This window comes from Poecilia mexicana, unplaced genomic scaffold (assembly GCF_051168715.1).
Source record: "Poecilia mexicana isolate PSO_F unplaced genomic scaffold, ASM5116871v1 scaffold_2, whole genome shotgun sequence".
Taxonomy (NCBI): domain Eukaryota; kingdom Metazoa; phylum Chordata; class Actinopteri; order Cyprinodontiformes; family Poeciliidae; genus Poecilia; species Poecilia mexicana.
In genome coordinates, this window is record NW_028263371.1 from 15,154,141 (window position 1) to 15,442,498 (window position 288,358).

Genomic DNA, 288,358 nt, shown 5'->3' on the forward strand with positions numbered 1-288,358 from the left:
ATTGATTAATGTTTTAATCTCTGTGGTTAACCCTCCCCCTGTTTTATCATTTAGGTCCTCCGCCTCCCCCTCAGCCGGCTCCCCGTAAGTACTTTTGCTTTTCACTCTCACACAAAAACACACATGTTCTCACTGGACAGTTCAATCTGTTTTATATTCTGCCTTAATATACGGCAAATCACAGATTTAACATCACCAACTACTCCATGAACTTAATGTAAAAACCTATCACTTTTTAATAAAAAATTTGACCTATGTAAACTTAATCAGTTTTTTTTTTACTCTATTTAGCTCCTCCACCGTGTCCACGTAAGTTCAGTTATTTATTCAGGTTTTTACACAGAGAAAGTGGTTTTCATGTTGTTGCTGTAATTATTATTATTATTATTATTATTATTATTATTATTATTATTATTATTATTATTATTATTATTATTATTATTGCTTAAGTTTGATTGCTTGTGCAGTACCTGTGTATTTACATAAAATACAATATCAGCAGCAAATTATTCTGACTATTGCAAGACTGATTTTTTAAGACATTATCTAAATTCTCCATTACAGTTTTAACAACTCCATGGAGAGAAATAAAATGGGGGTGAGTACATTTGTTTCTGTACCTCAGCATGTTGCCAGTGTGTTTATTGTTCTTTCACAGTCTCTTCTTTCATATCTTAACAGTGGAGGAATTTATCAAACACAGCCCGGGTCACTTTCCCTTACACAGACATCTACATTCCCCCTATCAACATCTCAGACAGACTGGACTTTGTCGAAAAACAAAATCTCACTATGATCAATGAAACTATAACCACAACAACCCAGACATCAGACCAAATCATCCCAATGTTTGTGACTCTGCATTGAAAACAGTGAACAAGTGATGTTATGTAAATAAGACACAAATTTTCAGTTCATTTGGAGCCTGGTTAAATAAAAGGAATTTAAAAAAAAAGTTACACAAGTAAATGTAATTGAGTAAATGTAACTAGATACGACTTAATTCTGATTTTAAGGGATGTGGGTCTTACCTCATTGTGAGGATTACTGGAAATGTTTGACAAACTTGGGAAGTGTTTTTTGTAAATGGCCCACATGACTCTAACAAAGTGCAAATGAAGCCCTAAAGGATCCAGGAGCAGCAAGTTTGTTCTGGCAGATTAAATCACTTTAATTGTAACTCTTATTTTCACTTCTCAACAGAAACAGTGATGAACCTCTGCAGTACACAAAGAATTTTCAACCTCAAAATAAAAGAGCCAAAGCGATCAGAGTTTTACTCTATGGACCTGTTGGTGTGGGGAAGTCCAGCTTCATCACGTCCGTCAACTCTATTTTACAAGGCAGAATGACCAATAAAGCTCTGGCCAGTGCCACAACCTCTGATCAAAGTTTCACAAAAGTGGTCAGTATAACTTCTTATTGAATATTAAAGATTTATTCTTATTTTTACACCTGAGCAGCTAAGTGTTGTGAAAGCCTGTTGTAATCTTAGTGTTTATTATTTTTCTTCCGTCAAATGAAACTTTCCTTTACGCAGACACCTGCGTTCCCCTTATCAACTTCTCCGACTGACTTGACTTTCTCTAAAAACACAACCTCACTATGTTCAATGAAACCACATCAGCAGTAGCGGACTCATCAGGCCTGCCCGTATAAGACTGTAGTCTTAAAAATTTACATATTTTTAAGGTTGTCACAAAAATCGCAACAAAAATGGCTCAACAGCGCCCCCGATAGCATTCAAAATACCCTCCTCATTGACCTTACTGTATTGTAGAATCATTAAAATTGAGACAGTTGCACAGCTCCACAAAACCTACAGAAAGCTCTCTGGCACCCATCCATGGTCTACACCAAACAGGAAGTTGGCCATCATGGATCGAAGTTCCAATTTTGACCCCATCTGATCAAACTCCTGCTAGGGATTTTGATCAGTCTGTTTCCAACTTGATGAGTTTGATCATAGAGTGCGTGGGGATAAAAGTTACCAAAATGGGGATTTTTTTTTTTTTTTTGAGCATGCTACCATGCACTGGGCATTGCTAGGCCTCAAAATTTTGCATCTTTCCATCAGACATAAGAAGCTGCATCCCCCGACAACAGGAAGTACAATGTTTTACTTTGAACTGTCCCTAGCTGACCCCTGTGACTTAATCAGCATGACAGATCATTTAGTGACAGAAGACATTCTGGTGTGACTTGACCTCCAGCACTGGTAGGTTTTGGTGGAGAATGTGGGCATGGCACCATGGCGCCACTGTCATACCTTTGACTCTAGATTGTAGCCAAACTGCACCAAACTCCTTATCCTCTTATTAGCCATTTTGGATTAAAGCCACCATTTTGTCTGTTTTACACTGGAAGCAGTAACATGGCAATGCAAAACTTTTTCTTACACTCAGTGGTCACAGACTTATTAGGAACAATTTACCAAGAATTTTATTTTACTGAACAAATTTAAGCTTTGCATTGAACTAATATATGTATTTTGACACACATTTACTGCGCTTCTCATAGTTTAAATGTATTTTTATCCAATATATGTAAGTTGTTTACACACCAAAAAGTCCTTAACCTCTTTCATTTTTATTTTTCTTTCAGTATCAAACCTATAAAATTAAGAAAGAAGGCAGAGGAGACTTTTATCCCTTTGTGTTCAACGACATCATGGGTCTGGAGGACGGAGATGGAAGAGGAGTCAGAACAGACGACATTATTCTGGCCTTGAAGGGACACGTGAAGGATGATTATAAGGTACATTTAATAAGGTACATGGGTGTAAAGTTTTTACACGCAGCTTTAGGATCTCTAAGTCACATACATACATAGAAATGTATTACCAAAATTCTATACATTTTTATGCATATTTAACATAGAACATGTTTTTTCATGCTCAGTTCAGTTCTTCGTCTTCCCTTTCTGCTGGGGATTCTGGCTACAAACGTTTCCCATCCCTCAGTGACAGAGTTCATGTTCTGGTTTGTGTTTATTCTGCAAATGCACCACAAATGAACTCCTCCGTTCTAAAGAAAATGAAGGAAATCAGAGAAGCAGCCAGTGATCTGGGTAAGAAACAAAAATATACACTAAACCTTCATTCAGTAAAGTAATGTAACTGCAAACACAAGAATGCAAAATACACAAATTTTACTTCAACAATCATAGAGGTTGCATAAAGTAGGTAGAAAAACCATGTTGCAGATTAGTCTTTTAGACATGATTTCATAATTTCCATTTCTAAAAAAAAATTCCTACAGCTCATCTTAGAAGAATTACTTCTATATACTTGTTAAAATCAGTTTATTGCTAATACAATATTCAGATACAAGAAATAGCAAACTTTGTATCCACAGGAATCCCTCAGCTGGCGATTCTCACCCACATCGATGCAGCCTGTGGGGAAACAGAGAAAAATCTGAAAAACGTCTATAGGAGCAAATATTTAAAGAAAAAGGTGAGTCTTAGAAATGTTGATTCAAAACAGAATAAAAAATGAACTGACTCAAAATATTTTTGATGTTTTTAAATATAGATGGCTGACTTCAGCTCCAGTCTGGGGATCCCAATGAACTGCATCCTCCCAGTGAAGAACTACAACAGTGAAACTTATCTGGATTCAGACATCGACGCTCTGATCCTGAGCGCTCTGAAACTAATGATTGACTTCGGAGACGACTACACTGACACACTCTTGGAAAAGTTTTATCATTATCAATATATTATCATATACTTTCTTGTTGCCTTTTTATCTTATGTATACTATTCTAGTGGTTAGTTACACCTCTTTACTATATATATTCATTTACACATTTGGTTTATTTTGCTAAGAATTATTTTGCATTTATTGATTACATTGATATGAATGAACATTTACTAATTTGTTGCTGTTAACCTGTGTTTCCAGACATTGGATGGTTTAGATTTAGAACAATGGACATGTAGATGGTGGAAGTGGAAGCTGTCAGGTGAGACTTCATGGTATATGAAAAAGTTTAAGTTTATTGGTTGTTTCCCGTCATGAGGTGAAGACTGGGTGCAGAAGATAAGGATGCATTGCTTTTTTGGCGGGGGGAAATGAGTCCAGAACTGAAAGTAAAGTATGTGTAAACGTGTGTGAAGAAGGATAACAGTGAGAGCATCTCTGTGTTAGTTAGAAGGCCAATGACTTACTGTACCTCATTGTCTTTTCTTTGATCAAGCAAAGCCTTAAAATGAACATTCAAATTCATAGTATTCAAATAAAAACTGATTTTTACTCAATATACTGAATGTATCATATAATCCCGTGGGTCTTCCTATCAATCACATGATCTGTTAAAACTGAAAGTGAAAATAAAATCCTTTAAATACTTTTGTAACTGAGCTATTGTTGCCATTGCATCAATTCTTCTTCCCTGAAGCACATCAACTTTTCAGGTGGGTTCAGCAGATAAAAGACCTGCAGTATTATTAGCATGGATTAGCTGCAGTAATCCATGAATTCATGTGTTTGGGCAATTTTAGACAATTTTGGGTTTGTGTTAGGAAAGTTCAGCAAACTGTCATACCTTTGGTTGATTAGTTGGATTTTGTTTTCTGTGTTTCTTAGTTGCTCTTTTATTTAGATCTGATATGTTTTGTTTTACTTTGGTCCAGATCTTTCTTAGTTATTTTAGTTCATCACTATTCTGTTATTTCTTATTTTGATTAGATTAGTTTTGTATTGATTGCTCAGTCTGTCCTAGTATTTCTAGTCACATATATTTCTTCTAGTTATTCTTAGTTACAGTAGTTTAATAGTTTTTTGTGTCTCTTATTGTTTCCTGTTGATTTATTTTCTAGTCCCCTGTGCACATTTGCTCGCTCTGTCTCTCTCTTCCGGTCTCTCTCTCTTCCTCTCTTTCTCTCACCGCAGAGAGAGAACGAAAGTCAGCTTCTCAGTCTGAATTTCTCCTCTCTCCCCCTCATATTTGCGATCAGTTTGCCAATCAGCCCAGTTCTTCTCGTTTCAGCAATCAACCTCCCAGTACTTAAGCTCCTCTCTATCAGTCACTCCTGGCTGGTTCCTCCAGTCATTTCCCTTTGCTTCCCCGTATTCTCCCAGTGTCTCCTGGCTGGATGTTCTTAGATATATTTTGCATTTCACCATTTTTTCATTAAATCATCAAATTCAGCTCCTGCCTCTGTCTCTCTGTGTTTGGGTCCTACAACTTCACCAACCTTCAACATGATACTAGAAACCAGCCAAGGACTTTCTAAGAACGATCAGGTTAAAACTGGTCAATATTTCCACCATAACCTCACCTTGGGGAAGGGCGAGTGTTGCTTCTCACCTCAAGACAGTTTTAGAACCAGAATTTTCACTCCTGTCATCTCTTGGATTGATGGACATATTTGAAGAGATGGAGTTTAACAGACTCAATCCACCTCGACCTCAACTCACCTCATTTCAGGATCATCTACCTCTACCACAATCCTCCACAGTTCAAGACCACTCCTCATTGGTATCAGCCCCCCACAGCTTTTCCAATTGGTCAGTCTGTCACCTCTACCTGTCCTCGTTATTTCTGTCACTAGCTTCATGATTCCCAGCTTGCTCCACTTATCACAACTTTAAAACGCACTATTCACACCAGTTTTTCAGCAGCAACCTCCTTGTCTCCAATGTCACCTCTCACATAACCTTCAAGGCTGCTGCAGAACCAGCAGCGGCACCTGGCACGTCTCCCTTGCCATATGCCACTGTAGGAGTCAAACTCCTCCAGCCTCCAGATCCTCTTTGAGGGTTTCTCCGGCCTCAAGGCCTCCAAGGTCCCTGCTCTTCTGTTGCCAGCCTGCAGACTCTCTGCACTTTCATGATATTACAAACTATAGTCTTGTTTTTGTCCTAGTCCTCCTTCTGAGGCCGTCTCTGTCCTCTCTTTGGGTTGTTTTTGTGTTTTGAACTCTTCAGCAATCTGGTATCTGCCTTGAGGGGCGGAAATGACATAAGGATTTGCATCCATCCTGAATTCATTTATTTTGTAGCTTCTAAAACTAAGCTAAAACTTATTATTATTAGTAAAATAATAAAAAACAATATGGAGAGAAAAAACTAAGACTTCATTCTCACACTTTCTCTCATAGCACATTTTTGTCCCAGTCATGGGGGGTTCTTCTTCTTCACCTGGTAAGTAACGCATGGTTGTTGCAGTTTTATGATTTAAAGTTACTTTCAGTTTTAAATTACCTAACATAATTAAATGAAATTAACCTATTGTTAAATTATAAATTAATATTATAGAATATAATTCTAAACTGATGTGGTGAGTACTTGTCTAAAAGTATAGTAATGGAAGCATTACTAAATTATCTTCAGGGCAAGGTAATGATGTGTTTTGGTCCATTTCATTCTGGAATTTACAGAGAAAACACAGGAAGGCTAAATTTACCTGAGTAGCTTATCATATTGCATTTTACTGGTGTAATTTTAAATAATTACACCAGTAAATTATTGGTGTACATTACTATTGGCTGTAATATACGAGTGACGAGTCTATTACAGCCAAAAAACTAAACAAAAGAAAAACAAAACAAAGAGCCGGAGCCCAACTTCCAAAGGACATACATTTGTACCCTCAATATTTCTCTCCAGAAGACTTTGTCATTTGTACGAGCAAAACTGACAAAGGCGCTATCAGGAGATTATTACCTTAACAAGCTAAAAACAACTGCCTTGCCGGCAGTTTTCATCCACAAAGCGCCTAAACCCTACCGCCGGGCTAGAAGCACTTTAAATGCTACAGGAGCTCTGTGGCAGTAGTACCCAGAATGCATTGCAGTGTGAACAACATGGTGACGTTCATGTGACAATATTTTATCAAAATGTATTATAAAAAAATAACCCAACTAAGCAGCATACAGTATTATTACTGTATTGTTTTTACATCTAAAATAAATATTTCTCAAATAAAGTCTATTGTTACAACTAATCATTGATCCTATTAAAGTAACTTTTTAAATTAAAGTACTTCAGTGAAATTAAGCTTCAGTTAAACCATTAGAAATAATCATAGAATATAATTCTAAACTACTGTGACAAGTAATAGAATGAAGTCTAAAAGTATAGTAACGGAAGCAAGATTTGAATTTTAATTACAAAATTCAACTGATTGTGTCCAATTACATACTCAAAATAAGTTCAGTTACTAATTCTTCCGTTTATTTTCACTCTCAAACAAAACATAGCTAATCTTATAACAGTAATAGTTTTGACTTAAGTAATCTTAACCTTAATCTGTTTTGCTGTGTTTAGCTCCTCCACGTAAGTATAACTGGATTTACATCAAAACAAGTTTTTTGCTCCTTCATCAATTATCAAATGAACTGCTGGAATGTATCAAATGAATTGGATCCATTGTAATTTATCAAATACAAATTAAATCAAATTTTGCTTACTTTTTGCAAGACTAATTCTTTAAGACGTTGCTCTTTATCTTCTATTACAGTTTTAACAACTCCATGGAAAGAAATACCCTGGGGGTGAGTAGATTTGTTTCTGTACATCTGCATGTCACCAGTGTGTTTGTTGCTCTTTGCATCATCAGACAGTGAAACAACCAATTTATAATCCTATCAAGTTTTCTTAATGTTTTCTAACTTGTTTAGCTTGGCATATTTGAGTAAGTTATTATGAAGTTAATTTCAGGTTTTGTCAAAGAAAACAGATAAAACAATGTAAAAGGAACAACAGCTGCACAGTATGTGTCTCTCAACTGGCAGAATTGCAGAAAGAGTTGATCAGTGTAGATTTTTTCATAAAAAATACTAAAAAATACACAAAACAACAAAAAAAACAACAACAAAGCAACCCCCATTTTATTCATTGACAAAAACAATTCTAATCACAACTTATGTTTTACAGAATCTGTAATTATGGTTAAAAGAATAGAATCCCATGTAAGGTGTTCCTATGCCTAAAATTGAGTAGACATTTTTCTTCTTTTATTTCCACAGATCTCAAACTGTGTTTTAATTAACTTCATTTCCATAGGAGGTATTGAAGTTTTCCAGTTGATCTGCTGAGGCATAGATGGCTGCTGTACTGGAAAACCTCTCTGCATGTGGAACACCAAAGAGGAACAATATGCAGTTTCTTGAATTTTGTATAAAAGTGACCAAAATGTTCTCGTCTCAGGATGACAATTACAACTCTGATATTTTATTTAGAGTTGTAACATCAGAGTTTCAGAGATTCAGAGTTGTAATTTGAATAGTCCAAAGGAGACTATTGTTTGTCATCTAATGCCGAGATCGACTCAAAACCTTCCGTGATCGACGTGTTGCACCGCTGCTCTAGCAAAACACGAACAGTTCAGAAACAATATGAAATGGGAAAAAAGTTATTTCTTAACTGATTAAGTCGTGTTTTAGATTGTTCTTGAAAAATTAATCAGTCATGCCTGATGGGTGCACTTTTTACAGCTGACAGCCGCTCCCCTCTCTTGCAGGTACTGCGTACCCCCGCTAAATCTTTTAGGGGTACGCAGTACCCTGCCGTACCCCCTTACTTTCACCTCTGCTCCTACATGATCCTAACAAAATGTAAATGAAGCCCTACAGGCGCTCAGTAGCAACAAGTTTGTTCTGGCAGAATATTCTGTAAATTTTAAACTTACAAATATAAGTTTAAAATTTATATTTGTAACTTTTATTTTCACATATTAACAGAAACAAAGATGAACTTCTGCAGTATGTGAAGAACTTTCAACCTCAAAATAAAGAAGTCAAAGCCGTCAGAGTTTTACTCTGTGGACCAGTCGGTGCAGGAAAGTCCAGCTTCATCAATTCTGTCAACAACATCCTGCAAGGGAGGATGACCCATGAAGCTCTGGCCAGCTCCACAACCTCTGATCAGAGTTTCACCAAGATTGTGAATATATTTTTTTGTTCAGCATTAAAAGCTCATTCAAACTTTTAAGTGTCAGCTTGGTGTATCAGCTCGGTTTCTACATGTCTGAAGGAAAAGTTAGATGATACTTTATACTATAAAGTGTAAAATTTGTTTATATTTCATATTCATGCTCAAGTCAAAATGTAACCCTATGTTTTAAAGGATAAAATCTGCATTTGTGCAAGAAAATGTGGAGTTAAAATGTTTTTCTTGTGCCCTAATTCTGCTGAATAATCAGTAACATGGCAGAATGCACAACCTTTTCTGACACTCAGTGGTTACAGACTTATTAGGAACTGAGACACTAAAATTAGATTAGCACTGAGATAATAATTTTATTTAGTCAGACAAATTGAAGGTTTATCAGTGAAATAGTTTGCAAGGAAAAATATTTATATATTTTTAATGAAAACACATGGGTAAGGAAAAGAACGCACAATATATATTTCTGCTTTTATTTTTAATTACGTAAGTTTTGGTCTTCCATAGTTTGCAGCTCTTCTCACAGTTTCAATTTTCTATTTTTTGAAGCTATTTGCTTAGTGTTTACATAAACTTTTATCTCCTTTTATCCTCTCAGTATCAAACCTATAAAATCAAGAAAGAAGGCAGAGGGAACTTTTATCCCTTTGTGTTCAATGACATCATGGGTCTGGAGGAAGGAAATGGAAGAGGAGTCAGAACAGACGACATCAAACTGGCCTTGAAGGGACATGTGAAGGATGGATATAAGGTATAAATATAGACTTTTACTTTTAAAATGGGGCACCACATATCTCAGTGGTAGAGCAGGCTTATCATTTTCAGAGGCCACATTCCTCAATGCATCTGTCTTTTGCTCTCTTCCCTCTTTTTTCTTCCAGTCCAGGTAGTAATGCATAAAGACCACTAAAGCAAAAAAAAAAAAAAAACCTTAAAACTTATCCTCAGCAATCACCTAAAAGGCTCAGGTCCTAAATCCATCAAATTTAGCTTCCCTTATATGAGGTATATGCATTTAGTATCAATTTGACTTAATATACATTATGTTTTTCCACAGTTCAATCCTTCAGCTTCTCTTTCTGATGGTGATCCTGGCTACAACTCTTCCCCGTCCATCAATGACAGAGTTCATGTTCTGGTTTACATTTATTCTGCTAATGCATCAGAAATGAAGTCGTCCGTTTTACAGAAAATTGGGGAAATCAGAGAAGCAGCCAAAGAGCTGGGTAAGAAACAAATTGTACAATCAAACTTAAATTCATCAAAGTAATGTAACAACAAACATCAATGAGTAAATACTGTAAACACTTTGTCAATAACATTCATTTGTCGCATAATGTTGGTGGAAAAAGATGTGTTACAAAAATGAAATGGTCTTGAATGTTTCCCACTTTTTATGATTTGCTCCTCTGCTGTACTTGTTAAAAATATATTCATGTCTAACCCACGCAAGAAAAACTCTCTGTATCCACAGGAATCCCTCAGCTGTTGATTCTCACCCACATTGATGAAGCCTGTGGTGAAACAGAAAAAAATCTGAGAAACATCTACAGGAACAAACATTTAAAGAAAAAGGTGAGTCATAGAAAGATTTATTAAAAACAAGAGGGAAAGAAATATGTAATTCTGAATGTACAGCTTCATTTAAACAGATGACTGACTTCAGATCCAGTCTGAGGATCCTAAAGAACCACATCCTCCTAGTGAAGAACTACCGTCATGAAATTCAACTGGATCCAGACATCGACACTCTGATACTGAACGCTCTGAGGCTGATGATTTACTTTGGAGGCAGCTACGCTAAAAACAGTGTAAGTCTGCAGAACAGTGTGTGATATGCATGGAAATCACAGCAACATTTTGTTCAAATCAGTAAAAAAAAAAAGAGTTAAAATAGTGTTAGAGTCCTTTTATCAGGCAGAGGTGCACTTTCTTAAAGAAAATGTTTTTGTCGTTGAGTTGATTTAACTTAAAATGTACAAATGTTGGGATCCAAAATTTACATTATTGTTTGCCTTTTGTAATTATTAATAAATGTGATTAATAACCTGTCAGTAACAAAATTATTGATGAAGTTAACTCAATGTTAGTTGGCTCAATGCAGCAATTTCTGTATCTAAGTAATAATAAGTCAGACTTCTCTGTCTTTTGAAGGAATGACTTCAAAAGTACAGCATCTCTCTCTTTCTGTCTCTCTACATCATATTATCGAGCTGAATACATTTAACTTCTCTGCGTGTTATCACCCAATAGTCAGCCACATCCAAATTACCTCCCCTCAGACTCCAGCAGACTGACTACTGTCCAGCTCTCCACCTAACGGGTCCGAGAAGCCTCTAATTCCTGAGTATTACTCCAGATGAGAATTTAGAGGACATTCTGTTTAGGCTGGGCGCGAGAAAGATGCGTCTAGACTCTAACTACCTTCAGATCCAGAAGTTATGACCCTTTACAGTTAATGAAACAGTCATTTAAGTAGCCCGAAAAAGCCTGTTCAAAAACCACTCCTGTTAACGGTAGCTCTTTCTTTATTAATAACGTGCACTTTTTAGATCATTTTAGAAACTCGGCACGAGTCCCAGGGTCATTATTTATCATAACCAAAGAAACGTCTGAAGCCCCCTAGTTTACTAGGATCATGAACATTAACCAGAAGAATTGGTTTTTAGTTACCTTAATTAATTTAACTGTCCACAGCATCAATTAGACTTTAATGTTTTATTAGCAAGCTTTAGCAGGGGAAAATGACATGCAGCTTCTTAAATAAATAATAAATAAAAAAAATCAAGAGATTAACATATTTAAGAAATTTTGAAATTACTCCTCCTTCTAATCCCTACACTGTGTCACTGATCTAAAGAGAGGCTTTGGGATGCAGTTCCACTCGTCCCTAGATGCTGAGTTGGTCTTGGCAGCAGAAACCTTTAATTTCCATGGTCAGAGTCCTGTCTTGTTGTGGCATAATCCTTTTTAGAATAGATCCAAAGTTGAACTGGTGAATATCCTCCATGAACTCAGTTCTTTATCCATAAGTGATCTTTGTCTATCCCCCAAGTCCACTGCAGCGTAGTTGAAATCTTTTCGATTGAGTGTGGGGCTATTTGTCAAATCAGAATCCCAGGTTGTGGGTAAACGGATCTTGTTCCCTTCTTGGGCAGCGCGCAGTCTTCACCGTCCCGGGGTATCAATACGCAGCCATCAGTTGATTCTGCACCTTCGTGTGATCTTGACTCAAACGCTGCGGAACAAAGAACACCAGTTCTTCCTTCTCATGTATTTTTGTGCCCTCTATATTCTGGTGGTGAACGCCTCAGCGGTTTCCATACTCGTACTTTTCTTCACCCAACTTCCCCTTTTTCCTGGGTGTTGGGTGTTTTCGATCAACTGCTGACCTTTCAAACTCTTGAACTTCCTTTTTCGGTAACACTTTATTTGAAGGGGGGGTGAATAAGACTGACATGACACCATCATAAACATGACATAACACATGTCATGAACATGAATAGCCTTCATGAATATTTATGACTGTTGTCATAAAGCGTCATTCAGTAAATTATGACACTTTTAATACAAAGTTGACATTATTCAAAATGTCTTTGTTATGACAACTTGACATTAACCAGGAAATCATTATTGTTTAACCTTTACCTTTAATAACATAAAGTTACCTAATTTTTAAAGTGCAATCAGTAATACTTTTATAACAAATTTATATCAGTAATGATTTCTTGGTTAATGTCAAGTTGTCATAACAAAGACATTTTGAATAATGTCAACTTTGTATTAAAAGTGTCATAATTAACTGAATGATGCTTTATGACAACAGTCATAAATATTCATGAAGACTTATTCATGTTCATGACAGGTGTTATGTCATGTTTATGAAAGTGTCATGACAGTCTTATTCACCACCCTTCAAATAAAGTGTTACCCCTTTTTCTTCCATGCTCACAGTTCTGCCTCCACCCAGCCTCTTGTTGCGACACAGTAAAAGACACTTTTATCTAATTTTTATCTAATCTACAGTCATTACTTTTATCCATTTATGACCTCTGCTTTTCCACTTTCTAATCAGAATCACATAACTCATAACTTTAATTAATAGTACATTCAAAACAAGCTTACATAAATTTCAATCATCATTAAATCATAATTCAAGATTATTTCTTGCCTCTCGGCCTCTGTGACCCGTTTTCTGTGTGTCCTGGAAAGATCTCAATCAGTCCCAACCAGGTTTCACGACAAGTGATGAAGTTTTGAAATCAGGGAACATTTTACCATTTGGAACGATCCGATGTTTTCAAGACTGAATGTAAATTGATTCTGCTAACGCTTTCCACTGCCTTCTCCCTATGGTCCTTCACTCATTTGGACAAATAGCCTGCTCCATCAGAAACAACCAATTAGATCCAGGGGGAGGGTCTTAGTGCTAAATGTTAGCATGGGCACCGATAACGGTGTCAGTAACGCTACACGAACATTACTGACACCACTAAGACCCTCCTCCTGGCTCTGATTGGTTGTTTCTTCCTGGCAGAGTTGCATTTTCGCAGACGGCAATACTGGTTCAGGACAGAGATGGAGGAGGTCAATTTTTACAGCATACTGTCACGACATGTGGAGAACTTTAACAAATAAAAAGATATAGGTTTGTAAAAGTTACATATTGCAGCTTTTAATACTTCAAACAAGTAAATTCTTTTGTATTTTTAGAAGAAACAAAAATTTTAACATTTATTGCTTTAAAAGGTTTAGCATAAAAAGTCGTGAAACAAAAAGAAAAAAAAACATTCAAAAACAATTTGGACGGGAAAAAACTAACTTTTCCTTCTCTGTCTCTCTCACAGCACGTTTCAGTTCCAGTCGTGAGGAGCGGTGCTTCAAGTTCACGTAAGTAATACAGGATTGTTTGGTTGAAATACACGTAAATAATTAATTGCATCAGTTTTCTATTTTAAAATAACTACATTATAAAGTGAAACAAAGTAACAGTGAAAGCATTAGAAATTAACATTATAGATTGAAACTGTAAAACTAGTCACTAGTAGTGGTTTATCAGGTTGAGAGGATTAAGTCCAGCGAATTATAACACGCTTCACACTACAGTTAGACATTCAGCCGCACATTAACATGCTGACGGTGGTAAGCTACACTGTAGCCACAGCTGCTTTGATTCAGCCTGACAAAGGTGAGGCTGCTGTTGACACCCCTGAGTCCTCTGACCACTGGCCAGATGGGCGAAGTTTCTTGTCCAAGGACAAAACGAAGGAAACAGGTTCAAACTGGCAACCCGCTGGTTACAGGTTTAACTGCTACTGCTGTTGCCATCTTCATCCACTAGAAAGAAACAAAATCACCCAGAATAAAACTCTCATTTTATTGGCTGAGAGGTTGCCAGGCGTCTCTCGAAACAAAAAGTTTTGAGAGACGGCAGAAAATAATTCATAAGCGAGCAGAGAGGTTTGCAAGTGCAGATTTGATCCAAGCAGAGAGACGTTTTGAGTGTGAGGAGAAAGGTTTGAGAGAACGCAGAGAATATTTAAAAGGGAACAGAAGTTTTGAGTGCAAGCATTTTAAGTTTTGAGAACAAAAGATCCAAAGTCCTGGTTTCAGAATGAAAATGTGTGCTCTTGACTTATGGCAGTAAAATTCCCCTGTACATCCAGAATTGCTGTGATGAGCAACAGAATAAAATCTAAAAGTATAGTAATGGAAGCGTGATTTGAATTTTAATAATGTAATCCTCATGACAAGTTTTTTACTTGACTTGCTGTGTCTGTTTTATAACTTAGAAACAGACTGAAAGCAATGACTGTTTATTGTGGATATTTTAACTCACACAAATGAACTCACCTTCTCACTGAAGATATCAAGGCTGCTTTACCGCCTCAATATCCTGGAATTTAATGTCGATGTCAAATTTATTTATATAGCACTTTAAAAACAGGTGTAAAACTGTACCAAAGTGCTGTACAGGAACGACAACAACACAAATTGACAAAAACAGAGTATCAAAACATTACTTCAAATAAATGTCAAAGAATAACAATGAGTTTTCAGAGGCGATTCAAAGTGATCCAGGCTGTGGGCAGATCTAATCTGGACAGGTAAATTGTTCCATAGAATAGGAGCAACAACAGAGAAAGCCTGATTTCCTTTCCTGTCAAGTCGAGTCCGAGGAATCCAATTCAAACATTTTACACTATTCATGTCCATTATTTCATAAGCTCACTGTAAAAATTTACCATTTATTCATTAATAGTTTTGACCCAAAACAACTTAATGTATTGTGCTGTGCTTAGCTCCTCCACTGCCACCACTTAAGCAGAGCTTGTTTGTTGTTTTTTGCTTCTTCATTAAATGACCAAATGAACTGCTGGATTGTTTGACTAACTCAACCTTGATAATAAATCAAATATAATCTAAATGTGATCTTTTTGCTTACCATTGTGTGTTTTTTAAAGACATTTCTCTTAATTTTCCACTACAGCTTTGGAAAATCCATGGAGAGAAATATCCTGGGAGTGAGTAAATTTCTTTTTGTCCATCTGGATGTTACCAATGCGTTTGTTGCTTTTTTGCCTCATCAGGCAGCAGCTCACTGCCTGTTTAATCTCAGTTTTCCTTAACTCTCCTATTATGTTCATTTCTGAGCTGCATGAATTTTTAAATATGCGGTAGTACCAAAATCATTTTTTTCCCAGAAACATTTTTTTTAAAATCTGATTTCTAAGTCCATTGTTAAAAATTTCAGTCAATATTTAGTGCAATGATATTTTAACTCTTAGCTCCAAGCACAAGTTATGATATTCCCCTTGTTCGACTGTGTCCCACAGGGTTAAGGTTTGGTTCATTACATTTATGGACAGAATAACTAGGCACAGCCAAAGTGTTGAGCGGATCGGTTTGGTGGCCTTAGGATCGCATCCCTGTGTTTTGCAGATGATGTGATTCTACTGAGTTCATCAGGTCGTGATCTATGGCCTTTACTGGAGTGGTTTGCAGCCAAAGGGAGGCCATGGTATTAAGAAATACCATGGCTTCCCAATCCAAGGTCTTTGTTAACTATAAATTCGGAGTTTCCCAATTGGGTATTGACTTTATCCACCAAATAATCAAAGATTTATTTTTTGAGTCACGTCTTTCCCCTCACTTTCAAGCAGGACAAAATCTGATTTGTATTGATTTAAAACAGGATCCTCACATCAATACTCAAATTCAGGATAATTATGCATTTTAAAGAGAGGTGGGTAGAGTAGCCAAAGATTTTACTCGAGTAAGAGCAGCACTACTTCAATATATTTTTGCTCAAGTAAAAGTAAAAAAGTAGTCATCCAAGAAATTACTCAAGAGTAAAAAAGCAATTAATAAAAACGTCTACTCAAGTACTGAGTAACTGATGAAATTAATAATTTGATATTTAAAAATTGACATGGTCATATGTACCAAAATATAAAGTCAAGTGGAAGCATTGGTATCTTAAGGACCAAAATGACAAGAATTAATGTAAATATATAAATATAAAAAAGGAAACGAAATCAGGCAAAATATATTTTTTCTTAAATCCAAAATCAGTTTCTTTGCATGTAAAACTTTAACAGAAACTGGAGGTGTGTGTGTCTGGTGTCTCATGAAGTTTTGGTTAAAACAAGTTTTTTTTTTCATTCAATGGGTAGAAAATCCAGAAATTTTACTCAAGAGTAGAGAAAATTCAATAAAATTACTCAAGTAAAAGTAAAAGGTACAGCATAGCAAAAATACTCCTAAAAGTACATTGTTTTCTAAACTTTTCTAAAAAGTTACTCAAGTAAATGTAACTAGTTACTACCCAAGTCTGATTTTAAGGAAGATATTTGTTCTGGTAGATCACTTTAATTGTAACTCTTATTTTCACATTTCAACAGAAACAAAGATGAACTTCTGCAGTACATGAAGAATTTTCAACCTCAAAATGAAGAAGTCAAAGCCATCAGAGTTCTGCTGTACAGCCCAGTCGGTGCCGGAAAGTCCAGCTTCATCAACTCTGTCAACAACGTCCTGCAAGGGAGAATGACCAATGATGCTCTGGTCAACAACATAGCCGCTGATCACAGTTTCACCAAGAAGGTGAATTTCATTTTTTGTTCGGTTTTAAAGGCTCATTCACATTTTCAAATATTATGACTTTTTACTTGTGTCAGCTTTGTGTATCAGCTCAGTATCCATCCATCCATCCATCCATCCATCCATCCATCCATCCATCCATCCATCCATCCATCCATCCATCCATCCATCCATCCATCCATCCATCCATCCATCCATCCATCCATCCATCCATCCATCCATCCATCCATCCATCCATCCATCCATCCATCCATCGTCTTACACGTGTATCCTGGTGGGGTCTTCAGGGGTCAATGGATGAGAGGCGGTGTGCACCATGGACAGGCAATCTCCACATGTCTGAGTGAAAAATTTGCTCATACTATATAGTATAAAATGTGAAAAAATAGAGGGTTTTATTACACATTCACCCTCTATTCACCTTTAGAGGTTGAAATATACACCAAGATTTAGAGTAGCTCCTTGTTCAGATTTTTATTTTATAAAGCAAATTTCAGTTTGAAAATAAAATAGTTCATATATTTTGAAGAAGATTTTGCAGAAGATTTGTGTACTGCCTACATAAAAACCTAACTCTTTTTCTTTCAGTATCAAACCTATAAAATCAAGAAAGAAAAGGGAAACTTTTATCCTTTTGTGTTCAATGACATCATGGGTCTGGAGGACGGTGATGGAAAAGGAGTCAGAACAGACGACCTCAAACTGGCTATGAAGGGTCATATGAAGGATGGATATAAGGTATAAATATATACTTTTAAAATAATTTTTATCACCTAAAAAGTCATGGTCTATTTGGCTCAGATTCTAAAACACTATCACTACCTCACTATACTGTATGTGAAACTATATTATCCACACAAATTTCTCATAATTGCATCATTTATTTCCACAGTTTAATCCTTCATCTCCTCTTTCTGATGGTGATCCTGGCTACATCTCTTCCCCGTCCATCAGTGACAGAGTTCATGTTCTGGTCTGCATTTATTCTGCTAATGCATCAGAAATTAGGTCATCAGTTTTACAGAAAATGAAGGAAATCAGAGAAGCAGCCAGTGATCTGGGTAAGAAACAAATTATACAATCACATTCTTATTCAGGGAAATGTATGCAGCTGTGTACGCAAGTTGGTTGTATAATGTAGGAGGATAAAATTGTGTACAAAAGTTAAGGTAACATTTTTCTGATTTGTCTATTTTTTTCTTTTTGTAATGTCTTATTTCTAGATTTTCAAAAATGACTCTTATGGCATCTTAGAAGCATTCCTGGGTTTCTTCCAGTGTATTATAAGCCTGGCGGGTACAGGCTTTACTTGTACCCCCACCAGGCTTAGCATTGCTTACTTTATTAAGTCTTTTTAAAATGTTTGCATTTTCTTAAGAATTTATAGTTGATGATCAGGTATTAATCTAAAAATCTTTCAATAACACATAATTATCAAGTGATATTTTCAAATGTTCTGTCAACTTTAAACATCTTTTAACTCAAAAACACAGTGGGCCGCTGGATGAACGATTGCCCTAATGCCCAACCGCCAGGCTTAGCAAGTTTTCTGGGGGAAACCTTGCATTGCTGTGATGTACTTGATATATTAATTACTAATAATCTATAAAGTTGCTCAATAAACTCTCTGTATCCACAGGAATCCCTCAGCTGGCAATTCTCACCCACATTGATGCAGCCTGTAGGGAAACAGAAACAAATATCAGAAACGTCTACAGGAGCAAATATTTAAAGAAAAAGGTGAGCTGCAGAAACATAAGATTCTCTCTCACTGTATCAGACTCTTAATAAACTTATTTTTTTCAACAGATGACTGACTTCAGCTCCGATCTGGGGATCCCAATGAACTGCATCCTCCCAGTGAAGAACTACAGTCATGAAATTCAACTGAATCCAGACGTCGACGCTCTGATTCTGAGTGCGTTGAGGCTAATGGTTGACTTTGGAGACGACTACGCCAACAAATTGTGAAGCCACGGCACAAAATGTTATCCAGTCAATAGTGTCTGTTTAAAGTAAACTTTTATTTTTCTTTAAGTTGGTTTAATTTAAAACTCCAATCAGGTGTAAACACCAGAGAAATGGCAAAAGACAGCAAAAATACACTGTAATACCCAGAGGTGGGGACTCGAGTCACATGACTTGAACTCGAGTCAGACTCGAGTCGTTAAAATCACGACTTGAGACTTGACTTGAAAAAATGCTCAAAGACTCGGACTTGACTTTGACGTTCATGCCATTGACTTGGGACTTGACTCGACTTGAAGCTGTTTACTTGAAAAGACTTGATATTTTTTACTCAAAGTCTTAAAATTTAAAACACATTATTTATAAAGTGGCGTCATTAATTAATTTCACTCATTCCTATCAATATGCGCAGACCGTCACTCTGTTTTTCCTCTCTCCTTATGTATGTATGTGTACGTAGCTGCAGCACAGCCAATCAAATTAACAGGATTTGGACGTTGGCGACGCTACAGAGCTCAGGGAATGAAAGACGAAATAACCGCTCGAATATGCTTCCGCGAGTAATTTCTTTTGGCTACGTAGGTTATGAACTTTCAAATAAAAAACGAACTGCAACTTGTAAAACATGCAAGAAGAGAATATCGGATGGAGATGCCACGACGTCCAACTTTGTCCGGCATTTGAAGCTTCACAAAGATCGGTAGGTGGCACTTTTCTTTTGCTGTAAGATAGTTGACTTTAGCTAACTTCGTGTTAGCATGTTGTTGAGAAAAAATGATTATTTTTAGTGTTAAATACAGTTTAATCTTTTTGAACAAATCTTTAAACTTTGAACAGGTTTCTGTTAGTGATTTAAAATTAAACTATTTCTGGGTAAGTATTCAAAACTACCAAGGAAAATGGGGTGATCTGCAGAGCTTCTCCTTGGACCCCTGTGGTTGTAACACATAGGACAGGAGGCCATGGATTAACATATGCAGGAAAGTAGAGGCCAGTATCATTTAAATTACCTTGGGAAACAGGAACTTGCCGAGTTCACAGGGGATCAGAATCCTTCTGTGGATATCTGGGTTATGTGAAGATTTTGAACCACTAACAGTTAATTTACAAGATATTTCTTTTAGTTATTGATGGTATGCTCTGACTGAAAATTGTATTACTTAGTTTTAGAATTAATTTAGACGATGATAAATGGATTTGAAAACTGTATTATTTCTGACTGTTAGAATTAAATGAAAATGTTTTGTTTAGTATTAGAAAATTACTCAGGATTTATGCTAAATGGGGTTTTGGAAAATGATTGTGTTAACTTGTATACTTAGGATTGAATATTATGTTTTATAGGTTAGAAAAAGGAATTGTACCTCATTTTGTTCTGTTGATTTTATGTGTTATTTTTGGTTTAAGGCAGGACTCAATCTTTTGGGGTGCTGAGTGCAGAGGAGCAAAAAACTGGGTTTGTTAACATAAACTTTCCTTAAACTAATTACAGAATTTAAGTTTGTTCCTGAGAATCTATGTAGGGAGAGATAGCGGGAGAGACTCCGGGTTTCACACATATCTGTGAAATCCTTTTCTCTGTATATCCTTTATTTAGATGGTTTTAAAACCACAGGAGTTCAGGATGAGGCTCTCCTCTTCGTTTGTTATACAAAAGAGCAAATGGCCTTTGTTCACAGCAGTAAATTAGGGGAAGTTCTAAGTTTTTCTGAGTGTCCAAGGTAGCCTCCAGTTGGTCAAGCGGAGGTACGCCTTAATTGAATATATTAAAAAGGAAAGACACACCTACATTATAAAAGTTCGTGACCAGGAGTAAGAAGCCAGATAGCTGCCATTATTTTGTCTTTTTTGCACCAGCTCTCTCCAAAGACGCGTCTTTGCCTCTTCTTTTCTATCTTTTTGTCTCAGGTAATCAATGTATGTTTCTGTTGTTCTGCAGTTTCTGGTGTAAGTTTGTGCATTGTCTTACTTTTAAGTTATGCATTGTCTTATATTGGATTAAATTCTGTAATTCTGTGACGTCAACACGCATTGTTGTTTTCCTTGTGGCTACACGTGGCCCGCCGAGAGGACCTGGGATCCAGAGGAAGAGAGAGAGCCAAACTTTGTACCAAAGTTAACTATTATAGATAATATTCTTCCTTAACAATGTGTACTCCGGGTTAAATTGGTGATGATTTACCATAAATCCGGTCCTTCAAATGCCTCCACAAATAATGTGCACCGTGTTAGCTCAGGAAGCCGGTGGATAGTGAGCGGGGCTCCGGAACAGAAAGCAGATTCTGGACCTGAACTCAGGGAACAGAGTCTCTCTGTCCCATTATGATGATGAGTCGGGTCTAGTATCACCTAAGGATGGTTGGTGTATTTGAAGACATCTACGTTGGGAAATTATATTGACAATATATTGTTTACTGCAGTCAGTGCATTAAGTCAACTGTTTTTGACTTAATGCACTGACCGGCGTGACTGTCACATGTCGCACAGAACCCATTTCCAAGTAGTGTAGCTTTGCTGGGGAAAAAAAAGAAGAAATTTTACGTCCTCATCGTGCACAAATGACAGACAGACTTTTGGCCAGTTTGGTCTTTTGCAAATGCAATGCAGAACAGTCAACTGAAATACAGCATCCTCAATTGCAGATTTCTGTTAATTGTTCAGTTGATATGTTTTGTTTCTTATGTCACTCAAACATGGACACATAAAAATACATGTTAACTCAGTGACCAGGTCAGAGAAAAGAGGAAAAAACTGCTGTTATGGTTCTTTGTATTGTGCTGTGGAAATGTCAGCATTTTTGTCTTTTTTATTGAATATTAAGTTTAACAGAACTGCGCAAGTGGTCCAATTTAAAAATGTTTTTTATACTTTGTGTTCAGCTACATGTTCTATCATTTGAGATAAATACATATTTTAAAAAGAACAAATGGTCTATTATTTGAATTTTATGTATAATTGCAAATTATATATATAAAAAAATGACTCGAAATGACTTGAAATTAAAGGTTCCTGACTTGAGACTTGACTCGACTTTTGCCTGTCTTGACTTGAGACTTGACTTGACTTGAGGACAGAGACTTGAGACTTACTTGAGACTTGCAACACAGTGACTTGGTCACACCTCTGGTAATACCTAATTCATTTCTCCTTATTTTAAAAGTATATACAAACTCATTGCCTCAAAATTGTTTAGTTTTCATTAAATTCACTGAGTAACACCGACATTTCTAATTTTAGTGAGTTTAACTTAAGTTCACATAATAAATCAGTTTGTTGCTTAACTTAAACAGCACCCAAAGTTTTTTTTGTTGTTGTTTTTGCATATTTAGATAAATGTATGAAACATAGATGTCCTATTGAAAACAAATTTACTAACTCAAAACTATATATATAAAAAGAACTTTACTTTATTGAAACAGTTCTTGGCTCGTGTTTTGTTTGTTTGTTTATTTGCATCATAAAACACAAAGTCACAGAACACAGTCAATGATCGAAACGTAACATTTTGTCAAGTGTCGTTACACATGGGAATGTTTTTCATATACATCAGTATTTTAAAGTCTATATTTCATTGTTTTATATGTATGATTTTGTATATGTAGTCAACATCATGTTGTATTATTTTAAATGACTATTCGACTTTTTAATATATCTTAAATATCCTGTTTAAAAGCCCATCTAGGCACAGGTATTGTAAATTAGCTTACCCTGTAAGCGCTATGACAGTGGTCACAGTGTTTATTGGGTTTTCAGAATTTTATTTTATTTTTTAGTTTTAACTCATTAACTTACCCTATTTTTTTTATTTGTCACCTTGTTTTGCTTTCATGTGTATTGCAATGCGTTTACACTGTTACAACTATATTATTTTGTTTCAGTTGGTCTATATTAATGAGTCTGGAGAAACAACGACAAACTCAATAAAGGTGTAAAGCAAATATTAAGATGAACAGGCAGAGGAAGACGTGAGGAAAAGAGAAATAGAAACATGCTCAGCAGTGTTGTAGTACTTGAGATCGGTCTTGGTCTCGATACCGGTCTTAAGACCATTTTTTGATGGTCTCGGTCTTGTCTCGGACTCGACCGCATTTGGTCTCGGTCTTGTCTCGGTCTCGGGCTCTGAGGACTCGGCATTTTATTTCAAGACCAGTCAAGACCGCAACTGTGAAAATATCACTAAACGTGCAGCATACTGTCCACTTTATTTGTTAACATCTTTGTTTTCAGTGGATGCAAAACGCACCGATTAAAATCCAACTTGCCAATAACATGACTTATTGGCAAGTGTTTCTGTTTCTCCCCCCTCACCCCCACCTTTCACTCGCACGCGGTGCTCTCTGAGCAGTTGAAAATGTCTAATCGTCAGTAATGGAATAGCGCTGCATAAATCATAAGAAATCCGATAGTGACAGCTAACTCAGCAGCGCTTCGCTTTCACAGACGGTGGGGACAACCTCTAACTTTTTTCGTCACTAAGGGTGCGTTCACACTGCAGCCTGAAGTGACTCAATTCCGATTTTTTTGACGTAATGCAACCTGTATCCGATCTTTTCATGGCAGTGTGAACAGCACAGGTCAGATTCTTTTTCGAATGTGACCCATATCCGATACGTATCCGATTCAAATGCGACCTCGCGTTCAGGTCGCCTTCATCTGAACTGAACGTCACTGATTCTTAACAAATCTCACTATTCTGTGTCCTGATACATTTTTTCTTGCATATTTCACATACATGTCTGTAACGACAGTCCTTTGCGCCGTGTCTGGGTTTAAGACACCCATAACAAAGTCTTTCTTTTGTCTTATGCATTTCCTTCATTCCTCAAGTGGTTTGTCTTTGAACTGAGGGCAACTGTGAAGTTTGTGTCCTTTGTCTTGACAGAGCATGCATGTTGGTTTAACATTTGACCTTTGTTTTGTGCCTTCCGTTTCTGTCACCACTTGTGTATGGAGAACACTGGAGGTGGGCCTTTTTGTCATGTTGGGTTTAATGTTTTTTGCCCACATGCAGAAACACTCACAGATAGACTGGTGTAAAAGTTCAAAGGGTTTACTATTGTTCACAAAACTCAGTTCAACAGGTTAGTCAGGACTTGGGCTTCTGCAAAGGGGTCCGGGTGCAACCGCTCACTGAGGGAGAGAGATATGGTGAGTTCAAGGTCAGGGGAAAAGAATCAACTCAGTTGAACAGGATCTGATGCTGTTAGGGTCTAAGTCACGGGGAAGGTGACAGTGTGGCTCGGGCATCCAGTGAATACTCTCACGCCGCCTCGAGAGGAGTTCTTCCAAAGAAGGGGAGGCTCAAGATTTCCTGAGGGCTCTTGAAGGTGTCCTGGAAAAAGGATCACAAAGGTAAGTTTAGATCTCTAAACTACTCAAATATCAACAAGTGTACTCAGCGTAAACTCTTGAGGGCTCAGTGTACCAGTTCAGGCAAACACTCTGGTGAAGATGTGCTGGCAGCCAGCTGCTCATATACTCCACCAGGAGATGATAATTCCCCACAGGTGTGTCTGGTTAGGACCTGCCGGCACACCCTCCAAGAACCTGCTGTCATCAGGCACCCTCTGGTGGATGATCTGAAAAGGAACCCAGCAGACCCACCAGCCTGGTACCTAACACTTTTTTCTTTCTGATTAACTTTACTGGTTATTTTGGTGAAGTCTGTTGAGTGAAGAGCCTGAAATGACGTGATTGGATTACACACAATCTCAGCTTCAGTGGACATGAACTCAGTAAAGTGCCTTAAACTTGGAAACTTCCCATTTTCTTTCATGTACTGGGTAGCCTGACAATTCCACCTTGCAGCTGCCCAGTTCGGTAATTTTTGAACAAGTTTTTGGTTCTCTTCACAATTGTTGAGACTGCTCAAACCTTCTATGTGTGGCATAGCCTCATGACATGTTTGAATGCCATGAGGCTATCCTATTGAGTCATTTGTTTGTATCTTTGGCCATTTTGCTAGTCTTTCTCTGTACGCTTTCTGTACAATAAATGGATGTCCATACCTTTGGTTGAGGCGTTCCCACGCATCTTGATAGGCATCACTGTCATTTCTGTAGAAGATGCCATCAAGCGTTTGTCGAGCTGAATCCCCTACATATTTCCTTAAGTAGTGTAGTTTGTCTGCAGGTCATATGTTCCTTTTATCAATGATCGCAGTAAATGAAGCTTTCCACTCGATGAACTCTATTGGGTCGCCTGTGAACGTGGAGGGCTTGGGCACTGGTAGTCTGTTCATGGCGACACTGTCCTGTAATGCTTGGGCTAAATAAAGGACATCTGCTTGTGGAGGTGGGGTGGACACAATTTTGCTGTTAGGGACCTGAATGGGAGCAGAAACTATAGAAGCCTTCTGAGTTGCTCTGGTACAGTCAACATGAACACTGCTCTCACTCTTTATCTCCTGGTCATAGGTTATTAATCTAGCTCGTGCAGCCTTTAACTCCTTTTCAGCCTTTAATCTGTAACTCACGTTTTTGAGATTCTAACTCCTTTCTCTGTCTTTCCTCCAAAAGTTGAATCCGTTCTCTTTGTTTTTTCTTCTTCTAATAACACTTCGTACTCTGCCTCCTTGGTCGCTAACTCTGCTGCAGCCTCTGTTCTCTTTACAGCTACTGACCTTAGAATTTCTACCTATCGAAACATAAAAATCACGCTCAATAAATACAATTCACTCATCAAAACACCCACCTTGTTCCCTCATCAACCAAAGACTAACCAATTGATTGTATGGACCTTAATTGCACTATTCCTTAGTTTTCTCCCCTCAACTGTGACTCGTACGCTCGCTCACTCTCTGTACTATATCCAAAACAGCCAACCATCAGTTACAGTTAGAAGTTTGTGTAGATCACCTAGCAACCTATCAATAAAGTCATTTACAAGGTGAGTACTGAAATCTACAGAATAAAAACAGAAAGGCTAACTTTACCTGAGTAACTGTTTATCATATTGTGTTTGAATGTTGAGGTTTTAGATATCAACATTTACAAACACATTAAACTCTTCACATCACACTTTGAGCTGCTACGAACCAATAAAAGGCAGTGAAAAACAACAGAATGACTTGCCAAGATCAGGCCGCGGTTGGAGGGTAAGAAACACTCCACCTGCCCCCGTTAGCAGGGCTGTGCTACTGCTCAAACAAGTCTAATTTTGGATTAACTAAGTGGAAAGATGAAACTATGAGGGCAATTTTCTAGCCTAAAAACGTCTTAACACAACTGTTTGTGAATTAATAGTGTAGGTTACTCACCTCTATTTACTGCTGCTGGTGGCGCAGTGCAATGGAGGACATCTTGCCCAGGTCTGGAGATGAGACAGACATGGCTGCATGCTGGTGTGGAAAGCACCCCCTCCCCGCGGCCCCGTGCTCTGTCTTTTCAAAAATAAAAAACTAAACTAAAAACTAAGGCTAACAATTTTTGTTGGTGGCCAGATATCCGGTATTATTTATTTTTCACAAATAATACCCTTAGTTTAAGTATTACTTAAACTGACTAGCGGTTGTCAGAAAATACTACAGCGTGAAACGATCAAGCTTGTCTGTCTGGAACCTCTATGTGCGATTCGAACAGAGAGAACTTCCAGGTCAGACCGCTTGTCAAAAATGAAATCATGACAATCAAAATTAAGCGCTCATTATCCGTTACATATTTATATAAACATACAAACACAAAATACAAATATATCAGAAACAACAATGATTAAAGAATGATTAATATATATGTACATTCAGTGTACCACAAAAGTGAGTACACCCCTCAAATTTCTGCAGATATTTATGTATATCTTCATGGGACAACACTGGCAAATGACACTTTGACACAATGAAAAGTAGTTTGTCTGCAGTGTAAATTTATTCTTCCCGCGAAATAACTCTATATATAGCCATTAATGTCTAAACTGCCGGCAGCAAAAGTGAATAAAAAGCAAACAAACAAACAAACAAACAAACAAACAAATAAATAAATAAATAAGGAGCTTAACCGGGGGTTACATAAATGAGCTACAACATTTCTTTCTCCTTGGGATCAATAAAGTATTTTTGAATTTGAATTTTGAATTTAATTTGAAAATTCCAACAAACAAACAGTTAAAAAGTGAAGAAAATTAATCTGACTGTGTTACCTGTAACATTTGGTGATGCTTTTGTAACAGAGTTACAAATGTACTTTTTTTGAAATTATAATTTCTAATTCATTTTATATTGAGAATTTGTGAATTTTATCTTATTCAGTTATTTTTATTTGTTGTTTTTGCCGGCGGGGTTCGCCATTCTACACTCTGCCTCGTTTGTGTCTTCTGGGCTTCCGTAGCTCGGTCTCGCCCTCAGAGCTTCTCGCATATAAAGATAGACGCCTCATGGACCGCTCTTGCCTATTGTCGCTGACGAGATTTAGGGCGGCCATCTTGGAGCGGTACTTCACTCCACTCAGCGTTATGTGTTTAGCAGCACAATGACGTATCAGTGCACATCTATCAAAGCAACATTTATAAACAATTGTATTTTTTAAGTATGTTTTTAATACATAGTTCATCATATTAAAATATGCTTAGTGGCTATAACAATAGAATAGGAATGGAATATTCTGATATCGATGTATGAAGAGCATATTACAAAGCACACAGCCGTTCATAATTTATTTAATAAATTTAGTAATATCAATACATATTTATATAACTATACAAACACAAATAAATAATGATTAGTAATGGAACAAATAAATAATGATTAATAGTGAATAATATATATTAGATGTTGATATGTATGTATATACATGCATATATACATATCTATCTATCTGTATATATATATATATATATATATATATATATATATATATATATATATATATATATATATATATATATATATATATATAAAGAACAGAGGAAAGCCGTTGTGGTGGATGTAGCAATACCAAGTGACCACAACATCAGGAAAAAGGAGCATGAGAAACTGGAGAAATACCAGGGCCTCAGAGAGGAACTGGAGAAGGCCTGGAAGGTGAAGACCACAGTGGTGCCTGTGGTCATCGGGGCCCTCGGGGCAGTCACCCCCAAACTGGAGCAGTGGCTCAAACAGATCCCAGGAACAACATCAGACATCTCAGTCCAGAAATGTGCAGTTCTAGGCACAGCCAAGATACTGCGCAGAACCCTCAAGCTCCCAGGCCTCTGGTAGAGGACCCGAGCTCAGAGGATGAAAGAGACCACCCACGGAGGGTGAGAGGGGAATTTTTATATATATATATATATATATATATATATATATATATATATATATATATATATATATATATATATATATATATATATATATAAATTGTCTCGAGATTACCTATTGTAAATTAGTGTTATGTAAATCAACTGAATTGTATTAAGAAAGGTTACAATTTGCCCAACGGACTGGACATTTGGTATGGACATACCATAACCTGGTGTCTGAGCAGGTAAAGGTCACCCCTTGCGATAATAAGAAGCTGTTATCAGAAACCATGATGTTAAGTTTGACTTACGAAGCAATTTTCAAAGACATAAATCATAATATCCTGTTCAACATAATTCTTAGTACACAAAGTCTAAAAAGTCTAAAACCAAGCATAAGAATCACCATAAAGTCATGAGAAAAAAGCTTGTCAAAACATTCTTGCTCCTGAATCTGGCTCAGGAAAATTAAAATGTGAAAAAAAAATAAAAAATTCAGCTAAAGTGGGTGATGCTTTAACGTACAGAGTGACACAGCCAAGTGTTGGGGTAGATGGAGAGGAGTTAAGTAAGGTTTAGTAAGCGCTGTTACCAAGTCGGTGCTTTATTGTTATAGTTTTCTCCAAGTCCTGCTTGAAGAGAGTATCAACATGTGCAAAACTGAGAAACTCCATCGATCAACCAGCTGGACATTGAAGTATATCACTGGAGATTTGTTCTCCTGCCCTCGGGTTGAATCCTTGACCCACTGCATCAGTGAAGACTGTCGCATGGGAGAAGGCATAGCGGTGATGTTCAAGAAGAAGTTTGGCCGAGTCTCAGAGTTAAAGGAGCAGAGTGAGTCAGACTAGTCTTTATTTGGTAAAAAATGTTTCATGCTTATGCACTTCATTCAAATGTCCGATTTCAACAGTAGGTACTAAATCATATCCTGTTTTTTTTATTTTATTTTAATTTTTTTTAATTATGTGTCCTAATAGAGAAGCTGCCAGGGCAGTGTGCTGTCCTGGCACATGATCAACATTTCATCTGGTAAATATACCACGGTCAGTTTTACTGCATAGCACCAAAGTTGGTTCATTATTCAATCTGGTAACTGTATCTTTCCTATTATTTGTCTTAGATCACAAAGAAAAAAGCCAGCCAGAAACCGACGTATGTCAGCCTGAGACAGAGTCTGGACGACATGAAGTCTCACTGCTTCTAAAATGGTGTCAATAGGATATCAATACCCCGGTGTGGAGGTTCCTCCACCTTTTCCTCAGTGTAAGTATTTATTTAAATGTTTTCATATAATATATTTAGATTTTCACTTTTTCTTTGATGGGTTTACTTTGGTGGTGGTTATTGCATTAGGTTGTTTACTAATTTGGGTGCACACATTTAGTAAACGCCTTATGTTTTTTTAAGATCATTAACTATTTTGTTAGCTGAGTTTAAGGACTGGCTGACAGAAGGGGGTTGGCTGAAAGGAACACCAGGAAGTGGAACAGTCCATCAGGCTGCTGGAAGCAGGGGACTTGATGTGGAAAAAATCTGCCTCTCTCCACTAATGGCATAATTGCTAAAACCTTTTTGGTGTTAGGTTAATTTGGTTTTTATAGTGGTGTTCAAGTCAAAATGTTTTAGTTTAAAATAGTCATTTATGTTTATACATTATTTGTCTTTGTCTCCTTCCCTACCCCTCCTCGTTTGTGTAGGCTAGCCTGTTTGTATAAATTCCCCTGTGTGTTCATTGTGTGAGGTCAGTTTTTTGGTTTGTTATCCTGAGTTATGTTTGCCTTAGTTGATTTTTTTGGAAAAAATAAATAGAAGATATTTTTTTATATATGCCTTTGTCCTTGTCCTTGACTGGTTGGACCATTGCACCCGGTTTGTAGGAACAACTGTGGATACATAACTATGACATATATCCTTAAATCTTCTTCTATATTGCAAATAATTGTTTGTCTCGTGTCTACCCCTCAGAATCGGCTGTGGCCTGGACCAGCTGCAGTGGTCAGAGGTGTCAACGATCCTGGAACAGGTCTTTAAAGAGACAAATATCACTATCACAGTGTACAACCTGCCCATTTAACATCCCATTGATGTAAAATAAATAAATGAGGGTGGAAAATGGGGGTAAATACAACATTATATATTTACAAGGTTCTAAATAAAAGCCTCCTCCTGCAGCACTATTACCTAAGGAATAAAAGTTCTTCAAATAAAAGTGGCAACTGACTTTCCTGCCATTGATTCAAATGCAAAACTTATTGCTAACTTTGATGTTGCTCTCTGTCACTATCGCACTACATATTACTAGTACTAATACATCAAGCTACAAACATTATCCAACAAAGAACACGAGGCAGATGAAATACAATAGTTATGTACACATTGTTTTATTTATTAAAATGTAAATTTAAATTAAGGAAAAGTTTGCTCCTCTAGCTTTATTTTCCTGAGCCAGATTCAGGAGCAAGAATGTTTTCACAAGCTTTATGGAACCTTAACAACTACAGGTGAACTATATTTTGTTAGTGCACTTAAGCATGTTAGATAACGGATGGAGTAAAAGAATCATTAGGGCCAAAAAAAACAAAAAGCGTATAAGTCAGAGACAAAAGTTGTAGATAATTTTAAAGGTAACAAAACAATTTATCATGTTGGAGTGTGGTTGTGCAGTGTAAAAAAACTTTAAACTTTGGGGAAAACTGAAAGATAAATATGAGCAGTAGCCTCACCTGGGCCTGTTTAGTCCCTGTCACATATTCTCAAAAAATAAAATTTACAGATGAGGAACTTTTACTGAAATGTATCACACTAGCAATTGTTGAAGAAAAAAAATCTATGTGTGTGTGTGTGTGTGTGTGTGTGTGTGTGTGTGTGTGTGTGAGGAGCAATGAAGTGTGCGACATCCCAGAGCTCTCACCTCAATCAGTGAGAGTTCAGCTGCAGGGTGACGGAGAGTGCAGCAGAGGTGGTGATAAAGAGAGCTTTTCTTAAAGAATGTAGAATAATAAGAAAAAGGAGGAAGAAAATGAGATAAATCAATGGAGGTATTGCTCAGGTTACTGTATTTATCATTTAGATAAATATGAGCAGTAGCCTCACCTGGGCCTGTTTAGTCCCTGTCACATATTCTCAAAATCTAAAATTTACAGATGAGGAACTTTTACTGAAATGTATCACACTAGCAATTGTTGAAGAAAAAAAATCTATGAGTTTCAAATGTACTTAAACCAACCTTTACCATTTTGGAGAAACCATGAAGCACCGAGAAGATCAGTGTTGATTCAACAACAGGAAAAAGACTGAAGCAAAATAACATTGACAATGATGTGAGGACAAATTCTGGAAAGGGATCGATGTTAGTTTGTCTTTGGCTTTAGCTGCAGAAAGCTAAAAGATAAATATGAGTAGCCTCATGTAGGCCTGTTTACTACCTGACACATATCCTTAAGAAATACAATTACAGATGAGGAACTTTTACTGAAATGCATTACACTAGCAGGTGTTACAGAAAGTATAGAGTTTAAAATTTAAGTGACTGTTTTCGGAACGGATGAAGGAAATTACAAACTCATAGTCAGCACTGACTAGTCGTGCTACCATAAATATTGCAGTAAAACAATTAAACTGTTGTTTTCCTTCAGAAGAATTGCCTGAGGCAGTCATCAACGGTTGCAGGGTCAGAGGTCAGCCCCTCTTGCCTAGCTATAAGTCTCAGCACGGGCAGCATTCATTATTATTATTTTTTAATCATCCCTCATATGACCATCCCGAGTTGGTCGTGTCAGCTCACACAAATGGTGTGGTGAATCTATAGGCTGCTTTATGCTTGGGGACACGCACACACACAAACGCCTTGGGGTGCAGGGCCGGGGTCACTCCGCTTTGAATGCATTCACTTTTAACAACTGAGTCAAAAAGAAAACAAATGTGTTTTTTGTTTGTTTTGTTTTATGTAGATTTCCCACTTGCATTCAAGCTTGGGGATTCCAATAAACTACATCCTTCCTGTGAAGAACTATAGTCACGAAATCCAGACATGTTCAGATGTTGATACTTTGATCCTGAGAGCTGTGAGACTGATGACTGATTTGGGACATGACTTCACGAACAAAGTGCTGAGATGATTTGGAGCCTGAGGAAATAACAAGCATGTATGATAAAGCCGCACATCTTCAAGGAATACAGGAAGAGACTGCTGATGCATTCAAGGTGTGCTAAGAGAAGTTAGACTGTCTGAAGAGCTGTTCAAGTCTGAAACAGCATCTCAGTGCTAAACATGAGCACCGACGTCCAGAAGACTGATATCAGCCTCCATGTTTATTTTTAAGTAGTTTTTTCAAAGAAGTTACATGAATGATCATTTGTTCCTGACACACTTTTCAAAGATGAATGTGTACTTTAGTAATAACCCAAATAACATATTAGAACAATAAATAGCATTGTTGTTGAGTGTGTATGTCTATTTATTAAATAATTTAGCAACTAAAAGAGTTTTTGAATCAAAAATGATGCCTATTTTGTCAGTATATGTTTTTTGGTTAAAATGCAATTAATTAATCATAATTAACTCAATTAAAAATTATGACAGTATATCAAAGCCATAGTAGATGGGGGGGAGGAGAGGGAACGATAAATTTTTAGATTAACCTCAGAATCTTTCTGGAAAAACAAGGAAATTTTAGAGTTTGAAATGTCAAAATAAATTAAACTTCTGGATACAATGATACAATTTTTGAAAAAAAGGAAAGAAATGTATTTCATTCTTTACACCTTTATTTACCAAGGAAACGGAAGACAATTCACCTTCATTCAAGGTAGGCAAGAGCTCAGAATATACTGATATTTAAACACCTACAGCTACACGCATTGCATAAAAGCAGCAACACAGCCACCAAAATAATGATAGTTGAAAACTAGACGATATTAGACAACTTATTAATACAATCCTGTTATTGATCAGTCAAAACATTTATAAGTGGATGTTTGTTATACGGCTTGAAAGCTGTTGCAATTCTGTCAATTTTAACTAATTTCCATTGTTTATACATGTGTCTGAAGGCACTTTAAAAAAAACCCCCACAATCCAACGCACCCATATAAATCAGTGAGAAAAGCTTGTACAGTTTAAGAGACAGTATTCAAAATTAGCTTTGTTTGCACATTTAAACCAGAAAAACTCATAAATGACTGAATAAATTACATGAACACAGATTAATAGAACATTTGTGATTTTTTGGATTTAGAAGGAAGTCTTGGTACCTGGAGAGGAACATGCTAACATGCTAACATGCTAACCCTAGGAATTGAACCCCAAACCTTCTTGTTCCATACATGTTTACATTTATACAAACATGTACCCGGAGACATCAACACTGAACGATATTACTGTCTGATTTTTAATTGGTTCTGTTTGTTCATTTTTGTTTCACCCCCAAAAAGTACAACAGCAGTGACAATAGAACGACAGCAATAACAACCACTAATCCGAGAAGGATCATGTGCCAAAGCTGAGAGTTAATTCTGCTTGGTTGGAAGTAATTTCTGCTTGGTTGTAAGTACTCTTGCATTTGATACACTGCATCTGTGTTCTGAGAACAGGTTAGTAACCCAGGAACACTTTCATGGAAGAGGACATGAACTTCTAAGTCGACGTTCGGATAAACTTCTGACCAGCTCCTCCCAGCGGTGGAGTAGTCTGGATCTCTGGTGTGATGCATCAGGACCAGGACGACTTTTTTATTGGCTGTACGAAGACAGAAAATAGATGATGTATGAATACGTCAGTCTGTATCAACACACCGTGATGTTACAGTGCAAATATTTCACAGTACAAATGTCTAACAGATTGCTACCAGAGATACAAAGATTCAAAAATTCAACCTCAATTCAACTTTTTTTAATCAAAAGAAAATCTATTGAACAAGTCCAACAAGTTTGAAATCTGCACACACAATTTAGGCACATTTTAAGAATTCAATTGAACTTCATTCAACATATACCTAAATATGGTTTAGGCACATTTGACCTACAGTCTTCCAGTTGAATTTACTTTCATTTTCAAGTTATGCCACCTTAAATTGTTTTACAGTGATGTAAAACAACAGATTTCCTTTGACTTTCCTTTACAAACCTTGATAAAGTGTTCACAAAAACATGTCAGCTCTGTCTGCTAAATTGTACTTTAACCAGGGTAGGTAAGTATTTTATAGATACAATAAATTACAGTCTCCTGTTATAGTTACAGCTTCTGAAAAGGACAGTGGTAATTCTTATTGTGCAGATTGTCAGAGCTTTGATGAACAGGACTTTGATACCAAATGTGGGAAATTGGAGGGCTGGAGTATTTCTGATTTCAGTGTCTTTGAGAAAATCCATAGAGTAACTTCCTATGGTTTGATCTGTAATCTTATAGATATTCATTGCTATTCATTGATTTGATGTCACACTTGTATCTTTATTGTAGATATTGCTACAATCTGTTAGATGAACTTGGTAGAAAAGAAACATTTGTGATTTTTTTTCAAAATGCAAAACATTTTGTACATGAGGTTTGAACACTCGGCTCAAATAAATATAACAAACCACCTCAGATTAGGTCACAATAAAGCTGCCTTATGAGAATGTTTTATGTGAATATTTTTTTATTGAATAATAACTTAAGAAAGAAGGTAAATAGCTTCAATTAGTCAAAATTATTTAGGTTTATGTTATTATTGACCTTAACGTTGAGTCTCTGTCTCACTCCAACCTTAGATTCCTTTCCAGATGGAATGATGTCAGTGATTTTCTTCTTAAATTTCTTTAGATCGATTGAGCTACTGAGCTCTATTAGCTTATATGCATATGTGATTTCTTGATACAACAGGACAGGCATGATGAGTAAAACTGAACTAAAAAGTAAAAAGAAATTTTGGTTAATTTGCGATTTTACAAGTAAGGTACATAGTTTTTCCTTATGGGTTCAGGTTAGTTTGGCTTTTTCCCCTTTGCAAATTAAATCAGCATTTAAAATGAACTTTTTTGCATTAACTCAGGTTAGCTTTGTCTGATTTGTTTTTCAGCAAATAAAAAGAAAAAATGTTGCCTGATTACTTACGTGGCATGTTTTTCATGGCTGCCTCCACATCTGAACCAACACGGGAGACAATGGGACAGAAAACAATGGTATACTGTCCATCCTGGTTTGTGCCCTCCAGCCTAACTCTCCTTCTCACTTGGTCAATCAGAGCCACATCGGCACCATGAGTCACCCCGGTGGTGATTGTCTCAACTTTAACTGGTTCTGTTTAGGAGAAATATAAAGCAGAAAATAGAGATGAACAGACCAGAGCAAATCAGAGCAAGATCCTTATTTATATGACCTGAGATGATAACTCACTTGAAAGACGGGGCATCTTTTGGATCCTTCAGAAACAAACACAAAGAACAACATAAGAAGACCCAACCATTCATCAGATGTTATTTATAAATTAGAAAGTTATCAAAAAATAATACTTACAAATACTTTACAAATTCTCTATTTTCATAGGGTCCAGATCAAGTAAATCTACTTGCCAAACAAGCAGACCTTGGTCATGAATCTATTTTGCTTACTTTTGGCATTGAGGACAGGCCCCAACTTCTGTGTTTTCTTTTTTGTTTTTATATTTTCCTTCCATTCAATGTGTTTGGTTAAGCAACCATATCAATGCTTCTTTCACAATGAACTTTAGTGGTTTAGACTCCATTTGGAGAGTGTCAACCAATTTCTCTGAAGCCGTGATTTTATCTTAATTTCTGCTTATTTATTGTTAAAAAAAAAACAAAAGCAGAAATTAAGATAAAATCACGGCTTCAGAGACCCGGAGGATCTTTTAAATCTGAAGAAAAATTAATGAAATTGGTAAATCATAGATACATCAGCTGTGCACGAATTGTATCACTTTTTATATGCCTTTAAAAAATGTTTATAGACTCATCCTCTTCATTCCTAGATCATCAGTTTCAGATGCTTAGGAAGCGCTACAGCATTCAATGAGAGAACCCTGAACGTCAAATGTCGACGAGAAGGGGGGACCCGATACATCAACATGTGGCGCATCGGGTGGCGTCCAACACAGACAACCCTGTCTGTGTTGGTCAGACAGGGTTGTGAGACAGGAGCAAGACATGGGTGTCGGGTAATCACTTGAGCCCGTGATGGCTGTGTGCACACTCTGCCCCAGCGCCCCAAAATGACTTCTCGAAATAATTTAAGTTTGTTAAGATTTCATAATTTATTGAGCTACCCCTATAGGCATGCAAATCGTTTGGTAACACTTTATTTGAAGGGGTGTGCATAAGACTGACATGACACTGTCATAAACATGACATAACACCTGTCATGAACATAAATAAGTCTTTATGAATGTTTATGACAGTTGTCATGAAGTGTCATTCAGTAAATAATGACACTTTTAATGCAAAATTGCATTAAAAGTCCATTAAAAGTGCCAACTTTGCATGATTTTGTAAATTGTTACACTTTAATGCAAAGTTGGAATTTTTAATGGAGTTTCAACGCAACTTTTAGAGCAACTTTGCATTAAAAGTGTCATTTTTTACTGAATGACACTTCATGACAACTGTCAAATATTCATAAAGACTTCTTTATGTTCATGACAGGTGTTATGTTATTTTTATGACACTGTCATGTCAGTCTTATGCACACCCCTTCAAATAAAGTGTCACCAATCGTTTTGTTTACTAAAAACAAATAGGTTACCGTGGATTCACGAACTGTTTGTGTAGCCGCGGTCCAGAAACACCACAACAACAGGCGCAGTGACCGCTTTCATGCAAGAGCTGTGAAAAATAACCGTCTACCTCCCGCCCCTCTCGTCCCCAGAAGACAGAAACACACACGGATACGCACAAACCCATAAACTGCGTCCTAAAGACTGCTACAGACGCTAGAGCGACTCTAACAGGACTCTAACAAACGGGCCACATATTTACGCTGCCGTCGGTCCTTTCCCCTGCTCTATAGCTGCAAAGTGTCTTGTGTCGTCTTAAGTATTTACACAGGAAATGGATGTCAGAAGTATCAAGACGAAGTAGAAGTCCCCTTTATTAGTTGAAGCTGTTTTCGTTACTATATATCACCTAATATTCACTAACAATCATATGGTTAAAAAGCTTGATTCTTACCTTTGCTGTGCTGCTGGTTTTGCTGTACTGCTGCTGGGAGTGACACGCAGGTTGCACGAATGACTTTCACTTTCACTTTCAGATAAATGAGAAAGCCCCACCCCCTGCCAGCATGCCTAGGTGGGCACCTTATGGGGAAAAGAAGGCCAGACCAGATGGGTCCCATATGGGTTTGTCCGCGGGTTCCACGGTGGGCCCACATGGGTTTGGCCATTTAGGGCCCATGTAGGACCCATGTAGGCTGTGGCCCTACATGGGCAAACCCATGTGGGCCCACCGTGGAACCCGAGGACAAACCCATATGGGACCCATCTGGTCTGGCCTTCTTTTCCCCATATGGGTCCCACCTAGGCATGCTGGCAGGGCCTTTTCATAAAAATTTTATCTCATAGTTTTGACTTAGCTAACTCATAATTATGAGATATAATAATAATAATAATAATAATAATAATAATAATAATAATAATAATAATAATAATAATAATAATAATAATAAACGATTATTATTATTATTATTATTATTATTATTATTATTATTATTATTATTATATTATAATTATGAGATACTATATATTTGTATCATACAAGATACAAATATATATGTTTATTCTTATAAGAGGAAACAGTCTTATAAGACTGTCTCATATTAATGAGTCCTTATTATAACAATGCATGTTATTTTTAATCAGTGCCAGAAATGGTCTTCTAGTCTCATGATTTATAAGAACCGCGATCAAAAAACTCTTAGGGTTTACTGCTAAACAGGCTTAAAAGTGAATTTGTTAGTTAATTTATTTACTTCATGAAACACGAAAGAAGTACAAAATCACACACATGAACAAGGAATGCAAAAAACACATATTTTGGTACCACAATAATCTTAACATACAAAGTATTAGATGATGTGGTATTAACAACAAATACATGGGTTCTTAATTTTTACTTGTGATTAGTTATTAAAGCTGAGTGTTTATTATTATTAATTTTAATTGTGCTTTGTTAATGTTATTGTGTCTTTGATGATGTAATGTCTTTCAGTTTGTCGTTGGTTTAGTGATTTGTTGATGTGGCTTGAACTTCAGGGCCACCGTATTATCCTATTTAGTTGCACATCTTTGAATCTAAAATATTTAAGAACTGCACAGTATTCTTTTCTTATGTCGTAAATCTGACCTTATGATCATTATTTTTGTTTTTATATTTTCACTTTTGCATGAACCCATAATGTTTGACATTCCTGTCATTTCGCTACCTTTACACCAAAATTTCTCAATTGAAACATAATAAAAGTTATTTCTATTGTATTCCAATTTTCCACTTAAATTTTAAGGGCAAAAATTGATAGACATTTAGAACTACTTCTGATTTTATCCACTTTGACAACAGATTTAGTTCCATCTGAAGAAAACAAACCCTAGAGCAGTGGTTCTTAACCTGGGCTCGATTAAACCCCAGGGGTTCGATGAGTCGGTCTCAGGGGTTTGGCGGAGCCTCTGCCGCGGAGGTAAAGACACACTGTGTAAAGTCGTGATGACGCCCCGCTTTGTTATCACTTGCTGCAGAGGATCACGTTACATTGCTTGTAATGCGGAGGAGCACTGATTGAAGGAGTTCTACTCTCAGCATAGATTTGATCTTGTGTCTTTAATTACTTCAGCAAAACTCAGTTTTTACCTGGGGGGTTTGGTACCTCAAAAAAGGTTAAGAACCACTGCCCTAGAGTATGATGCTGCTACATCCATATTTACCTGTGGATATGGTGTTGTCTTGGTGATGGGTTAACTTTTCAGACTATAACTAAAAGTATAAATTTGGTTCCTCAACACAATTTCTCACAAGTTTAGGGTGAATTTAATCAAGCCTTGATGTTTTCTCTTATTCATCATTCCTTCATTTTCATTAGATCTATTTGCACTGACTCAGTACTGCAGCAAACAAAAGAGCTAAACATAAACATGTTATGTGTGACATTATCACACCAAGGTTAATAATATTCTATTATTCCTTCAAACTTTATTATTTGTCAGAGAAAACAGTTCCCAAACATCATGTTACATTGGTTATAGGCAGAGGTTATAAAGTTACAGAGGTCAAGGTTAAAGTTACAACATGTATTAAGAAGAGTCACAAGAATTCATTCATTCAAAGCGTCTATTTGATCTTCATTCAAAAGCAACTAAATAGACAGTTTATTATACCAGCTTCACTATCATAAGCACTTTATTTTAGTATAGTCTAACAATTGCAAGATCCTTTCTTTCAGAGTAAGACATTTTTATTTCAATGTAATATAATAATATAGATCTTTGGAACCTATGGAAAAAGTCAGTAAGGATCAGTGACTACAAATATAATAACTGGCTGAGATGTTTTCTAGTCTCTGCATATAACTGCATGTGTTCATATAGATCATTTTCTAATGACTATGTTTGTGTGTAAGAGACATTAAACAACTTGTTCATACACATACAAGTTGTAGAGTTAACAATGGTATTAAGGAAGTCTTTCTTTAATATCTTTTGGTTTTCTTACATAAGACAGCAAAACTGAAATCAAATGAAAAAGCTGAGTGATGAACCAAATCACAAGCCTCACCCACAGCCTGTCTGGACGCCAGAACCAGTTCAAGAGCCTCATCCAAGACCTGTCATCAGACAAGACCCAAGAAAAAACACAACACAATAGCCAATAGCCATACCCAACCACAGAGCAATTTTCATCTGAATTCTTTTTGTGTCCTTCTAAAAAATGTCTTATTTGCAATGCTGCCTTGTGATTTTGTTCACAGCTCAGTAACCCTGGGACACTTTCATGGAAGAGAACGTGAACATCCAGGACGACGTTTTCAATGCGTTCTGACCACTTTATCCCAGCCGTTGAGTAGTCAGCGTCTCGGGTGTGGTGCATCAGAACCAGGATGATTCTTCGACCATCTGTTGAAAAATAAGAGAGAAATGAGAGATGAAGGCAGAACAGGACATCCAGAGGACAAGATTAGCCTTCTGAGTTTAGAAATGATTCCTTATTTAATTTTTCTTCATTCTACTGGCAGAGCAGGACAAATATATCACAGTAAAGAATTTTGGATTTGGAAAGATGTTTGTCTGCATTTTCACAAATTGTTCAAATTTCCACACTGAAAAACCATTGAATGTGAATAACCCAGAACTGCGCCACACATAAAAGAAGAAATCCTTCTACACATTGTATTCTCCTTATCCAAGATAAGGTCACAGACTAATGTGAGAAAACAAAGCAAGGCTCATTGGCTTGTTCTTAGGTACCTCAAGGTGCCTCTAAGGAATACATACAGTGCCTTAACCTAAGATTAGTAAAGTAGAGTCCTAGTCTCATAGTCTACGTGGGTTATTTAATTTCCCTCTGGGATCAATAAAGTATTTCAGAATTGAATTGAGTAGACTGAGGTCCAATAACATTTAGCTTTACTTAATTTTATTCTTGCTATTAACCAAATTGCACCACTCAGCACACTACAGTCAATCGTCGTCTTTAGGATCTATAAAGTATTTTTGAATTTGAATCAAGACACTTAAGACTCTCCTTTGTCTTGATGTGGCTCTGAAGGTTCAGGTCTGAGTCCATCACTACACCCAGATTTCAGACCCAATCACTAGTTTCTAGATAGTAAATAACTGAAGATGTGCTGACTCTATTTCAGAGGTCTCATTCTCCCGGGCCAATTGCGGCCCGCAGGACGATGTCTCGTGGCCCCCACCATGATATGAAAGTATAATATTAGTGCGGCCCACAGGGTGAGCGGACCTTTGAAGGAAGTCCCGCCCACCGTTCCTAGTCATGGCTGACATTCGGTGCTAGGCTAAGCTGCACTGACTTCATGCTCACTACGCTTGTAACAATAGTGTGGCGGATGATGGAACAGTCCGGTACCAGTTGCCCTTCCCTGCAATCGCCATTCCGGTACTTTCTACCATTAACAAATACCACAATCAAACCCAGAGAAAGGCGACAGTTACCGGGCTGCTCGTCATCCGCCGCGCTGTTCTGACAAGTAGAAGCGGTAATGACATCACACGTCGAGACGTTCTCCATACGTTGCTAACTGGCTAAAGACTTCTGTGAAACGTAGAACTAGAGCGACGCCAAGTGGAATAAACTTAGGGTGCATTCACACTGCAGCCTAAAGTGACCCAATTCCGATTTTTTTTTATGTAATGTGACCTGTTATCTGATCTTTTCATGGCAGTGTGAACAGAACAGGTCGGATTCTTTTCGAATGCAACCCATATCCGATACGTATCCGATTCAAATCCGACCTTAAGTCCAGGCCGCATTCATCCGAACTGAACGTCACTGATGCTCAACAAATTCTGCGTCCTGATACACGCAAGTGGGAAGAAAAACAACTACGGACTATAATGAGGATTAAGTTGTTAATATGTTGCTCCGGTTGGACAACAACTTCAAATATGTAAGCTAAACTCCACCGTTAGCCTTCTTTGTTTACTTCCCCAAACACTGAGCACTTCTTTTTATGGCGGTTGCAGAACACTGAGAATGCTGACGCTATTGCGCCCTCTACTGTGCATGCGGGACACTTTTAGGTTGTTTGCCCGTACAGACTACAGAACACCTACATGCCGCATATATGTGGCAGTGTGAATGGCCCGGCAAAAAAAAAAAAAAATCCGATTTGACAAAAAATCGGAATTGGGTCACTTCAGGCTGCAGTGTGAACTCACCTTAAATTTTGTCACACCCCCATCATGTCTTTGTCAAAGCCAAAGCCTGTAGTTCATGTATTGGAGAAATAATGTTGATGACATTTGAAGATATTTAAAAAAAAATAATTGTGGAATTACTTATGCGGCCCAGCCTCACCCAAACTCTGCCTCCAGCGCCACGGGTAAATTGAGACCCCTGCTCTAGATCCTCCCTTTTTTGGTCCAAAGATGAAAACTTCAGTTTTGTTTCTGTTCTGCTGAAGGAAGTTATGGTACATTCAGATATTAACTTGTTGCATTCACCCAGCTCAATCTTGAATGGGATCCTGGTCTTCTGGTAAAATTGCAATATAGAGCTGTGTATCACTGGCATAGTTATGGTGACTATTTTTCATTTATTTTTTTGTTATAAGCTAGCAAGAGAATATAAGTGAAACAACCAGGTAAGACTTTTAGACCAAATGATGCACTTGCAACCTTTTGAGAACTGGCAAACAACCAAACCATCTCTTTATAATTTTATCCATAAAGAAACAACCAAATGTAAACAATCTGATTCTTTACATGGGACTTTTTCCAAGGCTGCCTCCACATCTGAACCAACACGAGATGTGATTGGACAGAACAGGATGATGTGTTGTGCATCCCGACTTGTATCCTTCTGGATGACTTGGTTCATCAGATCCTCATCTGCTCCAAAGGTTTCCCCTGTAGTGATTGTCTGAACTTTAGCTGGTGGGGGAGAGAAAACAAAAAAGTTATGACACTACAAATCCACACTTCATATCAGCTGACATATTCACTCACCTACAGGATTCCTCATGTTTTGGTTATCTAACAGAAAGAAACAAAAAGTAAGATAAAGTCTTCCTCATGATTGTGTTGCATTCTGACCCGGACTGAGAGGCTGTTATGACCAACAAAATGCGTTTTTAACCACAATGTTGCAGTAACTAAGTGGTACAGAGAACCTTATTGTGACAAACTCGTAGCAGTGATATGAGATAATCTGAGGTCAGCAATTAAGAAACTTGTTGGTGATGAACAAAGAGAGGTTCACTCACAACAGGAAAGGGAGGGATTAACCTTTGTCCCATCAAAGTGCAGCTTGAGGCTGAACTGTATTTTCCTCCCACATGTTTTTCATGACAAATGTATTTTTATTTCTACTTCATTCATTTTGTAAACATGTTTGCATTGAATGATTTCTGCCCGTTTCCTCTCTGGTAGACTGACTTTTATACTTGCTGCTCACTCAGTGAGTGGTTATTTTTTTTTAACCCAACACCATATCTCTAAATCTATGAGGAGTATAAATAATTTTGGGCTTAACCGTATATTAGCAGCCATCATATAAGGAATCTTGCATCCTCTCTGTTCTTTGTCAGTTCAAAATCATTCAGATAAATGTGCAAAGCCAACAATTATACATTCACTTAAAAAGAGAAAGCTAGATATGAAGTCAGTCTTCAATTCATCAGTTGCATTCAGTGTTTTACATACGAGTATTAAAACAAAAATTAGATTCCCTTATCAGCCTGGTCATATGAAAAAGGCAAGCAAAGAGTTTTTCTAGTCCTACCTCTGCTGTGTTTCTGCTGCTGTGGAGTTAAACTCTAACTGAGGCTGCTGAAAGAACAAACAGGTCGGAGAGGTTTTCCTACTTTCACTTTCTGTTCTGAGAAGCTCTGGGGTTTATAAGAAACCCATTAGCTGTTATTCAAACGATGACTGCTTGATAACAGACTGATTGCAATGCAATTTTGTTCAACTAAGAACAGATATGAAAGAATTGTATTGCTGTTGACAATCAAAAGCCTTTATCAACACCCAGATTGCAAGTTTTATAACAGCTGACCTCTGTTACAGTATTGGGCTGTAGGAAGACATGATGGTGTGGAAAAAAGCACATTTGATGCAGTAGGATTTACACTTTAATTTGAGAAACAAGGCTGTTTCCAACAAAAAAAATATATTTATTTTGTTTATTTTAAGACAGTGGTTCTTAACCTGGGTTCGATCGAACCCCAGGGGTTCGATGAGTCGGTCTCAGGGGTTCGGTGGAGCCTCTGCCGCGGAGGTAAAGACACACTGTGTAAAGTCGTGATGACGCCCCACTTTGCCATCACTTGCTGCAGAGGATCACGTTACATTGCTTGTAATGCGGAGGAGCACTGATTGAAGGAGTTCCACTCTCAGCATGGATTTGATCTTGTGTCTTTAATGGGCTCTTTGCACCTAAGGCGTTGACGTCACATCTCCAGGAGCTAATGCGGCTCACTTTTTTCCGCTTTGAGTTACCATGACTGGTAGAAAAGACTAAGTCGTATTTCAGATGCAAAAAAGCAATACTATTAACATTGTTGTCTTCCTAATATAATGGGCTTTTAAGTTTTCGTTAATTTCCAAGCGATCCTGAATTAAGAAGATGGCTTGTAAATATCTGTCGCTACCAGCTAACGCCGCACAGCAAAGTTTGCAGCCTTCACTTCACTCCGGATCAGCCTAAAAATACCGGGGACACGGATGGTAAATAAAGGAGCCTCTCTGAGTTATTTCCATGGAATCACTTCTATATTCAGCCTGAAAGAGTTTATGGGAACGAGAGAGCAGACCAGAGCCAGACAGCCGAGCGACTGATCCGCCTTTACATACTGATGTAAACACCGTCCTATCTGAGCTCTTCACAAGAAACATGCAAAGGTAATAAAACGAAATAACACGGAGACATGAAGCAACACGGTCATATTTTTCTAAAAGCAGCAACTTTGAACCTGAACAGCTGAACCAGATCTCTGACACCAGAGCTGCGCTACTGTTAAGCTATGAGGCTTGTTGAGCTCCGTCAGGTTTCGGAAGTAAAAAGTCCGAACCGTAACCTCCCCGTTAGTCTCTGACACTAACGACAATAAACACACATAATATACTTGAAAATAAGATAAATACATTGTCCGTTAGAATGTTTAGATACTTAAATAGCACATTTTACAAGAACAATGTCCGAGAATATTGCCTACTAGCATAAGCTAACGTTAATGTTAGCCACAAAGTTTAAGTAAAACTCACCTTCGTGTCAGTGAATGTATAACGAGGCGAACATCTTAAAACCTTTCTCCAGCTGACTTGTTGGGGCTTCGGATCGATGTACAAACCTTGGCCAAGCACTGCAAGCACCTAATGTAAATGATATTTGTATTGGATCGGAAACAATCGAGCCGCTTTACCCCGAACGCGGAAGCTGAGGTGCAAAGAGCCCATTACTCGGTGTACTTCTAAATCTGCTCCTTAGTCGCATCTTTTCGGGGTTGCTACTGCCTCTAGTGGTGTGGGGGTGGTAACACAACTAATATAATTACTGTACTAAATCAGAATACCGCAAAGTCTTTGTTATTAATTTTTAATTCTCTTAAGAATGTAAAGCTAAATAAATGATCTAAACAAGACCTTAAAGTGGTTCCAGTTTCTCTCGATGGCCAACCTGTTGAAATTGTGGCAAATTTTAAATACCTTGGGTCGTTCCTGGACAATCAGCCCAACATTGCTGAAAACACTGACTATATTTTGAAGAACTGTTCTCAGAGACTTTACCTTTTAAGAAGACTTAGTGATCATGGGGTGACCCAACCAGACTCTAGTTGGGGTGGGGGTGGGGGGGGTCATATTTTATTTATCACTACAGAAGGGTTCAGTGAATGCGCATATGAAACTGGTGGGTTCGGTACCTCAAAAAAGATTAAGAACCACTGTTTTAAGAGAACAAATGGAAGCATCTTTACTGGCATTAAAACTGCAGCATGTAACTCTTACAAAAATATGTTATTGGATATTTGCTAAAACTGTTACCACAAAGACACCATGAAGGTGTGTCTTGGTGCTGTCAATCACTCATGTATGCGCTTCTCAATGTACCAGTGGTAAAAAAAGCAACTTACCAATAAAGGAAAACTGTTCATCCGCTATTATCAGCTGCCATGGTAGTTAGCCTTAACACCCATGGCAGGCTTTATTTTTCTTCCTGCATGATACTTGATGGATATCATGCAGACTGTATCTTATTCTGATATCATGATATCAGCCATTTTTATTAAAGCACAGAGGATCAGACTTACGTGCTCACAATTTGCTTCTCCTACTGTATTAATAACTTGGTAAATCTAAAATAAAGTTATTAATACAGTAGGAGAAGCAAATTGTGTGAATTTGTAAATTTCATCCTCTGCTTTGGATTATTTCCGTTAACTCAGTCGTTGCCTTCCCTTTTAATGCAGCTGGGCAAACTTTGTGGCCATTCACTAAGGTTGATGTGTCTTTTGGTTAAAAAATCAGAAAAATGGATGAAAATTTAAATTTCTCAATTTTTGCTGCATTTTTGAACATTCAAGTCTTGCAATCATTGTGTGGCAACCTGAGGGTGGATTTTCTTTTTATTATGAACCCAAATATAGAATATAAAAGGTTACAATGACCAACAACACCACCTGGAATAACTCCAGGAAAATGTAATGTAATAAGGAGACAGGTAAGTTCTGTTGGAAATGAGGAGACGAGATTCAGAAAATTCTACAAAAATGTATTAAACTTCAATATCTTTTTAAATTTCCAATAATCTGAAATTGAATGGTTAAAACAGTGAATGCATTTGACAAGATTTATTATAATAAAATGTCTACATTTCAAAGGAAACTGAGGCTTACCAATGGGGGAGGTAGTGAGGGAAGGGGCAACATCCAGTGCAGAAAAAGGGGACCACCCTGGACACTACAAAAACACAGCAAACAAAGAAAGAAGAAGGTGCTCCAACAAAACACACAAGACAAGACACCGCCACCACAGAAGCCTCAGTCCCTAAAAGAAAGACTTAATGAAACAATAGGAGTAAAACAGTGGTATAATAGCTCTGCAAGGTTGCACTTTATCCCCTTAGAAGTGCCATCAATGCTCCTGGCAGCAGGGAAAGTGCAGGTTGGTCTTTTAAAACAATTTATAGATGGGCAAAACAGCGAGTGTCACTCCAGGTGCAATGCTGATGAGTCAGAAGGCTAAAAAGAATAGAGCAAATTATTAATACAACTGCTAACAAAAACATAACTTGCAGCAGCTGCTTACCTGTGACCTGATAAATGACTGCACTGCCAAATAATCAGATCCCCAATTCCACCTAGATGCAGTGCAACGGTAAGAAAACGCTATGTGAAGGTTTTGTTTACATGGGGTGAATGTTGCCTAGCCACACTAACCCTTAACTTCCTGTTAGCAGACAGATGAACGGACGGATCGGTCCAGATATTGGAGGTGCAGCAAAGGAGGCCAAAACGGTGCAAACAAAAGAAGCAGATTCAGTTGACGTCACGACGCAAACAGCCTCATGACAGGTGAAGGCTTGCTTATATGCAGCAGCCAAAATTGGCCTTAAAGTGGCAGCGTACCATTTATGCTGCTACAATTGAAAAATTGCAAGAAAGAATTAATGAATATCAACTGCTGTTTGTTCTGTGCCAGGACAATTTTATTCTTCTAAAAGGAAATCTCAAGTCCTGATGTAATGAAGTCCTGCTGATTACATCTTCATTCCATATGGCAGCAAAGTAGCAGGCCAAATGAGCTAACCAGGAATTTGTGTTTGATGTGTGCATATATATATATATATATATATATATATATATATATATATATATATATATATGTGTGTGTGTGTGTGTGTGTGTCTCACTTAGAGGTAGAAAAAGCCTCAATATTTAGTTCTGATGAGCAGCATCAGCAATTACATTTTTATTTAGATTCTTAATGTAGATTTTCTTTTTTTAAAGTTCAATATCAGTTTTCAATTTGTGCCCAAACTAGAAAAAAAAACAAAAACTAAAAAGTACATAAATCATATCCATAATAACAGACTTGGTTTTTTTAATACGCATATTTGTTGCTCTTCCACTCAAGTCTTTGTCTAGTTGCAACAGTCGTTCTACTGTGCAGCTTCAGTCCAGAAAAAACAAAATCAAAGTCCCCCCCGCCAATTGTTTTATTGTTAAAGTACATAATTTAATGAATTTTGATGACAAAATATTTTATTTATTGGAGCACACAATAATCCTGACATCCTTTATTTTGAATTTGCGGAACTACGACAAGAAAATGGAAAACAATATGATGACCATCACCACAACAGCCACAGGCAATATTGGAAGTATAAACTTCCAATATTGGAAACAGCATTCATAGAGCCTTTCAATTGGACCCCTCTCCCTGGGTCTGATCTGTATGATCCGTTGGTTCTGAGACCGTTGATCTAATTTGCGGACCAGTTGATCGACTGCCTCTGTATTTTTAGCACACTGCAGCAATCCTGGCACCGTCTCATGGAAGAGAACATGAACATCCAGGATGACGTTGGGATATTGATCAGACCAGATCACTCCAGCTGTGGAGTAGCCCTCTTCTCGGGTGTGGTGCATCAGAACCAGGATGACATTTTGATCTCCTGCTGAAAGAAGAAGAAGAAAACAAGATGAAGGGAAGGTTTGACATTCTTAGAGTGTGTTGTTGTTTCATTACTTGACTAAATGAATGTCTAAACCGATGGATTATAAAACTGGTACCTGGAACCTTGTTCATGGCCGCTTCCACATCTGACCCAACGCGAGAGGTGATGGGACAGAAAACGATGATGAAGAGGCTTTCCAGCCAGTGTGTGACGGTCAGCTGTATCCTCCTCCTCACTTTACTCAGCAGCTCTTCATCAGCACCAAACGTCTCCCCAGAAGTGATGGTGTGGACTTTAACTTAGTGAAATAACGAAATACAACAGGTGAATTTTAAGTAATAAGTAATTACTTATTACTAATAATTACTTGTTAGTAGTAATAACTACTAACATTTAATTAAAACATTAAAAATATTCAGTTTTAATGTAAAATTAATGTTTTTAAATTAAATCTGGAATATTTACATGATGTATTCATGTTAATTAATATGCATTGTCCCTTTATAAAATAAATAAAATTCATAATGAAAACCAGATCTGGAATATGACATCCATCGGAGTGGGTCCTGCTGCTCACCTCCAGAGGTCTGGTACATGCTCTGAATCAATTAAAACATAATTTAATGTTGCATTTTCACTCTAACACATCATTTAATTCCTTCAATAAACTGAAAGATTTATTCAATATACTGTAAAATATAAATAGCATCAATGTAAAACAAAAAAAAAAATAGAGGAAACAAAATGTTAATAAAAAACAGTGTTTGAGGTTTCCTACCTTTGCTGTAAATGTGTGGCTTTGGAAGCACAAACAAGCAAAAATGATTTCTTAGAGGAGTTTGTGCAGTGGGAGCTGCAGCATGAAGTGACTGTGTTTGGCTTGAACCAGGGGCTGTTAAAGAAGTCAGACACTTTCACTGTCAGTCATAGTGAGAGAGAAGCACATCATTTGTAGCAGGATGAAGCCTGCACCAAGATGCAGGACACCTGGCACCTAATCACCTCATGATGGGTGGAGAGCCTAATGGGAGACTCTCACCTGGTTGCTTTATGCCTGCATTTGGTCACACTTCAGTGGGAAAGGTCACTTGGTTAGATGCCAGTGGCTAAAACTCTAACATCAGTAAATCATGTTTCTCCTTCTGCATAAGATCTGCAATTATTGTTTAAATTTAGAAACAGCTGGAAGTCTGGGGTGTGGCTACAATTCACCCTCCCCAGTTCAGTTTAGCAACACAAAAAAGGTCTGTATTGTTTTATCGCAGCCATGTAGCTCCATAGCACAAAAATGACAATTTATATATAGAAAGTACTGGCAAGCTGATCCTCCTACTGTTGGGCCGGAAAGGATTCTCTGGTTGGGGTGGAGTCATCCAGCTCTGGTAGGTGACAATGGCTTCCTCTACCATTTTCTACAAATCACCTATTAATCTTTGACTTCATTTCAGACATTAAGCTGCTGCAGCTTGCTGTGGAGTCCCTGCTGCTTTGTTTTTGTATTCGTTTTATTTTCTGCTTTGTTTTCTCAATTGTTTTTGTTTGGTTTCTTGGATTTGTGCTTTCTGTTTAAATTTGTTTAGTTTGAGTTATTCCATTGTTCTTTGTGGCCTTCCATTGTTCCTGGGGGACTGGACCTGTGTGTTGTGCGAGTGACTGGTATTGGGGATTTCATCACAATCGAGTGACTGTTCCCAAGTGCTTAGGAACCAGTTGCCCATTTGGAGTGCCCTCCACCTGCTGGTAGGCCTCAGTACTGTACACTTTCCTTCCCATCGTGGTTCTTTACGTTTTAATTGTCTTTTTAAAACATGGGAAAATAAAATGTAATTTTTGGAAAAGTCTTGTTCTCATTGGTCACAAACCCCTCTAGGGGCTCCCTTTCTGGGCTTAATCAACTCGGCTACGTTTGTGCTGGTTTGTGCAGCAAAAATTTTCGTTTGTGCTGCTTTGCCTTTGAAGATATTAATGAAAGTGTAAAGGTCAAAAGGTCAACCAGCCCCCCCACCTTCTTCAAATCGGACAAAATTGGTGTCAAACGTTTGGGCTACGTTTGTGCTGGTTTGTGCAGCAAAATTTTTTGTTTGTGCCGCTATCATTTTAAAGATATAAAGAGATGATTTTTGAGGTCATCCAAGGTCAACCAGCCCTCCTCCCCCACCTTCTTCAAATCAGGCAAAATGGGTGTCAATCAACTCAGCTACGTTTATGCTGGTTTGTGCAGCAAAAATTTTCATTTGTGCTGCTTTGCCTTTGAAGATATTAAAAGAAACGTTTCTAGAGGTCATCCAAGGTCAATGAACACCTGTTCATGGTGAAACTGAATTTCATTTAACTTATAAGTTGCTAACCTATGAACATGAATAATTAAATTTGAACCTGGAAGAAATTCATTTCATACTAGGTCTTATTTAGAATGAACAGGTAGGTACAACCATAGACATAATATAAGGATAGACCCTCATGGACCGCTCTCGCCTATTGCCGCTGACAAGATTTAGGGCAGCCATCTTGGAGCGGTACTCCACTCCATTCAGCGTTATGTGTCTGGCAGGCACATAACATAATGTATTTAATCGATCATAACACACTTTTTTGTTGCTGGAAACCTTATTCAAACATCTATCAAAGCTACATTTATAAACAATTGTATTTTTTAAATATTTTTTTATTTCCATTGATACATAGTTCAGCCTATTTAAATATGCTTATTGGGGAAAACAATAGAATAGGAATAGAATATTCTGATGTTGATGCATTATGAGCATTTTACAAACCACACAGCCGTTCATAATTTATTTAATAAATTATTTAGTAATAGCAATACATATTCATATGACTATACAAACACAAATAAATAATGATTAATAATGACGCAAATAAATAATGATTAATAGGGTCTAACCCTACCCTACTCTTATATTATGTGTATGGGTATAACACCTCTCAAAACAATCTCGGTGACCTGTATCGTAGCTTCTGATCACTAGAGGGCGCTATTAGACAAACTGTACATTTGAAATACAAAAAATAAGAATAAAACCAAACATGTGCTTGGCATCTACTCAGCCATTTTGAGCTTAATGTTATGATCAAGAGCAATCATCAACACTTTTTCTCTGAACATAATACTAAGATGACAGGGCGTTATGTTAGTTGATAAAGGTCTTTCAACATGGATAACACCAAAAATACCATTTATTGTATCAGAAGGGCAACTTTCAGTGCTTGGTGACATAAAACATAAAGGTTTAATGTAGTGTTCTTTAAACAAATTAATATTTTATTGTAGAATGTTGTTGAATATTCTGTGCTATGAATTGTAAAGCCAGATAATCAGGATAAATAAAAGTCACTTGTAAACAATTGTGATCATGAGTTTGTTATAATGAAATAAGTGAAGCTTCCCTGATTTAAGGTTTCAATAATGTTTTCAAAGCAAACCATTGACATCAAGAAGTTTAAATTTAAATTTTTATCTTCAAAGCCATAGCAAAACAGCACAAAAATAATCAGGTTGATTGACACCCATTTTGTCCGACTTGAAGAAGTTGGGGGGGCCAACTTCACTCAGGTGCTCGGCGCTGGGTTTACACCTGTGCGGCAGTGAAGGAGACCTGCTGCTGCTGTGCAGAGCTACACAGGTGTGTTAGAATCACGGCAGCAAACCAGCAAAACGCAAAGAACCTTTCACAGTCCCCCCGCCCCCACACCCCAACTAACAGACTGTTGAGTGAAGCTGCTGGATGCAGGTAATGTTAGCTAAAAGGTGACTAGCTAATGTCAATACATCACCTTAAGCTTAACAAGTAGCTTGTAGGCTACTGATGTTGTCCATGTCCAGCTAAGTACATTCATTTTGCCCCCCAAAAAAGTTAGAAACATTGAGTCTCTAAGAATTCTCCTCCCCCTCCCCCCGGGCCCCCTCAACGCGCGCGAGCGCACACACGCACACGTCTTTCAACCAGACAAATTTGTCTATTTATTACAAATTTATTATTTGTAATAAATAGAGGGGGAAGTTGGGGGGCAGAAAATGTTTGGAAACCGCTGGAGTATGTAGTGCCTACAATAAATAAGAGCTTTTCTCTGAGGAAATTATATGTATTGAGAAACTCTAGTGTTCTAAACTTTAGCTCTTGTATTATAGGCCACACAGCTTTGATTTATCTCTTTTTTGCATGACTTTACATTTTACTGGTATTATGTTTGCATTTGTGAAGCATATTTATGCATTGTATCCCACTCATGTGTTCAACTCATTATGCATATACTTGTAGGATTAGTTGGTCAGAAAAAATCCTGCAGTTGTTGACAAGCTCAGATTTTCTATGTTGCTGCTCTGTCACGTGGAAACTGCAACCTTTTTTCCACTGAGCGCTCTTCTTGTAAATCACGTGGTGGTTTATGAAAGTGAAAGTAAAACAGTGGAAGCACCCTAAAAGAGCCGTTCGCGTTTATCAGCACTGTAACGGTTTTCTCTGCTGCAGCTCGTCTCCTCCTAAGGTAGGTTTCTTTTCCTTATGTTTTATCAGTAACAAAGCAGCTGCACGAAACGACTGGAAAACAAATGAGTCGATTTACAGACCTCTGACAAACCATTACAGAGAGTTAAGCCGTTTTCGCACTGCAAAGGAACGGAATGGCACGGTTCAAAGTAGGGCCGACCGTGTTTGCATTAGAACTTCTGACCCGGTTCCACCCGACTCCTTGGAACCACAAGAGCTGTGGTTCCAATCGGGCGGTCAAGCGGGGCTGTTTAGGATCAGCCGTTGGTTGTTTTGCAGTCAGACGTTGATCGGGCCTAGCTCTTTTTTTCTGTGTTTACAGAGTATTTCCTGTTACTGTCATGGGAGGCAGCTCTTCACAACCATGTAAGTTACATTTTTGTTTGTTTTGGTTGTGACATGTGCATTGATTATTTCACTGATTCACTTCACTTTGTACATATGTTGCATATTTTCAGCAAATTTTATTTCCCCCTTCAAATGAAACTGATCTTGAACATGTTTTTATAGCAGAAAGTGAAATAAAGTTACATGTTAACCATTGATAGTAAACACTGGATCATAGTTAGGGACTGTCTGAAAACCTTAGCAATGGAAACTGTATTGGAATTATAATTATTGATATTTTAACTCATTATTTCCTGTGTTGTTTTGTTTAGCTCCTTCTCCATGTAAGTAATATTTCTTCCATGTTTTTCATTTTAATGTTTTTCTTTGCTCACTTTAGAGTAAAACTGAATCTATTCACCACCAATGCCTCAATGTACTACGAACACCCATTGTGTTTATTACTTTAACATAAACATTAATTATATTTTTAGTCATTTATGAACCTAAGTAATGTGTCTCTTTGCTCCGTTCAGCTCCACCTCCACCTCCATCTCCACGTGAGTACAACTTATTATTCATGCTGACACAGCAGAAAGTGTTTTTCTTACCTCAATAAAGAAATGAATTGTTCTACTTCAACACTCTGTCCTGGTTTTAAGACTTTGCTGTGAATTCTCCTTCACAGTTTTAAGAACTCCATGGAGGGAGATAACTTGGGGGTGAGTAAATGTGCCTTGTTAAGATCTATATCCTGAAGGTGAATTTAGTTTTTTTGGTTCAGCATAACCAGTCATCAAAGCAGTTTCAGTTTACCCTGAAAACATAACCAGGTCATTGGTATAAGTTACATAACTCTGTAATTTTGTGATTTTTTTTTGCCCCAGAAATCACAATATGACACATTTCAGGGATTAGACCAGCCCTAATCAGGAAGACTGGGACAATTCAAAGTGGGCCTGTTTAAGGTTTGGGAACCAACCACTGGTTTTCTCACTCTACATTTCATTGGGCCTGCGATCACGAAGTCAAGGGTGGCAGGCCATTTAACAAAGTCAGTTTCATCTGATTATAATTATATTCCAGTACCTAAAAATGAGTTTTGACTCGACAGCTACATTTTGACTATCCTGAATTGTACTTTAAGATAATTAGAGATGAAACAAAACAGTTTTTAAGAGGATGTTGCCTACCAGAGATAGTTATTGTTTTTGGAGATGCAACCTGATGTAGCACCTCGGTGCACTTGATTGAAGTAGAAAGACGGGCAGGGAATTAGAAAGAAGCAGCTCTGGAGATCGATGCAGCTAAACGTGTTTGGTCAAATGTAGGCGATGAAATGGGTTCAACTATCCACTTTTCAATCAAGTCGATGAATTGTGTGGCGTTGTGGTGTACAATGTAATGTTGCATAATTTCTATATTTCTATGAAAACACACCCCATAACTTGAACATTTTGTCTTAAATGTTCACTTTACATGTAATATAGTTACAAAAGGTGAAAGTGGGCCAGTATGAAATCAACTGCACCCAATTGTTCTTATTTAACTGATATTGAAATGATTCATTAAAGACTTTGGATTCTTAGTAGTTAAATGTGTTTCAGTGGGTAGTTAACAAAATTAAAAGAAGAAACTTCACAGCTTCACTGACGGCTGAAGCTTATTGTAAACTAACAGAACGTATGTAGTGATTTCCACAACATACTGATCACACAAAGTGAATTGCAGGTCATATTCACCAATTCCCAGCGTTAGAAGTTCACATATTTACTGTACATCAATCTCAGTACCAGGAGGCTGATTGGGGTTCAGGGTCTTGCCTGGAGCCTAGTCAGCTCTGTTTGTCATGGTAAAAACTATTTTATGAACTTATGATTTCAAATTTTCCATTTTAACAGAGAACACAGGAACGCTCTTCAGTACTTGAATAATTTTCAGCCTCAAAATGAGGAGGCAAACCACATCAGAGTCCTGCTGTACGGCCCAGTCGGTGCTGGGAAGTCCAGCTTCATCAACTCCGTCAACACCGTCCTGCAGGGCAGAATGACCAATGAAGCTCTGGCCAGCAACAAAACCTCTGATCAAAGTTTCACCAAGATTGTGAATATAATTCCTTGTTTAATTTTAAAGGCTTATTCACATTTTAGACTTAGAAATATTTCCAGCAACATGGCAGAAAATACACACTTTCTGACACTCAGTGGCTACGAACTTGTAACCACTGACTATAGTACTGTCTTACTCAGAATTTTATTCAGCAAAAATAAATTTAGGTTGAAAATTAAACTTATTAAAAGTATTTTAAAGCAAGTTTGTAGCTCTTCAATTTGAAATATATTTCAGCAGTTATGTCTGCTGTTTACATTAAACACTGTTTTTGTATTCCAGTACAAAACCTATACAATCAAGAAAGAAGGCAGAGGGAACTTTTATCCCTTTGTGTTCAATGACGTCATGGGTCTGGAGGAAAGAACTGGAGTCAGAACAGACGACATCAAACTGGCCTTGAAGGGACATGTGAAGGATGGATATAAGGTATAAATATAGACTTTTCTGCTTTAAAAAAGTCCTTCTCCTAAAGGCATTATAATTTGTTTGCTTTCTGTGGAAAATAAATTACTGAATATACATTATATCTTTTTTTCCACAGTTCAATCCTTCATCTCCTCTTTCTGATGGTGATCCTGGTTACAACTCTTCTCCATCCATCAGTGACAGAGTTCATGTTCTGGTCTGCATCTATGATGCTAATGCACCACAAATGGATCAGTCTGTTTTACAGAAGATGAGGGAAATCAGAGAAGCAGCCAGTGATCTGGGTAAGAAATATTCAATATGCATTTATTATTCTGCAGTACAGAAAATATTTTTTGATGTCATCATAAACGACATAAAAACATTGTGCGCCCAAAACGTTCGCTGTAGATGGGCACCAGCACCCTTCCTGACCCCACTATGGACAAGGGTGTTAGAAAATGGATGGGTGGATAAATGTTTCATCACACTCCTGTGGATGTAGTTATTTAAATATATTGTTTAAATACATTTGGAGTTTCTTGAGTAACTCCATGCTTAGAGTCTGTATCTCTGTATCCACAGGAATCCCTCAGCTGGCGATTCTCAGCCATGTTGATGCAGCCTGTGGTGACACAGAAAGAGATCTGAAAAACGTCTACAAGAGCAAACATTTAAAGAGAAAGGTGAGTCATGGAAAGATTTATTCCAAACAGGACAAAGAAAACCCTAAAAATATTGCACAAAAAATAAAACAATTATTGTGTTTTATGTAGATGGGTGACTTCAGCTCCAGTCTGGGGATCCCAATGAACTGCATCCTCCCAGTGAAGAACTACAGTCATGAAATTCAGCTGAATCCAGACGTCACCACTCTGATCCTGAGTGCTCTGAGGCTGATGGTTGACTTTGGAGACGACTACGCTGACAAACTGTGAAGCCACAAAACTGTTTGTGGGGATGTGCATGAAAATCACAGCAGTAGCGTTGGCTTTGTGTATCACTATTAGGCCTGTTGCGATAAACGATAAATCAATTAATCACACGATAAATTAAACCTATCGACCTCATTTTAATTATCGGCTTTATGTCTCTTCCTGCCTTTTTTCTTTCTGTTGATGACACTGAATGAAAAAAGGCTCAGCTCCACTGACCCTCCCTTCCTCATTTCCTTAGTGTAATGTCCAGCGCACAAGACACGAGTTGTCGGCCCATTTTCAAAACCTGGGAGACACATTAGCCGACAGAAATCCGAGGTATAACGGTTCGATCGTGTTTGTCGTGCCATGTGGTGTCCAGCCACTTGGGCACAAAATTATGGCTACAAGTCCAGTTAACTAATTTTAAAATCAGGCATTAATCAATACTTTACTAGAATCTACCTGTGACGCATGTGGCTAGAGTCAGCGTAAAGTTCTGACTGAATGAAAATCATTGTAACCTGTTTATGTCACTTTAACGAAGAACAGCTGAAAACTTACCGGGTTCATCAACTGCGGTAGCAATTTGGCTCCAACTCCTCTCCTTGTCATTTCTATATTCTTTGCACGAAATGTTTCCACATATCATCTCAGATGTCCGCTGGACTTCAGGTTGCACCGTGTCAGCTGTTTGGGATTCCCCTCCGTAATTTCCCCTCAGAAGGCATGGAGGAGAATCCGGCTTTCTGATTGGCTACCTGTCACATTCAGGCTGCCTTAAGCTCCTAGTCGGGGAAACCCCCTGATTTAGATCGGAGTGGTCACAACGATCCGCCATAACCCACCACACACTGCAGGATGATCGTTACAAAACCACCAGTGAGAATCTTTGATCGGCCAACAATCTAAGATTGTTGTAAAGGGAAAATAGCGACAAAAAACCCTTGAAGGATGTGCCCATCTTCTCTATTTAAATCTAGTGATTACTGAAGGGCAATACAGTATACAGACTTCATAATCTGCACTCTTTTGGTTGAATGCAGTATTTATTTCTACTTTGGTTTTATGTTGTTTAGTTTTTATTCAAGTACGTTTTTTATTAATGGAGACTGAGAATCCATTTTATTTTTGTTTTTGCTTTTGAAAATAAAGTGTATCTATCAGGAAATCACTTGCATCATTAGTCATTTCCATTAAATCAGTGTCAACTGGTCTTAAAACAATATTATCATTTATCGCAATAATTTTTTAGACAATTAATCGCTCAGCAAAATTTGTTATCGTGACAGGCCTAACCACTACATAATTGTTGAGAAGAACATAGCAGTTGAGTAAGAGGTTTTATGACCTTTGACACACACTTTTCCTGCTTTTATCTCTCAGTCCTTTCTGATAAAATAAGCCTTTTGATGAAATAAGGAATAATTAAAGGGCCAATGTGGTTTTACAATTGTAACGTTGGTCAGTTGGGAATAGATTTGCTAAAAAATAAATAGTTCTTTTAGTTGCACTCTTCACCAATATTCCATTTTATCCATTTGTTTACTGGTCTTTTATAATGATAGAAAAAGCAACACATTTACGCTCATATTATTCATTTTGTTAAATGAACAAACTTTTTGTTTCATTATGTTCTTTGGGTTTTTTTTGGTTTTTTTTTTGAAAACATCAGTCCTCCTGGGAAAGCATAACATTGTTTTTAGACCTATGATTGAATTGTAATGTGTTTGGTTGATGTTGAATGCATTTACATCAAATATATGTCCTCGGGCCTTGGGGGATGTTTCCAGATAGGGACAGTGTCTACTCAAGGATGTGCATCCCCCCTTCTTTCTTTTTGCGTGGTCTCTCTGAGACCAAAAGGGGGAGCTATTGAGATGCTTATCTAGGTCAAGTACACTCACATGCTTTTACACACATTACATTCTTATACTTTCACACAAAGGCCTTTGCATTTGTAACAGATACAGAAACTGAACCATCTTCTCACTCCCATCTCTAAGGAAATGGCAACTTAGGTGACGCAAAACATCGGATGACCACTGGGCGTGTTCTCAGATCATAAGCAACAAATCTTCCCGTTTTTGATCAGATACTGTTTAGACTCTGTCACATTCACATCTAGTCTGTGAGGGTAAGTGTCTCCTTCTTTTAGCGCTAAAAAAAGAAAAGAATCTTAATCTATTTGGGTCTAACAACTGTTCAATAAAAGCCACTAGTGCAAAAAATAATGTTTCACTAAACTAAACAAACTACTCAATAATATTCTAATTTATTCAATTGATCTGTATGTAGAAAAGGGTTTGACACAAGAAGAATATGTGTTTAATATATATAAAGACAGTATATACAGTGATGGCATAGTTACTCTGAAAAAGTGACTTTAATCGGATTACCGATTACTCCTTGAAAATGTCACTTAGTTAAATTACTGGCTACTTGATTTGAAAAGTAACTAAGTTACATTAAAAGTAACTTTTTTAGTTACTTTCAGCAGCTGCTAATAACAACAATGCTCCACCACCTGTGGAAGTTACTTTGAGCTTTGCCAATACTTAATTATAAGCTATTTTATAATAGTGACATCAACAATGTGTCTCCACTTATAAGGTTGAACTGATGAGGAGATTGTCTAATGGTTACAACAGTACAAAAAAAAAAAGTTAGTAGTTTGTGTGTGTTCCACTATTGTCTAAATAGGACTTTAAAATCCCCCTCCCTGCCCTGCTTCCAGGTTCTGCGTTACGGCCCTGTATTTGTTGTCACAGTGCAGCTCACAGAGCTCCTCCTGCCGCTGCACAACTCAGATATCCTTCTGCACAGATTTGTGACACTTAATATGGCGTTTAGTTACACAACTTTACGGCCATGTCCATTCTTTTCTGTTGTCACGTTTTTTGCGCTGTTCATATTGGTCTCGATGTTTGCAGTTTTCTGGAGCGCAGCGTGAAGCTAATTCAGAGGAAATATATTAACTTGACATTAACAAAGACACAGCGGGACGGATCATCCGGGAAATGATGGACAGAGAGAGCCTGACTAAAAGTAACTGGATGTCAGACAAATTATGGGATTTATTATGAGTGCCTGATTATTTCCAAACCCAAATGAGTAACTTCACGTTAAAAACGAGCCCCAAAACTCTCAATCCACGGCTCCTTAAATTTACTTTAGAAACAAAAGAAGCCCAAAGCCGCTTATAATCATTGGACTCAAAATTGTTTCTGTTTTTCCAGCAACAAAATGCACATCTCCCTCTTCCCTCCATTGTTTACATTTCTGTCACTGCTGCTGCCGCATAGAAACGATGGTCGCTCCCAAAGACTCGTATCAGGGGCGCCGCCAGGAATCTTGGGCCCCCTGACAAAAATTTAAATTGGGCCCCCCTGCGCAGCTGCCGTTACAATTTCTTGAGTCTATCGGACCCATCAAAAGCGTCACAATTTCAAAGGCTTGCAACTGCTTTGCTTTCTTTGGTCCAATACTTATAACTACTATAATATTTACTACTCATGAATTTAACATGCAAGAGTAAAATTCAGTATGCAAGTAGGTTGCTTAAATTTTTTCTATTAGTTTTAGATACTGAAATGTCTCTCCCTATGAGCAACAGTCAAAAGCAGCCCCTCTTAGAGATTTAGATTTGTGAGGAGAAACAAAAAAAAAACTCATATCTTTATGAAGTAAAACTCTGGGTTTTACTTCATATTACTCACATTTCAAGTTTAAATGAACAAAAACAATATATATTCATATGTCAGGAAAATGTTATTGCTTTATTAGACATATCAATCTCAAGTTTTAAAGTTTTCACCTGAATACATATCAAATTTCCAGACATTTTGATTCATTGTACTGTTGCATGTTTGGCTTTCCATACCTGCTGCAGTCCAAATTGTTGGCACAAGAGGCGACTTATTATGTGACATTTTTAGATTGGAAATCCAAATGCCATGAGCTGAACCTTTCTTTGCTTTCCTTTAGACATTCTATAGCAATAACTTCATTCTGTTCACCTCCAGCCCAGATCCTGTGAGCCTCGGGGAGAACACCCTGGTAGAAATGGTAGGTGGAGCGGAGAGCGAACCGATGGCGGTGCCAAAGCAGAGGAACTGACTTCCCCTTATCTGTTATGCACCGGGCATTTAAAGCTCTAGGACAGCCTGATAAAGTCAAAGTCAGAAGTTGTTTCTGTGGCCAAACAATGTTTTTAGGAAAGGGGGTGAGGGTTGTTCTGAATATATTTAAATTGTCCTTTCCTAATTTAAAGGACAATTGGGAAAAAATAAAGTCGTTTTATCTGACTTCAATATCAGTCCTACATTTTTTCCTTCAAAAACAAGTTTATGATGTAAAAAAATAACAAACTTTACAAACATTGTAGCAACCAGAATTTAACCTTTCAGATTACTTGTATGTAGTCATAAATGCAAGGGAATGTTGCAAGTTTTAAGACAAAATCAAAGCTTGTTTAATCAGCTACATTTCTCACATTAATTTATTTCCTTTTTATTGACAAGAAAATCAACGCAGCCCAGAATGATTGTGAAAATTCTTGCCTCATACCTTTTGCTGTTGGTTGTTGCAGCAGCTGAAAATAAGAGTGAAAGACTCTACAGGACGATGAAGCAGCTGGCAGAGAAAGCTTTCACTTTAGGACAAACCACGTGGTTTACAAGAAGCTTGCTTTCTCTACATGAGGAGATTCCTGCATGACGACAGACTGTTTACGAGAGGTCGGACCAATTCACTGTTTTGCAAGTCTGAGTCAAGTCTCAAGGCGGTCAAATCAAGTCCGAAGTCAAGTCAGGCAAAAGTCGAGTCAAGTCGCAAGTCGTCAGCTTGGACTTTCAAGTCCTTTCGAGTCGTTTTTTTTTTTTTTTTTTTAACAATGTTCCAATTATGCTAAATGTAAATAATAGACCTGTATTTTTAAAAAAATCAAACATGCAATGAACTCATTGCAAATAAAGCACAGTGGTTTTGAATTTGGATATGATGGTGAAATAAATATCTGTCAGTCCAAGTGGAGTTAAATCTACAGCTAATTTCACATCTCAGTATTGATAAAAACATGTTGCCTGAATCACTAACCAAGACACAAAATAATGTGCTGCATTACCATCCAGAAACACTTAGAACTACCACACAGCGTTACCTTCAGGATCCTTACAATTGTACAATTTTTTACTTTTACAGTAATTTCTGAAGGATAGCAAAATTAGTGGATTTTGATTTGTTTTCTAGTAAAATTATACCTCTTGGTCCATCACGCCGCCATTTGAAGAGTTATTACTGGAAAAAAACAGCAGACTTAATGCACTGACTGCAGTAAACAATCTATTTATTGTCAATCTAATGTCCCAACATAGATGTCTTCAAATACACCCATACCTGTCAAATTTTGGGTCTGAGAATATGGGAAATGTCTTTATCCAGTGCTACTGTCAGAGGAGGGGGGAGTAAAACTAACGTGAGAGCCGTGGGGGGAGGAGGGGATATATATGGGAAAATACTACTATGGGAGCAGGAAAGGGGTGTAAAAACACAGTTTCCCTTATGAATCCACCATCTATCCTGTGATGGAACTGGACCCAGTTCATCATTATGATGGCACAGAGTGAAACTCTCTTCCCTGAGTTCAGGTACAGAACCTGCTTTCTGATCCGGACCCTGCTCACCATCCACCGGCTTCCTGAGTTAACACGCTGCACATTGTTTGTGGATACGTTTGAAGCACCGGATTTATACAGCATGAATAAACATAGCATACATACATACATACATACATACATACATACATACATACATACATACATACATACATACGTATCACCAAACGAAGCTGAAGTTGGTTTCCAATTCTAGCTTCCAATAGCTAAAGGGTGATTCCACCTAATTTTTCACTACCTTCCGCATCTTCAATCGATTCTAGTTTAAAAACTACAACACCTAGACACACCCAACAAAATTAATAATCTTAGTAATTATTGTTTCAACAAGGTGTTGCGGCAGGCACGTGCAGAGGGGAGGGGGCAAACATTGTGGATTCTGCATTTTTATGTTGTTCTGTGGCGGAGTTACGGCGCCGCTGACACATTGACAGCCATATATTGTTATGGCTATCAATGTGTCTTTATCTGAGCTCCTTGTGTGATCTATAGATTGTTGCCAAGAGGAATATTAGTGACACCATAATCAACAACACAGATGAGCTGAAGGCATTCACTACATTTTGCTTCTTGAGCCACAGGCTGAAATAATGACATGAAAAATCTCACCCTGACTTAATCATGATTCTGGATATGAGTTTGTCTTGAATTACTGACAATCATTTATTCTTCAGCTTTAATATAAATGCCACTCTTCCAATAACAGATCCATTTCTGTATCCATAGGTGTTCCTCAACTGGCTGTTCTCACAAACATTGACGAGGCGTGTATTGATACCAAGACAAGTTTAAGAAATGTCTACAGGAGCAAATATTTAAAGAAAAAAGTTTCAGTTGGACTTTTAAGAAACTCAATCACTTTTAACAACTGACTCAAAAAGAAAACAAATGTTTTTTTTTTGTTTTATGTAGATTTCCAACTTGCATTCAAGCTTGGGGATTCCAATAAACTGCATCCTTCCTGTGAAGAACTATAGTCACGAAATCCAGACATGTTCAGATGTTGATACTTTGATCCTGAGAGCTGTGAGACTGATGATTGATTTGGGACATGACTTCACAAACAAAGTGCTGAGATGATTTGGAGCCTGAGGAAATAACAAGCATGTATGATAAAGCCGCACATCTTCAAGGAATACAGGAAGAGACTGCTGATGCATTCAAGGTGTGCTAAGAGAAGATAGACTGTCTGCAGAGCTGTTCAAGCCTGAAACAGCATCTCAGTGCTAAACATGAGCACCGACGTCCAGAAGACTGATATCAGTGTCCATATTTATTTTTAAGTAGTAGTTTTTTCAAAGAAGTTACATGAATGATCATTTGTTCCTGACACACTTTTCAGAGATGAACGTGTACTTTAGCAATAACCCAAATAACATATTAGAACAATAAATAGCATTGTTGTGGAGTGTGTATGTCTATTTATTAAATAATTTAGCAACTAAGAGGTTTTGAATTGAAAACGATGCCTATTTTGTCAGCATGTTTTTTGATTAAAATGTAATTAATTATAATCAACTCAATTAAAAATTATGACAGTATATAAAAGCCATAGTAGATGGGGGAAAAAGACTGAGAAAATATTAAATTAATCTCAGAATCTTTATGGGATAAAGAAATAAATTTTAGAGTTTGAAATGTCAAAAAATGTTCGACATTTGGATACAATTTTTTTTTTTAAAAAGGAAGGAAATGTAATTAATTATTCACACCTTTATTTACCAAGGAAACAAGACAATTCATCTTCATTCAAGGCAGGCACAAGCTCAGAATATACTGATGTTAAAACATCTACAGCTACATGCATCGCATAAAAGCAGCAACACAGCCACCAAAATGATAATAACTGAAAACCAGAAGATACTTGACATCTTATTAATACAATCCTGTTATTGATCAGTCAAAACATTTATAAGTGGATGTTTGTTATACGGCTTAAAATCTGTTGCAATTCTGTCAATTTTAATTAATTTCCGTTTTTTATACACAACTCGTGTCTGAAGGCACTTAAAAAAAAACATCAACACAATCCAACGCACCCATATAAATTAGTGAGAAAAGCTTGTACAGTTTAAAGACACAGGGGATTCAAATGTAACTTTGTTTGCACATTTAAACCAGAAAAACTCATAAATGACTGAATAAATTACATGAACACAGATTAATAGAACATTTGTGATTTTTTGGATTTAGAAGGAAGTCTTGGTACCTGGAGAGGAACATGCTAACATGCTAACATGCTAACCCTAGGAATTGAATCCCAAACCTTCTTGTTCCATACATGTTTACATTTATACAAACATGTACTCAGAGACATTAACACTGAACGATATTACTGATTTTTAATTGGTTCTGTTTGTTGGTTTTTGTTTTTTCTCCAAAACGTAAAACAACAGTGAAAACAGAACAATAATAATAATCACCAATCCAAGAAGGATCATGTACCAAAGCTGAGAGTCATTTCTGCTTGGTTGGAAGTAATTTCTGCTTGGTTGTAAGTACTCTTGCATTTGATACACTGCATCTGTGTTCTGAGAACAGGTTAGTAACCCAGGAACACTTTCATGGAAGAGGACATGAACTTCTAAGTCGACGTTCGGATAAACTTCTGACCAGCTCCTCCCAGCGGTGGAGTAGTCTGGATCTCTGGTGTGATGCATCAGGACCAGGACGACTTTTTTATTGGCTGTACGGAGACAGAAAAAAATTATATACGAATACTTCAGTCTGCATAAACACACCGTGATGTTTCAGTGCAAATATTTCACAGTACAAATGTCTAACAGATTGCTACCAGAGATACAAAGATAAAAAAAAAAAACCTCAAATATCTTTTTATCAAAAGAAAAGTTGCATGGTTTAGGCACATTTGGCCTAAACCATTTTTGGTCATATTGCAGCAGTTATTGGGAGTGGACTATTTATATATTCCCAGGGTGCTTAGTGACCTGTGTTTGTATTATGTGTTACAACAAGTTTGCAATGGGTGAAGACAATATGTTCTCACTCTCTTTCCAAAATAAATGTGACTGAACAAAATTCAGCGTAAAGTTAATGTAATAAAATACATTATCAGATCAAATATTTTGATCATGCAAATTGAACCAATTATTAAAAATGACATCAACTTAAAAATTTTTATTTTATCTTATAGATTTCAATTGTTAATAAAAGTTATTTGATGTCACACTTGTATCTTTATTGTAAGAATTCCTACAATCTGTTAGATTAACTTGGTAGAAAAGAAACATTTGTGATCTTTTTCAAAATGCAAAACATTTTCTACCACGAGGTTTGGACAATAACTCAGCTCAAATAACTATAACAAACCACCTCAGATTAGGTCACCCTAAAGCTGCCTTATGAGAATGTGGATATTTTCATTGAATAATAACATAAAAAAGAAGACAAGTATCTTCTATTGGTCATAATTATTTATGCATTTATGTCAATATTTGTCAATATGTCAATAATATGTCAATATAATGTTGAATCTCTGTCTCACCCCAACCTTAGACTCCTTTTCAGATGGAAGGACATCAGTTTCTCACCTATTGTTGAATTTCTTTAGATCGATTGATCTACTGAGCTCTATTAGCCTACATGCTTATGCAATTTCTTGGTGAGTAAAACTAAACTCCACTGTAAAGAAATTGTGGTAAATTTGTACCTTACAAGTAAGGAACAAATTTTTCCTTATGGGTTCAGGTTTGTTTGGTTTTTTTCCCCTTAATAAATTAAATCGGTATTTAAAATGAGCTTTTTTTTTTTGCATTAACTCAGGTTAGCTTTGTCTGATTTGTTTTTCAGCAAATAAAAAGAAAATTTTTTTACCTGATTACTTACATGGCATGTTTTGCATGGCTGCCTCCACATCTGAACCAACACGGGAGACAATGGGACAGAAAACAATGGTATACTGTCCATCCTGGTTTGTGCCCTCCAGCCTAACTCTGCTTCTCACCTGGCCAATCAGAGCCACATCGGCACCATGAGCCACCCCGGTGGTGATTGTCTCAACTTTAACTGGTTCTGTTTGGCAGAAATATAAAGCAGAAAAAAAAGATGAACAGACCAGAGCAAATCAGAGCAAGATCCTTATTTACATGACCTGAGATGATAACTCACTTGAAAGACGGGGCATCTTCAGGCTCCTTCAGAAACAAACACAAAGAGCAACATAAGATGAACAATATAAGTTGTTATTTTTTTTAAATAAGTTTTTCAATAAATTAAAAAATCCTCAAAAATAAATTTACAAATTCTCTATTTTCATGGGGCCCAGGTAAAGTAAGTCTACTTGCCAAACAAGCAGACAATGGTCATAAATCAATTATGCTTATTTTTGACGTTGTGAGTAGGTCCCACATTCTTAGATCTTTCTTTCACTCAACTTTCCATCAATGTGCTTGGATAAGCAAGCTTATCAATGCTTCTTTAACAATGAATGTTAGTGGCTTCACTTCCATTTGGAGAGTGTGTCAACCAATTTCTCAGTTTATGAGTTTTCCCAATTAATAGGTCATAAAATATCATTTCTGTTTAAAATGCCTTTAATATTGGTTTCATGTAATATTCTAATTCTCTTATAGAATATTGTCTACAATAAACCAAAATCATCAAAATTATCAGAAATATACATTTGAAATTGTTAGTGAGATATAGTTTCAGTTCTTGAAATTATTTATTTAAATGTTTTATCGGCTCTTGTGGCCTTTGTTTGGAAGTGGTCAGACAGTAAAGTGGGTTGTGAGAGATAAACAAGACAATGGGGGAGGGGTAATCACTGAGCTCGTGATGGTCGCGTCCACGTATCGATCTCACGCGCTCAACCCCAGCGTCCCGAAATGATTTTCTAAATAATTTAAGTTTTTAAAGATTTCCTAATTTATTGAATTACGACTATTGGCACACAAATAGTTTTGTTTACTAAAAACATTTAGGTTACCGGACTTCACGAACTGTTTGTTTAGCTACGGTCCAGGTAAGTGTCGGTACATGAACATCACAACATACGGAGGAGTGACAGCTTTCATACAAGAGCTGTGAAAAACAACCGTCCACCTCCCATTCTTCTCTGCTCCGGAAGACAGACAGACGCACGTAAACCCATTCACTGCGCCCTAAAGATTCCCAGAGACGCTAACGCGACTCTAACGGGACTCTAAAAAACAGGTCACATATTTACGCTGTTGTCGTTCCTTTCCCCTGCTCTATAACCGCACAGTGTCTTGTGTTTTCTTGTTAAATATTTACACATGAAAGGAATGTCAGAAATATCAAGACGAAGTAGATGTCCCATTTATTAATTGAAGATTTTTTCGTTATATTACCTAATGTTCACTATCCATCCATCCATACATTTTCTTTCACCCTTGTCCCTCAGTGGGGTCGGGAGGGGTGCTGTTGCCTATCTCCTAATGTTCACTAACAACATTCAAATAGTTAATAGATTCATACCTCTTGCCGTGCTGCTGGTTTTGCTGTGCTGCTACTGAGACTGACACCGAATGAGCAAGGCTGCTGAACGAGCACGCAGTTTGCACGAATCACTTTCACTTTCAGATAAACATGGAAGCCCACTGTTTTATAAAAATTGTATCTCATAGTTTTGACTTGGCTATCTCATAATTATGGGATAGTGTAGTACTTGTAGTACTTGTTTGTGTAGTGTGTATATATATATAGCTATATATATATATATATATATATATATATATATATATATATATATATATATATATATATATATATAATTTATAAATCAACCATACACATTTAAACCGCCTAGCATCGTACCTCACATCATGTACAACACTCAGACACACCAAAGTCTCTTAGAAAAAAACGGTTGAAGCCGTCAGACGAGTGGATATGCTGAAACTTTGGAGGAAGTTGTTTATTTCCTCCTTTCGTCCGAGGAGAGAAAATAACTGATGAAGTGAAGAGGAGGAAGGAGGAAGGAGGGGGAAAAAAGGCCAAATTAAATGTGACGACTTAGTTCAAGCTAAGTCGTCTGCATTATTTCACATACTGACTAGGCTGACCTGAGTTTAAGTGCATTACTGTTCATTTACTTCGTTAACGTAATTCTGCATGCAGCGGTTGTGTGTTCTGGGGGGAAAGTTTTTGTTTTAGTTCTGGATCCCCGCTGACTCAGGTGTGAACGTGTAAAGTTCGTCTGCATCGGCGGTAGAGCACATTAAAAGAAGATCAACATTATTCCCTCCTGGAGTGGTTCTTATCCCGCATCTTTACAATCCATCCCTGGCCACCGTTAACAATAGTATATATTTATATCATGCTATAATACCTGCTGTCTTATAATAATGAGTCATTATTATGACTATGCCTGTTTCTTTAAACATGACTTATGTTAAGGAAGATTTCTCTGAATTAGTTAATTTTGGAAAAAGTTTGGCTCTCTCTCTTCCTTTAAGATCCCGGGTCCTCTCGCGACGGCCACGTGCAGGCACAGAGAAAAACAATGCCTGTTGACGTCACAGAATTACAGCGTTTAATCAAATAGAAGACAACACATAAACTTACAACAGAACAACAGAGACATACATTCATTTACCTGAGACAAAGAGGATAGGAAAAAGAGGGAAAGACGCGTCTTTGGAGAAAGAGCTGGTGCATAAAGAGCAAATGAAACAGCTTTTCTGAATTACTTTTATAAGGTGTGTTTTTTCTCTCAAATATATTCAACTGAGGCGTACCTCTGCTTGACCAACTGGAAGCTATCTTGGACACTCTGAGAAACTTAGAACTTCCCTTTTTTACTGTTCAGAGCAAAGGCTATTTGCCCCTTTTGTTTAAACAAAAGGAGCGGAGAGCTTGTCCTGGCCTCCTGCGGTTCTAAGGCCATCTGGGCAAAGAAGAACATAAGAAAAGTATTTCACAGATAGCTGTGAAATCTGAAGTCTCTCCCGCTATCTCTCCTTACATAGATTCTCAGGAACAAACTTAAATTCGGTAACTTAGTTCAGGGAAAGGTCATCTTCACAAACCCAATTTTGCTCTTCTGCACTCAACACCTCAAAAGATTGAGTCCTACCTTAAACCAAAAAGTGGTACATACAATCAACAGAATAGAATGGAGTAAAATTCCTTTTGTTCAAAAAGATTAAGCTGTATAAAATACTAAGATAATAATTTTTCTCAACACTTATAAGAACCCCAATTAAAAAACTCGTTGGGAGTTTACTTTTAAACAGACTAAAAAGTGAATTGGATAATTTATTTATTTATTTTTAATATGGTAGAAGTATAAAATCACCCACATGAACATGGAATGCAAAAGACACATTTATGTACCACAATAATCTTAAAATACAAAGTCTTAGGTGATGTGGTATTAACAACCAACACATGGGTTCTGTTTTCTTAATTTATACCTGTGATTAGTGAGTGACGCTGAGTGTTTTGTATCTATTATTTTTAATTGTGCTTTGTTAATGTTCTTGTGTCTTTGAATATGTTCTAATGTTTTTAACTTTTTTATTTGTGCTTAGTGATTGGTTCACATGGTTTGAACTTCAGAGCCATCATTGTTAGGTTCTGGGGGGTTTGGGGTTTTCTTGAGGCTGCTGCTTGGTTCTTTTTACTCACCACTAGATGGAGTCCTGGAGGCGGCAGGCCGGAGTGGTCCTCTGCAGTGACGTCATCAGACCTCCTAGCAATTATCTCGTTACCCATGGCTTAAGAGAGGCAGACGGCCAGTTCTACGCCAGAGTGTTAACCAGTGATGGTACCTCTTAGCCCTCTGAGTCTCCGTGTTCTTGTGAGCTTTTTGTAATCCCTTTTTGTGGCCTGTTTTTTCCTCAGGAGTTTTCAGCGTCCTGATCTGGCTCTTGTTCCTGTGTTCCCTCGTGACGCAACGGGAAGCTACCCCGTGGACGCCCGAGTTCCCAGACACACCTGATGCAGCTGTTCTTGCTTTCAGTCCCGAAGCTCTGACTGGCCGTTCTGCCAACCCTCTGCCGTCTTCACGAACCAGTCTGCTCGTCCGCCCTCCGCCGCCGCCACTCCATCCATCTCAGTACGTCGTTCACTCACTCCCTCCCGAACTCCGGACTTACCTGAGAGGAAACCCCAAGAGACCCTCGAACTCCCTGGACCAACATTCTCCCTCCGAAGCCGGCTAAATTCCCGTCAGCAAAATCTCAAATTTCCCACGACTCTGAACTCACCATCTCCCATGTCGTCTTCCCTAGTGGGCTGTGCAAAGCTGAATCGCATCTGGAGCCGAATATCATCTGCTTTGTTTGTATTTTGCCATAAACCTTTGATTATTTACATCCTTCTCTGTGGTGTTCTTGCATGTGGGTTAAATCAGCTAAACCCGTCATAACAATCATATTCTATTTAGTGGCATATCTTTGAATCTGAGCATAAAATAGTTCAGTGATTCTTGAATAGGGACAAAACAGGTCCTATGGATAAAGCACAAAATTTGAATAAAACAAAATATATTTTTTTCAAATATCTAACTAAACTAACCTGGGTCATGTGAGCACAACAATGTATATTTTTCTTGTTTGCTGAATATTTTTTATTTTAAACACGGTAGTCGGTGGATGATGCCTGTAAAATCCCTTGTCCAGGAGCAGAACTCAATACATTATAATAGTTTAAAACGATTAAAGAAATACTAAAATTATATTTTATGACAGTTAAGTATAAGTAGTCATATAAATAATTATAAACATATTGATAAATTGAATTAAAAATAATTTTTAGATATTTTCCAATTCCATTGAAATTTGTCCCTAGTTTTTGTCAACACCGTCAGAAATGAAAAGAATGTAAAAAATAAATAAATAAATAAATAAATAAATAAATAAAAATCAGGCATTATTGGGGGGCACCAGAACTTCTGAGGACCCCATGACCACTTCCTTTCTCTTCCTTTGCTAGGAGGGCTAGTTAGCTCTGGTTAGCTTAAGTTATTCTTTAGTTTTTTCTTCTGTTTTATTCCTAAGTTACTTGTCACAACCATGATGTGTCAACTCCATAACTGACAATTTACAAAACTTTGATGAAATTTTGTGAAATAAAAGCTTAATTTTGGTAAACTGTAAAGATTTCATGGACCTGACGAGCTACAATATGGCCTCCTTCAGAATAACATCATATAAATTGAGGTAGTTTGGCTTTTTGTCAACTCCATCAGAGTTTTTCTGACTCTTTCAGTGAAATTGTTGTCAAATCTCACTTAAATGTGCAGTTAATTCATTTTAATGTATTTTACATAAATTGCATTAGTTCACATGTACCAAGTTTTTCATTTTACTCACTAGTTTGTCACCACCTTCAGTTCTGTGTCAACTCTGTCAGATGGACTTTTTGTTGTTTTTTGTTTTAAATAATATTTCTTTTCTTTCTTGAGAAGCATTTGTCTGTAAAATGAGTAAAAATATCACTAATAGGGTATTTTAAAATCATTTTATATTTATTTTTGTCAGATGTTGATGACAAAGTTCTGGGTCAGGTCGATTAAAAATGTAATTTTTTAAAAAATGTTGCAACTGGGAGCCTGTACCTTAGCATCTTCATATTTTCTAAACATTATTTGTCATATCTGCATACATAAGGTTGAGAAATAATAAAAAAAAATATGGGAAAATTAAAACCCATTTTGTCCCTATTCTCAAGAATCACTGAGTTATGAACTACACAGTATTCTTTTATGTCGTAAATCTGACTTTACGATCACTACGTTATTTTTGTCCTTATGTTTTCACTTTTGTGTGAACCCATAATGGTTGACTTTCCTGTCATTTTGCTACCTTTACACCAACATTTCTCAATTGAGACATAAGAGGTTATTTCTATTCCAATTTTCCACTTTAAGATCAAAACTGATAGACCTTTAGAACTACTTCTCATTTCATCCACCTTGATAACAGCTCTAGATCCATCTGAAGAAAACAAGCCCCAGATGATGATGCTGCTACCTTCATATTTACCTGTAGATATGGTGTTGTCTTGGTGATGGGTTAACTTTCCAGACTATAACTAAAAGAATACGTTTGGTTCCTTAACAAAATTTCTCACAAGTTTAGGGTGAATTTAATCAAGCATTGATGTTTTCTCTTATTCATCATTCCTTCATTTTCATTAGATCTATTTGCACTGACTCAGTACTGTAGCAAACAAAAGAGCTAAACATAAACATGTTATGTGTGACATTATCACACCAAGGTTAATAATATTCTATTATTCCTTCAAACTTTATTATTTGTCAGAGAAAACAGTTCCCAAACATCATGTTACATTGGTTATAGGCAGAGGTTATAAAGTTACAGAGGTCAAGGTTAAAGTTACAACATGCATTAAGAAGAGTCACAAGAATTCATTCATTCAAAGCGTCTATTTGATCTTCATTCAAAAGCAACTAAATAGACAGTTTATTATACCAGCTTCACTATCATAAGCACTTTATTTTAGTATAGTCTAACAATTGCAAGATCCTTTCTTTCAGAGTAAGACATTTTTATTTCAATGTAATATAATAATATAGATCTTTGGAACCTATGGAAAAAGTCAGTAAGTATCAGTGACTACAAATATAATAACTGCATCAGAACCAGGATGATTCTTCGACCATCTGTTGAAAAATAGGAGTTTAGAAATGATTCCTTAAAAATCTTCATAAAAATATAGAGCTGGAATACAACACCTATCGGTGTGATTACTGCAACAGTGATACTCACCTCCAGAGGTCTGGTACATGTTGAGATCTAATAAGATAAGCAAAGCAGTTTGATCAATTTGGCTTTCTGCAGAGATGAAACACAACACAATTTTATATTAACCTCAATGTTACACCAACTAACCGACATGCAGGAGAAACTGTCAACAAAACAGTCCAACTCCGGTCGGCGAGGACTCGGAGAGCTTTCCGTGACTGGGCCGGGGTGTGGCCAGACGATGGTCTCCCTTCTCCGTTCACAGCATGTTAGTGGAGAACGTGATGCTAAATGACCTGCAGACGACCTGATTCTAGACGGTCGGTAGATAGATAGGTCATCCATCCATTTTCTTTACGCCCTTGTCCCTTGGTGGGGTCAGGAGGGTTGCTGGTGCCTCTCCAGCTATCATTCCGGGCGAGAGGCAGGTTACACCCTGGAGAGGTTGCCAGTCTGTCGCAGGGCAACACAAAGACAAACAGCCATATACACACTCTCACACCTAGGGGCAATTTGGAGAGGCCAATTAACCTGACAATCTTTTTTTTGGACAGTGAGAGGAAACCGGAGTACCCAGAGAAAACCCACACATGCACAGGGAGAACATGCAAACTCCATGCAGAAAGGCTGGGGCTGGGAATCGAACCCAGAGCCTTCTTGCTGCAGGGCAACAGCTCTACCAACTGTGGCACTGTGCAGACCCCCCATTTTCCTGTCTTCTACTATTTATTTTATTTTATTTTATTTTATTTTATTTTATTTTATTTTATTTTATTTATTTATTTATTTATTTTTTTTTTTTTTTTTTTTTTTTACAATTTTTGCTATTTCTGCCATTGACACCAGTGTGTCTGTGTGTGTATGTGACCTTCTAAGGCTGGTCCAGTGTGTATTTGTTCAAGATAAGCTGAACTCCTCCCTGCCAGGGTTTGACCTCACAAGCTGTAGTTTTAAAAGTGCTTGGTCAAAACTGACTTGTTACTTATTCTTGGCTGCTTAAACTTAAAGAAAGTATTCATGCGCTCTTACAGGCATCTAGATTCCCCCTAAAATATGACATTTATTTCAACCTCATCATATTTAAATGTTTTATCACACGACTGAAACACCTGCAGCAAAAATTATGGATGAGAAAAAAAGAGATATTGAGCAATATCTAATGATTGACAAAGCCAGTTTCTTTAATTATTCACAGTTGAGTTCATGGTTGTTTCTGCACAAGTCAACTTAACAAACATCACCCTGGTGAACAAACCCTGCACTGAGAAGGTAATGACTGAGTTAACGGAAATAATGTAAAGCAGAGGATGAAATATTTACAAATTCACACCATTTGCTTCTCCTACTGTATTAATAACTTTGCAACTCTAAATTAAAGTGCTCCTTTCCCAGTCTTTTAGTGAAGGTGGGCAAACTTTGTGGCCATTCTCTGAGACAAATGTGTCTTTTGGTGAGAAAATCAGAAAGATGGAACAAAACTTAATTTACTGCACTTTTTCTGTATTTTTGAACATTCAAGTCTTGCATTTGTTGAAAAATTGTAAGAAAAAAATTAATGAACATCAATTGCTTTTTGTCCTGTGCCAGCGAAATTTTACTCTACAAGAGGAAAATCTCAAGTCCTGATAGCAGGACTTCAATATGTCTTCATAGCATGTGGCATCAAAGTAGCAGGCCAAATCAGCTAAACAGGAACTTGTGTTTGGTGTGTGTGTGTATGTATGTATGTATGTGAGTGTGTGTCTCACATACTCAGACTCACACACCTGTGTATGTGAGTGTGAGTATCTTTCTCTCAGAGTGGAGAGAAAGATAGAAACCTCACAATATTTAGTTATGAGGAGCAGCATAGGCATTTACATTTTTATTTAGATTTTTAATGTAGATATTCTTATTTTAAGTTCAAAATCAGTTTTAAATTTGTATCTGAACTAGAAAAAAAACTTAGCACAAAACTAAAAATTACATATATCATATCCATAATAACCAATTTGCTTTGTGTTATCATGCATATTCATCAGTCTTCAACTCAACTCTGTGTCTCTTTTTATTAGTTGCAACACAGTTGATCTACTGTGCAGCTTCATTCCAGCAAAAAACAAAAAAACCAAAAGTAGACCAAAGTTATTTTTCCCCAATTGTTTTATTGTTATAGTACACAATCTAATGCATTTTGGGGTTTATTGGTGACTAAACATTTTTTTTATTGAAGCATACAATAATCAGGACATCCTTTTATTTATTTTGAATTTGCTGATCTCTAAACTACGACAAGAAAATGACAAGAAGTAAGATGACCAACACCACCAGAACAAATAGGAGTACAATCTTCCAGTAAGGGAAACAACATTCATCAAGCCTTTCAATTACACCCCTCTCCCTGGGTCTGATCTGTATGATCTGTTGGTTCTGAGACCGTTGATCTAATTCGTGGATCAGTTGATCGACTGCCTCTGTATTTTTAGCACACTGCAGCAATCCTGGCACCGTCTCATGGAAGAGAACATGAACATCCAGGATGACGTTGGGATATTGATCAGACCAGATCGTTCCAGCTGTGGAGTAGCCCTCGTCTCGGGTGTGGTGCATCAGAACCAGGATGACATTTTGTTCTCCTGCTGAAAGAAGAAGAAGAAAACAAGATGAAGGGAAGGTTTGACATTCTTAGAGTGTGTTGTTGTTTCATTACTTGACTAGTTGAATGTCTAAACCGATGGATTATAAAACTGGTACCTGGAACCTTGTTCATGGCCGCTTCCACATCCGACCCAACGCGAGAGGTGATGGGACAGAAAACGATGATGAAGAGGCTTTGCAGCCAGTGTGTGACGGTCAGCTGTATCCTCCTCCTCACTTTACTCAGCAGCTCTTCATCAGCACCAAACGTCTCCCCAGAAGTGATGGTGTGGACGTTAACTTAGTGAAATAACGAAATACAACAGATGGTAATCAAACTTAAACTCATAAGTTTTATTACCATCAGTAAAAAATTCATAAAAATTAAAACCATAACTGGAATACAACATCTATTGGTGTGATTACTGCAACAGTGATGCTCACCTCCAGAGGTCTGGTACATGTTGACGTCTAATAAGAGAAACAAAGCAGTTTGATCAATTCAGCTTTTCTGCAGAGATGAAACACAACACAATTTTATATTAACCCCAATGTTACACCAACTAACTGACATACAGGACCTTATTGTTGCACTCACCAGGGAAATGATAAGATAATCTGAGGTCAGCGATTAAGAAACTTGTTGGTGATGAACAAAGAGAGATTCACTCACAACAGGAAAGGGAGGGATTAACCTTTGTCCCATCAAAGTGCAGCTTAAGGCTGAACCATGTTTTCCTCTCAGACTTTTTTCATAACAAATGTATTTTTATTTCTACATCATTCATCTTGTAAACACATGTGCATTGCATGATTTTTGCCCATTTCCTCTCTGGTATACTGTCTGCGCGTTGGTGAGCAGTGAGTTAAATGAGGAGGGGGGAGACCTTTTGCAATCATAACCTAAATCTCTAATAATTCCTCAACAGAGGACTTTTTTTAAAACCCAGCACCACATATCTAAATCTACGAGGAGTATAAATAATTTTCGGCTTAGTAGCCATCATATAAGGAGTCTTGCATCCTATCTGTTCTTTGTCAGTTCAAAATCATTCAGATAAATGTGCAAAGCCAGCAATTATACATTCACTTAAAAAGAGAAAGCTAGATATGAAGTCAGTCTTCAATTCATCGATTGCATTCTGTGTTTTACATACGAGTATTAAAGCAAAAATTAGATTCCCTTATCAGCCCGGTCATATGAAAAAGCCAAGTTTCCAGCCAAGGAAAATGTTTTTCTAGTCCTATCTCTGCTGTGTTTCTGCTGCTGTGGAGCTGAACACTAACTGAGGCTGCTGAAAGAACAAACAGGTCGGAGAGGTTTTCCTACTTTCACTTTCTGCTCTGAGAAGCTCTGGGGCTTATAAGAAACCCATCAGCTGTTATTAAAACGATGACTGCTTGATAACAGACTGATTGCAATGCAATTTTGTTCGACTAAGAACAGATATGAAAGAATTGTATTGCTGCTGACAATTAAAAGCCTCTGCTCTCTGACTAACTATGTAAACTGAAAGCATGACTCGGAGTCTATTTGTCCTCTTCTGCCAGGGTCGATATTATTCAGGTGGATGCGAACTGATAAATCGGCGACCCCCCAAGGAAGGTATGTGAATTGAAGGAGCACACGCGCTAACACCCCGTTATGTGTGCGAGGTGAAAGAGCGTAAGGCGCGCTGAAGTATATGTGAAAACATCATCGGCGCGCCGCCCCCTCCAGACGGGCTTTTGACGCCCCCTGTGGAGCAGCGCCCCTATGCGTTGCATGCCCACTTTTTGCGCCACTGTCTTCTGCCAAATCATCTGTTCTCAGGTTGCTGTGTCAGTGGAGGTCAGGATACCTCCAACATGATGAGTTTGATTTGTTTTTAACAACGTTACCAGAACCGTTAACAGCTCCGATCCTAAAGTGAGATTAGACCTGTCCTTTCACACCGGCAGCAGAGATCGATTACATTTATGACCTCTGAATCTATAAAACATAATTTAATGCTCCATTTTCATTCCTTGGATAAACTGAAAGATTTATTCAATATACCCTATATACAATATAAATAGTATCGCTGTGAAAAATAAAAAATAATAATAATAATAAAAAAATAGAGGAAACAAAATACTGCAGTCATAATGAAAAACAGGGTTTGAGGTTTCCTACCTTTGCTGTAAAAATGAGGCTCCACAAAAACAAACAAGCAAAAATAGTTTCTTGAAGGTGTTTGTGCAGTGGGAGCTGCAGCATGAAGTGACTGTGTCTGGCTTGAATCAGGGCTTATTAAAGAAGTCAGACACTTTCACTTTCATTATTAGTGAGATAAAAAGCATGTAACTTATCCTAATGTCCAGATAAATCCCAAGACTCTGAGGATCTTTTAGGTCAGGAAGAAAAAACTGGAAAAACTGGTAAAAGAAAGATTAGGAAATAAGAAGAAAGGCTGTGCAGCATAGGCTCCTTAGCTAATATATATTCATAAAGTAGACTGATACATGATAAATATTCAACTATTTAAAAAAATCATTGAAGTAATTACAACTTGTCACATTGTGTCACTACAACTTATTCAAAATGATCAAGTTTGTTGGGTTAAAATGTTCAGCTACTAATACTTAGAAGTTTTGAGACCTTTTTTTTTGAGGCAACATGTTTGCTTACATTTTCAAATAAAATTCACTTTATTTTACAGTGAAGACCAAGAGCCACTGGGCTTTAACCAAAGAGCTTTAATATGGCTCAGGTAGAGCAGGAAGCCAAAATTATTCAGTCAAGCTGCTTCTGTTTCAGCTCTGTACACTTAAAAAAGGAAGAATCTCTTTCTGTTCTCAATAACATAAAGAGTCAATGGCTGACACTTAAAGTATTCCAAGAACTTAAGACTTCTCAGTTTTCTGAGTAGTTTTATTTCCTTGTTCCCTCCAGATGTTTTAATTTCACGACACGAAGAAAGAAAACAATAAATGACAGCAAAGAAAACAAACATGAATAATAAGACAGAAGCACAAAAATACTGAAAGAATAAGGTCTACAGTATATAAATGTTTCATTTTATTTTGTACTTCACAATCATAAAAGAATAATAACTTTTATTAATTCAAATCGATTAATTCACATTTCTGAATAACGAGACACGTTGTGTGTTTCTCCATCAGTTTGTTGATCAAAGCTTTAGCTCAGTGAAAACCACAAAATGATCACAAACACAAACACCAACAGTAATGCAACAGGCATCCAGTTATTTTCTTCACGTGGTTGCAGATATTTTTGCATTCTGTAAACGGCATCTGTGTTCTTAGAAGAGGTGAGCAACCCTGGGACGGTTTCATGGAAGAGAACATGAACCTCCAGGTCGATGTTGGGATATGTCTCCGACCACAAAGTCCCTGCAGTCGAGTAGTCAGGATCTCGGGTGTGATGCATCAAAACTAAGACAATCTTTTTATCCCCTGCAGAAAAAAAAAGAGAACAGATTTAGTCAACCAAAAACATTTTTACTGGAAGAATCCTTCTGTAAAAGTATTAGGGAAAATTTAATTGAAGATGTGTGTAATTTCTAATAAAGTATTTCCATTCATGTTTCCAGACAGGGGAAGTGTTACAGCGCCACCGATTGCCCTGGCATACGTACTGCAGCAAAGACGCACATCTTTTCTTACTCGTTTACAAATTTCACATTTCTCCTCGTCATGCCAAGGTGCCCTGTGACAGACTGGTGACCTGTCCAGGTGACCCTGCCTCTTACCTGGAACATTAGCTGGAGAGGCACCAGCACCTCCTGACCCCACGGAGGGACAAGGGTGTTAGAAAATGGATGGATGCAGACGAGGCTTCAATTCTATAACTAAACTGTGATTGAGCTCAAGTTTATGAATTACTGCCTGAATATCTTACTTGCAGATGTTCTCTCTCTATCAATCAATCAAATTTTATTTGTATAGCACATTTCAGCAGCATGGCATTTCAAAGTGCTTTACATAATTAAAATAAAAACAGCATGTAAGAAAGAGATTTAAAAAACATAATTAAAACGTAAACAGTGACAAAGAGAAATAAAAAGCTGTAGAACTTTAGTTGAAAAGAGGCTTGGCTGAGCTGTAGCTGTAAAGATTTGGAGTGTTATGCACACCGCCATTTGCCTGTTGTAAAAAAAAAAAAAAAGAACATCTTTGATCCTGATAAGGAAAGTAAAACTGAGATAGTCTGGGGCATCAGTGACCTCTTCCCTGCTGTTTTATGACACTAAAGGTGCATATGAGAGCAGCTCACCATTCATATTATAAGACTATATAATATAAAGTTAAAATGGGGTAAGGGGCACATTATAAAAGTTTCCATTGCAACACACACACACACACACACACACACGCTCACATGCAGAGACAAACAAAGCAAAACAGGTGCTTTGAATGTTTTTTTTTTAATTAATTTATTTTTTTTACATTTTTAAAAATATATATTTTTAAAAAATATTTTTAAATATGTTTTTAAATATACTTAATATATATATTTAAAAATATATTTAAAAAATATTTAATATATTTAAAAATATGAGTGATCATGAAGTCTGTAAGCCAGCATCTGTAGGAGGAGTTCGCTGAGATGCAACACGCATAAAAGAGACAAAATGGTGGCTTTGATCCAAAATGGCCGATTTCCTGTGGTGTTTGGACCATGCCTCTAAGAGACTTTTTGTAGGTCCTCACAAGGTACACATGTCTACCAGATTTTATGATTGTCAATTAAAGCATGGCCTGGGGATCACTTTGAAAATGTTGTAGGGGGCGCTGTGGAGGACTTAGGCCACGCCCACCAAATATTGGACTGGGTTCCTATTCGGGGGTGGATTAGGGCTGATCACAGTGTGGGCGGTACAGCTTGGCTGAAATATGTGGAATTAAGGGCCAAACGTATATCAACGGCGTAACGTCTGACCCCGACATGCGGCCAAAGCCACTCCTTCTCTTTTTGCTTTAAAGCGATTCAGATCGGACCAACTTATTTGTCTTCTGACACAATATCATCTTGATTAGGTCAAGGGGGTCAGAGGTGGAGCTGTCCAAGAAAAAAAAAGTGACTTTCTGTCGCCAGGGGGCAAGGCTTAGACGTCATCAGCATATGACCACATAACATCATCAGGCATCCCAACCTGATGACTTATGCCAAGTTTGACTTGAAATGATATTAGACATCCGTGTATGGTTCGTTCTTTGGTTTTTTCGTTTCAAAATAAAATTGCAAAAACAAAACAAGCATGTGTTTTTGTTTTTTCGTTTTTAAAACAAAATTAGAAAAACGGCAATTGCAAAAATAAAAAAGAAAATGAGCTGTCAATTTGTGAAAGTATCATGATCAAATTAATTACATGGCGCTTTGGACAAGTGTAGATAAACAAAGTATGCGGGACAGAGAGAACTATGCAGGCTGCAGGGAGACACGGTTGTTCGTTTCAGGCTATACTGTAGTATTTTCTGCCAGCCGCAAGTGACCAATGTCCGGTATTATTTGTTTCTCACAGGAGCATTATTTCAACTGACTTGTGGCTGGCAAAAAAAAAAAAAAGACTGCAGTATGTAGGTTAAAACGAACAAGCTCGTCTCCCTGCAGCCTGCATAATGTGTGTGATACTGTCCCCGTGTAAGCCGGACAGAGAGAACTTCCGGGTCAGATCGCTTGTCAATAATGAATAACGACAAGTGAAATTAACAGGCTTTCTGCAATTGCCGTTTTTATAATTTTGTTTTAAAAACGAAAAAAAAAAAAAACACATGCTTGTTTTGTTTTTCCAATTTTATTTTGAAACGAAAAAACCAAAGAACGAACCATTCGTGCATTCAACTCATTATGCACATACTTGTTAGATTAGTTGGTCAGCCAAAATCCTGCAGTTGTTGTCAAGCTCAGATTGTCTATGTTGCTGCTCTGTCACATGGAAACTGAAACCTGTTTTCCACAAAGTGAGCGCTCTTCTTAGAAATCACATGGTCCATGAAAGTGAAAGGAAAACTGTGGAAAAACTATAAAAGAGCGGTTCGCTTTGATCAGCATATAACGGTTTTCTCTGCTGCAGCGCATCTCCTCCTAAGGTAGGTTTCTTTTCCTGATGTTTTATCAGTAACAAAGCAGCTGCACTAAACGACTGGAAAACAAATGAGCCGATTTACAGAGCTCTGACAAACCATTACAGAGTTATTTTCTCTTCCTTTCTCTGTGTTTACAGAGTATTTCCTGTTACTGTCATGGGAGGCAGCTCTTCACAACCATGTAAGTTACATTCTTGTTTGTTTTGGTTGTGATATGTGCATTGATTATTTTCCTGATTCACTTCACTTTGTACATATGTTGCAGATTTTCAGCAAATTTTATTTTCCCCTTCAAATGAAACTGATCTTGAACATGTTTTTATAGCAGAAAGTGAAATAAAGTTACATGTTAACCATTGATAGTAAACACTGGATCATAGTTAGGGACTGTCTGAAAAGCGTAGCAATGGAAACTGTATTGGAATTATAATTATTGAAATTTTAACTCACAATATTTCCTGTGTTGTTTTGTTTAGCTCCTCAATATAAGTAGCTACTGTTTCTTCTCTGTATTTTTCATTTTAATGTTTTTCTTTACTCACTTTAGAGTAAAACTGAATCTATTCACCACCACTGCCTCAATGTACTACAGATTTAAAAACACCCATTGTGTTTATTACTTTAACATAAACATTAATTATATTTTTAGTCATTTATGAACCTAAGTAATGTGTCTCTTTGCTCCGTTCAGCTCCACCTCCACCTCCATCTCCACGTGAGTACAACTTATTATTCATGCTGACACAGCGGAAAGTGTTTTTCTTACCTCAATAAAGAAATGAATTGTTCTACTTCAACACTCTGTCCTGGTTTTAAGACTTTGCTGTGAATTCTCCTTCACAGTTTTAAGAACTCCATGGAGGGAGATAACTTGGGGGTGAGTAAATGTGCCTTGTTAAGATCTGCATGTTGAAGGTGAATTTAGTTTTTTTGGTTCAGCATAATCAGCCATCAAAGCAGTTTTCTGAATTAATAGTGTCACTTGAACCTGGTTATCTCATCAATTTATCCTGATGACATAACCAGGTCATTTGTTAAATGACATAACCCCAAATCTTTGAGGGCAAATAAAATTTATGATTTTTTTGCCCCAAAAATCACAAAATGACAGAGTTTAGACAAGCCCTGACTGGCTAATCGGGAAGACTGGGACAATTCCCAGTGGGCCTGTTTAAAGTTTGGGAAGTAAGGGCTTGATCTCTCTCTCTCTTTCTCCAGTTTCATCTGATTATCTGTAATTATATTCCATCCATTTTCTTACATCATTATGCCATTGGGGTCAGGAGGGGTGCTGGTCCTTATCTCCAGCTGTCAACAGGCGAGAGGCGGGGTACACTCTGGACAGGTCGCCAGTCCTTCACAGGGCATAATTATAATCTTAAATACCTAAAAATGAGTTTTGACTAGACAGCTACATTTTGACTATCCTGAATATTAATTTTAGATAATTAGAGATCAAACAAAACAATTTTTAAGAGGATGTTACCTTCCATAGGCAACATCCAAAAAGATTATCGTTTTTGGAGATGCAACCTGACGTAGCACCTCAATGCACTCGATGCAAAGTAGAGCGAGAGGGAGAGAAAGCTGGAATTAGAAAGAAGCAGCTCTCGATCCCACTAAATGGGCTTGGTAACATTAATGAGCTTGCAGTGAATAACATCAAATGTGGACGATGAAACAGGTTCAACTATCCACTGTTCAATCAAGCCAATGAATTGTGTGGCTTTGCGGTGCAAAATTGCAAATGTAAGCGTCACATCATCACTCTGATTAGCTATATTTTTATGGTTATGTTTGTAGTTGACGTTGTGTTTGTTGAGAACCTAAACTGGCGGGATCTTAATGAAGGGTAGATGTGACAAAAATAAACCAAAATAAACCAAAATACAGAAATCCCAGGTGCAGTTTGGTTAAGAAACAGAGTGAAAAAAGACACAATGTGGTAATAAGATTCAGAAACAGGAGTGACAGAAAAGCAGGAGATAGATAGAATCGTGTGCATAAAGGGTAAAGCCACTGTAACCAATTTTACTTCTTTAACTGGCATTTAAATGATGTAATAAAGACTTAGGATGCTTAGTGGTTAAATCTGTCTCTCAGTGGGTTAACAAGATTTTAAAAAGTCACTGCACTGAAGGCTGAAGATCATTGTAAATTAGCAGATCTTATGTAGTGATTTCCATGTCACACAAAGTGAATCGCGGGTCACTCACTGACTCTCACTGCTAATAGGTCTATCAAGGTTAAAAAAATAATTCTGAAATCATGATTTTAAATTTTCCATTTTAACAGAGACAACAGGGAGACTCTTCAGTACTTGAAGGAGTTTCAGCCTCAAAATGAGGAGGCAAACCACATCAGAGTTCTGCTGTACGGCCCAGTTGGTGCTGGGAAGTCCAGCTTAATCAACTCCGTCAACAACGTCCTGCAGAGCAGAATGACCAATGAAGCTCTGGCCAGTTCCACAACCTCTGATCAAAGTTTCACCAAGATTGTGAATATAATTCCTTGTTTAATTTTGAAATCTTATTCATATTTTTAGAATACAAGATTTATCAAATCAGTTTGTTTAAGTGGTTCTTTGCAGCTTTATAAATATTCCCAGCAACATGGCCGAAAATACACATTTTCTGACACTGAGTGGCTACAAACATGTAACCACTGACTATAGTACTGTCTTATCCAGAATTTCATTCAGCAAAAATACATTTAGATTGAAAATTAAAGTTATTAAAATTTTTTGAAGCAGGTTTGTAGATCTTGAATTTAAAATATATTTTAGCGGTTGTATGCCTGCTGTTTACATAAAACACTGTTTTTGTATTCCAGTATCAAACCTATAAAATCAAGAAAGAAGGCAGAGGAAACTTTTATCCGTTTGTGTTCAATGACATCATGGGTCTGGAGGACGGAGATGGAAGAGGAGTCAGAACAGACGACATCAAACTGGCCTTGAAGGGACATGTGAAGGAAGGATATAAGGTATAAATATATACTTTTCTGCTTTAAAAACGTCCTTCTCCTAAAGGCATTATAATTTGTTTGCTTTCGGTGGAAAATAAATTACTGAATATACATCATATCTTTTTTTCCTCAGTTCAATCCTTCATCTTCTCTTTCTGATGGTGATCCTGGCTACATCTCGTCTCCGTCCGTCAGTGACAGAGTTCATGTTCTGGTCTGCATCTATGATGCTAATGCGCCACAAATGAATCCATCTGTTTTACAGAAGATGAGGGAAATCAGAGAAGCAGCCAGTGAGCTGGGTAAGAAATATTAAATTTGCTTTTAGAATATTATTTTACTGTAAAGGAACTTTTTTTTAAACTTTTTTATGTCATCATAAATGTTTCATCACACTCCTGTGGATGTAGTTATTTAAATATATTATTTAAATACATTTGGAGTTTCTTGAGTAATTCCATGCTTGGAGTCTGAATCTCTGTATCCACAGGAATCCCTCAGCTGGCGATTCTCAGCCACGTTGATGCAGCCTGTGGGGAAACAGAAAGAGATCTGAAAAACGTCTACAAGAGCAAACATTTAAAGAGAAAGGTGAGTCATGGAAAGATTTATTCTAAACAGGACAACCCCCTAAAAATATACAAAAAATAAAACAATTATTGTGTTTTATGTAGATGGGTGACTTCAGCTCCAGTCTGGGGATCCCAATGAACTGCATCCTCCCAGTGAAGAACTACAGTCATGAAATTCAACTGAATTCAGACGTCACCACTCTGATCCTGAGTGCTCTGAGGCTGATGGTTGACTTTGGAGACGACTACGCTGACAAACTGAAGCCACAAAACTGTTTGTGGGGATGTGCATGAAAATCACAGCAGTAATGTTGGTTATGCGTATCACTATATACTGTAATTGTTGAGAAGAGTATAGCTGTTGAGCAGGAACCAAGTATGAAGTTTTCTGACCTTTACACACACGTTTCCTGCTTTTATCTCTCAGCCCTTTCTGATAAAATAAGCCTTTTTATGAAATAAGGAATAATTAAAGGGACAATGTGCTTTTACAATTGTAACGTTGGTCAGTCGGGAATAGATTTGCTAAAAATAAACAGTTATCTTAGTTGCACCCTTCACCAATATTCCATTTTATCCATTTTACTTTTCTTGTATATTGATAGAAAAAGCAACACATTTACGCTCATTTTGTTAAATGAACAAACTTTTTGTTACATTATGTTCTTTTGTATTTTCTTTTTTTTTTAAAAAAAACGTCAGTCCTCTGGGAAAACATAACATTGTTTTTAGACCTATGATTGAATTGTAATGTTTGGTTGATGTTGAATGCATTTACATCCTGCGTATCACTTTCCACTTTGAGAAAAGTCGGCACCAAAGTTTTCACAGCAGTTTCAGGTCAACGTTTCACACGTTTCTATTGTTGGCTCATTGATCATAGAACATTTGGAAAGCAGCCTATAAATGTGTCTGATGGTCATAAAATAATGTTACAGTTTGAATCATGTTAAATAAAAAAAATTAAAAATCAGCATCACTCACATTTTGTTTTAGTCAATAATATGCAGAGTAGTAAAAACTGCATGATACTATGTGATTCTATGTTCATCAGTTCTAAGGACTTTTTGCAACAGGTTTTCCAAACCAGTCATTTAGCTGCTTGTGTTTGGGCTTTTGTTTGACGTAAGATGATGAAATCTGTTAACTGGGAGGTTTCTGAAGTAGAGCTGCTGCTCCATCTTCAGCCATGATGGAGACTTTCTGATAATTAGGCCTCCACATTATAAAGCATTTAAACTGCATGTAGTTCTGTTTCTACGCTTTTACTCTTTAGGTCAAAGAAATCTGAAAGGTTTTAGATTTTGAACTTAATGAAATTGTGAAATAAGTTGTGTAACTTCTTTGTTGAATTTTTAAACTCAACGGTGCTGAAATTGTGCAATATATGCAATAACACATCACAGATTATCATTTGGGTAAAAAAAATTGTTGCCTTGCACGTCTCCAGGTGTCTCCTCTCTGAGGCTCATTTCTTTGCACAGGTTTTAAGTAAACTGTATATGTGCAAGAGTTTAGTTATGTTTCTACTTTACAGCAAATTCCCAATATTTTCAAACCAATTAGCCAGTTATATACTCAAGGTTTTAATTAAATAAGGTATAAAGTGTTGTCAGAATAATAGTAGTTAATAGGGTAACACTTTGTTTGAAGGGGGTTGAATAAGACAGTCATGACACTGTCATAAACATGACATAACACCTGTCATGAACATCAATATTTATGACTGTTGTCATAAAGCATCATTCGGTAAATAATGACACTTTTAATACAAAGTTGACATTATTCAAAATGTCTTTGTTATGACAACTTGACATTAACCAAGAAATCATGATCTGACATAAATTTGTTATAAAAGTATTACCGATTAAACTTTAAAAATTAACGTTGTGTAGTAATATTATAAAGCTCTTCCATGTTGTTTAGTCTTAATTTTCTTAATTTAATCAATCCTAAAGTTTTACAGCAAGATGTCTACATAGCACTTATGAACTCAGCATTTGAAACATTATTTAAGGCTGTTTTAACCCTTGTGCGTGCGAGGACTGAGGCAAATGATAAAAGTTTTACGTGTGTGGGGTCGGTTGGTATGGACCCCATTTCTAAACACAAGGGCTAAGTAGTGCAATACACCATCTCCACCAGTGAGAGGCAGCAGTGCACAAACAGGCGTGCAGTGTGTTGGTGAAGAAGAAATCTTCCATATTGTGGCGCAAACCTAACAATTTATAACGGCCAGACATCCTGTTTAAAAAGGTATGTGTCTTATTAACTTTACATTTTCTTTGAGAAAATAACATTGACTATGTTCTCTTTCTCTGTAATGTTAGCTATAAGCAATTCAAGCCAATTCTACCTTGCTGTAAGTTAATGTTAGCTAAAGTTATTAAACACAATTACTGTAACGTTAGCCCTTAATATTAAATATATTTTAAAGACAGGCAAATTGTTCCCCCCGCCCCCCAATTTTAATCTAGCAAATTAAAAGCTAATATATTAGTCAAAGTTATCCTTCATGTGCATTATTTAGCGACTTGGCTGATAATTGTATTGCACTTTATAACAACCAGTCATGTTAACTAGGCATTTGTCTGCCAGTCTACCATTCTGACAGTGTTCAGCAAGAGACATTTTTGAAATGGTATTTAAATAAATGCTGGAATATGATGACATTGTTTTTTGTTTTTGTTCTTTTTTTAAGTGACCACAATGAATTGAGTCATCACTGAAGAGATTCACCAAGTTTGAATTCATGAAAAGGCTTTCGCCATGATTAACTATTGCAAGAACAGCTGTAATTTCTGAGCATTTCTGGACACCTTCAAAGAGCTGCTGCCAGAAAATGAAGACAAGAAGAAGATCTCCTATTTTCAGAGCATTACAGGAAGACTGTTATGAAGGAGATGGCTGACATAATCAAAGCAAAAAGTGTTACTGTTGAAAGAACCTATTTTCTTAAGTTAAAGAATAAGTAATTCTGTTTTAGTTTTTCAATCAGCATTTCAGAGTAACAATATACTGACCAGACGTTAAACCCTCTGTTATCTTAGAACAAGTTATCTTTGGTTTTATTCCAATGTACAAAGGGTTTGTTCTACAGTTATGATCTTAGTTATAAGTAGTCCAGTGTGTTTCACTTCATTTGAGGTAAGACTTAATATCAATGACTCTGTTAGCATTGCATTTGACACTGTATTACTAAATTACATCTTTATAATTGTTGTTACTTGTTTCACTTTACTTGAGGTAATAGTTAATATTAATGACACTGTAATACTAAATTACATCTTTATAATTGTTGCTACTAGTTTCAATTTACTTGAGGTAATAGTTAATATTAATGACACTGTAATGACACTTAATGACTTTGTCATAACTGTTGTTACTTGTTTCACTTTACTTGAGGTAATAGTTAATATTAAGGACACTGTAATAACACTTAATGACGTCTTCATAACTGGTGCTACTTGTTCCACTTTAGTTGATGTAAATGAAATTGTTAATGAGTCTGTTATTAAATCGTTTGACCGTGTAATAAAGCTTAGTGAAATCTTTATTGCTTGTCCTACTTGTTTTGTTTTATTTCAGGGAGTGGAAATATTAATCATTGTTTCGTTAAAGCTTTTGCTAGTGTCATAATGAAATCATTATGACAAATTTATGTTAGATCATGATTTTTTGGTTAATGACAAGTTGTCATAACGAAGACATTTTGTCTAGAATAATGTCAAGGTCTCATAACGAAGACAATTTGGATAATGTCAACTTTGTATTAAAAGTGTCATTATTTACCGAATGATGCTTTATGACAACAGTCATAACTATTCATGAAGACTTATTGATGTTCATGACAGGTGTTATGTCATGTTTATGACAGTGTCATGACAGTCTTATTCAACCCCTTCAAATAAAGTGTTACCAAAAAACAAAAAAACTCTTGTCTTTTGATAAAAACATTTTTACGCTACGATGAGGAGTTTCTTTGGCCATATCAAAACTAATGTATTTAGCAAAACTGTAATTTAAACACTTTTTTTTTGTTTCGCATGAGTCACTTGATCAACAACCGGATGTTACTACTGGAGGAAGAGACGAAGAAGATGACAGGAAGTGGATGACGGCATGGCGTGTTTTTAGATGGCTTAATTTGAATCTTGTCAATTTGGAAAACTTTTACCCCCTAATTAATGATTAGTGCATTACATAAAAACTGGTTTTAACCCTCTCAGGTGTTAAGGAAGAATATCTAAATTGATTAACTTTGAAAAAAGTTTGGCTCTCTCTCTTCCTCTGGATCCCAGGTCCTCTCGGCGGGCCACGTGTGGCCACAAGGAAAACAACAATGCGTGTTGACATCACAGAATTACAGAGTTTAATCCAATATAAGACAATGCATAAACTTACACCAGAAACTGCAGAACAACGGAGACATACATTCATTTACCTGACATAAATGGAAAGAAGAAGAAAAGCAAAGACGTGCAAAGACATCTTTGGAGAGTTGCAAGAGCAAATCTGATTTGTTACTTCTGTGTAGAAAGTTTTATAGTAAAAGGCGTATTCTTATCTTTAATTTATTCAAATAAGGCGTATCTTTGCTCATCCAACCAGGAGCTATCTCTGACCCTTTATCTCAAGCCAGAAACCCCTGCTGTGTTTCTGGCTTTTCACAGATGAGTGTGAAAAGCTACAACTTCCACTGTATTGTTTTCCCACACAGACAAAAGGCAGTTCAAACGATCCTAGCAAACCATCTGCTGGAACTACAGGTAACATAAAGGTCAAAGAGCCAGAATACGTTACTGATTTCAAAACCACAACTAGGCCATTTGAATCAAGACATGTTAAGTTTTAAAACTAGCTTATTTTAAATTTATTTTCTCAACACAGGTTAGTTTATGGTTGACTTACCCTGATTACATCACAAGGTTAGTTACTAGCATTTGACCCAGTAACTACAGGTAAAAACTGCACCACTCTGCAGAGCCATGGAGTTTATACTAGTCTGTGAGGAAAATTTATCATCAAAAGCTTTTGTGTACCCAGTTGAAGATATTTTTAAAACATGTAATTGCTTTTATTGTCCCAGTGACAGTTTAATTGTCTTTAGTAATCTTAAACATTTAGATGTAGAACAGGGTTAAACACAGAAGCCACAGAAAAGCTAATATGTCCAACGAATCAATACTCTGAAACTTTCTCTTTTATTTTCACATACTAACAGAGACAATCAGAGAGATCTGCATTACATTAACAATTTTCAACCAAACAATGAAGTCAAAACCATCAGAGTTCTGCTCTATGGACCAGTTGGCAGCGGAAAGTCCAGTCTCATCAACTCCATCAGCAGCGTCTTACGAGGAAGAATGACCACTCCAGCTTTGGCCTGTGACCTCTGCATCGGTCCGTTCTATACTGCAAAGGTTCCAATACAATCTTGTTCTTATCTGAGTTGAACAGAAATGTCCAGGGCATTCTCACTTCTCAATGTTCATCAACTGAAAGTGTGAAATATATATTTTTTTATTTTATTGTCATAACAGCTCACATCTGCATGCTTTTAAGCAACTTATTAACAACTGGAAAAAAAAATAAAACAATTTGACCGTTCTTCTGCAATTGTCTTAAATACTGATTCTTTATGTGTATTTAAATTTTCTGTTTCAGTATGAAACCCACAGAATCCGTAAAGGCAGAGGAAACTTCTACCCCTTTGTGTTCACTGACACACGCGGTCTGGAAGGAGATCAAAATGGAGTCAGTGCAGACGACATCAAACTGGCCTTGATGGGACACGTGAAGGAGGGTTATAAGGTGTTTCACTGTTCAACTTACACTCATACTTCAGCTTTAGCTCCACCTCCTCCACATCAGACTCAGAATTATGTTTATTTAATAAACTGTTAGTGATAAGATTACTTAATCATAATCCAATTGGATTTTCAGTTTAATCCTGTGTCTCCACTGTCTGGGGGTGATCCTGGCTACAACTCGGCACCATCCATAGATGACAGAGTCCATGTTCTGGTTTGTGTCTATTCTGCTTTGAGCACTGGAATGAGGCCCTCGATTTTACAAAAAATGAGGATCATCAGAGAAGCAGCCAGTGATCTGGGTAAGAAAAAGAGTACAACCTAGAGATAAATGAAGAATGAAATTAACATTTCAGTTGTTAATGAAACTGGAGAAATGCTGCAGTTAAAACGTTGATACCCTAATCTGTACGTGACATTATGCTTATTCTATCTTTGTAGTTCTCCTGAATGTTCAGTGCTTAAAAGAGACTATGGATTTGCGCTTGATAAAATGTATTATTAAATTGTCAAAGTGTACAGGAAAAGTTAATTTGTGTGTCTGCAGGTATTCCTCAACTGGCTGTTCTCACTAACATTGATTCAGCCTGTGGTGAAATTGATAAAAGTCTGAGGAATGTCTACCGGAGCAAACACTTAAAGAAATGGTTAGTTTTAGTGAGACTTATTCAAAAATTGGGCTTTCAGTTTATTGACATAAACATTTAACTGATGGTAAAATAATAAATGTGTCTGAACTGTAGATGAGAGACTTCAGCTCCAGTCTGGGGATTCCAATGAACGGCATCGTCCCTATGAAGAACTACAGTCATGAAATCCAATTAAATCCAGACGTCGACACTCTGATCCTTAATGCTCTGCGACTGATGATCGACTTTGGAGACGACTTTGCCGACAAACTGAGAACTTGAGCAAAAGACATTTGGAGCAAACAAAAGATGGCTGCACATTTAACTTTGCTCCCCCATAATCTATATATTGTTTCATGTACTGCATGTCCTACTGTACAACTCCCATATTTTGTCCTTGAATTGTAAGGAACATATTTCACATCCCTACAGAGGCTCTACATAACAAATTTGTACCCAGAAGTACTAACCTGTGAATCAAGCTTATAATTTTGTAAAAATAAACTATGGGAAATTTGTTCAAATTATTTTAATTAAGTAAAAATGTTCTTGATTCAAGTTGATACATTCAGAGCAGAGAATTTGTCTGTCTTTAGACATGATTTGCATTTGTAATTTCATTTTGTGAACTTTTCGGAACCTTTGATTACAGATACAAAACAGCAACCACACCATCTGACATCTTTTACTTAAAACAACAAATTTTGACACAAACCTCAATTTGTTTAACGTCTCAGCCTGATTGGTCGAGACGTTAAAAGAGGGGACCAGTCAGAACAGAGATTGTTCAATACACTTACAGTCTGACAGGTGTTATTACTGACTTTATAGTAAATCATGGAGGTAATCAGTCAAAGTCATGGGTTTAGTGAAATACAGGTCAATTATTGATATAGTAGTAATATGTTAAGTGCTGTGACAGACTAGAAACCTGTCCAGAGTGACCCCGCCTCTCGCCCGAAATGTTCGCTGGAGATGGGCACCAGCACCCTCCTGACCCCACCAAGCTACAGGGGTGTTAGAAAATGGATGGATGAATGTTGTCAAGTGTAGGCTTTAAAATTAACCATGATGTAAAGTTACATAAAATTACATAAAATATAGATACAGGTGTAAATCAAAATGAAAATGCTTCTTTTAATGTAACTTTTCACTAAATGCTCACCCTTTTCACTATATAAACAAATTTATTATATTACAAATTTGGCTTTGATGCTCAAATTTAGACAAAATTCTAATCATGTTAAGACTTATGTTCAACATGAAGTGTTCCAATCTAATTCACACAGGAAAACTACAATGTTCTGTAAAGCTGATCAGTGGGGACGATGTCGTTTTAACCCTTTCATGCATGGTGGTCACTACAGTGGACAGCTGTCTAAAAGCCACTTTCTTCTGCTTCTTGTGGATTTTTATGTTATAAATGTACACAGACCACTGAAGTGGACACTAATGCATCATAAAATACACTATCAACTACTGGCCATCAGCTGCAAATGCAAGAAATTATTTTTGTTAAATCCAATATGGCCAACCGACCCGGTCCCTCCTTCTACTGTAGTCGACTCTTACAGGTAAAAAATCTATTGTGACATCAGATAACCCCTAAAGAACAATACTACTGATGTATTTTTCAAGTAACTTTGTATGTGGAGAAAATTACAATTGATCACCTAAAGAAAAATATTATTTTTTTTAAAACATTTTTTCCTACCTTTTTTTATCTCTTAAGAAAATAAAAAGGGGGAAAAAATCCTGACACAAAAGATCATAATTCATGCATGAAAGGGTTAATGACATCGTTTCCATGTTTACACAAGTTGTTCTGCAGTTTCCTCTTGAAAAGACATCGAAGGTCGGGCTGAAAAAGGATGAATCATTGAAATTATTTCACTGCTTTTGATGGAAGAAACCTTGCAAAGCATCATTTTACATTAAATTATTAACATGTAAAAATGGTAACAATAAAAATCTTTGAAAAACGATTAATGTTAAAGCAACAAAGACATGAGACATGACCCCATGTTCAGCCTGTTACATATGTCCTGCTTCAACAATGGTTTACTTTGAAGGACAGTGTTTCTGTCCTTTAATCAAAAATAATTATTTAGTTTAATGTGAAAAGTTCTGCAGATTTTACATTTTCCAGTTTTTTATAACAAGCTCCTCCTAATTATTTTTTCTCATTAAACCAAAATTTGTCATGATTATATGGAGAGATAAAATACTGCAAAATTGTACTCAAGTGGTAGAACTTCTTCAATGTATTTTTACTCAAGTGGCTAAGAAGCATCCATCCCAGAAATTACTCAAGAAAGAGTAAAAAAATTTATTTAATTAAAATGTAAAGGCTGACTGATTAGAACATGTGATTTAATATTTAAGAACGATTTCATCAGGCAGGAACAACATGTTATGCACAAATAGTGGCGTGTTAAGGACTAAAATGGGAAAAAATAATATGACTACAAAATAACAGATTAATGCCGAAGAAACGCACTTGTATTTTTACAGCACTCAAATGACCAGCGCACTGCCTCTGAAAGCCTGTAGGTGGCGCCTTTAAAAGTGAAAGTGAAACTGCATTTCTCTTCCCCTGCCTCACCCTGCGCATGAACGTTGTTCTCTTTTGTGGCGTCTCGGTACAAAGGTAGAAAAGACTTATCTTTGTTTTACAAAATCATTTCAGAACAGCAAAAAACGTCCCGCTCTGAATCCGTCATTCGGACCTGATGGTGTTAATGTAGCGGCCGCATCGATCCGAACTTAGCTAGCTGTGCTGCGTGGCAATAAACACGAACAAAGAAGGCTGTTAGAGGAACTTATTGTGGTGGTTTCCTTCCGATAAACGTAAAAATATTTAAATATAATAGTCATTATGCATTCCCACTTGAACTGTGTAAGCTATCTCTGGACATAGATCTGTTGTAAATAAAAAAAGATCATGTTGGATTGGAAGTCAAACTGCTTATTTTTACTTCTATTTTTCTGTCCTCTATCACTGTAGACATCATTTTCATCCACCCATGGGAGGACAACCTTCAATAAGTAAGTAAATACTATAAAATCATTATGCATGAGATGTACGCACACTGGCCCCTTTATTAGGTACAGCCTTGCAATTGTGTTTCCACAGAGAGCAAATCCACCAATCAGATAGCAGCAACTCACAGCGAAAGCTGACTTCCTAAAGCAGGGGTGTCAAACTCCAGTCCTCAAGGGCCGCTGTCCTGCAGTGTTTAGATGTGCCACAGGTAAAAAACAGTGGAATGAAATGGCTTAATTACCTCCTCCCTGTGTAGATCGGTTCTCCTGAGCCTTGCTAGTGACCTAATTATTCTTTTCAGGTGTGGTGCAGCAGAGGCACATCTAAAAGTTGCAGGACAGAGGCCCTTGAGGACTGGAGTTTGACACCCCTGTACCTAAAGCTTAATATGTGCATCAAAGTGGAAAGAAAGGGTGATGAAGTGAGTTTGATAGTAACATAGTTGTTGCTGCCAGATAAATGAAAATGTCAGAAACTGCTGATCTACCCAGCTTTACATCGAACGGTATAAAAAGAAACCCTCAGTTTTGGTAACTGTTCAGATGGTAGTTGATTTCAAAGATTGCTTGAGAATGGGCCGACCAGTTCTGGATTACAGAAGCTGAAAGAACCACTCGTTCAAGTTAAATTATGCAAAATAACACCTCTAAATATCCAAAACGTTGAACCTATAAAGCGCCTGGGCTTCAGCAGAAGCAAAACAAAATAAATGTAAGAATAGGAAGTAGAGCTTCTGGACAAACTTTAGGGTTTGTAGTAACGTTTAGTCTAACAGAGGACGTTTGGGATCTAACAGGAGGTGAGATTTATGATGAAACCTTCAAATGTGCAGTAACTGTGTAATGCTGTCATGTCAATATGGACTAAAATACCTGATGACAGTGAAGGAAGCTTTGAAGGAAGAAGGGAGTCCAACTCTAACAAGGTGAAACCTAACAAAGTGGCAGTCAAATGTTTTCTGCTATAATGTGGCTTAGCAAACTTACTTCACTTAGTTTTTAAAACGTTCAGACTTCTGTCAAGCATGTCGTATCAGAAATCTGTGTCAATAAATCCTTTCTTTAAAATAACTTTTTCCTTCCCCAGCATGTTGTAATTGTTAAACTTCCTTACACTTTCTGATTCCAAAAATATATTTTACAATCAGGATTTTTTTTTTTACATTTATGTGGCTGTCATCTAAAACATACTTTTTGAAAACCCAAAATGATTTATCATTTTTCTTGTGTTTAGCTCCTCCTCCCCCAGGTAAGTAAAATATTTTATTTATTAATGCGTTCACTGATAAAAGTATTTTAAATCTTTGCAAATAAATTATTTATTTAAAATAAAATAAAAAAATCCCTACCCCAGCATGTTGATTGTTATACTTCTCAATTTAAAGATATATTTTTACAACCATGATTTATTTTTACATTTACGTTTCTTTAGTCTTAAAAATATGGTTTGAAAACCTAAAATAATTTATCATTTTTCTTGTGTTTAGCTCCTCCACCTTCCCCACGTGAGTAAAAGATTTTTACTTTTTGATGCTTTCACTGAAAATAAAATAGAGCATTGTGCTTTACCTGTTAGACTCTTTACTCCTCGTTCTTATTTTTAATCTTGTTTTTTATGCTCAATGTAGCAGAACATTTAGCAGATTGACTTTTAAGAAAATGATTTACTCTAAATTTCTCTTTTACAGTTTTTGACGATCCTTGGATGAACGTTTCCTGGGGGTGAGTGAATGTGTTTATATGCCAATGATGGTTCTCTCGTATTATTTTGACGTCCTGCATATAAAGATCTTCATCTGTAATTGAGTTATTTAGACTTGGGAAATGCAGAAATAATATTCTATAAAAAATCACATTAAAAATCACATTAAAATAGTCCATTTAATGTCCTGTAAACTAATTAGGCAGCAATGTGTCCAGTTAAACTTCTGTCCTATTTGCCTTTTCTCCATTTTAACAGAGACAATAACAGAGATCTGCGTTATGTGGACAGTTTTCGACCAGTAAATGACGAAGTCAGACACATCAGAGTTCTGCTGTATGGACCGGTCGGTGCTGGGAAGTCCAGCTTCATCACCTCTGTCAGTAATGCTTTGCGGAGGAGAATGACCTGTGAAGCTCTGGCTAGTGCTGCTAACAGTTCAGGGCAAAGTTTTTCCAAGAAGGTGAATATACATTTTCCTTGTTTTGAGACACAAAATGGCTACAATCTTGTGTCACTTAGATATTTTATAGTTTTAAAAGGTAAGGTGCTGTTCATGTACACATTCAGGGAGATTGACACAACATGTGAGTGCTGGTTTAGTCACAGTTGAGGGAGAGAGAGGATGAAGATGTAGATGGTCCAATAACCTTCAAGCTTCATCTGGGAAGTTTCACTAGTGAAAGAGATTGAAGGTCAGGCTATGTTTGTCTGGATATTTTCAACAGATATTGTTTTCCAGTTAAAGAAAAACACATTGCTATGATTGACTGCGTTTATTTACAGCAGTCAATGATGCTGTAATACCTATTATGGCCAGCAGGTGACATTGACAAAGGCAAAATTCAAAAGGAGAGAGAGAGAGCGTTTTCACACCTGACAGTCCAGTAGTCTTGGTTCTATTGGGACCAAAATTGCAACATTTGTTAGATTTTCAGCTGATTGTGGTTCACTTTCACACTGCTCTGTGTCAAATGATACAGGCTCTTAATAAACCTCCTCGCCTGTGGGGGCGCTGCACCAAGAACCACTGAAGAAGACAGAAGTGCAACTTCCTTTTTCAAAAACGGAAACGGAGTGGCATCAGATTTTAGCGGTTGAAAGTTACCTTTCAGAGGAGCCCAGCTGCAAAGGGAAAGAGTAATTAAAAGGATTATTTCACCAAATACTGACCTCCGACCCTTGTAATGCAATTATTTATTTAAACAGAAAACCGTCATTTGCTAATGTTCCGCTATTGTCCCAAAAACCGCAATTTCACAATTGCAGTGTTTCGATTAAATAAGAAAAAACAGTTTAAAATCACATGAATAAGTTTGTTCATGTGACAATTAAAGAAAGACACATCTTAACAAATCATTAAAAACAAACCGCGCCAGGATCCTCCAACCACTTCGTGTCGTCGTCTTTGTCTTTTCCAGGAGGAATAACATCCGATTGTTAATCTTGCAACAAAGTTTTATGTCTGTATTAATTTCAGTACAGCCGAAAAACCTTCTCCTCCTAGCACAAAAAACTTATTTTTTTGCAAAGAAATAGTCTTTTGAAATCAGCATGTTCCCTTTAAGTAAATTTATTGTCATAATTCATATCTGCACAATTTTAAGGTCACTGGAAACACATCTGCTGAGATTTAAAAAATATTTTTCCCTAAAGGATCCTGGCCCAGAGGGAAACACAGAAATGGTTTCAGACACAATTTCAAATATTAAAACCTAAAATTAAAGTCAGCACATATTTTAAAACCATCTCCAATGAGCTGGAAGCCCCTTAACTCTTAAAAATGTTCAGAGACACCTGCCCTAAGCTAGTTGATATAAATGTTGCATTATATCTGATAACACAAGATTTTTGATCATTTGTTGTTTGTCACAGAAAATAATGCTTGAAATAAGGAGCTAGGAAGAAACGTCAGTAGTTCATTTAGTACATTGGTGGTTTTCTTTTGCTGCTTTTCTGTCTGATTCTTGCTGGTGGCTGTTTTCTGACATATTGTCTGTCAGTATTTAACTCACAGGATCTGGAAAGGAGGCAAAGGAAACTATTACTGCCTTGTGCTCAATGACACCATGGGCCTGGAGGAAGGATATGGAAGAGGAATCCACACACACGACATCAAGCTGGCTATGATGGGGCACGTAAAGGAGGGATACAAGGTATATTTAGCTAAAAGTTCTTATTGCCTCCAACTACAAGTAACTTTGTCAGCAAAACAATAAAAGCTTAATTTATCTGTCAAATCTTTAGATTCATAAATTACCATTTTTTTACATGTTACAGTTCAATCCTCTGGCTCCACTGTCTAATGGGGATCCTGACTACAACTCGTCCCCATCTCTAAACGACAGAGTCCATGTTATGGTTTGTGTTCATAATGCAAATGCACCAGAAATGAAGTCCTCCATTTTACTGAAACTGAGGGAAATCAGAGAAGCTGCCAGTCGTAAGGGTAAGAAACAAACCATAACCTGAAAAAAAATATTAATTTAAAAACAAAAACAGAAGTATGTTTATTTTTTAATAATTAAGGAAAAAAGAACTTTGCTGGAAAAGAAATGTCTAAATTGATCCATATTAAACTGAACTTAGATTGTCGTGGAAAGTGGGATTCATTTCAGTAATTCAGTGCAAAAGTGAAGTTGATACCACACAGATTCATATAGAATAACCCACACAGAGACGGTTTAGGTGTCTTTGAAGACCAGAAACTATCGATTTTGAAACCAGGTTGTAGTTTTAAAAAAAACAGTTCCGTTTTTGACATTGTAGCTCCATCTCTCTCTATATGTGCTTCATTCGCCTCACTCTCACGAATAGCAAACATTGTGAGTTCTGCATTTTAATGTTGTTCTGTGGCGGAGTTACGGCGCCGCCGACACATTGATAGCCATATATTGTTATGGCTATCAATGTGTCTTGATCTGAGCTCCTTGTGTGATCTATAGATTGTTGCCAAGAGGAATATTAGTGACACCATAATCAACAACACAGATGAGCTGAAAGCATTCACTACATTTTGCTTCTTGAGCCACAGGCTGAGATAATGACATGAAAAATCTCACCCTGACTTAATCATGATTCTGGATATGAGTTTGTCTTGAATTACTGACAATCATTTATTCTTCAGCTTTAATATAAATGCCACTCTTCCAATAACAGATGCATTTCTGTATCCATAGGTGTTCCTCAACTGGCTGTTCTCACAAACATTGACGAGGCGTGTATTGATACCAAGACAAATTTAAGAAATGTCTACAGGAGCAAATATTTAAAGAAAAAAGTAAGTTTCAGTTGGACTTTTAAGAAACTCAATCACTTTTAACAACTGACTCAAAAAGAAAACAAATGTTTTTTTTTTGTTTTATGTAGATTTCCAACTTGCATTCAAGCTTGGGGATTCCAATAAACTGCATCCTTCCTGTGAAGAACTATAGTCACGAAATCCAGACATGTTCAGATGTTGATACTTTGGTCCTGAGAGCTGTGAGACTGATGATTGATTTGGGACATGACTTCACGAACAAAGTGCTGAGATGATTTGGAGCCTGAGGAAATAACAAGCATGTATGATAAAGCCACACATCTTCAAGGAATACAGGAAGAGACTGCTGATGCATTCAAGGTGTGCTAAGAGAAGATAGACTGTCTGAAGCTATTCAAGTCTGAAACAGCATCTCAGTGCTAAACATGAGCACCGACGTCCAGAAGACTGATATCAGCCTCCATATTTATTTTTAAGTAGTTTTTTCAAAGTTACATGAATGATCATTTCTTCCTGACACACATTTCAAATAACATGTTAGAGCAATAAATAGCATTGTTGTTGAGTGTATATGTATTAAATAATTTAACAAATGGAATATTGAATTGAAAACAATGCCCATTTTGTCTGCATGTGGTTTTTGATTGAAATACAATTAGACCCTATAATTAACTCAATTAAAAATGATGGTATATAAAAGCCATAGGTGGTGAAGAAAAATTTAACCTCAGAATATTTCTGGAAAACAAGGACATTTTAGAGCTTGAAATGTCAAAATAAATTTGACTTCTGGACACTGATACAATTTTTAAAAAAAAAATGCATTTAATTTACACCTTTATTTACCAAGGAAACAAGACAATTCACCTTCATTCAAGGCAGGCAAAAGCTCAGAATATACTGATATTAAAACACCTACAGCTACATGCATCACAAAAGCAACACAGCCACCAAAATAATTGAAAACCAGAATATAATTACAATCCTATTAATGAACAGTCAAAACATTTATAAGTGGATGTTTGTTACATGGTTTAAAATCTGTTGCAATTCTGTCGATCTTAATTCATTTCTATTTTTATACGCACAACTCGTGTCTGAAGGCACTTAAACACAATCCAACGCACCGATGAAGATCAGTGAGAAAAACTTGTTCAGTTTAAGACACTGGGGATTCTAATTTAACTTTGTTTACACATTTAAACCAGAAAAATTCATAAATGACTGAACAACTTGCATGAACACAGATTAATGGAACATTCATGATTTTTTTTGGACTTTAGAAGAAAGTCTTAGTACCTGGAGAGGAACAGGGAGGAACATGCTAACATGCTAACTCTAGGGTTTGCAGCCCAAACCTTCTGTTCCATACATGTTAACATTTATACAAACATGTACTCAGAGACATTAACACTGAGCTATTACTTTCTGATTTAATTGGTTCCGTTTGTTGATTTTTGTTTTACCCCTAACAAGTTCAGCAACAACACAACCACTAGAAAAAGTTAATTCCACTTGGTTGAAGATAGGTTTGCATTTGATACACTGCAATTGTGTTCTGAGAACAGGTTAGTAACCCAGGAACACTTTCATGGAAGAGGACATGAACTTCTAAGTCGACGTTCGGATAAACTTCTGACCAGCTCCTCCCAGCGGTGGAGTAGTCTGGATCTCTGGTGTGATGCATCAGGACCAGGACGACTTTTTTATTGGCTGTACGGAAAGAAATTATATATATCAGTGATTCTTGAGAATAGGGACAAAATGGGTTTTAATTTTCCCATATTTTTTTTTTATTATTTCTCAACCTTATGTATGCAAATATGACAAATAATGTTTAGAAAATATGAAGATGCTAAGGTACAGGCTCCCAGTTGCGAATTTTTTAAAAAAAATTACATTTTTAATCGACCTGACCCAGAACTTTGTCATCACCATCTGACAAAAATAAATCTAAAATGATTTTTAAAATACCCCATTAGTGATATTTTTACTCAACTTACAGACAAATGCTTCTCAAGAAATAAAATAAATATTATTTAAAACAAAAAACAAGAAAAAGTCCATCTGATGGAGTTGACAGTGCATGACGGAGTTGACACAGAACTGAAGGTGGTGACAAATTAGTGAGTAAAATGAAAAACTTGGTACATGTGAAGTAATGCAATTCATGTAAAATACATTAAAATGAATTAGTTGCACAATTAAGTGAGATTTGACAACAATTTCACTGAAAGAGTCAGAAAAACTCTGACGGAGTTGACATCTGACGGAGTTGACGAAATGCCAAACTACCTCAATTTATATGATGTTATTCTGAAGGAGGCCATATTGTAGCTCATCAGGTCCATGAAATCTTTACAGTTTACCAAAATTAAGCTTTTATTTCGCAAAATTTCATCAAAGTTTTGTAAATTGTCAGTTATGGAGTTGACACATCATGGTTGTGACAAACAACTTAGGAATAAAACAGAAGAAAAAACTAAAGAATAACTTAAGCTAACCGGAGCTAACTAGCCCTCCTAGCAAAGGAAGAGAAAAGACAACGTCATGGGGTCCTCAGAAGTTCTGGTGCCCCCCAATAATGCCTGATTTTTTTACATTCTTTTCATTTCTGACGGTGTTGACAAAAACTAAGGACAAATTTCAACGGAGTTGGAAAATATCTAAAAATTATTTTTAATTCAATTTATCGATACTTTTATAATTATTTATATGACTACTTATACTTAATTGTCATAATATATAATTTTAGTATTTCTTTAATTGTTTTAAACTATAAGAATTTGTTGAGTTCTGCTCCTGGACAAGGGCTTTTACAGGCATCATCCACCGACTACAATGTTTAAAATAAAAAAATATTCAGCAAAAAAAAGAAAAATATACATTGTTGTGCTCACATGACCCAGGTTAGTTTACTTAGATATTTGAAAAAAATATATTTTGTGTATATTTTATTCAAATTTCATGCTTTATCCATAGGACCTGTTTTGTCCCTATTCTCAAGAATCACTGATTGTTGTGCTTACATGACCCAGGTTAGTTTAGTTAGATATTTGAAAAAAATATATTTTGTTTTATTCAAATTTTGTGCTTTATCCATAGGACCTGTTTTGTCCCTATTCTCAAGAATCACTGATATATATACACTTCAGTCTGTATCAACACACCATGATGTTTCAGTGCAAATATTTCACAGTACAAATGTCTAACAGATTGCTACCACAGATACAAAATGTGGCAATAGCCGTGTCTACTATTAAATTTTAAAGTATTACATCCAACTGCCACCTGAGATCTTGGCCCCAGGATTATTCAACTTCTAATATCTACAAAAAGGCCACGCCAGGTCGGGACAACAAAGAGGTGGAACGTAATGTTTAAAAAAAAGAATTTAATTTATTTTTCCAAAAGTTTAAAATAGGCCTACAACAATAGAATATATGCGTTAAAAAAGACAGTTTACAAACTTCACAAAATACACATTACACATCAGCGGCAAGTTGTTTTCAAACCCAATTAATAACTAAACAAAAAAAAAGCCAAGCAGAAAAAAACACTGCAACCCAACCAAAGAAAACATGCAAAGCAAATAAACGAAAAGCAAGACGAGCAAAGCACTGAACAAACTAAATAAACCAAATCATGCGAGCAATTGACAAATTAAACCTACATGCAAACAAAGAAAAAAAGAAAAAAAAATACAAATTATAAATAAACGTACTGAAAAATAGGGGGACTCACCATAAACGGTTGAACTCTGGCCAAAATAAAGAATAAATCAATTGGGTAAATGACACCCAGCTGAAAAGGCATGAAGCAAAAGTAAAGACAAAACAACGGCGTTGGCGTGGCCGTGCTCCCCTTGCGCCACGGACAATTAGGCCAGGTGCGCGCACCAGTAAGCGGCAGGAGGAGGGAGGGGGAAAACCACACAACAGTCCACCGCCAAGTCCCGAACACCTCAGGATCTCGGTTAAGAGCTCCACGTTCACGACGCGTGACTGATCACACGCACTCCCAGAGAGCAAAACGGGAGGACCAGCACAATCTCAATCCTGAAGACCATTACTTGATGCTTGAGGAAAGACAGGATCACATAAGCTCACAACGCCATCTCCACAGCTCCAGGGGCGGATCTAGAAAAATATTTATGGGGTGGCAAGAGGGGGGCAGGGATGTTTCAGGGGTGGCAGTGTATATATATATATATATATATATATATATACCGTGTTTCCCCGCAAGTAAGACGGTGTCTTACTTTCTTTTTATCCCCAAAAGCCCCACTTTGTCTTACTTTCGGGGTATGTCTCATATTGGAAAAAAATTGTAGAATTTTTGTTTTAACCATAAAATTAACATTTATTAACAACCTGAACAGTATTGTATTCACCACAAAACAGTTTTATAAAAGGAAGTGCCAAGAATGTCTTGTTACAACATTGCATAACGTATGGAGGGGGTGCGGCGCGGAAGTGGGCAGGAGGCGGCGCTCATTAAGATCAGAGGGAGGTGGCAGACGCGGCGACGTATGGAGAGGGGGACGGTGCGGACGTGGGCAGGAGGCGGCGCGCAGCTAGATGAGAGGTGTTTCCCCGAAAAGTAAGACATATGTCTTACTTTCGGGGTACGGCTTATATTAGCCAACCCCCCTGAAACCCCCAATACGTCTTACAATCGGGGGTGTCTTACTATCGGGGAAACACGGTATATATAGACACCAAATATTGTTTTTAACTTGCATTGTTTCAAAATGAGCTTCATGTAGCACCGAGGCTTAAATACAATTTCTTAATATAGTATAGTTAATTATTTTTACGTCTTTCATACTCCTGCTAATTGATATGTATTACTGGACTGGACAGCGCCTATTGGTCGCTATGTGATTCATTGTGTCCAGAAAACCATTTTATCCCAATGCAGGATGAGCAGAAATCTGTCACAAAAATATTAGTAGCTCCATCATTTGTTATTAGGTATATCTATTAAATACGACTTAAAATAAAGATTAGAAAACTGATGTTTGATAAATTCTCCGTGATACAAATCTATAAACAGTTTAGTTTCTGTTAGCTCTGTCAAGATGCAAGAAGGGGCAAATTTCTATTTATATTGGTCAATCGTCTTATTTTAAATATGCTGTAGGAGCCGTAGTTTGACGACTGTTATAAATATCACCACGTTTTGCGAACACGAGATTAGATCAGTTTTTGTCGCTTGTTTTTAGGAATTGCAGCGGCTGCAGTGAGCCACAATAAAGGTACAATAAAGCTGATAAACAGGTGAAGAACCAAACTAGACAAAACCACTTCTGACTGTTTGCCAACCAAACATCCAATAAAAGCTCCACCAAGCCTCTACTGAGGCACTGGGGTCATGTTTCTGGACACGGGCAAAACAAGGTTCAATGTCCAAACTTATTGATTGTTCTTGGTGATTTATTTTCCTCTTTCACCAAACAATTAAAGAGTTCAAACTTTCATTTGTTCTCATGCTACCTCTCTTGCTCTGGTAAAAACCATCGGCCCCAAACCCAAATGCCTGCTGGTTCTTCAGGCCCCTAAGCTTATAGAAAGTGGACTGACCCACATTACTTCCTGTCTAAATTTAGAAAATACATAAGAAAAATAATAAAACAAAAAATAAATAAAATCAACAATTATCAACCTACAAATAAACTCTGTAAATAATACAAAAAAATAGAAATTTAAGAATAAAGTAACAAAATCCAAATGGATAAAGAAAAAATAGCTCCAACAACTTCTATTCCGCCTTTTCTCGCTCTGTATGTCGGTATTACGCAGGACCCTTTGCCATGACAACAGACAAACAACAGGTCAAAGAGCAGATAGCGCAGAGATTACCGATCAGGGGAATCAACACCAAAAACAAACATTTCCCAGACAAAAAAGTAGCAAAAACACTAAAACAGAACATCCAGTCTGTTACATTATGCTGTCAGGCTTAATGTCTATATTGTGATTATTAATAAGTTTTCGCCTGAACACCGCGGTGGTTGATTACCTGATTTAAACAGCTGCTCTACTGATGACTTGGTGGGCGGGTTGCTTAGTGCTAAGGGAACCAAAACACACCGATGCTAAGGCTATCAAAGTCAATACCAGGCTAACAGTTAGGCTAGTATAACTGACCCACTGCTCACTTGTTCAATGTTTTCTTTAAATTAAAACGTTTTCCTCACCTGTGAAATCTGAAGCCCTTATTACCATTATCTATGGTTGAATTAACTGCTAAACATTGCGTCCGTTGTTCTGATTCTTTGCGTGATTGTGGTATTTTCCTGACCACTGATATATTCCTGACTCAATGGACAGCAATGGCGCATGTGTGACTTACGATAAATCACTAACGTCCAGTCCAGTAACATATCTATCCACCAATGCTGCTGGCGCTCTGTCCTTCTCTCGCACTTCCCGCTACTTAGCAGTGGGTGTCAGGTTACATTGTGTTGCATTCAATGTTGTCGGAAAAAAGAATTTCATGCGCTTTATGTCCGATTTGCCATAACTATTTATCGAATTCATTGTTGCTAGCTGGGGTGGCAACAGGGGTGGCAAGGCTCTCGTTTGGGGTGGCAACTGCCACCCCATGCCACCCCAGTAGATCCGCCCCTGCACAGCTCACAACAATTGTGAGTGCGCACCCCACACACCTGGCTTTAAAGGGTAGGTTGGTGCCGCCCACCACTCACCTTAAAGGTGAATCCGCCCCAACATACCACAAAAAGATAAAAAAAAAACCCTCAAACATCTTTTTATCAGAAGAAATGTTGCATGGTTTAGGCACATTTGGCCTAAACCATATTTGGTTATATTGTAGCAATTATTGGGAGTGGACTATTTATATTTCCCAGGGTGCTTAGTGACCTGTGTTTGTATCAACTTGTTACAACAAGTTTGTAATATGTGAAGATAATATGTTCTCACTCTCTTTACAACATAAATGTCACTGAACAAAATTCACTGTAAAGTTTAATAAAATACATTATCAGATATTTTGATCATGCAAGTTGAATAAATTATTAAAATTCCATCAACTCAAAATGATTTATTTTGACTTGGTGTAATGTGAGTAAAAATAATCCAAAATTGTGTTTGTTCAACGACATGCTGTTTTCTGCAGTGTTCTTGCATTTATTGTAATACAATAAATTACAGAGTCTGACATAACTGTTTTAAATTATCTATCAACTTGAACTTTAATTTCTGACTTAAATCAAAACAGTTTTCCAGTTATTTTTTTATTTTCAACTGAACTTTCATTTTCAAGTTATGCCTCTTTAAAATGTTTTAGAGTGATGGAAAAACAACAGATTTCCTTTGACTTTAATTTACAAACATTGTTACAGTGTTCACAAAAACATTTCAGCTCTGTCTGCTAAATTGTATTTTGACCATGGTAAGTATTTTATAGATACAATAAATTACAGAGTTTGCTGCTGTGGTTACAGCTTCTGAAGAGGACAGTGGTAATCCTGATGGTACAGATTGTCAGAGCTTTGATGAACAGGACTTTGATACCAAATGTGGGAAATTGGAGGGCTGGAGTATTTCTGATTTCAGTGTCTGTCTTGAGAAAATCCGTAGAGTAACTTCCTATGGTTTGAACTTTAATCTTATAGATTTGCATTGGTAGTAAAAGTGATTTGATGTCACACCTGTATCTTTGTTGTAAGAATTGCTGCAATCTGTTAGATTAACTTGGTGGATAAGAAACATTTATGATTTTTTTTTTCAAAATGCAAAACATTTTCTACCATGAGGTTTGGACACTCGGCTCAAACAAATATAACAAACCACCTCAGATCACCCTAAAGCTGCCTTACGTTGATATATTTCTTATTGAATAATAACGCTAGAAAGAAGATAAGTAGCTTCAATTAGTCGTAATTATTTATGAATTCATGTTTATGTCAATATTTGACCTTAATGTTGAGTCTCTGTCCTGCCCCAACCTTCAACTCCTTTTCAGATGGAAGGACGTCAGTGATTTTGTTTCTCTTCAATTTATTTAGACCAATTGATCTTCTGAGCTCTATTTTCCTACATGCTTATGTGTTTTTGGTACAACAGGCCAGGTGAGTAAAGCTGAACTGCACTGTAAAGATATTGTGGTAAATTTTCTATTTCACAAGTAAGGTACAAACTTTTTCCTTAGGGGTTCAAGTTTGTTTGTTTTTTTTCCCCTTAATAAACTAGATCAGCATTTAAAATGAACTTTTTTGCATTAACTCAGGTTAGCTTTTTCTGATTTGTTTTTCAGCAAATAAAAAGAAAAATGTTGCCTGATTACTTACATGGCATGTTTTGCATGGCTGCCTCCACATCTGAACCAACACGGGAGACGATGGGACAGAAAACAATGGTATACTGTCCATCCTGGTTTGTGCCCTCCAGCCTAACCCCACTTCTCACTTGGTCAATCAGATCCACATCGGCACCATGAGCCACCCCGGTGGTGATTGTCTCAACTTTAACTGGTTCTGTTTGGCAGAAATATAAAGCAGAAAAAAAAGATGAACAGACCAGAGCAAATCAGAGCAAGATCCTTATTTACATGACCTGAGATGATAACTCACTTGAAAGACGGGGCATCTTCAGGCTCCTTCAGAAACAAACACAAAGAGCAATATAAGAAGACCCAACCATTCATCAGTTGTTATTTTATGAAATAAGTTTTTAATAAATTAAAAACTCAAAAAATATATTTACTTTACAAATTCTCTATTTTCATAGGGTCCATATCAAGTAAGTCTACTTGCCAAACAAGCAGACAATGGTCATAAATCAATTATGCTTACTTTTGGCATTGTGGGCAGGTCCCACATTCTGTTGTTTTTTTTTTTTCAGATTTTTCTTCCACTCAACTTTCCATTGATGTGCTTGGATAAGCAAGCATATGAATGCTATTTTCACAATGAACTTTAGTGGCTTAGCCTCCATTTGGAGAGTGTCAACTAATTTCTCAGTTTATGAGTTTTCCCAATTAATAGGCCATAAAATACAATCATCAAAGTGACTTGAAATGTACATTTGAAATGTATTGTTTCAGTGATTCTTGAGAATAGGGACAAAACAGGTCCTATGGATAAAGCACAAAATTTGAATAAAATATACACAAAATATAATTTTTTCAAATATCTGACTAAACTAACTGCTTTTGTTTTAAATAATATTTTTTGTGTTTCTTGAGAAGCATGTATGTAAAAATGAGTAAAACATCACTAACAGGGTCATTAAAAAATATTTTATATTTATTTTTGTCAGATGGTGATGACAAAGTTCTGGGTCAGGTCGATTAGAAGTGTAATTTAAAAAAAAAATGTTGCAACTTATGGGGTTCCATTTGTATCAAAAATAAGTAGAAGTCATATGTGCAGATGTGTCGTTGCTATGTGTCATTGGTCTATGTTGCATGTAGATGATGCATATGTAGATGTTGCATATGCGTTCGCTGCATATGTGATGAACGTCATTGGTCCATGCTGTTGGTCCTTGTCGTTGGTTCTTGTCGTTGGTTCATGTCGTTGGTCCTTGTTGCTATTGCCTGTTTTCTGCATCATTAAAAAGTCCTAAAGTAGGTCATGTATGATCAAAATGTTTATTAGATATTACAAAAATGTTGGTCTTTCAATATCAGTGGTTTCAATAAAATTGTTTTCAAAATGTTAAGATTTCTACCTCGTATTTTCTTTAGGCATTAGTCAGGGCAGCTAACGAGGCCAAGGGGTCCTGGCCCAGTAAAGGGGGCGCTAAATTTCTTTTTAAATCTGTGATATATCTTCATTTAAAAAGAATTTTCACTGTTGGTATGTATTTGAACTTCTCTCTTTTATTTACTTCAGCGCACCTCACAGTTTTAAACAAATTCTGTAGTTTTCTGCGTACTTCTAAATCTGCTCCTTAGTCGCATCTTTTTGGGCCTTCTACTGCCTCTAGTGGCGTGGGGTGGTAACACAACTAATATAATTACATTACTAAATCAAAATGCCACAAAGTATTTATTATTAATTCTGGCATAATAATAATAATAATAATAATAATAATAATAATAATAATAATAATAATAATAATAATAATAATAATAATGTGCAAATTACAAACTGGATTCCAAAAAAGTTGGGACACTAAACAAATTGTGAATAAAAACTAAATACAATGATGTGGAGGTGCCATCATCTAATATTTTATTCACAATAGAACACAAATCACAGATTAAAAGTTTAAACTGAGAGAATGTAATATTTTAAGGGAAAAATATGTTGTTTCAAACTTTCATGACGTGTCTACAAATCCCAAAAAAGTTGGGACAGGTAGCAATAAGTGGCTGGAAAAAGTAAATTGAACATATAACAAACAGCTGGAAGACCAATTAATACTAATTAGGTCGATTGACAACATGATTGGGTATAAAATGAGCTTCTTAGAGTGTCAGTGTCTCTGAAGCTGAGATGGTACAGTTGTGGTCAAAAGTTTACATACACTTGTAAAAAAACATAATGTTATGGCTGTCTTGAGTTTTCAATAAGTTCTACAACTCTTATTTTTCTGTGATAGAGTGATCGGAACACATACATGTTTGTCACAAAAAACAGTCATAAAATTTGGTTCTTTCATAAATTTATTATGGGTCTGCTGAAAATGTCACCAAATCTGCTGGGTCAAAAATATAGATACAGCAACATTAGTATTTGGTTACATGTCCCTTGGCCATTTTCACGGCAACTAGGCGCTTTTGGTAGCCATCCACAAGCTCCTGGCAAGCTTCAGGTCGAATGTTTGACCACTCTTCTTGACAGAATTGGTGCAGTTCAGCTAAATGTGATGGTTTTCTTGCATGAACCTGTTTCTTTAGCACTGTCCACATGTTCTCAATGGGGTTTAAGTCAGGACTTTGGGAAGGCCATTCTAAAACCTTAATTCTAGCCTGGTTTAGCCATTCCTTTACCACTTTTGATGTGTGTTTTGGGTCATTGTCTTGTTGGAACACCCAACTGCGCCCAAGACCCAACCTTCGGGCTGATGGTTTTAAGTTTTCCTGCAGAATTTGGAGGTAATCCTCCTTCTTCATTATCCCATTTACTTTCTGCAAAGAACCAGTTCCACTGGCAGCAAAACATCCCCAGAGCATAATACTACCACCACCATGCTTGACAGTAGGCATGGTGTTCCTGGGATTAAAGGCCTCACCTTTTCTCCTCCAAACATATTGCTGGGTGTTGTGGCCAAACAGCTCAATTTTTGTTTCGTCTGACCAGAGAACTTTCCTCCAGAAGGTTTTATCTTTGTCCATGTGATCAGCAGCAAACTTCAGCCGAGTCTTAAGGTGCCTTTTCTGGAGCAAGGGCTTCTTTCTTGCACGGCAGCCTCTCAGTCCATGGCGATGTAAAACACGCTTGACTGTGGAGACTGACACCTGTGTTCCATCAGCTTCCAAATCCTTGCAGACCTGCTTCTTGGTGATTCTTGGTTGACTCTTGACCATCCTGACCAATCTCCTCTCGGCAGCATGTGATAGCTTGCGTTTTCTTCCTGATCGTGGCAGTGACACAACTGTTCCATGCACTTTATACTTGCGTATAATTGTCTGCACAGTTGCTCTTGGGACCTGTAGCTGCTTTGAAATGGCTCCAAGTGACTTCCCTGACTTGTTCAAGTCAATAATTCGCTTTTTCAGATCCACACTGAGTTCCTTTGACTTTCCCATTGTAGCTTTTGTAGCTGAGTCTAATCACTGGGTCAAATGAGCCCTATTTAAATGGGCTCATGAGAAGTCAACAGCTGTAGTCAATCAGAATCACTTACAAGAAGTGAAGAGGCCATGACATGAAGCTAATTTGATTGACACAACTCGCTACATCACCAAAATTGACAAATTTTGTTGCTGTATCTATATTTTTGACCCAGCAGATTTGGTGACATTTTCAGCAGACCCATAATAAATTTATGAAAGAACCAAATTTTATGACTGTTTTTTGTGACAAACATGTATGTGTTCCGATCACTCTATCACAGAAAAATAAGAGTTGTAGAACTTATTGAAAACTCAAGACAGCCATAACATTATGTTTTTTTACAAGTGTATGTAAACTTTTGACCACAACTGTAAGAGGATCACCAATTCTACCATTGTTGCGCAGAAAGACAGTGCAGCAGTACCAGAATTGTGTTACCCAGCGTAAAATGACAAAGACTTTTAAGTTATCATCATCAACCATGCATAACATCATCAAAAGATTCAGAGAATCTGGAACAATCGCTGTGCATAAGGGTCAAGACCGTAAAACTCTACTGAATGCTCGTGATCTCCGGGCCCTTAAACGTCCCTGCGCCTGCAACAGGAATGCCACTGTCTAGAAAATAAGAGCCTGGGCTCAGGAATACTTCCAGAAAGCATTGTCAGTGAACACAATCCACCGCTCCATCCGCCGCTGCCAGCTGAAACTCTACAGTGCAAAGAGGAAGCCATTTCTAAGCAGCTCCACAAGCTCAGCCGTTTGCAGTGGGCCAGGAGTCATTTAAAATGGAGTGAGGCAAAATGGAGGACTGTTCTGTGGACAGATGAGTCACGATTTGAATTTCTTTATGGAAGACTGGGACGCCATCTCATCCAGACCAGAGAGGACAAGGATAACCCAAGTTGTTATCAACACTCCATTCAGAAGCTGCATCACTGATGATATGTGGTTGCATGAGTGCTTGTGGCCTGGGCAGCTTGCATGTCTGGAAAGGCCCCATTAATGCAGAGAACTATGTTCAGGTTCTAGAACAACATATGCTCCCATCTAGACGTCGTCTCTTTCAGGGAAGACCCTGCATTTGTCAACAAGATATTGCCAGACCACATTCTGCAGCAATCACAACATCATGGCTACGTAGGAGAAGGATCCGGGTTCTGACATGTCCAGCCTGCAGTCCAGATCTCTCACCTATAGAGAACATTTGGCGCATCATAAAGAGGAAGATGCAACAAAGAAGGCCCAAGACGAATGAACAGTAAGAGGCCTGTATTAGACATGAATGGGAGAGCATTCCTATTTCTAAACTTGAGACACTGGTCTCCTCTGTCCCCAGACGTCCGAGTGTTATAAGATGAAGGGGAGATAACACACAGTGGTAAAAATGGCCTTGCCCCAACTTTTTTGGGATTTGTAGACACGTCATGAAAGTTTGAAACAACATATTTTTCCCTTAAAATGATACATTCTCTCAGTTTAAACTTTTAATCTGTGATTTGTGTTCTATTGTGAATAAAATATTAGATGATGGCACCTCCACATCATTGCATTTAGTTTTTATTCACAATTTGTTTAGTGTCCCAGCTTTTTTGGAATCCAATTTGTAATTTGCACATTATTATTATTATTATTATTATTATTATTATTATTATTATTATTATTATTATTATTATTATTATTATCCTAATGCCAGAATTAATAATAAATACTTTGTGGTATTTTGATTTAGTAATGTAATTATATTAGTTGTGTTACCACCCCACGCCACTAGAGGCAGTAGAAAACCCAAAAATATGCGACTAAGGAGCAGATTTAGAAGTACGCCGAAAACTACAGAATTTGTTTAAAACTGTGAGGTGCGCTGAAGTAAATAAAAGAGAGAAGTTCAAATACATGCCAACAGTGAAAATTCTTCTTAAAATGAAGATATATCACAGATTTAAAAAGAAATTTAGCGCCCCCTTTACTGGGCCAGGACCCCTTGACCTTGTTAGCTGCCCTGACTAATGCCTAAAGAAAATACGAGGTAGAAATCTTAATATTTTGAAAAGAATTTTATTGAAACCACTGATATTGAAAGACCGACATTTTTGTAATATCTAAGAAACTATTTGATCATACATGACCTACTTCAGGACTTTTTAATGATGCAGAAAACAGGCAATAGCAACAAGGACCAACGACATGAACCAACGACAAGGACCAACGACATGAACCAACAGCATGGACCAACGACGTTCATCACATATGCAGCGAACGCATATGCAACATAGACCAATGACACATAGCAACGACACATCTGCACATATGACTTCTACTTATTTTTGACACAAATGGAACCCCATACATATGACTTCTACTTATTTTTGATACAAATGGAACCCCATACGTGTGTGTGTGCATGTGTACTTGTTCAGCTATTATTCTTGGACCATTTCTGACATCCTAACCTTATGAAGACTATGGTCTCCATAGTCTTCATAAGGTTCATACAATTTTCCTCATATGGGAAATTCAAACTTGAGTGTATCTCTGTGTGTGTGTGACCTACTAAAGCTGGTCCAGTGTGTATTTGTTCAAGATAAGCTGAACTCCTCCCTGCCAGGGTTTGACCTCACTAGCTGTAGTTTTAAAAGTGCTTGGTCAAAACTGACTTGTTACTTATTCTTGGCTGCTTAAACTTAAAGAAACTATTCATGCGCTCTTACAGGCATCCAGACACTCCAAGAAAATTACATTTATTTCAACCTCATCATAATTAAATGTTTTATCAGAGGACTGAAACACCTGCTGCAAAAACTATGGCGGAGAAAAAAAGCGATAATGAGATATGTCTAATGATTGACTAAGACAGAAGTATTCACAGTTGAGAAGCAAAGTTCATGGTTGTTTCTGCACAAGTCAACTTAACAAACATCACCCAGGTGAACAAACCCTGCACTGAGAAGGTAATGACTGAGTTAACGGAAATAATGTAAAGCAGAGGATGAAATATTTACAAAGTCACACCATTTGCTTCTCCTACTTTATTAATAACTTGACAACTCTAAATTAAAGTGCTCCTTTCCCAGTCTTTTAGTGAAGGTGGGCAAACTTTGTGGCCATGCTCTGAGACAAATGTGTCTTTTGGTCAGAAAATCAGAAAGATGGAGCAAAAATTCAGTTACTACACTTTTTCTGTATTTTTGAACATTCAAGTCTTGCATTTGTTGAAAAATTGTAAGAAAAAAATTAATGAACATCAATTGCTTTTTGTCCTGTGCCAGCGAAATTTTACTCTACAAGAGGAAAATCTCAAGTCCTGATAGCAGGACTTTATTATGTCTTCATAGCATGTGGCAGCAAAGTAGCAGGCCAAATCAGCTAAACAGGAACTTGTGTTTGGTGTGTGTGTATATGTATGTATGTGAGTGTGTGTCTCACATACATATACACACGTGTGTGTATGTGAGTGTGAGTATCTTTCTCTCAGAGTGGAGAGAAAGATAGAAACCTCACAATATTTAGTTATGAGGAGCAGCATAGGCATTTACATTATTTAGATTTTTAATGTAGATATTCTTATTTTAAGTTCAAAATCAGTTTTAAATTTGTATCTGAACTAGAAAAAAAAACTTAGCACAAAACTAAAAATTACATATATCATATCCACAATAACCAATTTGCTTTGTGTTATCCTGCATATTCATCAGTCTTCAACTCAAATCTGTCTCTTTTTATTAGTTGCAACACAGTTGATCTACTGTGCAGCTTCATTCCAGCAAAAAACAAAAAAACCAAATGTAGACCAAAGTTATTTTTCCCCAATTAGTTATTGTTATAGTACACAATCTAATGCATTTTGGGGTTTATTGCTGACTAAACATTTTTTTATTGAAGCATACAATAATCAGGACATCCTTCATTTATTTTGAATTTGCTGATCTCTAAACTACGACAAGAAAATGACAAGAAGTAAGATGACCAACACCACCAGAACAAATAGGAGTACAATCTTCCAATAAGGGAAACAACATTCATCAAGCCTTTCAATTACACCCCTCTCCCTGGGTCTGATCTGCCTGATCTGTTGGTTCTGAGACCGTTGATCTAATTCGTGGATCAGTTGATCGACTGCCTCTGTATTTTTAGCACACTGCAGCAATCCTGGCACCGTCTCATGGAAGAGAACATGAACATCCAGGATGACGTTGGGATATTGATCAGACCAGATCGTTCCAGCTGTGGAGTAGCCCTCGTCTCGGGTGTGGTGCATCAGAACCAGGATGACATTTTGTTCTCCTGCTGAAAGAAGAAGAAAACAAGATGAAGGGAAGGTTTGACATTCTTAGAGTGTGTTGTTGTTTCATTACTTGACTAGTTGAATGTCTAAACCGATGGATTATAAAACTGGTACCTGGAACCTTGTTCATGGCCGCTTCCACATCCGACCCAACGCGAGAGGTGATGGGACAGAAAACGATGATGAAGAGGCTTTGCAGCCAGTGTGTGACGGTCAGCTGTATCCTCCTCCTCACTTTACTCAGCAGCTCTTCATCAGCACCAAACGTCTCCCCAGAAGTGATGGTGTGGACGTTAACTTAGTGAAATAACGAAATACAACAGATGGTAATCAAACTTAAACTCATAAGTGTTATTACCATCAGTAAAAAATTCATAAAAATTAAAACCATAACTGGAATATGACATCTATCGGTGTGGTTCCTGCAACAGTGATGCTCACCTCCAGAGGTCTGGTACATGATGACGTCTAATAAGAGAAACAAAGCAGTTTGATCAGTTCGGATTTTCTGCAGAGATGAAACACAAACTGCTCTGTAACTAACTCTGTAAACTGAAAGCATCTAAATGACTCAGAGGCTATTTGTCCTCTTCTGCGAAATCATCTGTTCTCAGGTTGCTGTGTCAGTGGAGGTCAGGATATCTCCAACATGATGAGTTTGATTTGTTTTAAATAAAGTTACCAGAACCGTAAAAAGCTCCGATCCTAAAGTGAGATTAGACCTGCCCTTTCACACCGGCAGCAGAGATTGATTACACTTATGACCTCTGAATCTATAAAACATAATTTAATGCTCCATTTTCACTCTTACAACACATCGTTTCATTCCTTGGATAAACTGAAAGATTTATTCAATATACCCTATATACAATATAAATAGTATCGCTGTGAAAAATAAAAGATAAAAAAATAGAGGAAACAAAATACTGCAGTCATAATGAAAAACAGGGTTTGAGGTTTCCTACCTTTGCTGTAAAAATGAGGCTCCAGAAAAACAAACAAGCAAAACTAGTTTCTTGAAGGTGTTTGTGCAGTGGGAGCTGCAGCATGAAGTGATTGTGTCTGGCTTGAATCAGGGCTTATTAAAGAAGTCAGACACTTTCACTTTCATTCTTAGTGAGATAAAAAGCATGTAACTTATCCTAATGTCCAGATAAATCCCAAGACTCTGAGGATCTTTTAGGTCAGGAAGAAAAAACTGGAAAAACTGGTAAAAGAAAGATTAGGAAATAAGAAGAAAGGCTGTGCAGCATAGGCTCCTTAGCTAATATATATTCATAAAGTAGACTGATACATGATAAACATTCAACTATTTAAAAAAATCATTGAAGTTATTACAACCTGTCACATTGTGTCACTACAACTTATTCAAAATCATCAAGTTTGTTGGGTTAAAATGTACAGCTACTAATACTTAGAAGTTTTGAGACCTTGATTATTTTTTTGTGGCAACATGTTTGCATACATTTTCAAATAAAATTCACTTTATTTTACAGTGAAGACCAAGAGCCACTGGGCTTTAACCAAAGAGCTTTAATATGGCTCAGGTAGAGCAGGAAGCCAAAATTATTCAGTCAAGCTGCTTCTGTTTCAGCTCTGTACACTTAAAAAAGGAAGAATCTCTTTCTGTTCTCAATAACATAAAGAGTCAATGGCTGACACTTAAAGTATTCCAAGAACTTAAGACTTCTCAGTTTTCTGAGTAGTTATATTTCCTTGTTCCCTCCAGATGTTTTAATTTCACGACACGAAGAAAGAAAACAATAAATGACAGCAAAGAAAACAAACATGAATAATAAGACAGAAGCACAAAAATACTGAATTTTTTAACACAATCTGGAAGAGCACAGATTTGTTTATACATATATAAAGAATAAGGTAGACAGTATATAAATGTTTCATTTTATTTTCTACTTCACAATCAATCATAAAAGAATAAGTAAACTACTTTTATTAATTCAAATCGATTAATTCACATTTCTGAATAACGAGACACGTTGTGTGTTTCTCCATCAGTTTGTTGATCAAAGCTTTAGCTCAATGAAAACCACAAAATGATCACAAACACAAACACCAACAGTAATGCAACAGGCATCCAGTTATTTTCTTCACGTGGTTGCAGATATTTTTGCATTCTGTAAACGGCATCTGTGTTCTTAGAAGAGGTGAGCAACCCCGGGACGCTTTCATGGAAGAGAACATGAACCTCCAGGTCGATGTTGGGATATGTCTCCGACCACAAAGTCCCTGCAGTCGAGTAGTCAGGATCTCGGGTGTGATGCATCAAAACTAAGACAATCTTTTTATCCCCTGCAGAAAAAAAAAGAACAGATTTAGTCAACCAAAAACATTTTTACTGGAAGAATCCTTGTTAGACTGTAAAAGTATCAGGGCAAATTTAATTGAAGATGTGTGTAATTTCTAATAAAGTATTTCCAGTCATGTTTCCAGACAGGGGAAGTGTTACAGCGCCACCGATTGCCCTGGCATACGTACTGCAGCAAAGACGCACATCTTTTCTTACTCGTTTACAAATTTAACATTTCTCCTCGTCATGCCAAGGTGCCCTGTGACAGACTGGTGACCTGTCCAGGTGACCCCGCCTCTTACCTGGAACGTTAGCTGGAGAGGCACCAGCACCTCCTGACCCCACGGAGGGACAAGGGTGTTAGAAAATGGATGGATGGATGCAGACGAGGCTTCGATTCTATAACTAAACTGTGATTGAGCTCAAGTTTATGAATTACTGCCTGAATATCTTACTTGCAGATGTTCTCTCTCCAGTAAAACGTGCAGCTCTTTAGGTTTTGTTCTGACTTCTACCAAGTGATGGATTAACAAAATCAAGATTCCAGTCATTCACTAAATTCCATCATCATGTAATACTATGTTATCTGCCGTAATGAGTGAGTGCCGTAGCCTATCCTGGCAATGTCAAACCTGCACACTTCCTGTCAGCTGACTCACTGTGTTGCATCACACCCTGTCAGATGAAATGCCTCATCGGTCACCACATCCGTTCCACTCAGTCTTAAAACTTTGCTATGGGGGGGAAAAATATCGATGTTGTTGTTATGTGGTGTTTGTCATTTGTACAGAAAAAAAGAGAGACAAAAATGTTCTTTTTATTATCTCTGCGCATTAATTGACCATTATAAGGTCATATTTTTTAAGGATTTTTGTTAGTCTGTATGACTATTATGATCCATTTGGACCTGTGTGCCTGCTGTAAACCTGAATATGTTTTAGTATCAGTTTAATTGTGTTTTTTTTTTATTTACAATGTTTTTCCTCATAGATTTAAGTTAGTTTGACTTTTTTCCACTTAAACAACTATATTCATCATTTGAATGTTGCATTTACTCAGATTAACTATGTGTGATTACATTTTAACAACCCATAGTAAAATTACCAAGAGAATGTTGCCTGATTGCTTACATGGTATGTTTTTCATGGCGGCCTCCACATCTGAACCAACACGGGATGTGATTGGACAGAAAACCATGATGCATTTTCCATCCCGGTTGGTTCCCTCCAACTTCACCTTCCATTTCACTTGGTTCATCAGAGCTACATCGGCGCCATAGGTCAACCCTGTAGTGACCGTCTGAACTTTGACAGATGCTGATGAACAAAATACAAAGCAGAAAAAATATGAACAGATAATAACAAATCGGAGAAAGATCCTGATTTACATGAGCTGAGATGATCACTCACTTGGAAGACAAGGCATCTTGTGGTTTCCTTCAAAAAGAGACAAAAGAACAACATGAACAGTTAAGGATGCAAGGCCTTTTAAATAAACTGTGCAACAATGTACTTAATTTGCTTCATGGTAGAGAAATCGAGATTAAAAACCAAAGGTTTTAACAAATCCTAAAAGTTCATTTTTTAGATCATTTTAGTACAACAAACTCTTTTGTTTTGAATAATCTGAGTTACAATAACTTACTTGATATTTTACAGGTGCACATTATATACGAGGTCATGTATTTCAAGTGGACTATTTTGATGTCTATGGCTTACAGATAATAAAAATCCTCTGTGACTCTCCCACTCAGCTCCTTCAGACTAGCCAGCAGCAATTAGCAAACACCTGGTGGAGCAGAGCTTCAGCTGAACTCATTATAGGAGCTACAGCTCAGTGAACAGCAGGTAAAGGGTTAATAGAGGAGCCAAAGGCGGAGTTTCAGAAAGAGCAGGAATCTCTTAAAGTGACCAAGGCCCAGTTTTATGGCTTTACATTACAAAGTAAAATTTCTTTTAAGTCAAATTTGATATGTGCAGCATTTTTTTAACAGCTGAAGTAAACATAGCTACTTGATTGTGCTATAAAATACCACTATTTAGAAAGCATGCTGTGCTGCCCCTTTAAGTAAAGATGGAAGGATCCTCCTATGAGGCTGCACCTTATTTAAATAACCTTTTTTTTTTACTTCCACTCAAAATTTCATTAACTGACTTTAATACACCACATTGTTAAATAAACAAGCATATTATTTAACAATGACCTGTCATGAGCCAGTCACTTTGTTCTGAACAATCCAGTAACAACAATAAAATAGTTAAAAAACTCTATTGTTACCTTTTGTGTGTTCCTGCTGCTGCTGCTGCTGCTAAGGCTGACACAACGACAAACACTGCTGGATGAACTGGTTCCCTGCAGAAAACATTTTCACTTTCACTTGTGCTTGACAATGAGCCCAATATCTTGTATCAGGGCGTTTCCTGCACAACAGGAAAGCCTTTTAAGCGTCCGCAATGGACAGAAGGATTCTGCTGGGAGGAATATAGAAGTAGCAATAGCAACGTAAAAGTAGAGGGGTGAGGTGCACGTTATAAACTTTTCCATTACAGCACACACGCAGAGACAAACAAAGCAAAAGAAAACCTCTTTTACTTATGGGTTAAGTAAAAGAGGTCCTAACAAATTTTTCTGTACTCATCAGTGCTTAATGTAAAGTATGCCTAAAATGTCTTTGATATCAGTCATTGCTTAACCCTATAAATGCAAAATTCAAATTTTGGACATTTTTGGGTCTCTACTCCTAAAAACCGTTCAATATAATTTTTGTATAATTTCGCATCCGTTTGCAGCCATTTCCACGAACAAGTGTAAATGTGGAGTTGTTGGGGTCGGGGTGGATGGTCAAAAGCAGCTTATTTGTATTTACAATGACAGAAAACCCCAAAGGAGCTCAAAATAGACAGAAATGACCAGACTAAAATCTCATTATCTAAAAATTATTTTGTGGAAGAAAAAAAAAATCTATTGAACATGTTTTGTTTAGTCCATAGACCTATCCTTAACCTGTTCAAGGAAACTTGTTTATTTAAAATTGGCTTAAAATGAATTGTTTAAACAACAAAACATTTGAATATTTTGTTCTGTTTGAAATGCCACTGAGTGGCAACACAGTCTCAGTCTGCTGTTTAACATTGGTTAAGAATTAATTCTCCAAAAGGTTACTGATTTGTGATTCTGTCAAAAATTACTGAATTTATAATTTAAGTGACTATCAAACAAAGTCGCCGAGAGGGGACTTTGTTTGATAGTCCCCTCTCAAACAAAGTCCCCTCTGTATGACTATAGAACCTTGAACTCTTTATCAGAACTTTAACGATTCTCTCTCTGCTGCAGCACATTTTCTCCTCAGGTTGATTCTTTACCTCCTTTTATTATCAGTAGGAAAGCAGCTGCAGCAAATGATCGAAAAACAAATGCAGCTACCCTAAGGAGCGATTTGAAAAATTATTGGAAACTAAAGACTAATTTTAGTAGGTTTAAGTTCTTTAGTTATATAAGGTAATAAAGTTCTCCCTCTGCCCTTCTCTCTCTGTGTTACATTCCTGCTTGTTTTGGTTGAGATACATGCATTAATTATTTCACTGATTCATTTCAGTTTGTACATATGTTGCAGATTTTCAGCAAATTTTATTTTCCCCTTCAAATTAATTTATCTTGAACTTTTTTTAAGCAGAAAGTGAAATAATCCATGAAGGAGTTTCAGCCTCAAAATGAGGAGGCAACTCACATCAGTCCTGCTGTACAGCCCAGTTGGTGCGGGAAAGTCCAGCTTCATCAACTCATATTGACCTTCTTGGTTTCACCAAGAAGGTCAATATAATTTCTTGTTTGGCTTCAAAGGCTTACATCGGGAATCAGAATTTGCAATAATGTTTGGCTTATGTAATTATTTGTCATTATTATTAATAATGTATTATTAATTAAATTAATAAAAGAGGAAAATGCTTTTTTTTATCCAAAATGTTTGGATGAAATAAAATATAAAGTTACACATGCAGAAAAACTCTCTGTATTCACAGATGTTCCTCAGCTGGCAATTCTCACCCACATTGATGAAGCCTGTGGGGAAACAAAAACAAGTGTGAGAAACATCTACAGGAGCACACATTTAAAGAAAAAGTTGAACTGCAGGATGAGATATTTGAAATAGGAGGGGGAAAAAAATCATCAAACTAACAGTAAAATACTTTTTTATATATATACAGATGGGCAACTTCAGGTCCAGTCTGGAAATTCCACTGAACTGCATCCTCCCAGTGAAGAAATACAGTCATGAAATTCAACTGAATTCAGACATCGATACTCTGATTCTGAGTGCTCTGAACATGCTATGGTTAGTTATCTAGCATTAGTAGATATTGTCTCAATCTTTTATCATATACAGAGAGAAGTCAGAGGAGTCGTACAATAATCTTCAGTGTCTTCTCTGAGTGGGTGGGGCTTTAGTGATGTCATCAAACTACCACACCATTGTGTGTAGCCGTGTTCCCTGTTGACACGCTAAAACTCTGGTGTGCACTGGATGATGTATCAGGGAAACATAGATGTTGTACAAAACTAGAGGGCGCTGTGGAGTCAATGTTCAATATAAACATTGTAGACTTTTCAGAGATTAACAAAGGTTAATTTCATCTTTGTTAAGTTTCATGCCAATCGCATCATGCATGTGTGATTTGGGTCCAACCGCATGCAAATGGCAAGAGATTGGAATTCACCATTATGTCACACCCTCATGCTAAAGGCACTAGATCCCCCATGAGGGACGGATTTAGCATCATGTTGATCTAGGTCTCAGACACCTGTTTAAATCTGTATGAAGCAAAGAGTCAAAGGAAGACAACCAGCAGCAAAACAGGGGATTTCCTGTTCAAAGAGGGTGGAGCTATGATGATGTTGCATATTGACCATGTGACTGTAAGAGTGCTGGACTGTTTTGACACACATAAAGTGTGATGCAGCTGGGTACTGATGTTTTATGGTGAAAAGTCACATCTTAAAGCCTGGCCATGCCCACATGCTTTGATGCAGTCAAAAGCTTTTGATAACTATTCATCTTCTGCACCTCAAGTCTGTGCTAAGCGATCACGAAGTCTGTATGTCTGAAGCTGTACGAGGAGGTTGCTCAGATACAACATGCATAAAAGAGACAAAATGGTGGCTTTGAGATAAGATGATGAGACCTGCCAACTGTTCAGGGGGTCAGGGGGGAGAACTTCCTGTGGTGTTTGGACCATGGCTTCAAGAGACATTTTCGTAGGTCCGCACAAGTTTAAACATGACCTGGGGCTCATTTTTTAACTCTGTCTAGGGGGCGTTGTGGAGGAATTAGGCCACGCCCACCAAGTATTGGACTTGATTTCTATTGGGGGTGGATTAGGGTTGATCACAGTGTGGGTGGTGCAGCTTGGCTGAAATATGTGGAATTAAGGGCCAAACGTATATCAACGGCGTAACGCAGTGTTTCTCAATTCCGGTCCTCACGCCCCCCTGCCCTGCATGTCTTAGATGTTTCCCTTCTGCCACACACCTGGATTCAATATTTTGGTGATTAACAGGCCTCTGCAGTACTTGAAGGTCATGCAATCATTTGAATCAGCTGTTCTGGAGTAGAGGCACATCTAAAACATGCAGAGCAGGGGGGCCCGAGGACTGGAATTGAGAAGCACTGGCGTAACGTCTGACCCTGTCATGCTGCAACAGCCACGCCTTCTCTTTATGCTTTATAGCGATTCAGACCAACTTGTTATCTTATCTGTCTTCTGACACAATATCATATTGAAGAGTTCAAGAAAAAAAAGTGACTTTCTGCTCTCAGGGGCTGAAGCTTAGATGACATCAGCATATGACCACATAACATCATCAGGCATCCCAACCGGATGACTCATGCCAAGTTTGACTTGAAATAATGCAATATAATTGAATATAAACATACAGACAGAGTATGCAGTGCCTATAATAAATAAGAGCTTTTCTCTGAGGAAATTTCCACAAAATCAGTGCTCTTCTTAGAGATCACATGGTCCATGAAAGTGAAAGTAAAACAGTGGAAACACTATAAAAGAGCCGTGTGTTTTTACTTTCATCAGCACAACGGTTTTCTCTGCTGCAGCGCATCACCTCCTAAGGTAGGTTTCTTTTCCTTCTTTTTTATCAGTAACAAAGCAGCTGCACTAAACGACTGGAAAACAAATGAGCCGATTTACAGAGCTCTGACAAACCATTACAGTTATTCTCTCTTCCTTTTTCTGTGTTTACAGAGTAATTCCTGTTACTGTCATGGCGTTCCTCTGGAATCTGTTTTCCTCTCCAAAACCATGTAAGTTACATTCTTGTTTGTTTTGGCTGAGACACGTGCATTAATTTTACTGATTCACTTCAGTTTATGTTGCAGATTTTCAGCAAATTTTATTTTCCTTTTCAAATTAAATTTATCTTGAGCAGAAAGTAAAATAAAGTTACATGTTAATCACTGAGCATAAACACTGGAACATGGTTGTTAGGGAATGTCTGAAAAGCTTAGTGTAGTGGTATAGAAGTATCCCTAATTCTACACAGATAGTTTCCAGGTGAGAAGTTCCGGTTCTTAAAGTGGGCGTGGTGTATATAACGAGCTGCGGCGTTCATTCAAGATGTGTCGTCTTTGTTCTCCCACTGTGTGGCTTGCTTCCTGTGGGCTCTGGCAGCAGAAAGCAACAAATCGCTGGCTGGTGCATGTTGTGCTGATATCCTGGTGGTAAAACGCCGCTGCGCTCCTTCTCTTCCTCGTTCTGCGAGTGTGTGTGCGTGTTTTTGGATCGACAGGTCCCCCACAGTTGGACCATTGCTGCTCTGCTCTGTTGGGATGCGGCGGCATTATCTGCCTTCATTGAAGCAGTGTTTGGGGTGTGGCATCGGTGCACCCATTTCACCTCCTGCTGTGGCGTGGCAAGAGGGTCACGCCTGGTCCTGATAACTTGTATTTTCTATTAATTAGTTTCTATTTCTTTACTTATTTTGTCAACAGCCCTTTTTGTTCTTTATGTAGCCGGGCTGATATTGTTTTTCTTTTATTAGGTTTAAGATTATTGGTTAACTGTTTTTGTTTGTTTGCAGTTGCTGAGGTCCGGTGGCGGTGTTGGTGTGGTGACGGTGTCTTCCTCTTCTGCGTGCTGTGATTCTTGAGTTTGGGTTGTTTCACTGCGTCTGGTGTTAAAGGTTTTTTTTTTTTTTTTTGGGGTTTGGTGGCTGCCCTCCTCTCCTGCCAGTAATCTCAGCTACTGCACTTCCTTTGTTTTCCCTGTTTTCAGTCTTAAACTGGTTTAAAAAACATTTTTAAAAAATAATTGATTTTTTTTTTTTGTAAACTTTAAACTGTCTCCAATGTTTCAGTCTTTGCATAACTGAACCTGTGTGCCTTAAATAAAAGGTAACATTCTATGGGTGAAATTTCCAGGGTGGTGGTGTTGAGCAATCTATTAAAACTAAAATTCCACAAAATCTGAGTTTCATCTAGTGTTGCCACATTACCAATGGAATCTGTATTGGAATTATAATTATTAAAATATTGACTACTATATTTCCCCTGTGTTTTGTTTAGCTCCTCCAAGTAATTACTATTTCTTCCATGTGTTTATTTCAATGTTTTCCTTTACTTACTTTATAGTAATGTACTACAGATTTAACACCCACTGTTTATTTAATATAAACATTAACTACAATTTCAGTCATTTATGAATCTAAGTAATGTGTCTCTTTGCTCCGTTCAGCTCCACCTCCACCTCCACCTCCATCTCCACGTGAGTACAACTTATTATTTATGCTGACACAGCAGAAAGTGTTTTTTTTTTTTTTTTTGCCTCAATCAAGAAATGAATTGTTTTAGCTACTAATCTCTTGACTCATGTTACTAATATATTTGACATTATTTAGAAAGGCTAATTCTTCCATTTACTTCAACACTCTGTTCTGGTTTTAAGACTTTGCTGTGAATTCTCCTTCACAGTTTTAAGAACTCCATGGAGGGAGATAGCTTGGGAGTGAGTAAATGTGCCTTGTTAAGATCTGCATGTTGAAGGTGAAGGTTTTTTTTGTTTTTGGTTCAGAATAACCAGTCATCAAAGGAGTTTCCTGAATTAATAGTGTCACTTGAACCTGGTTATCTCATCAATTTATCCTGATGACATAACCAGGTCATTTGTTGAATGACAAAAATTTTATTTATTTTTTTGCCCCAAAAATCACTAATGACACATTTCAGAGTTTAGACAAGCCCGGATTGGCTAATCAGGACGACTGGGGCAATTCCCAGTGGGCCTGTTTAAAGTTTGGGAAGCAATGGCTTGATCTCTCTCTACTTTTTTTTTTCTTTTTTTTTTTTGGGCCATTATGCTACTGCGATTGTAACAGTTGTAGAATGAATCACGTCAAGGAACCAGGATTTGCAATGATTTATTCCTGTTTAAAACAAAAAACCATGTTCAGCAGCAGCTCCTGGCTCTGGCTTTCCCACTCACACCTCTCCCCAGCGCAGCTTGGCGCGAACTCACAGGAATGGGTTAAAACCAACCAAAGTTCACAAATAATAAAATAAAATCTGCATTCATATAAAACAATTAAAATAAAGCCGAAACAGAAATAATCTGCCCAAAAGTTACAATTTTACATTATAATATAAAAATATACAAAATACATACATTTAACAACCAGATAACATTTTGAAATAACTGACATACCTGTTTAAAACAAAAAACCATGTTCAGCAGCAGCTCCTGGCTCTGGCTTTCCCACTCACACCTTTACCGAACAAAAATAAAATAACCATGTTGGCACAGTAAACTGGATAAATGTCACCAACGTGGGAATTAAATACCCAGAACAGTGTTGTGCTAAACATCAAAAAGTTAAACAACTATTTACAACTTATGAGTTGAACAGCATACTTTTTCTTTTTGCATTTTGAATATTTTAATGTACAAGCAGAAGGCAACTCTGTGCACTTACCTCTCCCCAGCGCAGCTTGGCGCAACTGAGGAGGGGGAACACACAGGATGTGACACGGAGACAGGAAACAAGAAAATAAAAGCTTCTCCACCAAAATAAAATACAATTCAAAAACCAAGGAAAAACAAAAATACATAGATAATGGGGATGGATTTGGGCCACATTGGGATCTAAAAATAAAACGGTATAAAACAGAAATAAGTGCAAAGGCGACAACAATCATGTAAATTCAACAAAAGGGTGTTTTGAGAAGGTTCATCCAAAAAAATAAAAAAATTTTAACTCAGCTACACGATCACCAAGTCATGTGTGGCAGGCCATTTTAACAAAATCAGTTTCATCTGATTATCTGTAATAATATTCCATCTATTTTCTTACATCGTTATACTATTGGGGTCAGGAGGGGTTGCTGTTCATCTCCAGCTGTCAATGGGCGAGAGGAGTCTGGACAGGTCGCCAGTCCTTCACATGGCATAATTATATTCTTAAATACCTAAAAATGAATTTTGACTAGACGGCTACATTTTGACTATCCTGAATTGTAATTTTAGATAGAGATGAAACAAAACAATTTTTAAGAGGATGTTGCCTTCCATTGGCAGCATCCAAAAAGATTGTTTTGCTTTGTCTTGTTTTTGGAGATGCAACCTGATGTAGCACCTCAATGCACTCGATGCAAAGTAGAGGGAGAGAAAGTTGGAATCGGAAAGAAGCAGTTCTGGAGACCGATCCCACTAAATGGGCTTGGTAACGATTTGACAAAAATGAGCTTGCAGTGAATAACATCAAATGTGGAAATGAAACGGGTCCAACTATCCACTGTTCAATCAAGTCAATGAACTGTGTGGCGTTGTGGTATACAATGTAATGTTAAATAATTTATATATTTCTATGACACGCCACACAACTTGAAAATCTTGTCTTGCATGTTTTACTTACCATCTAATATTATAGTTGCATAATAATAGGTCATTCTCTATAGAGGACTGGTATGAAATGAGTTTCGCTACAATTGCAAATATAAGCGTCACATCAACAATCACTCTGATTAACTACATTTTTATGGTTTGTAGTTGATATGTATGTTGGGAACCTAAACAGACTGACTGGTGGAATCTTAATGAAGGGTAAATGTGACTAAATAAACCAAAATGTGACAGAAAAGCAGGAGATAAATAGAATCGTGTGCATAAAGGGTAAAGCCACTGTAACCAATTTTACTTCTTTACATTTAAATGATGTAATAAAGACTTAAGATTCTTGGTAGTTAAATCTGGCTCTCAGTGGGTTAACGAGATTTTAAAAAGCCACTTTAGCGCACTGAAGGCTGAAGATCATTGTAAATTAGCAGATCTTATGTAGCGATTTCCATGTCACACAAATGCCCCTTTTCCACCGGCTCTACTTCAACAACTCGGCTCGGCTCTGATTCGGAGTGACCGTGTTTCCACCGGCCCTATTTGGCTCTGTTGCAGGGTACCGCCTCCTTGTGGTGGGGGAGGGGGGGGGGTAGCGCCCCGCCTCCAGGAGCTACGTGCTGTGCTTCGTTACATGCGACCTAACGTGAGTTGTTTTTTTTTCTGATAAAAAAAAAAGAGAGGGCTGAGCTATTTTTTTTATAGCCTGATTGCGATTTTTCTGAGACTTCAAGAAAATGTGACAGTGGGAGAAAAGCTGGGATGTGGTAGGAGGAGCTGATCTCCGCCTTGCAGCGGGAGGAAAGCAGGTGGCTCAGACGGTTCAGGTAAGCTAACGATGATTTTTGTATTAAACTATGATAAAACTTGTAATAGTGCCGAATATACATGAGCTAATATCAGTCAGGGTGTTGCAAATAACTTACAAATATCAGAATTAATTCATAATATATTTCAATGTGTTTTCATGTTAAACTGCCGCCGCAGACCATCGTGGTTCTTCGTGCAGCCTTTGGGTTGTAGGATGTCTCATCAGTGTCCGTCTTCCTGACTGCTGGTCGGTGTTTACCTTCAGGATGTCCAGAGATCTTCACCTTTCTGGAGCAGGAATCACATGAGCTCAATATGCTAATGAAACATTTCTGATAAAAAAAATAATTAACTTCTCAATACGTTTAATTATGATTCACCTGATGTCCAAGTTATATCTGAGAACAAAACTATATTCCTTCCAATCTGACTGGTTCTAGTTCCATGTTTTCACATTTTGGACACTAAGAATTAAAAGTTTAAACTCAGTCTTATTTATCACTAATTAAGGTTACAGGTTTTGGAAACATTTTCTTACATTGAAGATTCTGCAGGAAGACAGATAAACAGTGAGTGGATAGAATGATGATCTAGAAACTAACATGATTTGTATTTAGGATTCTTAATAGCAACCCTGATGTCAAAATGTTTGGTTTGCTGAATAACGTATTCAGTTTCGGATGGCTTCGTTGGTAATCTATGATGTTTTCACTCTGGCTAAAGCTCCTCGCATTTTGGGAGGATTGTATTAGGAGTTTGATGCCATATAAACTACAGTATATACAATAATGTGTGGAGTGAGCAGAAATAGAGACTTTGTTCACTGAGACACAACTTTTATTTTTCTGTTTGTCTCAACTCTCCATGGAGCTCTGCCATCTCTGCTGGTAGCTGCTTCCTCCTGAAGGAGATCCTGTTGTTCTGATGGTCCTCCTCATCGTTCTCCATCATGTCAGCCATGTTGCTCTCCTTCTGCTCCCTGGGAAAAGTAATTAGATGTTATAACTTACAGCACATAAATGTAGATAAATAAGTTACTAATGTGGAAGTTGCATACAAATAAGGAATTATTTAAAACAGACATGTTACTTTATATGCAAACACTTTTTTTCACCATCCAACCATACAGAAATATAAATAACTGGAGTAGTGTAAATTAAAGACAAAATGTAATTACTTGTAAGTTTTAGACCTATGCATGCATACGACCATGGATTAAATACCACTCGTTTTCTTCAGGTTTATTGCTCATTCTACAATTACTAATTCATAATTTGATTAGAGAACTGATACCTAGCCATTTTACAATAGGATGTCATATAACGTTTTATTATCTCACAACGGGGGAAACTCGGATGTAACAGCAAAATGAGAAACAATCAAACCACGTAGATTCACGCAAAGATAAGAAACAAATGAAGGTAAAATGCTGTACAATATTGAGTTATTTATGACTGTAATGTGCAACCGAGTGTCTTCAGAAAATGCGCATGTTGTGCTTGAGCAATAAAAATACAACAGACTTTGTGTTTTAAATGTCTTCCATGACTGTATGTATTCAAGCTTAAATGTAGTACAAACCAGACAGATATATCTACAAACTACTCACCTGGCTGGAGAGCAGCAGCTGCGTCAGCTGCGTCTGTGTCGGTCACCGTGAGGCTCCGTCGCTCCGAAGCGGCTAACGAGGCTTTACATTCGCTCCACTACTGACAAAAACGACTCATTCCTCACGGCTCCATCGAGCTGCCGCTGAATATTGAAATCCGGAGCAAAGAAAAAAGCCGGCATCTTTTTTTAGTTAACGGCTTGTTTGTATCGTCCATCACTTCCGTGTTGCAGCGAGTTTCAAACGTTGCGCCTTCATTTTTCTTCTCTCTCCGCTGCTCCGTCTTGTCCACGCCCTCAGCCAATCAGTGAACAGCAGCAAAGCTTGCGTCACCTACCAAACCAGGGCCGGCCCTAAAAAGCAGGGCCAGCCCCGTTGAAAAGGGCTGGTGGAAACGCATTTAAAGCGAGCCGAGTAGAGCCGGTGGAAAAGGGGCAAAAGTGAGTTGCGGGTCACTCACTGACTCTCACTGCTAATAGGTATATCAAGGTAAAAAAAAAATAATAATTATCTGAAATTATGATTTTAAATTTTCCATTTTAACAGAGACAACAAGAATGCTCTTCAGTACTTGAAGGAGTTTCAGCCTCAAAATGAGGAGGCAACTCACATCAGAGTCCTGCTGTACGGCCCAGTCGGTGCGGGGAAGTCCAGCTTAATCAACTCCGTCAACAACGTCCTGCAGGGCAGAATGACCCATGAAGCTCTGGCCAGCAACAAAACCTCTGATCAAAGTTTTACCAAGATTGTGAATATAATTTCTTGTTTCATTTTAAAGGCTTATTTACATTTTTAGACTACAAGATTTATCAAATCAGTCTGTTTAAGTGGTTCTTTGCAGCTTTATAAATATTCCCAGCAACATGGCAGAAAATACACATTTTCTGACACTGAGTAGCTACAAACATGTAACCACTGATTATAGTACTGTCTTATCCAGAATTTCATTCAGCAAAAATACATTTAGATTGAAAATTAAAGTTATTAAAATATTTTGAAGCAGGTTTGTAGATCTTGAATTTAAAATATATTTTAGCGGTTGTATGCCTGCTGTTTGCATAAAACAGTTTTTTTTTCTTCAGTACAAAACCTATAAAATCAAGAAAGAAGGCAGAGGAAACTTTTATCCGTTTGTGTTCAATGACATCATGGGTCTGGAGGACGGAGATGGAAGAGGAGTCGAAGCAAACGACATCAAACTGGCCTTGAAGGGACATGTGAAGGAAGGATATAAGGTATAAATATAGACTTTTCTGCTTTAAAAAAGTCCTTCTCCTAAAGGCATTATAATTTATTTGCTTTCTGTGGAAAATAAATTACTGAATATACATCATATCTTTTTTTTCCTCAGTTCAATCCTGTATCTCCTCTTTCTGATGGTGATCCTGGCTACATCTCTTCTCCGTCCGTCAGTGACAGAGTTCATGTTCTGGTCTGCATCTATTCTGCTAATGCGCCACAAATGAAGCAGCCTGTTTTACAGAAGATGAGGAAAATCAGAGAAGCAGCCAGTGAGCTGGGTAAGAAATATTAAATTTGCTTTTAGAATATTATTTTACTGTAAAGGAACTTTTTTTTTTACTTTATGTCATCATAAATATTTCATCACACTCCTGTGGATGTAGTTATTTAAATATATTATTTAAATACATTTGGAGTTTCTTGAGTAACTCCATGCTTGGAGTCTGAATCTCTGTATCCACAGGAATCCCTCAGCTGGCGATTCTCACCCATGTTGATGAAGTCTGTGGGGAAACAGAGAAAAATCTGAGAAACGTTTACAGGAGCAAACATTTAAAGAAAAAGGTGAGTCATGGAAAGATTTATTATAAACAGGACAACCCCCTAAAAATATACAAAAAATAAAACAATTATTGTGTTTTATGTAGATGGGCGACTTCAGCTCCAGCCTGGGGATCCCAATGAACTGCATCCTCCCAGTGAAGAACTACAGTCATGAAATTCAGCTGAATCCAGACGTCGACGCTCTGATCCTGAGTGCTCTGAGGCTGATGGTTGACTTTGGAGACGACTACGCTGACAAACTGTGAAGCTGCAGAACAGTTTGTGGGGATATGCATGAAAATCACAGCAGTAATGTTGGTTATGTGTATCACTACATGGTGGTTGAGGAGAACATAACGGTTGAGTATGAGGTTTTCTGACCTTTGACACGTTTCCTGCTTTTCTCTCTCAGCCATTTTCTGATAAAATATGATTTTTGATTAAATAAGGAATAATTAAAGGGACAATGTGCTTTTACAATTGTAACGTTGGTCAGTCGGGAATAGATTTGCTGAAAAATAAATAGTTCTTTTAGTTGCATCCTTCACCAATATTCCATTTTATCCATTTGTTTACTGGTCTTGTATAATGATAGAAAAAGCAACACATTTACGCTCATTTTGTTAAACAAACTTTTTGTTTGTTTGTTTTTTTTTTAAACGTCAGTCCTCTGGGAAAACATAACATTGTTTTTAGACCTATGACTGAATTGTGATATATTTGGTTGATATTGAATGCATTTACATCCTGCGTATCACTTTCCACTTTGAGAAAAGTCGCCACCAAAGTTCACAGCGGTTTCAGGTCAACGTTTCACACGTGTTTTTATTGTTGGCTCATTGATCATAGAACATTTGGAAAGCAGCCTATAAATATGTTTGATGGTCATAAAACAATGTCACAGTTTGAATCATGTTAAATAAAAAAAAATAAAAATCAGCTTCACTCACATTTTGTTTTAGTCAATAATATGCAGAGTAGTAAAAACTACATGATGCTATGTGATTCTATGTTCATCAGTTCTAAGGACTTTTTGCAACATGTTTTCCAAACCAGTCATTTAGCTGCTTGTGTTTGGGCTTTTGTTTGTAAGATATCACAGAGATCCCAATCTCTCTTCGTGGCTCAGCTGGTTTAATGTTAAAGTTAAGCTTCTTGGCCTCCTGCCAAATTTAACAAATCGTGATATGTTATTTATTAGTCAGCTCAATGAAAGTGCCTGTTCAGAAGAACTACACCAGATTGGCTGATATATGGTAACTTATAATGGAAGAAAATTCCTTGTTACCGTCACCAAAACGGGTGAGACCAGACTGAAAAAGTGCTTATTTTCCGAGCTGCATGTTTCCAGAATGTATGAGATACGTATGAGTCTCAGATTTTTGGCAGCTCGTTCTTTGCGCAAAGAAATTACTCGCCTATGGTAAGCAGAAAGAACTTGATCACTCTGTTTTGCACTTCCGACCACCCGCAGACAGGAAACCGTTCTGTTTTTAACAAGTAAAAGAGATAAAAGCTTACCTCTTTCCTGTAAGTGGGCCCAGACGGCTCCCGTCCGCAGTCAGGCTGAAGCGAGTCACCTTTCTTCTCCTGGTTGTTCAATTGTTCATTCAAACGTCGGGTGTCACCACTTTTATTGAGGATTGGAAAGGTGGCTATACTCTTAAATATCTAAGTAAAAGAAATAACGCACAGAGACGTAGTTCTTGCTGCTAGGCCATAGACGAGCCGGAGATTTATTACACTACCACGGATTCCTCTTTACAGTTTCTTCAGTTCAGTACAAAATCTTCATCGTCATTTCTTGTCACAAAAAATCTCCCCGAAGTCTTAATCTCGACCTGTTTTATACTTTTCCATCTTCATCAGTGTGTGTTGGAAAGTTTCAACCAATGGCGTGCTACTGTTGTTTTGCAGAAAGATTCTGGCACGCTTTATACTGAGTGTGTATTGGACGACCTTTAAAATATTTTGGACCTCATGAACTCAACATCTGCTCCATTTCAGAATTTCTGAATAGCACAATTTATCTCAAATTGTTGATTTTATCTTGCACAAACCAGAATTTACCTTTCCAGTAAATTCTGGCTCCATTTGCGCTTTGCACGCAAATGGAAGGAAAGAATTCGGTCAGGTTGACCTAGTGCGAAGCCAAAGTCTTTCCAGAAAACAACTCCTTTAAATAGTATTTCCGCTCTTACATTAACTGGGAGGTTTCTGAAGTAGAGCTGCTGTTCCATCTTCAGCCATGATATAATGTATATATGTTGATGTTTTACAGGCTACTTGGATATATGGAATTTCCTTTAATAATGTTTTCCCTCCCATAATTATAGAAACGAGGACTTCAAAACATCACTGTGTAATTTATAATAAATTAAACTTTGAAACTGTAACACTATAATTTATTGAATTATACTGTACATTTGCTCAACACTGTTATTTAAAGACCAGTGTGTGATAATACTGAGACTAAGTCTGAACTCATGGTTCTAAAAATTGTAGTTATTAACCATTTTTTGTCATTCCGTTTGTTTCCTCTTGAATTCTTAAACTCAACGGCGCTGACGTTGTGCAATATATGCAATAACACATCACAGATCATTTGGGTAAAAAAAATTGTTGCCTTGCACATCTCCAGGTGTCTCCTCTCTGAGGCTCATTTCTTTGCACAGGTTTTAAACTGTATTATATGTGCAAGAGTTTAGTTATGTTTTTACTTTACAGCAAATTTCCAATATTTTCAAACCAATTAACCAGTTATATACTCACGGTTTTAACTAAATAAGTAAAGTGTTGTCAGAATAATGGTTAATAGTTTAAACATTTAAATTTTATTTTTATATTCCATCTGCAGTTGGGTAGTTTCAAGACGTAGCGACAGAAAAGAAATATAAAAAATAAAAAACCTATAAAAGCTACATACTGCAGCTTTAATTGAATAATTTGATATTTTTTTGTTGAAAAAAAACACATACAAGTAAATACAATTATCAGAGATCCACTAGTTCAAGTTGCAGGATTTTCTGGTCATATTTTCTAATCCTTTCTGACTGAAGAAGAGTTGATTCTTCAAAACCAGTGTGTTCAGCAAAAAGCCCAGACATTACCTGTTTGTTACATAGCTTTTAATGCAGTTTGTTAAATATGATGCTTTTCCCCCCGAAACAAACAAATATGTACATGTACACCTACACTACAGCAAACACAATCAAGAAAATAAGCGCTAGAAAGGCCAAGCAGTTGAACACAATATGCAGCATATACTTTCATCTATGCTGCTATTGTTACAACCTATTAATTTAGCATCAAGCTTTGTATTAGAGATCTATCAGATGCTCACCAGTTTTCTCAGTGAAAAAGGTTTGAATTCATAATCTGCCAAATGAATCGTTAAATTGGCCCAAATGGAACTCAGAACCAAAGTGAGTCAGTGTAGGATATGATTTTCAGATAATATGCATTTGAATTAAACCATATATTTAAGCGATTTTTTTATGAAAATTCACCTCATGAAAAACAGCCAACTACAACAAAAACTAAACTGATACCCCATGTTTTCAGCATATGGGTTGAAGTTGGTTTGCTCATTTACTGTATTCAATACTTAGGATTTAAGGAGGAAATTGCTATTGGAGTGAAAATTGGTGCAGGGATGAACTGACCTGAACCTGAGTTCATACAGGAGGTTTTTTCTGTATGAACTGGGGCAAAGAAGTTCTTCTCTGATAGTAGATTAAATATATAAGTGCTACAGAGGTCATTGCGACTCCCGCCCAAACCTTCTTACTTCTTTTCCAACTAGTAATACTGTAAGAACTCAATACTCTCAACATCTGATCCACCGCCATGTTGTTTTGAGAACAGGTCAGTAGTCCTGGCTTGCTCTCATGGAAGAGAACATGAACGCTGGAGATGACGTTGGGATAGACGTCTGCCCAGTCCGTTCCGACCGTGGAGTAGCTGGGATCTCTGGTGTGGTGCATCAGGACCAGGATCACGTTTTGATCTCCTGTGGAGAAAAAGAAAATGAACAAGAGATGGATATGAGTAACAAAACTCAATACAGCACTGCTGTGACCTGTCTGTGCTTAATGTACCTCAGTAAATTTGGAAAATAAAAATAAAAGTTGTCTTATAAAAATGTTACAGGAGCTGTGTTTCCATTGCACAAGTTGGAATTACAAAAATAAATTTCTTAATGTAAATATGTGATTTAGAAAAACTCACATTTTTGGATCAAATGTTTTTGCACTAGGATGAGGCAGTTTTTTTCTACTGTATTGAAAGTAGTGTATTTCAAAGAAGTCATGATGTTACTACTGGCAAAAAAAGACAAAGAAGTCGACAGGAAGTGGTAGGAGAATAGTGGCAAGGTTTGCTTTTTACTTACTTAACGTGTGAACAAACGTAGTCACTTGATTTTAACTGTATTTCTTTTTTAATGGAAACACCACAATTGCTAAATTGCATTTTTTTTTTTACATTAGCGGAATAGCAACAATGTTAAAGCTTTACATGTTAAAGTTTTACATGTTACACATGTAACATGTAAAGCCAGTGCGGCGAGCTTTACATGTTACCTGACAGATTGCTCATGGCTGCTTCCACATCAGACCCGACACGAGATGTGATTGGACAGAAAAGCATGGTGACGCTGCTTCTGTTCCGGTCCGTCTGAAGCAGCTCTAAGTTCCTCCCCAGCTGGTTCAGCAGCTCTTCATCAGCTCCAAAGGTTTGTCCAGAAGTGACCACACGGATCTTAACTGTGCCCATCACCAAAACATGAAAACAAAGGATATAAACAGAGCACAAACATCACAATGAACCATATTTCTTGTGACTAGATTAGTTCACTCACCTAATAAACTGAAAAACAACCTTATTCCTAATCAAAGAAAAAAAAGTAGGGTTTATGTTTATGGTTTGTATAAAATTTCACTATGCATTTACATCATTAACAGTCTTGAGAGCATTTCTTTAGTTTTGCACGCACAAAAAAAGGTAGTTGCTTTATTTTGAAACATTTGTTCCTGTGTAACAATGAAGAATGCTGGGAAAACTCTCTTGTGACTTTGTGGACCAAAACCAAGTTTGTTCAATACAGCAAAACAGGAAAAATCTGAGTGCATGACTGAACAGGTGAGCAAAATACTTTCAGTTCAAGACTTACCTGTTTGAATAAAAATCCATCTTACACCTGGAAATAGGACGATAACAGTGTTATTTATCTTACACACAGGGTGAAGATTTTGTTATCTGACTGATAGAAATGAGTGAATGATAAAGGAAAAGAAAGAAGAAAAAGAACAGGATAAAGAACAGAGTGAACTTTTTGCCACCTTTAAATAAACTCACTTTGGTTTCTACATTCTGTCGTCACATAAATGGCAGAATGTGCAGAAATGAAGCTGTGTGTCTTTGCAGTTCATCCAAATTGTGTGATATATAAAGCAACTTTGATAAACAACCACTGTTCAATTTATTAGCTGCAACTCGCAAGTAACTCGCAAGTATGGACCATATTTTTTAGGACTGTTGTAATTCTGTGTGGCACAGATCCAAATTTCTGAAAAGCTTCTCATTTATTTTGGTTCTGATTGACACAATAAAATGACAGTTTCTGCTGATTCTTCAGCTGCGTATTCATGATGCTAATTTCATCCCAATGTTGCTCTATTGAAATTACTTTTTTTTTTTTTTTTTTTTTTACTGTGGAGGCCCTATAGCAGTAGTCTGCACTGTTATACTCCAAACCAAAATTAGAATATTAAACTCTTTCAATTTCCCTTTTTCCACATAGCTACACATACAATCAATTTTGATCTATATGTTTGTAAAAAGTGATATAAAATGTATGTAAAATGTTAGAACTAATTAGCCTACAGTTTAGAAACAACAAAAACAATAAAGTTTAAACATACCCCTCCAAAGCCTCATCAGGAAACCAATCATGGTCACTAAATACAAAAACATGATAAAAATTTGAATCAGTAAATCTTTCTGTGTAAATCCAAAAATGTCGGTCATTGTTTTGAACATCGCGTCTTTAGGGAAAACGGAAATTTAAATAAATACGCGCGCGCACGTTCACGTACGCAAAGACACAAAGACGTACACACGCGCTCGTACAAAGCTGTCAAGAACCCTGACAAACCCACACGAGCGCAAACACTCTCCTGCGCGCGCTCTCACACACATTTTATAACTCCGAAAGCATAATAAAGCCATTTGAACAGGTGCCAGTTTAAACCCAGCTACCGTAGATGCATCGAAACGTCGGACAGCCATTCATATAAAGAAAACATTTGATGGAGTCCTACCTTTGCTGCGTTGTTGCTGCTGCCTGAAACACGGTGTCACTCTGCTGAGAGCAAGAGGAAGAACTTTCACTTTCACTTTTAGAAGCAGAGAAACCAGAAAAACCACGTGATTTCTCTGCAGTCTATCTGCAGTGAAGCCTGCTCACTGGAGAGGAAGATAAAGGGTTGGACTCAAACCCTTAATTTACAGTGAAACGAACTTAATGTAGCCGATACTCCAAGGCGCTTATTCTTTTTTTTATGTTTTTATGATTATGTTTCTGCTTTACTTTCTCTCCTATTGTTGCATCACAGTGCTTTTTGCGGTGGGAAAATCTTTGAAGTGGATGAGATAAATAAATTTTCCATTTTCTAAAATGAAAAGTCTCGTCTTTGTAAATAAAACAGAAATAAAAGCATACTCATGGACTTCTCAATAGACTGAATTGTAGAATTTAGGGTATAGTAAATTAATTGTGATATAATTTTGACCGTTTTTTTCTATGGTAGGCGATGCCACCTGCTGGCACACATGGATAACTGCATTTGGTCAAAATCCGTGTTCTGACTCTTCCAGCGCGTTTCTTGTCTGCGTGTGTGCGTGCGCGTGCGTGTGTGTGTGTAGGTGTGTGTGTGCGTGCGCATACGTGTGTGTGTGTGTGTGTGTGTGTGTGTGTGTGTGTGTGTGTGTGTGCGTGTGTGTGTGTGTGCGTGTGTGTGTGTGTGTGTGTGTGTGTGTCACAAAATTCAGTGTGGAGCTTCCAATCCTTATTCCTCAATTCTGAAAGTTGTTTATGTTTTTTAAATTAATTTAATTGCAGTGCAAGGATTTTTGATATCACTGTTCCTTCTTATGGTACAATCATCCAACATAAACCTCTAGATTGCTGTAAATGAGCAAAATAAATGAAGTAACACAATTAGAGACATTTAGAAAAGTCCAGGGCTGGTTGAAGGTTGCTGGATGAGGGTTATGCTGGTGAAACATGTATTTATTTCTTTATTACATTAATGTTTGAACCAAAACCATATACTTTGGTTCTGTTGTACTTCCAACAACCTCTCCAGTATATTCTGCCAAAGGTTTTGTCACTGCTTTCTTTAAAATAAGTGCAAGGTGTCAGAGCAAGTTGTAATCCAGATGCAGATTTCTCAGATTTTACAAACAGTTCCTTAATGTGCTTTAATGTGCTGGATGTTCTTGTCACCAAAATACACTTTCAAAGTTTTGACTTCACAGCTGAAATATATACACAACAATAATCCACTTTTTGGTATCTGTCAAAGTTTGTTCAAGTAAAGGGCTTGTTTACCAGCACCACACGTCCCCTAAACATCCCAGCATTTCTATTATTCGTTTTTCAGTTTTAGTGTCCCACATAGCAACTGTGTTAAAGGCTTAGAAGTAAAAGTTTTAAATAAATATTTGATCATTTCTCTACTTTTAGCTTTTTTGTCAATCTGGGATCTTTTTTTTCTTTTCAAAAATAATGAGCCTATTGAGACTTTAACATCACTTTGGATATTCCAGCCCTACAGCTTCTCCTTGACAGTGACTTTCCTCTATTGTATGATGTATTTTATGTGCCCAGTAACAGCTGAAGACTTTATGACATTTCCTTTCAAATAGTTTTTATTTAGTAAGGCATGTCATGAGCACAAGGCATAAAGGCATGGTAGACATACAGCCTCTGCTTTCTTATTCTTAAAAAGAGGGAAAAAAAAATATCTCACTCCATCAAGACGCTCTCAATAATCCCTGATGTGGAGGAATTTCCTGCTCCATTTCTTTCCTTTTTGCTGTCATGTAGACGTTTTCTACACTGATTACATTTTCTGAAATCCGATAAATTAATGGAGGTTGAAACTACTCATGCAAGCTTTAGATCAGCTTCTGTAATCTCCTTTCCTGGTCTATTAACTTTTGTGGGCAAGGTCGTGTTGACCTTGTTCCATTCTGCTAAACTCCATCACAAAGGACGTCTTAATGTCACGTCTATTAAACCTTCTATTAACACACATTTGAATAAGGAGCAAACACCTCTTGCTGTTCCAAACTGCAGAGGTCTTTACTTTTATATTAATTTGAAGTGTGTTTATGGGGATTTTCATTAAATACCAACTTCAAGTGGAAATTTGAGAAGCTGTAAGATTTTACACTCCATTTTTGTTTCCTGCTCTGCCCTCTGAGGCCGTTGTCCCCAATGAACTAAAGACCGAAATACCTCGTTAAACTTTGCCATCGTCACCTCTACAGTTATGGTTTGAATGAATATGAAGAATTGATTCTATAATTTAAAGTCTGTCAGCATATGTGTCAGACATCAAGTCACTTGATGTCAATTTCTGGAAAACTGAATTGGAAAAAAGTTCAACCAGAAGTAAAGAAGCATTTCGGTAGTTCCTTTCCAATGATATTGTTCCAGTAATACCAAGCCACCATTGTAATACCGCAATTCATAAATAATAATTGATCACACAAAGAGAGTAACTAGATGTCTCAACAGTACTTAATTTGTCAATAAGCATCTTCCATAGTCAGAACAGGTCTTTACTTCCTGTTTTGCTTTTTCTCTTCATCTTCAATCTGGTACATTGGGATGAAATTACAAATGGTCTCTCTTCCGTGATGATGTCACTGTTGCCATGGTTTCGTCGGTAATGAGCCGTAGCAGCTGCTGAGACACCTGGAGGCTACAATGAATCCAAAATGATCGTTTAACACACCCTAATTATATCACTGCTGTATTTAATTTGATAAAACATTGTGATGCACAGGTTGGTCACGTAGGTCTGTGTAAGTGGACTAATGTAATCAATTTAGAAAACCCATGTTAACATTACGCTTTTGGTTTGCGGTAAGTAAAGGTTTTGTTGGTTATAAGTATCTGTTCCCTAAGCCTGTTTTATTTCAGACTCCACATACAACATGGTAAACCGGTCCAATAAAGGGAATATGACAACTTTTTGCTTTTCAGCTGTGTGCAGGCCTGCAGTTCATTGTAGCTCTCTGCTCTCTCTTTCCCAAAATCAAAAAGCAGGTGAAAGAAAGAAAAATAAGAAAAATAAAGATGTAGAAAATACCTGAAGAGGGATGTGGTACCTAGTGACAAACTCCAAAAAACAATGGTTAACACAAAAGGCTAGTAATAATAGAAAAGTCTCTAGCTGGAATTTGGGTCCATTAACACAAAGTCAGATTGAAAAAATAGTTTTTTCAAGTCTTTTTGGTCTGTGGGAACCCAGAAGCAGCTGAATGGGCACCAGCAGTCCAAGAGTTATGTGGTCAGGTGGTCACTCAGGCAAAAAACTCGAATGTTCGGAGGGGGTATGGAGACATACTCTTTCCTTGATGTGGAGTTCTCCTAAGAAAAATAACTACCCACACTGGGTTGATGTAAATATCCATGCAGGTCAGCCTGAGTCCCCAAAGCCCCATGGCTTTGGAGTGATCCTGGACCAGCATCCAGCATGTCAGGGGGCTGGGAGCCGTGCACCACCAACACTGGAGGCTGTGCTGCTGACCCCAACTTAGAACGCTGTGGGTCAGTGGGAAGAAAACTTTCAAAGACCTCCCTCCTCAATCCCACCAGCATGTTTTCCAGGAAGCAGAGAATGAGGGACGTTAGGTCAGGCTCTCGGATCTGTGGTGCTGAGGTCACTGATGTCATTAAAAAGTTCCTCTGTGGCAAGACACCAGGTGGATGAGATGTAGGGTTGGGGTAACTCTACCCTTATCTAACCCAGGTCAGATTTAAACCAGCCAAGTGATGTTCCTTTGATAACATGTTCAAGCCTTTCCAAGAGATCGAGTGTATCAGACACAAGTCCGTTATCTGAGACCAAGAGAATATCATCCATAACTTTCACAAGCTCTGTTTCAGTGCTATGCTAAGCTCTGGAACCTGACTGAAACTCTTCAAACAGGTTATTACTGTTTAAATGTTTGCACACTTGATTAGCAAGCAGATGTTCAAAATGGACAAAAAACATATTTAATACTAACCATTTTCTTACATGATGAATCTGCTTTGCTGTCTTGCAGGGTACTTCCTGTTTGAGCTATGAGACATGGAAACAACCGTTCATTAAAATGTCCAATTCTTCAATAATCCTAGACTTGTAAAGTTGGCATTTGTGCTTAATGAGACTCTGGAGCAGGAGGCTCCAGAGGTTTTATTTTTGACAGAAAATTAGGTACAACAACTGGCATTCTGAAACCAACCAAGGAGGCAGAGGTTGCAGATTAATGCGGTTTCTTCGAAGGTGATTAGGAAGGATTTTGGCACCTCCTTACTGTTGCAGGAGGAGTAACAGTATGCTCACAGGAGAAGGTGAACCACAGCTTCAGGAAGCAGCGAACGACCGAACCGATGGAGGCATCTCTGTCAGTTTTCCAGGGTGGAGCAGTGGAGTGAGAGCGTCGGGGGGGCGGACAGGCAGGGGGATGAGTGAGAGGAAGGACACCCAGGTAGGTGGTTGAAAGGAAGCAGCCGGAGGAGCCTCATGAATGTCGACCTTTCCACAGCTTTTCAGAAAAGCACATGAAGGCAGAAGAAGATAGAATCTGAAATAGCAACATCCAGCAGAGCCCAAAAAGTCCAACAGATGAATTTGTCAGTCCCATCAACTCAGTCCATTGACCTGTCTGACTCAGGACAAGCCGTGAAAGAGGACAGGCTTTGTCTAAAGCGTCTGTGAGTCATCTAATTGATGTGACTGCTTAGTGGTTGACATTTTGTAAAGGCACACGCTTCACAATGGCCGACGCCAGAGGATGAGTCAGCCCAGTCGGGGGAAACACTCAGCAGCTTCGCTGAATTTTGAGGCTCCGGCAGCCAGAAAAAAACCAGTGGATTTCTCTTCATTCTCTCTATAACAGCAACGGCTGCATGACAGACGGGGAACATATGTTCAATTAATGTGGGAGGGTGATAGACCAAAAAAATCTGTAACAATAAATAATTTCCGAAATGTATGCAATGGATTTTACAGGTACTTACTATACTCATTATTGTAAAGCAACACATTTTGACTAAAGTTTGTTTTTTGTGAAAAAATGTCTCTCTGTCCAAAGTAAATGAATGTAAGCAACCAAAATAAAAACTAGAATGTTTGGAAACACTGCTTTGAAAAATCATTGCTCTGCACTTGAGAAATAATTTTAAAAATTCATAAGGGAGCGAATAATTTTTACCTCCCAAAGATAGTGACATTCACATTCACATCTCTAAATATATTGTCTGCTTTTATTCTATTTAGAGTGAAAGTGAGTCAAACAGTGCCGTTGTTTTGTATCTGTCTAGTATGTGCTCAATACAAAAAAGTAATATTCGCTGAACCCACAAACCCAACAGTTCTCTCTTTTACTATCAGGACATAAAATTGCTTTAAAAATCTGCAGAATCAACAGATGTCGGATTTATTTTTCTACTTAGTGTTGCTGTCCTTTTAGATACTTCTTGGTGGGTGGTTTGTTTGTATGTCTACACTGTGGTGTGTTTTTAAAAATCATATTTAATCAATCAAGTTTCAATTAAATTTATTTGTATATCACATTTCAGCAACAAAGCAAAGTGCTTTACATCATGAAAGCATAAAAACATGATAAAAACATCAGCCACCAATTATAAAACCAATAACAAACACTGGTTTTTGTCGAGTGCCATCATCAAAAATTGACTGTATTTATTGTTGTTCAATACTTTTATGACATTTTCTCTTTTCATTTTTCTCTTCTCTCAGGTGTGAATCCACTTAATGCTGTTTTAAAGCAGTAATGTTGGAAACAACCTTTAAAATCGTTTTCATACAGCCACCAGGGGGAGCTGCAGTACCCTCCTCGCCCCTTCCTGGTTCACTGCTGCCTGAACTGTTCAGCTTCAGAGCCTAACAGCCAGACTTCATGCTGGAATCTAGTGCATTGTGTATGAAGTTGTCAACATAATATTTCATACTTCAATCTGTCATTAGGCATCAAAAAGCTGTTTTTTAGCTTCTTTCTGCTTTCTGTGTCTCAGTTTCCACTCCTGAGTGTGAAGCTCGTTCTCCCGTTTGGAAAAGGGTTTGCATCTACATTTGTGATTTCACTTTGGATGGGCACAGCTGTGCTTTAGTGCATTTTAAAGATTAAACAGATAGATGTGTGTAAAAAAAAAACTACAATGGATTGAATGTGACATGTCCTGTGTATAGATATGAAGAAAGGCGTTAGAAGCTGAGTAATGCACCAATGTGAACATCAGCAGTAGTTAGTTAGTCAAAAAACAACTAACTACTACTACTAAATAACCTACTTGTCTTTTTCCTGCTTTACCATCTCTAACAACCGACAACGTGCTTTAAATGTTCACTTTTAAAGAGACTCTTACGGATGTTATTCAAAGGTGTTTTTTTTTTTTTTTTTTTGTCACTAGCAAATCTGCACTCACAATAAAAAGGAAACTGGGTAATGAAGGATGAATTTCTACCTTAGGATTACTTAACAATGAGATTTTTAAAAAGGTCAAATTTATTGCTGCCTCAGCCTTTAATGGTGTCAAGCTATGTACCGTTAGCCTCGTAGCAAAGCTGCCTAAGTCATATTTTAACGTTCACAGAAAACAAGAAAAGATATCAAAGGGAAGACTTGGGGGAATATGGATTTTGGACTGTAACAAGTGTTCTGATAGGCTGACGACAGGCAACTAGGCAGAGTGATGTAGCAGCGTAAGGAGATCAATATCATGCAATTATCTCAATTTGGTCAAAATGTGACTTAGGCAGTCATGCTATGTGGTTTATGGTGCTTGAACGACATGGCAAATAACACAAATCTAACTATTTCTTGAAAGAAAAAAAATGTTTCAGGGTCTAATTTGTCTTTGCTAGTTATTTTTTTCCTCCTATGACTGCAGATAATCATAGAGACATATGAGAAACGCTGGAACCTGCCAAAGAGCCAGACTGCCTCAACCAAGTTGCTAGTTTGTCATTTTGTGACGTTATAACAAGCGATTGAGTACAAAAAATGTCAATTTTGCATAATACAATTGCAAATCCAATTGCTGGACTACCCCTCCTAGGAATCATAATGTTACACCTGAATGGTGAAATCTTTAGAAAGTTCAATATTTGGCAACAAACTGGCAGAAAATGACTGTGTGTGAAAAGAAAGAATTGTCTGTCTTTTTCTGCAGATAGCTACAGAAACGATGCCAGTCGACTGTCAAAAACCAACAATGCACAATTTCTCCAGCAACTGCTCTGCTTATTTGTTCTGCTTCCCAGGTGCTTTAAACAGTCTGAATTTTTTCCAAACCAGCAAGTCGCTTTTCCTAACAGTACACGGTAAAGAGAGAAAAGAAAAGGAAGGAAGAAAGAAACACCTCGGCTCAGGAGATATTTCTTTGGCACGCGAGTGTGAGAAATGATGAGAAGAAAGGAGCATTGATCAGAAGCTCTCCACCCATTTTCTGTGGCTCGGCGGCTCCCTCCTGTTTCCCACAGGCGCTTTGTGCGGCTCGATCGTATCTGTTGTGGCATTAGGCTGAGAGGACGGTTTCATTTTTATCAGCGGAGGATGCAGGCATTTTGTGAGGTCACCGCGCTGTCGAGTTGGTAAACACATCCATCAGCGCGGCGGCAGACGCTGAGACGTGAACCCACAGTCACAGCCTCTCTGCTCTGCCTGGCGCTCAGGAGTCACTGCTTCCACCTCATCCTCATCCTCAGTGTCTCTGTGTGACAGAAGGTGCAGGAAGTGGCGGCCGCTGCGCCGTCATGTGTGTCGCACTTAATTTCACTTTTACTGATGGTTAATGAAAACGTCAACTGCTGGAATTACCCTTAATTACCTGAAATGAAGGTTGTCACTAAGCCAACAGTGTCCCATGTTCTTGGTGTTTTCTGAATACATTGTTACTCAGTTAACTCTCGGGTATGGTGGCCCTGAAGTGCAAACAATGTCAACAAATCACTTATCTGGCCTCTGCCTTCCTGCACTATTCCGTTCTATTCAAATATCACTTACCGTTCAGTCTGGGTTTTCTCCAGATTCCCTGTGGTTGAATTTTTATCGGACCAATCAGCTAGCAGAAGGAGAACTTGTTGAACGACATGCATGTATTTTCTGATCGTTTGACCTTTCAGGGTTAAATCGGTGGCCAATAAACTTCTTCTTCAGAAAAATAAATAAAAATCTTCAAAAGATGATTATTTTCCCATCCCAGATATGCAAATGAGTTTTCATTGTGGGGTCTGCAGGTGGTGTCGGGTTGTTATGACAGGCTGATCCATTAGGAGCTTTTGTGCAAAGTTGTTTGTGACTAAATTGCTCCACCTGTGTCCTTTGGATGCAAAAAATGCTTTTTAATAGATTGGCAGGGTGTTGATTTTTATGAATGCAACTGTCCTCACCATAGATGGCAAATGTATTTGTCTTATGCCTTTTTTAACCCCTAAAATGCCAGTTTGGTGATTGAAATATCAAATTAAAACAATTAAATCACCCACCACCATAAATAGAAATCTGTTTCTTGGATAGAATGTGGGTGAATATTACGGAGGACTGAAACTGACGAAATTAAAAATAAGTCATTTAAAGTATTTTAGTTTTTAATCTAGAGCAGATTAAAGATGCATCTTGCCAAGGAGAAGTAAATAGAACTTTATATCTCTGTATTTATTTATGACGCTGTTATTTTTAAAATTAAGACTGATCAGCACTGTGATTGCAAGGCAGCAAGGCAAAATCAGTAAACCAGCCAAAAAAAATGTAGCATGCTGACTGTTATGGAATAACATAGAAATACAGATTTCAAAAGTATAAAGTTGATTATCAAATCAAACATGGGAGCATTTCTGTCCACATCAGTCTTATGTAGTCCATAATCTACAAATACATTGTTAAAAAAACACTCTGTTGGGGTTTTTTATTCATCAAATTGATGATTTGGAAACATTCCAACAGGAAATGCTTCATATCCAGGGTAAGTGAAAAATGCGTTGTAAAGAAAAAGCTGCCCTGGTTGGTTGTGATCGTTCTATAGAGAGAGAAAAAAAGCCAACACTAACTGCATTTCCATTACAAAAGTGCGCAAAACGTTCTCAGTATTCACAACTACTGAGTTTCTATTAATTAAGAAAGGCGATTAAAATCACACATGAATAAGCTTGTTCATCCTCCTACCACTTCCTGTAGTCAGGATGATCAACAACATCCTGTTGTTGATCATCAGGATGTTTGATACGAATAGTGTCTTTATTACAATTTGGCAAAATAAACCAATTTCAATACGGCTAAAAAAATAAAAAAATAAAAAATAAAAAACCCTCATCCTAGTGTCAAACCTTTTATCAAAAAACCAGAAGTTTCTATGTTTCTGTTAAGAAAATTTATTTTCAAAATGTCAAATTGCGCAATTTTACGATCAATAGAAATGTTGCTTCTGCTGGAAAGAATGTAAAGGAGTATATATTTTTAAGCAATTATACAATAGTAACCTTGAGAATGTGGCAACACAACATATTTATTAATCTAGGAATAAATAAATTTACAGGTTCTTATGATGAAACCATATTAACCTGTCGATGAATCTGCAGATCCATTTGAGTGTCTTCTGAGCTTCAATTGAAACATTTTATGCTTCGATCAGCACAGCAGCTCCTGTTTGTGCTAAGATGAATAAAACGGGGTTAAGATGTCTGCTTTGCCTCTGGGATGCATTCTACAATATTAACGTTGAAACTCTGATCACTCTTAAGTTTCTGATATTTGCATTTAGATCAAAGCAGCGTTTAAAAAAATTGCTTAAACTCATGAATGTATTCTCTTCAGATCTGCTTCGATTCCTCTGATCTTCCTCTGATCTTCTTTTCTTTTTAGTCTTTTATCTATATTGAGTCATCATTTTTACATGGGCGAGCACATAAATCTGAGATCGTGTGCTTTTCTGTCAACCAGCTCTACATATATATTCGGAATTAACATTTCAAAATCTGGATATTTTGGAGAAATGTACCAGCCGCAGTTAAAGGAGAAAAGGCCTTGACGAAGCCCAACGAAGCAGTAACGTCACTGCAGAGCTGATTTTCAAAATGTTACGCATGAGGAAATGTTTCCTGCTTAAAGTTTGTGTCTGCGCTACTTTCCATTAAATATTTAAAAAACCAGAGAAGGTAAGATGACTTTAGAAAGTTACTAATCCACCTTATTGAGACCAAGTCAAGTCTCAAGGGCACGACTCTATAAGTCAAATCTTTATTATTTTTAAGTGTGACTCGAGTCTTAAACTTAAGTCACTCTGACTTATTTCAGCGCTGCATAATCTGTGACATTGACTTTTTGTTTCTTGACTGTTTTTGTAATGCATGCTACTGTTGAGAAAATAAATTTAAAATAAGCTAGTTTTAAAACTTAACATGTCTTGATTCAAATGGCCTAATTGTGGTTTTGAAATTAGTAATGTATTCTGGCTCTTTGACCTTTAATTTACCTGTAGTTACAGCAGATGGTTTGCTAGGATCGTTTGAACTGCCTTTTGTCTGTGGGAAAACAATACAGTAGAAGTTGTAGCTTTTCACACTCATCTGTGAAAAGCCGTAAACACGGCAGGGGTTTCTGGCTTGAGAGAGGGTCAGAGATGGCTCCTGGTTGGATGAGCAAAGATACGCCTTATTTGAATAAATTAAAGATAAGAATACTCCTTCAGTATAAAACTTTCTACACAGAAGTAACAAATCAGATTTGCTCTTGCAACTCTCCAAAGATGTCTTTGCACGTCTTTGCTTTTCTTTCTTTCCTTCTTTCCATTTATGTCAGGTAAATGAATGTATGTCTCCGTTGTTCTGCAGTTTCTGGTTTAAGTTTGTGCATTGTCTTACTTCTAAGTTTATGCATTGTCTTATATTGGATTAAACTCTGTAATTCTGTGACGTCAACACACATTGTTGTTTTCCTTGTGGCCACACGTGGCCCGCCGAGAGGACCTGGGATCCAGAGGAAGAGAGAGAGCCAAACTTTTTTCCAAAGTTAACCAATTTATAATATTTCTTCCTTAACACTACACAGACTGTTACTGTCTGGGAGAAATAAAAACTGGTATCTTTCACTCCAGGCAGCAGAGCTTTATCACCTGGGAGGACTTGACTTTCAAATAATCACGTGGTTTATCTGCGTCTAAAAGTGAAAGTGAAAGTGGCTGGTTGTCTTTCTCTCCTTCAGCAGTCACCGTGTTTCAGACAGCAGCAGCTACAGCAAAGGTAAGGACTCCACACTGTTCAGAGCAGCTACTAAGTCATGTTAGCTTGTTGGAATGTTTATTTGACACCTTCTGCAGCATCTTGTCTTAAACGAAGCCGATCAGGAAGCAGATTTGTTCCCAAACAGCTCCAGTTTTCATGGTGTGCTTATGTTTGTTTACATGTTGACCTTATTTCACATGAATGGATTTCTAATGTAGCATGTTAGCTAGCTACATTATCTCTCGCTAACATCTATGGAAAACTGCAAATCTGGATTTTAGCCAGTTAGCTGAAAGGAATCAAATTAAAAAAAAAAAAAAAATATATATATATATATATATATATATATATATATATATATATATATATATATATATATATATATATATATATATATATATATATATATATATATACACACTGCTCAAAACAATAAAGGGAACACTCAAATAACACATCCTAGATCTGAATGAATGAAATATCCTCATTGAATACTTTGTTCTGTACAAAGTTGAATGTGCTGACAACAAAATCACACAAAAATCATCAATAGAAATCAAATTTATTAACCAATGGAGGCCTGGATTTGGAGTCACACACAAAATTAAAGTGAAATGTTCCCTTTATTTTTTTGAGCAGTATATAAATATATTATTTATATAAGCAATGTAAGTATTGGATAACTGAATATTAATCTCTGTATATCCAAACAAGATTTACCCCGAATTACAAGTCCTGCAGCTCCACTGTGAACTGTGAGTTTGTGCTAAATCTGTCGCAATAAGCAGATTAATTTGTTAGCATAATGAATTAAAATTCAATAATTTTGATGATTAATATTTTTTGAAGGGCAATTTTATTTAGAGAGACATCATAATCCATTTTTATTTATATTTTCAGTTGTTTGTGTTTTTATTATTATTATTATTATTATTATTATTATTATTATCGTGTTTCTATATATTATTTTTGGTTGTTGTGTTTTACTTTGGATATTTAAAATGTCTTCCAGTTCCAGTATGGAGTGTTCTGTATAAAATCATATTTGTTGAAAATTGTATGAAAACAACAATATTATCGTTTATCGCAATAATTTCTGGGACAATTTGACGTTTAGCAAAATTTGTTGTCATTGACTGTTGCACCACACACAACAAAGAAGTTGTTAGTTTCAATTTTTGTTTTTGATTTTCAATTTCAGTGATCATGTGTGATGTTATGGACAGATTGTGGAGAGGTATGTATCTATCCGCTCCTGTTTTTAATTGTGTTCACAGTTTTCTTTGTAAATATTATTAAAAAAAAATCTTATTGGCTCTGGTAAGTTGGTCCAATACTTTTGCACCATGGTTATCAAGAGTAGATGAAATTTACACTATGTACAGAAAGCTTCCTAATAGTTATTAGTAACAAGAATTGTTGGAATTGTCATATTTCAGTCATCCTAACTAAATGCACAATTCTGATCTGAATTCTTAGCCTGAGGAAGAAAATTTATGAAGGTGTTCTTGCGTCACACTTCTAGATCGTAATCAAGTTGCAAGTATTAAACAGTATTTAAAATTTAAACTGAAACTGCTCATCAGTTGATACAAAGCCCAAAATGACCCAAAACTAAAGTAAAGGTGTAACATAGCAGTCAGTTATGATTAGCTCCACTCCTCTTAATGACTTAAAATCAGAAGAACATCTAAGATGGTCCAAAGGACGAATGTTACTCTCCTACAGTCCTTGGTGTTATTTTCAATCTGTCAGTGGAACTAATATTTTCATTTTTATCAATATTAAGAAATTATTTACTCAAAACAAGTTCATATTGTCTTGCTAAGAAAAAAGACCTGTAAGTTAGTTCGACCATACAAAAATATTTGCACAAGAAACTGGACTAAAAATACTTGGTAAGATTTTGTGTTTTTTCAGTGTATCTCAATAAAATCTTTATGAAAGCTCTGGAACTTTTTCCAAATTTCCAAATTTAACATAGTAAAATGTTACATTATCTTATTAGCTAACATAGTAAAATGTTAGCATTATTTCATGTTTCCTAACAGCAATGCCTTCCAAGATTTCTTGAAATGCTTTCAGGTCGTATTACAAAGAAGTCATATTTTACCTAATCTAAAAAGTTTAACCCGAGCTGTGATTCATTTATTACAATTTTTCACCTTTAGAGATGAGTGAAAATAACTTTTGGTGTAAAAAAATCTGCTCATCTGCATTATCTTATTAGCTTCTGTTCATGTTTTATTCATTTATTTCAGATTTTTATCAAGTAAACTCAGTTAAGATCCGTGTGGTCACTTCTGGACAAACCTTTGGAGCTCATGATGAGCTGTTGAACCAACTGGGGAGGAAGTTAGAACTGCTTCAGACGGACCGGGACAGAAGCAGCGTCACCATGCTATTCTGTCCAATCACCTCTCGTGTCGGGTCTGATGTGGAAGCAGCCATGAGCAATCTGTCAGGTAAAATGTAAAAGAACTACGAACTTCCTGTGTAACTTTTTCTTTTCAGAGTAAAATGTTTTTCTGCTACTTTTAAGCACAGAAAACTCTAACTTAGCCTTTTTTATTGTCATCACACAAAGACACAACAGTGAATTTGGCAACAAGGGGTCGTAGCTTGGTTACCGGAGTCCGGGCTTCCCCAAGTGTATTATAAGCCTGGCGGGCCACCAGGCTTTACTTGTGCTCCCACCAGGCTTAGCATTGCTTATTTATTTAAGTTTTTTTTCTTGTTTTTTTTTTTAAATGTATGCATTTCTTAAGGCTTTATAGTTGTTGTTCAGATATTAATCTTTCAATAACACATCATTATCAAGTGATATTTTCAAATTTCTTGTCAACTTAAACATTTTTTAACTCAAAAACATGATGGGCCGTTGCATGAATGACTCCCCAACCACCGGACATAGCAAGTTTTTTGGGGAAAACCTTGGGAGTACACAGAAAAAAAAATACCAAAAATGTATATTTGACTATAAATATATATATATATATATATAAAGAAAATTCCCCTCTCACCCTCCGTGGGTGGTCTCTTTCATCCTCTGAGCTCGGGTCCTCTACAAGAGGGCTGGGAGCTTGAGGGTTCTGCGCAGTATCTTGGCTGTGCCTAGAACTGCACATTTCTGGACTGAGATGTCTGATGTTGTTCCTGGGATCTGTTTTAGCCACTGCTCCAGTTTGGGGGTGACTGCCCCGAGGGCCCCGATGACCACAGGCACCACTGTGGTCTTCACCTTCCAGGCCTTCTCCAGTTCCTCTCTGAGGCCCTGGTATTTCTCCAGTTTCTCGTGCTCCTTTTTCCTGATGTTGTGGTCACTTGGTATTGCTACATCCACCACAACGGCTTTCCTCTGTTCTTTATCCACCACCACAATGTCCGGTTGGTTCGCCTTGGGTCACACCTTGGGTCTTGTCTGGTGTGGCTGAGCCTCTATTGCTCTGGTGTTTAGGGCCTGTTCCTGGGCGGCCAGGATGAGGGCCTCCGTGCTGTCCTTGAGTCCAGCTTTCTCCAGCCATTGGTAGGATTTCCTGATATCAGCCACTTCAGTTATTTGTCGGTGGTACATCCCATGTAGGGGCTTGTCCTCCCATGATGGTTCCTCCAGCACCTTGTCCTCTGTTCCCCATTGCCTGAGACATTCGTTGAGCACATCGTCCGTTGAGGCTTTGTCCTTGATGTATTTATGGGTCTTGGATGTTTCATCCTGGACAGTGGCTCTCACACTCACTAGTCCTCTGCCTCCTTCCTTACGGCTCGTGTACAGTCTCAGGGTGCTGGATTTGGGGTGGAACCCTCCATGCATGGTTAGTAGCTTCCGAGTCTTAACATCCGTAGCCGTATTATTCCGGCAGGGTATCTGATTACTGGCAAGGCATAGCTGTTTATTGCACGGATCTTGTTCTTGCCATTGAGCTGGCTTCTCAGGACTTGCCTTATTCGTTGGAGGTATTTGGCTGTGGCTCCTGTCCTTGTGACCTCATCGAGGTTGCCATTTGCTTGCTGTATTCCCAGGTACTTGTAGCTGTGCTCTATGTCTGCTATTGTTCCTTCTGGGAGTGAGACCCCTTCTGTGCGGACAACCTTCCCTCTCTTTGTAACCATCCGGCCACACTTCTCTAGTCCGAATGACATCCCAATGTCAGTGCTGTAGATCCTGGTGTCATCCTTGTTGATGATTTGGCTGAGGGGGTTCAGGCCTATGCAGAACAGCAGTGGGGACAGATCAATAGGCTCTTAGAGTCCTATTGATGTTGTACATCTCTAAGCATTCAATATATATATATATATATATATATATATATATGTATATATATATATATATATATATATATACACAAGTGTTATTGGTGCAGGTAAAAAAAAAAACAAATACATAAAAAAAGAAAATCCAGAAAAATATTATACGAATAATAATATATCACTAAATATATATCAAAAACACCAATTAATACAACATTGGACTGTTAATACAGTCAGTAAAAATATTGACCTTTCAGATAGTTTTCTGACTGGTTCTGCTACTTTTATTCATCACCTGTTCTGTTTCTGTTTCTTCTTCTATGAACAGGAGATCAAAACGTGATCCTGGTCCTGATGCACCACACCAGAGATCCCAGCTGCTCCACAGCTGGGACGGACTGGGCAGACGTCTATCCCAATGTCATCTCCAGCGTTCATGTTCTCTTCCATGAGAGCGTGCCAGGACTACTGACCTGTTCTCAAAACAACATGGCGGTGGATCAGATGCTGAGAAAGTTGAGTTGCTGGAGAGAAAGTTCTTCATTGGATGTGATGGCAGTTGTATTAATCTCCATAGGAAACTTGATCAGACATCATGAGCTTTTTATGGGTGTTGGTTGTCATTTCCTTTTTCTAACATAAAATACATTCTAGATCAATTTGTACTGACACACATCAACATCGGTTTAATTTTCCACTTCATGTGAACAAACACATTTTTTATCTCAGTGCTGTACTAGTGCCACTTTTCATTTACCATAGAAGTCAAAAGTCAAAGCTGTAAATGGGGTCACACTTGAGTTGACATAGTTGGAGAAGTCGCGTTTGGAACATGGTGACGGCCAAACAAGCCATTGTTAGCATTACTTTTTAAAAACATTGGTTAAGCCAACAGTTTGGCATTGCAGGAGCTGCATATAATATTGATTTTTAGATGCACTCTTACTATATTGTCTTGTAGAATAAGCATCTCTTCATTACAGTTTACTACTGTTAATTTGAGGAGCGGCCATATTTGATCTCAAAGTCGCCGTTTGAAAAATCCTGCGGCTTTCTGAGAGGAAAGTCTGAATTCGGGGTTGGAGGGGATTCCAGCTGATTTTTCTGATTCAGATTGCAGAATATTTGAGTTTCGACTGAAACGCTGCACTCAGCCATGGTGAGTGAATTTTTCTAACTTAAGCGAGTGAAAACTAAAAATAGATGCTGAAATCATACAAATGGTAAGATTTTATTGGTAAATTATTATCTCAAAATGTTGTATTCAGTTGCCATTAATGTTGGTTCTTATCCCAATTTGGGCCAGTTGATTATTATAAAATATGACGAGTATCGGGTAGATATTTATTTTAACCATATAATATATTTTCTATAAAGTAAACAAAAGCCCCTTTGAAATCACAGTTCTATAGTAAATGTGAAACTCAAACCCCCATTAAGAATCAATTACTCCTTTTATATCATACAAGTCAACATATTATGAGATGTGTGTACTTTCAGAGCATGCAGCTCTTTGTGTTTTCACAATAAATTTGCTAAATGGAAATACAGCAATTTCTAAAAAACTCATATTTTTTGCTAAGAAGTTTTGGCGATAGGCTGAGGTGGGTTTTTCTGGCCGTATTGAAATTGCTTTAATTCTCAAAACTGCAGTGGAGACACATGATGAACAGCTGGATGTTGCCAATGGAGCAAACAACAACGAAGAAGTCAACAGGAAGTGGTAGCGGCGTGTTTTATAATAACTTACCTCGTGAAGAAACATATTCACAATTGCAGTTTTTTCTTATTTAATGGAAACACCGTAATTGCGACTGCCTAGTGGCAGTTCTGGGTTTGATTCCCGGCCCCGGTCTTTCTGCATGGAGTGTGCATGTTCTCCCTGTGCATGTGTGGGTTTTCTCTGGGTACTCCGGTTTCCTCCCTGTTACAACCCCACCCTAAAATTCCTAAAGTAAATTCTGGCACTGGGCTTTAACATAAAACTAAAAAGTAATCCGAACAGTTGAGTAACAAAAGTATAATTTATTTTACAATCCAGATAAAAACAACTAATACAGGAGAAAAGAAAACACAGGGGAGCTTAAGACTTCAGGGTCTCCAAGGCCAAAATAATAAACAAAACACCCCCTTATAACTATAAAATAAAACAACCACTTGCTAAAGGAGAACTAAAGGAAAATACAAAACCTAAACTCCCTTACTAACAAAAAACAGGAGAAAACAGGTTATAACAAAAATGGCAGAGAACCCCTACCAGCTTCCACCTCTGGATAATTGTACAAAAACTGCTCACAGCAAACTTAAGACAGTTCTCTCACACACACAGCTCTCAAACAGAGTCACAGCTCATGGCCCAGGTCAAACAAAAGGAGAGAATCTGGCATCTCCAGCTTGCTGCTTATATATGGCGGCTGACGAGCCCCAACACACTTCACCTGCAGCAATCAGGCAGAGCTGAAACAGAAAACACAGAGCTCTCAAAAAAAAGAGAGCCCCTAGAGGTCAGTGACCGTAACACTCCCACAGTCCAAAAACATGACTATCAGGTTAATTGGCCTCTCCAAATTGCCCCTAGGTGTGAGTGTGTGTGTGCCTGGTTGTTTGTGTCTGTGTTGCCCTGCGACAGACTGGCGACCTGTCCAGGGTGACCCCGCCTGTCGCCCGGAACGATAGCTGGAGAGGCACCAGCATCTCCTGACCCCACTGAGGGTCAAGGGTGTAAAGAAAATGGATGGATGGACCGTAATTGCGAAATTGTTGCACATCGAAGCCATGGCTGTTAAAAAGCATTGAGCAATTCAAGTATAAGCAAGGCAAGGTTCTCCATCATATGTAAGTACACTGTTGCCACATAACAGAGTTAATATTTTCAGACAGCAGAAACATGTTGATTAATTCAACCTTTATTTAAATAAGAATTAGTTCTTATTTACAACAACAACCAGGAAAGGGAAGCAAACTACACACACTCAGCTTCACAGTCAACAATCACATACATTTAAAACCTTATTTATGCCTCAAGCAATAACTAGAACATAAAATAACACTAAACATTAAACCTTTTACAGAAAGGTTCGGTAATAGTCTTAAACATGAAACACTAAACATTCTCATATTTGGACTGTGACACCCTTAATATAAGTTAGGATAAAATTTACCAGTAACATGTGCAGGTATCTGACTGATTTCTTTACAATGTCTTCAAAATGACCTGGTGGAATCAAAGTACCCAAAAATTTTACTTTTATTTGCATTTGCACCTGAAATTGATCGCAGTACTGCGGAAAAGGGACATGCCAAAGGCAGCTTTGAAAACTGCTGCACAGCTCACTGTGATAGGAGCTTAGAAAAGTATCAGTTTAAAGGTAAACACCATCACCAGCTGTGGATCGTTTCAAAAGCAGGAAGTGGTAGAAGGGGGTGACTCCTGGGATTGTTTAAGGTCCAATTATAAAGTTTTGACCTGTGGAAACCATTTAAACTATTGTAAATAAGTGTTTTTCCAGGGTTTTAAAATCACCTCTGTATGTTTTTCGGCATGTGAAATCTTTTTAGTTAGTATTTATTTTGAGGCCATTTCTCGAACATATGAACATATGAATTAACCTGCACTTTTATTCCCCTTGATGCAGCATCGGCTGGGTTGTCTTTGGAACCAACATGCCTCCATTGGGAAGGGCTTGAAATTTCTCTTATTATTGAGATCCGATTTGCCACAAAGGTTTGGAAACGTTTATCCTCATTGTTGATGTATTTCAGAACTGATGTACTGTCCGTCCAAAACACAGATTCATCCAGCTGCATTTGAAGCTCTGCTTTTAGCATTACGTCCACTCTGGCAGCCAAAACTGCAGTTGTAAGTTCCAATCTTGGGATCGTCACAGTTTTTAAAGGCGCCACTCTGGCTTTCCCTAATAAGAAAGCTACGTTAATATGATCTTTGTTGTCTTTCAACCAGATGCATGTTACAGTCCCATAGCCATCTTTACTGGCATCAGCAAAATGATGGAATTGGCAGTATATGAGGTTCCCAAAATCCCTTGCTTTCATACATCTTGCTACTTTAAATGAAGCAAGTAAATTGACCTTCTCCAACCACTGTTCCCACCGTTTCAAAATATCCAGTGGGATGACATCATCCCATCCACAGCTCCTCCTACAGAGCTCTTGCTGCATCATCTTAGCAGGTAGGATGGCTGGTGACAGAAAACCCAGAGGATCGTATACTGAACTGGTGATGGACAGCATGCCACGTCTGGTTGGAGACTGATGTTTCATCTCAATCTTAAATTTGAGATGTGGTGTGTTGAGTCTGACTCAACACACCACAGTAGACCTAAAACTCTTTCAGCTGGGAGGTCATCTTGATCCAAGTTGAGCTTTTTTAAATCCTTTGCCCAGTGTTCGTCTGGGATAGACTGCAACACTGCTCGACTGTTACTGATCCATTTCACCAACTGAAATCCACCTCTTTTACAGAGAGCATTTAATTCATTCACCATTTTTATGGCCTCCTCCTCTGAACCCAAACTCATCAGGCAGTCATCAACATAAAAGTTTTGCTTGACAGCAAGAACAGCTTGATCAGAAAAATCATCTTTGTTGTCATCTGCAGTTTTCTTTAGTGCATAAGTAGCACAGCTTGGAGATGAAACGGCTCCGAACAAGTGCACAGTCATTCTGTAGACTTTCAGTTTTCTGCTGAGGTCTCCTTCTGGCCACCAGAGAAAGCGCAGAAAGTCTCTGTCTTGTTCTGCAACCTTCACCTGATGGAACATGGCCTGAATGTCACCCATGAATGCTACAGGCTCCTGCCTGAAGCGAAGGAGTACTCCAAGTAAGGAACTGGTAAGGTTCGGACCTTGTAGTAGTTCTTTATTTAATGATGTTCCTTGATAAGTGGCTCCACAATCAAACACCACTCGTAACAAACCTTTTTTTGGGTGAAAAACACCATGGTGAGGAATGTACCATACTTTCCCAACTGTACCTTTCAACTGTTGATCTGGTACTTGCTCGGCATAACCTTTTTCAATAACATCTTGGAGGCAACTTGAATATTCCTTATGAAGTCGAGGGTCATTTACGAACCTCCTTCTTAATCCAAGTATCCTCTGCTTGGCTACAGAGTAGCTATTTGGTAGCGTAGCATCTGTGTTCTTAAAGGGTAGTTTCAGACAATATCTCTTATCCTGTAAAATTGAAGAGGATTCCATGATTTCCATAAAACGAATGTCTTCTCTTGACATTTCAGTTTTCTCTGAGGTTTTCTCATTGAAGTCATGGTCATACTGTTTGTTGAGCAGGAACTCCAAGTTAGATACAGAGATCTTGTTTACTAGAGCAGAACGTGGCTTCACTTCAGTACTGCTGTTATTTCCATCTTCATTCAATAGACCATTGATCACCCAGCCCAACACTGTCCTTGTAGCATATGGGCCATCTCCACAGCTGTTGACCACTTCCCAAGGCTCTAGTATCTTGGGAGCGTTGGTTCCTATCAACAAGTCAACATTGGCTTTTATGGTGGGGATTTGAACCTTTGACAAATAAGGCCATCTTTCTATTTCTGCAGCAGTAGCAATATTATCTGAAGTAACTGGCATTTGCTTCTGTGTAAGGACTTCTGGCAGAGGATGAAAGTTGTTTCCATTCAACCCTGATACCTCAATGCCAGACAATGAATAAGCAGTAACAACCCTTTCCTGCGCCATTGTTTTTAAGAGAAAGTTAGTCCTTTTCCCTGAGATGTTTAATCTTTGCATAAGATGTTCTGAACAAAATGTAGCTGTACTACCAGGATCTAAAAAAGTGTATGTATGACATCCACACCCTTGGTAGATTTTACTTGTACTGGAATAATGGACAGAATACAGCGACTCTTTCCGGCCCCTGTATGTCCACATGTCTGGGGAAGAGTTGATGGTTTAACTCCTGTTGGCTCTTTTACTGGTTCAGGCTCAGAATTTGCCTTTGGAATATGCAACACAGTTGGGTGTCGTTGATCACAAATTTCACAGATTAAACGTTTATTACAATCTCTGCTGATGTGACCAGTACACAAGCATCCAAAACAAATCCCTTTGTCCTTCAAAAGACGGATTTTTTCTCTGTGTTTCTTGTTTTTAAACTGTTGGCATTTATCCATAAAGTGAGCACATGAACAACAATGACAGTATGGCCTTTGTGTCTTTGATCCATCTTCAGAGTAATCCACTGATGTTGCTGTGGTAGCAAAACTACTCCCTTTACTTCTGATTCTTGACTGTAGCTTGAAGCTGCTGGAAGACCTCAGGCCAGCTGTATGTTGTGGTGCATACACTTCAATGTCACCAAAAATTGGATCAGACAAGATCCTCACATGTTTCTCCAGAAATACAACCAGATCAATAAAATGAGCTCTGTGGTCGTATGACTCCAAAATATCATGAGCAACAGCCCTCCATCTCTCTCTGAGTTTGTATGGCAGCTTAGAAATGACCATTTTCATGTTACTTGGCATATCCAACTCCTGCATATAATGAAGTTCTTCCATCACATTGCAACATCCTCGTAGAAACAAAGCATAAGCTTGTAGAGCTTTAACTTCCTCTGGTTTTATTGATGGCCAGTTCAGAGCTTTGTTTATATAAGCAGTTACTATTTTGTATTCATTTCCAAAATGTTCCTGCAGAAGACCCTTTGCTACAATGTAGCCACATTTAGGATCCATATGCTGGCAGCTGAGGACCAGTTCCTTAGGCTGTCCTGCAGTGAACTGCTCCAAATAATACAGACAGTCAGCTTTACTGGCTTTGTTTTCCACTCCTTGTTCAAACGCTTTAATGAAAGCTTTATATTGAAATGGATCTCCTTCAAACACAGGAATGTCTCGTGGTGGTAAAGACAGTAGACGCTGTTGATGCACAAGTGCAGCAGTTATTTCATTTTGCTTATGCATAATAGTGACAACATCTCCACTTTGAATTTGATCAGTTTGATGATTTATCCTTTGTCTGGTTTGATTTCCACAAGCAGTTGTTACATCATGTTGCAAAACATGTGATTTTTGTAAGTCCATTTGATCATGTGCATCAAAATACTGCTTGCTCATAGAACTTTTCATTTCAGTCTGTTTTGGTCGCACATCCATTTTTTGCAGTTTGGTTTGTGTTGGTACTGCATTTCTTTGCTGCGTTACTTTACATGCTGCAGGATAGTAATCCTTTGCCATGACATTAAGAGTTTTATCTGATGTCAGTTTCCTTTTTCCCCCTTCAAAATAAGAGTTCATTCCGTCAGTTGGTGCACGGGAAAGACACTGTTCATCAGAAGCCTGCAGAACTGCCAACTTTGCAGTAGACGCAGCTAGCTCAGTTTCTAGCTCAAGCTGTTCCTTTTTCCTTTTTATCAGTTGCTCCTGTTCCTCCAGTGCATGACGTTCCTTCAAAACAGCCATTCTTGCAACCAGTGCAGCTCGCTCTGCTGCAGCTTTTATTTGTGCAGAGGAAGTTGTACTTGACCGATTGCTGGTAACACTTTTGTTGTAATGTTTACTCACATTGGAAACACTATCATTAGGCCTAATATCATCGTTATCCAACCCATCATGATTAATATCAGCACCATTAATTAAATGACCAGCACTTTCATTTTTAAGTTCATCATTTTCTTTTTATTTAACCCACCTTTTCACATTTTCAGCAAATTCATCAGTGAACAACATTTTTGCTTTAAACCATATTTCATGTTTTTCTTTCTCCTCAACTGGCAATAAATTCATTAATGAATCATGCATGCATCTTATTTCAACACACAAGTCAATGTACCCATCAAGAGACGTTTGAACTTCTGAAACCAAACCATTTTGCATCAACTCTTGTATCTTTTTCTTTAAACTGCTAGCTTTATTTAGCTTAGCCTTTCTACCAGCTTGCAATCGATCTAACCGATCAGCAATTGCTTTAGCAGAAAGTTTAACCACTCGTTTGCCCGTTTGTGTGTCACAACTGCTGGTCAGAAAGTCCTGGTTGTCAGCAGTAGATGGCGCACTAGCACCCGCTGGTAAATCCACGTCCGCTATGCAATCCTCCATAATAAAAGTCTGTCAGTCAATAGATTGCAACCAGTTAATTGATACAAAGTTAATTGTTCCTCCACTTCAGCAACCAATGCATTGGATTTATGCCATTATGTGTGCACACGTTTAGATTTAAATTCAGATGGCCATCTTACTAAGTGTAGCGCTACACATACCTATTCGATGCGTGCATTTCAAATCCAGCAACAAGGAAATCCAGGTGTCCTCCTGAACGCCGATCCTGTCCGATGTCACCCCAGGCTGCAGATGAGCTGATGCCAATCAGCTGACGCTCCGTTCCCAACAAACAGGCTCCGTCTGCGTCCCTCGTCGTAGACAAACGCCATCCAAAGTTCTTTCCCACGATCAGTTCTCGTCATAAACAGTTTTTGACTTGTTTGTAGAGGCTAAGCCAAAGCTTTAAGCCCCTGAGGTGGTACACCGGGGTAAAGTTGACACGCCGATCACTTATCCGCTGATTGAAATGAGAGCCGTCCTTGATGTTAGTGCAGATAATCCATTTCTTTCCATGACTCGGCAATCATCATCTTATTTCCTTTGTACAACAAGTCATTCCTCTAACATGTTGTCAATAACACCTCTAACATAGTTTCAGCGATCCACACAGCATTAATTCAATAGCGGTAGCATTGCGTCACGTTACGTTGTGTTGCGGTCAAAAACTGTTTCCCCCTTTCGGGTGGAACACACCTGTCCTCATCAACACCGCATGCTACCTAAATAGACAGCTGACAGATCATGTGACCCAAACCATTTAGAATACAGAAATGCATAATCTGCTCCTACACACAACAGACCACTGAGTCCTCATGTCTAATGGTGTTTTCAGGATTTTTATCACCAACAGAGTGACACCGTGTCAGAAGTGTCAAAACTGGATGCGTTTCCTCAGCAGAACTTTGCAACCTACCAGAGCGGATGATTATGGCCTTAAGAGTGCGTACAAGTTTTCAGTCTGAGAATACCGGAAACCTTTAGTCATCCGTTGTTACAGTCAGAGCAAGGTGGAGGTACCGAAGAGTCAGAATGGGAGGCCGAGGGAACGGTGGTGGACTGGAAGGCTAGAAGAGGTTCGAAGAAGGAGAGAAGGTGCAGGACTGACGTATCCTTAGAGAGGTGGGGTTTGGGGGAAGCGAAGAAGGAGGGAATGAAGGAGAGACATTGACGGGGGCTAGTGTACCATGAGAGGCTAGTGTACCTCTCATGGTACACTAGCCCCCCCTCAATGTAGAGGGGGACTGAGGGGTCGAAGAGGTGGGGGGCGATCAAGCGTACCGTTGAGTGGTGGGGGGGGGCGGACGGACGGCGTATTGCAAGAAGGGGGAGGAGGTCTGGCTGTAGAAGGAGGGGGGCGAAGGAGAGACATTGAGGGGGGGCTAGTGTACCTCTCATGGTACACTAGCCCCCCCTCAATGTAGAGGTAGATGTGAGGGGTCGAAGAGGGTTGGGGCGATCCCTATCCCCCATAAATGCTATTTTATTTATATAATTAGGGCTACTGTAAACAAATATTTTAGTAATAGCATAATCTATCGATTATTCTTACACTTAATCGAGTAATCATATAAAAAATTGACAAAATAAAGTACTGGTAAATCTGGTATAACAGCAGTGTTACTATCGGATATCAATATCAGTCCAATTTTTCATTTTTGAGCTTCCCTAACAGCTACTTTTTGTAGTTTAGAAAACTAACCCTGATGCTAACCCCAATGCTAACCCTACCCCTTGCCCTACCCCCGATAACCCTAGCCCCGAAAACCCTAGGCCAAGTCCCCGGTCCACCAAACGGCTGGACCGTTCCAGCAAATGGCTGGACCCTCCCCGGGATTCGGGCATAGGCTCAGACATTCGGTGGGACCCCTGGAAGTATAATTATGGCTGGGGACTTTAAAATGGCACAAGACCCGTTCCACCAAATGGCTGGACCGTTCCAGCAAATGGCTGGACCCTCCCCGGGATTCGGACACCCTCAGCCCCGCGACAAGTTGTCAAAAATACCCCTGCACGGTTCTCCGGAACCGGGGTCGGTCCCTGCACCTCCGCCGGGCTGGCCCCTGTCCTGGAGAACCGGTGGGGGGAGTTATGGAGCTTCTTTACCCGGGATCGGGGCACCGGAACCCGGGCAGGGGCTCAGACATTTGGTGGGACCCATGGACATCTCCATATGGCTGGGGACGTTGTTGAAATGGCACAAGTCCCGTTTCACCGAATGGCTGAACCGTTCCAGCAAATGGCTGACCCTCTCTACCCGGCTCGGTGCACCCGGACCCGGGCATAGCTCAGACATTTGGTGGGACCCCTGGAAGTCTCCTTACGGCTCATGCCCCTGGTAAGGTAGACATTTGGGAGCACCACCCCATGGTTCCGTATGTCGGGGTCCGGTTGTACGGAACCGGGACCGCTCAAGGGGGTTCCGTACCCGGGGTTCCGTTACCGGGACCCCGCCTTACCCTGGTCAAAAAACCCCGTGGCTCTGGGACCTCCAGGGAGCTCAACCCTAACCAATGGCATACCTTTAACTTATCTGGAAAATGCTTTTTAAAGAAGCTTTCTGAAATGGTAGAAACCATAGAACCAGTGTCAAGAATACACTGGACTGGAACTCCAGATAGTTTTACAGTGACTTGAGGGCACGATGCAATTAAACACTCCTTCACCTCTTCAATTTGGGGACCCACCGAGCCTGAACCACCCCCTCCTAATGTCTGGCTCCCAACACTAGGGGGAGTTAGTTTTCCGACCGCTGATGGCTAGGGGTGGATTGGACCTGAGGGGCACCGCTTGTGCGTGTAGACTTAAAATGGCCACGAGCGGTACAATACCGGGCAATGTGGCCGGGTTGCTGACATTTGTGACAAATCACACTACTAGAACTGGGAGGCCTAGCCACAGGGGACTGCTGCATAGCTGCAAGAGATTGAGTAATCTGATCCAACTGTTCCTGCTGCTTTTGTACAATTACAGTCAGAGTAGCAAGTTGAGAGACAACAGAACTAGCTGGAGAATCAATTTGGGGAGGGGACACACTGGCACTCTACAGCACAAAAAGAGGGGACAACTCTACTTTTATTTTCCACCCTGCCCTCACGCTCCCATGTAATTGCCTCAGCTCTAACCTCCAGTAATGTACACCTCGGATTATCACGAGCATAACGCTTTCGCTCTCTACGCAGGTCAGAATTACTAACATTTTGAATAAATTGATCACGAAGTAAAATGTCAGCATTTGCCATGGCATGAGGAGAATTAGATTTAACTTTGTCCATCAAGCAAAACAATGAATGAGAGAATTCCTGCAAAGATTCACCATCTAATTGTCTCCGTGAAAAGAAGTCCTCCTGTAATGAGACATATGACTGTTGGCAACCATACAGTTCTTTTAAAATGGTGAAAACAGTTTCTGGATTCTCACGTTCAGCTGACGATCTATATTTAATCTCATCTCGAGCTTCACCTTCAAGGTGGTCAAAAATGAAAGCAGCCTGATCTGTGGGTCCAACATGGCGGACTCGCATGCTGGTGCGAACCTCTTCTATCCACTCCTCCACCCCGACACCATGAGTTCCTCGAAAGATTGGACACTTTCGCTCCCTCGGCAGGTAGATTATGCGATCAGTTGTCCTAGTGTTCATCGGAGCTCCACTTGTACTCGGGCCAGCTTGTTCATCATCCTGCTGATTTGAATTTGCTCGTGCAGAATCCCTCTCCTGCTGCAGACGGCTCCTTTCAGCCTCCAACTGCTGGACTCGAGCCCAGAGTTCTTGAAGTTCCTCAGCCATCACACCAGGAACGCTGATCCTCGTTCACAGGCGGAAATATCCAGCCAGGTCCCACGATGTGCCTACTGTTGCACTATTATGCTCCCACACTCTAAGTGCTCCAAACAATGAATAAATACAGCAATAATGCTCTCGACTAAAGCACCACTACCACAGAACCAACACTATCGGTATCAGAAATGAATGTAAAAATATGTATACTATCTGTTCCAACAGCCAGGTCCTGCCAACAACGCCAGAAAATTGTAACACGGGGGAAAGAACCCGGATTGTGACTGAGGACGTGGCCCTAAAGCCAACTGGTAGACTACTGAAATATCAAGTGGTCTAGAGTTTCCCAATTAATGATACCCAGTGTGGCAGGAAGAGGTGGAGACTGCACCTGCTGGCAGGGTGATTGCAAGTGGGCCAATAGCGCCAGAGGGTGCTCAGTATAAAAGCAGAGGTGAGCTCCAGTCTGACGTTGTTTGCTGTTGACACATCGCGCACCGCGCTTCCGGTTGAGCTGTCTGTGCGCCGAGTACAGGTGAGGTTGGCTACCTGCGTATTTACAGCTGCTTATACATTGTAGTCATGTAGAGCCTTTTATGTACAGAAACGGACGGGCGTATTTACCTCCACGTTGATCGTGGGTGAGGTGGTTCCTGTAAAAGGTGCCAACATTTGAGCATTCCCATTTGGGTGCAAGTGTGGAGAGCTTGGCCTAATCGGTAGGTGGAATGAGTGACAAATCTTGTTTTTTTTATTCCTTTATTTTAAACTGTTTTATTATTTAGGAATCTCGACTGATTGCCACACATAACGCTGCTGCTTTGCCTGCACCAAGTCACTGCTTACTTAGCGGTTGCGAGAGAGAGACCGGCTGCCTGGGACACGCCCCCCCCCGCTTCCGAAATCGAAACAAGGAGCGGCTGATCGCATTCATTTTGGATTGGATTGGACTGGGTTGCTCATTTTGCTGTGCCTGTTGAGCACAGGGATTTTTATGGTTTTATTTAGACATTTTTATTTCTTTTATTGCCTGTATTTTTAACAAATTGTCTTTTCTTATTTTTATTTTCTAGACCACCGGTGGTGCGCTCGGGCCTGGAGGCGGCGTCCCTTTTTGGTGTGACTGTGCAGTGATTAATACCAATAGGTGGAGGGAAATACAAGGAGTGAGTGACTTCACGGGTGTTTGTTTTGATTTCTTTGCTTTGGAGCCTACCATCCAGGACCTGGCCGTATCCACCGGTAAGCCTAGTTGGATTTATTTTGTGAATTTTCTTTTTGTTCAAATACAGGTATTTTTATTCTCTGTCATAATAAATTATTATTGTCTTGAAGCCTGTCTCTCGCTTTTTGCAAAACCGGACCTGTGTCCTTTCATTAATTCCTGGGTGAAAACCCCAGGTGGCATTGTTGGCAACAAACCACCTTGTATAGTCCAAACCACTGAACGCCACATTTGGCGTTGTTGGCAGGATGTTTTTGCAAATTTAAGCGGAGACTGTGTTTCGAGTGTTTTATTTATTTTTTAGTATCTGTTTTATTGATTGTTTGGCAAAGCAGTAGCTGGTTAAAGTGGTGGCGTTTTAACTTGACATAACTTGTTTTTTTCTCTCTCCTGTGTTTTGGAGGCTGGCATCATTGTATCACCCCTCTACGTGCCAGGGTTCAGTTATGGAGGCAGAAATGCAGGACCTGAAAAGCTTAATTGTTCAGTTGAGAGCTGAAAATGAGAAGTTGCGCCAGGAACAGGAGGCAGCCAGGCCTGGACCTAGTGCTGCACAATCTACAGCTGGGTCACATTCCGAGGGAAGCCCTTCTATAACGGAGAGGTTTGTTTTTGTGCCACGTGATAGAAAATGTCCCCTGTTTAGAGGGAAGGGAGGCATTGGGTTAACCGAGTGGCTTGAGGAAGTACAGGCCTGCATGAGGGTACGTCATTTGTCCCCAGCTGATCAGGCCTTCTTTTTATTTGATCACTTAGAGGGAGAGGCACGCGATGAAATAAAGTTTCGACCTACCACAGAACGTGAAGATCCCACTAAAATTATGGCTATTTTAAAAGAATTGTATGGGTGTTATGAATCCTATGTGGCACTGCAGGAGGCATTTTTCTCTCGCCGTCAGCGGGATGGTGAAACGCTACAGGAGTTTTTGCTGGCTCTGATGAGTCTTATGGAAGCTGTAAAATCCCGTGCTCCTAGAGATTTTCAAAATGCAGAGTCATTGCTGCGTGATCAATTTGTCGAGCATGTGAGTGATGGGGCTCTTCGTCATGAGTTAAAGCAGTTTGTGCGCAGGAAGCCAACAGCCACCTTGCTTGAGGTTAGGGCAGAGGCACTTCGCTGGGAGCGTGAGGTGCGACCAAGTAGTGTACTCAGTTTAAAATCTTCTGCACCTTTAGCATTTGGTTCGCAGTATGGTGTGCAGAGCTGCCCTCAAGGGGCGATTAGTTTCCACAACACCTCTGAACTGAGTCATCTAAGGAGCATGTTGCAGCAACAGCAATCACAGCTTGATCAACTTACCCAGAGTATAGCTCGCTTGCAAAAACCCAGCCAGCAGGGCCGTTCTCGAGACCCTATTATCTGTAGGCGCTGCCAGAAAGCTGGCCATTTTGCTAGGGATTGTGATGGGGTTCGGGTTCCGGTACGGGCCTCTGAGAAATCACCTCAGGCGGCGGAAAACTCTTTCCCACCGAGTCGCTGAGCCACGATTCGGGTGGGGTAGTTATCGGCTCTCGGGGTGGGGTTTTTCAGGAAGGTTCTAATCTGGTGTCATCGTGTCCACACCTGGCTGTGAGCATGGGTGGAGTCAAAGTTCCTTGTTTGGTAGACACTGGCTCTATGGTGTCTACAGTTACCGAGAGTTTTTTTACTCAATATTTTGAGTTGTGGGGTCAGGAGAAACTGCAGTCTTGTCATTGGCTCCAGCTTAGAGCTGCCAATGGCCTTGCTATTCCCTACATAGGCTATTTAGAGCTGGATATTGAACTTTGTGGTAAGATAGTTCCTCAGTGTGGGGTATTGGTGGTCAAAGATCCTCCTTGTGGCGTATCATCACAGGCTCCCGGTGTTTTGGGGATGAATGTGATTAGTCGCTGTTATGGTGAGCTTTTTAAGCATCATGGTTCAACTTTGTTTAACTCACCTGCTGTTTCCAGAGCTCCAGAGTCCATTAAACAGGCTCTCCATAGATGCCATCATGCCACCACTCGACCTCCAGATGACGGTAAAGTAAAAGTGTGTGGTAAGAAGGCTCACCATATTCCTGGTGGCACACTGAAAACTATACCAGCCACTTGTTCAGAGAGCTATTCAGGTAAAGCTGTTTTGTTTGAGTCTTTGGATTCCAGCCTTCCTGCTGGGCTCCTCATTTCACCTTCTTTGGTCCAGGTCACAAGGGGAACTGCTTATATCCCCATTGTGAATGTGGGAATTACAGATGTGGTTTTACACCCTCGTACCTGTATTGGTACATTGAGTTCTGTTCATGTTGTCAGCTTACCTGCAGGTGTCCAAGCAGTATCGTCAGAAATTGCCTCTATGGGAGAGAAAATTGTTGCTCCTTCAGTCCATGAGCAAATAGATGCATTGGATGTGACTGGACTGTCAGCTGAGGAACAGGGTCGGGTAAGAGCTTTACTTAAGGATTATAGCTCAGTCTTTTCTGCACATGATGGCGATTTGGGGTGTACTAATTTAGTCACCCATGATATCCCTCTTTTGGATGACACACCAGTTAAACAGCGTTACTCCTTCTGAGTATGAGGCAGCTAAAGAACATATTCACAAATTGCTAGAGGAACAAATAATTAAGGAAAGCAGCAGCCCATATGCTAGTCCTATTGTGCTGGTTAAAAAGAAGGATGGGACTTTGCGCATGTGTGTTGATTATAGGCAATTGAATGCTAAAACCAGAAAAGATGCCTTTCCCCTTCCTCGTATAGAGGAGTCCTTGGATGCATTAGGTGGGGCACGCTGGTTTTCCACGTTGGATTTGGTGAGTGGATATAATCAGGTGCCAGTATCAGAGGCAGATCAGCCTAAAACCGCATTTTGCACTCCATTTGGCCTCTTTGAATGGACTCGTATGCCCTTTGGCCTCTGCAATGCACCCAGCACCTTCCAAAGGTTGATGCAGCGGCTATTTGGTGACCAGCAGTGTAAAAGTCTTCTGTTGTACCTGGATGACATTGTTGTCTTTTCCTCCACAGTTCAACAACATCTGGAGAGGCTGGAGGTGGTTTTGAGTCGGCTTCAAGGAGAAGGTCTTAAAGTAAAGTTAAATAAATGTGCATTCTTTAAGCCAGAGGTGCGTTATCTGGGACATGTCATCTCTGCGGAGGGTGTTGCAACTGACCCCAGTAAGACAGAAGTGGTTGCCAACTGGCAGCCCCCCACCACAGTTTCTGGGCTGCGATCATTTTTAGGGTTTGCTAGCTATTATCGCCGCTTTGTGGAGGGCTTTGCAAAGCTAGCTGCCCCTCTTCACAGGTTGGTTGCAGAACTAGGGGGCACCAGGTCAAGGAAGCAGAGTGACCAGAGCATCATACCTGGTTGGACAGGGGACTGTCAATGTAGTTTTGACGAACTGAAAACCAGATTAACAACTGCACCAGTATTGGGTTACGCAGATTTTTCACTTCCCTTCATTTTGGAGGTAGATGCAAGTTATGGTGGTTTGGGAGCAGTGCTCTCACAAGAACAAGAAGGCAAGGTGAGACCCATAGCTTATGCAAGCCGTGGTTTAAGACCTACGGAGCGCAACATGGTGAATTATAGCTCCATGAAGCTGGAGTTTTTAGCACTTAAATGGGCTATGACTGAAAAATTTCGGGATTACCTTTTGGGCCATAAATGTGTTGTCTTTACTGACAATAATCCATTGAGTCATTTGGCTTCGGCCAATTTGGGAGCAACGGAGCAGCGCTGGGCTGCTCAGCTGGCTTTATTTGACTTTGAAATCAAATATCGTTCTGGCAGAGCCAACAAGAATGCTGATGCTTTATCAAGACAGCATCCTGTTGGTGTACAAGATTTGGAAATTATGGTTCCTGGTACAGCTCTCCCTGAGCCCTTGAGAGAGGTTTTTCAGGGGAAGAAAAGGGAGGTTACTCAAGAGGCTGTTATGGCCTTGCCTAACCATACCATCTCTGAAATCGGTGTTTTCCAGCAAGCTGACCCAACCATCCAGGAGTTCTTGGTTTTCTGGAGGCAGAAACGGCGCCCAACTGCAGACGAACGGCAGCAGGTATCCCAGCAGGTTCTGGTGCTACTCAGACAATGGGACAAGCTAGTGGAGGAGGATGGCGTTTTGTACCGGCAAGTGTTCAAACCTGCTGGTGGTGAGTTAATTTTACAGTTGGTGTTGCCAACATTTTTGAGGGAGGAAACATTAAAACAAGTTCACCAGGAGCATGGCCACCAAGGGGTGGAGCGAACATTAGAACTCCTACGCCAACGCTGTTACTGGCCAGGTATGGCCGCAGAAGTGGCACATTGGTGTCAGAACTGTGAAAGATGCCAGGTAGCAAAACAGTCTCAGCCACAAGCTCGTACATTTATGGGACATTTGTTAGCGTCACGACCTAATGAAGTTTTAGCTATTGATTTCACAATGTTGGAACCTACAAGCAAGGGACTTGAGAATGTGCTGGTCATGACTGACGTGTTTAGTAAATACACCCTTGGTTTTCCCACCCGAGACCAGCGTGCTTCAACTGCCGCCCAGGTCTTGGTGAGGGAGTGGTTTTTCAAGTTTGGCATACCTGTCCGAATACATTCGGATCAGGGTCGTAGTTTTGAAAGTCTGCTCATTCAACAGTTGTGCCAGTTGTATGGCATTGAAAAATCACACACCACACCATATCATCCAGCCGGTAATGGTCAGTGTGAACGGTTTAACCGTACCCTTCATGACCTGCTGCGAACCTTGCCTCCCTCTCGTAAAAGAGACTGGAGCTCATGTTTGCCACATGTTCTGTATGCTTACAACACCACACCCCATCAGGCAACCGGTGAATCACCCTTTTTCTTGATGTTTGGACAGGAACCTCGGCTGCCGGTTGACTTCCTTTTAGGAAGAGTTCAGGAACCTGTGGCTGGAAGTGTCCATGATTGGATTCAGGAGCATCAGGCCTGCCTTCAGGTAGCTTTTCAGGGTGCTCATGACAGATTGAGGGTGGCAGCGGAGCGCCGCAAGAGTCACCATGACCAACGAGTTAAACATGCTCCCCTGAAGGTTGGTCAGCTAGTGTGGCTAAGGGACTTCACCCCACGAGGACGTCATAAGATCCATGACCTATATGGCCCAGTAAAGTATAAAGTCCTCAGAGAGCCCAGTGAAGGAGGTTCAGTGTATACTATAGCACCTGTAACTGATCTAGCTAAAACCAGAAATGTTAATCGCATACTGTTAAAGGCGGTGGTAGAAGAGTCTGGAGAAGGTGCCATTGGTCCCAGCTCACCACTTGGTGATCATCGATTTGAAGATGAGAGGTCAGGTGATGAGGATATGTATGTTTTGGTGAGTAGCAATCCTCCCACTCCAACAGTGGTGCAGGCTATTTAGACCATGGAATTGAGTCGTCGGGGCGACGACATAAAAAGGGGGGGTAGAATGTGGCAGGAAGAGGTGGAGACTGCACCTGCTGGCAGGGTGATTGTAAGTGGGCCAATAGCGCCAGAGGGTGCTCAGTATAAAAGCAGAGGTGAGCTCCAGTCTGACGTTGTTTGCTGTTGACACATCGCGCACCGCGCTTCCGGTTGAGCTGTCTGTGCGCCGAGTACAGGTGAGGTTGGCTACCTGCGTATTTACAGCTGCTTATACATTGTAGTCATGTAGAGCCTTTTATGTACAGAAACGGACGGGCGTATTTACCTCCACGTTGATCGTGGGTGAGGTGGTTCCTGTAAAAGGTGCCAACATTTGAGCATTCCCATTTGGGTGCAAGTGTGGAGAGCTTGGCCTAATCGGTAGGTGGAATGAGTGACAAATCTTGTTTTTTTTATTCCTTTATTTTAAACTGTTTTATTATTTAGGAATCTCGACTGATTGCCACACATAACGCTGCTGCTTTGCCTGCACCAAGTCACTGCTTACTTAGCGGTTGCGAGAGAGAGACCGGCTGCCTGGGACACGCCCCCCCGCCCCCGCTTCCGAAATCGAAACAAGGAGCGGCTGATCGCATTCATTTCGGATTGGATTGGACTGGGTTGCTCATTTTGCTGTGCCTGTTGAGCACAGGGATTTTTATGGTTTTATTTAGACATTTTTATTTCTTTTATTGCCTGTATTTTTAACAAATTGTCTTTTCTTATTTTTATTTTCTAGACCACCGGTGGTGCGCTCGGGCCTGGAGGCGGCGTCCCTTTTTGGTGTGACTGTGTAGTGATTAATACCAATAGGTGGAGGGAAATACAAGGAGTGAGTGACTTCACGGGTGTTTGTTTTGATTTCTTTGCTTTGGAGCCTACCATCCAGGACCTGGCCGTATCCACCGGTAAGCCTAGTTGGATTTATTTTGTGAATTTTCTTTTTGTTCAAATACAGGTATTTTTATTCTCTGTCATAATAAATTATTATTGTCTTGAAGCCTGTCTCTCGCTTTTTGCAAAACCGGACCTGTGTCCTTTCATTAATTCCTGGGTGAAAACCCCAGGTGGCGTTGTTAGCAACAAACCACCTTGTATAGTCCAAACCACTGAACGCCACACCAGGTAGGTCTGGCTGAGAATGAGGAAACAGAAGTAGTATACAAAATATATTTTATTTATAGGTTCTTTTACAGTATTAAAAATAGACTTTATTATTCTAATTTAAAACTCAATAAGGCCCAAAAACCCAGGACAAGACTAGAAGCAATTGGAACCAAAAACAAATGCAAACCAAATTAGTAGAAACACAAAATAATGTTAGACAAAAGAAAACAAACCCCACATTGGCCCAACCCAGTCCTAAGGCTGTGCCCAGCAAGCTAATAAAAAAATAAGGAGCTATGCATTGTTTGTGGTTCTGCACTGTTTGTGGGAGCATAATAGACAACAGCAGCAATCAGTATTAAAGGTCCACGATCCAAACACTTTCACAGCAATCCGATGAGCACGGAGCCAGCGCTCATCTGACCTGAGAGCCAACTCAAATGACGGACCCAACAAACACACACAGATTGGCGTGCACACCCGGTGCCTATATACGCTTAATGAGCCCGACAAGGCTGTGAACGGAAGTGAAGGTGGGGAACGGGGCCTAGATGTGTTCAAGAGCCCTGACTGGGTGGGAATTTGCAACCACTGGATGTAAACTATGTCTTCCAGTCAAACCACCCGGTTACATATAAGTTAGTTTTAAAAAATATGCTTTTTTATGCAGATCAGTTGTAGCTTGTGTTAGTAAAATTAGAATTTTCTCATACTTTTAGACCACAAGTGCAGCAAAGAATAAGGAACACTATAGAATAGTCATGGAAATTCCCTCTGACTCCTCTGATGATGAGTATAGTGACAGCAGTGATGAGGAGTGGCTACCAGAAAACACTAGAAATATAGGAGATACGGATGATGAAGGAGATGCAGACAGTCAGGATGCTGAAAGTTATGATGATGAGGACCAGGATGATGAAGGACAGGTTGCAGAGGGAGGTCAGCAAGATGAGGGAGCTGAGGAAAATGTCCACATGGTACCAACTCAGAGAAATGTTCACAAGGGCCATGCCTGCACTCAACTTTGCTTTGCCAATTTTCATGTAGCCTAGGAGTTAGGAAAATTAGGAGAGAAGTTAGAAGAGAAGTTCTGGAGATGCAGGTGTTTGATGAAGATTGTTCTCTAGGTTTGGACTAAACAGAAGGGCTATAGGATATTAGAGTGTATGAAAGTATGTTCAAGTGCTTTTCAAAGCTCACAATGGAATAAGTGATCATGGATATATGATAAAACTCAGATTAAATTATTCTTCAGTTGAGTTCATACTGTTCTATGTTGAGTGCTGAAGTGCATGCAGTCCACTGTAGTGGACATTTCTGTAACTTCCTGAAAAAATAAGATTTTTGAAAAAAAAAGTTCATATTTGCTTTTTTAATGACCCAAGAAGAGTATAAACAGACTTAAAAAAATCTTGAATCAGGGATTCATAATTAGTGCACCCCTGACTGATAAAAGGAAAAAGGTATATCATTTTCTTTAAGAACCCTGATGTGAACAAAATGGTGCTGTGATTTCCATGCATATCACAAACTGTTCTATAGACTTACACTGTCTTTGGCATAGTCGTCGCCGAAGTCAATCATCACTTTCAACGCACTCAGGATCAGAATGTCGACATATGAATCCATTTGAATTTCATGCCTGTAGTTCTTCACTGGGAGGATGTGGTTCATTGGGATCCCCAGACTGGAGCTGAAGTCATCCATCTGTTGGAAAAAAAGTTTATTCAGAGTCTAATACAGTGAGGGAGGATCTCATGTTTTGAATAACTTTCAGCAACTCACCCTTGCCTCTATATTTTCTCTGTGGAAGTTTCTTAGAAATATTCCAAATACACTATTTTGCATCGATGTGGGTGAGAATCGCCAGCTGAGGGATTCCTGTGGATACCAAGATTTTCTTTGCATGGGTAATGTTATTTGTTACCAGACATAAATACATTTTAACAAATACAGCAGAGAAGCGCTTCTTAGATTATCATTAGGATCAAATCATATAAGATGGGAAACATTCATGACACTAAAAAAAACCTTGTGGATAAATGCTAATTTCATTTTTGCAACACATTTTTGTCCACCTATATTATACAATCAGCTTAGGTTATTGACATAAAGGGTTTACATGATTTACTGACTGGTGTTTATTGTTACATTACTTTGGTGAACATAAGTTTGATTGTACAAGTTGTTTCTTACCCAGCTCATTGGCTGCTTCTCTGATTTCCCTCATTTTCTGTAAAATAGACGACTTGATTTGAACTTTAGAATGAATGTAAACCAGAACATTGACTCTGTCGCTGATGGACGGGGAAGAGTTGTAGCCAAGACCACCATCAGAAAGAGAAGATACAGAATTGAACTGTGAGAAAAACATGATGCGCATTAAGTCAAACTGGTATTAACCCCTTAACTGATGGGACCAGTTAAGGGGTTAAATCCTGGAGTTTCTCAAACGGTTAAGGTTTAACCCCTTAACTGGTCCCATGAACTGATGGGACCAGTTAAGGGGTTAAACCTGTTTTTCCTAAAGGATCTTTGATGACCAGTGTAAATCTAATTTTAGGAGTTTCTGATTTTCTGTTCAGTCTGAAGTTTAAACCTGATTCACTTCCTGTGTTTTTACCACAGAACCAGTTTTTACATCCAGAGAATCAGATTCTCTGAGCTTTTCAGAGCCGCTGCTGGTCCAACTGGGCCTGATGGGACGTTTCAGAAACTCCAGGATTTAACCCCTTAACTCAGTGGTTTCCAAACATTTTCTGCGCCCCGCCTATGGATTACAAATGGCTGTCTGGTTGAAACGACGTGTGTGACGGGGAGGGGGACATCGACTTTTTTGGGGGCAAAATGAATGTACGTAGCTGAAAATAGACACCAACATCGGTAGCCTACAAGCTACTTGTTAAGCTTAAGGTTCTGTATTGATAGCTAGTCATCTTTTAGCTAACATTACCTGCATCCAACAGCTTTACTCAACTCAGTCGGTTAGTTTGGAGGGAAAAACTGTGAAAAGTTCTTTGCGTTTTGCTGGTTTGCTGCCGTGATTCTAACACAAACCTACGTAGCTCCGCACAGCAGCAGCAGGTCTCCTTCACAGGTGGAAACCCAGCGCGAGCGCTCATGTTGCGTTTAAAGGCGGCTCGGAAAAACAGGTTACAACATGTTAACAACGGATTAAACAGTTTTAACTGCTGATAAAAGTGACAGAGGACACAAATATGGGAAGTGTGGAAGCCTCTACTGTATCAAATTGACATAGGAATAACAGAGAGTTGGCCATTCTAAGGTAAAAACCCAGCACATACGGTGTTCATGTTTTTTTGTTTTTTTTCATCCAGACGGCTTCCCGCGCCCCCCCTGCAATGACACGGTGCCCCCCCTAGGGGGCGCGCCCCACAGTTTGGGAACCTCTGCCTTAACTGGTCCCATCAGTTAAGGGGTTAAATATATATACTTCATCTGGCAAGCTATTTGTGATGAATTTAGGACTGGGCCCTCTGAAAATGGTAGGCCACTGAGCTATATGGTATATTGAAGATCATTTTAAAAGTAAAAGGTAAAAGTATAGTATCTGTACCTTATAACCATCCTTCACATGACCCTTTAAGGCCAGTTTGATGTCGTCTGTTCTGATTCCTCTTCCATCTCCATCTTCCAGACCCATGATGTCGTTGAACACAAAGGGATAAAAGTTTCCCTTGCCTTCTTTCTTGATTTTATGGGTTTGATACTGAATGAAAAAAAGAGATTAAAATGTTATGTAAACAGTACACATATAGCTTCAAAAATTTATTTTAAACTGTGAGGAGAACTTCAAACTATCCAGGATCAAAACTGACATAATTAAAAATAAAAGCAGATATTGTTTGTCCTTTTCCTTACCCATGCCTTATAAAAAAAATTAATTTATTTTGTATTGTTCACAAAATATACAAGCTTTAAATTGGACTAAATAAAATTCTTAACTCAGTGCTACTCCCAGTGTGTCCGGGCAACTTAAGTTATAATTTAAATAACACAAAGGTTGTATTAAGAGTCAGTGCAATAAATCAATATTTAAGAGGAATTTTATTACCTGGAGTTTTCATTAAAACTTGTTTTTAGTCAAAGCCTTACATTTTTGTAAAGATTGAAGAGATCTTTCTAAAGATCAGTGACACTGAACCAAACTCAGATCTAAACAACATTTGAATCTTAGTTTCACTTCCACAGGTCTTGACAGGTTGTTTACTGAGAAAAACACATTTGATATGGATTGCTTCTTACTAGTCAGTTTTGGTCCTGCAGCTTGAACACAATAAAATAATTTTAAACCACATTTTATGTTTAAATGACTTCATTTTAACTTTGCTGAACCCCAACAATTACTCTTAAGAAATTTCCTTGTTTATGGTCCTCCCAATGGGATTTCCTTCCTTGGGACCACAGGACCAAGGTCACCCAATAGACCCATTCCTCATTACTGATAGGTATTTTTCTCGAACCTATATAAAAGAACCACAGACAACGTATATGAATTTCATGACCAAGCTTTTGCAAAAGGAGAAGTCTCTGCCAACTGCTCCTCTGAGCCGTTCACAGAGCGTTCTGAAGACCTTTGGTTACAGCTTGTCTTTTATTATCAAGCAAAATGAGAGGAGGATGGGTAAGGAAGACAGCAGAGACAATATACGACTGCACACAGACAGTTTCTAAGGTAGGGAGTATTCCAGTTGATAAGGAGGCACTTGTGGACACATAATTCAAGGTCTGGGAAACACACAGATAACTGTTTCACATGAAGATGAACAGGCAGATGGGGCCTCCAGGTCAGTTTATACACACATAAGGAAGAGAACACTTTAAACTGAAAATCACAATAATACTGAATGTTTATTAACTATTGATTAACATTAGACTGAATATGAACTAAAGTAATAACAAAACCTCGGTAACACTTTATTTGAAGGGGGGTGAATAAGACTGTCATGACACTTTCATAAACATGACATAACACATGTCATGAACATGAATAAGCCTTCATGAATATTTATGATTGTTGTCATAAAGCGTCATTCGGTAAATTATGACACTTTTAATACAAAGTTGACATTATTCAAAATGTCTTTATGACAACTTGACATTAACCAGGAAATCATTACTGTTTAAACTTTACCTTTAATAACATAAAGTTACCTCATTTTTAAAGTGCAATCAGTAATACTTTTATAACAAATTTATATCAGTAATGATTTCTTGGTTAATGTCAAGTTGTCATAAGAAAGACATTTTGAATAATGTCAACTTTGTATTAAAAATGTCATGATTTACCGAATGACGCTTTATGACAACAGTTATAAATATTCATGAAGGCTTATTCATGTTCATGACAGGTTTTTATGACAGTGTCATGTCAGTCTTATTCAACCCCCTTCAAGTAAAGTGTTCCCCAAAATGATAATACCAAAAAATCTCTAACAAAAACTACAGGATGTTGAAATGAAACCATGAACTAAATGTGCCTGGGAAATAGACAGTACTGCCCCTTTAAACTTCCAAATAGCTCGTCGTTTCATGAGAATGTTTTGTACGTCGTCTGATGAATAAATATTGCTCCAGCTCAGGGATCTCTGCGGTCAACATACACACACGCAGCGCAGCGTGTGTGTTACTGTATAGAGGGGGATCAGGCTGCAGAAGGCCAAACAGACTGGTTTATCAGCTGGTCTGCTTCCAGTTCCTGGCCGGCCCACCGTAGCACTCCCACCAGGCCCAACACTGAGCCGTCTGCCTTCCAGCGGAAACACACTTTACATCCGTGTGTGTGTGTTCATGCTCAGCTCACGCCTTCTGCTGCGACTCACACACAGATGGTTATTATTTTCTATAATGATGTGGAAATGTTGCTGTTTGTGTCTGGCTTGAACACGCTCACATCAATCCTCGCTCCGGCGGCAGAATTAGACAAAAAATCAGATCTGAATTAATGAAATAACTTCATCTGTTTTACATTTTACATCTTTTTCCCCCCTTCCATATATGAAAACTATTTAATGAAGACTGACAGGTGAGAAATGATAGCGATAATGTAATGCAACCTCAGTCTGATACCATCTTTATTTAATTAAGGTTTTAATTCAAATCCCTCTGACACTTTAGTGTGAGGTCTGAGCTGCCATAAGCTGCATAATGAGTTATTACAAAAGGACAGGCTGGAATCGCTGATTATTAGACCTTTGTTGTGGTGTGCTATGTAGAAATAGTGGAATAAGCATGCATCACACGTAGCTCAGCTTCAGTACTCTCTTTACTTTCTTTCTTCTTCTCCTTTCCGCATATCTTATCTTGTACATAGTCAGAGCTCCCCCTGCTGTCCTTTACATGCAATAACAAGACATAACATTTTCCCTTTTCCTGAAGCAATTACTTACATTTGCACTGTATAACTGACAGCAGGAAACTAAGTTTGTAAAATTACCATTTCAGCAAGCCAACAGTAATCTGAAAAGTTTACGAACCATATTAGCTCAAGTAGCAACAGTACATTAAATGAATATCAGCATTAGAATAAAATTACCAGTTTCACTGTTAACCATAAGCATTACAGGATGAACATTTAAACCTATTTATTTTTACTGTATTTTACTTTAGCAGAACAGTAGTCATCTTTACTTGTCTTACCGAACACTAATACCATTCTGAACAGGAGTGGTTACATTAATTTTCACTTTATCTTACAAAACCTGTCAACCATTTTGGTGCATTTCTAGATCTCTGACTTCTTCTAGGTACAGCAGCAGGTTCATTAGTGTTTCCTGGCAGTGCAAAGGTATCAAATACAGTATCACTGATTTGTTCTGAACCAGTTAAGGTTTGTTTTGGGAAGTGTGCAAGTTTTGAAGCATTCCACTTGCGTCCGTCACTTAGTAAGAAAGTGTTTTGTCCAACTTTCTTTATGACAGTCCGTGGTTCTGTAAATCTTGAAGATCCTTTGGAAACGTGCTCAGGTCTGCGAACACGAACAGTGTCACCCACTTTGACTGTTGGTACTTTAGCTCTCATTTTCTTGTCTGCGTATTCCTTCATTTTATTTTGCTTTTGTTTCACCCTCTGTTGTATTTGGGCATGTGTTTTGCTTTTCAGTTCTACTGGGAGTATGTTTAACTTGGTGCGCATCTTTCTGTTTCTCAGTAGCTCAAATGGGGTTACTCCGGTGGTTGCATGAGGAGTAGCTCGGTAGTTGTGCAAGAATTCTGTTACAGCTTCCTTCCATGAGCTGTGACTTCTTTCAGATGTTTGTATGCACTCCTTAAGTACTCTGTTGAATCTTTCCACAGCACCATTTGCTTTAGGGTAGTATACACTGGACCTTAAGTGCTGTATCTCTCTCTCTCTCAGAAAAGTACTAAATGCATGAGAAGTAAACTGACAACCATTATCTGAGACAAGATACATTGGATTACCTTCCCTACTGAACACAGTGGCTAAAAAACGAATGATAACATCTGTAGTGACAGTAGAACTGAATGCAACCTCAGGCCATTTGCTGTAGTAATCTGTAAGTACAATAGCATAACGGCAGTCCCATGTAGCATTTTCAAATGGACCTGTAATGTCTATTGCAACTTTTTCCCATGGCTTACTAGGGAATTCAACTGGAGTGAGTGGAGCAGGAGCAGTTATGGCTACCTTATCACTGAACTGGCAGTTAACACAGGAAGCAATGACAGAATGTACAAATTTGTCCAGTTGTGGCCACCAGAAAAGTTCACGCCGTCTTTGCTTGGTACGGACAATGCCTTGATGTCCTTCATGTGCCAAGTCAACAAGTCTGGCACGCAGTGAAGCAGGGACAACTAGTCGATCTGTCAATCTCAATATCAGTGAACCATGAACTGATAACTCATGTCGTATCTGAAAGTATGGAGTAAGGTTCTCTGGAAGACCTTTTTTGGATTTAGGCCAACCTTTTTCAATCTGGTTGCGCAGTAGTGAAAGTTCTGGACAGATTTCGCTGGCAGAAGTGAACTCTGGAAGGGAAATGGCACACAGTGACTCCTTAAAAACAGCAGCAATCATGTCAGGTTCCTCTGTTGCCTCATTTTCAGCAGTTAGCGGTAGTCGAGACAGGCAGTCAGCAGTGACGTTTTGATTTCCTGGGCGATAAGTGACGTCGTATGTAAAGCAGAGCAGTCGAGCGGACCATCTGGCAATCCTTAGTCCAGCACGGCCAGAACCTTTAGAGGTGAGTAAAGTCGTAAGTGCTTGGTGATCTGTACGAAGAACAAAGCGACGACCCCAGAGGTAGGTTCTCCACCTTTCCACAGCCCAAACGCAGGCAAGAGCTTCACGTTCGACCGTGGAGTACTTGCGCTCAGCAGAAGAAAGAGTTCTTGATGCAAAAGCGACAACTCTCTCACTTTCATCTGAATGCAGTTGAGTTAACACTGCGCCCAGTCCATAGTCTGAAGCATCAGTTGTAACATAGGTTGGTAACTCAGGGTCATACAGAGCTAAGGCAGGACTATTGACTATCAGGTCTTTAAGTGAAGTGAAGCTAGACTGTGCTTCTGTCGTCCACTTGAAGCTTAAATCTGTAGAGTCTCTGAGCACTGCACGTAATGGCTCAATAACAGTCGCAAAATCTGGAATGAACTTACTGTACCATGATGCAAGACCAAGGAAAGATCTCAGAGAAGACGTGTCGTGTGGAGCTGGAGCATGAATCACAGCAGTGACTCTATCCTGATCTGGTTGAAGACCGTCTTTTGAAATGGTGTGACCCAGGTAGTTTAGTGAAGGTTGATTGAATTTACATTTGTGCATGTTCAGTTTGAGTCCAGCATCAGTCAAGGCTTGAAGAACTCTCCGTAAATTTTCATCATGTTCTTTTTGTGTAGAGCCATAGCAGATGATGTCATCCAGGTATGCTTGTACACCTGGCAAACCTGCAAGGATGATTGACATCGTTTTCTGAAACGCTGATGGGGCAGAAGCTAAGCCAAAAGGAACTCTGCAGAAACGAAAAAGTCCATCATGGGTGATAAATGCTGTAATATCACGACTTTCAGGATGCAGAGGCATTTGGTGGTAGGCAGAAGCTAAATCAATCGTGGAAAAAACAGTAGCCCCTCGTAGATTTGAGAACAGTTCATCCATGTGTGGTAATGGATGGCAATCAGCAACAATTACTTTATTTGGCTCCCTTAAATCAACACACATGCGTGGCTTTCCTCCATCTCTTCTTTGTGTCACGACTATGGGAGAAACCCAAGGAGAAGCATCAATACGTTCAATGACGCCCTTATCCTGGAGATCTTTGAGCTCCTCTGAAACAGCTTGTCTTACTGAAAATGGAAGTCTCCTGAGTTTTTGTTGCACTGGAACAGCATTAGGCAGTATATGTACTTTGTGTATGAAGTTTTTAGCGTAGCCAACTTCCTGAACTGACATGTCTGGAGAATGATCTGATACAGTCTCTGGCACAGCAGGTTCAACCGTAGGGGTAGGAGAAGTACTAGTAGTAATAACCTTTCGTCCTTCAAGTTTCATTTGTAAAGCCTGAAACAAATCTAAGCCAAGAAGAGCAGCACCTGACTCAACAACAACAAGAGTACCTGCAGTAGAATGACTATCATGAGAAATAGTACCTTTTAAGCACCCTTTTACAGAAATCTTCTCTTTTGCATAGGTAACAAGAGCAAATGTAGGTTCAGTTAGCACACATTCAGAAAAGTAGGTCTGGTAAATGTTCTCTGGTATAATGGACACCGATGAGCCTGTATCCACAATCAGCTCAACATCTTTGCATCATCCATTAACAGTCACTTGAACTGTGCAGAGGATCTTGTCTTGCACTGCATTGTTCATGTAAAGAACTGTGGGCTCATTAATGACGACTTCACGTACCTCCTTTTGAGTCGAACGGCATACTCGTGAAAAATGTCCCACTTTACCACACTTGTTGCATGTCATTTTAGCAGCAGGGCATGAAGGTTTGTTAGCAAGGTGGTTGAAAGATCCACAGCGGAAGCAGGAACGGCGGTTAGCAGCAGCTTGAGTCGTAGCAGGAGCAGGATCCGGCGGCTTCTTCTTCGTGTCCCAGCGGCGGCTTTGCTTTGGTTGTTTTTGTACGGCCCTCACTGGAGCAGAAGCGCTAGCAGCGGTAGCATCAGAAAGGACGTTAGCATCTCTTAATCCACTTTCAATTTGCAACGCCAATGTAGTAGCTTTAGCAAGTGTTAAGTCCGGTTCAAGCAATAATCTGTCTCTTATGCGAGTATTAGCAACACCCTCAATCAGTTGATCACGTAGCATTTGGTCCTCCATGTTCCCAAAATCACATGTAGCAGCTAACTCCCGTAGGGAAGCTAAGAATTGGTTTACCGTCTCATCCGGTCTCTGTGCTCGTTGTCGAAACTTGTGACGTTCAGCAATGACGTTCACCTTCGGCACAAAATGTTCTTTAAGGGCAGCAATAGCAGTAGTAAACGTGTCTCCGGTATTTGGCAGGGTGTAGAAAAGCCGTTGGCCCTCTGTACCCAGGGCATGAAGTAAAACCGCGCGCTTTCTGGCATCAGGCCAGCTATCCCCCGATGCAGCTATCACCAACATGTAGTTGTCGAACATCTTTAGCCATGTTGGAAACGGTATCGCTGGTTCCCCTGGGCATGGCATGAATGGAGTAGGTAAAGGCACAGAAATAGACATCCTTGTCGCCAATGTTGTGGTGTGCTATGTAGAAATAGTGGAATAAGCAGGCATCACACGTAGCTCAGCTTCACTACTCTCTTTACTTTCTTTCTTCTTCTTCTCCTTTCCGCATATCTTATCTTGTATATAGTCAGAGCTCCCCCTGCTGTCCTTTACATGCAATAACAAGACATAACAACCTTGATCTGTCATCCTTAGTGCAAGATTTTAACAATCCTGGACTTTGAATAAGAGCGGCAGAACTTTGAACCTCTTCTAAAGGAAAACAAAACTTTAGCTAATTACGTGTTAGACTCACAATGATACAAAATATAAGGATAAGAGGACATAAACTCAAAGTTTCACACACTTTGTAGATCATAGAGAAATTATTGGTTTCTATTGTTCTGATGCATTAATTTAAGATAGCTGGAAATGACAACAAACTGAACAGGTGCTTGGGATGTTAACGTTTTGAGCAAACTTCACAATTAACTGGATGGATGGATGGATGGATGGATGGATGGATGGATGGATGGATGGATGGATGCAGTGGCGCAACTGCACATTATTCAGGTGGATGTGAAAACATAAATTGCCCCCCCCCCCCCCGGCGGAAGGAACTTCAGGCTGAAAGTCCGACGCTAACCCCCCTCCCCCCCGAGGCGACGCTGCGTGGAGTGTAAAACTCGCTACATTTACCTCGTTATGTGTGAGAGGTGAAGGAGCGTGAGGCGCTGAACTGTATGGGAAAACATAATCGGCGCGTCGCCCCCTCCAGACGGGGTTTTGGCGCCCCCTCTGGTGCTGTGCCCCTATGCATTGCATACGCTGCATACCCCCTTTTTGCGCCTCTGGATGGATGGATGGATGGATGGACGGACGGACGGACGGACGGACGGACGGACGGACGGAAGGAAGGAAGGAAGGAAGGAAGGAAGGAAGGAAGGAAGGAAGGAAGGAAGGAAGGAAGGAAGGATGGATGGATGGATGGATGGATGGATGGATGGATGGATGGATGGATGGATGGATGGATGGATGGATGGATGGATGGTCGTCAGTTCTGAATTTGTTAAGCAGAGACTCCAATGGACAGAGATTCACTTTTACTAAAAGGGTGATATTAGTTTTAAAACATCTCTGCGATTAAAGCACAAATGAAATCAGTAAAACTAATTCCTAACTAATTCCTAATGAAGCCGGCTGATGGAACAGGACAGATTTTACTTAAATGAGGAATTAAGACAGAAAAAAGAACAGATTTGGTGGAAATATCCACAAATATTAAGGTTTTTAGCTTCTTTATTAGTTGGTCCCACCCTTCACTTTGTCTTTACCTTAAAGCTGCAGCAGGATAAGCTGTTTTCCTGTAACGGTAAGTTGTTTCTTCACCATTAGCACATTTAGATGTGCATGAAGATGATTGGTTGTTTTTGGTGCAAACGGCAACAGCAGCTCAGGGAGGAGATCGATCTCTTCATAGATCATACTGTACCATCACACGACATGGTGACAGTTTCAACAAATATGTAAAAAATAAAGTTGTGTAAAAGTTACAGACTGCAGATTTAATGTTCTTTAACTTTCACTGTCAGAATCAAATAAAAGGAGGACTTAAATTTAAGAGACTTTTTTTTCAGAACAAAAGACACAGACATAAATGTTATTTGTAACAATGTATAACAGTTAACAATGGAGTAACACTTAAGAAATAATAAAGACATTCAATAAGGTTTAAATTAAGGTAAAGATTTATTTTATTTACCAAAGCGAAACATTGGTGTGTATATTTAGTTTTCTTCACATTGTCGTCTTAGCAAATAATAAGGAACAGTACCTGTGGTCATAAACCAATAGGTTATGATTCCTTTTGCAGAATTTTCTTTTTTTTCTGTAACTGGCATAATATTACAGTCAGTTAATTCACATTTCCTTTGCATCTCAGAAGAGTGAGCCGACATCGCTGCCGGTTCCTTTAAAGCAGCTTTTCTAGGAAATATGAGTCAGAAGCTGCCAGCTCTTTGCTCCTGTAGGAATGACATCTGGCAAAAATGAACAGAAACAAAAAGCCCACAGTGCTGGCTCTTTGTCATTAGAAGAGCATTTGTCAATTTTGCAGCCACTTGTGATCCAAGTGTCTTCATGTGCTGGGAATCAGGACAATGCAGCAGGATTTCAACGCTGTAATCTGACCACAGCTGCTGGTTGTGATGTGAACAGACCGTGATGCTACACACACATATCTGGGTTACAGAGCAAAAGGTTGGCATTAATAAAGAGAGAGGGAAAAAAAAGGGCAGTGTGTGTGTGTGTGTGTGTGTGTGTGTGTGTGCGTGTGTGCGTGTGTGTGTGTGTATGTGTGTGTATAACAAATAATGGCTATGTGCGGGTAAAAAAAATCTCCTTTTATTGTTTACTTAAACTATTCTTGTCATAACTCTGAGATGAGGCTTGAACTGGGTGATTCATCCCTGTAATTATCTCTTGGGGTTTTTTTGTAAAGAAGATTCACATTTAATGACACTTCATGACTCGGTGAGATGTAAGCTGTGTCTTCACAGAAAAACATGAGAAAATAGACACTGCTTTTACACAGCAATGCACTACGGTTCACTGTATCTATTATACATTCTGCTATAGGATCAAAATGGATCTTTTTTGTTTTAAATCACTTTTCAGTCTCCGTTTGGTCCGTTCATCTGAGATTATCAGATAAAAGCTGAAGAGTTTTGTAAATTTTGAAAGATATATTTTTGTTTAACATGAAGTCTACAGGATGAGTTTGGTACCTTTTGGTTCTGACTGCATGTCTCCACTGATTACCAGAGTTTAAATTTGGGCCATCGCAACGTATTAGTGCTCATACAACAATATTAAAATGAAAACATGTATCTCTAAATGTCACAATTAAATGTTTCAGATCATTTGATCAATCAATCAATCAATCAAATTTTATTTGTATAGCACATTTCAGCAGCAAGGCATTTCAAAGTGCTTTACATAATTTTAAACAATGAGAAAGAAAAAGAAAGTAATAAAAAGATAAAAAGAAAAGATAAAATCACAGCCTAACAGGACAAGGCCTCCAGCCTTGCAGCACCAGGCTCCGTCCGCCTGTTTCGCGAAAATTTTGCGCTAGGACTTTCGCTGTCCTACGCGGATTTTGTACATTAATTGGTTACCTGTTAGTCTAGAATTTACAGGGTTAAACAGTGAGAAAGAAAAAGAAAGTAATAAAAAGATAAAAAGAAAAGATAAAATCACAGCCTAACAGGACAAGGCCTCCAGCCTTGCAGCACCAGGCTCCGTCCGCCTGTTTCGCGAAAATTTTGCGCTAGGACTTTCGCTGTCCTACGCGGAATTTGTGCATTAATTGGTTACCCGTTAGTCTAGAATTTACAGGGTTTTATATACGCGCAATGACTCCCAGTCACTCGCAAATACATAGAAGGCATCAATTGCCATAAGCAACTGTAAACAGGTGGGTTTTAAGTTGAGATTTAAAGGCACCCAGTGTTTCAGCTGTTTTACAGTTTTCTGGAAGTTTGTTCCAAATCCGTGGTGCATAGAAACTGAATGCTGCTTCTCCTCGTTTGGTTCTGGTTCTGGGGATGCAGAGCAGACCAGAACCAGAAGATCTGAGGGGTCTAGATGGTTGGTACAGCAATAACAGATCTTTAATGTATTGTGGTGCTAAACCGTTCAGTGATTTATAAACTAACAACAGTATTTTAAAGTCTATTCTTTGAGCTACAGGGAGCCAGTGTAGGGACTTTAAAACTGGTGTTATGTGCTCTATCTTCCTGGTTCTAGTGAGAACGCGAGCAGCAGCGTTCTGGATCAGCTGCAGCTGTTTGATTGATTTATTAGTCAGACCTGTGAAGATGCTGTTGCAGTAATCAATACGGCTAAAGATAAACGCATGGATGAGTTTCTCTAGATCCTGCTGAGACATTAGTCCTCTAATCCTGGAGATGTTCTTCAGGTGATAGAAGGCCGACTTTGTGACTGTCTTTATGTGGCTCTGAAGGTTCAGGTCAGAGTCCATCACTACTCCCAGGTTTCGGGCTTGATCCCTGGTTTTCAGTTGTAATAACTGAAGCTGAGCATTGACTCTAGTTCGCTCCTCTTTAGGTCCAAAAATAATAACTTCAGTTTTGTTTCTGTTCAGCTGGAGAAAGTTTTGGCCCATCCACACATTTATCTGATCTAAGCATCTGTTCAGTGATTTGATGGGTTCAGAGTCACCTGGTGACATCGTGATGTAGAGCTGTGTATCATCCGCATAGTTATGGTAGCTAATCTTATTTCCTGCTATAACCTGAGCCAGTGGGAGCATATAAATATTGAAAAGAAGGGGTCCTAGGATTGAACCTTGGGGTACCCCACATGTGACCTTTGACCTCTCTGATGAGAAGTTTCCGATTGAAACAAAGAAATTCCTGTTCTTTATGTAAGATTCAAACCAGTTGAGCACTGGACCAGAGAGTCCGACCCAACTCTCCAGTCGATTCAGTAAAATGTCATGGTCAACAGTGTCGAAAGCTGCACTGAGGTCCAACAGAACCAGCACTGTGGTTCTCCCACAGTCTGTGTTTATATGGATGTCATTGAACACTTTTACAAGGGCCGTCTCCGTGCTGTGGTGAGCACGAAAACCAGACTGGAAGGAGTCAAAGCGATTCATTATTGTTAAGAAGTTATTTAATTGTTTAAAAACTGCTTTTTCAATAACTTTGCTGATGAATGGGAGGTTGGAGATCGGCCTGTAATTCTGCAGTAGTGATTTGTCTAGATTGTTCTTTTTTATCAGTGGTTTGATAACTGCTGTTTTCAAAGTCTGGGGGAAAACACCTGAAGACAACGATGTGTTTACTATATGGAGCAGATCATTAGCAACGACAGGCAGGACTTTCTTAAAGAAATGTGTGGGTAGGACATCCAGACAGCAGGAACTGGAGCTTAATTGACTTATAATTTCTTCTAGGGTTTTATAATGAAGTAGTTGAAATTGGGTCATTTTTACTGCTTTTGTTTTGTTTGGGCACAGCATTGGTACTGGCTTTGGAGTGGATGCGCAGATTAATCCTCTGATCTTTTGAATTTTCTCTGAAAAGAAACTGGAAAACTTGTTGCAGGCGGCATTAGATTGAAGTTCAGGTGGCAGCATCACAGGAGGATTTGTGAGCCTGTCAACAGTAGCAAATAAAGCTCGGGCGTTGTTAGTGTTTTTGTTTATGACATCTGCAAAGAAAGCCTCTCTTGCAAGTTTTAGTGTTGTGTGATAGTTACGTAGTCTTTCCTTGTAGATGTCATAATAAACGTGTAGTTGAGTTTTACGCCATTTCCGTTCGGCTCTACGGCAGAGTTGTCTTGTAGATTGAACTGATTGTGCATTTCTCCATGGAGATTTCTTCCTACCAGACACAACCTTCACTTTAATGGGTGCAATGTAATCAATGATATCTGAAAGTTTGCACTGAAAATCATCTACCAACTTATCTACGTTATTATAGTTTAAGGGCGAGGAAGCAGAGTAGATTTGATTAAATGTTTCTGCTGTGTTTTCTGTGAAAGTACGTTTTGTGATAGTAGCTGTTTGTCCAAGTGGGTTAATGGATAAAGAACATTCAAAGATAACAGCAAAGTGGTCCGACAGGGCGACATCAGTTACAGAGACATTGGAAATACTCACACCCTCACTGATAACCAGGTCCAGTGTGTGTCCATGAGTGTGTGTTGCTTGTTTGACATGTTGTGTTAAACCAAAACTCTCTAATATATCAAATAGCTTTTTTGCCCCTCGGTCTTGGGGGTTGTCAACATGAATGTTGAAATCACCGACAATTATCAAACAATCGTAGTCAATGCATATGAGAGATAGAAGTTCATTGAAGTCCATAAAGAAATTTTCCTCATATGTTGGGGTTTTGTATAAGGTTAGTATCAAAGTTCTTTTGTGGCCTTTTACCTCAATTCCAAGATACTCAAAAGACATAAAATGACCCAGAGAGATTTTGCCACAGTTCATGGTATTTGTAAATATTGAAGCCACGCCTCCTCCTTTTTTATGTTTTCTATTCTCACTTAAAAAATTGTATGTAGGAGGCGCTGATTCAATTAGTATGATTGCTTCATTATTGTCATTCAGCCATGTTTCTGTCAGAAATAAAACATCAATATTATGCTCGGTGATGAAATCATTAATTAATAGAGCTTTAGCACAGAGAGATCTGGTGTTTAAAAGAGCCAGTTTAAGTGACTTGGAGGCTGAAAGTTCTTCAGTCTGAGGTTCCTGTATGCAGGGGATCAGTTTGAGGTTTGAATTAAGACCGCTGCTTTTTGTATTTCTGTTTTTTCTAACTTTTCTTCTAGTGATCCGGACAGGTAATGTCCTGTTTTGCGGTGCCGGGGGGCCAGACACATTCTGGTGGAAGACTGTTGTAAAAATAATATCTGGACCCCGGTCTCAGACCTCAGAAACGCAGAGCGCTGGATCCTCAGGGAGGTCAGAGGCAGGTGGCTTAGATGAAGTGAGGTCTGCTATGTTAGCGCTAAGGAGAGTCGTGCCGAGGCGAACCTGTTGATCTATTCCAGCCTGCTGAGAGGAGAAAGAGTCCGTCCGCCTTCCTTTCTGACCCGTGTCCTCCACCAGCATCTTCAGGCGGCTCAGGTGCAGCCCGACTCTCTTTAGTGATTGACTTCCTGGGAAACTTTGTTCTTGTGAGTGAGTAAAGGAGCAGAGAGGAATGGGGGATGGAGGAGGGGAACCGGTCAATCTGTCACCAGTCGATGTTTTATCAGTTTGTATTGGAATAGTTTGTTCTTGATAAGCGGAGGGTTCCATCCTAGTCAGACATCCTTGAGCCAGTTCTTCTGAAGCGATGGTCACATTGCTGTTCTTGTTGATAAAATGAAAAATGTTTGCAGTGAGCAGCCTTATCCCATGTTTGTTCAGACTGCGTCCTCCTCTTCCAAAGAGGTGAAAGCGCTGCCAGTAGATCCAGAGGTTATCGATGAAGGTCACTGAGCTGGCTGAGCAGGTTTTAATCAGCCATTTGTTTATCATGCCCAGCCTGGAATGTTTTTCGTCTCCCCATTGAGGCGATGGAATTGGACCGCTGAGAAATAACTTCATTTTTAATTTTCCCATAGTGTCCAGAAGAATATTAAAGTCCTTTTTTAGAATCTCCGATTTTTGCTTTGCCAGATCGTTAGCTCCAACATGCACAACTAAAGTCTCCATGTTTGGCTGATCAGCGGTTAGAGAGTGCACTTTGCGAGTCAAATCAGAAACAGTGTCACCAAGAAAAGAAACCACTCTGGTTTTCTTGGGATTGCAAACATGACTGATTCCATTTACTGTCTCATCTCCAACAATAAGCACTCTTTGCATACCTTTTGTTTTCCCGGTGTTCATTTTGTCCTTCGGAGCTTTGTAGGGTGGATGTGCTGGTCTCGCCTCATTGTTGATGTTTGAAGATGGGTTTTCACTCAGAGGCTCAGGCTGGAGTGCAGAAAATCTGTTTTTCAGTGGGATTCCCACGGAGTCGGAATATTTTGAGGCTTGGGCTGGTCGCTTTGTCCTTGGGAGCGGGGTCGGTGGGGCCGTTTTTGTTCCAGCTGCTTGTTTGCAGTTCTTTGGCGGAGCAGGTGTTGAAGTTGAAGGTGGGTTTCGGCTCAGAGTTGGCCACTCTGTTTCGTCCAGGTGAGGTGTTCTCCCTGTTAGTCGTCTCATGGGATCTGCAGTGTGAGACTTTTGTTTTGGTTTGGCACCCTGAGCGATCCAGGGCGAGCTGGTTGGTGCAGGGTGTACGACCTCACCGCTGATTTGAGGAAGAGTAGTTTCATTTCCACAGGTAGCGTTGATCTCAAAGTTCACCTCCAGCCGTTGAATCTTCGTTTCTAAAAACTGAAGTCGTTGTAGAATACTGTTAATGTCCTTGGGGTCGGACGGGGGCATTTTGCCCTAGCTCAACTTGGAGATGAAGAAAAGTAAGGTAAAATAAAAGTGAAAAAATATTTCCCAGTCCTTAAGTCTGAAGTAATCCAGTTATTATGTAAAAATTGTGACTGTAAAAATAATTCACAGGCAAAGTTATCAGTAAGGACGGGAGAGAGCAGGATAAGCTGTTCCTCCTTCAGCTGCAAGGACTGAAGGAGGAACAGCTTCCTGTTTGATTGTATAATCAAACAGGAATAACCTGACTAAATTACAGAGGGTGTTTTTATACGATGATTTTATTTATTAAGGGAAAAACAGCAGCTGGAAACAATCTGGTCTTACATGGAAAAGTAATTACACCCTCGTTAAATCATTAATAAACTGTTGGCTATATTTTAAAGTTAGGTTACCTTGAGTTTCCCTAGCAACATCGAGGCACGACTACTACCCAACCTGTGGACTGATGCTGTTTCTTTTACAGTACCGTGTAAAATCGACGTTTTGAGCTTTACATTGTACTGTGATGTTACTACCTTGTCAAAAACACACCTGGAGCGCTTTAAATATTTCATGCATGTTTGAGAAATCCTTTGTTCTCCCGTGACAACCATTCAGGGGTTAGAAAACGAGTGTTACTGAGTTCATCAAGACGATGCTGAAGGTTTTATAGAGGAAAGCTGTTGTGGTGACTTCCTGAAGGCAGAGTGTGTAGGAGCTGAAATACTATTTAAAGGAGTTGTTTTCGGGAAAGATTTTGGCCTCGCACTAGGTCAACCTGACCGAATTCTTTCCTTCCATTTGCGTGCGAAGCGCAAATGGAGCCAGAATTTACTGGAAAAGGATCTCTGTTTGTGCAAGATAAAATCAACAATTTGAGATAAATTGTTCTATTCAGCAATTCTGAAATGGAGCAGATGTTGAGTTCGTGAGGTCCAAAATATTTTAAAGGTCGTCCAATACACACTCAGTATAAAGCGTGCCAGAATCTTTCTGCAAAACAACAGTTGCACGCCATTGGTTGAAACTTTCCAACACACACTGATGAAGATGGAAAAGTATAAAACAGGTCGAGATTAAGACTTCGGGGAGATTTTTTGTGACAAGACGATGACTATGAAGATTTTTGTATTGAACTGAAGAAACTGTAATGAGGTATCCGTGGTAGTGTAATAAATCTCCAACTGGGAATTGTTCCAAGCCATTTCTAGCCATTTGTGATGCTAATGAGTTAAAGTGGTAGCCATAATCACCTTTTCACATCCCTAAGTGCGACACATCTTTTCTTAGAAATATGTGCAGACTTGATATTACTTTCCTCTGTAAAACTTTTGTTGTTGAGGCGTAATATTTAAAACCCCTTCATGTTTCCTTAAGCAGCTGTTCTCTTTTTGATAGATCATCTAATAACTTCCACGGGCTCGTAGAAATGTCACATGAGACCCAGTGAAGACAAATGTCCAGCCAAAATATCACCGCGCTTTATTACCGTGACCATAATCACACCGCGAAGCAACGTTCACATATTTATGAAAATACGACACAGTTCAGGCCATTAAGCAGCGCGGACGGGGTTACGAAAGCATCAGCACTTCAGATAAAAATTCTGCTTTTTATTCCAACGGCATCATAAGCAGCGATAATAAGCAGCATTTTCACACTTCGCATGCGCTAGCTGCCATTTACTCCAGAGGCAGGATTTTCTTTAAATGGCTCTTCAACTTACAGATTTCCTGCAAAAGAAAATATACGTTAAAGGAAAAGTGAGGAAAACATGACCGGCTTCAGGTTTTCACTTGTTATTCACTTCTTTGCCCCGTCAATCAAGATGAAATTACTAGTCAATCAAATGCTGCCATTTCTCTGACTCACCAGCTGAACATGGATTATTAAGGCATCTGAATCTTTTTTTGTTGCCTAGTTTGGTCAACCTTTTACTAAATGCACCAAAATGTATTATTTGTGTAGAAAATAATACATTTTATATTAATTGGAGGGTTTTTTTTTCCTTTTCTCTGTGGTGAGCTTATTAACTAATTGTGGCATTTTTAAAAAATAACTGAGCATATTTTTTACTGCTGGTTCCATTGAGATGACATTTTATCTCTTCATCTCAGAGTTACAGCAGGTGCAGCTGAAGAAGATTCCTGCTTTCCTAAAAGATCAGATATATTTTGTAAAGGACATTTCAAATTGTCCACTTTTAAAATGATGTTTCCTGGTACTGAGCGTGATGTTGCCTGATCAGTTCTCAGGCTGCTAAATCCTCTTCGTGACTCTGCCTCCTCTTCCTCCCACCACTTGATCTCTTTTTATCTTCTCCTTCACTTCTGTCAGGTTTTCTGCCGTCTTGTCTGCCGTGTTCAGAGAATATTAAGTGGAGGGTTTGCCATCCAGGGGACTTTGGGGAAGACGGAAACACAGAAAGTAGCTTTAGGTTTTTTTTTTTTTTATGATTCCAGTGAGATACGCTGAAGGGGTTTTTGACAAATCAAAAAACATTTATATAAATAATGTCACTGTGACCAACGACATCGATCATTATTGGTCGACATGCATGTTTTGCTCTCCATAAAGACTCCTGAGGATTTCTTTTCTCATTAAAACCTTTTCCTGGCATTTCTTAAACCATCTCTGACATGAACTGGAGACAAGAGAATGTAAAATTAGAAAAAAAACAGAACAAATAGAATAATTATTTCTCTAAAGCTGAATGTATATATGAATGTTTGAGACAAATACGCTAATTGAAAAAAATGTTTCAAACAAATCCAACATCTACAAATGTTGCCTCTCCACAGTACAAAGCAATGCTAAATCATACCATAATCTCAGACGAATAAATAATTACACCCCAGAATGTCAGTGGTAACACACACACACACACACACACACACACTGGTTCATCAGAGTGTTGATGGTGAGCAGTACGACAACTGAAAATCATAAACGCTGCTCTTGAACTCAAAAAGTAAATGTTTAGAACATTTGTACCATGTTTAGGTGAAATCTTTGCTAAATTTACTGTTAAAGTTGCTGCTGGATTCTTTCCTATTACACCACATTTGTTGGGACAATGAAAATCTTTTTGTGCAACCTGAAGATCTGCAGCATCTGATGTGTGTTTTGGGATTGACTTAGTGCCGTCAAGACAGTAAATTACTTTTATTTATTTAGAGATGAAGGTTTAATGGTTTTTATAGTCTGAGTGCACCAAAGTTGTGAAATAGTTGTTTGCTAAATTAGTCAGAAAATAATGATTCTATTACAATGTCAGCTTCATATAACCGTCAGCATGTGAAAGTGGATAAATCCTCATCAGTGTATGACAGGTTGCTGCATCGAGTCAACAACTCGATGCAGCAACCTGCTGGGTTTCCTTACATAGAAACGTTTCTTAAAGGGACAATATTATGTATTTTTCATGCACATGGCACCATTTCATACCACAATCAAGTAACTATGTCAACTCCAGCTGTAATGGTCTCGCTAAGGTGTCTTGTAACCATCAGCTAACCATCAGCCAAACTCCTTTTACACGAGTCAGGATTAACATCTTCCTTTATTGTCATGCAGAATGGAGTGAAACTGCCAAAACACAAATAACTCAGAATGAGCTCAGAGCAGTAAACAGAAGTGTTAACATTCAGTTTCATACATTAAAAGTATAACAAATGATAGAACAGTTAGGTCAGAATGCTATGAGCTGGAACGCTACATAACGGCCTAAGAAAACTTAGCAGCCTGCTAGTTAGCAATGATGTAAAACATACTTAAATCGCCCGCTGGTATTTTCAAACTGATTAAACATAAATTCAATAAGCAAATTACTTCTCATATGTTATAACATATCGTTTTGATGTAGCAACTTACAGGCTTTGCGTCGAAGAACCCGTAACTGAAATGCGACATTCATAAAAGACTAGCGTTCATCTGGTCTACTAGCAAACCACAGTACTGACTAAACAACACAAAGGTAAAAGCAGTTCCCCAAACGTCCAACAGATGGCAGCAATATGCCACGCGAAACAAAACACCCACAGTTTACAGGACACTCCCCGCCTGACATCCGTGATGTCACACAACATAAACATTTGAAAGAGTTCTAACTTGCAGTGTCATTGGGCATAAGGAGTACAACCTCTGAAATGGGCCTCAAGTAAGTCTTTGAACCACTCCGTGATGTTACCTTCAGTTCCACTTTGCGAACCAAACCATCTGCACTCGGGTATGAGGCGACAACAACAGCCATTGGCCAGTCATTGCGCGGTGCCTGACTGTCCTTTAACAGCACAATGTCCCCCTTTTGAAGATTGCGATGACGTTTGTTCCACTTGCAACGTTGCTGGAGAGAAGACAAGTACTCACTCCTCCAACGGTTCCAAAAATTGCTGGCAAGCACCTGTACTCTTTTCCACTGACATCCAAATGAATCCTTGTTTGTAAACTCTCCACAGAGAGATGAAGCACCTGTCTTCTGTGTGAGAAGTGTCGCAGGTGTAAGTAGGAATGGCGATTCAGGGTCTGTAGACACAGGAATGAGGGGTCTGGAATTTATAATGGCTGACACCTCAGCCATCAGAGTACACAAGACATCGTGTGTAAGGTGAACATGTTCTTTTGCCAGCATGCCATCTAGGATCCTCCGGGCAACCCCAATCATCCTCTCCCATGCTCCTCCCATGTGACTGGAATGAGGAGAGTTAAATTCCCAAGTGCAGCCATGTTTATTCAGGTATCTTTGGACACTGTCACCCTCCACTTTTTTCAGGAATCCAAGCTCCTTCCGTGCTCCGACAAAGTTAGTTCCGCAGTCTGACCTAAGATGTTTGGCAGGTCCCCTTATTGCGAAAAGTCTTCTCATAGCATTAATGTAACCTGATGTATCCAGAGTAGAAATGACTTCGATGTGCACTGCTCTGGTAGACATGCATGTAAACAGTAGAGCCCACCGCTTACTTTCTGCTTGGCCACCTCTTGTCCGTCTGGCAGTAACTGACCACGGCCCAAAAACATCCATCCCTATGAACGTGAAAGGTGGTGCTGCTGTCACGCGTTCAGGGGGCAAGTCAGCCATCTGCTGTTCCATGACTGTGCCTCTGAGTTTCCGGCAGGTGATGCAGGAGTGAATAATAGAGCCAATAAGTTTTTTACCTCCAATAATCCACAAACCCGCAGCTCTAACGGCTCCTTCACTGAAATGACGCCCCTGGTGTTGCACCTGCTCGTGATAGTGACGGGCCAGAAGCATGGATATGTGGTGGTTTTTAGGTAGGATCAGAGGATTTTTCACTTCAATCTCCAGCCGAGCGTTTTTAAGCCGGCCTCCAACCCTGATGAGTCCTGCTTCATCAATCCCAGGCTGAAGCTTAAAAAGGGGACTATGTTTTGGAACAGGCTTCCCTGTGGTCAGAGCTGTTATCTCCTCTGTAAAAGCCTGGTTTTGTGCTGATCTTATAATGATGTTTTCAGCTTGAATCATCTCTTCTGGGGTTCGAGGTTTATGACATCTGTGCCATCCTTTGCAACCATTTGCTTTTTGACTTTCTTGGTGTGAGCGAGCAATGTGAATGAGAAAACTCACTGCTCTTAAAAGTGAGCTCCAAGCAGAGAACCTCTGAAACCGGTCAGCAGTCAGGGTTCTTGCTGCTTGAGTTTGTGTAACACAGCATGTAACACTTGGTCGCACCTCAACATCTTCATCTGGATTTACAAGCTCGTGTATTTGAGTTATTGCTTCCTCACCTTGATGGCATTTGTGGAGGAAAGCCGGTCCAGAGAACCACATGGTGGTGGATAGCTGGGAGGCATGAACTGACCGGGATGCCATGTCTGCTGGATTCTGCTCCGATGGGATGTAGAACCACTGCTCAGGTTTTGAAGACTGGTGTATACGCTGAATCCTGTTATGCACATATACATAAAATCGCCTGCTCTGGTTATGTATATAACCTAAAACAACCTTACTGTCGCAGTAAAACTTCACTGCATCTGGCTGAAAGTCAATCTCGCTGAGAATGAAATCAGCTATTTCCACCGCCATCACGGCAGCACACAGTTCCAGGCGTGGAATAGTAGGCTCTGACTGGGGTGTCAGTCTGGCTTTCCCAAAAACGAAACCCACGCTACTTGTCCCATCCTCACTTATGGCTCTGATGTATGCCACCGCTCCAATGGCTTTGGTAGATGCATCAGAGAAGACACATAATTCCTTCCGCACAGTTTCACATAGGGAATTACAGGTGTACATGCGAGGAATGTGCAGATGGCTCAGTTCTTGCAGAGAATCTTTCCAAGATTCCCAGCTTTGTCGCTTCACTTCGGGTAATGGTGTGTCCCAGTCGAATGTGTCACTGTTTAGCTCTCGTAGTAGAATCCTTCCATGTATTATGACTGGAGCAACAAACCCGATGGGATCAAACAGGCTGTTCACTATGGATAGGACACCCCGACGGGTGAATGGTTTGTCCTTGACAGAGATGCTGAATGTTAAGGTGTCAGATGCTACCTGCCAGCACAACCCCAGACTACGCTGCACAGGTTCCTGATCTCCACTGAAATCCAGGTCTTTGATTCCTTCCGCATGGTCTTCAGGAGGGAAAGCCTTCATCACAGCTGAACTGTTAGATGCAATCTTGTGGAGGCGAAGATTAGACTCAGACAGGGATGCTTGAGTCCTCTGAAGGAGGTCTATGGCTTGTGTATCAGATGGAAGGGACACAAGTCCATCATCGACATAGAAATGTCTCTCCACAAAGTGACATGTGTCTTCACCATGGCAACGTGCTCCTGCTTCAGCAGCTCTTCGGAGACCATATATGGCTACAGCTGGGGACGGTTTGTTGCCGAACACATGGACTTTCATCCTGTAATCGATAATGTCTTTAGTCATGTCATTGTCTCTGAACCACATAAACCTCAAAAAGTTTCTGTGGTCCTCCCTTACTCGAAAACAATGAAACATCTGACGGATGTCAGCTGTGACAGCTACTTTCTCCTTCCTGAATCTAAGCAGGACCCCAAGTAAGCTGTTATTAAGATCTGGCCCTTTGAGCAGCACACTGTTCAATGAAATTCCCTGGTGCTGAGCACTGGAATCAAAAACGACCCTGATTTGCCCCGGCTTTTGAGGATGGTAAACACCGAAGAAAGGTAAGTACCAGCACTCTTCATTCTCTCCAAGGGGTGGTGCTATCTCAGCATGATTGTTTTCAAATATCTTCTTCATAAAGCTCTCAAAATGTTCTCTCATCTCTCCTTTTCGGTTGAGCGTGTGGCACAAGGAGGTGAGGCGCTTTGCTGCCTGCTCACGGTTGTTTGGCAGCCTTGGCCTGGGTGCCTTGAATGGTAGCGGAGCGACCCATGTTTTGTCTTTATCCCTGTACACTTGGGTATTCATGGTCTTTAAAAAGACAATATCTTCATATGATGGTGCTAACTTATTGTCGTTACCAGTTTCAGTAAACACAGTCTTTCCTATGCTTTGTTCTCTTTGCTCATTTGACGGTGCAGTTGTGCCCCAAGGGCCCTCCCCGCCGTAGCTTGCTCTCTCTTGAAGCTGTATGTATGCATCACATGATGTCATGTAAGATGGTCGACCACCAGGCAAAACAGTGGTTTTGTAGGATGATACACTTGACCTGTGGGCACCTTGAAGACACACCTCCCTGACTACTACCCAGCCAAGGTGAAGCTTCTGAGCAAAGGGAGCATTAGCTGGGCCACTTATTTGCTGTGTAACTTTGTGCGCTTCGATAACATCCCGCCCAAGCAGGAGCAGTATCTCTGCTCTGGGATCAATTTCAGGGATTTGCGAAGCGACAGACTGAAGGTGTGGGTGATGAAGAGCTGCAGCTGGTGTAGGTATTTCATACCTGTTGTTGGGTATTTGGTTGCATTCAATCAATGGTGGTAGAGCTATGCAATCACCTCCGTTTACTGGTTCAATACACAATCCTGCAGCTTTCCTCCCTGACATGTCTGTGAGTCCTGAACATGTCTTCAATGAGTAGGGAAAAACCTGACTCTGGATGTTGAACATCTCGAACAGTTCTGACCTAGCAAGTGAGCAGTTGCTTTGGTCGTCAATTACTGCATATACCCTTATGGCTTTGTGTCTTTGGTCCTGAAGAAACACTCTAGTGAGACATATTTTGGCACAGGACATGTGTGCTTGGCCTTCACCACAAACCTCTGTGCAGTGGCTACTTACAGTGATGTTGTTAGAATGATCTTCTTCGACTTCGCTGACCTCTGATGTTAAAGTAGTCTTTAACTCACTTGAAAGTGGACCGGGATGCATTGCTGAGATGTGGTGTTCACTGTTGCATTCGCTGCATTTGGTAAGAACTTTGCAGTCTCTTGCAATATGGGAACAGGATGCACAGCATTTGTAACAAATCCCACAGTCTTTTAAAAACATTTTCCTTTCTTCCAATGTCTTGGCTCGGAAAACTTTGCACTTCTTCAGAGGGTGGGGTTTTTTATGGATTGGACAATGCTTGCTTGGGTTGTCAGGTGTGGCAGGAACAGCAGGGCCCTCTTCTAAGTCTGTTTTTTGCACCGTTACAGGAAATTTTGAAGCTGTGTGTTGCACAAATGACTTAGTTTTTACAGTAGGTTGAGAACTGCTGGGAACAGCGAAACTGGGATCATTTCTGGTATGGGCTTCATTACTCACAAATGAAGCAAAATAGCAGAATGGTGGGAAACGACCATAATGCTCTCTCTTAAATCTTGAGCCCTCTGTTATCCACTTCTCCTGTAGATTGTGGGGAAGCTTTTCTAAGACTGGACTAATTCCTCGAGCTGTATCCAAGAAATCTAATCCAGGAAGATATCCATCTTCTTTTGCTGCCTGAAGTTCTAATAAAAGATCTCCCAGCTCTCTTAGCTTATTGTAATCCCTGCTGGAAACTCTGGGAAACGCATCAAGTCGTTTAAATAATGAACTTTCAATCACTTCTGGTGCAGCGTAGCACTCATACAACCTGTCCCAGGCTTTCTTGAGAGCTGCTTCAGGGTTACTAATGTGCATAAGCCGCATCCTCTTCACATGTTCTGCTGACTCCCTTCCAAGCCACTTTGTGAGAAGATCCAGCTCTTCGCTTGCTGAAAGCTCTAGCTCTTGGGTTGCGTTAACAAAGGCAGATACCCATGCTCTGAAGCTTTCTGGTTGGTCGTTGAACTTGCTCAGGCCTGTGCTCACCAAATCCCGTCGTGCTAAATACTTGGCAATGTCAAACATTGAGTCTCTGTGACTTTGGGGATGTGAGCTGGAAACATTTGGTGATGTATAAGGCCAAGCTGCTGGATCAGGGTAGTATGGATGTCTCAATGATGCCCTTTCACAATCATCTCCTGTGGCAGGAGGGTAATGACTGGGTGTGGGTAGCTGCACATAAGCCTTTGAAGGTGTTTCCTTATAAGAGTTCTGAAACATCTCCCTGTTTCGACTTCCTCTGACTGGCTCATGTGTGACATTGGTGCTCGACACTTTCTCTCTTGGAAAATCGACCTTTGGATGTGGTATGTTGCTTAGAGCATCTTTACTTTGTAAGTCGACTTGATGCTTTGCTTGTCCCTCAATATATTCCAATGTGTGTTCTGCTGATTCAGCATGTATTGGTGCATTACTCCTTTGCATAACAGAAAAGTGGCCATTGTTACTCTCAGCTGCCTCCAGAATGTCCGCTTCTGCATCGGCAGCTGCTGCCTCTCGCTGCAAGCTCAGGGACTCCAATTCTGCTTCCAATTTCACTTTATTCAGCTTAAGTTGTACTTCTCGCTCAGCGTAAGATGCGCGTGCACGTGCCGCTTCTGCCCTGGCGCGGGCTAACGCAGACCTGCTGATCTGTGATGCAGACGAGCGTATGCTTCCTGTGCTGACTTGAGACGCACTGTCATGATCTTCCATGGTGATTTCAGACGAAGTTTCAGCTGATTCGTAAGCCTTTTCACTGTAATGGTCTCGCTAAGGTGTCTTGTAACCATCAGCTAACCATCAGCCAAACTCCTTTTACACGAGTCAGGATTAACATCTTCCTTTATTGTCATGCAGAATGGAGTGAAACTGCCAAAACACAAATAACTCAGAATGAGCTCAGAGCAGTAAACAGAAGTGTTAACATTCAGTTTCATACATTAAAAGTATAACAAATGATAGAACAGTTAGGTCAGAATGCTATGAGCTGGAACGCTACATAACGGCCTAAGAAAACTTAGCAGCCTGCTAGTTAGCAATGATGTAAAACATACTTAAATCGCCCGCTGGTATTTTCAAACTGATTAAACATAAATTCAATAAGCAAATTACTTCTCATATGTTATAACATATCGTTTTGATGTAGCAACTTACAGGCTTTGCGTCGAAGAACCCGTAACTGAAATGCGACATTCATAAAAGACTAGCGTTCATCTGGTCTACTAGCAAACCACAGTACTGACTAAACAACACAAAGGTAAAAGCAGTTCCCCAAACGTCCAACAGATGGCAGCAATATGCCACGCGAAACAAAACACCCACAGTTTACAGGACACCAGCTGTAAACAAAAGGATATATTCTAGCAAATATGACTTTTAAAAAATTACTTCTGTCTCTTTAAGAAGCTGAAACTCCCCCTTTAGGAAGTCATCACAACATGGCTCCTCTATTAACCCTTTAGCAACGTTTTTAGAAGTAGCTCCTGTAATGAGCTCAGCAGATGTGCAGTTCTACCATCTGCTAATTGCTTCTGGCTAGTCTGAAGGAGCCGAGTGGGGGAGTCGTGCCAGAGGGCTGCTCTGAGGAGGAAGCTTGGAAACTGCAGCTTTGAGGAGGAGCCTCATCCTGGAAGGCGGAGCTATGTCCACCCAGGTTTTTAGCACAGCTGAATGGTTACCATGGGAGATTAAAGGATTTCTCAAACATGCATATAAATAAATGAAGTTGAATTTGTTTTGAATTTGTTTTGGCATGAAGACTTTGCTTGCTTGGTGGTTGTAACATCCTACCTTATATTGCCAAATATATCAAAGCAGTCTTTTCAGATAGCAAAGTTGCAAAAATGTATCAATTTGATGATTACAAATCTATGAAGTGTGCAGATCAAGTATGTGTGCTGTAGAAATACAATATATGCAATAATGTGAGGGGAGGATCTAGATTCCTGTTGAGACAAAACAATGAACCATTTTGTCAAGTACAGTTGTTACCAGTGATGGCATAGTTTCTTTGAAAAAGTAACTTTAATCGGATTATTGATTACTCCTTGAAAAAGTAACTTAATTAAATTACTGACTACTTGATTTGGAAAGTGACTAAGTTACATTAAAAATAACTTTTTTAGTTACTTTCAGCAGCTGCTAACAACAACAACGCTCCACCACCTGTGGAAATTACTTTGAGCTTTGCCAATACTTAATTATAAGCTATTTTATAATAGTAACATCAACAATGTGTCTCCACTTATAAAGTTGAACTGAAGAGGACATTATTTAATGGTTACAAAGGTACAACTTTTTTTTGTAATTTGTGTGTTCCACTATTGTCTGGAAAAATCTAAGAAGGATTTTAAATCCCCCAACCTCCAGGTTCTGCGTTGGCCCTGCGTTTGTTGTCAGAGCTCACAGCTCTCCTCCTGCGGCTCCACGACTCAGATATCCTTCTACATAGATTTGTGACACTTATATTAATAATTATAATGGCATTTAGTTGCACACTTTTACAGACATGTTCATTCGTGGCTGTTTTCTGCTGTTTGCAGTTTTCTGGAGCGCAATGCGAAGCTCGACGTCATTCACAGGTAATATATTAACATTAACAAAGACACAGAGTGTCATGATTTATGGTGTGGTTTGGTGAGGTGAGAAGCAGGATGCAGGCAGACCCAGCTTGAAGTGATGAATGATTTAATGAATGTCCAACAGAGGCGGCACAGGGAAACAGACTGACGACATAACACGACGAGGATCCGACAATAGACAAAGACAACAGGTGGACTGAAATACACAAGGAGGCGTAATCGGGAAACTAGACACAGCTGGGATCAATCAACAGGGAGGACAGGACAGAGACTCACAGGGAAACAGGACTAGACACAGAAAATCTCAAAATAACTACACAGAAAAACAGTCAAACCGATGTACCTAATAATTCCAGTGGCCTAATAATTCTTAATAAAGTGGCCGGTGAGTGTAGATTAATTGGGGCATGCCATTAGCAATGCATAAGGAGAGCAGTGACTGACCTGCGAAGCAGGTCAGTCACTGCCTCCATGCATTGCATGGCAGGCACCTATTGTTCTACACCCAATAGAATGTCTCTATATTATTATTGGGGCATGCCATAGCAATGCATAAGGAGAGCAGTGACTGACCTGCGAAGCAGGTCAGTCACTGCCTCCATGCATTGCATGGCAGGCACCTATTGTTCTACACCCAATAGAATGTCTGTTTATTATTATTCCATTTTTTTCTTCCGTTACCGTTAATGCGGCTCGAACCGCTGCGAGAAACCCCACAAAAGTGGTATCAAAACGTGTGTCTCAATCCCGGCATTGGAGCTATTATTTTTATTGGGGATCGGAGTTACGACGGCGACGTAAAAAGTGAAAAACGAGCGAAATTTCCAACTGCCGAAACGCAGAGTGTAACTGACACCAACTGCCGCTTTTTTAGAGTGAGAGAAAGAGTGGAATTTTGAACCCAAAAAAATTTTGAAATCGCTCTCATGGGTGCAAAAATTGCTCTATCGGTATGAAAGTCGGTCATAACATTGATACGAATGCCTGCTCCGGTAAAATGTCTTCGAAATTTCTCTAGGGCTGACGGTTTTCTGTCAAGGTGCTTCAGAGCAAAATCAAGTGACAGGGTACCTTCAGGCACTCCACCATTCATTTTCAGACTTTTCTGTAAAATTTCTGAGCTCAGCGCACACCATTTTTCTCTCATCACTGCAATTACTGTGAATGAGCTACAGATATGAATCGCGGTACTAAATGAGACGACAAATAGCCCTCTCATATGCTTCAAACGGTTTTTGGATCGGACTTACGGAACCCGAACGGGAAGCAGTCGTTCGGACTGCTTTTTCCATTAAAACTGACTGGGTGTCTCATAAAGATAGATAAGTCTGACACACACAGGGCACTTTCATCACTATAGCAACAGAATGCAGAGAGGGAGAACTGCTGGGGTTTGGACTACAAAGACTCTGTAGTTCTAAATATGGCGGAACACTTTAATACTGAGGGCAGAGCAGAAGGTCAGAACTACAACATGGCGGAACACTCAATTATTACAGAGGAGGGCTGAGCTGGCAGTTAGAACTACTTCCTGTTTTGGGCATTATACAGGTGGATTAACCAAACCAGTTACACATTGGATTAGTGTGGTTATGAAAATTAAGTTTACTGAAAGTTTCAAAATAAAACTCTGAAAATTGCACTGACAAAAGTGCATCGCCGTAGGCGATGCAAAAATGAAAATCTTTTTTTAATGTTTTTTTTCTCAGGATAGTGAACTGCCTTGCGCAGCAAGGCAGTTCATTAACATTAGCATTTCATGGTTGTCTCAAAGATTGAAATCCTTCCCCAGCTTTCTGTCTCACACACACAGCAGTTGGCTGAGGGCCAATCGCTATAGCAACAGAATCCAGAGAAAGGCAAATCTGCTGGTTTGGACTACAAACCAGCAGCCATAACTGCCATAACTGTAGTTCTATCTATGGCCAAGACTCAGTTAAAACAGAGGCCTGAGCAGCATGTCAGAACTACAACATGGCGGAACACTCAGTTATTACAGAGGAGGAGTTGGCTGGTATTATAAACAACTTGTGCTTTGAGCATTATATAACTGATTTAACCTGATCACTATTACACATGAAATTAGTGTGGCAATTTCAAATGAAGCTTATTGAAAATTTTCAAAATAAAAGCCTTGACAATTTTTACATCATGTAATTGCTCTTTTTACATACATTTCTGCAAAAAGTTCTGAGCTCAGCGCACACCATTTTTCTCTTATCACTGCAATTACTGTGAATGAGCTACAGATATGAATCGCGGTACTAAATGAGACGACAAATAGCCCTCTCATACGCTTCAAACGGTTTTCGAATACGTATCACGGTTCCCGAATGGAAAGGAGTTGTTCGGACAGCTTTTTGGAGTGAAACTGGCTGGCTCAAACAGATAGAATTGTTTCTCCCCCTGTCTGGAGAAACACAGGGGGAGGCTTGGTCACTATAGCAACAGAACACAGACAAAAGCCAGACTGCTCCTTAGGACTACAAAAACGCCATCTTTGTAGTTCTAAACACGATGGAACACTTTACTACAGAGGCCTGAGCAGAAGGTCGGAAGGTCAACATGGTGGAACCCTCAATCATTACAAAGGAGGGCTGAGCTGGCAGTTAAGAAGTACATAATGGTGGAACTCTGACTTATTACAGAAAGAAGGTGAGCAGAATGTTATAACTACAGACAGGGCAGAATGTTCTGGGCTTTATATATAAACTGGTTTAACCCAACCACTGTTAGACATGGGATTAGTGTGGCCATTTAAAATGAAGCTTACTGAAAATTTCAAAATAAAAGCCTGAATATTCCTCTCAGGCCTTTATTATGTTTTTCTCTCAGGTTAGTGCAGAGAGAACTACAGATTTAAATCGTGGTTCCATCGGAGACAAGAAATTGCCCTCTTATATGCTTCAAAAAGTTTTCGGATTGCTCTTATGGATGCTGAACAGTAAGCCGCTTTGATCAGAAAAACTAACTGCTTCAAAGAGTTGCTGCACTCCTCTCATGCTAGTGCAACGCCGTAGGCGTTGCAATAATATTAAGCTTTTTTCGCATTTTTTTTCCTCAGGATAGTGAACTGCCTTGCGCAGCAAGGCAGTTCATTAACATTAGCACAAGATTGTGCACAACATTAGCACAAAATTTAGCATTTTACTGCCCCCACTAGTGCACTGCCTTGCGCAGCAAGGCAGTGCACATCCTAACATCCTAACATCCTACATGAATATTAGTCTTCACGCTAATATTAGCATTTTGGCTTATGCATTAATTTCAACATACTGAATGGTACAGGTGCAGTTTAGTCAACATGTTTCTGACTCACCACAGGTTATTGACTACATTGAAGCTTTCTTTAGCATTAATGCTAATTTTTTGCATCAGAACGCTTGATTAAAAACCGACGGGCACACTTTGGCATGCCCCTTAAAATTTCTGCGGAATTTTCTAGTTATTATAACAACTTCTTCCATTACCGTTAATGCGGCTCGTACCGCTGCGTGCCCACCCACAAAAGTGGTATCAAAACGTGTGTCTCGATCCCGGCATTGGAGCTATTACTTTTATTGGGGATCGGAGTTACGACGGCGACGTAAAAAGCGAAAAACGAGCGAAATTTCCAACTGCCGAAACCTTAGAGTGTAACTGAAACCAACTGCCGTTTTTTAGAGTGAGAAAAAGAGTGGAATTTTGACCCCAAAATAATTTTGAAATTGCTCTCATGGGTGCAAAAATTGCTCTATTGGTATGAAAGTCGGTCATGACATTGATACGAATGCCTGCTCTGGTAAAATGTTTTCAAAATTTCCCTAGGGCTTACGGTTTTTGGTCTAGGTGCTTCAGAGCAAAGTGATGGGACAGGATAACTGACGCTCCTCTCCAGTGTTTTACATACATTTCTGAAAAAGCTCTGAGCTCACCGCACACCATTTTTCTCTCATCACTGCAATTACTGTGAATGAGCTACAGATATGAATCGCGGTACTAAATGAGACGACAAATAGCCCTCTCATATGCTTCAAACGGTTTTTGGATCGGCCTTACGGATCCTGAACGGGAAGCAGTCGTTCGGACTGCTTTTTCCATTAAAACTGACTGGGTGCCTCATAAAGATAGATAAGTCTGACACACACAGGGCACTTTCATCACTATAGCAACAGAATGCAGAGGAAGGCACAGCTGCTGGTTTGGACTACAAAGACTCTGTAGTTCTAAATAAGGTGGAACATTTTAATACAGAGGGCAGAGCAGGAGGTCAGAACTACAACATGGCGGAACACTCAGTTATTACAGAGGAGGAGTTGGCTGGTATTATAAACAACTTGTGCTTTGAGCATTATATAACTGATTTAACCTGATCACTATTACACATGAAATTAGTGTGGCAATTTCAAATGAAGCTTATTGAAGATTTTCAAAATAAAAGCCTTGACAATTTTTACACCATGTAATTGCTCTTTTTACATACATTTCTGCAAAAAGTTCTGAGCTCAGCGCACACCATTTTTCTCTCATCACTGCAATTACTGTGAATGAGCTACAGATATGAATCGCGGTACTAAATGAGACGACAAATAGCCCTCTCATATGCTTCAAATGGTTTTCGAATACGTATCACGGTTCCTGAATGGAAAGGAGTTGTTCGAACAGCTTTTTGGAGTGAAACTGGCTGGCTCAAACAGATAGAATTGTTTCTCCCCCTGTCTGGAGAAACACAGGGGGAGGCTTGGTCACTATAGCAACAGAACACAGACAAAAGCCAAACTGCTCCTTAGGACTACAAAAACGCCATCTTTGTAGTTCTAAACACGATGGAACACTTTACTACAGAGGCCTGAGCAGAAGGTCGGAAGGTCAACATGGTGGAACCCTCAATCATTACAAAGGAGGGCTGAGCTGGCAGTTAAGAAGTACATAATGGTGGAACTCTGAGTTATTACAGAAAGAAGGTGAGCAGAATGTTATAACTACAGACAGGGCAGAATGTTCTGGGCATTATATATAAACTGTTTAACCCAACCACTGTTAGATATGGGATTAGTGTGGCCATTTAAAATGAAGCTTACTGAAAATTTCAAAATAAAAGCCTGAATATTCCTCTCAGGCCTTTATTATGTTTTTCTCTCAGGTTAGTGCAGAGAGAACTACAGATTTAAATCGCGGTTCCATCGGAGACAAGAAATTGCCCTCTTATATGCTTCAAAAAGTTTTCGGATTGCTCTTATGGATGCTGAACAGTAAGCCGCTTTGATCAGAAAAACTAACTGCTTCAAACAGTTAGAATTCTCTCTCCCTGTGTGTCTCACTAACATGATAGTTGAGCTGCTCTTTAGAACTACAATGACTGAAGGTCAGAACTACAACATGGCGGAACTCTCAGATACCACAGATTAGGGCTGAACTGGCATTTAGAACTACTTGCTGTTTTGGGCATTATATAGTTGGATTAACCCAACCACTGTTACACATTTTATTGCTGTGGTCAATTAAAATGAAGCTTAATGAAAATTTCAAAATAAAAGCCTTGATATTTTTCACATCAGCTTTGGGCTTTATGTGAAATGTTTAAACAAACTACTGTTACACATTGAATTGGTGTGGTGGTTAAAATGAAGCCTACTGAAAGTTTCAAAATAAAAGTCTGCATATTCCTCTCATGGTAGTGCAACGCTGTAGGCGTTGCAATAATATTAAGCTTTTTTCGCATTTTTTTTCCTCAGGATAGTGAACTGCCTTGCGCAGCAAGGCAGTTCATTAACATTAGCACAAGTTTAGCATTTTACTGCCCCCACTAGCATTAGCTAATGCTAATGCTAATGCATTAGCATTAGCATTAGCCTTTTCCCTAAAGGTAGCTATTAGATAATTTTCTTACTTATTAGCGATGTTCAGTATACTGAATGGAGTAAATCAGTGACAGAAAACATGCTAGTGATGCCACACATCCTACATGAATATTAGTCTTCACGCTAATATTAGCATTTTGGCTTATGCATTAATTTTAACATACTGAATGGTACAGGTACAGTTTAGTCAACATGTTTCTGACTCACCACAGGTTATTGACTACATTGCAGCTTTCTTTAGCATTAATGCTAATTTTTTGCATCAGAAGGCTTGATTAAAAAGCGACGGGCACACTTTGGCATGCCCCTCAAAATTTCTGCGGAATTTTCTAGTTGGGGCATGCCATTAGCAATGCATAAGGAGAGCAGTGACTGACCTGCGAAGCAGGTCAGTCACTGACTCCATGCATTGCATGGCAGGCACCTATTGTTCTACACCCAATAGAACGCCTGGATATTATTATCAGTGAGAATGCATCCAATGCATTCTCACTACTAGTGTTTCTGTTTCCCTTTATTATCAGTGAGAATGCATTCAATGCATTCTCACTACTAGTGTTTCTGTTTCCCTTTATTATTATCAGTGAGAATGCATTCAATGCATTCTCACTACTAGTGTTTCTGTTTCCCTTTATTATTATTATTATTATTATTATATAATGTTCCGTACGTTTTTTGTCGTTTAACTACTTCTACTATCTTTCACTAATTCTACTAATTCATATATCAAAACGTTCAGCTCCTTCAGGAGAATCTTGCTGTATCTTTTGGTGAACTTCACTATTGCCCTTTTTGAAATAATTGCCCTTTTGTGCAAATTATTTGCCCCATTGAAATACATGGTGGAATTCACTAACTGACTTCAGTTACTAGAGTGTACACTCTAGTAACTGCCGTTTTTGAACTTTTTCTGCTTTTTGACAAACAAATTGATGCTGTTCATACATATTTCACTGTAGAGAAATAATTTATGCATTAAAATGTAGCTACGTGTGTCTACTTTATGGAATTATTACTATTATTGCTACAGGTCTTACTGTTTTCTGTCAAACTCTTCTGGAGTACAACCATGACACACTTTCTCCTATTCTTTCAATGTATTTTTGTCTTGTGCTCTGTTTTTATCTGTTTCTATGCATTCTGCAAGTCTACTTTTATGTATGCCTTCTACTGGTTTTACTATCTTTTAGCTTTTCAACTTTTGTGTATGCCTTCAACTTCTACTGGTTTTACTATCTTTTAGCTTTTCAACTTTTGTGTATGCCTTCTACTGGTTTTACTACCTTAGCTTTTCAACTTTTCTCTATGCCTTCAACTTCTACTGGTTTTACTATCTTTTAGCTTTTCAACTTTTGTGTATGCCTTCAACTTCTACTGGTTTTACTATCTTTTAGCTTTTCAACTTTTGTGTATGCCTTCAACTTCTACTGGTTGTAATATTGTTTAAGGTCTTCTGCAATCTTTAATCAATTTTAGCAATTCATATATCAAACTGTTCAGCCTCTTCTGCTCCTTTATGTTTTTTGTGCTGCTATGTTTCAATTCTTCAAATATTTCTGCCTTTGTAATAATTACTGCTTCTGCTATTTTCCTATGTTGCTATGTTTCACTGTTCATCTGTTTCAAGTATTTGTGGTTTTGTCCTGATTTCTGTTTCATCTAATTTTTGGTCTTTGCTACGTTTCTCTGTTCAACTATTTCAACTATTTCAAATTTTTCTGCTTTTTCCTACTTCTTACGCTTTTCTCTACTTTTTCTTGCGTTTCTGCTGCAGTCATTCTGCAAATATGCATTCTCACGGCTGTTTCGATAGGAACAGCTATTTTTCTAGTTATTATCAGTGAGAATGCATCCAATGCATTCTCACTACTAGTGTTTCTGTTTCCCTTTATTATCAGTGAGAATGCATCCAATGCATTCTCACTACTAGTGTTTCTGTTTCCCTTTATTATTATTATTATTATTATTATTATTATATAATGTTCCGTACGTTTTTTGTCGTTTAACTATTTCTACTATCTTTCACTAATTCTACTAATTCATATATCAAAACGTTCAGCTCCTTCAGGAGAATCTTGCTTTATCTTTTGGTAAACTTCACTATTGCACTTTTTGAAATAATTGCCCTTTTGTGCAAATTTATTGCCCCATTCATTCCTATGCTGGAATTCACTAACCGACGTCAGTTGCTAGAGTGTACACTCTACTAACTGCCGTTTTTGAACTTTTTTCTGCTTTTTGACAAACAAAATGATGCTGTTCATACATATTTCACTGTAGAGAAATAATTTATGCATTAAAATGTAGCTACGTGTGTCTACTTTATGGAATTATTACTATTATTGCTATAGGTCTTACTGTTTTCTGTCAAACTCTTCTGGAGTACAACCATGTCACACTTTCTCCTATTCTTTCAATGTATTTTTGTCTTGTGCTCTGTTTTAATCTGTTTCTATGCATTCTACAAGTCTACTTTTCTGTTTTGCCTTCTGGTTCTACTGGTTTCTACTGCCTTCCACTGGTTTTACTACCTTTCACCTTTTCAAGATGAAGATGCCTTCATCTTCCACTGTTTTTATCTCTTTCTACGCATTCTGCAAGTCTGCTTTTCTGTCTTGCCTTCTGGTTCTACTGGTTTTTACTATCTTCTAATTTCTTCTGCAATTTTTATTCAATTTTAGCAATTAATATATGAAAATGTTCTGCTTCTTCTGATCCTTTTTGCTTTTGGTTTTGCTGTTTTACTAATTCAAATATTTCTGGTTTTTTTGCTTCCCTTAATGTAAGCTTATTGCTGTTTCACTGTTAAACTGTTTCAACTATTTATGGTTTTGCACTAATTTCCTCTTGTGCTAATTATGATATTTTTACGCTGTTTCACTTTTTGACTTTTCAAATAATTCATGTTGCACAAAAACTTCTGCTTCTTCAGCTGAAATCTGCAAAACCTTTACTAAGTTTCACTCCTTCAAATATTTCTGGATCTGTACTAATTTGATAGATAGATAGATAGATAGATAGATAGATAGATAGATAGATAGATAGATAGATAGATAGATAGATAGATAGATAGATAGATAGATAGATAGATAGATAGATAGATAGATTGATTAGTGACTTGCAGTGAGGTTCATACCTGGTGAGGCACCGACTTAATTATAATCGGATTTACAAATCTAGACCCCCTGCATGTTATTGTTTACATAAGGAAATTTCTCGCATGCTACAATGCTGGAGGGCAAAAAGGCTATTCCTTTACATGCCATTCATGATTCCGTGATCTCAATCAAACTTAGACATGTAGATATTATTCATTTCGTGCTGTGCTTAAAAGCAAAGGGAGAAACCGTTAAAGTGCAACTCAAAACCACGTCTTTCTCGCTCTCTGTATCAGCACAACTACTGTGTGGCTAGCTCGCTGGACGGCTCGCTGTTACCATCTCTTACTCTGCACTTGTGGAGTCACAATGTCTGGGTTCATGAGCGCCCCCAGCGATGAGGCATGAGAACTGCCTGCCTCACCTCTAATCTGTATGGCGTTTGCCGTCTCAAATAATATGCAATTTATGATCGCTCCTCAGCACACGAAACATGTTGACACACACAGTTGGTGAAAATAAAAACACAGTACATTAAATACATAAGCTAAATTTTGGAAAATAAGTTCATACATGTTTTTAACCATTTTATTGGCGACGTACAGACAGGAGGAGCTGCTCTCATAGAATGGCAACCGGTGCTCTTAGCGAGAGGTTGCGCCATCACAGGTGAGGCTCAGCTCGGTGCTGCCTCACCGGCTTCGCTTCCAAGCATTTTAATGGGAAAATTCAGCGATTTTGAAGAAAAAACATGATCATATTTTAGTCAAATGATAAATAGGGACTTTATAGGACAAACCACAGGGTGAAAAAATCTTTATAAATGATGTTATTGTTATATATTATTTTTCCATGATGACAGGTGTGGCTCTGGCTCTCCTGCCTCATCTGACAGCACATCTCTGATTTTATATCTATCTATCTATCTATCTATCTATATATATATATATATATATATATATATATATATACAGACCATAATTTAGCTAACTATGGTCTTTTTTATGCTCTGTTTCACTTTTTGACTTTTTCAAATAATTCAGGTTGCACACAAACTTCTGCGTCTTCAGCTGAATTCTGCAACACCTTTGCTAAGTTCCACTACTGGGCAAAGGATTTTTACAATATATGACTGTAGCTTTCTTATGCTTTTTTCCTACTTCTTATTCTTTGTTCTCAAATTTTTCTTGCATTTCTGCTGCAGTCATTCTGCAAATATGCATTCTCACGGCTGTTTCGCTAGGAACAGCTATTTTTCTAGTTATTATTATATAATGTTCCGTACGTTTTTTGTCGTTTAACTACTTCTACTATCTTTCACTAATTCTACTAATTCATATATCAAAACGTTCAGCTCCTTCAGGAGAATCTTGCTGTATCTTTTGGTGAACTTCACTATTGCCCTTTTTGAAATAATTGCCCTTTTGTGCAAATTATTTGCCCCATTGAAATACATGGTGGAATTCACTAACTGACTTCAGTTACTAGAGTGTACACTCTAGTAACTGCCGTTTTTGAACTTTTTCTGCTTTTTGACAAACAAATTGATGCTGTTCATACATATTTCACTGTAGAGAAATAATTTATGCATTAAAATGTAGCTACGTGTGTCTACTTTATGGAATTATTACTATTATTGCTACAGGTCTTACTGTTTTCTGTCAAACTCTTCTGGAGTACAACCATGACACACTTTCTCCTATTCTTTCAATGTATTTTTGTCTTGTGCTCTGTTTTTATCTGTTTCTATGCATTCTGCAAGTCTACTTTTATGTATGCCTTCTACTGGTTTTACTATCTTTTAGCTTTTCAACTTTTGTGTATGCCTTCAACTTCTACTGGTTTTACTATCTTTTAGCTTTTCAACTTTTGTGTATGCCTTCTACTGGTTTTACTACCTTAGCTTTTCAACTTTTCTCTATGCCTTCAACTTCTACTGGTTTTACTATCTTTTAGCTTTTCAACTTTTGTGTATGCCTTCAACTTCTACTGGTTTTACTATCTTTTAGCTTTTCAACTTTTGTGTATGCCTTCAACTTCTACTGGTTGTAATATTGTTTAAGGTCTTCTGCAATCTTTAATCAATTTTAGCAATTCATATATCAAACTGTTCAGCCTCTTCTGCTCCTTTATGTTTTTTGTGCTGCTATGTTTCAATTCTTCAAATATTTCTGCCTTTGTAATAATTACTGCTTCTGCTATTTTCCTATGTTGCTATGTTTCACTGTTCATCTGTTTCAAGTATTTGTGGTTTTGTCCTGATTTCTGTTTCATCTAATTTTTGGTCTTTGCTACGTTTCTCTGTTCAACTATTTCAACTATTTCAAATTTTTCTGCTTTTTCCTACTTCTTACGCTTTTCTCTACTTTTTCTTGCGTTTCTGCTGCAGTCATTCTGCAAATATGCATTCTCACGGCTGTTTCGATAGGAACAGCTATTTTTCTAGTTATTATTATTATTATTATTATTATATAATGTTCCGTACGTTTTTTGTCGTTTAACTATTTCTACTATCTTTCACTAATTCTACTAATTCATATATCAAAACGTTCAGCTCCTTCAGGAGAATCTTGCTTTATCTTTTGGTAAACTTCACTATTGCACTTTTTGAAATAATTGCCCTTTTGTGCAAATTTATTGCCCCATTCATTCCTATGCTGGAATTCACTAACCGACGTCAGTTGCTAGAGTGTACACTCTACTAACTGCCGTTTTTGAACTTTTTTCTGCTTTTTGACAAACAAAATGATGCTGTTCATACATATTTCACTGTAGAGAAATAATTTATGCATTAAAATGTAGCTACGTGTGTCTACTTTATGGAATTATTACTATTATTGCTATAGGTCTTACTGTTTTCTGTCAAACTCTTCTGGAGTACAACCATGTCACACTTTCTCCTATTCTTTCAATGTATTTTTGTCTTGTGCTCTGTTTTAATCTGTTTCTATGCATTCTACAAGTCTACTTTTCTGTTTTGCCTTCTGGTTCTACTGGTTTCTACTGCCTTCCACTGGTTTTACTACCTTTCACCTTTTCAAGATGAAGATGCCTTCATCTTCCACTGTTTTTATCTCTTTCTACGCATTCTGCAAGTCTGCTTTTCTGTCTTGCCTTCTGGTTCTACTGGTTTTTACTATCTTCTAATTTCTTCTGCAATTTTTATTCAATTTTAGCAATTAATATATGAAAATGTTCTGCTTCTTCTGATCCTTTTTGCTTTTGGTTTTGCTGTTTTACTAATTCAAATATTTCTGGTTTTTTTGCTTCCCTTAATGTAAGCTTATTGCTGTTTCACTGTTAAACTGTTTCAACTATTTATGGTTTTGCACTAATTTCCTCTTGTGCTAATTATGATATTTTTACGCTGTTTCACTTTTTGACTTTTCAAATAATTCATGTTGCACAAAAACTTCTGCTTCTTCAGCTGAAATCTGCAAAACCTTTACTAAGTTTCACTCCTTCAAATATTTCTGGATCTGTACTAATTTGATAGATAGATAGATAGATAGATAGATAGATAGATAGATAGATAGATAGATAGATAGATAGATAGATAGATAGATAGATAGATAGATAGATAGATAGATAGATAGATAGATAGATAGATAGATAGATTGATTAGTGACTTGCAGTGAGGTTCATACCTGGTGAGGCACCGACTTAATTATAATCGGATTTACAAATCTAGACCCCCTGCATGTTATTGTTTACATAAGGAAATTTCTCGCATGCTACAATGCTGGAGGGCAAAAAGGCTATTCCTTTACATGCCATTCATGATTCCGTGATCTCAATCAAACTTAGACATGTAGATATTATTCATTTCGTGCTGTGCTTAAAAGCAAAGGGAGAAACCGTTAAAGTGCAACTCAAAACCACGTCTTTCTCGCTCTCTGTATCAGCACAACTACTGTGTGGCTAGCTCGCTGGACGGCTCGCTGTTACCATCTCTTACTCTGCACTTGTGGAGTCACAATGTCTGGGTTCATGAGCGCCCCCAGCGATGAGGCATGAGAACTGCCTGCCTCACCTCTAATCTGTATGGCGTTTGCCGTCTCAAATAATATGCAATTTATGATCGCTCCTCAGCACACGAAACATGTTGACACACACAGTTGGTGAAAATAAAAACACAGTACATTAAATACATAAGCTAAATTTTGGAAAATAAGTTCATACATGTTTTTAACCATTTTATTGGCGACGTACAGACAGGAGGAGCTGCTCTCATAGAATGGCAACCGGTGCTCTTAGCGAGAGGTTGCGCCATCACAGGTGAGGCTCAGCTCGGTGCTGCCTCACCGGCTTCGCTTCCAAGCATTTTAATGGGAAAATTCAGCGATTTTGAAGAAAAAACATGATCATATTTTAGTCAAATGATAAATAGGGACTTTATAGGACAAACCACAGGGTGAAAAAATCTTTATAAATGATGTTATTGTTATATATTATTTTTCCATGATGACAGGTGTGGCTCTGGCTCTCCTGCCTCATCTGACAGCACATCTCTGATTTTATATCTATCTATCTATCTATCTATCTATCTATCTATCTATCTATCTATCTATCTATCTATCTATCTATCTATCTATCTATCTATCTATCTATCTATCTATATATATATATATATATATATATATATACAGACCATAATTTAGCTAACTATGGTCTTTTTTATGCTCTGTTTCACTTTTTGACTTTTTCAAATAATTCAGGTTGCACACAAACTTCTGCGTCTTCAGCTGAATTCTGCAACACCTTTGCTAAGTTCCACTACTGGGCAAAGGATTTTTACAATATATGACTGTAGCTTTCTTATGCTTTTTTCCAACTTCCTACTCTTTGTTCTCAAGTTTCTTATATTTTTGCATCAATCATTCTGCAAATATGCTTCTTTGGCACTTTATGTTAAGTTTCACTCCGTCAAATATTTCTGGTTGTGTACCAATTTCTGCTTCAGCTAATTTCTGCTGTTTGCTATGTTTCACTGTTCATCTGTTTCAACTATTTGTGGTTTTGTTCTGATTTCTGCTTCAGCTAATTTCTGCTCTTTGCTACGTATCACTGTTCAACTCTTTCAATTTCTTCTGCTTTTCCCTACTTCTTACGCTTTTCTCAACTTTTTCTTGCATTTCTGCTGCAGTCATTCTGCAAATATGCATTCTCACGGCTGTTTCGCTAGGAACAGCTATTTTTCTAGTTATTATATAATGTTCCGTACGTTTTTTGTCGTTTAACTATTTCTACTATCTTTCACTAATTCTACTAATTCATATATCAAAACGTTCAGCTCCTTCAGGAGAATCTTGCTTTATCTTTTGGTAAACTTCACTATTGCACTTTTTGAAATAATTGCCCTTTTGTGCAAATTTATTGCCCCATTCATTCCTATGGTGGAATTCACTAACTGACATCAGTTGCTAGAGTGTACACTCTGGTAACTGACGTTTTTGAACTTTTTCTGCTTTTTGACAAACAAATTGATGCTGTTCTTACATATTTCACTGTAGGGAAATAATTTATGCATTAAAATGTAGCTACGTGTGTCTACTTTATGGAATTATTACTATTATTGCTATAGGTCTTACTGTTTTCTGTCAAACTCTTCTGGAGTACAACCATGACACACTTTCTCCTATTCTTTCAATGTATTTTTGTCTTGTGCTCTGTTTTAAGCTGTTTCTATGCCTTCTACAAGTCTAATTTTCTGTTTTGCTTTCTGGTTCTACTGGTTTCTACTGCCTTCAACTGGTTTTACTACCTTTCACCTTTTCAACTTTTCTCTATGTCTTCAACTTCCACTTTTTTTTATCTCTTTCTACGCAGTCTGCAAGTCTGCTTTTCTGTTTTGCCTTCTGGTTCTACTGGTTTTTAATATCTTCTAAGGTCTTCTGCAATTTTTAATCAATTTTAGCAATTAATATATGAAAATGTTCTGCTTCTTATCCTTTTTGCTTTTGGTTTTGCTGTGTTTTACTCCTTCAAATATCTATGCTATCTATCTAGCATAGATACATAGATCTATCTATCTATCTATTTAGCATAGATAGATCTATCTATATAGATAGATAGATCTATCTATTTAGCATAGATAGATCTATCTATCTAGATAGATAGATAGATAGATAGATAGATAGATAGATAGATAGATAGATAGATAGATAGATAGATAGATAGATAGATTAGTGACTTGCGGTGAGGTTCATACCTGGTGAGGCACCGACTTAATTATAATCGGATTTACAAATCTAGACCCCCGGCATGTTATTGTTTACATAAGGAAATTTCTCGCATGCTACAATGCTGGAGGGCAAAAAGGCTATTCCTTTACATGCCATTCATGATTCCGTGATCTCAATCAAACTTAGACATGTAGATATTATTAATTTCGTGCTGTGCTTAAAAGCAAAGGGAGAAACCGTTAAAGTGCAACTCAAAACCACGTCTTTCTCGCTCTCTGTATCAGCACAACTACTGTGTGGCTAGCTCGCTGGACGGCTCGCTGTTACCATCTCTTACTCTGCACTTGTGGAGTCACAATGTCTGGGTTCATGAGCGCCCCCAGCGATGAGGCATGAGAACTGCCTGCCTCACCTCTAATCTGTATGGCGTTTGCCGTCTCAAATAATATGCCATTTATGATCGCTCCTCAGCACACGAAACATGTTGACACACACAGTTGGTGAAAATAAAAACACAGTACATTAAATACATAAGCTAAATCATGGAAAATAAGTTCATACATGTTTTTAACCATTTTATTGGCGACGTACAGACAGGAGGAGCATGCTCTCATAGAATGGCAACCGGTGCTCTTAGCGAGAGGTTGCGCAATCACAGGTGAGGCTCAGCTCGGTGCTGCCTCACCGGCTTCGCTTCCAAGCATTTTAATGGGAAAATTCAGGGATTTTGAAGAAAAAACATCATCATATTTTAGTCAAATGATAAATAGGGACTTTATAGGACAAACCACAGGGTGAAAAAATCTTTATAAATGATTTTATTGTTATATATTATTTTTCCATGATGACAGGTGTGGCTCTGGCTCTCCTGCCTCATCTGACAGCACATCACTGATTTTATATCTATCTATCTATCTATCTATCTATCTATCTATCTATCTATCTATCTATCTATCTATCTATCTATCTATCTATCTATCTATCTATCTATCTATCTATCTATCTATCTATCTATATATATATACAGACCATAATTTAGCTAACTATGGTCTTTTTTATGCTCTGTTTCACTTTTTGACTTTTTCAAATAATTCAGGTTGTACACAAACGTCTGCGTCTTCAGCTGAATTCTGCAACACCTTTGCTAAGTTCCACTACTGGGCAAAGGATTTTTACAATATATGACTGTAGCTTTCTTATGCTTTTTTCCAACTTCCTACTCTTTGTTCTCAAGTTTCTTATATTTTTGCATAAATCATTCTGCAAATATGCTTCTTTGGCCCTTTATGTTAAGTTTCACTCCATCAAATATTTCTGGTTGTGTACTAATTTCTGCTTCAGCTAATTTCTGCTGTTTGCTATGTTTTACTGTTCATCTGTTTCAACTATTTGTGGTTTTGTTCTGATTTCTGCTTCAGCTAATTTCTGCTCTTTGCTACGTATCACTGTTCAACTATTTCAATTTCTTCTGCTTTTCCCTACTTCTTGCGCTTTTCTCAACTTTTTCTTGCATTTCTGCTGCAGTCATTCTGCAAATATGCATTCTCACGGCTGTTTCGCTAGGAACAGCTATTTTTCTAGTTATTATTATTATTATATAATGTTCCGTACGTTTTTTGTCGTTTAACTACTTCTACTATCTTTCACTAATTCTACTAATTCATATATCAAAACGTTCAGCTCCTTCAGGAGAATCTTGCTGTATCTTTTGGTGAACTTCACTATTGCCCTTTTTGAAATAATTGCCCTTTTGTGCAAATTATTTGCCCCATTGAAATACATGGTGGAATTCACTAACTGACTTCAGTTACTAGAGTGTACACTCTAGTAACTGCCGTTTTTGAACTTTTTCTGCTTTTTGACAAACAAATTGATGCTGTTCATACATATTTCACTGTAGAGAAATAATTTATGCATTAAAATGTAGCTACGTGTGTCTACTTTATGGAATTATTACTATTATTGCTACAGGTCTTACTGTTTTCTGTCAAACTCTTCTGGAGTACAACCATGACACACTTTCTCCTATTCTTTCAATGTATTTTTGTCTTGTGCTCTGTTTTTATCTGTTTCTATGCATTCTGCAAGTCTACTTTTATGTATGCCTTCTACTGGTTTTACTATCTTTTAGCTTTTCAACTTTTGTGTATGCCTTCAACTTCTACTGGTTTTACTATCTTTTAGCTTTTCAACTTTTGTGTATGCCTTCTACTGGTTTTACTACCTTAGCTTTTCAACTTTTCTCTATGCCTTCAACTTCTACTGGTTTTACTATCTTTTAGCTTTTCAACTTTTGTGTATGCCTTCAACTTCTACTGGTTTTACTATCTTTTAGCTTTTCAACTTTTGTGTATGCCTTCAACTTCTACTGGTTGTAATATTGTTTAAGGTCTTCTGCAATCTTTAATCAATTTTAGCAATTCATATATCAAACTGTTCAGCCTCTTCTGCTCCTTTATGTTTTTTGTGCTGCTATGTTTCAATTCTTCAAATATTTCTGCCTTTGTAATAATTACTGCTTCTGCTATTTTCCTATGTTGCTATGTTTCACTGTTCATCTGTTTCAAGTATTTGTGGTTTTGTCCTGATTTCTGTTTCATCTAATTTTTGGTCTTTGCTACGTTTCTCTGTTCAACTATTTCAACTATTTCAAATTTTTCTGCTTTTTCCTACTTCTTACGCTTTTCTCTACTTTTTCTTGCGTTTCTGCTGCAGTCATTCTGCAAATATGCATTCTCACGGCTGTTTCGATAGGAACAGCTATTTTTCTAGTTATTATTATTATTATTATATAATGTTCCGTACGTTTTTTGTCGTTTAACTATTTCTACTATCTTTCACTAATTCTACTAATTCATATATCAAAACGTTCAGCTCCTTCAGGAGAATCTTGCTTTATCTTTTGGTAAACTTCACTATTGCACTTTTTGAAATAATTGCCCTTTTGTGCAAATTTATTGCCCCATTCATTCCTATGGTGGAATTCACTAACTGACATCAGTTGCTAGAGTGTACACTCTGGTAACTGACGTTTTTGAACTTTTTCTGCTTTTTGACAAACAAATTGATGCTGTTCTTACATATTTCACTGTAGGGAAATAATTTATGCATTAAAATGTAGCTACGTGTGTCTACTTTATGGAATTATTACTATTATTGCTATAGGTCTTACTGTTTTCTGTCAAACTCTTCTGGAGTACAACCATGACACACTTTCTCCTATTCTTTCAATGTATTTTTGTCTTGTGCTCTGTTTTAAGCTGTTTCTATGCCTTCTACAAGTCTAATTTTCTGTTTTGCTTTCTGGTTCTACTGGTTTCTACTGCCTTCAACTGGTTTTACTACCTTTCACCTTTTCAACTTTTCTCTATGTCTTCAACTTCCACTTTTTTTTATCTCTTTCTACGCAGTCTGCAAGTCTGCTTTTCTGTTTTGCCTTCTGGTTCTACTGGTTTTTAATATCTTCTAAGGTCTTCTGCAATTTTTAATCAATTTTAGCAATTAATATATGAAAATGTTCTGCTTCTTATCCTTTTTGCTTTTGGTTTTGCTGTGTTTTACTCCTTCAAATATCTATGCTATCTATCTAGCATAGATACATAGATCTATCTATCTATCTATTTAGCATAGATAGATCTATCTATATAGATAGATAGATCTATCTATTTAGCATAGATAGATCTATCTATCTAGATAGATAGATAGATAGATAGATAGATAGATAGATAGATAGATAGATAGATAGATAGATAGATAGATAGATAGATTAGTGACTTGCGGTGAGGTTCATACCTGGTGAGGCACCGACTTAATTATAATCGGATTTACAAATCTAGACCCCCGGCATGTTATTGTTTACATAAGGAAATTTCTCGCATGCTACAATGCTGGAGGGCAAAAAGGCTATTCCTTTACATGCCATTCATGATTCCGTGATCTCAATCAAACTTAGACATGTAGATATTATTAATTTCGTGCTGTGCTTAAAAGCAAAGGGAGAAACCGTTAAAGTGCAACTCAAAACCACGTCTTTCTCGCTCTCTGTATCAGCACAACTACTGTGTGGCTAGCTCGCTGGACGGCTCGCTGTTACCATCTCTTACTCTGCACTTGTGGAGTCACAATGTCTGGGTTCATGAGCGCCCCCAGCGATGAGGCATGAGAACTGCCTGCCTCACCTCTAATCTGTATGGCGTTTGCCGTCTCAAATAATATGCCATTTATGATCGCTCCTCAGCACACGAAACATGTTGACACACACAGTTGGTGAAAATAAAAACACAGTACATTAAATACATAAGCTAAATCATGGAAAATAAGTTCATACATGTTTTTAACCATTTTATTGGCGACGTACAGACAGGAGGAGCATGCTCTCATAGAATGGCAACCGGTGCTCTTAGCGAGAGGTTGCGCAATCACAGGTGAGGCTCAGCTCGGTGCTGCCTCACCGGCTTCGCTTCCAAGCATTTTAATGGGAAAATTCAGGGATTTTGAAGAAAAAACATCATCATATTTTAGTCAAATGATAAATAGGGACTTTATAGGACAAACCACAGGGTGAAAAAATCTTTATAAATGATTTTATTGTTATATATTATTTTTCCATGATGACAGGTGTGGCTCTGGCTCTCCTGCCTCATCTGACAGCACATCACTGATTTTATATCTATCTATCTATCTATCTATCTATCTATCTATCTATCTATCTATCTATCTATCTATCTATCTATCTATCTATCTATCTATCTATCTATCTATCTATCTATCTATCTATCTATCTATCTATCTATCTATATATATATACAGACCATAATTTAGCTAACTATGGTCTTTTTTATGCTCTGTTTCACTTTTTGACTTTTTCAAATAATTCAGGTTGTACACAAACGTCTGCGTCTTCAGCTGAATTCTGCAACACCTTTGCTAAGTTCCACTACTGGGCAAAGGATTTTTACAATATATGACTGTAGCTTTCTTATGCTTTTTTCCAACTTCCTACTCTTTGTTCTCAAGTTTCTTATATTTTTGCATAAATCATTCTGCAAATATGCTTCTTTGGCCCTTTATGTTAAGTTTCACTCCATCAAATATTTCTGGTTGTGTACTAATTTCTGCTTCAGCTAATTTCTGCTGTTTGCTATGTTTTACTGTTCATCTGTTTCAACTATTTGTGGTTTTGTTCTGATTTCTGCTTCAGCTAATTTCTGCTCTTTGCTACGTATCACTGTTCAACTATTTCAATTTCTTCTGCTTTTCCCTACTTCTTGCGCTTTTCTCAACTTTTTCTTGCATTTCTGCTGCAGTCATTCTGCAAATATGCATTCTCACGGCTGTTTCGCTAGGAACAGCTATTTTTCTAGTCAGTGAGAATGCATTCAATGCATTCTCACTTATAGCATTTCTGTTTTTCTTTATTATCAGTGAGAATGCATTCAATGCATTCTCACTTATAGCATTTCTGTTTTTCTTTATTATTATTATTATTATTATTATTCTGTCTTCCGTACCTTTTTCAAAGTTTAACTACTTCCACTATCTTTTACTAATTTCACTAATTTATATATCAAAACGTTCAGCTTCTTCAGGAGAATTGAGCTATGACTTTTGGTAAACTTCACTATTGCACTTTTTGAAATAATTGCCCTTTTGTGCAAATTTATTGCCCCATTCATTCCTATGGTGGAATTCACTAACTGACGTCAGTTGCTAGAGTGTACACTCTAGTAACTGCCGTTTTTGAACTTTTTCAGCTTTTTAACAAACAAAATGATGCTGTTCATACATATTTCACTGTAGAGAAATAATTTATGCATTAAAATGTAGCTATGTGTGTCTACTTTATGGAATAATTACTATTATTGCTACAGGTCTTACTGTTTTCTGTCAAATTTCTCTGGAGTACAACCATGTCACACTTTCTCCTATTCTTTCAATGTATTTTTCTCTTGTGCTCTGTTTTTATATGTTTCAGTGCATTCTGCTTGTCTACTTTTATGTAAGCTTTCAACTTCCACTGGTTTTTACTATCTTTTAACTATTCAACTTTTGTGTATGCCTTCAACTTCCACTGGTTTTTAATATCTATTAGCTATTCAACTTTTGTGTATGCTTTCAACTTCCTCTGGTTTTTACTATCTTTTAACTGTTCAACTTTTGTGTATGCTTTCAACTTCCTCTGGTTTTTACTATCTTTTAACTGTTCAACTTTTGTGTATGCCTTCAACTTCCACTGGTTTTTAATATCTTTTAGCTATTCAACTTTTGTGTATGCCTTCAACTTCCACTGGTTCTTACTATCTTTTAGCTTTTCAACTCTTGTGTATGCCTTCAACTTCCACTGGTTTTTAATTTCTTTTAGCTTTTCAACTTTTCTGTATGCCTTCAACTTCCACTGGTTTTTAATATCTTCTTGCCTTTAAACTTTTCTGTATGCCTTCAACTTCCACTGGTTTTCCACTGGTTGCATTTCTGCTGCAGTCATTCTGCAAATATGCATTCTCACGGCTGTTTCGCTAGGAACAGCTATTTTTCTAGTCAGTGAGAATGCATTCAATGCATTCTCACTACTAGTGTTTCTGTTTTTCTTTATTATTATTATTATCAGTGAGAATGCATTCAATGCATTCTCACTACTAGTGTTTCTGTTTTTCTTTATTATTATTATTATTATTATTATTCTGTCTTCCGTACCTTTTTCAAAGTTTAACTACTTCCACTATCTTTCACTAATTTCACTAATTCATATATCAAAACGTTCAGCTTCTTCAGGAGAATGGAGCTATGACTTTTGGTAAACTTCACTATTGCACTTTTTCAAATAATTGCCCTTTTGTGCAAATTTATTGCCCCATTCATTCCTATGGTGGAATTCACTAACTGAGTTCAGTTGCTAGAGTGTACACTCTAGTAACTGCCGTTTTTGAACTTTTTCTGCTTTTTTGACAAACAAATTGACGCTGTTCATACATATTTCACTGTAGAGAAATAATTTATGCATTAAAATGTAGCTACGTGTGTCTACTTTATGGAATTATTACTATTATTGCTACAGGTCTTACTGTTTTCTGTCAAACTCTTCTGGAGTACAACCATGTCACACTTTCTCCTATTCTTTCAATGTATTTTTCTCTTGTGCTCTGTTTATATCTGTTTCAATGCATTTTGCTTGAGTACTTTTCTGTATGCCTTCAACTAATACAGGTTTTACTTTCCTCTAAGGTCTTCTGCAATCTTTAATCAATTTTAGCAATTAATATATCAAAATATTCTGCTTCTTCTGATCCTTTTTGCTTTTGGTTTTGATCTCTTTTACTCCTGCTAATTTCAGCTTTTTTCTGTTTCACTGTTCAATAGTTTCTATTATTTCTGGTTTTGCACTAATTTCTTTCTGTACTATTTAAGCTCTGTTTCACTTTTAAGGTGTTCTGCAATCTTTAATCAATTTTAGCAATTCATATATCAAACTGTTCAGCCTCTTCTGCTCCTTTATGGTTTTTGTGCTGCTATGTTTCAATTCTTCAAATAATTCTGCCTTTTGTAATAATTCCTGCTTCTGCTATTTTATGCAGTTTTCTATGTTGCTACGTTTCACTGTTTCAACTATTTCAAGTTTTTTCTGCTTTTTCCTACTTCTTACGCTTTTCTCAAATTTTTCTTGCATTTCTGCTGCAGTCATTCTGCAAATATGCATTCTCACGGCTGTTTCGCTAGGAACAGCTATTTTTCTAGTTATCAGTGAGAATGCATTCAATGCATTCTCACTTATAGCATTTCTGTTTTTCTTTATTATTATTATTATTATTATTATTCTGTCTTCCGTACCTTTTTCAAAGTTTAACTACTTCCACTATCTTTTACTAATTTCACTAATTTATATATCAAAACGTTCAGCTTCTTCAGGAGAATTGAGCTATGACTTTTGGTAAACTTCACTATTGCACTTTTTGAAATAATTGCCCTTTTGTGCAAATTTATTGCCCCATTCATTCCTATGGTGGAATTCACTAACTGACGTCAGTTGCTAGAGTGTACACTCTAGTAACTGCCGTTTTTGAACTTTTTCAGCTTTTTAACAAACAAAATGATGCTGTTCATACATATTTCACTGTAGAGAAATAATTTATGCATTAAAATGTAGCTATGTGTGTCTACTTTATGGAATAATTACTATTATTGCTACAGGTCTTACTGTTTTCTGTCAAATTTCTCTGGAGTACAACCATGTCACACTTTCTCCTATTCTTTCAATGTATTTTTCTCTTGTGCTCTGTTTTTATATGTTTCAGTGCATTCTGCTTGTCTACTTTTATGTAAGCTTTCAACTTCCACTGGTTTTTACTATCTTTTAACTATTCAACTTTTGTGTATGCCTTCAACTTCCACTGGTTTTTAATATCTATTAGCTATTCAACTTTTGTGTATGCTTTCAACTTCCTCTGGTTTTTACTATCTTTTAACTGTTCAACTTTTGTGTATGCTTTCAACTTCCTCTGGTTTTTACTATCTTTTAACTGTTCAACTTTTGTGTATGCCTTCAACTTCCACTGGTTTTTAATTTCTATTAGCTTTTCAACTTTTCTGTATGCCTTCAACTTCCACTGGTTTTTAATATCTTTTAGCTATTCAACTTTTGTGTATGCCTTCAACTTCCACTGGTTCTTACTATCTTTTAGCTTTTCAACTCTTGTGTATGCCTTCAACTTCCACTGGTTTTTAATTTCTTTTAGCTTTTCAACTTTTCTGTATGCCTTCAACTTCCACTGGTTTTTAATATCTTCTTGCCTTTAAACTTTTCTGTATGCCTTCAACTTCCACTGGTTTTCCACTGGTTGCATTTCTGCTGCAGTCATTCTGCAAATATGCATTCTCACGGCTGTTTCGCTAGGAACAGCTATTTTTCTAGTTATTATTCTGTCTTCCGTACCTTTTTCAAAGTTTAACTACTTCCACTATCTTTCACTAATTTCACTAATTCATATATCAAAATGTTCAGCTTCTTCAGGAGAATGGAGCTATGACTTTTGGTAAACTTCACTATTGCACTTTTTGAAATAATTGCCCTTTTGTGCAAATTTATTGCCCCATTCATTCCTATGGTGGAATTCACTAACTGACGTCAGTTGCTAGAGTGTACACTGCCGTTTTTGAACTTTTTCTGCTTTTTGACAAACAAAATGATGCTGTTCATACATATTTCACTGTAGAGAAATAATTTATGCATTAAAATGTAGCTACGTGTGTCTACTTTATGGAATTATTAGTATTATTGCTCTAGGTCTTACTGTTTTCTGTCAAACTCTTCTGGAGTACAACCATGTCACACTTTCTCCTATTCTTTCAATGTATTTTTGTCTTGTGCTCTGTTTTAATCTGTTTCTATGCATTCTTCAAGTCTACATTTCTATTTTGCTTTCTGGTTCTACTGGTTTCTACTGCCTTCCACTGGTTTTACTACCTTTCACCTTTTCAAGATGAAGATGCCTTCATCTTCCACTGTTTTTATCTCTTTCTACGCATTCTGCAAGTCTGCTTTTCTGTTTTGCCTTCTGGTTCTACTGGTTTTTACTATCTTCTAATTTCTTCTGCAATTTTTATTCAATTTTAGCAATTAATATATGAAAATGTTCTGCTTCTTCTGATCCTTTTTGCTTTTGGTTTTGCTGTTTTACTAATTCAAATATTTCTGGTTTTTCTGCTTCCCTTAATGTAAGCTTATTGCTGTTTCACTGTTCAACTGTTTAAACTATTTATGGTTTTGCACGAATTTCCTCTTGTGCTAATTATGATATTATTACGCTGTTTCACTTTTTGACTTTTCAAATAATTCATGTTGCACAAAAACTTCTGCTTCTTCAGCTGAAATCTGCAAAACCTTTACTAAGTTTCACTACTTCAAATATTTCTGGATCTGTACTAATTTGATAGATAGATTGTAGATAGATTCTCACGGGGAAACCGTGAGAGTACAACTCAAACCACGTCTTTCTCGCTCTCTGTATAAGAGCAGCTACTGTATTGCCAACTCGCTGTTACCGTCTCTTACTCTGCAGTTGTGCAGTCACACTGTCTGGGTTCATGAGCGCCCCCGGCGATGAGACTCGAGAACTGCCTGCCTCACTCCGCATCTGTTCTCCGTCGTTTATGATCGCTCCTCATCACACAAATCACGTTACACACTCAGTTGGTGACAATAAAAACACAGTACATTAAATACATAAGCTAAATTATGGAAAATCAGTTCATGAATTAAATGTTTTAACCATTTTATTGGCAACGTACAGACAGAAGGAGCATGGCAACCGGTGCAGTTAGCGAGAGGTTGTGCAATCACAGGTGAGGCTCAGCTCGCTGCTGCCTCACAGCACATCACTGATTATCTATCTATCTATCTATCTATCTATCTATCTATCTATCTATCTATCTATCTATCTATAGCCATAAAAAAATCGCTGTTCTTGACATTACAAATAAAAAAACTAAGTTATACAAAAAATTTGATGTTCTCTCATCAAATTTGTAATGTCAAGAACAGCGATATCTATCTATCTAGATAGATAGATAGATAGATAGATAGATAGATAGATAGATAGATAGATAGATAGATAGATAGATAGATAGATAGATATTAGTGACTTGCGGTGAGGTTCATACCTGGTGAGGCACCGACTTATTTATAATCGGATTTACAAATCTAGACCCCCTGCATGTTATTGTTTACATAAGGAAATTTCTCGCATGCTACAATGCTGGAGGGCAAAAAGGCTTTTCCTTTACATTCCATTCATGATTCCGTGATCTCAATCAAACTTAGACATGTAGATATTATTAATTTCGTGCTGTGCTTAAAAGAAAAGGGAGAAACCGTAAAGTACCACTGAAAACCACGTCTTTCTCACTCTCTGTATCAGCACAACTACTGTGTGGCTAGCTCGCTGTTCGGCTCGCTGTTACCATCTCTTACTCTGCAGTTGTGCAGTCACAATGTCTGGGTTCATGAGCACCCCCCAGCGATGAGGCATGAGAACTGCCTGCCTCACTCATCTGTTCTTTGCCGTTTATGATCGCTCCTCATCACACAAATCACGTTACACACTTAGTTGGTGACAATAAAAACACATTACATTAAATACATAAGCTAAATTATGGAAAATAAGTTCATACATGTTTTTAACCATTTTATTGGCGACGTACAGACAGGAGGAGCATGCTCTCATAGAATGGCAACCGGTGCTCTTAGCGAGAGGTTGCGCAATCACAAGTGAGGCTCAGCTCGGTGCTGCCTCACCGGCTTCGCTTCCAAGCATTTTAATGGGAAAATTCAGCGATTATGAAGAAAAAACATCATCATATTTTAGTCAAATGATAAATAGGGACTTTATAGGACAAACCACAGGGTGAAAAAATCTTTATAAATGATGTTATTGTTATATATTATTTTTCCATGATGACAGGTGTGGCTCTGGCTCTCCTGCCTCATCTGACAGCACATCACTGATTTTATATCTATCTATCTACCTATCTATCTATATATATATATACAGACCATAATTTAGCTAACTATGGTCTTTTTTATGCTCTGTTTCACTTTTTGACTTTTTCAAATAATTCAGGTTGCACACAAACTTCTGCGTCTTCAGCTGAATTCTGCAACACCTTTGCTAAGTTCCACTACTGGGCAAAGGATTTTTACAATATATGACTGTAGCTTTCTTATGCTTTTTTCCTACTTCTTATTCTTTGTTCTCAAATTTTTCTTGCATTTCTGCTGCAGTCATTCTGCAAATATGCATTCTCACGGCTGTTTCGCTAGGAACAGCTATTTTTCTAGTTATTATTATTATTATTATTCTGTCTTCCGTACCTTTTTCAAAGTTTAACTACTTCCACTATCTTTTACTAATTTCACTAATTTATATATCAAAACGTTCAGCTTCTTCAGGAGAATTGAGCTATGACTTTTGGTAAACTTCACTATTGCACTTTTTGAAATAATTGCCCTTTTGTGCAAATTTATTGCCCCATTCATTCCTATGGTGGAATTCACTAACTGACGTCAGTTGCTAGAGTGTACACTCTAGTAACTGCCGTTTTTGAACTTTTTCAGCTTTTTAACAAACAAAATGATGCTGTTCATACATATTTCACTGTAGAGAAATAATTTATGCATTAAAATGTAGCTATGTGTGTCTACTTTATGGAATAATTACTATTATTGCTACAGGTCTTACTGTTTTCTGTCAAATTTCTCTGGAGTACAACCATGTCACACTTTCTCCTATTCTTTCAATGTATTTTTCTCTTGTGCTCTGTTTTTATATGTTTCAGTGCATTCTGCTTGTCTACTTTTATGTAAGCTTTCAACTTCCACTGGTTTTTACTATCTTTTAACTATTCAACTTTTGTGTATGCCTTCAACTTCCACTGGTTTTTACTATCTTTTAACTGTTCAACTTTTGTGTATGCTTTCAACTTCCTCTGGTTTTTACTATCTTTTAACTGTTCAACTTTTGTGTATGCCTTCAACTTCCACTGGTTTTTAATTTCTATTAGCTTTTCAACTTTTCTGTATGCCTTCAACTTCCACTGGTTTTTAATATCTTTTAGCTATTCAACTTTTGTGTATGCCTTCAACTTCCACTGGTTCTTACTATCTTTTAGCTTTTCAACTCTTGTGTATGCCTTCAACTTCCACTGGTTTTTAATTTCTTTTAGCTTTTCAACTTTTCTGTATGCCTTCAACTTCCACTGGTTTTTAATATCTTCTTGCCTTTAAACTTTTCTGTATGCCTTCAACTTCCACTGGTTTTCCACTGGTTGCATTTCTGCTGCAGTCATTCTGCAAATATGCATTCTCACGGCTGTTTCGCTAGGAACAGCTATTTTTCTAGTTATTATAACAACTTCTTCCATTACCGTTAATGCGGCTCGTACCGCTGCGTGCCCACCCACAAAAGTGGTATCAAAACGTGTGTCTCGATCCCGGCATTGGAGCTATTACTTTTATTGGGGATCGGAGTTACGACGGCGACGTAAAAAGCGAAAAACGAGCGAAATTTCCAACTGCCGAAACCTTAGAGTGTAACTGAAACCAACTGCCGCTTTTTAGAGTGAGAAAAAGAGTGGAATTTTGACCCCAAAATAATTTTGAAATCGCTCTCATGGGTGCAAAAATTGCTCTATTGGTATGAAAGTCGGTCATGACATTGATACGAATGCCTGCTCCGGTAAAATGTTTTCAAAATTTCCCTAGGGCTTATGGTTTTCGGTCCAGGTGCTTCAGAGCAAAGTTTTGGGACAGGATAACTGACGCTCCTCTCCAGTGTTTTACATACATTTCTGAAAAATCTCTGAGCTCAGCGCACACCATTTTTCTCTCATCACTGCAATTACTGTGATTGAGCTACAGATATGAATCGCGGTAATAGATGAGATGAGAAATAGCCCTCTCATATGCTTCAAACGGTTTTTGGATCGGACTTACGGAACCCGAACGGGAAGCAGTCGTTCGGACTGCTTTTTCCATTAAAACTGACTGGGTGTCTCATAAAGATAGATAAGTCTGACACACACAGGGCACTTTCATCACTATAGCAACAGAATGCAGAGAGGGAGAACTGCTGGGGTTTGGACTACAAAGACTCTGTAGTTCTAAATATGGCGGAACACTTTAATGCAGAGGGCAGAGCAGAAGGTCAGAACTACAACATGGCGGAACACTCAATTATTACAGAGGAGGCCTGAGCTGGCAGTTAGAACTACTTCCTGTTTTGGGCATTATACAGGTGGATTAACCAAACCACTGTTACACATTGGATTAGTGTGGTTATGAAAATTAAGTTTACTGAAAGTTTCAAAATAAAACTCTGAAAATTGCACTGACAAAAGTGCATCGCCGTAGGCGATGCAAAAATGAAAATCTTTTTTTTATGTTTTTTTTCTCAGGATAGTGAACTGCCTTGCGCAGCAAGGCAGTTCATTAACATTAGCATTTCATGGTTGTCTTAAAGATTGCAACAGAATCCAGAGAAAGGCTGCTGGTTTGGACTACAAACCAGCAGCCATAACTGCCATAACTGTAGTTCTATCTATGGCCAAGACTCAGTTAAAATAGAGGCCTGACCAGCATGTCAGAACTACAACATGGCGGAACACTCAATTATTACAGAGGAGGAGTTGGCTGGTATTATAAACAACTTGTGCTTTGAGCATTATATAACTGATTTAACCTGATCACTATTACACATGAAATTAGTGTGGCAATTTCAAATGAAGCTTATTGAAATTTTTCAAAATAAAAGCCTTGACAATTTTTACATCATGTAATTGCTCTTTTTACATACATTTCTGCAAAAAGTTCTGAGCTCAGCGCACACCATTTTTCTCTCATCACTGCAATTACTGTGAATGAGCTACAGATATGAATCGCGGTACTAAATGAGACGACAAATAGCCCTCTCATACGCTTCAAACGGTTTTCGAATACGTATCACGGTTCCCGAATGGAAAGGAGTTGTTCGAACAGCTTTTTGGAGTGAAACTGGCTGGCTCAAACAGATAGAATTGTTTCTCCCCCTGTCTGGAGAAACACAGGGGGAGGCTTGGTCACTATAGCAACAGAACACAGACAAAAGCCAAACTGCTCCTTAGGACTACAAAAACACCATCTTTGTAGTTCTAAACACGATGGAACACTTTACTACAGAGGCCTGAGCAGAAGGTCGGAAGGTCAACATGGTGGAACCCTCAATCATTACAAAGGAGGGCTGAGCTGGCAGTTAAGAAGTAAATAATGGTGGAACTCTGACTTATTACAGAAAGAAGGTGAGCAGAATGTTATAACTACAGACAGGGCAGAATGTTCTGGGCATTATATATAAACTGGTTTAACCCAACCACTGTTAGATATTGGATTAGTGTGGCCATTTAAAATGAAGCTTACTGAAAATTTCAAAATAAAAGCCTGAATATTCCTCTTGGGCCTTTATTATGTTTTTCTCTCAGGTTAGTGCAGAGAGAACTACAGATTTAAATCGTGTTTCCATCGGAGACAAGAAATTGCCCTCTTATATGCTTCAAAAAGTTTTCGGATTGCTCTTATGGATGCTGAACAGTAAGCCGCTTTGATCAGAAAAACTAACTGCTTCAAACAGTTAGAATTCTCTCTCCCTGTGTGTCTCACTAACATGATAGTTGAGCTGCTCTTTAGAACTACAATGACTGAAGGTCAGAACTACAACATGGCGGAACTTTCAGATACCACAGATTAGGGCTGAACTGGCATTTAGAACTACTTGCTGTTTTGGGCATTATATAGTTGGATTAACCCAACCACTGTTACACATTTTATTGCTGTGGTCAATTAAAATGAAGCTTAATGAAAATTTCAAAATAAAAGCCTTGATATTTTTCACATCAGCTTTGGGCTTTATGTGAAATGTTTAAACAAACTACTTTTACACATTGAATTGGTGTGGTGGTTAAAATGAAGCCTACTGAAAGTTTCAAAATAAAAGTCTGCATATTCCTCTCATGCTAGTGCAACGCCGTAGGCGTTGCAATAATATTAAGCTTTTTTCGCATTTTTTTTCCTCAGGATAGTGAACTGCCTTGCGCAGCAAGGCAGTTCATTAACATTAGCACAAGTTTAGCATTTTACTGCCCCCACTAGTGCACTGCCTTGCTGCGCAAGGCAGTGCACATCCTAACATCCTACATGAATATTAGTCTTCACGCTAATATTAGCATTTTGGCTTATGCATTAATTTCAACATACTGAATGGTACAGGTGCAGTTTAGTCAACATGTTTCTGACTCACCACAGGTTATTGACTACATTGAAGCTTTCTTTAGCATTAATGCTAATTTTTTGCATTAGAACGCTTGATTAAAAACCGACGGGCACACTTTGGCATGCCCCTTAAAATTTCTGCGGAATTTTCTAGTTGGGGCATGCCATTAGCAATGCATAAGGAGAGCAGTGACTGACCTGCGAAGCAGGTCAGTCACTGCCTCCATGCATTGCATGGCAGGCACCTATTGTTCTACACCCAATAGAACGCCTGGATATTATTATTATTATAACAACTTCTTCCATTACCGTTAATGCGGCTCGTACCGCTGCGTGCCCACCCACAAAAGTGGTATCAAAACGTGTGTCTCGATCCCGGCATTGGAGCTATTACTTTTATTGGGGATCGGAGTTACGACGGCGACGTAAAAAGCGAAAAACGAGCGAAATTTCCAACTGCCGAAACCTTAGAGTGTAACTGAAACCAACTGCCGCTTTTTAGAGTGAGAAAAAGAGTGGAATTTTGACCCCAAAATAATTTTGAAATTGCTCTCATGGGTGCAAAAATTGCTCTATTGGTATGAAAGTCGGTCATGACATTGATACGAATGCCTGCTCTGGTAAAATGTTTTCAAAATTTCCCTAGGGCTTACGGTTTTCTGTCCAGGTGCTTCAGAGCAAAGTTTTGGGACAGGATAACTGACGTTCCTCCCCAGTGTTTTACATACATTTCTGAAAAATCTCTGAGCTCAGCGCACACCATTTTTCTCTCATCACTGCAATTACTGTGATTGAGCTACAGATATGAATCGCGGTAATAGATGAGATGAGAAATAGCCCTCTCATATGCTTCAAACGGTTTTTAGATCGGACTTACGGAACCCGAACGGGAAGCAGTCGTTCGGACTGCTTTTTCCATTAAAACTGACTGGGTGTCTCATAAAGATAGATAAGTCTGACACACACAGGGCACTTTCATCACTATAGCAACAGAATGCAGAGAGGGAGAACTGCTGGGGTTTGGACTACAAAGACTCTGTAGTTCTAAATATGGCGGAACACTTTAATACTGAGGGCAGAGCAGAAGGTCAGAACTACAACATGGCGGAACACTCAATGATTACAGAGGAGGGCTGAGCTGGCAGTTAGAACTACTTCCTGTTTTGGGCATTATACAGGTGGATTAACCAAACCACTGTTACACATTGGATTAGTGTGGTTATGAAAATTAAGTTTACTGAAAGTTTCAAAATAAAACTCTGAAAATTGCACTGACAAAAGTGCATCGCCGTAGGCGATGCAAAAATGAAAATCTTTTTTTTATGTTTTTTTTCTCAGGATAGTGAACTGCCTTGCGCAGCAAGGCAGTTCATTAACATTAGCATTTCATGGTTGTCTCAAAGATTGAAATCCTTCCCCAGCTTTCTGTCTCACACACACAGCAGTTGGCTGAGGGCCAATCGCTATAGCAACAGAATCCAGAGAAAGGCAAATCTGCTGGTTTGGACTACAAACCAGCAGCCATAACTGCCATAACTGTAGTTCTATCTATGGCCAAGACTCAGTTAAAACAGAGGCCTGAGCAGCATGTCAGAACTACAACATGGCGGAACACTCAGTTATTACAGAGGAGGAGTTGGCTGGTATTATAAACAACTTGTGCTTTGAGCATTATATAACTGATTTAACCTGATCACTATTACACATGAAATTAGTGTGGCAATTTCAAATGAAGCTTATTGAAAATTTTCAAAATAAAAGCCTTGACAATTTTTACATCATGTAATTGCTCTTTTTACATACATTTCTGCAAAAAGTTCTGAGCTCAGCGCACACCATTTTTCTCTCATCACTGCAATTACTGTGAATGAGCTACAGATATGAATCGCGGTACTAAATGAGACGACAAATAGCCCTCTCATACGCTTCAAACGGTTTTCGAATACGTATCACGGTTCCCGAATGGAAAGGAGTTGTTCGGACAGCTTTTTGGAGTGAAACTGGCTGGCTCAAACACATAGAATTGTTTCTCCCCCTGTCTGGAGAAACACAGGGGGAGGCTTGATCACTATAGCAACAGAACACAGACAAAAGCCAAACTGCTCCTTAGGACTACAAAAACACCATCTTTGTAGTTCTAAACACGATGGAACACTTTACTACAGAGGCCTGAGCAGAAGGTCGGAAGGTCAACATGGTGGAACCCTCAATCATTACAAAGGAGGGCTGAGCTGGCAGTTAAGAAGTACATAATGGTGGAACTCTGACTTATTACAGAAAGAAGGTGAGCAGAATGTTATAACTACAGACAGGGCAGAATGTTCTGGGCATTATATATGAACTGGTTTAACCCAACCACTGTTAGACATGGGATTAGTGTGGCCATTTAAAATGAAGCTTACTGAAAATTTCAAAATAAAAGCCTGACTATTCCTCTCAGGCCTTTATTATGTTTTTCTCTCAGGTTAGTGCAGAGAGAACTACAGATTTAAATCGCGGTTCCATCGGAGACAAGAAATTGCCCTCTTATATGCTTCAAAAAGTTTTCGGATTGCTCTTATGGATGCTGAACAGTAAGCCGCTTTGATCAGAAAAACTAACTGCTTCAAAGAGTTGCTGCACTCCTCTCATGCTAGTGCAACGCCCTAGGCGTTGCAATAATATTAAGCTTTTTTCGCATTTTTTTTCCTCAGGATAGTGAACTGCCTTGCGCAGCAAGGCAGTTCATTAACATTAGCACAAGATTGTGCACAACATTAGCACAAACTTTAGCATTTTACTGCCCCCACTAGTGCACTGCCTTGCGCAGCAAGGCAGTGCACATCCTAACATCCTAACATCCTACATGAATATTAGTCTTCACGCTAATATTAGCATTTTGGCTTATGCATTAATTTCAACATACTGAATGGTACAGGTGCAGTTTAGTCAACATGTTTCTGACTCACCACAGGTTATTGACTACATTGAAGCTTTCTTTAGCATTAATGCTAATTTTTTGCATCAGAACGCTTGATTAAAAACCGACGGGCACACTTTGGCATGCCCCTTAAAATTTCTGCGGAATTTTCTAGTTATTTATTTATTATTATTCCGTCACCGTTAATGCGGCTCGTATCGCTGCGTGCCCACCCACAAAAGTGGTATCAAAACGTGCGGCTCGGTGCCGAGATGTGAGCTATTATTTTTATTGGGGATCGGAGTTACGATGGCGACGTAAAAAGCGAAAAACGAGCAAAATTTCCAACTGCCGATCTTCGATGAATCTTAGAGTGTAACTGACACCAACTGCCGCTTTTTTAGAGTGAGAAAAAGAGTGGATTTTTGACCCCAAAATAATTTTGAAATCGCTCTCATGGGTGCAAAAATTGGTCTATCGGTATGAAACTCGGTCATGACATTGATACGCATGCCTGCTCCGGTAAAATGTCTTCAAAATTTCTCTAGGGCTGACGGTTTTCTGTCAAGGTGCTTCAGAGCAAAATCAAGTGACAGGGTACCTTCAGGCACTCCACCATTCATTTTCAGACTTTTCTGAAAAATTTCTGAGCTCAGCGCACACCATTTTTCTCTCATCACTGCTATTACTGTGATTGAGCTACAGATATGAATCGCGGTAATAGATGAGATGAGAAATAGCCCTCTCATATGCTTCAAACGGTTTTTGGATCGGACTTACGGAACCTGAACGGGAAGCAGTCGTTCGGACTGCTTTTTCCATTAAAACTGACTGGGCGTCTCATAAAGATAGATAAGTCTGACACACACAGGGCACTTTCATCACTATAGCAACAGAATGCAGAGAGGGAGAACTGCTGGGGTTTGGACTACAAAGACTCTGTAGTTCTAAATATGGCGGAACACTTTAATACAGAGGGCAGAGCAGAAGGTCAGAACTACAACATGGCGGAACACTCAATTATTACAGAGGAGGGCTGAGCTGGCAGTTAGAACTACTTCCTGTTTTGGGCATTATACAGGTGGATTAACCAAACCACTGTTATACATTGGATTAGTGTGGTTATGAAAATTAAGTTTACTGAAAGTTTCAAAATAAAACTCTGAAAATTGCACTGACAAAAGTGCATCGCCGTAGGCGATGCAAAAATGAAAATCTTTTTCTTATGTTTTTTTTCTCAGGATAGTGAACTGCCTTGCGCAGCAAGGCAGTTCATTAACATTAGCATTTCATGGTTGTCTCAAAGATTGAAATCCTTCCCCAGCTTTCTGTCTCACACACACAGCAGTTGGCTGAGGGCCAATCGCTATAGCAACAGAATCCAGAGAAAGGCAAATCTGCTGGTTTGGACTACAAACCAGCAGCCATAACTGCCATAACTGTAGTTCTATCTATGGCCAAGACTCAGTTAAAACAGAGGCCTGAGCAGCATGTCAGAACTACAACATGGCGGAACACTCAGTTATTACAGAGGAGGAGTTGGCTGGTATTATAAACAACTTGTGCTTTGAGCATTATATAACTGATTTAACCTGATCACTATTACACATGAAATTAGTGTGGCAATTTCAAATGAAGCTTATTGAAAATTTTCAAAATAAAAGCCTTGACAATTTTTACATCATGTAATTGCTCTTTTTACATACATTTCTGCAAAAAGTTCTGAGCTCAGCGCACACCATTTTTCTCTCATCACTGCAATTACTGTGAATGAGCTACAGATATGAATCGCGGTACTAAATGAGACGACAAATAGCCCTCTCATACGCTTCAAACGGTTTTCGAATACGTATCACGGTTCCCGAATGGAAAGGAGTTGTTCGGACAGCTTTTTGGAGTGAAACTGGCTGGCTCAAACACATAGAATTGTTTCTCCCCCTGTCTGGAGAAACACAGGGGGAGGCTTGATCACTATAGCAACAGAACACAGACAAAAGCCAAACTGCTCCTTAGGACTACAAAAACACCATCTTTGTAGTTCTAAACACGATGGAACACTTTACTACAGAGGCCTGAGCAGAAGGTCGGAAGGTCAACATGGTGGAACCCTCAATCATTACAAAGGAGGGCTGAGCTGGCAGTTAAGAAGTACATAATGGTGGAACTCTGACTTATTACAGAAAGAAGGTGAGCAGAATGTTATAACTACAGACAGGGCAGAATGTTCTGGGCATTATATATGAACTGGTTTAACCCAACCACTGTTAGACATGGGATTAGTGTGGCCATTTAAAATGAAGCTTACTGAAAATTTCAAAATAAAAGCCTGAATATTCCTCTCAGGCCTTTATTATGTTTTTCTCTCAGGTTAGTGCAGAGAGAACTACAGATTTAAATCGTGGTTCCATCGGAGACAAGAAATTGCCCTCTTATATGCTTCAAAAAGTTTTCGGATTGCTCTTATGGATGCTGAACAGTAAGCCGCTTTGATCAGAAAAACTAACTGCTTCAAAGAGTTGCTGCACTCCTCTCATGCTAGTGCAACGCCGTAGGCGTTGCAATAATATTAAGCTTTTTTCGCATTTTTTTTCCTCAGGATAGTGAACTGCCTTGCGCAGCAAGGCAGTTCATTAACATTAGCACAAGATGGTGCACAACATTAGCACAAACTTTAGCATTTTACTGCCCCCACTAGTGCACTGCCTTGCGCAGCAAGGCAGTGCACATCCTAACATCCTACATGAATATTAGTCTTCACGCTAATATTAGCATTTTGGCTTATGCATTAATTTCAACATACTGAATGGTACAGGTGCAGTTTAGTCAACATGTTTCTGACTCACCACAGGTTATTGACTACATTGAAGCTTTCTTTAGCATTAATGCTAATTTTTTGCATTAGAACGCTTGATTAAAAACCGACGGGCACACTTTGGCATGCCCCTTAAAATTTCTGCGGAATTTTCTAGTTATTATAACAACTTCTTCCATTACCGTTAATGCGGCTCGTACCGCTGCGTGCCCACCCACAAAAGTGGTATCAAAACGTGTGTCTCGATCCCGGCATTGGAGCTATTACTTTTATTGGGGATCGGAGTTACGACGGCGACGTAAAAAGCGAAAAACGAGCGAAATTTCCAACTGCCGAAACCTTAGAGTGTAACTGAAACCAACTGCCGCTTTTTAGAGTGAGAAAAAGAGTGGAATTTTGACCCCAAAATAATTTTGAAATCGCTCTCATGGGTGCAAAAATTGCTCTATTGGTATGAAAGTCGGTCATGACATTGATACGAATGCCTGCTCCGGTAAAATGTTTTCAAAATTTCCCTAGGGCTTATGGTTTTCGGTCCAGGTGCTTCAGAGCAAAGTTTTGGGACAGGATAACTGACGCTCCTCTCCAGTGTTTTACATACATTTCTGAAAAATCTCTGAGCTCAGCGCACACCATTTTTCTCTCATCACTGCAATTACTGTGATTGAGCTACAGATATGAATCGCGGTAATAGATGAGATGAGAAATAGCCCTCTCATATGCTTCAAACGGTTTTTGGATCGGACTTACGGAACCCGAACGGGAAGCAGTCGTTCGGACTGCTTTTTCCATTAAAACTGACTGGGTGTCTCATAAAGATAGATAAGTCTGACACACACAGGGCACTTTCATCACTATAGCAACAGAACGCAGAGAGGGAGAACTGCTGGGGTTTGGACTACAAAGACTCTGTAGTTCTAAATATGGCGGAACACTTTAATACAGAGGGCAGAGCAGAAGGTCAGAACTACAACATGGCGGAACACTCAATTATTACAGAGGAGGCCTGAGCTGGCAGTTAGAACTACTTCCTGTTTTGGGCATTATACAGGTGGATTAACCAAACCACTGTTACACATTGGATTAGTGTGGTTATGAAAATTAAGTTTACTGAAAGTTTCAAAATAAAACTCTGAAAATTGCACTGACAAAAGTGCATCGCCGTAGGCGATGCAAAAATGAAAATCTTTTTTTTATGTTTTTTTTCTCAGGATAGTGAACTGCCTTGCGCAGCAAGGCAGTTCATTAACATTAGCATTTCATGGTTGTCTTAAAGATTGAAATCCTTCCCCAGCTTTCTGTCTCACACACACAGCAGTTGGCTGAGGGCCAATCGCTAGAGCAACAGAATCCAGAGAAAGGCTGCTGGTTTGGACTACAAACCAGCAGCCATAACTGCCATAACTGTAGTTCTATCTATGGCCAAGACTCAGTTAAAATAGAGGCCTGACCAGCATGTCAGAACTACAACATGGCGGAACACTCAATTATTACAGAGGAGGAGTTGGCTGGTATTATAAACTACTTGTGCTTTGAGCATTATATAACTGATTTAACCTGATCACTATTACACATGAAATTAGTGTGGCAATTTCAAATGAAGCTTATTGAAATTTTTCAAAATAAAAGCCTTGACAATTTTTACATCATGTAATTGCTCTTTTTACATACATTTCTGCAAAAAGTTCTGAGCTCAGCGCACACCATTTTTCTCTCATCACTGCAATTACTGTGAATGAGCTACAGATATGAATCGCGGTACTAAATGAGACGACAAATAGCCCTCTCATATGCTTCAAACGGCTTTTGGATCGGACTTACGGAACCCGAACGGGAAGCAGTCGTTCGGACTGCTTTTTCCATTAAAACTGACTGGGTGTCTCATAAAGATAGATAAGTCTGACACACACAGGGCACTTTCATCACTATAGCAACAGAATGCAGAGAGGGAGAACTGCTGGGGTTTGGACTACAAAGACTCTGTAGTTCTAAATATGGCGGAACACTTTAATACAGAGGGCAGAGCAGAAGGTCAGAACTACAACATGGCGGAACACTCAATTATTACAGAGGAGGCCTGAGCTGGCAGTTAGAACTACTTCCTGTTTTGGGCATTATACAGGTGGATTAACCAAACCAGTTACACATTGGATTAGTGTGGTTATGAAAATTAAGTTTACTGAAAGTTTCAAAATAAAACTCTGAAAATTGCACTGACAAAAGTGCATCGCCGTAGGCGATGCAAAAATGAAAATCTTTTTTTTATGTTTTTTTTCTCAGGATAGTGAACTGCCTTGCGCAGCAAGGCAGTTCATTAACATTAGCATTTCATGGTTGTCTCAAAGATTGAAATCCTTCCCCAGCTTTCTGTCTCACACACACAGCAGTTGGCTGAGGGCCAATCGCTATAGCAACAGAATCCAGAGAAAGGCAAATCTGCTGGTTTGGACTACAAACCAGCAGCCATAACTGCCATAACTGTAGTTCTATCTATGGCCAAGACTCAGTTAAAACAGAGGCCTGAGCAGCATGTCAGAACTACAACATGGCGGAACACTCAGTTATTACAGAGGAGGAGTTGGCTGGTATTATAAACAACTTGTGCTTTGAGCATTATATAACTGATTTAACCTGATCACTATTACACATGAAATTAGTGTGGCAATTTCAAATGAAGCTTATTGAAAATTTTCAAAATAAAAGCCTTGACAATTTTTACATCATGTAATTGCTCTTTTTACATACATTTCTGCAAAAAGTTCTGAGCTCAGCGCACACCATTTTTCTCTCATCACTGCAATTACTGTGAATGAGCTACAGATATGAATCGCGGTACTAAATGAGACGACAAATAGCCCTCTCATACGCTTCAAACGGTTTTCGAATACGTATCACGGTTCCCGAATGGAAAGGAGTTGTTCGGACAGCTTTTTGGAGTGAAACTGGCTGGCTCAAACAGATAGAATTGTTTCTCCCCCTGTCTGGAGAAACACAGGGGGAGGCTTGATCACTATAGCAACAGAACACAGACAAAAGCCAGACTGCTCCTTAGGACTACAAAAACGCCATCTTTGTAGTTCTAAACACGATGGAACACTTTACTACAGAGGCCTGAGCAGAAGGTCGGAAGGTCAACATGGTGGAACCCTCAATCATTACAAAGGAGGGCTGAGCTGGCAGTTAAGAAGTACATAATGGTGGAACTCTGACTTATTACAGAAAGAAGGTGAGCAGAATGTTATAACTACAGACAGGGCAGAATGTTCTGGGCTTTATATATAAACTGGTTTAACCCAACCACTGTTAGACATGGGATTAGTGTGGCCATTTAAAATGAAGCTTACTGAAAATTTCAAAATAAAAGCCTGAATATTCCTCTCAGGCCTTTATTATGTTTTTCTCTCAGGTTAGTGCAGAGAGAACTACAGATTTAAATCGTGGTTCCATCGGAGACAAGAAATTGCCCTCTTATATGCTTCAAAAAGTTTTCGGATTGCTCTTATGGATGCTGAACAGTAAGCCGCTTTGATCAGAAAAACTAACTGCTTCAAAGAGTTGCTGCACTCCTCTCATGCTAGTGCAACGCCGTAGGCGTTGCAATAATATTAAGCTTTTTTCGCATTTTTTTTCCTCAGGATAGTGAACTGCCTTGCGCAGCAAGGCAGTTCATTAACATTAGCACAAGATTGTGCACAACATTAGCACAAAATTTAGCATTTTACTGCCCCCACTAGTGCACTGCCTTGCGCAGCAAGGCAGTGCACATCCTAACATCCTAACATCCTACATGAATATTAGTCTTCACGCTAATATTAGCATTTTGGCTTATGCATTAATTTCAACATACTGAATGGTACAGGTGCAGTTTAGTCAACATGTTTCTGACTCACCACAGGTTATTGACTACATTGAAGCTTTCTTTAGCATTAATGCTAATTTTTTGCATTAGAACGCTTGATTAAAAACCGACGGGCACACTTTGGCATGCCCCTTAAAATTTCTGCGGAATTTTCTAGTTATAGACTGATGTTTCTCATCCTTTATTTATGTTATATATGATGACTTTCTGCACAACTAATGAAAAAGATGGCACTTAGCATTAGAACAGTTACAGTAGACCAAAAAGAAAAACATCTTAAAAAATTCCATCAGAATACATGATTTATTAAATATGACTATACATTATTATACATAGATTTCTTCTGATTGTCATGATGGGTTTGACTGATTTTACCCACATGCAAGAACACCAAGAGAGGGTGTAAAAATGAATGATTTATTTACAATGGCAACAGATAAAGAAACAGGTCCAGGGACTGCTCGGCTGCTCTCGGAGCACTGAGGAGACAAGGGGACGGTGGTGAGTTCAGGTACCGGGAAACGGGAGTTGTGAATGAGTACGGATAAACTTACTGGCTTGTGTGTTCAAAAACAGCTTGGAGGGGGATAACTGGTGGTAGGAAGAGGTGGCGTTGGAGGGTGGACAGGACGGCTTATCTTTGAAGGCGGCTGGGTGTGGGTGGAACGGCCGGTCGGAAGCTTCAGACTTGCAGGTAACCAGAAAACAGATGACCAGACTTGGATGGATCCTGTGGGGGGGCAGGGAAAAAAAATCCACAATTAGGAAGGCTTCGAGATACTGGAATTACTGGCAGATTTCACACAAAGAAACTTGGAGCAGAACTCCGAGGGGCTGGAGGTACCATCAACGGTGACACTCTGGCGTCGAAGTACTGGCATTCCACCCTTCTTATGCTGCCGACAATTACCCGATCAGCCTCCGGTGTGAGAGTGATGTCATCCCAGAAAAAGCAGTCTGCACCTCTAACTCCATCTAGTGGGGAGACAGCTCAGCAACCCAAAACCTAACAGTACCCCCCCCTCAACGGTCGCCACCTGGCAGCCGAGAAGAGCAAGAAGGAATAGAGGACAGATAATCTGAAATCATGGTCGGGTCCAAAATAAAGGAGCCAGGGACCCACATGCGATCCTCCGGACCGTAGCCCTCCCAATCAACAAGATACTGCCAACCACGACCTCGCCAACGGGAGTCCACAATCCGGCAGACAGTGTAGGCGGGATGGCCGTTGATATCTCGGGGGGGAGGTGGAGACTCAGGAGGGGAAAGGTCGCTGGTCTTTACAGCCTTCAACTGAGAGACGTGAAAAGTGGGATGGATGCGGAGTGTGGCCGGAAGACGGAGGCGAACGGCAGACGGACTGATAACTGACTCCACCTCGAAAGGACCGATAAACCTGGGGGAAAGCTTCTTAGACATGGACTTGAGTGCAATATCACGAGTCGACAGCCAAACCCTTTGTCCGGGGCTGTAGGCGGGCGCGGGGAGCCGCCTGCGGTCAGCAAACCTCTTATTGCGGAGGGAGGTATTATTAAGGTCTCCAGATGTTCTTACAGCGGCGGATGTGATGTTGAACGGATGTTACAGAGATGGAAGATTCGTCAGAAGAAAGCAGCGGCGGCTGATAACCTATGGAGGCTTCAAACGGAGACAGACCAGTGGCAACAGAAACGTGATAGTTGTGTGCATACGCCACCCATGGCAGGAACCGACTCCAATCTGACGGGTTGGCGGAGGTGAAACAGCGAAGAGCAGACTCAAGTTCTTGGTTGAGCCTCTCCACTTGACCATTAGTCTGAGGATGATAGCCAGATGTTAGTGCGACCTTAGCATTGAGTGCGGAACAAAACTGCTTCCAGATGTGGGAGACAAACTGCGGGCCCCTGTCTGATAAAATCTCCACTGGAGAACCATGAAGACGGAACACATGTTTCACCAGGAGCTGGGCAGTCTGGTAGGCCGTGGGGAGTTTTCTGAGGGCAACCAGGTGAAAGGCCTTGGAAAAACGGTCAATGATGGAGAGAATAGTTGTCATACCTTTGGAGGGGGGGAGGTCGGTAACGAAGTCAATGGCAATATGTGACCACGGACGTCTCGGGATGGACAGAGGCTGGAGTAGTCCAGCAGGGGGTTGGTGGGTGGGTTTATTTCTAGTACAGACTGCACATGCTTGAACAAACTCCTTGACATCTTTATGGAGAGATGCCCACCAGAACCTGTGGTTAACAAGAGCAATAGTTCGGCTCGTACCTGGGTGTGCAGAAAACTTGGAAGCGTGGATCCATTGAAGAAAACGGGCTCGGACGGACGAAGGAACGTAAATCCTCCCGGGGGGACAATTCTCCGGAATGAGCTCTGACTGCTGGGCCTGCCTAATGATGTCCTCCATCTCCCAGGATACTGCCGCCACTGTACAGCTAGGAGGTAGGATACCTGTCGGGGTCTTTTCAGAGTCCTCAGGTGCATAAAGACGGGATAGCGCATCAGGCTTAGTGTTGCGAGAACCTGGGCGGTAAGAAATGGAAAGGTTAAATCTTGAAAAAAAAAGGGACCAGCGGGATTGGCGTGGGTTAGTTCTTTTGGCTGAGCGGAGGCAAGAAAGGTTCTTATGATCTGTCCAAACTAAAACTGGATGCTCCGCCCCCTCCAACCAATGCCGCCACTCCTCCAATGCCAGCTTAATAGCTAGTAGCTCCCGGTCTCCTACGTCATAGTTGCGTTCTGATGGAGACAGCCTGCGGGAAAAAAAGGCACACGGGTGAGTTTTATGATCAGAGTCGGAGATCTGTGACAAGACTGCGCCAACCCCTGAATCAGAGGCGTCCACCTCCACGATAAATTGCTTAGCTGTGTCTGGCTGGATGAGGATTGGAGCCTGGGAAAACAGAGACTTGAGTTTAGAAAATGCTGCTTCAGCGGCAGGAGACCAGTGGAAGGGAGTCTTAGTAGAGGTAAGGGCAGTTAGCGGTACGGCTGTTTGGCTGTAGTTACGGATGAATCTCCGGTAAAAGTTTGCAAAGGTCAAAAATCTCTGTAACTGTTTCCGAGTCTGGGGAGTGGGCCAGTCCAAGACTGCTTTGATCTTCTCTTCCGTTGGCCGTACCTGTCCGCCCTCAAGGATGAACCCCAAAAAGGAGACTGATGATTTGTGGAACTCGCATTTCTCAGCCTTAACATAAAGTTTATTCTCCAGAAGCCTTTGTAAAACAAGTCGGACATGCTGCTTGTGTTCGGCCAGGGATCTTGAGTAAATGAGGATGTCATCTAAATACACAAAAACAAAGATGTTCAGGAAATCACGGAGAACATAATTGACTAAAGCTTGGAAACAGGCTGGAGCATTGCATAAATCAAAGGGCATGACCAGGTACTCGAAATGACCAATAGGAGTCTTAAAAGCCGTTTTCCATTCATCACCCTCCTTAATTCGCAGGAGGTGGTAAGCATTACGTAAGTCCAGTTTGGAAAAAACGGTTGCACCATGAACAGGTTCAAAAGCAGAAGATAACAGAGGCAGGGGATACTTGTTTTTGACAGTGATCTGATTTAAACCTCTGTAATCTATGCAGGGTCTGAGAGTCCCATCCTGTTTCCCCACAAAAAAAACCCCTGCCCCCAATGGGGAAGAGGACGGACGGATAATACCTGCAGCCCAAGATTCCTTAATGTATTTCTCCATCGTTTCACGCTCCGGGCGAGAGATGTTGTACAAACGGCTCGATGGTAAAGGAGCTCCGGGCAGTAACTCAATGGAGCAGTCATAAGGGCGGTGAGGAGGGAGGGAACAGGCCTTGGTTTTACTGAATACCTGTGCAAGGTCATGATATTCAACGGGAACGGATGAAAGATCAGGAGGGTCAGCCTCTTGACTGGCAGCCGGAGGTGGACCTGGGGGGATGGCAGAACGGAGACAAGAGGAATGACAATGATTAGACCAGGATTCAATACGTTTCTTTGACCAGCAGATTCGTGGATTGTGGAGTGTTAACCAGTCAAAACCCAGAACCACGGGAGCATTGGCAGATGGAAAAACAAAAAATGACATATGTTCACTGTGGTTTCCAGAAATAACTAAAGGTAATGGCTTGGTTCTGTGAGAGATCTTGGGCAGGGATTTACCATCCAGTGTGGAAACAAGAATAGGAGATGGTAAAGGGATGGTCTATATACCTAGCTGTTTAACTAGTTCAGAATCGATCAGAGTTTGTTCACAACCAGAATCTATCATGACGCACAGGGAAATATGTTTACTACTGTTATGCCCCCCCCCTTCGTGAGGAGGAGGGGAGTAACACGACAACCATAAAAACTTGACAGAGCCCGAGTGAATGTTGTAAAAAGAAGGGATTTATTGATAACAAAAATCCCAGAAGGCTCACACAAACTGTGGGGGAGAAAGGGGCGGTTAGGTGGTGCCAAATCAAAGAAAATAATCAAACAAAACAGGGCCTAACTACCATATGTGCTAAAGAAACAAAAGAAAACAAAAATCCTGCCTATCTAATCTAACAAAAAGTTTCCACCAAAACTTTACATGGGTGGCACCCACCTACTTACCTAGTGTGTCTAACAGAAAAAACACCTACGTGATGAAATGTACAGGGTACCCCAAACTTACCTCACCCTCTAACTCCCACCACAAACCTTCACACAAAGAGCAACCAGTCATGCGTCAGGTAACAAAGCCAGTTCTCGCCAGATCTCCAGCTGGGCTGCTTAAATAAGGCCTCCCTGGATGCTGATTGGCCCATGGTTGATGAGGATCAATCAGGGGAGATTGATACCAGCTTTCCCTAGTACCTGTGAAGAGACAAAGGGGGAGGGGAAAGAGAAACAGCCTGGCAGGCATGTAACACTACCATAACACAGATCAGCAGGAAGTTGTAGGCGAGGAATATTGTCTTCACCCTTTTGACCCAACAGGTTCCTCACCTTCACTGATGGGTCCTGGAGTTTGACTTCTTAGGACAATTAGCGACGAAGTGACCCAGACCTCCACAGTACAGGCAGAGCCGATTCGTCATGTGCTTTCGGCGCTCCTCTGGGGAGAGCCGAGTATTGCCGATATGCATGGGCTCAGGCTCGGACTGGAACGGCTGCGACAGCGGGGGTGAGACAGGAGCAGCGCTGCTAACAAACACAGACCTTCGATTTCTCTCCTTATTTCTTGAACGAATCCGGTTGTCGATTCGCACTGTCAATTTAATAAGATCCTCCAGCGTCTCAGGCTCGTCTAGCGTGGTTAACTCATCCTTAATTGACTCATTTAAGGCATGAAAGTAGGCACTCTTTAAAGCTGGAGCGTTCCAACTGGAGGCTGCCGCTTTAATGCGGAAATCAATGGCAAATTCAGCTACAGATCTTTGCCCCTGCTTCAAACTCCATAAATCACGAGAATTAGACGTCTTGTCTGGGTCATAACAGAAGATCTGTCTAAACTCCTTCAAAAATTCTTGAAATGTAATCCCAAAGTTAGTGGGATCCGGAAACTTGGCTTCCGCCCAGTCTAAGGCTTTCCCTGACAAATGTGAGAGTACGAAAGCTATTTTTGCCCCGTCATGGGCAAAGCTCCGTGGGGAACTGTTAAATGCCAAAGAACACTGCATGATAAAGCCACGACATCTGCTAGGTTCTCCGTCAAACCTCTCCGGAGTGGGAAAACGGATGTCGGAAAAGGTGGAACGGGTCTCAGGAACTGGATCCGGAGCAGGCGCGGAAGGTGGAACAGGAGGCTGTGGATTTTGCTGTGATGTTTGCAAAAAATTAGCTATTTCATCCAGGCGTTTATTGGTTTCAGACTGAATAGAACTCAGTTTTCTCAATGCGGCTTCATGAGTCTCCAAAGGGCTTTGTTGATCAGCGAGGGCTCGCCTAATGGTGTCTGCGGGGTTAATGTTTTGGCCAGAGTGTTCTGTCATGATGGGTTTGACTGATTTTACCCACATGCAAGAACACCAAGAGAGAGGGTGTAAAAATGAATGATTTATTTACAATGGCAACAGATAAAGAAACAGGTCCAGGGACTGCTCGGCTGCTCTCGGAGCACTGAGGAGACAAGGGGACGGTGGTGAGTTCAGGTGCCGGGAAACGGGAGTTGTGAATGAGTACGGATAAACTTACTGGCTTGTGTGTTCAAAAACGGCTTGGAGGGGGATAACTGGTGGTAGGAAGAGGTGGCGTTGGAGGGTGGACAGGACGGCTTATCTTTGAAGGCGGCTGGGTGTGGGTGGAACGGCCGGTCGGAAGCTTCAGACTTGCAGGTAACCAGAAAACAGATGACCAGACTTGGATGGATCCTGTGGGGGGGCAGGGAAAAAAAATCCACAATTAGGAAGGCTTCGAGATACGGGAATTACTGGCAGATTTCACACAAAGAAACTTGGAGCAGAACTCCTAGGGGCTGGAGGTACCATCAACGGTGACACTCTGGCGTCGAAGTACTGGCGTTCCACCCTTCTTATGCTGCCGACAATTACCCGATCAGCCTCTGGTGTGAGAGTGATGTCATCCCAGAAAAAGCAGTCCGCACCTCTAACTCCATCTAGTGGGGAGACAGCTCAGCAACCCAAAACCTAACACTGATTTGCTTTTTTGTCTAATCAGAACTTGAAAAATATATTTTAATACCATCAAAGACATCATAATAATTCACCTCAGGTGTTGAACTTCATTATCCTTATGTTTTATACATATAATGTTTAAAATAATTTGTTTTGTTACCGAGAACAAAAAAAAAATATATATATATATATATTATTTTAGAAAGTCGATATGTAGCTGTTTCACAGTATATCAGTCCTGAAGTGACGAATTATTTTCTCTCTGCTTTTGCATTTTGATATAGTTCAATCTCCTTTTCCTTTTTTAATTTTGATTTACTTTCCTCCTTTTTTCTCTTTCGGCTGGTCTTGCTTACTCTTTTTTTTGTTTTAAAAATTGAACAGTTTGATCCGCTGCCTTGTCATTTTGTGAACATTCCAACAACCCTGGTACAGATTCATGAAACAGAACATGAACATCTAAGTCAACATTATCATTTGTTTCAGACCAATACTTCCCAAGAGTTGGATAATCAGGATCTCTGGTGTGATGCATCAAAACCAGGATGATACCTTTATCATCTGTTGAAACAAGGAAGAAATGCTCAACGTTTGACCTCGATGCCATTAGAAGAGATTTTTGTAGTTCAAAATTTTCCTTAATTTATCAATCTCAAAAATCTGAAAATTCAGTACCTTCACACATGCAAGTTATGAAAACATCCAAGATTTTATTCAGGGTTTTAATGAGCTGGTCTAAAATGTTTGACCAGCTCATTAAACCTGCAGTAGATCAAATCACTTCTTCAAGGTTTTGATTGATCAACTTGAAATTTGGTGAGTTTTCTCATAAGGCATGGAGGATCTAGAGTTACTGATGTTTCTCATCTCCTGACTTTTGTAATATTGTTGAAGCAGCAGGACCACACTTCAAAATATAACTTCAATCCCCTACAAAGAGACATGAAACCTTCTGTGATTGGTCACATCTGGTTCTAACACAACTCAGTGGTCAAAAGCTGACATCACCTAAACTCTGAGAACAGGTTCTGAATCCAGCCTCCTACAGATCTTCAGTCAAACAATTGGTGGATGTGGCCTAATTCATTTGTAGTGTAAAAGCAATAAAACAATGCCAAGGAATTCTAAGATCTAGATTATGAAATTTACTGCAAAAATGTAGCGTCTCAAGACCTACAGAAAAGTATCTCTGAGCCCCAGAAAAGAAAAACATGATGTACTGCAACTTAGTGTAGATTTACGACAACAAAGTTTGGTAAGATATTCTTGATTTTTTTATGTTTTAAATATGTAATACATAAAAATAATTTATATTTTCATACGTTTTGCTTTGTCCATGGCAGCTTCCACATCTGATCCAACACGGGACGTGATGGGACAGAAAACAACGAGGGGGTGTTTCTGCTTCTTTCTGATTATTTTCTTGAGCTTCTTCTCAACTTGTTCCTTCAAAGCTCCATCTGCCCCAAAGGTTTCACCTGTAATGAGAATCTGAACACACAGAGAAACAACAAGGGGAAATGATGATAGAAAACAATGCTGACAACAGGTTTTCCATGAAGAGAGTTGCAGGTCTGCCTACAAATCTGGTCCAAGGCAAGATAAGAAAAAGAATGATGTCGTGTCTCTGCTTGTTTACAGCTGTTACCTTAGACTCCTCCTTAGGCTCCTTCTTGTGATTCTCCTGTTTTATTGGTGCTTCACCATCTGGGTGGGTCTTGTTGCTCCTATCTGAGCCATTTATGAAAAAATAAAAGAGCATAAAAATGAATAGTTACATATAATCATTCAATGTCAGTTTCATATTTGTATGAACTGAGATCCTCACTCACTAGTCATATTCTCCATCTTGTAGTTTCCTAGCACAAATAAAAACACATTAACATTAATAGATCCATCCATCCATACATCGATCCGTCCGTCCGTCCGTCCGTCCATCCATCCATCCATCCATCCATTTTAGTGCTTTTAGAAGTACAGTGGCTGTTAAAAGTATTCATATCCATTGAACTTTTCCATATATATTTTTTTACATTGTAACCAGAAACATGAATACATTTGTTTGTTTATAAACATATTTAATTGGAATTTAATGTGGAAGATTTCACTCTTTCTTGTGAAACGTTATCCCCTGAGCTCTCACGTCAACTGTCAGTCAATACGGAGAAAAATATCCGGCAGTGCTGAGGCTTCTGCTACAATCGATTGTAGCCCCACAGGCACACCCACTAGAATGAAACAAACACACCCAAGCACAACGCTTTCATTCTGTTAGCTGAGAGGTCGCGACAAAGGCAGTTCTATGTTTTTTAAGCAAGCAGAGTCGGAGCAGAGACTAATTAAATAGTCATAGTTATATTAATATATAATGTAATATATAATACATTGATTAATATAGTTATATTAATAGTTTTTATTAGAGGAGAAGTTTTGAGTACAAGCGTTACACGTGTTGAGAACCGCAGTGAATGTGGTTTCAAGTTGGATATTCGATATTCGAGCTCCGCGGAGTAAGCGGCGTTTAGCTCAAGGTTGATCCTTTATGAACGCTACTCTCGGCCAGCGGGTCTCCACCGCTCCCGGCCCAAGCGCCCGAAGGTTCACTTAGGGACTATCAACAAATTACCGAACCAAAAACTCCTGTCAGAAAAATGTTAATAAGTGCCTTGAACTGTGAACAACTGAGTAATTGTCAGAAATAATTCATACTTTTACATGAGACACAATATCATCTCTTAAATTTTAAAGTCATATAAAATATTTGTAATAATTTTAATATTAAATAATATAATGTTTTCTTCAATAGCTTCCAGGTCATGTGACCTATTGACTCAAAATCACTTCTAACTAATTCTACTAGTCTCTATAGATGGGGCACAAACATTTGTTTTCCATTTTTAGCCATTTAAATTTTTTTTATGATTTATTTTGTCAAAATTGAGTGTTTTTCTTTAATAGCTTCCAGGTCATGTGACCAATTGACTCAAAATCACTTTGAAATTATTATACTAGTCTCTATAGATGGGGCACAAACTTTTGTTTTCCATTTTCACTCACTTGATATTTTTTAACAATATTTTTCGTCATAATTGAGTGTTTTTTGTCAATAGCTTCCAGGTCATGTGACCTGCTGACTCAAAATCACTTTCAAATAATTATACTAGTCCCTATAGATGGGGGACAAACACTTGTTTTGCATTTTTAGCCATTTTCCATTTTTTAGGAATTTTTTTGGTCTAAATTGAGTGTTTTTCTGCAATAGCTTCCAAGTCTCGTGGCCCATGGACCCAGAACCAGTGTGAAATTGTTCTAGTATCCAATATAGACGAGGCACAATCATTTGTTCCCTAATATAACTAATTTTTTTTTTTTTTTTAGCAATTTATTTGTCAAAATTTAGTATTTTCCTTCAATAGCTTCCAGGTCTTGTGACCCATTTACCCAGAACCAGTGTGAAATTGTTCTACCAGTCAGCATAGATGAGGAACACTCATTTATATTCAATTTGAGTCATTTTTACAATTTGGGTATTTTTATATTATCATTTAGGTCATCAATCAATCAATCAAATTTTATTTGTACAGCACATTTCACCATCAAGGCATTTCAAAATCCTTTATGTAATAAAAACACAAAAGCACACAGTCATGCAACATAGAATAAAAAATGAAAACATTACATTAAGTCAAGAGCCGTCATTAAATTTGTAATTGATTACATTTCAAAAATAACTTTTTTTAGTTTTTAGTTAAGATTTAAGGACGTCAGTGTTTCAGCTGTTTTACAGTTTTCTGGAAGTTTGTTCCAAATTTGTGGTGCATGGAAGCTGAATGCTGCTTCTCCTTGTTTGGTTCTGGTTCTGGATGCAGAGCAGAACCAGAAGACCTGAGGGGTCTGGAAGGTTGATACAACAACAGATCTTTAATGTATTGTGGTGCTAAATTGTTCAGTGATTTATAAACTAACAACAGTATTTTAAAGTCTATTCTATGAGCTACAGGGAGCCAGTGCAGGGACTTCAAAACTGGTGTTATATGAGAACACGTGCAGGAGTTCTCACTAAACTGTGACCCAATTACTCAAAATCAATGTAAAATTGTTTTAGTAGACTGGAGAGATGAGGTATGCTAATTTTTAATTCATTTTGACCCATTTTATTATTTTTTTAGGCAATTTTATATTTAAAAAATATATTTCCTATTTTAGGCTGCCACCTTATCGTGATGAAAGGGTTTGAGTGTCGAAGTGACTCTAGGAGTTATGCTGTCAGGGGCTTCATACTCCTTGTAGGGTCACCCAATGCTAGAGGTCGTAGGTCATGAACCATACACAGAGCAGCCCAAAGACCCTTTATGAAGAGCACAATCAATGGATACAGTGTCCCCTCACCTGGATGCAGGTCACCAGGGCACCACCCTGGTGCCTGGAGTTGGTGCTCCTTGGCAAGCATCTGTGCTTGAAAAAACACATGGAGTCTGGCCAGGCTCAACCCAAAGTGGGTTCACCTTCCCATGGGCTCACCGCCTGTGGGAGGGGCCAAAAGGGCTGGGTGCAATGTGGGATGTTAGAAGGCCGAGGGAGGGGACCTTGGCCATCTGACCCTGGGCGATAGACTTTTTATCACTGGGCATGGAAAGTCACCAACCTCTGGTGTGTGAGGTTGAGAGGTTCTAACTAGAAATAGTGTAGGAGCTGAAATACTATTTAAAGGAGTTGTTTTCTGGAAAGACTTTGGCCTCGAACTGGGTCACTTTGACCCGACTCCTTTCCTTCCGTTTGCGTGCGAAGCGCAAATGGAGCCAGAATTTACTGGGAAGGATGTCTGTTTGTGCAAGATAAAATCAACAATTTGAGATAAATTGTCCTATTCAGCAATTCTGAAATGGAGCAGATGTTGAGTTCGTGAGGTCCAAAATATTTTAAAGGTCGCCCAATACACACTCAGTATAAAGCGTGCCAGAATCTTTCTGCAAAACAACAGTTGCACGCCATTGGTTGAAACTTTCCAGCACACACCAATGGAAATGGAAATGTATAAAAGGAACGAGGTGTTAGAATGAGTGAGAGATTTTTTTGACAACGACAATGAAGATTTTTGAGAAACTGTAATGAGGTATCCGTGGTAGTGTAATAAATCTCCGGCTCGTCTATGGCCTAGCAGCACGAACTTCGTCTCTGTGCGTTATTTACTTTACTTAGATATTTAAGAGTATAGCCACCTTTCAATTCCTCAATAATAGTTAGTCTCATCTCACTGTATCACTTGAGACGACAGCCATGTGTTAATTAATGGAACATTAAAGTTAATTAATGGAACATTAATTAACAATCTGATATGCAGTAAGATAATGTAATGTTTCAGTTGTTGGCTGTGTTTCTATAACTTTGTATTTTTTGTTTTTATGGTGTAAAGCTCTTTGAAATGCCTTGTTGTTGAAATGTGATATATAAATAAAATTTGATTAGATTTTTTGATTTGGGTGTTTTCTGTCCGAGGCCACGTTCTGGGCAACCAGGGTTTTGAAGGGATTGTTAAGAGAGGAAAAATTCTTGAACTTTAAAAACCTTTTGACTCGTTAAATCCTCTCTTATACCCGGGTTCAGAAAAATGCTGTGCGCAAAGACTGAGATCACGCAGAGATAACAGCGTCACAATAATCAGCATTTATTCAAGACAGATGCATACTATGACCAGACAAACACATCACATAACATCAGAAACCTCAGAGCACAAACAACACATGAATTTACCTGAGAGAGAAAAAGACAAAAGATGGAAACGACAAACGAAAAGCAAAGACGTCTTTGGAGAAGTTGCAAGAGCAAAATCTAATTTGTTACTTCTGTGTAGAAAGTTTTATCTTCTTTTCTTTAATTTATTCAAATAAGGCGCATCTTTGCTCCTCCAACCAGGAGCTATCTCTGACCTCTTATCTGAAGCCTAAAACCCCTGCAGTGTTTACGGCCTCTCACAGATGAGTGTGAAAAGCTGGAACTTCTCCTGTATTGTTTTCCACACCGACAAAAGGCAGTTCAAACGATCCTAGCAAACCATCTGCTGCAGCCACAGGCAAAACAAAGGTCAACAGGCCAGAATAAGTCACTGATTTAAAACCACAATTTAGGCCATTTGAATCAAGACATGCTCAGTTTTAAAACTAGCTTATTTTAAATTTATTTTCTTAACAGGATCAATTTTGATGACCTTGGGATCACACCTCTGCTTTTGGCAGATGATGTGGCCCTACTGGCTTCATCAGGTCGTGATCTACAGCCTTACTGGAGCAGTATGCAGACGAGTGTGAAGTGGCCGGGAAGAGGGTCAGTACCTCCAGATCCAAGGCCATGTTCTGGAGCTGAAAAAGGGTAGAGTGCCTTCTTCGGGTCAGGGAAGATTGTAAAACAATTTCAAAATGATTTTGAATCAATAGGACACATGTCTTGGAAGCTATTGCAAAAATATACTAAATTTTGACAAAGAAATTGCTAAAGAAAATAAAAAAGCATAAAAATGGAAAACAAATGACTGTTCCTTATCTATACAGGATACTAGAACAATTTCACACTGGTTCTGGATCCATGGGTCACAAGACCTGGAAGCTATTGAAGAAAAACACTCAATTTTGATGAAAAAAATTATTAAAAAATGGAAAATGGCTAAAAATGGAAAACAAATGTTTGTGCCTCATCTATAGAGACTAGTATAAAAATTTCAAAGTGATTTTGAGTCAACAGGTCACATGATCTGGAAGCTATTGAAGAAAAACACTCAATTTTGACAAAACAAATTCCTCAAAAATGGAAAATATAGTAAAAATGCAAAACAAATGTCGGTGCCCCATCTATAGAGACTGGTATAATTATTTCACAGTGATTTTGAGTCAATAGATCACATGACTTGGAAGCTATTGAATAAAAACCCTCAATTTTGACCCAAAAAATTCCTCAAAAATAGAAAATGGCTAAAAATGGAAAACAAAAGTTTGTGCCCCATCTATAGAGACTAGTATAATAATTTCAAAGTGATTTTGAGTCAATAGGTCATATAATCTGGAAGCTATTGAAGAAAAACACTCAATTTTGACAATAAAAATGGTTAAAAGATAAAAATTGAATGAAAATGGAAAACAAAAGTCTGTGCCCCATCTATAGAGATTACTATAATTATTTCAAAGTGATTTTGAGTCAACAGGTCTCATGACTTGGAAGCTATTGAAGAAAAACCCTAAATTTTGACAAAAAAATTCCTAAAAAATGGAAAATTGAGTCAAAATGCAAAACAAATCTCTGTGCCCCATCTATAGAGACTAGTAGAATTAGTTAGAAGTGATTTTGAGTCAATAGGTCACATGACCTGGAAGCTATTGAAGAAAACATTATATTATTTAATATTAAAATTATTAAAATATTGTATATGACTTTAACATTTAAGAGATGATATTGTGTCTCATGTAAAAGTATGAATTATTTCTGACAATTACTCAGTTGGTCGCAATTCAAGGCACTTATTAACATTTTTTTGACAGGAGTTTTTGGTTCGGTAATTTGTTGATAGTCCCTAAGTGAACCTTCGGGCGCTTGGGCCGGGAGCGGTGGAGACCCGCTGGCCGAGAGTAGCGTTCATAAATCGGATCAACCTAGAGCTAAACGCCGCTTACTCCGCGGAGCTCGAATATCGAATATCCAACTTGAAACCACATTCACTGCGGTCGGTTACCGCGGGTTCTTCGTGGTGTCCAGCCACATAGGCACAAAATAACGGCTGCAAGTCCAGTTAACTAATTTTAAAATCAAGCATTAATCAATGCTTTACTAGAATCTACCTGTGATGCATGTGGCTATAGAGTCAGCGTAAAGTCCTGACTGAATGAAAATCATTATAACCTATAGATAGATAAGATAGATAAATCTTTATTGTCATTGTCACAAGAACAACGAAATTTAAAAAGTGCCATCAGTCAGTGCACTTTTTAAAATTTCGTTGTTCTTGTGACAATGACAATAAAGATTTATCTATCTTATCTATCTATAGGTTATAATTATTTTCATTCAGCTAGGACTATTTATGTTACGTTAACGAAGAACAGCTGAAAACCTACCGGGTTCATCTGTCACACAGTGGAAATTTGTTTTTTACTTTTTAAGTGTGGTTTTTATTGAGTGTTTTTGCTGCATGTTTGGTTTTTTATTCACTGTGGACTCCGAGAACTAATAGCTGATTCCAGTCACCTGCGCGGGGTGGGCGTGCCCGTAGGCAGCGTACCTGGAACCTGCAAGACGCTGGCAGTGGCTCTTAAAAGGCAGAGGACTTTGTGTTGAGAAGAAAAGAAAAAGGGGAATCCAGGAAGGTTCGTGACGGAGGACTGTGACCCCGAACGAGCCAGTGGTTGACAGCAGAGGATACAATCAGTGGGAACGGCGTGTCGGACCATCAGCGGGCAGAGGGGGAACTCTGCCCTGGTCAGTAAGTAACGTTTCCACTGATTGTCTTCAGGGACCCTTGCTGGGACAGATAAAACATCCGCTGTTCAGCGATCGCTCTCCTGGCCAGGTGTTTTTGTCCTAACAGGACGCCAGCGGGCGGCGCTTTACGCGGAGCAACTAGAGTGGACTGGAACGACCACAAGAGGCGGTGGCGCTGGGGCCGTGACTGCAGGCTGGACGGAGCGCAGGATTCGCCGTCCTCACTGGATTTTGTGGATGTGGATCTTGGACGATTTTAGTTTGTTCTGATTTGGACATTTTAATATTTTATTGTTATTTTACACAAACAAGAAAACGGAGCATTTTATTCCGTTGGGGAATAAAAAAAGAGCTAACTAACTGAATTGTCCTCCCTTGGTGTTGTTACTGTTTCCCTCCTTGTTGTCTGAGAACCCGGGGCTATCAGCTGACGTTAAGCTGGGCTCTGACATAAATTGGCGTTGTTGGCAGGATGACAAGCTCGGGAACAGTGTTCAGCACCTAAGGTGTAGATTTAAAGAAAAAAAAAATGATGATGCCGGTGTATCCTGGTGCTCCTTGGGTACCAAAATATAAGGGTTCAGACTCTGATGTCTCCTATGGAGATTGGAAAGAACAAATACAAGGGCTATTAAATGCTCAAGAAATAGCTGAGGCTCGGAAAGTAGATATCTTAGTTGGAGCCCTGGGTGGTGAAGCTAAGCGTCAGGTTGGGGTACTAGAAGAACAACAGAGGGACCAGGTTAGAAAAATTTTCACATATTTAGACTCTCTATATGGCGACAATATTCCTACAGCAGTGTTGAGGGCACAGTTTTTTAGCTGTATTCAAAAACCCAGTGAGTCTGTAAAGTCCTTCACTTTGCGACTCAGGGAGCTGTTTTGCAGGCTGCAGCAGCGTGATCCCACTCATGCACCCACCGAAGGGAGCCTTCAGGAGCAGATGCTGTTGGGTTTATGTGAGGGTCCCCTGTCACAAACTCTGCGAGCTTATGTGCGTCACCATCCAGGAGAAGATTTTGCAGCAGTGCATCAGGAGGCACTGCACTTGGAGGAGGAACAGCTGGGACACCAGGGCCTGCAAACTACCTGTTTTACAGTGGGTGAGTCTAGATCTAGTAGACCACAATTTGAATTGGACTGGAAAGAAAAACTTAAAAAAGAGATTACGGAGGATGTTAAACTTCAAATGAGAGATCTCGTGAAGGATGTCGTAAGTGAAATTAAACCTCTTTTGCAACAGCAAAGTTCAGCTAATTCAGCCACTAGTGAGCAAAGATTTAAACCAAAGCGACCTGGGTACATGAACCGCTGGACTAAAGATGGTGAACCCATATGCCATCACTGTAAGCAAGTCGGACATATTGCTAGGTTTTGCCAAAATACACCAGATCAGCCGCCTTTAAACTAATACACCCTGCTGCTGAGGCCCAGGCGGTGGGGACGGGATGTCTGTTAAATAAACAGGGGGCCATCACATCTTTTGTTGGAGAATGTCCTCTTATAGAAGTGTGTATGGGGGGAGTCAAAATGACTGGATTATTGGACACTGGCTCTCAGGTTACACTGGTGCAACAACAGGTGATGGATCACCATTTTCCAGAAGTGGACAGAACTGATGCACCTTTGGTTTTTGCCCTAAAAGCTGCAAATGGTCTGGACATACCATATTCAGGCTATGCTGTCATGGACTTTGAAGTTGAAGGGGTGAAAATACCAGATAAAGGGGTTGTGGTTGTGAGAAATGATTGTTCAACACATCCTTTGATAATAGGGATGAATGTCATCAGTGCGTGCTGGAATAATGTTTTTATCAGAGAAAAATCTTTTTCCCCTCAGAAGCTGAAATCCCATAGGGCTTGGAAAGAGGCTTTTGCTGTTGCCAACAGGCTGCCACCACAAAGACTGATGGGTTTCTGGGCTATGTCCGTTCTGCTGGTCACAGAGGAGTCCGGGTGCCCCCAAACTGTGAAGTTATGGTTTGGGGACGAACAGCCAAAGGCAGGAGTCCAGCTGAACGAGTGGTGCTGGTGGAAGCTTTGCCTGATGCTGAACCTTGGGGAGTGGCGAGGACTTTGTCCATAGTTAAAAGGGGACGGGTCCCCATCAGAGTCTGTAACCCCCATCCCTACGAAGTAACCATTGGACGTTATCAGAAACTAGGACAGCTGTATCAGGTGGACGAGTCTGATGTCCAGGGAGCCAACGACCTTACCCTGACGATGAGTTCAGATGGTGTGGTGGAAGTTGCTGTGGTGGAGACAGCTGGGATGGAGGAGCCTACAATACCAAAAGCGGAGGTGAGCAAACTACTTAACTGTAAAAGCTTGACCCCACAACAGGAAGCAGAGCTGCAGGCCTTACTTCAGAGATGGCAGAAGGTGTTTGCTGTGAATGAAGAGGATCATGGAAGAACTGATCTGGTCCAACATCAAATTCACACAGGTGACGCACCACCGATTAAACAAAAGTATCGTCCCCTACCACCACTGATGTATAAAGAGATTAAGTCTCTTCTTACAGACATGTTGGAAAAAGGCATAATTCGGGAGAGTAGTAGTCCTTGGGCCTCCCCGATTGTCTTGGTGAGGAAGAAGGATGGTAGCTGGCGTTTCTGTGTGGATTACAGGAAGCTTAACGCAGTAACGCATAAAGATGCTTTTCCCCTTCCTCGAATTGAAGAGACTCTGACATGCCTGACCAAAGCACAGTGGTTCTCCACCCTAGATCTTGCCAGTGGATATTGGCAGGTGGAAATGGATAGTAGAGATCGGGAGAAAACCGCCTTTACTACTCCATTAGGCCTATTTGAGTTTGATCGGATGCCGTTTGGGCTTTGTAATGCCCCAGCCACATTCCAACGCCTGATGCAGCGGTGCTTAAGCAATCACCTGTCTGAATCTGTGTTGGTATATCTGGATGATATAACAATCTACTCACCTGATTTTTCTACCCATCTTCAGCAACTGGAGAGTGTTTTCCAGAAGCTGTGGCAACATGGGTTGAAGCTGCGGTTGGATAAGTGCAAGCTGTTCCAGCAACAAGTGAAGTTCCTTGGACATCTGGTTGACCAAGAGGGGGTGAAACCAGACCCAGAGAAAATCCAGGCAGTCCAGGATTGGCCTGTTCCATCTACCATCCGCCAAGTCAGAGCCTTCCTGGGGATTGCAGGTTACTATAGACGCTTTGTCCCAGGATTTTCTAAATTGGCTCGACCTTTAAATGCCCTTTTAAATGGAAGTTCTAACCGCTCATCAAACACACAGGTCCAGTGGTCCACGGAATGCCAGGAAGCATTTGAACGTCTGAAGCACGCCCTGATTGAACCCCCCGTTTTGGCTTATGCAGATTTTTCAAAGCCATTTGTGCTCTATACTGATGCTAGCAACCACGGCTTGGGTGCGGTGTTGGCCCAAGTACAAGATGGGCAAGAACACGTGATTGCATATGCCAGCAGGAGTTTACACCCAACAGAGCAGAACGACAAGAATTACAGCTCTTTTAAATTGGAACTTTTAGCCCTTAAATGGGCAATTACAGAAAAGTTTAAAGACTACTTGGCGGGGGCGAAGTTTGTTGTATTTACAGACAATAATCCAGTAGCCCACCTCCAAAATGCCCGCTTGGGGGCAACAGAGCAACGTTGGGTGGCACAGCTGGCTGCATTTGATTTTGAGGTGAAATACAGAGCTGGAAAAGAAAATGCTAACGCCGATGCTCTCTCCAGGTTTCCAGCAGGTTGTCGAACAGCCCAAGTAACCACTGAGATTACTCCTCCAGGAGATCTACAAGAACCTCAGCTCCACAGGGATGACTGGAAGGGGGCTCAAGAACAAGATGCTGGACTGCAGATGTTGAGAACCTACATGAAACAGGGAGCCCTCCCTGATGCCCCAACCAGGAAAGCACTGCCTGAGTCGGTGCAGAAGTGGCTAAAACAGTGGAGGCGGTTCCAACTTCGGGATGGAATGCTGTGCAGAGAGGTGATGGACGCAAGGACACACGAAATCTACTTTCAGATCCTATGTCCCACAGAAAGACGCAAGGAGGTGTGGCAGAGGTACCACGAGGCAGCTGCTCATGCTGGGGTGGAGAAGACTCTGTCCAGGATACGTCGCTTCTTCTATTGGCCCTGTATGGAAGGTGAGGTGCAGGAATTCCAGCTGGGTTGCGCTGTCTGTAGCCTGCGAAATAGAGAGGCACCTAGAGCTCCTCTACACCCTATTAAAGTGTCTTATCCTTTGGAGGTTGTAGCTTTAGACTTCCTTACTTTAGGGAGGCCCACAGACAGGTATCAGAACATTTTGGTCATGACAGATCTTTTCACCCACTATGCGTGGGCAGTGCCCACGAAGGATCAAACTGCACAGACTGCAGTGCATGCCCTATGGGCTCATGTAATCCAAACATTTGGCTGCCCTGCTAGGCTACATTCAGATAGAGGAGCGAGTTTTGAGTCGGCCTTGATGTATCAGTTATGCCGGTGTTACGGTATTACAAAAAGTAAAACTACACCATATCATCCTGCTGGGAATGGTGGGGTTGAGCGGTTGAATCAGACTCTGTTGCATATGCTTCGTACACTCGAGGCTGATAAACAACAGAGGTGGCCAGAATTCCTCCCAGAACTGCTACAAGCATACAATAACACTGTCCATGGTGCTACAGGTTATGCACCATCCTATCTAATGTTTGGGAGACATCTGAGACAGCCAGTGGATGTGAACCTTGGTGTTGACCCAGAGCCCCTCTGTCATGACCTGAAGGGGTGGGTTAGGGATCATTATCAAAAGTTATCTTTTGCTTACGAAATGACAAGGAAGAACAAGAATAGTGCAGCCACCCAAAATAAAAGGGTTTATGACAAAAGGGCTCAAGCCCTGCCATTAGTCCCAGGGGAAAGGGTGTGGGTAAAAGACCGGGACAGACAGGGCCAGGGAAAGCTCCATCCAGGTTGGAGTCCTGAACCACATGTGGTATTGGAAAGTGTGGGCGACACGGGTGTGGTTTATAGGGTACGTCCAGAAAAAGGAGGGAGGGAAAAGGTTCTTCATCGGAACGCATTAAAGTTGTGCATTACCCCTGAAACGGATAACTATTCACCTGCTCCAGAAGACAACCAGGAGGTGCAGACCCTGGTTGAACCGCCATTTTATTGTGTTGTTCCTAATGTTCCAGCTTCTTGTTTGTGTAAAATAACAATAAAATATTAAAATGTCCAAATCAGAACAAACTAAAATCGTCCAAGATCCACATCCACAAAATCCAGTGAGGACGGCGAATCCTGCGCTCCGTCCAGCCTGCAGTCACGGCCCCAGCGCCACCGCCTCTTGTGGTCGTTCCAGTCCACTCTAGTTGCTCCGCGTAAAGCGCCGCCCGCTGGCGTCCTGTTAGGACAAAAACACCTGGCCAGGAGAGCGATCGCTGAACAGCGGATGTTTTATCTGTCCCAGCAAGGGTCCCTGAAGACAATCAGTGGAAACGTTACTTACTGACCAGGGCAGAGTTCCCCCTCTGCCCGCTGATGGTCCGACACGCCGTTCCCACTGACTGTATCCTCTGCTGCCAACCACTGGCTCGTTCGGGGTCGCAGTCCTCCGTCACGAACCTTCCTGGATTCCCCTTTTTCTTTTTTTTCTCAACACAAAGTCCTCTGCCTTTTAAGAGCCACTGCCAGCGTCTTGCAGGTTCCAGGTACGCTGCCTACGGGCACGCCCACCCCGCGCAGGTGACTGGAATCAACTATTAGTTCTCGGAGTCCACAGTGAATAAAAAACAAAACATGCAGCAAAAACACTCAATAAAAACCACACTTAAAAAGTAAAAACAAATTTCCACTGTGTGACATCTCCCCATATTTTAACTGTGCCAGTCCCTGGCACACTATTCAAAGTCTATACCGTGCAGGGGGCTGGCCAAAGTTCGACCTTGTTGAGCGCCGCAGGTCAGGTAATCCATCCTGCAGAGCTGGAACATTAGGAACAACACAATAAAATGGCGGTTCAACCAGGGTCTGCACCTCCTGGTTGTCTTCTGGAGCAGGTGAATAGTTATCCGTTTCAGGGGTAATGCACAACTTTAATGCGTTCCGATGAAGAACCTTTTCCCTCCCTCCTTTTTCTGGACGTACCCTATAAACCACACCCGTGTCGCCCACACTTTCCAATACCACATGTGGTTCAGGACTCCAACCTGGATGGAGCTTTCCCTGGCCCTGTCTGTCCCGGTCTTTTACCCACACCCCTCCCTCCTTTTTCTGGACGTACCCTATAAACCACACCCGTGTCGCCCACACTTTCCAATACCACATGTGGTTCAGGACTCCAACCTGGATGGAGCTTTCCCTGGCCCTGTCTGTCCCAGTCTTTTACCCACACCCTTTCCCCTGGGACTAATGGCAGGGCTTGAGCCCTTTTGTCATAAACCCTTTTATTTTGGGTGGCTGCACTATTCTTGTTCTTCCTTGTCATTTCGTAAGCAAAAGATAACTTTTGATAATGATCCCTAACCCACCCCTTCAGGTCATGACAGAGGGGCTCTGGGTCAACACCCAGGTTCACATCCACTGGCTGTCTCAGATGTCTCCCAAACATTAGATAGGATGGTGCATAACCTGTAGCACCATGGACAGTGTTATTGTATGCTTGTAGCAGTTCTGGGAGGAATTCTGGCCACCTCTGTTGTTTCTCAGCCTCGAGTGTACGAAGCATATGCAACAGAGTCTGATTCAACCGCTCGACCCCACCATTCCCAGCAGGATGATATGGTGTAGTTTTACTTTTTGTAATACCATAACACCGGCATAACTGATACATCAAGGCCGACTCAAAACTTGCTCCTCTATCTGAATGCAGCCTAGCAGGGCAGCCAAATATTTGGATCACATGAGCCCATAGGGCATGCACTGCAGTCTGTGCAGTTTGATCCTTCGTGGGCACTGCCCACGCATAGTGGGTGAAAAGATCTGTCATGACCAGAATGTTCTGATACCTGTCTGTGGGCCTCCCTAAAGTAAGGAAGTCTAAAGCTACAACCTCCAAAGGATAAGACACTTTAATAGGATGTAGAGGAGCTCTAGGTGCCTCTCTATTTCGCAGGCTACAGACAGCGCAACCTAGCTGGAATTCCTGCACCTCACCTTCCATACAGGGCCAATAGAAGAAGCGACGTATCCTGGACAGAGTCTTCTCCACCCCAGCATGAGCAGCTGCCTCGTGGTACCTCTGCCACACCTCCTTGCGTCTTTCTGTGGGACATAGGATCTGAAAGTAGATTTCGTGTGTCCTTGCGTCCATCACCTCTCTGCACAGCATTCCGTCCCGAAGTTGGAACCGCCTCCACTGTTTTAGCCACTTCTGCACCGACTCAGGCAGTGCTTTCCTGGTTGGGGCATCAGGGAGGGCTCCCCGTTTCATGTAGGTTCTCAACATCTGCAGTCCAGCATCTTGTTCTTGAGCCCCCTTCCAGTCATCCCTGTGGAGCTGAGGTTCTTGTAGATCTCCTGAAGGAGTAATCTCAGTGGTTACTTGGGCTGTTCGACAACCTGCTGGAAACCTGGAGAGCGCATCGGCGTTAGCATTTTCTTTTCCAGCTCTGTATTTCACCTCAAAATCAAATGCAGCCAGCTGTGCCACCCAACGTTGCTCTGTTGCCCCCAAGCGGGCATTTTGGAGGTGGGCTACTGGATTATTGTCTGTAAATACAACAAACTTCGCCCCCGCCAAGTAGTCTTTAAACTTTTCTGTAATTGCCCATTTAAGGGCTAAAAGTTCCAATTTAAAAGAGCTGTAATTCTTGTCGTTCTGCTCTGTTGGGTGTAAACTCCTGCTGGCATATGCAATCACGTGTTCTTGCCCATCTTGTACTTGGGCCAACACAGCACCCAAGCCGTGGTTGCTAGCATCAGTATAGAGCACAAATGGTTTTGAAAAATCTGCATAGGCCAAAACGGGGGGTTCAATCAGGGCGTGCTTCAGACGTTCAAATGCTTCCTGGCATTCCGTGGACCACTGGACCTGTGTATTTGATGAGCGGTTAGAACTTCCATTTAAAAGGGCATTTAAAGGTCGAGCCAATTTAGAAAATCCTGGGACGAAGCGTCTATAGTAACCTGCAATCCCCAGGAAGGCTCTGACCTGGCGGATGGTAGATGGAACGGGCCAATCCTGGACTGCCTGGATTTTCTCTGGGTCTGGTTTCACCCCCTCTTGGTCAACCAGATGTCCAAGGAACTTCACTTGTTGCTGGAACAGCTTGCACTTATCCAACCGCAGCTTCAACCCATGTTGCCACAGCTTCTGGAAAACACTCTCCAGTTGCTGAAGATGGGTAGAAAAATCAGGTGAGTAGATTATTATATCATCCAGATACACCAACACAGATTCAGACAGGTAATTACTTAAGCACCGCTGCATCAGGCGCTGGAATGTGGCTGGGGCATTACAAAGCCCAAACGGCATCCGATCAAACTCAAATAGACCTAATGGAGTAGTAAAGGCGGTTTTCTCCCGATCTCTACTATCCATTTCCACCTGCCAATATCCACTGGCAAGATCTAGGGTGGAGAACCACTGTGCTTTGGTCAGGCATGTCAGAGTCTCTTCAATTCGAGGAAGGGGAAAAGCATCTTTATGCGTTACTGCGTTAAGCTTCCTGTAATCCACACAGAAACGCCAGCTACCATCCTTCTTCCTCACCAAGACAATCGGGGAGGCCCAAGGACTACTACTCTCCCGAATTATGCCTTTTTCCAACATGTCTGTAAGAAGAGACTTAATCTCTTTATACATCAGTGGTGGTAGGGGACGATACTTTTGTTTAATCGGTGGTGCGTCACCTGTGTGAATTTGATGTTGGACCAGATCAGTTCTTCCATGATCCTCTTCATTCACAGCAAACACCTTCTGCCATCTCTGAAGTAAGGCCTGCAGCTCTGCTTCCTGTTGTGGGGTCAAGCTCTTACAGTTAAGTAGTTTGCTCACCTCCGCTTTTGGTATTGTAGGCTCCTCCATCCCAGCTGTCTCCACCACAGCAACTTCCACCACGCCATCTGAACTCATCGTCAGGGTAAGGTCGTTGGCTCCCTGGACATCAGACTCGTCCACCTGGTACAGCTGTCCTAGTTTCTGATAACGTCCAATGGTTACTTCGTAGGGATGGGGGTTACAGACTCTGATGGGGACCCGTCCCCTTTTAACTATAGACAAAGTCCTCGCCACTCCCCAAGGTTCGGCATCAGGCAAAGCTTCCACCAGCACCACTCGTTCAGCTGGACTCTTGCCTTTGGATGTTCGTCCCCAAACCATAACTTCACAGTTTGGGGGCACCCGGACTCCTCTGTGACCAGCAGAACGGACATAACCCAGAAACCCATCAGTCTTTGTGGTGGCAGCCTGTTGGCAAACAGCAAAAGCCTCTTTCCAAGCCCTATGGGATTTCAGCTTCTGGGGGGAAAAAGATTTTTCTCTGATAAAAACATCATTCCAGCACGCACTGATGACGTTCATCCCTATTATCAAAGGATGTGTTGAACAATCGTTTCTCACAACCACAACCCCTTTATCTGGTATTTTCACCCCTTCAACTTCAAAGTCCATGACAGCATAGCCTGAATATGGTATGTCCAGACCATTTGCAGCTTTTAGGGCAAAAACCAAAGGTGCATCAGTTCTGTCCACTTCTGGAAAATGGTGATCCATCACCTGTTGTTGCACCAGTGTAACCTGAGAGCCAGTGTCCAATAATCCAGTCATTTTGACTCCCCCCATACACACTTCTATGAGAGGACATTCTCCAACAAAAGATGTGATGGCCCCCTGTTTATTTAACATACATCCCGTCCCCACTGCCTGGGCCTCAGCAGTAGGGTGTATTAGTTTAAAGGCGGCTGATCGGGTGTATTTTGGCAAAACCTAGCAATATGTCCGACTTGCTTACAGTGATGGCATATGGGTTCACCATCTTTAGTCCAGCGGTTCATGTACCCAGGTCGCTTTGGTTTAAATCTCTGCTCACTAGGGGCTGAATTAGCTGAACTTTGCTGTTGCAAAAGAGGTTTAATTTCGCTTACGACATCTTTCACAAGATCTCTCATTTGAAGTTTAACATCCTCCGTAATCTCTTTTTTAAGTTTTTCTTTCCAGTCTAATTCCAATTGTGGTCTACTAGATCTACACTCACCCACTGTAAAACAGGTAGTTTGCAGGCCCTGGTGTCCCAGCTGTTCCTCCTCCAAGTGCAGTGCCTCCTGATGTACTGCTGCAAAATCTTCTCCTGGATGGTGACGCACATAAGCTCGCAGAGTTTGTGACAGGGGACCCTCACATAAACCCAACAGCATCTGCTCCTGAAGGCTCCCTTCAGTGGGTGCATGAGTGGGATCACGCTGCTGTAGCCTGCAAAACAGCTCCCTGAGTCGCAAAGTGAAGGACTTTACAGACTCACTGGGTTTTTGAATACAGCTAAAAAACTGTGCCCTCAACACTGCTGTAGGAATATTGTCACCATATAAAGAGTCTAAATATGTGAAAATTTTTCTAACCTGGTCCCTCTGTTCTTCTTCTAGTACCCCAACCTGACGCTTAGCTTCACCACCCAGGGCTCCAACTAAGATATCTACTTTCCGAGCCTCAGCTATTTCTTGAGCATTTAATAGCCCTTGTATTTGTTCTTTCCAATCTCCATAGGAGACATCAGAGTCTGAACCCTTATATTTTGGTACCCAAGGAGCACCAGGATACACCGGCATCATCATTATTTTTTTTTTTTATTTTTTTTTATTTTTTTTTTTAAATCTACACCTTAGGTGCTGAACACTGTTCCCGAGCTTGTCGTCCTGCCAACAACGCCAATTTATGTCAGAGCCCAGCTTAACGTCAGCTGATAGCCCCGGGTTCTCAGACAACAAGGAGGAAAACAGTAACACAACACCAAGGGAGGACAATTCAGTTAGTTAGCTCTTTTTTTATTCCCCAACGGAATAAAATGCTCCGTTTTCTTGTTTGCAAAAAACAACAATAAAAATATTAAAATGTCCAAATCAGAACAAACTAAAATCGTCCAAGAGGGCCAACATCCACAAAATCCAATGAGGACGGCGAATCCTGCGCTCCGTCCAGCCTGCAGTCACGGCCCCAGCGCCACCGCCTCCTGTGGTCGTTCCAGCCCACTCTAGTTGCTCCGCGTAAAGCGCCGCCCGCTGGCGTCCTGTTAGGACAAAAACACCTGGCCAGAAGAGCGATCGCTGAACAGCGGATGTTTTATTTGTCCCAGCGAGGGTCCCAGAGGACAATCAGTGGAAACGTTACTTACTGACCAGGGCAGAGTTCCCCCTCTGCCCGCTGACGGTCCGACGCGTCGTTCCCACTGATTGTATCCTCTGCTGTCAACCACTGGCTCGTTCGGGGTCACAGTCCTCCGTCACGAACCTTCCTGGATTCCCCTTTTTCTTTTCTTCTCAACACAAAGTCCTCTGCCTTTTAAGAGCCACTGCCAGCGTCTTGCAGGTTCCAGGTACGCTGCCTACGGGCACGCCCACCCCGCGCAGGTGACTGGAATCAGCTATTAGTTCTCGGAGTCCACAGTGAATAAAAAACCAAACATGCAGCAAAAACACTCAATAAAAACCACACTTAAAAAGTAAAAAACAAATTTCCACTGTGTGACACATCAACTGCGGTAGCAATTTGGCTCCAACTCCTCCCTTTTTCATTTCTATTTTCTTTGCAAGAAACGTTAAATAAATATTAATGTTGTTCCCACATATCATCTCCGAAGTCCGGTGGAATTCGGGTTGCGCAGTTTCAGCTGTTTGGGATTCCCTCCGTAATTTCCCCTCAGAAAGCAGGAGGAGAATCCGCGCTTTCTGATTGGCTACCTGTCACATTCAGCGTTAAGCTCCCAGTCGGGGAAAACCCCTGATTTAGATCGGAACGGCCACCACGATCTACCGTAACCCATCATACACTGCAGGATGATCAGTTAGATCGGCAAACGATCTAAGCTTGTCATAAAGGGAAAATAGGGGCAAAAAATGGTGTGGTGTGAACTATTGCATTAGGAAGTTGATGTGCCCGTTTTCTCTATTTAAATCTAGTGATTACTGAAGGGCAATACAGACTGTTTATTTAGTTAATCAGTTTCAGTGTTAAGTATTATTTTGAAAATAATATCAGGAAATCGCATGTATTATTAGTCATTTCCATTAAATCAGTGTCAAAAGGTCTTGAAACAATATTATCATTTATCGCAATAATTTCTTTAGACAATTAATCGTCCAGCAAAATTTGTTATCGTGACAGGCCTAGTTCACATCAACAAACACAGAACGCAGTCTGAGGAGAGAAACTGTACGATGAACAGCCTGCAGGACAGCATGAGCTCAGCTAACAGGACTAATGAAGCTCACGGTTTGTTCGCTGAGCTTCATGTTTTAGGACGACGATGATGCATGTTGTCTCAAACCTCCAGTGGATTCAAACCAGACAAACAAAAAAGCAAAACTAGTTTAAAACCAACCAACTTTTCTCAGACAATCCCATGCTTTGTGATCTTTAGGAGGAAACAGCAAATTGAAAACTGTGGCATCAGGAGCTCCAATAATGCCAGTAATTTCCTGATCTTCCTGTTGTTCTTCAGTCTCAGTCTGATCCTCCTGATCTAGCATCGTGTTTGTAGATTTGCTTTTCAATTAATGTGAGAGGCTGTCGAGCGCAAATAACATGTCTTTGTGCTTCTTGGTGCTGGTTTGGAGGCTGAGGCTCAGATCAGATCAGAGATGTCCAAAGTGTGGCCCTGCAGATGGCTTTATTTAGCCCCTCGGTCCACAATTCAAGAATGGAGCGACTCCACAATTAATTTGAGCTTATTACAGCCAAATAAAATCTTCAACATTTATTAAGATGCAAGACAAAGTGTTTTTCTTTTATGATCTATGTTTGTCTATTGATTATACATTGATTAAACTGGCAACCGCTGTTGCCAAAAGTAAAAAACAATATGGTTAAAAAGAAAAATGAGGAGAATACACCTTAAAGAAATGTTAGGAAACTAATTAGTACAGCAACTGTGAAAGGCCTGGAAAACTTAGGCTATTTTGCTGTATTGAAATATTGTCTGCTGAGTATATCATTGAGTCTTAAAGAAAAAATCTTTTCACTTTTAATTTTTTTTTAATGTGGCCCTTGAGTTCTCTCAACCTTACAATTTTGGCCCTACTTGCAAAAAGTTTGGACAATACTCACACAGATCAAAGCAAATTCAAGTGGTAGCTTGAAAAAAAATTATTAGTTAAATCTCTACAAAAGAAACCACAGGCCGCTGAGATTGAACATTTTAAAGCACTTTGAAATGCCTTGTTGCTGAAAGGTGCTATACAAATAACATTTGATTGATTGATAAATAGGAATAAAGATGTTAATTACTCATTTATTTATTTATTTCAATATTTACTTATTCAATTTTGACTGAAATGGCTCTCCTTGAAGGACAAGGACGCCTCCTGTAAGTCACGTGATCTCTGCTGAAGTGAAAGTGAAAGCCTTCTCTTCTTAATCATTCTGCTGTTTTTATAATCTCATTCTCAGCTGCAGCAGCACCGAAAGTAAAGGTAGGAGTCTTTTTTACTGTCTTTGTGGGCTGTGTTGACTTTCTGTGATTAAAAAGAGAAGAACTTTATGTAAGAAATGTAGCTGATCAAGGAAGCTTTGGTTTTGTTTTCAAATTTGACATTTCCTTGAATAGAATTAATCTGGAAGGTTAAACACTGGCTGCCATCATTTTCATCTTAACTGTAAAGAATTTTTTGTTGTTGTTGTTTCAACATTGATCTGTCCGTGAAGGAAAACTGTAGTCCTGAAATTGAAGTCACATAAAACTCTTTTCATTTTTCCTTTGGCCGCAGAGACATCTTATGACTTTGATTCTATCAGACTGTCCCAGAGCTTTAAATGTTCGGTGTGTTACAGGCAGGTGAAGAAAATACGAAGCCTCAGTCGGTCCCTCTACTCAGGGGCAGGAACATACTATTATTTTAATACAGCGACTGTCGCCCTTTGGTTCGTTCTCCACTCCACTTTGACCAAACATTTCTACCAGCGTGTCCTCGTCGCGGCTCACTGGATCTGGGCTGGAAGTGATCGGCCGTGAGCAGAATTACGTGACTGCTCTAGAACCCTAAAGACATCTAAGAAAGGTTTGATCCATAACATTTGGAGCGCCAATCTAAAAATGTCATATAATAAGTCGCTTATTATCCTGTATCAACAATTTGGACCGCAGAATCTATGGAAAGCCAAACGTGCCACAATTCCACAGATTAAAATATCCCAAAATTTATATTTATGCATGTGGAAATTTTTAAACTTGATATGCATTCATTAAATAAATCTATAAATACTTATCATCCTAAGTAAATAACTAAATATTACTTTTGTTAATTATAATCATTTTAAGTTTCATTAAGGGTTCACTAGTACGTTTTCTTGAATAAGCTAAGATAGGTCTTTGGACTATATAAAAATTGTTCATTATATTTAATACACAAAACTATTCTCAGATATTGTGATTTCACTTGATCAGCTCTGCCTATTTTGAATTCATTTAGGCATGCACTGTTTAAGGCCTATTTAAGATTATGAAAATAGGCTGCTGCTGGCCATGCCCTCCCAACTCAGCTACAACCACTGAAGAATTAAACACTGCAGGTCTGACACCCATTTATACTGTTATTAATTAAAACTCTGAGTGTTCTGCTTCACTTTGTGGCAGTATGAAATCGAGCAGCTGACATCAGAATAATTCAGCACAGACATTTTCGTATGTTTTTCCCGTAAATGCAACCTTTTTTAAAAATATATATTTTCAAGGTTAGAGGAGAAGTGGCCTGGTAAAAACCAGCCTCTAGTACTAAACTTTGTTTGCCCAGAGGGTCTGGGCTCTCAGCTATTCAGAAATGATTTCTCCCTGGAGCCGTAAACTGTGTTGCGGTTTTAAATTTTATCCAATCATTAACGTTTGCCCATATGTGACGAATGTATTGCACCAATTTGATCCTAAGGAGCTTACCGAAAATTATGTGCGATGTAAACAACCGCCCTTCACTGTGAAGATAGAAATGGCGATCTGAACGAGGTGATTGTTAGTGTTAATTCAGTATTTGGAAGGATGGCCAACATGGACTGAAAGGCTTTGTTAACTGTAATTTATTGATGGCTGAAACTAAAGGAAGACTGCAATTCTAAAACAGCACAAAAAAAATCAATATCATTGTTAACAAGTTCTCCTTCTGTTCAGTGATGGGCCTGGTCAAGGGGAACAAGCCCAGACATTGCTGCAAATGAGAACTTTTTTTAGAGTGGAATTGCACAGAAAAGCTATGGCCAGGTTAAAGTAGAGGACTTCTCTCAATACATAAAAACAATAAATTAAAAGAAATTCTGATATTGTGTGTAATATCCAAGTGTCCCATATGTTTTCACAAAACCCATCTTCTCATTCTAGGCCATCAGTTTCAGTTTACTACAATTCCGACAGTAAATACACAAATTTTGTGGGTAATTTACCTTGAGACACAGAAGTAGCATAGACTATCGTTCAGCATTAGCTTGTGCTAAATGACAAGTCATGTTCATGCTGAATACAAAACACACAGGACATTATGTACTTGCATCATAATCATCTGAAGATTTATGAAGAACAGTAGGAACAGAACCTTCCTTCAGTCAAACTCTGTTGGTAAATCCTATCATGTTGTGTTGGTAGTTTTTTCAAAGGACTCCTTCCTAAACTAATTTGTGCAAACTACAACTTTGTTTGGCAATATCACAGGAACATAATTACATGCAAAACTAAAATTAAGCCATGCAGCTCTGATCTCTGTGACTGGGAGAAAATGAATGGACACGTTATGTATTGCAGCCAATAAACTACTTTCCTTTTCCAGCAGCCATTGTGCAGTGGTAACTTAAGGTCAAGCGGGTGGAGCTCCATCCCTAAGGAGCTTACCGAAGCAACATCTGGTGAGGTCTGTGCTCTCCAGATGTTGCTAGGCAACAACATTGTGACACAACAATTTAGAGTTTTTTGAAATATGGAGTGAAAATAGTCTCAAAATATCTGTGCGTGCGTAAAAAAAATTGTGTGTGTGTAAAATGATTTGTGCATGCGTAACAGGATTTGTGCGTGTGTAAAAAGATTTGTGTGTGTGTAAAAAGATTTGTGTGTACGTAAAAAGATTTGTGCGTGTGTAATACTCAATTTGTAAAACTTAAAAATAAAATAAACCTTCTCCTACGCCTATACATGTTGAAAAAGTACACACAAATCACCTGGTACGCACACACAAAACTGCAGTTACACACAAATCTGGTTACGAGTGCACAACTATTTTTGAGAGTCATTTCACGCTTCAGGGAAGCTCCAAGATTTGTGTGTAAGATGGTGCGTTTACATGCTAGTAAAAGCTGGGACATCTGAGTTTTGCTCGGAGTCTAGTGTTTTTATCCTCTGACGTTTCTCACTGTGTTTGTGCCAAAGTAGCAAATACGTTAGTTCGTGGAAAACTGTATATCTCAGCACTTCCTTATACTATCCTAAAATTACTTCTAGACATATTGTGCGTTTTTGAACGGTACAGGAGACCAAGTGGCCTGAAAAAGGACCGCTGGGTGGCGGAATGTTTCGCTAGCCGGAAAAATAGCCAGGAAAACCCAGAACCGAGACGGAGCGTCCCGGTGGTCTGTCCTCCGAAGTAAGTACAAGCTAAACCTGCAGGCTTTGCCCTCCGATTATAATGAGACATAGAGTAAATAAATGATATCAGATTTCGTTTTATATGTCTGGTATTTTGATACTCTGTCCTCCTCATATGTTTCTGTTAGCGGGAGCTAAAGTTTATGTCAGCTATGTTTACGTTAGCTGTTGGGAGCTAAGCGTGGATTTTTATTGTCTCATTCAGTACAGTTTGATAGTCTGTCTTCAGTCTTAACTTTAACCCAGGTTGATCTGGTTTTATGATGCCGAAGTCGACAAGCATCTTCAGGAGATTATGTCAGTTATGGATGTTGGTCATTATCACTGAAACCATATTTTGTTGCTTCAGCAGTAATGAAGGTAGATCTAGACCTGCAGGATCATCATCTGCTGCTAGACTTTATTCACCAGAACAAAATGAAGGGTACGTCATTTATGTTGACTTTTCAACATACTTAAGGATTTAGTCTAATGTTCACACACAGGCCTGTCAAAATAATCAATTAAACGGATGATAAATTAAAACAAAGTCAATCATTTCTGATTTATTATTTCTCTTTTTTTTCTCTCTACCAAAAACTGGATAATAAAAGTCTTCAGTTTGGTACTTTGACCTCGATTAGACCTTATTTTGAAAAGAAATTTAGTTTAAAAAGACTTCAAAATGAATTCGTTTTATTTATTCTGGATATTAAAAATGTCTTCCAGTTCCAGTGTTAAATGTTCATTAGAATGCATTATTATTTCATCATTACCATTATATAACTTGAACATGGCCTCAAAAGAACTATATTATCGTTTAGAACTTTGGAACAACTTATACAGTAAAATGTTTCATGGTGACAGACCTATTCATACATCCTCCAGAATCTTCAGATTAATCTGTGTTTGTGTCTGGACCCCATTTCATTGGCCCTTAACAAATATATACCTCGTCTGCAAACCAGGACAAACCTGCTGCTTCTGTTCATCTTCATTTCAAGATGTAGATGGTAAAATATATTCAGATAGTTTAGATTTTCACAAGCAGTAAATGTATTTCTCAATTGATATTTTGACACAATTGACATCTAATAAACACATACTTAAAGAAAATAAATATTTTATGCATTTATTTAAAGCAAAAATAGCCTCCACAGCAAAACATTTAATGTAAAACATTTGATCAACATAAAAATAAACATTTCTACATACATTGTGATGATTGAAGTCATTTTCAGGTTCAGTACTGTTCTGTCACAGTCAGGTCTGTCAGTGCATCAGCTGTTCAGGAAAATCAACATAATTTCTTTCTAACACTAACTGTCTATTTGTACTTTTCTCTGCATCTTCAGCCAATCTGCAGCAGCTGAGATTCTGGGAGGTTCAACACCAAAACCTGAAGCTTCAAACTGAGCCGTCAACTGGACCAAGACGCCTTTCAAACAACTACAGTAGTTAACCTGCTGTGTTGGTAGATGTTATGGTGTCTCCTCAATCTTGGTCATCTTTGAATACACAGCTTTATGGTGTTTTCTTTTAATTGATTATAGTCAATATTTGAACATTCATTAAGTTTTAAGACATTTCATTGTTAACTTTAGGTAGCTGTGAATCCACCCATGTTAATCTGAACTTATTTTGTTAAAGATTAAACAGATTTGTTGCATTCTTAAATATTTAATCTGTCCTTTGTGTGCAGTGAAATGAACATTAAAGTTAATTCAGGAAACACTTTTGTCATCTTCTTTCAACAGTACAAATTGAATAATGCCTCTATTAAAATCATATAAACTTTGTTTCTGTCATAAAGCAGTGGTCAAACTATGGCTAAATGTTTGTAATTTAGCCATAGTTAAATTGGTTAAATTGGTTTCCATTTCAACAAATGGAAACCAAAAATGTTTTAAAGTAAAGACACTTAATACTCCTCATCTACCTCACCACAGGTAAAGTTTCCACTGTATGCAAGTAAATGTGATTAGGATTGAGTGAAAATTGTACAGCAGGGCTTTAACTCCAGTTCATAAGGGTCGGTGTCCTCCAATCTTTAGATGTCTCTTCTTTAACACACCTGAGTCAAATCATGAGGTCAGAGGTCATTAGCACGACTCTGGAGAACTTGACTGTCCTAAGCTACAATTTAATTCAGGTGTGTTGGACCAGGACGTATCTAAATGTTGCAGGACACCAGACATCGATGCCTGGATCTGAGGATCCTGTTAGAACAGGGGTCCCCAAACTTTTTCCTGCAAGGGCCACATAACTGTTCCCTTTTTTCTGGTCGGGGGCCGGTCTGTTGACTGGGGGGGTGTTGGGTCTTTGAAACTCTCGAGCCGGGGGGAGGGGGTATGTTGGGTTGGTTGGGTCTTCTTTGATTATTACAACATACGTTTTTAGATCAATTTTTACCCAGAATGCAAATGGAAAAAACCGTGAGTGAAACGGTCACTGGGACTGACAAGTATATATTCCATTGAGGGAAGGTAAGTTTCACATCTGCTCAAGAGCCCCCTGGTGGTTGAGGAAATATAAACCAGAAAATACAATATCTGAAAAAGAAACAATGAATGCTCTCTGGTATGAGGAGGCAGGCCAGATCCGGTATTGTTCAGGGGGCCGGACCAAACAAGGTCGCAGGGCTGTAGCTTGGGGACCCCTGTGTTAGAGGATCAGTGTGTTCCTACAGCAGCTCCATTGGGTCAAAATGTAGGTGAGATCAGAAAGATCCTGATCCTCCAGAAAGTGAAATAACACCAGACCCGATCCAGTCGTTTCATCCTGTGTAGAGATAAATATAAAATGTTATTTATACATATAGAAACTCAATGAACTAGAATCGAAAGGCAATTTATTTCATTTAATTTTATTCACTTAGTGAATAAAGTAAAAGACAAATCAGAATATCTCACAAACTATATAAATATCAGTCAGCAACACGACTTAGGAATCTGATTGGAACCTTTTGGGCAAAACAGAAACTGTAAGAACCACACAGATCATTTTTATGGGTTAAAGACTCAAACTGTACTGAATGAGACAATAAAAATCCACGCTTAGCTCCCAACAGCTAACGTAAACATAGCTGACATAAACTTTAGCTCCCGCTAACAGAAACATATGAGGAGGACAGAGTATCAAAATACCAGACATATAAAACGAAATCTGATATCATTTATTTACTCTATGTCTCATTATAATCGGAGGGCAAAGCCTGCAGGTTTAGCTTGTACTTACTTCAGAGGACAGACCACCGGGACGCTCCGTCTCGGTTCTGGGTTTTCCTGGCTATTTTTCCGGCTAGCAAAGCATTCCGCCACCCAGAGGTCCTTTTTCAGACCACTTGGTCTCCTGTACCGTTCAAAAACGCACAATATGTCTAGAAGTAATTTTAGGATAGTATAAGGAAGTGCTGAGATATACAGTTTTCCACGAACTAAAGTATTTGCTACTTCGGCACAAACACAGTGAGAAACGTCAGAGGATAAAAACACTAGACTCCGAGCAAAACTCAGATGTCCCAGCTTTTACTAGCATGTAAACGCACCGTCTTACACACAAATCTTGGAGCTTCCCTGAAGCGTGAAATGACTCTCAAAAATAGTTGTGCACTCGTAACCGGATTTGTGTGTAACTGCAGTTTTGTGTGTGCATACCAGGTGATTTGTGTGTACTTTTTCAACATGTATAAGTGTAGGAGAAGGTTTATTTTATTTTTAAGTTTTACAAATTGAGTATTACACACGCACAAATCTTTTTACGCACGCACAGATATTTTGAGACTATTTTCACTCCATATTGAAACAGGTCATTTTGTAGACTCCAGCAGAACATTTACTCATTCCGAAAACATAGCTGGGCGTTTTTATTTATTTTCTTGTACTGTCTTGGATTTTTGTTTTGTCTTGGATACCCAAATGGAAAGACAGAGACATGCAAAAAGTGAAATTTTCGTAATAGTGGACCTATAGCACAGTTTTATCTAATGAGTATGGCCTAAAGATATCATCAGTTTATTTTCTCTCTCCACCTTACAAATCTAAAGCTCTCAGAGTGACCAACTATAGAGAAGTAGAGCTAGCCCCTCTGAGCTATTTTGAGTTCCTGTGGAGGTTAGCCAGTCAGATATTAGGATTTATTGAGTGAAAAACCGCAGCATTTCAAATTATTTTACAATGTACTTCCCAAAACTTGTTTCATGAACTACCATGTGTCCTGTGGTCTTTTAAGCAACTACAACCCCTGGCAAAAAGTATGGAATCACCAGTGTTGGATGAGCAGTCATTCAGACATTTCATGCTGTAAAACAAACTCGGATCAAAAACATGATACAATATTAAGGTCGTTCCAAAGTGCAACTTGTTGGCTTTCAGGAACACTCAAAGAAATGAAGAGAAAACATTGTGGAAGTCAGTGAATGATACTTTTATTGACCAAACACAGGGAAATAAATATGGAATCACTCAATTCTGAGGAAAAAAGTATGGAATCACTCAAATTGGAGGTAGAAAAAAGGACACACCCAGTCTATTTCCTTTCCCTAAATGGACACCTGCCCCAGATTAGATGTGCCCGTTAGTGTGCAGTTCAAAACACCTGCAGTCATGACACCTTGGAGGGCTGCTGGACGAAGTGGAGTGGCGAGAACCATGACTCCAACAAGAGAAATGTCCCTTGAAACAAAAGAGAGGATTGTGAAACTTCTTGAAGAAGGTAACCCTTCACGCATGGTTGCTAAAGATGTGGGCTGTTCACAGTCAGCTGTATCCAAGATATGGTCCAAACACAAACAGCATGGAATGGTTGTTAAAGCCAAGCGTACTGGTAGACCAAGAAAGACATTAAAGCGTCAAGACAAACAACTAAAGGTCATTTGTCTTGAAAACCAAAAAAGTACAACTAAACAGATGAAGCATAAATGGGAGGAAGCTGAAGTCAATGTATGTGACCGAACCGTAAGAAATCGCCTAAAGGAGGTGGGATTTCAATACAGGAAAGCTAAATGAAAACCAGCATTGACACCTAACCATAAAAGAACAAGATTCCGATGGGCTAAGGAGAGGCAATCATGGACTGTGGATGACTGGATGAAAGTTGTCTTCAGTGATGAGTCAAGAATCTGCATTGGACAAGGTGATGATGCTGGAACTTTTGTTTGGTGCCGTTCCAGTGAGATTTATGAAGAGGCCTGCCTGAAGAAAACAACCAAATTTCCACAGTCCTTGATGATATGGGGCTGCATGTCAGGCAAAGGCACTGGGGAGATGACTGTGGTTAATTCTTCTATCAATGCACAAGTTTACATTGACATTTTGGACAGTTTTCTCATCCCTTCAATTGAACAGATGTTTGGAGATGATGAAATAATTTTCCAAGATGACAATGCATCGTGCCATAGGGCAAAAACAGTGAAGGCATTCCTTGAAGAAAGACACATTCAGTCGATGTCATGGCCTGCAAATAGTCCAGATCTCAACCCAATAGAAAACCTGTGGTGGAGATTGAAAAAAATGTTCCACAAGAAGGGTCCAACCAGCAAAGCTGATCTGGCAACTGCTATCAAAGAGAGTAGGCACCAAATACTGTTTGTCCCTCATCAAGTCCATGCCTCAGAGACTAAAAGCTGTTATAAAAGCCAAAGATGGTGCAACTAAATACTAGTGATGTATTTTGAATGGTCTTTTGTTTATGTGTTTTTCATGATTCCATACTTTTTTCCTCAGAATTGAGTGATTCCATATTTATTTCCCTGTGTTTGGTCAATAAAAGTATCATTCACTGACTTCCACAATGTTTTCTCTTCATTTCTTTGAGTGTTCCTGAAAGCCAACAAGTTGCACTTTGGAACGACCTTAATATTGTGTCATGTTTTTGATCCGAGTTTGTTTTACAGCATGAAATGTCTGAATGAGTGCTCATCCAACACTGGTGATTCCATACTTTTTGCCAGGGGTTGTAGAGTCTCAGATCGACACAGCCCTCCAGGACTATCAGCAGCAGGAGCAGCAATCTCACAGCAACATTGTAGCAATCAGGTAAAACATAGGTTACTCTTTCTTTGCATTGACCCCATCTGATGACGATGATGTTGGATGATGCGATTCCATATTAGATTCTTGATGAATGTGGGTTGTTGATATTCATCCTAATATGTAGTGGGTTGAAAGATGTTTTAAAATCTTGTTCCCTTTTATAACTTTGAGCACCAACCTCTCCAAAGTCCCCTGGACCTGCTTACTACCTTATTGGAGGGTGTGTCTGAAAAACTTTCCACTTGAATCTATTGTAAATGTAGTTTTCTTTTCCAGTATCTTGATATTCAGCTTGTTCTATTTAATATTATAAGGCAAAGCATGACTTAAAGCATGCTGTTACACAGCGGCTTGCAAAAGTATCCATACCCCTTGAACATTTTCATATTCTGTCACGTTACAACCACAAACATAAATATATTTAATTGGAATTTAATGTGAAAGACAGACACACAGTGTTACACGTTTGTGAAGTAGAAAGAAAATTACACAATTCAAATCATTTTTTTCAAAATAAAAAACTGAAAATGTAGTGTGCAAAAGTATTCAGACCCTTTATCTCTGTGTGCGACCTTCAAAAATTGCCTACTAATGACCAGAGTCCAGCTGTGTGTAATCTAATCTTAGAACAAATCCAGCTGCTCTGTGATGCCTGAGAGGCTCAGAGAATATCAGGGAGCAAACAGCATGAAGTCCAAGGAACACAGCAGACAGGTTAGGGAGAAAACTGTGGAGAAGTTTAAAGCAGGCTTAGGCTAGAGAAATATTTCCCAAACTCTGAACATCTCACTGTTCAATTCATATTCCAAAAATGGAAAGAAAATGGCAGAACTGTAAACATACAAGACAGGGCGATCCAACTAAACTTACAGGATGCACAAGGAGAGCTCTGATCAGACAATTAGCCTACAGGCCCATGGTGACTGGGGTGGAGGTTCACCTTCCAGCAGGACCACCACCCTAATCATAAAGCCAGGTGTTACATCGTAGAAACGTCACCATTCCTAGAAAACATTTCAAATCATGTCTTGTTAAGGGGACAGGATATGCCAGTATCGCATCCATCTTAGCCTCCACTGGACGCATTTGTCCAAGGCCAACCTTCTTGCCAAGGTAAGTAACCATGGCCTTTCCAAATTCACATTTTGCAAGGTTAAGCATTAGAGATGCTCCATGCAACCTTTTAAACACAGTTTTCAAGATGGAAACATGCTCATCCCAGTCATCAGAGAAGATGACCACATCATCAAGGTATACTTTACAGTGGGAAAAATCTCTCAATACCATCTGCATAAGACGTTGGAAGGTGGCAGGAGCATTTTCCATTCCAAAAGCCATGACAGAATACTCAAGGAACTGGTCAGAAGTCACAAAGGCAGAGATATTAGAGGATCTCAAGGTTAAAGTTACTTGCCAATATCCCTTTAATAGATCCAATTTGGTGATAAATGCAGTGGGACCAACAATATCAATGCAGTCTTCCATGCGACGGAGAGGAAAAGAGTCAGGCACTGTAACACCATTCACTTTACGAAAATCAGTACAAAATTGTAAAGTACCATCAGCCTTCACAGTTAACAAACATGGAGAACTCCACGGAATGTGGCTGGGCTTCGCCAGTCTGTTCTGCAAATTTTTCATCTGTTTCCATTTCTTTAGAGAGCAGCAATAAGCATGATGCTTCACTGGAACTGCAGCACCCATATCAATATCATGTTCAGCCATACAAGTTATAGATGGAACATCACCAAACAGAGAGGGCAAACCTTGAAGCAGGGCACATAAGTCATCCTGCTGAGCTGGAGCCAAGTACAACAGATGAGCTATCAGCAAGAAAGTCATAATTCCCCAAACTTCCTGTGTGCTCTTCTGGCGACCAAACCAACCCTTCTTCTAACATGTCACAAGAAACACAGCAGGAGATTAATACAGACATAGGAGGACTTTGCTTTTCTGCCCCATCAGCTCTCCTATCATAATAGGGCTTCAACATATTAATGTGGCACAATCGGGTCTTTCTTCTGCAATCAGGTGTGGAAATGATGTAATTTAAATCTGACACTTGGCTCTGAACTATGTAACGCCAGAAAAATGAGCAGACATACTAGAACCAACAATGGGCAACACCACCAACACTTTGTCACCCGGGTGGAACTGTCGATGAATTGCATGCTTGTCAAAACTCAACTTCGTCTTAGGCTGTGCTGCAGAAAGAGCCTCCTTAGCCAGAGAAGTTGCTTTATGCATCTTCTCTGTACACTTAGAAACAAACTTAGCAGCACCGAGTTGAGAGGAAGAACCACATTCAAATTGTTCCTTTAGTACCTTCAATGGGCCATGCATGTCATGACCAAAAACAAGTTCAGTTGGACTGAAACTAGTAGACTCTTGCTTTGCATCACAAATTGCAAAGAGCATGAAGAGCATGAAGAACACAATCATCCCAATCTTGTCCGGTTTCATGGCAATCCTTGCTCAGCATGGATTTAAGAGTTTGATTCCACCTCTCAAGTGCACTTTGAGACTCAGGGTGGTAAGCTGAGGTTACAGAGTGTGTGATACCCAGTGTTTGTATCGTTTGTTTAAACACTCTGGAAAGGAAATTGGTTCCCTGGTCAGTCTGTACTGCTTTTGGCAGACCAAACGTGGTAAAGAATTTAGTCAAAGCCTTCACAATTGCTGAAGTTGTAATTCGGCAGGGAGGGATTACCTCAGGAAAGCGAGAAGACAGGCACATGATAGTCAGCAAAAAATGATTTCCTGATTTAGTTTTAGCCAAAGGTCCTACACAGTCAAGAATAACATGTTCAAATGCCTTACCAATAGCTGGGACTGGGCACAGTGGAGAGGGGGGAACCTTTTGATTAAGTTTACCCAGGCGTTGCCCACCCACAGAGTCAGCCATGCTCCCCCTGGACTGGAAGCTGTTTGTTGTTTTTACCTTAAAGTGGCCAACTCTCTGTTATTACTCTGTCAATTTGATACAATAGGGGCTTCCACACTTCCCATATCTGTGTCCTCTGTCACTTGTTTCAACAGTTAAAACTGTTTAATCCGTTGTTAACATGTCATAACCTGTTTTTCCGAGCGTCATAGCGCAACATGAGCGCTACAACTCTCGCGTTGGGTTTACACCTGTGCGTCAGCAACGGAGACCTGCTGCTGTGCAGAGATATGGAGGTTTGTGTTAGAATCATGGTAGTAAATCAGCAAAACGCAAAGAACTTTTGACAGTTTTTCCCCCAAACTAAGACTGTTGAGTAAAGTTGTTGGATGCAGGTAAAATTAGCTAAATGATGACTAGCTAATAACAATACAGCACATTAAGCTTGTTAACAAGTAGCCTGTAGGATAGCGATGTTGGTGTCTGTGTTCGGCTATGCAAATTAATTTTGGTCCCCCAAAATAAGTCGATGCTCCCCGCTGCTAAACTCGTCTGGAGCCGGGGCTGAGTTTACCCACCACCTGACAAGTGACACAGCTTTGACAGAACCGAACCACATCTGTTTTTAATCCTGGCCAAAAGAAGTGTTTCAAGACCTGGGCTTAAGTCTTAGTAATACCCAGATGTCCAGACCATAACTGTTCAAGAGCCAATTTGAGCACATACTCCCAATAACCAACCGGCATGACAATATGGTGAAGAGTTTGCCAATCTTCTTCAGGCATATCACCAAGATCTTATATCCATTTATGCATCAAGACACCATGGTCAATAAAGAAGGAGTGTCGTTTCCTCTCTTTGACATTGTCTGACTCCAAAATGCATTTTAGTAGCATTGGATCAGATGTCTGTGCTTTAATAAGCGCTTCTCGAGTCACAGGTAGTGATGCTATGTCAGGGAACCCCTTTTCCCTACTGACTTCCTTTGCTTCAACTGGCAATCCCCCATCCTCAGCTGTAACTGACATAAACAGTGTGTCAGAAAGGTTAATATCTTGCTCATTCTTGCATGCTTCAGCTCTAGTCAGCACACCAACTGTGAATACTTCTGGAAAATGGCTCTAAATGAGGCATGGGAGTATTCACTACTTTCAGTGCTGGGTAAACTTTCCCTCCTGCTACATCATTTCCCATTATAAACTGCACACCATCAATGGGAAAACAGGGGAGCACAGCCACTGGAAAGACTCCTGAAACCAATGGTGTTTTTACATGAACGTGATGAAGAGGGGCAGGTAAATAACTCATCCCAACACCTCTCACAATGGTACCTGCATCACAAGCTGACCTCTCATCAAAAGGTAACTCGTTGCTCAAGATTAAGGATTGTGAACGACCGGTTTCCCTCAGCACTTTTACTGGTTGCTGATCTTCAGGTTCACCTATAAGAGACACAAAACCATAAAAAATGAAAGGTTTAAAACTTCATCAGGATGATCAGTTTTAACAAATGGCTTTCCCAGGGGATGATCAGTGGCTGTTTGAATTAGTCCCACTCCTTTTGATTCTTTAGATGAAATCCCCTGTTGTTTACATTGGTACAATTCACAGTCAGGAATCAGGTGCCCAGACTTAGAATATAAAAAAACACTTCCTTTCAGCTTTCAAGCTAGATGAAGATGGACGAGGACCAGAAGCTGATACAATGTCAACCTGAGAAGGTTGATTATGGAAAAAAAGATCACGCTTTCCAAAAGTCAACGTGTGTGTCAAAGAAAACTCAGCCAAAACAGCAGTCTGCTATAAGGTGTTGACTTTTTGTTCATTCAAGTAAGTGGTAACCTTTTCACTTACACAGTTTTTAAATTCCTCAAGCAAGATTAATTCTCGGAGGGAAGCTTGGTCTTTAATTTTACATACTGCACACCATCAATCAAAAAACAACCGTTTATCCTGTGCAAAGTCAACATGGGTTTGGGTCATGGTCCTTCTAAGAGCTCAAAAACTCTGCCTATAAACCTCTGACACCAATTCATACCCACAAGACTGCAGTTTTAAGTGTCTCATATGATAAACCTTCTTCCACAGAAAGTGAAGCACAGACTTCCTGAGCTTTACCAGTTAGTTTACACTGCACCAGTATTGCCCACAACTCTCAGGGCCAGTTTAATGCCAAGGCAATCCTTTCAAAAGCTCCAAAGTAGCTTTCAACCTCAGAATAACAAAAAACGGGTCCAGGGGAATGCTTTTTATTACTTCAAAGGCAGGATATCCAATTACTTGTGACTCAACTAGAAGGCCTGGACCAGCCTTTAGCTCGAGCTCCCACATCCTAATAGCAGTCTCTACTTCAAGCTTCTTTAATTCCAGTTCTCTACGAAGCTGAAATTTGAATGTAAAAGTGAATTACATTTGTGCTTTTCAGTTTTTTATTTTTAAAAATTATTTTGAATCATGTATACTTTTCTTTCTACTGCACAATTGTACACCACATCATCTTCCACAGTAAAGTACAATTAAATATGTTTATGAACAAATATATTTATGTTTGTGGTTGTCATGTATCAAAACATGGAAAAGTTCAAGGAGTACTTTTGCCAGCTGCTGTACTTCTAAAAACACTAAAATGGAAAGATGGATGGAACCATTAACATTAATGTTTATTTGTAGGGAACCACAAGATGGGGAATGAGCTGAGTGAGTGATCATCTCTGCTCATATTAATACCAAACTGACACTGAATAATTATATAATTATTTACTTTTCATACTGTTTTATTTTTCAGAAAAAGCGCAGGTAAGGGCAACAAAATGCACCTATGATAAAATGTAAGAAATAGGAGCCTGAGGTAACAGATGTAAAACAAGCAGAGACACGACATTGTTCTTTCTCCTCCAATCACGTCTTGTTGAAATCCCATTGTTGACATTATTTTATATGGTAATTGTCCCTTTGTTGTTTAACTGTGTATTTAGTATGTCAAAACAGGTGAAACCTTTGGGGCAGATAAAGCTTTTAAGAAACAAGTTAAGAAGAAGCTCAAGGGAAAAATCAGCAACATATATAAAGGCCACATTGTTTATTGTCCCATCACATCCCGTGTTGGCTCAGATGTGGAAGCAGCTTTGGACAAAATGAAAGGTATGCATTTAATTTTTTACAAAAAATAATCAATCGTATTTTATCAAACTT

General features: G+C 39.0%; 15 protein-coding genes, 8 long non-coding RNA genes and 1 pseudogene across 26 annotated transcripts in view; 13 read left to right on the top strand and 11 right to left on the bottom strand.

The window, feature by feature from the left end:
* The first annotated feature begins 520 nt into the window (after nt 1–520).
* On the top strand, nt 521–10,619 carry LOC148160478 (interferon-induced protein 44-like). Its single transcript, XM_088003858.1, has 11 exons — nt 521–598; nt 1,204–1,405; nt 2,605–2,757; nt 2,901–3,069; nt 3,357–3,457; nt 3,536–3,773; nt 8,781–8,893; nt 9,495–9,647; nt 9,954–10,122; nt 10,371–10,471; nt 10,563–10,619. Exons 2-11 carry the CDS (start codon nt 1,349–1,351, stop codon nt 10,617–10,619), a joined length of 1,311 nt encoding a protein of 436 aa, XP_087859984.1. The 5' UTR covers nt 521–598; nt 1,204–1,348.
* On the top strand, nt 10,558–22,385 carry LOC106911523 (interferon-induced protein 44-like). The gene is made up of 8 exons (XM_088011815.1): nt 10,558–10,707; nt 13,744–13,786; nt 15,387–15,420; nt 16,801–16,963; nt 17,588–17,737; nt 17,892–18,060; nt 18,639–18,739; nt 18,809–22,385. The coding sequence occupies exons 1-8, from the start codon at nt 10,672–10,674 to the stop codon at nt 18,968–18,970; spliced, it is 858 nt and encodes a 285-aa protein (XP_087867941.1). The 5' UTR covers nt 10,558–10,671; the 3' UTR covers nt 18,971–22,385.
* A 6,445-nt stretch (nt 22,386–28,830) lies between these two features.
* LOC148160479 (ADP-ribose glycohydrolase OARD1-like) lies at nt 28,831–30,257 on the top strand. The gene is made up of 2 exons (XM_088003860.1): nt 28,831–29,021; nt 30,149–30,257. Exons 1-2 carry the CDS (start codon nt 28,831–28,833, stop codon nt 30,255–30,257), a joined length of 300 nt encoding a protein of 99 aa, XP_087859986.1.
* A 2,675-nt stretch (nt 30,258–32,932) lies between these two features.
* On the bottom strand, nt 32,933–37,423 carry LOC148160480 (uncharacterized). The gene is made up of 4 exons (XM_088011838.1): nt 37,346–37,423; nt 35,556–35,581; nt 35,274–35,459; nt 32,933–33,920 (listed from the first exon to the last, which is right to left on the bottom strand). Exons 2-4 carry the CDS (start codon nt 35,569–35,571, stop codon nt 33,592–33,594), a joined length of 531 nt encoding a protein of 176 aa, XP_087867964.1. The 5' UTR covers nt 35,572–35,581; nt 37,346–37,423; the 3' UTR covers nt 32,933–33,591.
* Nucleotides 37,424–38,184: 761 nt separating this feature from the next.
* LOC106911626 (uncharacterized) lies at nt 38,185–43,742 on the bottom strand. Its single transcript, XR_015765078.1, has 4 exons — nt 43,631–43,742; nt 42,856–42,882; nt 42,613–42,780; nt 38,185–40,278 (listed from the first exon to the last, which is right to left on the bottom strand). It is a non-coding gene; the product is annotated as an uncharacterized LOC106911626 (long non-coding RNA).
* A 4,040-nt stretch (nt 43,743–47,782) lies between these two features.
* LOC148160481 (uncharacterized) lies at nt 47,783–73,230 on the bottom strand. The gene is made up of 3 exons (XM_088011826.1): nt 73,189–73,230; nt 48,642–48,824; nt 47,783–48,526 (listed from the first exon to the last, which is right to left on the bottom strand). The coding sequence occupies exons 1-3, from the start codon at nt 73,205–73,207 to the stop codon at nt 48,165–48,167; spliced, it is 564 nt and encodes a 187-aa protein (XP_087867952.1). The 5' UTR covers nt 73,208–73,230; the 3' UTR covers nt 47,783–48,164.
* Nucleotides 52,914–57,963, top strand: LOC106912765 (interferon-induced protein 44-like). The gene is made up of 9 exons (XM_088011813.1): nt 52,914–53,029; nt 53,354–53,397; nt 53,895–53,918; nt 54,047–54,080; nt 55,260–55,461; nt 55,750–55,896; nt 56,012–56,180; nt 56,461–56,561; nt 56,652–57,963. Exons 2-9 carry the CDS (start codon nt 53,373–53,375, stop codon nt 56,811–56,813), a joined length of 864 nt encoding a protein of 287 aa, XP_087867939.1. The 5' UTR covers nt 52,914–53,029; nt 53,354–53,372; the 3' UTR covers nt 56,814–57,963.
* On the top strand, nt 62,769–63,908 carry LOC106913697 (uncharacterized). Its single transcript, XR_015765080.1, has 2 exons — nt 62,769–63,294; nt 63,380–63,908. It is a non-coding gene; the product is annotated as an uncharacterized LOC106913697 (long non-coding RNA).
* Nucleotides 73,231–75,288: 2,058 nt separating the features above from the next.
* On the bottom strand, nt 75,289–78,020 carry LOC148160482 (uncharacterized). The gene is made up of 4 exons (XM_088011828.1): nt 77,936–78,020; nt 76,225–76,251; nt 75,898–76,080; nt 75,289–75,782 (listed from the first exon to the last, which is right to left on the bottom strand). Exons 2-4 carry the CDS (start codon nt 76,241–76,243, stop codon nt 75,430–75,432), a joined length of 555 nt encoding a protein of 184 aa, XP_087867954.1. The 5' UTR covers nt 76,244–76,251; nt 77,936–78,020; the 3' UTR covers nt 75,289–75,429.
* Nucleotides 78,021–81,751: 3,731 nt separating this feature from the next.
* On the top strand, nt 81,752–133,229 carry LOC106912295 (interferon-induced protein 44-like). The gene is made up of 9 exons (XM_088011784.1): nt 81,752–81,855; nt 81,990–82,033; nt 125,936–125,965; nt 126,172–126,205; nt 131,052–131,253; nt 131,588–131,740; nt 131,857–132,025; nt 132,211–132,311; nt 132,395–133,229. The coding sequence occupies exons 1-9, from the start codon at nt 81,758–81,760 to the stop codon at nt 132,554–132,556; spliced, it is 993 nt and encodes a 330-aa protein (XP_087867910.1). The 5' UTR covers nt 81,752–81,757; the 3' UTR covers nt 132,557–133,229.
* Nucleotides 81,778–86,364, top strand: LOC106911999 (interferon-induced protein 44-like). Its single transcript, XM_088011775.1, has 9 exons — nt 81,778–81,855; nt 81,990–82,033; nt 82,544–82,567; nt 82,696–82,729; nt 84,148–84,349; nt 84,685–84,837; nt 84,953–85,121; nt 85,310–85,410; nt 85,494–86,364. The coding sequence occupies exons 2-9, from the start codon at nt 82,009–82,011 to the stop codon at nt 85,683–85,685; spliced, it is 900 nt and encodes a 299-aa protein (XP_087867901.1). The 5' UTR covers nt 81,778–81,855; nt 81,990–82,008; the 3' UTR covers nt 85,686–86,364.
* LOC148160483 (interferon-induced protein 44-like) lies at nt 90,587–92,115 on the top strand (the record flags this gene model as incomplete). Its single annotated transcript, XM_088003694.1, has 5 exons — nt 90,587–90,814; nt 91,059–91,205; nt 91,338–91,506; nt 91,752–91,861; nt 91,948–92,115. Coding segments are annotated over 5 exons (822 nt in total), but the record flags the coding sequence as incomplete, so codon positions are not given.
* LOC106911628 (interferon-induced protein 44-like) lies at nt 94,408–100,457 on the top strand. Of its 3 annotated transcripts, XM_088011807.1 has the most exons (11): nt 94,408–94,483; nt 94,841–94,881; nt 94,970–95,087; nt 95,181–95,300; nt 96,366–96,383; nt 96,567–96,600; nt 96,839–97,043; nt 98,584–98,736; nt 98,861–99,029; nt 99,760–99,860; nt 99,950–100,457. In XM_088011807.1, the coding sequence occupies exons 6-11, from the start codon at nt 96,584–96,586 to the stop codon at nt 100,115–100,117; spliced, it is 813 nt and encodes a 270-aa protein (XP_087867933.1). In that variant the 5' UTR covers nt 94,408–94,483; nt 94,841–94,881; nt 94,970–95,087; nt 95,181–95,300; nt 96,366–96,383; nt 96,567–96,583; the 3' UTR covers nt 100,118–100,457. The 3 variants fall into 3 exon arrangements, with proteins under 3 accessions (XP_087867933.1, XP_087867925.1, XP_087867919.1); XM_088011799.1 differs by lacking the exons at nt 94,970–95,087; nt 95,181–95,300 and having other exon boundaries at nt 94,425–94,483; XM_088011793.1 differs by lacking the exons at nt 94,408–94,483; nt 94,841–94,881; nt 94,970–95,087; nt 95,181–95,300 and adding an exon at nt 96,095–96,127.
* Nucleotides 115,452–116,963, bottom strand: LOC148160484 (uncharacterized). 2 transcript variants are annotated; one of them, XM_088011759.1, is made up of 4 exons: nt 116,848–116,963; nt 116,324–116,350; nt 115,997–116,179; nt 115,452–115,881 (listed from the first exon to the last, which is right to left on the bottom strand). In XM_088011759.1, exons 2-4 carry the CDS (start codon nt 116,340–116,342, stop codon nt 115,532–115,534), a joined length of 552 nt encoding a protein of 183 aa, XP_087867885.1. In that variant the 5' UTR covers nt 116,343–116,350; nt 116,848–116,963; the 3' UTR covers nt 115,452–115,531. The 2 variants fall into 2 exon arrangements, with proteins under 2 accessions (XP_087867885.1, XP_087867883.1); XM_088011757.1 differs by having other exon boundaries at nt 115,452–115,884.
* LOC106911998 (uncharacterized) lies at nt 117,401–120,582 on the bottom strand. The gene is made up of 4 exons (XR_015765065.1): nt 120,468–120,582; nt 119,600–119,626; nt 119,321–119,506; nt 117,401–118,192 (listed from the first exon to the last, which is right to left on the bottom strand). It is a non-coding gene; the product is annotated as an uncharacterized LOC106911998 (long non-coding RNA).
* On the bottom strand, nt 129,712–130,548 carry LOC148160485 (uncharacterized). The gene is made up of 2 exons (XR_015765092.1): nt 130,506–130,548; nt 129,712–129,875 (listed from the first exon to the last, which is right to left on the bottom strand). It is a non-coding gene; the product is annotated as an uncharacterized LOC148160485 (long non-coding RNA).
* A 2,172-nt stretch (nt 133,230–135,401) lies between the features above and the next one.
* On the bottom strand, nt 135,402–138,704 carry LOC148160486 (uncharacterized). Its single transcript, XM_088011820.1, has 6 exons — nt 138,614–138,704; nt 138,215–138,250; nt 137,464–137,490; nt 137,152–137,178; nt 136,874–137,056; nt 135,402–136,302 (listed from the first exon to the last, which is right to left on the bottom strand). Exons 2-6 carry the CDS (start codon nt 138,243–138,245, stop codon nt 135,968–135,970), a joined length of 603 nt encoding a protein of 200 aa, XP_087867946.1. The 5' UTR covers nt 138,246–138,250; nt 138,614–138,704; the 3' UTR covers nt 135,402–135,967.
* Nucleotides 138,705–150,855: 12,151 nt separating this feature from the next.
* Nucleotides 150,856–154,839, top strand: LOC148160487 (uncharacterized). The gene is made up of 3 exons (XM_088011832.1): nt 150,856–151,052; nt 152,077–152,280; nt 154,392–154,839. Exons 1-3 carry the CDS (start codon nt 151,022–151,024, stop codon nt 154,703–154,705), a joined length of 549 nt encoding a protein of 182 aa, XP_087867958.1. The 5' UTR covers nt 150,856–151,021; the 3' UTR covers nt 154,706–154,839.
* Nucleotides 154,840–166,287: 11,448 nt separating this feature from the next.
* Nucleotides 166,288–167,253, top strand: LOC148160488 (uncharacterized). Its single transcript, XR_015765079.1, has 2 exons — nt 166,288–166,638; nt 166,705–167,253. It is a non-coding gene; the product is annotated as an uncharacterized LOC148160488 (long non-coding RNA).
* Nucleotides 167,254–172,620: 5,367 nt separating this feature from the next.
* Nucleotides 172,621–173,512, top strand: LOC148160489 (uncharacterized). Its single transcript, XR_015765082.1, has 2 exons — nt 172,621–172,893; nt 172,960–173,512. It is a non-coding gene; the product is annotated as an uncharacterized LOC148160489 (long non-coding RNA).
* A 928-nt stretch (nt 173,513–174,440) lies between these two features.
* LOC148160490 (interferon-induced protein 44-like) lies at nt 174,441–177,330 on the bottom strand (annotated as a pseudogene).
* Nucleotides 177,331–250,461: 73,131 nt separating this feature from the next.
* On the bottom strand, nt 250,462–251,071 carry LOC106912661 (uncharacterized). The gene is made up of 2 exons (XR_015765090.1): nt 250,910–251,071; nt 250,462–250,795 (listed from the first exon to the last, which is right to left on the bottom strand). It is a non-coding gene; the product is annotated as an uncharacterized LOC106912661 (long non-coding RNA).
* A 181-nt stretch (nt 251,072–251,252) lies between these two features.
* LOC106927252 (uncharacterized) lies at nt 251,253–252,605 on the bottom strand. The gene is made up of 2 exons (XR_001420259.2): nt 252,382–252,605; nt 251,253–251,620 (listed from the first exon to the last, which is right to left on the bottom strand). It is a non-coding gene; the product is annotated as an uncharacterized LOC106927252 (long non-coding RNA).
* Nucleotides 252,606–283,491: 30,886 nt separating this feature from the next.
* LOC148160491 (uncharacterized) overlaps nt 283,492–288,358 on the top strand; it is a 5,221-nt gene continuing 354 nt past the window's right edge. Inside the window, exons 1-2 of the mRNA XM_088003861.1 lie at nt 283,492–283,533; nt 288,142–288,307. Of these exons, the coding sequence (XP_087859987.1) occupies nt 283,492–283,533; nt 288,142–288,307 (208 nt within the window). The remainder of the gene's footprint in view (nt 283,534–288,141; nt 288,308–288,358) is intronic.

Bases quoted from the DNA above. Each gene is read 5' to 3' on its own strand.
- LOC148160486 (XM_088011820.1), bottom strand. From the start codon at position 138,245: ATGATTGGTTTCCTGATGAGGCTTTGGAGGG. The intron at 137,179-137,463 runs GTAAGTCTTGAA...TTCTTTGATTAG, and splicing joins ATGGATTTTTATTCAAACAG to GAATAAGGTTGTTTTTCAGT. The intron at 137,057-137,151 runs GTGAGTGAACTA...TGATGGGCACAG, and splicing joins GTTGTTTTTCAGTTTATTAG to TTAAGATCCGTGTGGTCACT.
- LOC106911628 (XM_088011799.1), top strand. From the start codon at position 94,446: ATGAACGTTGTTCTCTTTTGTGGCGTCTCGGTACAAAG. The intron at 94,484-94,840 runs GTAGAAAAGACT...CTATCACTGTAG, and splicing joins TGTGGCGTCTCGGTACAAAG to ACATCATTTTCATCCACCCA. The intron at 99,030-99,759 runs GTAAGAAACAAA...CTGTATCCATAG, and splicing joins AGAAGCTGCCAGTCGTAAGG to GTGTTCCTCAACTGGCTGTT.
- LOC148160480 (XM_088011838.1), bottom strand. The intron at 33,921-35,273 runs GTAAGTAATCAG...GTCTTCGTACAG, and splicing joins AGCCATGAAAAACATGCCAC to CCAATAAAAAAGTCGTCCTG.
- LOC148160487 (XM_088011832.1), top strand. From the start codon at position 151,022: ATGTGTGATGTTATGGACAGATTGTGGAGAG. The intron at 151,053-152,076 runs GTATGTATCTAT...CATTTATTTCAG, and splicing joins TATGGACAGATTGTGGAGAG to ATTTTTATCAAGTAAACTCA. The intron at 152,281-154,391 runs GTAAAATGTAAA...TTCTATGAACAG, and splicing joins AGCCATGAGCAATCTGTCAG to GAGATCAAAACGTGATCCTG.
- LOC148160482 (XM_088011828.1), bottom strand. The intron at 75,783-75,897 runs GTACCAGTTTTA...TTCTTCTTTCAG, and splicing joins GGCCATGAACAAGGTTCCAG to CAGGAGAACAAAATGTCATC.
- LOC148160484 (XM_088011757.1), bottom strand. The intron at 115,885-115,996 runs GTACCAGTTTTA...TTCTTCTTTCAG, and splicing joins GGCCATGAACAAGGTTCCAG to CAGGAGAACAAAATGTCATC.
- LOC106912295 (XM_088011784.1), top strand. From the start codon at position 81,758: ATGAAAGTGAAAGGAAAACTGTGGAAAAACTATAAAAGAGCGGTTCGC. The intron at 132,026-132,210 runs GTAAGAAATATT...CTGTATCCACAG, and splicing joins AGAAGCAGCCAGTGAGCTGG to GAATCCCTCAGCTGGCGATT. The intron at 132,312-132,394 runs GTGAGTCATGGA...TGTTTTATGTAG, and splicing joins GCAAACATTTAAAGAAAAAG to ATGGGCGACTTCAGCTCCAG.
- LOC148160478 (XM_088003858.1), top strand. From the start codon at position 1,349: ATGACCAATAAAGCTCTGGCCAGTGCCACAACCTCTGATCAAAGTTTC. The intron at 3,070-3,356 runs GTAAGAAACAAA...TTGTATCCACAG, and splicing joins AGAAGCAGCCAGTGATCTGG to GAATCCCTCAGCTGGCGATT. The intron at 3,774-8,780 runs GTTAGTTACACC...TCTGTGGACCAG, and splicing joins TTATGTATACTATTCTAGTG to TCGGTGCAGGAAAGTCCAGC.
- LOC106911999 (XM_088011775.1), top strand. From the start codon at position 82,009: ATGGGAGGCAGCTCTTCACAACCAT. The intron at 82,730-84,147 runs GTGAGTAAATGT...CCATTTTAACAG, and splicing joins TGGAGGGAGATAACTTGGGG to AGACAACAGGGAGACTCTTC. The intron at 84,838-84,952 runs GTATAAATATAT...TTTTTTCCTCAG, and splicing joins ATGTGAAGGAAGGATATAAG to TTCAATCCTTCATCTTCTCT.
- LOC148160481 (XM_088011826.1), bottom strand. The intron at 48,527-48,641 runs GTACCAGTTTTA...TTCTTCTTTCAG, and splicing joins GGCCATGAACAAGGTTCCAG to CAGGAGATCAAAATGTCATC.
- LOC106911523 (XM_088011815.1), top strand. From the start codon at position 10,672: ATGATTTACTTTGGAGGCAGCTACGCTAAAAACAGT. The intron at 13,787-15,386 runs GTAAGTAATACA...TTTCCACTACAG, and splicing joins GAGCGGTGCTTCAAGTTCAC to CTTTGGAAAATCCATGGAGA. The intron at 18,740-18,808 runs GTGAGCTGCAGA...TTTTTTCAACAG, and splicing joins GCAAATATTTAAAGAAAAAG to ATGACTGACTTCAGCTCCGA.
- LOC106912765 (XM_088011813.1), top strand. From the start codon at position 53,373: ATGGGAGGCAGCTCTTCACAACCAT. The intron at 54,081-55,259 runs GTGAGTAAATGT...CCATTTTAACAG, and splicing joins TGGAGGGAGATAACTTGGGG to AGAACACAGGAACGCTCTTC. The intron at 56,562-56,651 runs GTGAGTCATGGA...TGTTTTATGTAG, and splicing joins GCAAACATTTAAAGAGAAAG to ATGGGTGACTTCAGCTCCAG.
- LOC148160479 (XM_088003860.1), top strand. From the start codon at position 28,831: ATGTGCAAAACTGAGAAACTCCATCGATCAACCAGCTGGACATTGAAG. The intron at 29,022-30,148 runs GTCAGACTAGTC...TCTACCCCTCAG, and splicing joins GAGTTAAAGGAGCAGAGTGA to AATCGGCTGTGGCCTGGACC.